Consider the following 214,956-nt stretch of genomic DNA (forward strand, 5'->3'; position numbering starts at 1 on the left):
GCTGCTGCTGCTGCTGCTGCTGCTGCTGCTGATACTGCTGCTGCTGCTGCTGCTGCTGTGACTGCTGCTGCTGCTGCTGTCACTGCTGCTGCTGCTGCTGCTGTTACTGCTGCTGCTGTCACTGCTGCTGCTGCTGCTGTTACTGCTGCTGCTGTCACTGCTGCTGCTGTCACCGCTGCTGTTGCTGCTGTTACCGCTGCTGCTGTCACTGCTGCTGCTGTTACTGTTGCACTGCCACACTGCTGCTGCTCACTGCTGCTGCTGCTGCTGCTGCTGTTACTGCTGCTGCTGCTGTCACTGCTGCTGCTGTGCTGCTGTCACTGCTGCTGCTGTCACTGCTGCTGCTGCTGTTACTGCTGCTGCTGTCACCGCTGCTGCTGTCACTGCTGCTGTTGCTGCTGCTGCTGCTGTTACTGCTGCTGCTGTCACTGCTGCTGCTGTCACTGCTGCTGTTGCTGCTGCTGCTGCTGTTATTGCTGCTGCTGCTGTTACTGCTGCTGTCACTGTGTCACTGCTGCTGCTACTGCTGCTGTTACTGCTGCTGCTGTTGCTGCTGCTGTTGCTGTTGCTGCTGCACTGCTGCTGCTGCTTGCTGCTGCTGCTGTTACTGCTGCTGCACTGCTGTTGCTGCTGCTGCTGTTACTGCTGCTGCTGTTGCTGCTGCTGCTGCTACTGCTGCTGTGACTGTTACTCACTGCTGCTGCTGCTGTACTGCTGTTACTGCTGCTGTCACTGCTGCTGCTGCTGTTACTGCTGCTGCTGTTGCTGCTGTTACTGCTGCTGCTGTTACTGCTGCTGCTGCTGCTGCTAAGGTGTTTAAAAATATTCATTTACCAAGGCTTTGGTGTTAAAGGCTTAATTAAAATATGCAAAGTTCAGAAATAAAGTGGACCGCTTATTAATGAAAGCCTTTATATTGATGGAGATTTCTGGGCGTGTTTCCCTGCTCTAACAGCTGATTCTAATGAGTGGCTCGTTGTCGTTGTCGTTGTCTTCTGCAGCTGATGAGGAGCGTGTGCATCAGGTGACCCTGCAAACTAAAAAGGTTGATTTTCTTCCATAGACTTTGGTACGAGAGAGTGTTAGGAACACATGTAAAAACAAAACTGAAGGAAAGAAAGAAAACTTTATTCTCAGTTAATTATTCATGTTTACACTCTTGTGTGTGCATACATGTTTGAAACATGACAGACAGAACAAGTGTCTCTCTCTCTCTCTCTCTCTCTCAGGTTCTCGCCCCCACACTTCAGCTCTGAGATCTCAGTCCTCAGATTAATCATCACTCTGGGGGTAAAATAAATTCATTAGACGTGTCGAACACGCAGCTGCTTTGTTATTACATGACGTTCACTCACTGCAGTCTCCTGACCACAGCACGCACACACACACACACACACGCACACACACACACACACAGATACTGTATTCATTAATATAACATGGAGCAGCTCTTTTGTTGTAGAGTGAGAGAAAATATTCCAAAAAGCGAGACCCTTCTTTATCTTTCCTCAGCGCTCTGAAATACGTGCAGATTTTACATCATGTTGTCAGATTATTGTCACGACGCCTGGATTATCCAAGGATTATTATTCAGTTTGGACTATTTGTTTTTCTTGTTCTCCTGTTTGATTTTAGTTTTCTTTCTTGTGTGTGTGTGTACCTTGTTATGTTTGATAGTCTGCCCCGCCCTAATGTCATTCACCTGTGTCTGAATTGTATCACCTGTGCCTGATTGGCCCCGCCTCTCACCAATGAACCCTTTAACACAGAGCGTATCACAAACGGCACTTTGCATTACCACAATTCTAAACACACAAAGTTTCACATTATTACGGTAATTTCACTCACGCTGTCTTTGTGGCCACAACTCTCATAGAGACGCTCATAATCTAGTATTAAGTCACACATTGTGCCTTTAAAGTGTTTGGGTCCAGATCTATTCCAGATTAAATCACGTGTATTTGACTGTTCATTTAGTGACAGATGAATAATGAAGTCATCCTGTTTGTTGTTGTGTGATCAGTGGAGACGGCTCTGCTCTGTCTTGGCCGTGCTGAAGCTGTGATGATGTAACAGTGTTTGCTGTATTTAGCAGCTTAGTGTCGCGTGTTGGCTCGACAGCAGATGATCTGCAGCGACGTTACCAAGCAAACAAAGCAGGAAGTGTGTTAAAGCGAACTTTTTTTCTGCTCGAGTTTAATTCACTGAAGATGTTTAATCACACGTGAGCTAGATACATGTCACACATTCATAACTGTGATTTACAGTCAATCAAACATGTAGTAGTTTGGTTTTTTATTCTTCATCAGGATCTAAGAAGGTCATTTAGTCAGGACTTCAACTTATGATCATTTTCTACATTCACTGATGAGTTGTTTGGTCCCTGGTCAAATGTTGACTTCTCACCAGGTTTAGAAAATAAAAACCCTCCCTGTGTTGTGTATTTACTGTGAAGCCTGACCTTCAGCTGATACACAACCGGACTCAGGTCCTGACTCAGGTCCTGAACACCAGATCAGAATGAGCAGAATCACAGCACGCAGGAGTTGTTCATCCACTGCTGCCTCCATCACTACGTTCTTCACATTTACACAGACTGACCATGAGCTGAAACATCAGAGTTCTCCTGTGGTCTTTGGTGCAGGACAGTGAGTGTTTTACAAAAGGTCGTAACACTGTGCGTCCTGTTGTGTCCCTGCTGACAGCCGTGTGTTCAGAGCTGTCTCTGCTGTCTCATACGTCACCGTGTCACAGATCCAGCTTGGTTCCAGCGCTCCGTCAGTCACAGCATCATCAGGATCTCAGAGGTGAGACCACATGGTTTGCCTTCAGTCCCTGTTGTTTCTGCCTTTCTGCACAACCTCTGCATGACTTCAGATGACATTTCTGATGTAAGCCAGATGTTTGGGACCCTGAGGCTCTTCCACGCTCTGGCACAGAGGGACACCAGTGTTTTTACATCTTTGAGATGAGTTTTCTTACTTAAACTGAATTAAGGGAATAAATGCATGATTCTGATTTCATAAGAATGCTTTAAACGTGTGCTCAGGTTTTCTGCTCACTTTCCAAACACCTGCTCCTTTGAACCTAAAGCTAAATCAAGATTACTATGTTCTCATTTAAAAACTGCGTCCTCATGAGTATTTTAATAGTACTTTGAATGTTAATATCATACATGACACAGCAATTCTGTCTGGTTTTTGTGAGCTCATACTAAAGTGCAGCCCCAAAGGTTAAAAGAAACGGAGCTTCTTCACTTTTTGGGCTCTGATACTCTGGAGTGATGTGGATGACAGACATATCCAGAGCAGAAGTCCCAGATTCACTGCTGTGAACTGAGGAACCAGACTCTGCTCACAACTGACCTCTGAGGAGAAGGTAGAACTTGGAGGATAAACGCTGATCGATGTGGTCCCGACTGTTCCTCCGACTCAGCCAAGTGGCTGCAGGAGAGCGTGACCTCAGGAGGTGAGCAGAGTGTTCTCTGAGGGTGATGATGCCAGCTGGACTAAAGCTGCCAGATCACCTGCACAGTAGGAAGAGTTGGGAAGTCCCAGACCCAGAAGATGGAGGATCTTTATGGTTGTTTGTGTGACTGCAGGTGCTTGAGTTATGTTTCTGTGCATTTTCAGCTATTTCCGGTTTTATTTTGGTACTCACAGTGACCTCTCTTTTCAGGTCACTTCACTTCCTGTGCCTTCACGCGTGTCCTGATTGTCTGCCCCGCCCTGACTGTCTGCCCCGCCCTTATTGTCTGCACCTGTGCCTCGTTAACCCTCCTCCCCTTGTGGTTTTATAAATGATAATCTTATACAATCGACATCAACATAAGAACTTAAAGAGTAAGAGACTTAGACGTAGATTCACATCATTCATTTATGGACTGATTTACTTTCAGGACATTAAAAAGCTTTTAATTTCATTTTCAAAACAAGCTGAAGAGGGTTTACTGTTCCATTTATTTTTACTATGTGATATTTACCAAAAATGATGACTACGTTTTGACTAACATTCATGTAAATCAACTTATTAAAAAAGAATTATTGATCTTCAGATTTAACCAGCTTTATATACAGTATATCTATCTATCTATATATATAGATATACTGTATATGTGCATATATCTCATCCCAAAATGACATAGTAAACGAGCAAGAGAAAAATGAATGCTCAGTAGTGTGTTGAGTTTGTCTTTGAGTCAGAGAGTAGCAGCAGTTTTCTGTGTCGTTGATGAGGATTCAGCTCCTTTACCTCAGGTTTCTACCTTTGCTCAGACTTTTCTGTGTGCGCTCCTAATTAAACAGACTTGTGTGGAGTCCTGACGATGCGGCTGTAACCTGCCTCTCAGCTCAGGTCAGCTGGGATTGGCTGCAGCCGCCCTGACTCCTGAAGGATAGATCACATAAATGGATGGATCATCAGTGCTGGGACACATGGACACGACCAATTTACCCACGTTCAATCAATCAAACATGATCGAACAAAGCAAACGTATATTCTTATTTATTCTTCCATTCATCAATGAACGTATGTATGTAGTATATTGTCATTTATAGTCCTCCACTGACATTTGGAGATGTAAGATGTGAGGAGAAGAAGAAGTCAAAGGTAAGGAAGAGAAGGAAGTGAGGAAAGGAAGTGAGGAAAACACTATCATCAAACACTGAGAATGAACTACTAATGTGTGATGTAAACAGGAAAGGTCAAAGAAGGTCAAAGAGAATTAAAAACATAGTTACAGATCAAATGTAATGACATAGATGAGGAATCAGTACTGGAAATAAGTAAGTAAATGAAATCAATCAATCAATCAATCAATCAATAAAGCTTAACTGGAACATGATGAAATAATGGGTGTCAGAAATGAAAGAATACAAATGAATAATAATAATAACAGTCCACGTGAATTCAAATCATTTTATAATTACTTTAAAAATGCAGAAGAGTCATATTATGGATTAGCTCAGTTTATCATTAGATTAGTACATTTACATATTAACACTCTATAAATTTGACATTTTTGGCTTCACAGGGTTTTTCCTCCCTGAGGCACAGCTCCTCACTAATGAGTCTGCTGGGAAAAGCAAGTGAAGCAAACAGTTTGGTATTAATTCAGGACAAATGAGATGATTGTGAAAAATAACGTGTACATCATCAGGCATAATTACTGTTGTCCTGATCCTCACTTATCAAATCACTCTCATTAACGTTCGTCTCCTCCTCTGACCTTTGAAGTGAGATTAGAAAATCTGAAATGTCATGTACCTTACGTTTTAATCATCATATAAACGCACCAATGTTTCCTGTTTATCAGTTTAAAATGTTAAAATGGAAGTCGTGTGTATTTATAGCCCCGCCTCCATCGTCACTGATGTCTGTGCTCGTACACACATGCATGTAATGAAACAATCAAATCACAATCAAACAGCAATGCAACTCTCTCACTGTGTGCTCCATGCAGCACACCTGATTCTGATGATGATGATGACGATGACGATGACGACGACGACGATGATGATGAGTCAGGTGACCTGCAGGTAAAACATGCAGGTCACCACGACCACGACTGTTTCAGACGTTTCGCTGCTCCAGCACACCTGATTCTGACGAGAGGCTCGTTATCAGGATGATGATGACGATGATGATGACGATGATGATGATGACGACGATGATGAATCAGGTCACCACGACCATGACTGTTTCAGACGTTTCCCTGATTCTCCGAGCTCTGCAGAAGTCTGATGACGACACATTCGTTTGAATCAGGTGTGTTTGAGCAGGGAAACGTGTTCCCTGAGGACCAGGGCTGGAAACCCTGTTGTAGGGTTAGTATACGTTGGCGTTTCCAGTCGGACTTGTACTAAAATAACCAGTTCCAACTGATCCGTTTTTGTGCACCCTTTCCTTGGTCTTGGACCATTCCAGACTGAAGTATTCACAGAGTATTTCTTTGAAATGGATAATTGGTTTATTTGTGCTCTTCTGAGCATTAACTCAGTTAACTCAGGCCCAGTGAAGATCTCCACTTCCTGGACCTTCATATAAACGGTGCAAGTCAAATTAAAGAAATGACTTTGAGGAAAAGCAAATGAGTGGATTCATTTGCTTTGTTTGGTCCCAAAGTTTTTTTTTTGTTTTCATTTCAATAATGTTTAGTTAATTCAGTGAAATGCTTTTACAGAGGCTGATACAAGTTATTGTAATGAACTTATTTATTTTGATGTGAAGATGACAAGTAATCCTCCACTTCCTCCTCAGCATGGTTGCCATAGATGCCAGAACTGTGTGTTCCTCTTTGGTATTCTCCCGTCTTTACTGCTTCTATTTTGGTCCCGTCTCCAGTCCAGAGTGTCAGGCGGCGCTGGGAGGGAGTGGCGAGCCAGTCATTCACCACAGGGAGAGACACGGGTTGTCTAGTCAGAGCCCCCATGTAGATATTAGCCCCACAGGTACATGCTAATGAGGACAGGGAATCAATATTCCTGCCATCCAACACACACACACACACACAGAGGGAGAGAGAGAGAGAGAGAGAGAGGGGGTGATAAGGTTTTTAAAACCCTTAACCATCGAGCGTATCAACAACAAGCTACCAGTTGTATTTCCAAAATCAATGCATGTCAGTCATTGAGGGACAGTAGTAAATAACACAGGCTACATTTCTACATTCTGTTGCTCCTGCTAATAATACATTGAATACGAGTGAACTAGAGCTGTAATGAAAAGCGCCGACACAAATCAAATCAAATTCAGCTCAGGGGCCATAAAGACTTTGGCCAGACAACAAGTGACCACTGCTCCTTTTAGCTCCTTTTAGCTGTTTGTCTTCATCAAGACGTCTGGGATGAAAAGAGTCTTAAATGTTTGTTAGAGCTGTAAAAAGATCCGATTTCCTCAAATGATCAGAGGTTGGACGTGTGTCTCACTCCTGTGACTCGTGATGACTCTATGAACAACAACAAAAGAAACAGAGAGTAAAGATATTCATTCTCTCCTCACTGTTTTTTCGCCTATGATCATCTCCTCATCCTGTCTCCTAATCTGTAATCTCATCTCCACTCCAATTAGAAATCTGTGCAGCCAGATAAAGTCACTACATGTGATGTTGGGATTTTCTTGCCTTTTTTTGTTCCCACAAGGACAGAAGTGGAGGAGAATAATGTCTCACATATTTCATGTCTTCATTACGCCACGTGTGAGTCGCTGGTCTCTGGAGACTTAGTTAAAAGAGACAGAAGAGTGGAGTGAAGGATTCCAGCATGTGTGTGTGTGTGTGTGTGTGTGTGTGTGTGTGTGTGTGTGTGTGTGTGTGTGTGTGTGAGTGAGTGTGTGTGTGTGTGTGTGTGTGTGTGTGTGTGTGTGTGTGTGTGTGTGAGTAAGGGAAAAAGCTGAACTTATAAAAAATATAAAAAAAAGAAGAAGAACTGAAGCTAGAAACAAAATCATTCAGTCCCACTGGTTTTACTCTTTCTTTCACCTCATGCTGTGAGATGCTGTTCACCAGTAAAAAACTGATTAACTTGGAAAACTCAGTTACCATCCAACAAGAATATGACACAGGACTTCCTGCAAATCTTTCAAAATAAAATCCTTTAGCATTTAAAAAAAATACCACACAACAAGAGATAGAGGAAAGTGACTGAAGGTTCAAATAGATTTGGAGTTCGACTGAGTCAGCAAAGTCAGGAAAAAAGAAAGGATTTAATGTCACTGTTTCAGTTCATTATTCATTCATTACTGACCATTATTACTTTATATGTTCAGGTTTGTTGTAAGATAAGATGTTGCACACACAGCTGCCAGAACATAAACACACAGAAACTAACTAACTTATGTTGTCATTAAAATAAATAATAAATGATGGATATACAGTATATATATCATTTATTATATATATGATATGTATGTTAATTTCCCAGAGGGAACCTCCCAAAGGGATCAATAAAGTCGTCTGTCTGTCTATATATATATACATATATATATATATATATATATATATATATATATATATATATATATATATATATATATATATATATATATATGTATATATACTGCATGTTTATGTGTTACACAGTCATTCATGTCCTTAGTTAAATGTCTATTGTGTGACATTATTGTAGACCAGTGGTCACCAACGAGGTGCCCGTGGGCACATTTCACTTCACCTCACTTGCATGTATCCATATGATCACTGAGAAAAATGTCCTTGATATTGTTTATACAAACTGTGATAATCATTAGGAGTAAGCACTGGAATTAATGTGTATGCAATTGAATGCATAATATTCATCATTTAAATGGTAAATTGCACAAAATAATAAAAATGAATATGGTAGCCCTCCATATTATTCTCTACCCTTCAGGTAGCTCTCGGTCTCAAAAAGGTTGGTGACCCCTGGCGTAGACATTGAATATACTACAGATGTGTTTGCATTGGTGCATCATTGCTTTAACATATAACTTGTGGTTTCTGTAGCCTGGTGGGCAGTTTGAAGTTTGCTTTGGTCAAAAGAAGAAGATCGAAGAAGACGAGTCTGTCGGATGTCGACGGGGAAAACTTGGGGAACGGGTTCCAGACTCGGACAGCGACTCCAAGCACGTGACATCCGTAAAGAACATGAAATACAATATTTTAGATTTTATGCTTCAAATCTGATTCCATACAAATGTGTATGGTTTTGGACTGTGGGAGAAAACCAGAGAAAACCCACTGACATGTGGGAGAACAGTGTTTCCCCTGCTCCAACACACCTGAGTCACACCTGAGTCACACCTGAGTCACACCTGAGCACCTCGCTCTCAGGCTCCTGCACAGTTTGATGATGAGCACTGTTACATCTCTGCGGAGAACATGCAGACTCCATGACTTTTACTTTGAAGGCGTCTCCTCACTGCGCTCACAGCTGCGCACTTGACGCATCTCTCTCTCTCTCCCGTCTGTGTCTCTCTACCTCTCTCTACCCGCCGTCATCTAAACGCGTTACCGCCGCCGCTGCCGTCAAACCTGGAGCCGCCGCCAGGAAGGATTAGCTGCCTGGTGACTGAAGAGAGACACACAGACAGACAGGCAGACAGAGAGAGAGAGACAGGTGAAATGATCTCATTTTAAATCATCATCTTAATAATAACAGATTTTCACGAGGGATAGTTTGTTTTTCCATGGAAGAGAGAAAGAGATAGACCAACTCTGCGCGCGCGCGTGTGTGTGTGTTTGTGTGTGTGTGAGAGAGAGAGAGTGCGCGCGCCGCGGACTCCCACTCAGTGATGGAGAGAACGTGAAGGTGGATTTTGGCATGTGGAGGAGCAGGTAGAAGGTAAGACCAGTCATTCATTCATCTTCATCCACATCCTCATCACCTGAGCCTTGAATAACAGCTGTTATATTGTAGTGTGTGTGTGTGTGTGTCAGATTCATGTGCTCACTATGACAAATATTCACTGACTGAGCGTTAATGAAAAAAGACACTGACACTCATTGTTTCATCAGCTGAAGACCTGAGGTGAGAGGGTGTGTGTGTGTGTGTGTGTTTGTATTGTATGTGTTCATATAGACAAGTACATACCATAATATAAATGAATGGATGAATAAGAGAAGTGCTGCTGAGGTCGCCACAAGTGTCTGTGCTGGTGATTTGTGGATTTTTTTGATGTGCTGCATTCATTCACTGGGAGTGAGTTTTGGGTGGATGACGACACAAGCCCCACAGCATCAGCACCCTGGCACTGCAGGATAAAAAGAGGAATCAGTAAATGATATTAAATGAGATGTTAGTGGAGAAAGAGTTGAGAAAATAAATGTGTAAAAATGTTTAATCTTCAATGTCAATCTGACTTTCTTTAGGTTTAATGTATAGAATGTTGATGTAATAAAAGATACAGCACAGTGTTTGTAAAGACGTCTGTGCTGGCGTTTAAAAACCACCATGAAACGCTTTCTCCAACTTTCACTGACACCAAACTAAATATTCAACATTTTCACACTTTCTCTGTAATGCTGTGATGATGTTTCCTGTCACATGGGCTCAGTCAGTTCTACCTGTGACTGTACGTCCTCAATCTGCAGAAGGTGGATGAAGCCGCGCTGAGCTGCTGGAGACACATGCACATGTGCACATGCACTCCCAGAGTGGACTAGGAGTGAGCTGCTATATTGAGTAGATGTTTCATGCAGATGAAAAAGAAAGCTCTTCTCTTCACACGTCCTGACAACAAGTATGTGATACATTATAAATGAGTTATGCTCCAGCACAGAGACTCAGCTTCTGTCTCTGTCTGACTTCCATGAGCAATAATTGAGGATGGCGTGGCCTCACTAATTTAATCTGCTCCTTATCTTCATCGCACAGAGCAAAAGTTCAAGAGGAAATGGCCGGACCATGTCTAAAAATATAGAACTCTGTTGTTTCACTCTGGCCAAACTGTGAACATCATACAGTGCAGATACATCAGCGTAGAGTGTGTGTGTGTGTGTGTGTGTGTGTGTGTGTGTGTGTGTGTGTGTGAGTAGGGGTTTCACAAGTTTCCTCTTGTGACAAATGAATCCAGGTGCAGGAGCCTCAGGGCTTCGACAACTGCCGTCTCTAAGCAAGAGGGATGCTAATGGAGGAGAGAGGATACAGAGAGAGACAAGAAGAGAGGAGAGTGTGTGTGAGGCGTTTCCATGGCAACATGTGAGGGGTGTGTTTGGTCCCCTGAGACGGTGAGGAACGGAGAGTAGAAGAGAAAGAGAGAGAGATGAGAGGCAAGGAGAAAACTATCGCTCGTTAAGGGTGAGAGGGGGATGGGGGAGGAAGATAATGGAGGGAGGAGTGAAGGTGCTGCCCCTTTTTCCACCTATTGTTTGTTTTTTTCCTCCGCTCCTGCGTTGTGTTCTCCTCACAGGCTTCCCTCTCCTGCTGCTCACGCCACCTCCTCGTCGTGTGTGTGTGTGTGTGTGTGTGTGTGTGTGGTTCATACTCATTAACACGTGTTTGGCGTGTTTGAATCTGCAGACATTTTTAACACGTTCACCAGCCTCCACTCATCTGGAGGAATGAGTGAACTAAGCACCCCCCATGTTGACACACACACACACACACACACACACACACACACACACACACACACATTATTTGCTGGTGTTTTCTGGAGCTCAGTCTGACGCTCTGTGGCTGTTACTTTGGACCAAATCCAGAGCCGGCTCAAAGTGTAAGCCAACTCAGCAGCTGCTTGGGGGCCCCCTGATCACCGGGGGGGCCACTCATAGTGTGTGAAAGAAATCTTTAGATATTTTACTGTTTAACCCTTAGAACACTTTCTCTTTCTATTTTAAAACACATGTTATATACAGAGAGTCTTATCTCCTTTTTTTCTGCACAACGTATGAAATCTTATAAAAAAAACATTTTCACCAACCGTATAAACACAAAGTATAAAACACACCTGAGCAAAAAGGATTGAAAATGTTTAATGAATTTGTGAAATGTGTAAATACGTCACCGTTCAAAGTTCATTTGACTCGTTTTTATGAACAAAAAGAAACAAAATCGCTACTTTATGTCACTACTAAAAATGTGATATAAAATGAATCATAACTTCGACTCAGCAACACATAAAAAGCCTGAATATGTAACTTATAAACACACACACACACACACACACATAAGGAGTTGTTGATAATAAATATTTTCTATGCAGACACTCAAAATATAGAGCTAATTTAGCAGCATCATCATTATTACTATATTAGTAGTATGAAGGAGTCGTACTGTAGTGTTGTATTTCATTATTATTGCTTCTTTTTTTATCCTATGATTTGACAAAAAAAGCCCACGACCACCTTTGATCCATGGGTGTGGCAGCATGGTGACGTACACGTCACCAGAGTGTCAAAGATAATCAAGACAAGAAGACACAGTTTTTATTGTCCATTTAAACTGAGAGCGTCCTCCAGCGTGTCTCTGTCTCACGGTGCAGATGCAGAGAGAGAGAAAACAAAGGTGTGGTTCATGTGAATCGAGTGCACAGTGTTAAAATAATATCTGATCTGATGCTGAATCAACTCACCGCAGTCAGAGTGGACGTGTGCGTTCACATAAATTGACGCTTGCTGTGCTGTTTTGTTTCCCTCGCAGCCAGAACACAATTATTTTGGTCTCTGACTGAACCTATTCTTAGGTGATCAGCGCTGCACATTAATTAAAATCCCTGCTCTACAAGCAGCCATTAAAACAGCAGTAAAACAGCAGCTGGCTGTGGAATCCATTATTAACGCCATTCCACACACACAAGTTTAATTGTTTAATGGGTACGTTCAAGTCTCACATCCCATGTTTTCTTATGTCTGATACTGATACCAATTATCTACTGATACTGATACCAATTATCTACCAATACTGATACCAATTATCTACCGATACTGATACCAATTATCTACCAATACTGATACCAATTATCTACCAATACTGATACCAATTATCTACCGATACTGATACCAATTATCTACCGATACTGATAATCATCTACCAATACTGATACCAATCATCTAATACTGATACCAATTATCTACCAATATACTGGATACAATTATCTACTATACTTATCTACCACTACACCAATACTGATACCAATTATCTACCACTACTGATACCAATCATCTACCAATACTGATACCAATTATCTACTGATAATGATACCAATTATCTACCAATACTGATACCAATTATCTACCACTACTGATACCAATTATCTACCGATACTGATACCAATTATCTACCGATACTGATACCAATCATCTACCAATACTGATACCAATCATCTACCGATACTGATACCAATTATCTACCAATACTGATAATATGGTTCCAACAGAGTCTTTGAACAAAACCACCACATCACTCTCTCTCTTACTCTGGACTCATGACTTGTTTTTTTCATGTGTTCTTATTCTGATATCCAATAGAAAGATTTTTTGTTAACCAGTGTTGGACTGATGGAAGGACAGTGTTAGTAAATCATCTTGAGTAAATCATTAAACACTAAAATAAAAGATACTAGAAGATGTTAAAGATGTTGACAACATCTGTTTACTTTACTCTACAATAACTAAAAACTGGACCACCAGGAGATTACATACGTCCTCTTCGTGGATCAAAAGCAGCATCAACTGAAAACATTGGATTACATTACATTACATTGAGAAGATGATACAGAAAGGTAACTAAATGTGCCTTAAGATAACAAGTCACCAGGTTTTATGTTTAAACCCCAACTTGTTACAGAGACTAAAAGAAGATTAAAATCTCAGAAAAAATAATGCTTTAATAATTGTCATTTTGAGAATGACTGCTTTTCTTTGAGCTGTTAAATCATATGAGTGATTTATGGACGTTTACTCTGTGAATGTGACGACAGAAGTGTTTTATTCTCATATTTCAAACTAAAGAATCGTATACTGGGCCAGATACTGATGTCGGGTCCATCACGAGGATCCTTGTTGAACTTTTGCTGAACTGCAGCCATCCAATAATAACCCACACGTCATCCAACAGAAGCATCATTTCCTCACAGTCCAGAGTCATCGAAGCCCAGAACCGACCTGGATGCACTGACACGTCACAGTATGCACGAGGTTTTTATTCCAGCTGAATTCCTTCTTCCACAAACGAGGAAATAGATGCAACAAGTGGAGCCTAAAGGCAAATCCGCCGAATTTTGGAGAGCTACGATTTCTGAGTGCTTCAAATCGCTGGGATGAAACCACTTGTTAGATGTAGCTGCTTTTAGGTAAAAATAAAAGCTCTCAGAGACGATTCCTCAGAATAGACACAGAAACACAGGGTGCGTCTCAGGTTGAGATGAGTCCCTTAATCTCTGCACTCTTACTCTGAATACAGATTTATCTGAAGTAAGAGGACAGTGTCTCCACATGCAGACCACGTGACGTTCCGTCCCGAGCTGTTGTTGTGTTGACAGGGAGGGTGGGGCCAAGTCTGGGAGGCTTTTTCTGCGGAGTGTGATTAGCATTGCAGATACAGGTTTCTTTCTGTAGGCGTCGGTTTCAACAAACTCAAGGTCCCGCCCCCGCCCACCCCCGTCTCCCATGCATGATTAAAATGTAACAGTGATGCGTGGGAAACTCACAAGAGCAGAATTCTGCTCTCAAAGACTCAGGTGTGTCACACCACCTCCTGCCTCGCTCTCTGCACATAAATACACCCGAGGGCTCGACCCGCTTCGGATCTGAGCCTAAAGTGGATCAAAGCTACCGCAGCCATTCTTTTCTTTTGGATATTCATTAGATATCAGAGAGGATTGTGTCAGTGGTGTCTGGAGACATCCACACTGATGCACTGAGACCGCACCAACACTGTTGCCTGGTTTCTGTCATGCTACGGTTGGACTGTGGACTGGGTCTGGTGACCGGGTCACAGCAGCTCTATTGTTCCCTGTTTGCTCTGTGGCTGTTTGTTGTCAATCTTTGTATGGACACGACACGTCTCCAGGGACGAGACCATTACTCTGCTCCCCCGGAGGAAGAGAGGGTGCCGACAGTGGAAGAGTTGGGGGCAGTTACTTTGGCAGAATGCACCTGAACTGTGTTTTAGCCTGGACTGACAGTTACCTGCTGCCATGGTAACCGCTTCATGTGGATCAGCTGTGAATGAAAAGCTCAGTTCACACTTACTTTCAGTTTCATTTTCAGCAGAGTTATTTCTAGTATTAGTGTTATTTCTAGCAAACAGCTGTTTCAGGTGTGTTTGTTTATGTTTATGTCTTATTTATCTCTGATGTACAGCACTTTGTTTTTTAAAGGGCTTTTTAAGTAAAGTTGGATTGGATGGTTTGAAGACACTGTGGATGTTTCCAAATAAAAGACTTCAGGAACATTTCTTTATCTGACTTTAAATGAACCACACTTACACACAGTAAAACACAGTATTCACTGCTGAATAACACTCATGTACAGTGTACTATTACTACTGTGCAGTTAGATATTGTGACCTGTGAGTACAGGGAAATGTTGCTGAATCACACTGATTTCTAGCAGAATTATGAAGTTATGAAGTTATGAAGAGAATAACAGATTTAAAATGATACAGAAAGTGTCAAGAGTGTGAAAGTAATGCAAATATTAGCCAGTAAGTCACTGTTAATGTAAAGTAAGCCTTTACACAATAACACCATTATTCTCATGTAATGCAGCTGAAACTTGACTCCGCCCCCACAGTCAGTGTGCTGCTGTGTTTACATTAATGAGTTCATTAGCTGCAGTTGTTGAGCGTCGTCTCATCTCTGTCGGCACGCAGCAGAGGGAAGTGCTGCTGGTTGCCCTGGCGACCGAGAACACCTTTGAGGTGCTAAGAGTCAAAATGTTTCCAAGCGCCTGTCACTCACACACGCACACACACACACACACACACACACACACACACACAAACATGCTCAGCTTTCAGCGATGTCAAGAGCACATAATAGTTTTCATCCTTTCCCGCTGAGAAATGAGAAAACAGAGCAACAGGCAAGTCTCAGGAGGAAGCACTGGTGTGTAGGAGACATCAGTGTAATGGAGGAAAAAAGGCTTTCAGCACAGCACAGTTCTCATGTTGATGTTGGTGTGAGCTTTTCCTTCCTCTCGCATTATTACCAAGGACCCAGAGGAAGGTGGACGTTACTTGTTGCTCTAAAGTGCTCAGTGGAAGGAAGCTGGGCGCAGCCAGTGCCGACGTTTCAGATGTTTTCCTCCATTTCAATTAGAATTTCCAAATGTGAGCTGATGCTGCCTCCCACACTCAAAGAAAACAGGATGTGTGTTGTGAATCCAGTTCGTTTGAGTCGTGTCGTGTGAGGCGATCACACACGTCCTCTTCATCTCTCACAGGTTTCTGGGTCGTCCACGGCCGGCAAACCTGAAGACTTCATCCCCCTTTTTATATACAGGCGACAGTGACATGGGAGGAATTAATTATATGACAAGCCAAAGGTCAGATTTGATATGAGTTAATGTGCAAGTATCTGTCTGCCCTCTCACCCACAGCCTCATCTCACTCCCTTTCACTGTTTATCTCGACTGTGAGTCCTGTAACCCTGAATCTCCGGGGGATCTACCTGCATCTGCCACAGATTCTGTGATTAGCTCCCATGACATCCCTCTCTCTCTCTCTCTCTCTCTCTCTCTCTCTCTCTCTGTCGTTGTAAACCTGTCTTCATCTCTGCTGTTCTGCAAATTCACTTCAGTCACAGACACAGTAAAACAATGATGAGAGGAAAATGGACAACACAGTTTGATGGAAATGAAAGTCTGGAGAGTTTTAAAGGAGTTGAAACAGAAAGTGTTGAATTGGAAGCAGAAATCATGTCAAAGAGAGCACAGTGTGACATAAACATGAGAGTGAGAGCAGTGACATCCACTCATCAGCAGAACTTCGCTGTGCACTCGTGCAGTGATGAATATTGATTGTTTTTAATGCTTCAAAGATGTTCAGCAGCAGCGAGTCAGACACAACCAAGTTAGATGTGATCACGTGTGCTTCGGCCACGCCTCACGCCACAGTTCATGTCAGAAAGCTGTCATTGTTATTCTGTTCCACTCAGCGGTGACATTTAACATGACGTATACGTCTAGTTACTTACATCACGAGTCATTTTACAGCCCTTCTGTGGCTCCACTGCAGAAATGCCAGTCCACTAATAAACTTGGTCTTATCATAAGCCTCTGTACCCAAAGTGCAGTTGGAAAGTTACCGTTGGTGGGAAACTACACACACACACACACACACACACACGCCTTCGACTCACAGCACCAGAGATACCATCTCCTAGTGGAAGTGTAGCATCAGCATCAGAGCTTTCATATGATGACGCTTAGATCACGTGACCCAGACCTTATTGCACTCAAGCAGAACTTGTGAATTCACTACTTCATTGTGGGAAGTGGTGAACGGAACATCCTGAGCTTTCAGAGCTCATGAATATATTGTCTTATTGATTATTAATTATTAAAACACAGCATCACAGGATGTGTGGGTGTGGTCAGTGCTTTTCATTTCATGTGGCGTTTCAAAGCGTTTCACTGTCGCGTGAATTAAGAAAAAGCCAATATCTGCACTGCAGTCGCTACAATGTAACGTGAAATTTGTTTGACCAGCAAAATAAAACTGGAGTTTAAATGGATAGTGTGTGTGTGTGTGTGTGTGTGTGGCTCACTGACCCAACCAGGGTGTAATAAATGACAGCAGGTGATAGACACACACAAATCAAAGTGTTTTCCTATCATCATATGCGCCGTAATAAAAACAGCTGCTGATTGCCTGTCATGTATGACAGAGGGAGTGAGATTGCTTTGTGTTTCGTGCTGAGAACAAATATTGTTCCAGTGTAAAAATAATAACACAAACATCAGCCAGCTTGTTTGTTTGGGTGTGGAACAGAGCAGCAGTCCCACGACTTTAGGAACTGACCTGTCAGTATGAGCTGTAGTCGTACACGCATGCACTCTAAAGCCATCATCGTTAAAAAGCACTTTAAACAACGCGTAGGCAAATTAAAGTCTTTGTGGAGCCCAAGGCCTCTCAGCTGTGCCAGCACTCTGACTCTCCACCAGGGGGCAGTGCAGCTGGTTCACCCCCAAAGCCACAGCTTCACTGGCTTTTCAGGACAACAACAGCAGAGCCGGAGGTTTTAAATAACCTCGGTCAACAGGTGAGTGTCGGACACAGATGCAGCACGCGCTACACCAGAGGTCTCACACACACACACACACACACACACTGACACAGGCAGGAACCAGGTGTGACTCAGGGCCAGGAACTGGTTAAACTGTGTTTGGATATCAGTACAGGAGGTGGTCTGGCCACGCCCACAACTGCGTGAGCGGAAATACGTTGGTGGCTCTGACAGCACTCGTCTCACTCTCTCCTCTGCTTTTGTTGGTCTTCTTCTATGGTGTCTGCTCATCAGTCTGTAATGCTGGGATCAGACTTCATCATTATTATTATCAGATTATCAATCTCAGTGGCAGTTGTCCATAGGTCACTGTGCTGCAGGGGGGGGGGCGGGGGGGCGGGGCAATCTAAGATACCAAAGTGACTGAGTTGCTTTAGTGCCTCAGCTCCCTTGAGGAGACATCACAGAGGCAGAGGAACGAAACAGCAGCAGCAGCAATAGCAGATCAGGTTGTGTGGACCGTCCCAGACACCACACTTAGGTTCCACTACACGTCCATCATCAGGTCACGACCACATCTCTGAATGTGTCGTCTGATCCCAGCAAACACTGACTGAGGTAAAGAAGATCCTGGCAGTGAGTGAGTGAGTGAGTGTGAAGCACAGTCTTTATTCTGGGCTGATTGCAGATGCAGAACAGCTGAGTGAACCAGGTGATGAGGTGGGCGTGGCTGACTGAGGATGAATGATGGAGTGAAGTGGCTGCACTGGGTGAGTGTGATGGTGTTTCTGTTTTTCACACTGCGTCGTCACACGAAGGAATAACAAGCTCCGTGAAAATGTGATGTCTGATGGAAAAACAGAGCAGACAAAGAAGAAATGAATGTTCAGCAGAGGTTTTAGGGAGTTAATGACAATTAAACAAAAACAAGAGTAAGATAAAGTTCAGTTTAAGTGTAAATCATGTGTAAAACAGTGGATTGCTGCTCAGATGCTTTACCATCATTATCCTGTGACTGACAGAATCTTCCCCACACGTGTAAAGGACTCCAGGCGACCACCAGCTGGAATTTGTCCACGGCACCTGGCGTTCTTTTGATTCCCCGTAGAAATGAGTAAGTGACCTGACGTTACTTCATTTCACTTCAATAATTATGTCGGGAAATTGAAAGCAACTTTTTCCACTGAGACAGGAGACGCAGAGTTTTCCAGATGTCTCTCAGTGACCTTCACAGGGGTTAAAGGTCCACAGAGATAATAGATTAAGATTTCCAGATGTGTTTAATCACTTTGAAATATAAATCATTTGGTGTCCGTGGCCTGAGATGAGACCGTTTATATGTGCTTTACACACGGTTCATGTTTTATGGGAAAGTCAAAATACATTGTAACTAAAATAATCTGACGTGAAAGAGTAAAACGAGATGGTAAAAACATTTAAACATTTTATTACACGCTCATATTAAACTGACATTAAATGTAATGTGATAAACTGTAGTAGAGTGAGCACAAAGACTGTGTCGCAGCTCCACATATGTTTGGTTTCTACATCAACATGTTGCTGAGGTGAAGTTTCAGTCATTTTTGCTGTAAAGCTGTGAGACTCTAGCTTAAGCCAGCTGGCAAACACACTGGAATAAACCGAAGCTTTTCTCTGTATAATTGTTCAGGAGTGTTTTAATGAGAGCGAGAGCTTCAGCACACATGAGAGAGAACACAGAGCTGTTGCATTTCCCGTTCTTCCTCAGAGTGACGCTCCACCACTGTTGGGATTCTTTGCTTATTGAGGAAGTGAATCCACTGCAGGAAAAAGAAGAAAACTCCAACCTGGAAACTGTGACACTGAGCAGGAAAATGACAAACACTAATGAGGCTGCAGCTAATTTATGTCAAATTCAGATCCTGAACTATCAGGGGGCACACGGTAAACTAGTGGTTAACACTGTTGGCTCACAGCAAGAGGGTCACCAGTTCAAATCCCACTTTACTGGATGGAGTTTTCATGTTCATGTTCATGTTCTTGTGGGTTTTCTTTGGGGACTTCAGGAAACATGCAGTGAACGGTTGTTCATCTCTGTGTCTCCTGTGTGTGAGACCCTCAGGTGAGTGAGTGAGTGAGTCAGTGAATCATCAGGTGTTAAGGTGTGAATATGTTAATTCCAGTGCAAAGAGTTTGTGGTGTGAAAACACACTCTTCTCTCTCTGTAGTGAGACACGTTTAAAAATAGAAAAACTGTCACAAACAAGATTCATTGGACTTTTTTAAAGCAGCAACAGTCACATTTTGTACTTCCTTTGTTTGGTCTCATCATGAAGACGTCATATGTGACAATGCTTCTATCTTCTCTTGCTGTTATAGAGTGTAATCAGCTGTAATAACAAGTTTAAGACGATCTCCCCACAACAAACCAACCATCACTGTGACTTCTGAAGAGTCAAAATCCTGCAGTTCTGCTTTAAATTCAAGTTATTTGGTTGTAACGATGATTAGAATAAGAGTTCCTGCCTATCCTGATTATCTACATATGTCCCTCATCTGTGTCTCATTATCGCTTCCATTTTTGCTTCTCTGATTTGTCTTGTTTGCTTATGTTGTAAACAGCTTTTCAGTTTTTTTGGCTGCATTTTGCAGCTTTGACGTTTGGATGGTGAATAAAAGCTGCTACTCTGCACAGTTTGCCACATAATAATAATAATAATAATTACAGCATTATACAGCATAATATATAAATAAAATGCATCTCTTGGCTGAATATTTGAGAACATATTTAGCTTCACCATTGTAACTCTGCTTGGTTTATCAGGTTTGATTTCCTGTTTAAAATGTATCATGTAATATCAGCCACAGGGAAAGGATTTCATAAAGACGTCACACAAACATGTTTCCTGCACATGATTTTCATTCAGTTTGTGTGTTTGTGTGTGTGTGTGTGTGTGTGTGTGTGTGTGTGTGAGAAAGTGTCTAAAAGAGATTGAGGCTTGAATTCATGTTGATCTGAGCAGAGATGGAGAGATGACCTCACATTTGAACCAGGAGTTCAGGACTGTGATGCCAGTCATCCTGCGTACTGCTGCTTTAATAGGTGAAGGAAGTAGATTTGAATTCAAACTTAAAAAAGTGCTTTTGTGTTTTGTGATTTTCTCTTTATGTTGAGACGCAGTTACTCAGAAACCTGGGCTTCATTACAGCAGAGTGATGGCCGCAGTGTTTTTACTCAAATATAAATCCACTGCTTCACTTTAATTTTCCCCAAGTTAGATTTCTTCCACGACGATTCCTTCAAATTCCGTCCCCAGAGCTTTGCAGTGATGGGCAGTTTGTCATGACTCTGTTCCAGGAAGTACTTCTCCTGTGATGCAGTGCTGTATTTTACCCTTTTATTCAACTGCCTCAGCTCCTTCCCACTTCACACTGTAAGCGCACCACATTCATTTCCCCCAAAACCTTTGACTTCTGCCATGAATGTGACATGATCATGAAGCTATTCAGCCGTAATGGAAGTGCAAAATGAGCTGAATTCCAGCACATGGGGAAGAAAACGTGGTGATGTTTTCTCCTCAGAGTCGCTCACGATGACCTCTTACCAAACACAGCAAACAGGACATGGCTGCGCTGAGCTACACAATCTTGAAAGAAATGAATTGGGCAATTTGTTGATCATTCTCTAAAAGGAAAAAAAAAAAAACTATTTCTGTGAGCAGCTAAGTGGTTATAATGTTTCCGGCCATTTCTCAGTTTTAATGGATCATTAGAGGAGAGGATGCACTCTGCTTTGCCAAAAGTATGTGCTAAGTGCACTCAGCATTTCCGCGTGACCAGGATTTGGATCGCTGAGCTGGGACACGTTTGGCCTGCACAGCCGCTCATTTCTCCTCAATCAATACCTCTGTGGTTTGTCTTATTTACAGTTTCATCAGCAACCCCAAAAAAGTTCAGTTGATATGAGAAATATCGATTAAAAATGGCAAAATCAATGTTCTTATCCATTATGCCCCTTTTCATGGGGCACGTGTGATATTGTGCTCGTGAGAATGCACAAGAAAAAATAGGAAAAAATCTTTTTATTTGCATTTATATTCACGTGTATCATATAAAAATAAATGCATCGTTATTCGTCGATCAGAAAACCCTGTGCTGCTCCCTGCACGCTTTCATTTTCACGTGGCTGCATTGAAAGCACTCTCTGCAGGCAAACACGGTCATGAGACACAAACACTCACCTCCACTGAAAACATGGCAGAAAAAACAACATCCATGCGCGTGTACCACATTTATTAGTGAAGTTACGTGATGTTGCAGCTCAATATCACCTCACTCTCCTCTGGAGCCTTCAGTTTGTCCATTCTGGGCTTCTGTAGAAACAAAGTGAGGAGTCAAACCGAACAATGCCGAACTGTAGATCAGTTAAAGTTAAAGACTTTGTGTTCATCTCCAACATTTAGCCTAATAATAACATATGAATATATATCTATATATATATATACACATAATGCCTAAAACGGTCATATTTAAGAGCCGTGCTACAACTGTATCGTGGGAAAACCTCCATTACTGTATGTTCCATGGTGGAAGTAAAGCAGAAAGAAACCTGTGTGCTGTGCAGAGTGGTTTGACCCAGGATTAAGAATATTCCCACTGGTGTAAAACCAGTTTAAACCCAAGATTAAAAGATTTCCTGACTAGTGGGAACGGACTAGACGTGTCGAGCACCTCTTACAACCATGAAAAGCATGAACTGTGCCTTTAAGGTAAAACAAAGTCATGGCTTTTTAAGAGAATTCCTCAGCACATCTATTATTAGAGCGACTGAGCCGAGTTCCTGTAACGGACTGACTGAATTCGATTCAACGCACCACTTACAGTTGTGTTTGAGCTCTTCATGGTCACATCACACCAGTGTTCAAAGCTGCTCAACATATGTTTAATATCCAGGTTTGAAAGACTCGCTGCAGCAGCTGCGACGTCTTATTCTGCTTCACTGATGGAAAATAGATGAGCACTAATGGATGTGTGTGTGCCACCAGTCGTTCTCCGTCCCATGTAAGACACGGGCTTGTCCACTGATTCCTCCTTTGTCCTCGGCCTCTGGTTATTGATTTCCTGGCATATGCTTGGATTTCTTAAACGGTACAATTTGTGAGTTTCATAATGGAGGACGGCTTAGCTCCTGCTTACAGTCAGAGTCTGCAGAAGGATAAAAAACACATTGCTGCATTGCCAAAGGAGTGGAGCTAAATGATTTTCTGTGCTACCTCCTCAGCTTAACACTCTTTAAACTAGCTTTCCCTGTGGAGATTTGCTTTTTACACTGTCAGACACTGAGGTGACTACAGGAGGGAAACATAATAACAGTTCTATCCACATCGTACCTGTTTCCAGCAGAGACACTTACTGTGCTTCTTCCCACTTAGTCACGACGGTTTCACAAAGATATCGGACTGTGTAGAGTTTGATGGAGTATTTATGCATGCATGTGGAACTGTGAGTATGAGTTAGTCTGGGATTGCATTGAGTGAACATTTAACTGGTCCAAACTAGATTTCTGTCCCCGAAGGCTTCACGTTTGCCAGTCGCTGGCTGTGTTTACAGGCAGCCAATTATAGAGCAGGTAGAGACGACAGGTAATATCCTGTGAGAGCAGTCAGTAAAGTCTCCTCTCAGTCACTCCGTCACACACTAATTTGATGCTGTAAGTGTGTGGATCTGCATTCAGGCGAAAACAAATCAAAGGCGAAGGGTTTTTGTCTCAGTCACAATGAGCCTCGGGGCTTCTGTCACAACTTTAGTTAGAAATGCACGACACTGCGGCTTCACAGCGTCACCTCAACAGTCAGGAGTTACTTCACTAATCAACAGCAATCGTCAACATCAATTATTCATGGGACTCATTTAAGAGGCAAAAGACATGGATGTGTTTGTGCATGTAAAAGTTACAGAACTGTCTGATTAACCCTGTGTTCCATTATTTCACCATTTCATTCCATGTTGGTGATAATGATGTCACTTCAAGAGCTCAATATTTTCTCAGGTGATAATTGGTACCATTTTTATACATTTCTTCCAGAAGATCTTTAAATAGAGCGTTAGGATGAAGGACACAGCATATGAATCATGTTAAATGACACATTAACATTAACAACAGACAGAACTGCTGTGCACTCACTGGAACTACACTAATTGACTTTTATATCATCAGCTGAATGAAGTTGAAGCTGCGGTTGTTTGGGCCTCACTGGGACCTGTAGTTAATCCAGTTAAGTGTGAGGAGATGCTGTGAAAACACAACGTCGTTACATATCGAGCGTTCTCTCGCAGTTATTGTCGACTTGAATTTGAATTGAATTGTTCTTGATGTGTGAAGCTCACCTGAAGTGACCCCTCGTCCACCGCTGACAAAATCCCACAGCTCGTCACCGATGTTCATCACGTTGACTTGCCCCTCTCACTCCATCGTCACCCCTGGCTCTTGCTCTGACTTGAATTCCCGGGAGTGACAGAGGACGTCACTAATCCGTCAGAATGATTTGGTGACAGGCGAAAGTGCTAATCCTCCCGTGTTATTCAGTGTCAGTGAGGACTGCCAAATCCCTCACTGACGACGTCTGATGGAAAAACTCAGCTAACTAAATGGCTCTGTGGGAAAGTTCACTGTGATCGTAACACAGTCAATATTTACCGTTGCTCTTATAAATATCTTTTGATTCTCAGCCAAAGTCTGAGTTTCTGTGCACACTCAGCAGCGGAGAGGACAAATACTTCTGCTCTGCACATGAACACAATCAGGGGTTTGAAACTTTGTCAAACTTACTGTCGGTGGAGAAAATGACCCACTTTTACAATGTGCTGAAGTATGAAGGGATTGAAGAGGTTTTACATGCACACGTGCACAGCTGCAGTCTGTACACATAATATTTAACACTTTTGCAAAAGATTAAATTCATATCAGTCAGGAGACAAGAGCATGAAAATAATCGCTCATCACAGATTGTACAAAGAATTCAAGTCTTTTATTGAGCTCGTCCACATGTGGTCGTCTCTCTGGAGGCTTCCCAGTGTAACTAACTAATAACTAACCCAGCCACAGAGTTATCTAAGTGCAGACTGATTGTCTTCTACTATAATTACCTTGAACGAGCAGATATCACTGCGTTCCTCCACAGTCATACTTTGAAAACTCAGTGGCAAACTTTTTCTTCCTGTAATCTGTAAAACTTTCATGACCACAGTCGTTGAATGTATAACGAAGTCTGGAACCTGTTGCCTCTTCAAAGAGGATTAGCCCATAAATATTTCACTGTGGGAACAGATTGGCTAGAGTCAAAATCCCCACCAGGATTTTTGTATCAGTCGAGCCGTGTTTATTGGACTCTGTGCAGTTTTCAAAATAGTGGAAGTTCCATTGTTCTCATTTGCAGTGAAGTCCGTCTGTTGAATCTTAAAATCAAGGATGGACCTTAATCAATACTCGATCCATACGAGCACCACATAATTGCAACAGGCTTCTTCTCGGACAGTATAAATACCTCCCCTGACTATTGTGGCAAATAAGAATTCATAATTTTATTTTACAGATGAGGGATAAGTGATTATTAATTATTAAGTGGTAATGCATTAGTTTTAGTTGCACACACACAATCAGTGACTTTGACCATTGCATTAAACCCATCACACAGCAACACACACACACACACCAGGTGCAGGAGCAGCACTTGGGGGTCAGGACACCCCAGCCCCGGGATTAAAGCAGGATTTTTATCCTAATTTAACGGCTTCCAGTCGTTGTGATGGTTAAACCGTGTGTTGCAGGCAGATTGGGGCTGTAACTCCTCCCTCAACCTTCTGTTAGTGGTAAACCAGCCTTGCAACAACCCGGTGTCCTCAAGATCAGGAGGTCTCGTCAGAAACACACATAGCTCTGGATAGATCTGGATCCTGCAACCTAGGGCACGCGAGAGCGAGGAGAGGAAGGGAGGGCACAAACAAGGGAAGAGCAAGAACATAAAGTCAGATTCAAACTCTACTCACTGCCGAGTGTGAGGGAACCACAGGAGTTCTCCAGCAGTCTCGGTCTAAGCAGCATGTTCTAGCATTACTGTAAGCATTACTTACATCACAGAGAGCTCTGCTCTCCTCACTTTGGCACATATCATTTGATCATTTCCCAGTTACTGTAGTACCACCTCCTCAGTGTGGGCGGAGCCCGGACTCTGTCTGACAGTCACTGAACGGAAATACCACTGAACGTGGTCGTGATTTCAGCAAATACACCAGACTCCTCTGTGAAACACTGACATTTTACACGTTCACACAGATGAACACATGTTTGATCTACAGGTCAGCATTGGTCAGTGACCGGCAGTCTGTTGACGGTCTTTGTGACGTCATGATACGTCTCTTACATATATCACATATCACTGAAGATAATCCTAAACACACATAGTACTCACACAATAATGCTAAAACACGGCTGTAAGCGTGAAGGCTCTTCTGAAGCACGTTACCTGGAACTGAATGTTCAAATGTTCACTGAAGATAATGGAGGCAGGAACAGTCTTGTTAGGATCAGCTAACACAAACCGTGTCGTGGTGAAGCGGGAGCAGGGGGGGGCGGGGTCAGTGAATTGGTGGTGGAGGTATACACATACACATACCATGAAAAATGGATGAGTTCCACCTTCTAAGACTAAAATTAGACAGAAACCTAATACGGCGAGTGTCCTTCAACCCACACTGTGGTTTATGAGCAACATGAATAGAGAGAGGGAAAGTGTGATTATTCCTCTCAACTGGAGCAGTGGCGTCTTTTCGTACGCTGTGATTACTGTGTGGCTGTGAGACAGAGGATAAACGTACAGTGTAGTATAGTTATTAGCTGCAGGTCTGAGTGAGTTGGTTAGTTTGTGGCAGAAGGCTGTAGATAATCTGGAACAATGAGCATTTATTAATAACTCGGTTTATGGGTTTAAGAATGAAAGGGAATTATTGCAGATACTGAACTCAAACCTCCACTGAGATTGTTTGTGTTGTCTGAAATATTCATCTTTATGATAAATACTTTACGATTCTTCTGATTAAACTATAAATATTTGCACAAAGCATCAACATGTTGGCACATGCTGCACAAACACTGTCCCAGAGAAGCGTGTGTGGATTTATCACACGCTACATCTTTGTGTTAGTTGTTGACGTGCGGTCATATAAGGTATGGAATCGTTGTCAGCACTGCACTGTGTGAGCGCCCCCTGCTGGCTGCCTGTGACAACATGAATGATGGATGATGCTGCAGTGATTAACAGGAGCTGGGCATTATTACTTTACCTGCTCATTTACAGAACTTATATTCGCTGAGCAGAAGAATTATTCAGAAAATAGTTAGAGACACTGCCGTGTTTACAGTTCTACACTTTAGTGACACTATTTTTAGTTTCAATAAAGTGGATTCAGTTAGTGAAGAATAGTCATATAACACATAATGTAATGTATTATTAAACTAGTCAAACTAATGACTAACTTTCCAACACAAACTTCATTCATCAGCTCTTTTCTGTTTTCCACACCTTGAGTTTTTAGTTCTGTCTGGTTTTCCGTTCCTTGTTTCCTGTTTTATTTTGAAGTTTCTCCTTTGTGTGTACCTCGTCGAGCTTTGCTTCCTGTTGATGGTCTGCCCCGCCCTAACGTGTTTCACCTGTGTGTGATTATTCTGCCTCCTCACTGTTTGTTACCTGTGTTTCGAGGTCTTTCTTTTTTGCCTGTTAGTCGTTTTATGACAGTTATGGAAAATGAGTTTGAAGTGAGCTTGAATTGAGAAAGCATTAAAGTGCATTAACTAACTCTAACTTTGTCTTGTGCTGGGCAGGTGCTGGTGTGTTGTGAAGTGTGTGAATCAAGACAATAAAGTTGTCGGCTATAAAACCAAAATGTTAGTGCAGCGTCGAGCTGAAAGAGACCTGCAGAACTCTTGTTTTCTTAAGTACAACCCAACTTTACATTATGTATAAGATTCTGACCGACTGGAATCATAAAAGTGCCAAACAAAGCAGCTCTAAGTGAATTTATATAGCTTTGTGTTTGCTGTGTACGGCATTGTGCTGGATAGAAAATGCGATATGTGTTGGAGCTGAAGATGTTTGCTGCTTTAATTATCATTACTTTTGTTTTATCGTGATCTTAACGAGGCAAACACAAGGAGAATGTGATTTCTCTCTGTCTACATAAGAGCTGGACCACATTAGCATGAAATGTTCAAATCAATCAACATAATCAGTGAGACACTCATTTCAAAAATGAAGTGATTTTTTCTCTTTTTTCTGTGTGAATGTTTAAGAAAACAGAAAATGAGGTCCACACTTGTGTTTAATGTAGAAAACGATGTATTATATAGTTATTGCCTCATTGTGCTGCAGCACAAGTGAAGAACACTTTATGTGTCATGGACGATTACAACTGTGCGCTTAAATGAAGGTTTACTTTTACTTACTGGAAAAATGTTAAAGATGAGATAATAAGATTTGTGCGAAACAGAAACACGTGAGTGAGATTCAGCACTGCAGATTGATGACTGTTCTCACACATGACATGAATATTTGTGACCATATTTGACAGAATTCCAAAATAAAAGTGTCTGTGTTGATATGGAACGATATATTCTCCATGATGAAATTGTATTTACGATTAAATTAATCCTTTCATTTAAAAACACATACAAAATATCATTCTAACTCAATACTAAGTGATGGACCTCTAAATTTACAGTGTCTAATTAACCTCTGCCTCTGTGAGGCAATAGTGCGAGCCACTACTCCACCGTGGGGTCCCACATGGTAACATATCAGCTTTATATCACATCTAGGACCACATACTGTGTCAGATTTGTCACATCAACATGTCAGGGCACGGCAGGAACAGGAAGTCATTCCAGTGTAAAAGTAAAACAGGAAATGAACACAAATGACGTTACACCTTTTTCTGAGCTAGTGGAAAGAGAACTTGGCTTTGGGAACTTGGTTAGAATCCCTGCAGAGGTCTGGGCTCGGTACCAAGGTATCCAATCCCCATTGGTCGTTGTGAATCGGACACTTCCTTGTGCTGGTCTCACGCCTGGATAAATGGGAGGCTTGTGTCAGGGAGGACATCTCTGACAACTCCACACACACACACAGAGAGCGAGCGACTGAAAGACAAGAATCTTAGCTGAGAAATGATCAGGAAAAATACCTTTAGTGTCTGATTCACTGCTCGTTCTATGAGTCAGGAAGAAGTGAAGGGGCAGGACCGTGAGACAAAAGACATACTGTACCCATACTGTCATGTTCACACATGAGACCAACATGTAAAAGTGTTGTCACATGTCACATGTATGTAACAAGCAGCATGCCTGGAAGGGCCTTAAATATGAATCCCATTATTTTAATGTGACAAGTGTGAGGAAGAAAAAAACTGGCACAAGCTCCTGTGACATAATTCAGCTGGTGGGAGGAATATAATCTGCACATTATTCATGTCCACAGCGTGGAAGCTCTGTCACTAACAGTGTCAGTGTCTCGGCTCTTTGTTTCACGACTCAAGGCGCTGGTGTAGGATCACCGCGGCGCCGCACCTCCTCGTCTTCCTCTCACCACCAGCACAAACATCCACATCACACTGTCGATAGCTCGACGGGGCACTGTTGTTTCAGAGGGAAACATGGCCACTGGTGCAGGAAGGAGCTGTTTCATGCACGGCATTAATTAGACGACGGTTCAACTTCTGAATCCAAACGGCCGCATGAAAAGTGACATTTAGCTCGCAGCGTGGTGGTCAGTGGGCGTGTCACACGTCCAAAAATAGAATTTACTGTTTGTATTCAGCTTGTTAACATTTGTAATGACAGCACACAGTTTTATGTCTTGGGGCTTTTGTCTTAAAGTATTTAGTGACAGGGAGGTGATATTAACATTATTCATTATTTGGTAATAATGTGGTAGAAGGGAGATGATCTTAATATTCCAAAGATCAATAATAGAAACGCTTATGATCCATGATTGTGAATCAGATTTGGTAATTACCGTATATACACACACACACATACTGTATGTATATGTATATGTATAATTATATATATAAGTAGATGAGTTGATGAGTCCCACACACATTTCCCTTTGTTATTACCAAGCTATTACTCTGTGATTAATTGCAATTGAATTCATGATAAGTCGAGCTTCAGTTAGAGTTTAAAATGTGATGGATTATTACTACATTCATAATATGAACTCCTACATAATCTAATCCAATAAGAATCTAAAGATTTGAGGTTATATTTAACAGTTAAGTGTAAACGTTTGGTTGGATTTGCTGAATTGCAAATTGCTACTTACAAATTACACAGTGTTGTGCTGTGATTCATTTAATGTCAAGACAGACGGAGGCAACAGTAACATTGTGATGAAACGTCGTATGCAGGAATAACGTTTTCAAAACCAGCGCCCCTAGTGGTTGTATACATGACAGCAACCTGGTAGTACCTTCGCCAAAGATCACCACCGGCAGTCAGTGTGGGGTTCGACTCCAAGGGTTCGACTCCCTATAGCAACTTTTTAATTTTTACTGCCTGTCTTTTTTTGCCCTAACCCTGACCTCTGTACAACATATGCATATTTGAGTTGAAAACACCGCACCAGAAAACGGAGATGTCTCGTTTTCAAAACCAACGCCCAAAACGACCCATAGTTACGTTTCAGTTGGTGGACAGGTTGTGAGTGAAATCACAAAAAAAACAAAGCATTTCAGTTTCAAAAAACCCTGACGTTCAGCCGTTTGATGGGATGTAGACTTTTTGCCCCGCCTGTCTCTGCACTGCTGCTGTATACACACAAACGCACCCCGCTACACTCAGGTCTGCTAGTATTGCTTGACAGAGCACATAACTACTGCGTCGCTCCTCTGCTTCTCATGTGGTTTGTAAATAACAATCTCGTCACTTGTGCATCGCTCATGTTTTCTTAATTAACGGCGTCACGTCAGCCTTCGTCTGTGCATTAGCATCAGACTCCATGTAAAACACTGTCAGCAGCACTCACACGTGTTTGTGCTTCAGTGATGTATGTCCTTTCAGGTCATTTGTAATGCGGAGAATGTTAAGTCAAATGCTTCCACTGCGGCAGTAATCGTCTACATTTGAACTCATTCATGTGAAATGACTCCATTAATCATGCCATTATATTAACAAACAGTCGGCTTCTATGTTTAATAGATGAAAGGGAAAAACACCGGGAACTTCTTACGATTCTTAGGATAATAAATGTGTGCTCTCACAGAAAACACCTCTTCTTAAAAGCCATGCAAACAAGAGTAAAATGTGCATTAAGCGTCTTTTGCAGAGGTTGAAGTGGGAGTGAACCAAGTTAAGATTTATGCTGAGGAAAAATAATGACTTCTCTCCGAGGAGCTGGGTGGGAAATAATTGCAGCTATGTAAATGAATTCAAAGCTTCATGTTTGCAAGACTGTGGGAAGAGGGAGAGGATTTATGGATGAGATTATGATGCAGCCAGAGCACAGAAACAAATCATCCTGCTAATGTTACGTATATATCCCTCAGAGCCGTTATTGGCATTGTTATAATGATATTAAAATTGCAGTGGGATTCTCACATAAGCATTGCTCTGACGGACACCTGAGGTCAAAAAGGTATTGTATCAAGTATCAAGTACAGTCCTGTCAATATAACTCAGTAGTAATCTTGTTGTGATCAATAGTTTAATTTAGTGCAGCGATGTCTAAATTCCTGTCTAAGGCCGCAGATTTGGACAGAAGACAGATTAGAAGCAGCGTGTGCTCACAGTTTTTCTGCTTAAATATTACAGATTCCACAGCTTTACTCAGGTTCAAATCTCATTAGAAATCACAGTCAAACCCAGCAAACAAGGGTTTTATCTAATCTCCTAAGCGCAGCTTTCTTCATTTCTTCATGTTTCTCGTCTCCTCTCACAGTGACTCATGTGTCGCCCCGTAGCTTCTTTTCGGCTGTCGGATTTTCTACAGTTACACTGTGACTCTAATCCAATTCTGAAAACAAGAAAACAAGTTAATATATGTAAGTAGACCTCCATAACATTAGAAGCGAAACTTTTACAAGAAAAGTTGATTTCTTCTTCTCAGTCATGACCTCATCCACACACACGTCTGTTAGATTCTGAAATCACGTTAAATCGTGTGACTTTCTGAGAGATCCCAAATCCCTGAAATCGTTTGACTCAACGTCAAGTGTGTGGTCGTGCATCTAGACTGGATCGCCTAATCTGTCAGGATTAAAACCTGGGATGGAGGTGAGGAGAGCTGAAAGGAATCACGAGTTAACAAAACGAGGGGATGAGGCCATGTTCTCCACTGTTACCATGGTTACTACAGTCATTGTCATAACATCACCACTGTACCGAGGTCAGAGAAACATGCTGCACCTTTTTGGCTTTCACTCCCCGCTGCGTGATCCAAGGAAACAAGGGAAGGAAACAGAGAAGGAAAGGAGGGTGAAGGTTAAAGGTTCAGTTTGTCAGTGACAGGGTGAGGAGGGGGTGGCTGCTCTCTGCTGATGAACTGATGAACTCACACAAACAACAGTCACTCTCAAATATTTAAACCGAAAGCATTAATGAAAGCATTTTCTTTGAAAGAATAATGAATAAATAAATGAACGTGTGATAAATGCAGACTAACAACACTTTTGTGAGATGTTTATTTCTTTTATTTGTTCCACTGCTGGAGAATTCTCATCGTGTCATCTCTAATATTGACTTCATACAATATCACGACTCATTTAAACACCAGAACGACACGTGACTGATGTGATTGACTTAGAGAATATTAAAGATCTGACCTCTGACCTAACGAAAACATACACGTATTCCATTGTGAAATAGAAATGGTCAATAAAATAAAAACTTTGGTTTGTCTCCAACTTATTACTCTTTTTTTACTCTAACAAATAAGAGAAATATGAAGATGAATGAATATAAATGAACTCATTAAAAACACACAACAGAGATTGTTCTCATCTATGTGCTTTGACTGCACGGCCATCTTTAAATCTTTAAATATCCACTGTGGATCTGCATCAATGAATGAATGAATGAATGAATGAGAGTGCTGTGTAAAAGTCAAGCACTGCAGCTGCAAAACCAGGTCACATCGTCCTAACTTCACTTCAATGATGACATTATTGCGTGCGTGCGTGCGTGCGTGCGTGCATGCGTGCATGCGTGCGTGACTCACCAGTTTGGTGGACTTGGGCGTTTCCAGGATCTCTGAGGAGATACAGACAGAAACGATCAGAATCATCATAATAATCAGTATTTATTATGATTTACTGACAACGTACAAAGTTCCACCGATCCAAATATTATAGATAGATATTATTTATATATATATATATACATATATATATGTAGTGAGAGTGCACAAGTGTGAAGATAACACAAATCTATTTTTATTATTCCTCTTCATTTATCTGTGTCACATTAACCTGAAACACCTCGTTGCCAGGTTACGTCTAAATTAGCCATTTTAAGTCCTCTCTGCATCAGGAAGTTACAAACTCAACAATGAAGCGTAACCATGGAAACAGACTACAGCTCAATCCCTGTGAGCAGATGTGGAAAAAAAAGGGTACTTCATTTTAAATAATAACAATTTCACATTAATAACTGATGGTCCGTTTATATTAGTCTTCACATGAGTCACATACGTTCTAAATAGAAAAGTGTAGTTTGACATGAACACAGACAGACGTCTGTCTGTCGTAAACCTCGTGTTTCTGAATAATGTCAACGTATGATTTTAAAAGTGGGCGTGTCCAGAGAGTCATTTACCTCAGTTTAGTTTGACGTTGACACACAGGTGCACAAAGACCACACCCTGTACATGAATAATGAACATAGTCTGAGTGACGCCAGTGCACAAGGGTCTACAACCTGTAATCTCCTGAATGGCCAATAGGGGGCAACCAGTGGTTTCATAAATCAAGTCATTTTGTATAAGTGTACAAGAAAGTCACATGATTTATAACTTTACATTTGAAAGGACACACTGAGGAAGCAGCAGGGTTACGCTGCCTTGCTGAATCACGGTGAACACAAATGCAGAAAAGTGTCTTCACCTCGTTTGGGAAGTTTGCCGGTGCCAGGCTCCGGCGTTTCCGGGGACGTCGTTTCTGCTCCATCGTCGACCAGCTGGATCTGAGACGGAAGACATCACAGATGACATCGTTCTGCTCAGTGCTATCACACAAATATAATAACAATACCAATAAATCTATTAATGAGTAAACGATGAAATTCTCAGGTTTTATTGAACCTAAATAATTCTATAATTTTAAGGATTTCTTTGTTATGGAGAGGAAAAAATAAATACACTTGAAAACGTAACTGCTGATAAATTTAGTAAGAATAAGTTGTTGAGTCTTAGTTCAAACTGTTTTCATCTCACACACACAGGTCGTCTTAAGCGATTTTTAAAAATAAAGACATTATTAAAACATAAATGTCTTTGCATGAATGTGACGTGCATCGCACACATTTACTCAGAGTATTATAGTTACAATAACAAGTTTTTATCACAACATAAAAACCTGATTATTAGTTTTCTTGAAAGGTTTTGTTGTTGTTGTTGTTGTCGCAGAGTTTATAAAATATACATCACATATTCAAAATGACATAAACTTCACTGTATTTAAACATTTCTTTGTGTAAAAATGTGATATATCAAATAACTTTGTAACAATGTGATAGATCAGTGAAGAGTCACTTCAGCATCATTTCCATTTACCTGTGACTGTCTCACAAAAATGCCATGACTGTCGTCACAGGTGAAGTAGCGCTTGCCCTGCACCGTGCCGTCGTTCTTGCCTTTGGCCTCGTCCAGAATCACTCCGACCCATTTCCCCGATGCGAACAGTGTGTTTCCGATGTACGCCACCGTCCCGCGCTGACCCTTCCCGATCACCTCCACCAAGGAGCCCACTTTGACGGGACGCCCGCCACCGTCCGAGCTCATCCTGCTGCTGCCGCTGCTCGTTGTCTGAGTGAAGACAAGTAACACTTTATTATTATTATTATTATTATTATTATTGTAGTGTTATTTATGAGCCCTAAAACCTCTCTAACCTGACCCTAAATCCAGCGAGCTTTAGGCACAGGCTCCACATATGTCTGTGGTGGTGTTACAGTGCCACATACAGGCCTGGCATATGTACTACAGCATTTAGAGTTGTTTTAGAAGGTTTCATGTTCATGAAGACATTAGTTTCAAATTTTAAAGCATTTATTTTGAGCTCAACTACTAACAATTTTGAAAATTTTAACTTTAAAACCGCAGAATTGGAAAATCACATTCCCAGGCTTTAATCATTTGTCTCAAAGCTGGACTAAACTTTATCGCAAGTCAAATAACATTTGAAATATACAGAAAGATTGAAATGAGTTAGGGTTTTTTAATTTTACTCAAATTGTTAAGCTCAAAATTCTAGAGAAACAGAAATTAAAAAATGTTCTAGAATATGATTTTATAGGATGATGTGTGTGTGTGTGCTTCACCAGCAGCACCAGCACATTTCTCTCACGACTCCATGACAACACGTGTCTGAATGACACAGCAAAAACATCTCAACAAGCAAAGTCTGAAAGACTTGAGCTGCGTCACTTTGTGATTCAACCGTCGTCAGTGACGTCCTGAGAGTGAGAGTGACTCGGCACAAGTGAGAGAACCACACAACACCGTCTTCTCTCAGCTCGTGTAAATGTACATGAAGGTACATGATATTATCATTACATACATGATATACTGATTATACATATAATGTGATTGTATAATAAGATAATAATATTTGATCAAGTTAAACAATGGTCCCAGAACTAAAACAGAGGAAAAATTATGAAGAGAAGGTTGAACACTAAAACTATAGTTAATGACATCCTTTTATATTAGGGCTGTAACTCATGGCTGTAAAAATGTCGATCAGTGTTTCCCAAATCTAAAAATGTTGACGTCCAAAATAAAATATTCAACAAACTCATGTGGTTTAAGGATTTTTCGTTATAGGAAGCAAACTGGAAACTAAAATAGATGGTGTACATAACAATAATGCATTTGCAGATGACATCAGTGTTAAGATATTCATCTGTTACACAACACCCTCAAAATCTAATTAACCCGGCGTATTATTTATAAGCAACAAGATACATTTCAATAGTTCTCAAAGGTTTGGTTTTACATCAAAATCAAATTATTTATTCATTATGTTTTCATGTTTGTTCTGTTAACGTTGATCACCATGTTTACAGCAACATTTGAAATGATTATTTCTGCTGTTCAGTGTTCACCGTGATGAATGATTTAGTGTCATTCTACTCTTACAACACAAGCAAGTTTAAACAGCAGAGACACAGTCTCAATGCGCTGCATTACAACAATTATGATGCCGCTAAAACTGACTGACCTGGAAAAAAACACATGAAATGTTGTTATGCACTTATTCTTATTATCACCTCTGTTAAGGAAACATAAGTTTCACCCTCTGTTAAGGAAACATAAGTTTCACCCTCTGTTAAGGAAACATAAGTTTCACCCTCTGTTAAGGAAACATAAGTTTCACCTTCTGTTAAATCCCACATAGACCGGAAGCTCCAATTAACGCTGCGTTTGTGTGTGTATCTGCGTCATTACCTCGTTTATGAAACCCTAAAGTTTCAGAACAAACAGTTCAGCCACTGCTGAGAAAATAGTGTTGTATTGTTTTCCTGGGCTCTGCGAAGCGGATCGGCACTTCCTTAATTTGATGTCGTCATCAGAAATCCTCACCACTCCTCTCACTCAAGAAGAACTACTCTCGTTGTAGCTGCTGAGATGCAGAGCATCCACCATGCCAGAGGGGGAGCTGTGTATCTGAGAGCTGGCCTATCTATCACGTCACTTCCAGGTACCTGGCCAATCACAGGACAGTGGGAAAGCTCTCGTTGGCTGGCCAATCACAGCACAGTCCACGTTCTGGGGGTGTGGTTTTGGTCTGAAACAGCGCGGCTGACTAGAGCGTCAGTGAGGAGATATTTTGATCGGCTCATTTGCAGCGATTACAAGGTTTTTAACCATGAAAACAAGTTAATATATGTAAGTAGACCTCCATAACTAACATATATATGTGACCATGAAAACAAGTTAATATATGTAAGTAGACCTCCATAACTAACATATATGTGACCATGAAAACAAGTTAATATATGTAAGTAGACCTCCATAACTAACATATATGTGTGACCATGAAAACAAGTTAATATATGTAAGTAGACCTCCATAACTAACATATATGTGTGACCATGAAAACAAGTTAATATATGTAAGTAGACCTCCATAACTAACATATATGTGTGACCATGAAAACAAGTTAATATATGTAAGTAGACCTCCATAACTAACATATATGTGACCATGAAAACAAGTTAATATATGTAAGTAGACCTCCATAACTAACATATATGTGACCATGAAAACAAGTTAATATATGTAAGTAGACCTCCATAACTAACATATATATGTGACCATGAAAACAAGTTAATATATGTAAGTAGACCTCCATAACTAACATATATATGTGACCATGAAAACAAGTTAATATATGTAAGTAGACCTCCATAACTAACATATATGTGACCATGAAAACAAGTTAATATATGTAAGTAGACCTCATAACTAACATATATATGTGACCATGAAAACAAGTTACTATATGTAAGTAGACCTCCATAACTAACATATATGTGACCATGAAAACAAGTTAATATATGTAAGTAGACCTCCATATCTAACATATATGTGACCATGAAAACAAGTTAATACATGTAAGTAGACCTCCATAACTAACATATATGTGACCATGAAAACAAGTTAATATATGTAAGTAGACCTCCATAACTAACATATATGTGACCATGAAAACAAGTTAATATATGTAAGTAGACCTCCATAACTAACATATATATGTGACCATGAAAACAAGTTAATATATGTAAGTAGACCTCCATAACTAACATATATGTGACCATGAAAACAAGTTAATATATAAGTAGACCTCCATAACTAACATGTGTGACCATGAAAACAAGTTATTATATGTAAGTAGACCGTAACTAACATATATATGTGACCATGAAAACAAGTTAATATATATAAGTAGACCTCCATAACTAAAATATATGTGACCATGAAAACAAGTTAATATATATAAGTAGACCTCCATAACTAACATATATATGTGTGACCATGAAAACAAGTTAATATATGTAAGTAGACCTCCATAACTAACATATATGTGTGATACAAGCATTCGATGTCACCTTTAAGGAAACATAAGTTTCACCTTCTGTTAAGGAAACATAAGTTTCACCTTCTGTTAGCAACTTCAACTCAACACCCCGTCTTCGCTCTAGTTTCTTTTGGATAAATGTGAATATTTTGTATATGTTCAAATACGTCGTTATACATAATTACATGTCGTGCTGATGTCAGATGCTAACAGCTGATCTATAAAGATCCTGTGAATGAAAATGGAAAAATGTGAAGCACAGTGATGTAAAGGAATGAAGAAGACTGATGTCATCCTCAGCCTGACTCACAGACACAAACAGACACAAACAGGAAGTCTGAGTGTCTGCTCATAACAAAACAAAAATCATCATCATCAACACCTTTACGTTAGAGGGTGAACGAGTGAAGTCATGAATCCACCGTCACAGCACAGAGCCAAACACAACATTCTGCTTCTATTCACGGCAGCAGACATGGACACGCAGGAGATGACAGGGTGTCTGGTTCATTCATTCACCTCACCAGTGTTTATCACACTCACCCGTGTGTATGTGCTCCTGCTGCGAGTGTGAGACATTTTCTGCTGCTCGTCGAACCCCGACCTTGTGATGGTGATTAGGAAGAAGCAGACAGAGGAGTGGAGGTGGTTTGGTGATGCTGCTGGAGCGTGTTTCTACCTAACAATCACACCATCCTCTCCTGATCCTTACAGAGGAGGTGGAGGGCTTCTCAAAAAGAGTGTTTTGCTCAGTGGGGAAGTTTGTGATGGACAGACACAGCGATCCGCCTCCGATCAAAGGACCAAAGAGAAACAGTGGATCAAAGGAGAGGAAAAAACATCCAGGTCTGCTACGAGAGCATCAGCAGAGTCGTAGCACTGCGCTGCTGCGCTGCTGTCTGAGGGAGGGAGGGAGGGAGGGAGGAGGAGGATGAGGATTTAGGCCCAGACAGAGGTGCTGGGTCCTAAAGCCTGCAAAATGATTGGGGTTCTCCCAAGCATGACATGATGACATGATGCAGAGTTTAAGAAAACAACTCATCTGTATTACATACGGCTGAGCAACAGAGTCAAAAATGTTGTCACCATATAAAAGTCTCAATATCAGTCGATATTCATAATTAAAGATTTGATTTTCATGGTGAAATTTAAGAAACCTTTTTTTTAGAGTTTTAAAATGATCTGTGGACACTTAATCACAATCATGTGTAGTTGAAGTTTGTTTGCACAGTTAAAAACTGAAGATTACATTGCCATACTTTTTAAAAAAGAAACGATTGTTATAGAATTTCATCCCTAATAATACAACAAAAGATCAGAATGATGTCATATGTTTTCCTGACATATTACAAATGTGGTTTGATGTGCAATTTAATTCCTTTGAGTGAAAGTTCACTATGTAAAAGACACACATTTAAAAAGTTTTAAAGGTGACATAGAATGCTTGTATCACACATATATGTTAGTTATGGAGGTCTACTTACATATATTAACTTGTTTTCATGGTTAAAAACCTCCTAATCGCTGCAAACGAGCCAATCAAAATATCTCCTCACTGACGCTCTTGTCAGCCGCGCTGTTTCAGACCAAAACCACACCCCCAGAACGTGGACTGTGTTGTGATTGGCCAGCCAACGAGAGCTTTCCCACTGTCCTGTGATTGGCCAGGTACCTGGAAGTGACATAATAGATAGGCCAGCTCTCAGATACACAGCTCCCCCTCTGGCACGGTGGATGCTCTGCATCTCAGCAGCTACTACGAGAGTTGTTCTTCTTCTTCTGCGGTTGAATGTACGCAACCGGATGTGCCCGGACTAGTGCCCACACCGGGAGGCGCTACGGTGGTGAGGATTTCTGATGACGACATCAAATTAAGGAAGTGCCAATCCGCTTCGCAGAGCCCAGGAAAACAATACAACACTATTTTCTCAGCAGTGGCTGAACTGTTTGTTCTGAAAATTTAGGGTTTCATAAACGAGGTCATGATGCAGATGCACACACAAACGCAGCGTTAATTGGAGCTTCCGCTCTATGTGGGCTTTAATGAGAAGAGATTTGAAGGCTGCTTTGTTTAAAATTTTAATTTTACCAAGAAAAACAGCCATAGTTCAGCCCTAAATAAAACTCACATAAAATGACTTTGAGTGTTTTGTGCTAATGAAGAAAACTGAATGTAACTCAGTGTCAAATGATCATGATACGTGTCCAGCCCTAACTTCATCTAATACTGTACTGTAAATATTATGACACACAGCAAATACTGAGAGACAAAATGTAGAATATTCTGCTTTACCTACACTGCAGACTGCGTCACTATACTGTCAGCTTTCTATATATATACATATATATAGAGAGAGAGAGAGAGAGAGAGACAACAGGACAGGAGGAGGAGAACCAGTGAAACTCTGTCTGCTGCCGTTTCATTGTGCTGGAACACAAAGGTCCAGGTGATGCTGTGCAGACTGCACGGTCTACAGCTGTGGTGAGGATTATTCTCTTTTATCAGTGAACTGCATGCTGGAGCTTTTTTGTAACATCAACTTTTTGAGTTTCTGTGTAAACGTGTAAAAAAAGTGAGGAGAACAAAAGCTACTTTCAGGGAAATAATCATCCATCTCATAAAGATGTGCTTCTATACATTATATTACTGGAGGCTGTGTATTTTTTATTTTCAATTCATTAACCTAGCGAATGTCACTTTTTTCATAAAAGTGCACAAAAACTTTGTTGCATCCAAAAGTTTTTTATGTGCTTAATACTGAACTTACATATAATTTAATAACAATATATAAAATGTTCTTCTTTGTTAAATTATTGTGACAAACTGTCAATATTTACATGTTAGACAAACACAATCAAGGCCTAGTCTCATCATCACTATAACAACTACTATAAAAAAGATAGAAAACAGAATCTATATCGACTATTTATCAATTAGTAACTTAATCGTTAACTACTTTGATAATCTATTAATCGTTTTGAGTCTTTTTTATTCATAATTAATACAAGTTCCCTGGTTTTTCATCAAATCAATCATTAACACTGTTAGATTTATTGTTGACATTTGAAAACATGATCATTTTAACATTTTCAGGACCAAACAACTAATGAATTTATTGAGAAATTAATCGACATTGATTGAATTGTTTATATAAAAAAGAATGGATTTTCTCTAGTCTCCATCAGATTAGCTTTAACAAACATGCGTGTACAGTCAATTAAAAACAGCTGGGGCTTATTCATAATTAACTATGTCATTTGGTGCCATCTAGAGACGACTGCTCACACACTCTACAATACTGTTATTTCTGTCATTTAACGTACTAAGGACATAACTGTACAGTAATATCTGATATTTTAAGCCACTTCATGTCTGTAGTGAATCAAAATAAATCACAGCATGGGTGTGGCTTCATGCCCTGTCATATCATCATCATCATAATTATCATTATTATTATAACGATAACAATTATTATTATAATAATAATAATAACAACAATAATAATAATACTACGAGGAGAGGATGGCGGAGAACCAAACCTCAATAAGTGCTTTACATGTACAAATAAAATATTTAAACATTTAAAAGCATCAGTTTGTTTACTGCGGCTGCGCGAGACACTCCCCGGACACCTGCTAGCAACGGTAGCCGTTAGCATCGGAAAAACAACCGTTATGGAGTTAAATTTCAAACGACGTGCTCATAAATCACCACAACAGACGTGTGTGCGTGTTTAAACGTTGTTTTTTTTCAACAATGTCAGGGACAAACAAGAGTTTAATCTTACCTTTTTACGTGCTAAAATCCGGCTAACGGCGGCTCAGCTCCGTGCCCCGACCACAGGCGGATACATCCACCGGACCGGACCGGACCGGACCCAACGGGCTGAGGTGTCCGAGATGCTGCCTGAGTGAGCCGGCTGAATCAGTGCATTAGCACACATTAATATACTGTTATATTCACCATGTACAATTCTGTTCCACATACATTTTTATTTAAAAGTGTAAATGAAACGAGTGAAATTATTATTGTAATCATATATTCCTTAATCTCAAAATTTTTACACCAATTTTGTGGATAAATAAAGAACACCGGTGAAGATTTGGGTGGCATTGTAGAAGAAAAGGTGAAGTACAAGGTTTTTTTTTATGTCGACAATACAGGAGCAGATTATAATCCAACATCAGACCAGCGACTTCAACTCTAAAGTGCATCATCTTCATGTTCACTGGTTCACAACAGAATGTCATTGTACAGGCCACAGATGAATCACTTCACTCCACGGAGTGGGAGTGAAGTATTGTTTTTGGTGGGTCTGTCTGTCTGTCTGTCTGTCTGTGCTTCAGCACTTGCCAACATATCCAACAGGCTCCAGAGGCTTGTTGCGTGAATGGGGTTTAGTCTGCCATCTCTGACTGCCTTGTGATCAAATTTACTTTAACGTAAGAGCAAAACACAACGACCATTTAGTAAAATAAACATGTGTGTCACTTAAAGGTTTTAGGGATGCACAGTATGAAACATCTGTAACATGGAGCCATCTAATGTGTTCAAAGCACACGTTCCACTGCCACAGTGAACACCATTATTTCAGTAATTCAATTAAAGCAATAATAACCTGATTAAATCTATACCTGCGCGAGTCTGAAATATCTTAAGAATGTGTTTCCCCTTTAATCTCCACCATTAGACATCCTTTTTAAGTTTGTAAACCTAACACTCTCCTGCACCAAACCCCATGGAGAAAATCAGCATTTATAGCTTGCAGGGACAGAGGAGCTGCTGCTCCACGGCTGCCTTATTTGATGAGTTTGTGTCACTAAGATAAAAACAAACTAACACATTTAAAGTTAATGACGGAAGCAGCAGTAGATCACTTTATGTATGGGCTTTGGTGTAGGAGAGTGAGCAGTTTACAAAGTGACACAAACGTCAGTTTCCAGTCGGAAAGAGTTTTTCCTTGTGCCATCGGTGGCAGCTGTGTTTTTAGCGACTGTGTCAGTGCCTCATACAACCACGGGGAACTTAACCTTCAATAACTGGTGATGGGCATAGCAGACTATTTTAAAAACCTTTTACAACATTTTATGAAACAATAAGTGATTGATTCTGCCCTGAGTGTTTGGTTGTGTCGTGTCAGCAGGAAAATTAAAAAAAAACAACTAGAAAGTTAATGTCACAGTTCCCCTGAATTCTTGATGCCAGATTCAGTTTCTTTGACCTTCTCTCTTTAAATCCAGTCTGTACTCAAACAAAGTGAAGTTCATGATTTTGGCTACAAGCTCAGACACAACAAACTCTCTCATCTTCTCAAAGCCCATGTTCTCATAGAGCTTCTGAGCATCTGTCTGCACCACAGAGGTGTACAGGATGACTGCAGGACATCCCCTCTCACAGGAGAAGTCCACTACTGTCCGACACAGAGCCTTAGCAATGCCCATCCTGCGGTGACTGCGGCAAACAGACATGCGTTTCAGCTCCAAGCATCCAGGCACCGTCTCAGCAGGGAGGCACCCCACTGTGCCGACGACCCGGCCGTCGCTTTCAGCCACCCAAAAACACGAGTCCTTCTGCTTCAGGTAGGTCTCGCCGATGTTCTTGAGGTCAATCCTGAGGCAGGTGTCGATGTATTTCTTAAACATGTAGACGACTGCCTGTCGCACTGCGGCCAGCAACAGAGTGACAGCCAGGATGGGCAGCAGGAAGGACTTTGAGCTGGTCAAGAGAGCACAGAACACGCACATGAGCACCATCTGCGTCGGTGGCTGTTTCAGGACAAGCATGAAGGATGAAGGCACATGCTCGCTCATCCCCAAGGTGAAGGTCTCCTTCACTGCCTCCTCGTCTTCATCACGATATTTCCGGATGTGAAAATCAGCCATGGCCCAACTCTGCATGAAAATATAAGAAGAGACAAAGTGCAACAAATGAATATTTATCTTTCTTTAATGTCTCTACATAAAAAGTGGAAAGAAATTGTGAGAAAACCATTTCCTTTTAAAGGTCCAGTGTTTTCTTTTCATATAAACCCAGCACTTTTTACATCAGCGTCACTGCATTGACTTCCATTCATTGTGATCAATTACGTAAACAAAGCCTTATCCCCAACATTAACTGAACCACAGTTCAAATCTCAGTCCTAAACTTAACCCTAAACCTGAGGTGCTGCCTCATGAGGACTACTGGTCCTGATATATATATACATATATACATATATATATATATACCGTACTCCCCCCTCCACCATCATCATTTTAACATGTTAAAAACATTCAAGTGTAGGATTATTAATCATGCTGTAGGGGGAGCTAAAGCTCTTGTCCTGATATTGTCATATTTGTTTTGTGCGATGTGTTTAAATGATTTAAATTCTGTACAGAACACTTCTAATAAACAGTGACGAGGTTATTCCGAACTACAACAATAACGTCAAACTATCCCCTCTCTTATCAGTCAATGAACGAGACCGTTTCAATGACGATGTTTCAACGTCACATTATAAATCAAATTCAGATATTAAACAAATGTCTATATTGTCCATAAAGGACCAGACTGTCTCCTCTGAGGACCAGACTGTCTTTTTGTTCGTCTTCTATGAACAAATGTAAACGGATGACTGCTTAGCTAATAGCAAGTAGCACTGGCGTTAGCATAATAAAGCTGCGGATTTGAGGACACATTTGCTTGGAGGAGTGAAACACATAGTTATACTTCTTAGAGAAAATGGTTTACCTGTTTTGTCTGGACGCCAGACAGCGCTGTGTAGATGTGCTGTGGGCAAAGAAGTGAGTGAAAGTCACAAAGCCCGTTTGTGTTTGTCTGCGTTAGCCCGAGGCTAGGCTGCTGATACATGCTGCGTTCAGGGGATGTGGGGAAAATGAAACTCACTTGATACAGGGATTTACTTACTTAAAAAAAAAAACTTCCCAAAAGATCCTTAATGTATCTGATTTGTATTTATATATTTAATAGCGTTATTATTAAATACACGGATGTATTTGAAGTAAACGCTTAGAAGGCATAGGTCAAGTTTTTTTCTGTTACGCACTTTACGATGTGACGTGAACGCCCCTGTATTGTCTGTATAACGTTGCTTTTTTTTAGTATTTTTATTATTATTAGTTTATGTATGTTACGTTTAAAATCATTTATGTCAAATACATTCTGTTAGTTTGTTGATTTACAGGCGACAAAACACAAAAGAGTAAAACTTTAAAATGCATATATCGAGGTGCGTGTAAAACACACTGCAACGATTCATTGTTTACTAATCGATTACCAAGTTACCTGCTAACCAAGTTAATATTCATGAATGAGTTTCTATGACACTACATTGTATATCTTTGATTTGTGGACAAAAAGTGGTTTGAGGTCATTATTTGTGAGGTTTTATGGATGAAACGAAAATAATGTAGAGATTGCTCGGTTGTAAAAAATCATTATTGTAATAAAAATGATTGCATTTTAATCATCGTGTTTGTTTTACTGTAGACATGTCAGGTTATCTCAATGCCACATGAAGGTGTCGTTAAACATTTACCATAAGAACAAAGTCTAAAGACACTTTTAAGTCCTATTTATCATCACTGGTGAGACAGATTTAAACAGACTTTATGTCTTTTAAACGTTTTGTTTTCACAGAGACACGGGAGTTTTTTCATGTGTGACCCTGAGGTCAAACTCTGCTGCCATAACAGCTTTAAACAAAGACAGTGTTGTCACAACATGTTTAGTTTACAAAACAGCACCATATTTCACAATATATGAAGCCTGACAAAATAATTTAATAAAACAAATTTGTGTAGATTTCATACCTGAAATGATTCTAAAGATTTTCCCTTTTGTTATGAAGTAAACATTCTACTCAAATGATAAATGAAAAACATTGCATCTCCTTAAAATATTCTTTCTTACTTTGTTTTTGTATATAAAAAAAAATCACCTTGCATTCATTTATGTAGCCCAGCCTAGTGAGCACAATCAGCAGCTCAGCACTTTTGTGAATTTCCAGTTTGTGTCTCCTCCTCCTGTGTGTGTTTGTGTGTGTGTGTGTGTCTCAGCCCAGGTGGATTTGTCCAGCAAACATGGTGATGAGCAAGATGATGGTGAAGCCTGACAGCAGACCAGCGTTCTGGATCAGGAAGAAGACGATCTTTGTGGAGGTTTTCTTCTGTTCCCGTGCGATGTTGTCCATCTCTGGAAACTGTGCACACGCACACACGCACACAGGGACACACACACAGGGACACACTGTTATATAAAATGAATAATTAATAATCAGTAATATAAAAATGTTTTAGCAATGAATCACAGGACATGTAATAATAATAATATATGTAATATTTGATTTTGTTTTACCAATCCATTCTGTGTTCCTTTATGTTTAATATCCCATAAATAAAAACTTTTAAAAAAGGAAAATCAAAGGGAAGGGGATTGTGCATCGCTGGTGAATTTCTGTCATTTGGAAAGTCGTGAAATTGTTTAATTTCAAACAAACAAAACATCAGGATTTTCAGTGAATCAATAACACAGAGTGTGGCCCTCTGGTGGCCATTAATGGTACTGCGGGCGGGACCCGAATAGAATAGAATAGAATAGAATAGAACAGCTTGCTCCTCTTTCATTCACGTTATCCTGTGATGGAAATGCAACGATTGTTGTCATGTGACTCACCATGTCCATCTGTGATGGATCATGTGACTCACCATGTCTGCCAGTCCAATATACAGGAACATTCCTCCAGCGATGGCAAAGATTACGTTGGGGGCAAAATTGCTGCCCAGGAGAATTCCAAACACGAGGCCCACGTAACACGACACCGCCGACAGCAGGTTGAAGAAAATGGCCTGAGGGACGCTCATACCAGAGTTCAGGAGGATCACAAAGTCACCTGCAGCCGCACACACACACACACACACAGATCTCTTCAGCCAATCACATGACAGCAGTCAAAATCACTAGATTAGAATAAACTAGAGAAGAGTAAGACGTACATGTTGCTGCTTTAAGGTAAAGACTTGATTGATTGACACATTGTCAGGTAGAGGGAAATAAATAATTAAGGCCTTCATTGTAAAAACAGCACACACTTCATTTGTTTAACAGACATGAAGATGCAGGTTTGACTGGAGAGTGTGAGGTTGTGAAGAGGTCACATGATGGTCACATGATGGTCACATGATGGTCACATGATGCATGTTCACCACTCACCCAACTCATGAGGAAACTCCTCACACACGATGGCAGTGGACGTGCTGAATCCCGTCATTACAGAGACGGTGAAGGACGCTCCGATGGCCAGGCCGTCAATGAAGTTATGCACGGCGTCGCTCAGCGTGATCATCCACGCAACCGTCTTTATGCTGGACACGCGCTTCCCGCGCAGCCACTGACACATCACAGCAGACGAGGGCTCGTCCTGAGGACAGAGGAGACGACGGAGGAGACGAGATTAAAGAGCAAACATCACAGCAGACGAGGGCTCGTCCTGAAGACAGAGGCGACAGAGGAGACGACAGGAGGGAGGCGGCGGAGGAGACGAGAAGATTAAAGCAAACATCACAGCAGGCGAGGGGCTGGAGTCTGAAGACAGAGACGTCAGAGGTGACGACAGAGGAAGACGACAGAGGAGACATGATTAAAGACCAAACATCACAGCAGACGAGGGCTCGTCCTGAGGACAGAGACGACAGAGGGGAAAGGGAGGAGACATGATTAAAGACCAAACATCACAGCAGGCGAGGGGCTGGGTCCTGAGGACAGAGGAGGTGACAGAGGAGACAAGAGAGGAGCGACAGAGGGAGGCGAGATTAAGAGCAACATCACAGCAGGGAGGGCTTGTCCTGAAGACAGAAGCGACAGAGAGACGATGAGGAAGGCGACAGAGGAGACATGATTAAAGACCAAAAGCATCACAGCAGGCGAGGGCTCGCCTGAGGACAGAGAGGCGACAGAGGAGACATGATTAAAGACCAAACATCACAGCAGGAGGGCTGCGTCCTGAGGGACAGAGGGAGGCGCAGAGGAGACAAGAGAGGAGAGCGAGATTAAAGACCAAACATCACAGCAGACGAGGGCTCGTCCTGAGGACAGAGGAGGCGACAGAGGAGACAAGAGAGGAGACGAGATTAAAGACCAAAAATCACAGCAGACGAGGGCTCGTCCTGAGGACAGAGGAGGCGTCAGAGGAGACAACAGAGGAGATGAACGTAGAGTTAAGTGAACAACAGTCAAACACACATAACGACACACACAGCATGTGTGTTTAGTGAGCAGCAAAGATAACACACACTGCTGCAGTATCTCATGTGGTCATCAGCTCACTCTCCCACACCAAAGTCCATAGAGAAAATCAAGGTTTTTATCTCTGTTGCCATGTTTGATGTGTTTGTGTCACTGAGGAAAATCAGAACAAACTAACGTCACAAAATGACATATTTGAACAATATATTATATACATCTTTGTAAAATTGCAAATTTTCTCAGTTTAACACGTCAAACCCAGAGAAAGCAGCTTGTGATATGTTGATATGAGGTTTTATTAGCTGAGCCTTTTGTTCAGTGGCTAAATTGTAGAATAGTGTCCATGTTTTCAGAGAAACTCGGCTGTTCCTCAGTAGACAGGTTACTGACCAACCCTGTTGGCAAAGTGTCATTCACAGATCTGACTCACTAAAATAATCCAGCAAATGTAAAATACACAGACTTACAGGAAGTCACTTTCCTGCAAAGTAAATGTTTTAATTACAAATATAAAGGGACAACTGTTGTTGTTGTTGATGTGAAACCAGAGAAGAAGCAGACTGAGTGTGATTCAGCCTGCAGCGACAAAATGTTCTTTCTTTCAGTCAAACAAGGCGTCCTTGTGCTCGACTTAGACAATGTCCTCCTTTACCAGAGGAGGACGGATCTGAAGACAGATCCTGTACATGTTCATCCGCTCTAAGTCAGAGCACGGCTTTCACCATTAAATATTAACAGAAGCTCTAATCACTGTGTTGCTTCCCGCCCGGTGACTCACAGAGGTTCACTCACAGCTTATCATCCCTCACTGTTTCTTTTTTTTACGAGCTTATCTGTTCAAGATTAAGCTACTTAGTTCAATGAAAGATCAGTGAGTACAACAACGACAACGACAACAACAACAACAACAACAACAACAACATGGTGCGAGTGAAGTGAGGTGTGACATGATCAGAGTGTGTTTCCTGTACCTGAGGAGACGTCATGTTGGTATGTTCCAGACTGCTGACGGTGCTGATGCTGCTCACAATGACCGAGTCCTTCTTCTCCACCACGTCTCCGTTCTCCTGAGAGAAGTGACTGTGGCCGTGCTGAGGACACACAACAACACGACAACACAACAACACAGCACGACAACACAACGCGACAACACAACAACACAGCACGACAACAAAACAACACACATCACAGCACGACAACACACAATATAAATCAAACTGTCATTTCATTTGAACAATGAATACAGAAAAGTAGAAAACAATAAAACATGGACTGATATTTAGACGTTTGAAGAGTTACTTGTTCAGTAAAAATAGTGACTAGTTTTTCTTGATAAAAGTTTGTCATCTTTATAAAAACAGTTTACAATAATTCAAATGTGTGAACATTTATTAATTCTATTTTTTAACATTTATTTCAAAGTTTCAAAAATGAGGTCAAGGTGAAAAATACCTGACAGTAGCAACTTGTGTGGCATAAAACATCTAATGTCATAAAGAGAAGCAGAGCCAATAAACCAGGGCAGGTCATTGATAGATTTGATAAAAGTGACGTTACCTCATGGTCCATGCGCAGAGTGATTTTCAGAATCTTTTCCACAACAAACAGGATGTAAAAACCCCCGAAGATTCCAACTGCGTTGGACACATAGTTATCAGACTTGGGGTCAAAACCCAGAGCCTGTGGATTAACAAAATAAAGTTATTTCCACTCTTTTATGGTAAAATATTCTTTTAAAACCTCTTCTCTGCACCTCTGGAATGAGCTGAAGCACAGCGTTGGAGAAGAGCGTCCCGATGGCCAGGCCGATGAAGTAGGTCAGGATTTTAGGGAAATAAGATTTCCTGGTGAAGGGAATGAGGAACAGGCCGAGCAGAGCTGCGAGGTTGATGACAGTCACCGCCAGAAAACCATAACCCCACACTGTTACCAAAGAAAAGAAAAGACTTTACACTGTTACCAAGGAAAAGAAAATACTTTACACTGTTACCAAAGAAAAGAAAAGACTTTACACTGTTACCAAAGAAAAGACTTTACACTGTTACCAAAGAAGAGGAAATACTTTACACTGTTACCAAAGAAGAGGAAATACTTTACACTGTTACCAAAGAAGAGGAAATACTTTATGCTTTACTTGACACTCTTATTTTTCTTGTGCCTCTTTCTCTCTGGACTTTGGTTTGGGAGAGTGAGCTCTTCACAAAGACTTTGTTGCTTTTCCTGTTAGCAGAGTCATGATGAATATAAATAGAAGAGTTTTAATGTGTTTAATACATTTTTATATTTCTTAAATCTTTTGTGTAACGGCAGTAACCAAATACATGTGGAGCTCAAATACACAACACTATTTATTTGCACAGTTCTTGTGTCCACACGTCCAGTGGAGGAAACAGCATGAGCCACGAATATGAGAGTGAACAACAGTCACACTGGGCTGTAACTGTGTCAACAGAGTTGGACCTGGGACAGGAGGACAGTGCCTCTGTGGTCCATGAAGGACGGTGTCTCAGAGGTCCATGAAGGACAGTGTCTTCGTGTCTCTGTGGTCCATGAAGGACACTGTCTCTGTGGTCCATGAAGGACAGTGTCTCTGTGGTCCACTTCACATCTGAATGAAATGGAACTTCAGCTAAGTGTCCACAATCTTCCACGTCCTCCTGGTTTTTAGGGTTCTAAAAAACACAGAAATAATGTCTTCCAAGACCTCCCCTACACTAGATGGCGACATGCTCCCACTTCAGCTGCTTAATATTTGGCTTCTACCAGCAAGAAGTGACATATGAGACCAAAACAACTCAAAACTTCATTCTTTACGCTGACAGAGCATAAATTCAGTCTCTCTCTCAGTCCAAGAGTAGACTTTAAAAAGTATTATTTTGAGAAAGTATTATTTTAAGAGTAGACTTTAAAAAGTATTATTTTAAGAAAGCATTATTTTAAGAGTAGACTTTAAAAAGTATTATTTTAAGAAAGCATTATTTTAAGAGTAGACTTTAAAAAGTATTATTTTAAGAAAGTATTATTTTAAGAGTAGACTTTAAAAAGTATTATTTTAAGACAGTAATATTTTAAGAGTAGACTTTATAAAGTATTATTTTAAGAAGTAATATTTTAAGAGTAGACTTTATAAAGTATTATTTTAAGAAAGTATTATTTTAAGAGTAGACTTTTAAAAGTATTATTTTAAGAAAGTATTATTTTAAGAGTAGACTTTAAAAAGTATTATTTTAAGACAGTATTATTTTAAGAGTAGACTTTAAAAATTATCATTTTAAGAAAGTATTATTTTAAGAGTAGACTTTAAAAAGTATTATTTTAAGACAGTATTATTTTAAGAGTAAACTTTAAAAAGTATTATTTTAAGAAAGTATTATTTTAAGAGTAGACTTTAAAAAGTATTATTTTAAAAAGTATTATTTTAAGAGTAACTGCTGCTGCTATTGGTGCTGCTGCTACACTCTAATGAATGAAGATTATTGAAGTACATCTACTCTGTTCTATATTTAATTGATGCTAATAAATAAATCCATGGTAACCTTTAAGATGAGTCTTACATTCACAGGAGAGAAGAGGTTTGACCATGCATTCATGTCTGTGGATGAGTGAAAGAAATTAAAGGAAAGTAAAGTTAAAAAAAAAAAGTAAAGTGAACTAAGTAAAGTAAAGGTAAACTAAGTAAAAAAAAGTAAAGTGAAGGTAAACTAAGTGAAGAAAGTAAAGTAAAAAAAGTAAAGTGAAGGTAAAGAAAGTAAAGTAAAAAAAAGTAAAGTGAAGGTAAACTAAGTAAAGAAAGTAAAGTAAAGTAAAGACAGTAAAGTAAACTAAACTAAGTAAAGACAGGATTCATGAAATAAAACCTCCATGAACTCTGATTTAGTAGAGCAGACAGTGTGTGTGTGTGTGTGTGTGTGTGAAGCAACTCACCAGAGTAATCCAGTGTGGAGGGGGGGGTGGGGTGGACATAGGGGCAGGAGGGCAGCAGCACCTGGGTCAACACTGCAGGACAGATCGTGTCCAGATGTCCCACAGTCAGCTGACTGTCATTAGAAAGTCCAAAGTGAGACAAGATCTGTGCAGCAGAGAGACACTGGAGAGCAAGAAGAGATTATTAGAATATTAATATTCAAATGAATTAAAAAGATCAGAGCAAAATAACAACAAACTAAAGTAAAAAGATCAATCACCACCTTTAAGTCAAACCTAACTTATACCAGAGAATTCATTCATTTAACATCATGTTTTATTTATGAGCATTAGTACATTTGGAAATTGAAAAAACTGTAAAAACTAAATTAGGATTGAAATAAACTCTATTTGTCATTGACGTAAAAAGCATTAAAAAATATCAACTTCAAGGGAGAAGTATTAACAACTAATACACAGTATGTATTGTTATTACGTCATATGAGAATGAATCAAAACCAAGGAGCTGTTTAAAGACACGTAATGATCTGATATTAATGTCTGTGACCATGTAAAGAGTTCACCTGTCGGTCTGACAGCGGGTTTCCTTCAAACACGGACTCGGATCTTCTCTCTGAAATCAGCTGCAGCAGATTCTCCAGATCCTTCGTGGAGATGGAAGAGTTTTCACCGTAAAAAGTCAAAATGTTCTCCAGGAACAGATGAGCGTCTGTGCCGTGGAGCAGCGCGGGGGAGACCGCCTGGATCCACGCGACGACGACGACGACGACGACAACAACAACAACAACAAGAGGAGGAGAAAATCTGGAGGGAAACATCTCTGACTTTGTTTCCTCTCGTGGATCAAACCGCGTGTTCCTCTGAAGACGTTTCACACGAGAACTCCCACTGCAGCATCGGCTCCATGGCGCACAGGGGCGCGTGGCGCGGGCTCTTGTGCGCGTGTTTTCAAACTTTTCCTTCCTGTTGCTCTGTGTGTGTGTGCGTGCGTGTGTGTGTGTGCGTGGACCAGGTTCAAAGATCACTCTGCACAGTCATGGAGAGGAAAAATGGAGCGCTCACTGTTCAAAGCTTTGTATTGTGTCATCATACGCACAAGCATACACACACTCATTGACATAATGCATTCCATAGCTCCTTAACCTTAACCCTGAACCCTAACCTGAACCTCATTAGAACCCTAATCTTAAAACCAGGTCTTAAAGGGGGCAATTCAATCTATTCATTAAAAAAACTCTTCATACATTGATATTATGTGGCGAACCTAATGAAATCCATCAGAGGTGCATGTGCACAACACAGTCTGACTAATGCAGGTGTCTTCAGACAGAGACGGACAGACAGACACACACACACACAGACACAGACACACACACACACACAGACACAGACACAGACAGACAGAAGTCTAAATGTGAATTACAAAGTAAAACATCATCACTTTTATGACACATTTAAATATTGATAGAAGAAAAAAAATATGTTGACTGAATTTTGTAAAAAGACAAAAGAATTGTCTTTCTCTTCACGTCTGAGGCCATCTGCAGTATCGTCACGGTCCACCAGTGGGCCTCGGCCCACACTTTTGGAAACATCGGGATAACGGTTCCTAAGCAGGGGTCTCACACTCACATGACCTGGCAGCCAATGAGCGCCTCCTCTGGTCAGGAGGTGCAAGTGAAAAAAGTGGGAAGAAAAGTCATGTAACGTCATCAGACTGCTGGCCTCTGACTTTGGTGTGTAAATTGTGGTGTGGAGCCATGCAGGAATATCTAGAAATAGCACATCTTACTCTCACACCCTCACAACAAACACACAGTAGCAAGAGAGAGAGAGAGGACACAACATTGCAGCTGAATAATGCCATCACACAAACAATGCCAATCTGATGACATGTATTATCATATCAATAGCACCACCTAATGGCATTGTTCACAATCTCACAATATCAAATCCTCAAGATAAAAACAACAATGTGACAACAATAACAACAATGCACAACAACACACACACACGTATCGCCAGTTACACATTACAGAAATTCCACTATAATTCAAACAACATGTAAACTACATGATCAATGACAAGTAAAATAAATTAATAAAAATAATTGAGAGCGACGCTCTGCGCTCCTTCATGTGCACAAACCAGTGACCGCCCTCGCTTCAAATCAACCAATGAGAAGCGTATCAAAGTGTTTATTTTGGTTGATCTACCTCACAGAGGGGAGAGAAAGCTGAGTGAGCTGCATCGAGTTTGGGGCCAAGTTCTCAAACTCTACGTTAGAAGTGAGTGAAGCACACTGAGTTGATAAAAATGCAATTTGTTTACAGTTATTAATTGAATTCACCTATATGAGTTATCAATCGATGCATGCTGTTACTGTGAATTATGTGTTATTGTAAAATTACTGAACTGAGAGTAGCGAGAAATGTGCATTTTGTGTTTCTTGTTTAGAAAAGGAGACAGCCACTACTGTTGTTTGTTTTTAGTGGTCAACATTTGTAAAAGTGAAGCCAGAGGGAAAACAGAATTTTATTTTATTTCATTGTTTAATTTTTGTATATGGCAATTTCACCCTCAAAATTAAAACCTTAATGCTGGGCTTTCTTTTTATTATAAGTTCAGTCATGGACTTATAATAAAAGTCACACACACACACACACACACACTCTCTACAGGAAAGGCAGCCTTCAAACACACGATCAAGAGAATTGACCATTAAAGTAGTAATGGATTAATCTACGCACCTTGTGCTCAAACCCTAATAATCCAGCCCTAATTTATTATACTGAATGAATTTGTGAAATACACTTTAAATATTATATGTAAAGGTTTGATAGTCCAGAGATAAACGTGTGTAGAACTGTATCTCCCTGTAAATATAAGAAATGAACGATATTAAATGATATTATATTGTAAACATCTCAGGTCAAACTCTCTCACCTGCGCAGGACGTCCGAGCTGTAAATCAGCTCATAAATCAGCTCATTAACCATTAACTAACAGCGGTGACCTTTGCAGATAGAGCGTGGAGAAGTCACTTTATTTATGTCATAACAAGCAGAGGAAGAAAGCTTTAAAAGACTTGAAATGTCACACTTTAGGTTTCATTTTATTGATATAACATCAATAACTGGGTGTTTGTTCTGGACGTCCTGCAGAAGACGCTCAGTGGATGGAATTGCCTGATGAAATAAAGATCAACTGTGTTAATGAAATGTTAGTTAAAGTCATATTATAGAAGCAAGGCTGCAACAATTCATCCATTCATTAATCAATCTCAGCTCATCTGTTTTTTCACATTCTTAAATTAGAAAAAAAACGTTTTTACTCCATGTCTGAAAAACGATGGACGACTGTAGATTTACCGTAAGTGATCGCTCATCAGTCAAACTAACACTTTTATTTTTCCCTCAAGGCCACATGGTGGTGTAGTGGTTAGCACCCTTGTTTTGCAGCAAGAAGACCCGCGTTCTGATCTGCACGGAGGTCACATGATCGCCGCATGTGCACGTGGGTTTTCTCCGGGATCTTCCCACAGCCCAAATATATAATAAAGTAATATCTTATATTTTATTACTATTATTATTATTAGTGTTAGTAACTGTGTTCCACTAAGGTCAGAACATGGAGTCGCGTTCTCTCAGCGAGTCTAAAACCATCAGCTGTTAATCAAACGCTCACAACCAGCAAAGTAAAGATTAAACATTAAAGTGATGATGACGCAGCAGGAAACAGAGACTCACGTGTGTGTGTGTGTGTGTGGAGCTCAGTACACGTCAGTTAAAGACGTGACGGTCAGCGACGCCGACAGTTCCTCCGCGCTGGTCGGACGCCACGCGTCAAAAGTGAGCGTCATGTTTGTGGAAACCATGAGGAAACCGTTAGAGCTGAAACGTCCGGGGACTTTTCCCACATCGAGCCAAACAAATGGAGCCACGCAGGCAGAGAGGAGGGTGACGCTGATGCCGGCGGCGTTCTGCTGCACTTTGACCTGCAGGGACAAAAGCTTACATCACAGCGACATCCCATAATCCCGGCCTAATCAACTCTAACTACATGTTTGACTGTACGTGGGAAGAGAAGGATAAAAAAAGGGTTTTTCACTATTATGATCAGAGTAGCTGAGGTTGTATGAGGTACTGACGCCCCCTGCTGGCCAGTCTGCAGTCTTACTATAAACATAGAAAAACAGATTCAAGACAAAAGAAAACCACTCACTCTCCCACACCAAAGACCCCAGAGACAATCACAGCACACAGGAGTTGGTGATCCACTGCTGTAACACAACCTGACCACCAGAGGCAGCGGTGAGTGAAGCAGCAGCTCTTTGCTGGGACTGAGGAAGCAGTTTAGAAACTTCTGTTTCTTCTTTTTCCTCCGCTTGTCACTGAGGCAGAAGCTGAAGCAAGATTTCTGCAGAGCAACTCTTCCCAACTCCTCAGGAGGATTCCAAAGTATTCCCAGGTCACACGGATACCACATGGATCACACATGGGTCACACATGGATCACACACGGATACCACATGGATCACACATGGGTCACACATGGGTCACACATGGGTCACATGGATGACATCATGGGTCACATGGATCATACATGGTCACATGGATCACACATGACATGGGTCACAAGGGTCACACATGTCACATGGATCACACAGGTCACACAGGTCACGGGTCACACATGGGTCACACATGGATCATACATGGGTCACATGGATCACATGGATCACACATGGATCACACAGGTCACACATGGATCACACAGGTCACACACGGGTCACACACGGGTCACACACGGGTCACACACAGGTCACACACGGGTCACTGGGTGATTCTCCTTCCTGTGGCACACAGACAACAAAGACGTAGAAACAGTGACTGACTGTGATGTTGGGTCTCTGAAGGCCCTCGGCGTCTTTGGGGGAGGAAAGGAAGTGGTGGTTGGTCGGACCCTGCTGCGCACCACTGCTGCTGTCCTCCAGGTGGAACGTTAGCACGCAGGTGAAGCGGGTGCAGTGCCCACATCCTGCCAGCAGGGCGGCGACTGGCTGTTTAAAAATGGCCACTGCGCCGCCTCCGGGGACCAGGAGCGGGTCAGACTTCAGCGTGCACACGGGCTGGAGACGAGACCAAGAGTAAACGCTCACCTGCAACACAAAAACAATCCGTCCAGGGTTTTTATACACCGCTCCACATGACAGGGTTGTCACAGGGTTGCAGGTTGTGTGGCCCTCTTCAAACTTCTATTATATTGTAGACCTAAAATCCAAGTTACACTGGTAAAAGTTACTTACCTAAAGTAAACTTTAAAGTTCAAATTAAAAATGTTAAACTATTCTCTTAATCACGTTCCACTTGATGTAAATAGATGTGTGCATTTAATATAATGTTGTGTCTCTGTGGATTAAAAGCCGTTTCTTCTATTTTCCATTTATTTAATGTATTTGTCGTGTGTGTGTGTGGTTTTTTACACAAATGTAATGAAATGACTTTTCCATTTAAAACAAACCACAGCTCTGAGCTTCAGGTCGTGACTCAGGTCTGAGACGGCGTAGATCAACAGTGTGTCTGCATCTTCGAAGGCAACAGGAAGCACGGCGGCGAAGAACGTCTGTGCAAAATAATGAAGCATTTTCCACTTCCCACCGAACTCTGAACACAACAATCAAAGATTATTTTATAACACTGACGTCTATCACCAACAGAAAAGATCAGAGTTCAACCTTCACTCACCGATGGATGACCAGGAGGGCGCCTGCCAAATATCATTGAGCTGCCAGTAAAGAGCGCCCATAGTGTGACCTTTGCCCTCTATGATCTCGGTCCGACTGCGGCGATAAAACTCGGTCTGAGTCTTCACACACTGAGCCTGCATGACCTGCACACAGGAAACATCCAACTACTACATGCACGTCGTCATGGAGACAATGTGACGATGTCATTACAAGGAAAACAAACCAGTTTTACTAAATCTGAAGTCCAACCATGCAGACTGTGGTTGTGTGTACCTGTGTGATGTAGAGAGTGTGTGTGAATGCTGTGAGCGGGTCAGTGGAGTTGGGCAGGTTAAAGTGTAACGCTGCCTGCTCTAACATCTGCTCGTTCCCGCTCTCATGATGCTGACGATGGGAAACAAAGTGGCTGCTGTAGCTCCAGTCTTCTTCTGTGGAAACCTGACACACAAAAACATGAACATGAATGTGTCATGTTCTAAATATGTGTCTCCAGTTACAACCCACTGCTTTAAAGGTAACATTTGTTTACTCATTTTTTGTATTTCTCTCTAACCTTTGGCCTTATTAACATTAGGGATTATAGTTGTTGTTAAATGATCCACAAATTGTTCCTCGTAGAAAAAAAAAGACATGAACATGTAAGACAGTTGAAAAAGACGGCTGCACTGACCGGCTGCAGGGTGGAGAAGGAAGGCCAGGACTGGAACCCGTATTCTGAGGCCAAGCGTGTGCGGGGAAACGTGCGCCAGTCCCAGCAGTCAGAGACGTAGTTGTAGAAATGAGTGTCACCGTAGTGAGGATCGTAAGGATTCTCTGAAAGCCATCCCTCCTGCTCTGATTCTACACCGTTTGTTGGACTAGAGACAATAAAGGGACGACTCTGGTCTTCCTGAACACAAAGAACACTGTTTCACTTCATCATAATCACCACCCTTTATTTTTTAAATTGGAAACTTTCCACGTGAATTAAGGGGAATCAAATGTCAACTGTGTCTCACCGCTCGCACGACCTCCCTGATGTTGTCCACGTACAGCGTCACATAGTCTCTGGCGTACAGCGGCTTCTCAGCGGCTGGAATGTTAAACCAGTTTGTTGCCAGCGCAGCTTCATTTTCATTGTTTCCACTCCAGATTATGATAGAAGGATGAGACTTGAGCCGCTGTACCTGACCATAAACCATAAACAACACACGTGCACCATATACTACATCAACATTTCATTCCAAAGGCATTGTTAAGTGAGTGTGTCACTCACCTGCTGGACGACCTCCTCTCTCACTGTGTGAATGAAGTCGTCGTCAGTGGGATACGTGGCACACGCAAACATCATGTCCTGCCAGACCTGAACACAGGAGACACTCAGCTGTTTCCTCTCTGACTCAAAATAAGTGTTGAAATGTAAACTTTGATGATGACATCGAAACATTGTTGACTTTCTGCCCTTTCGTAACTTTCTTGTTGTGATTGCTTAGTAAATAATGACAAAAACATGTTTCCCCAGGAGCATGAATGAATGAATGAATGAATGAATGAATGAATGTATGTAGGCTTCACAGTCTTCACTCACATCATCCGTCTGAACATCACTTGTCTTACATTTTATTTCATGTATAGTAAAGTGCTGCTGTAACACAAACATTTCACACTTTTTAGGGAACAATAAAATACGTTTATCGAGTAAAAGCTTTGGTGTAAATGTATTTGGTATTTGGTGAGTTGGTGTATATACACACAGTAGGACAGGATTCAACGTACCATGATTCCCACTTCATCACAGATGCTGTAGAAAAGATCCTGCTCATAAACTCCGCCTCCCCAGACCCTGAGGGCATTCATGTTAGCGTCGACTGCCGACTGCAACAAGTTCCTCAAACTGCACGACAAAGACAGACGATCTTCAGCATCGGCATTTTTCACACTCACAGCACAAACCTTTTGAAAGAAATCTCACACAGCAGGAGAGATCTGGTCCTGGAAGGCATGAGCTGGGATCCAGTTGGAGCCCTTGAGGAAAATTGGTTTCCCATTGATGCGGAAATAAAAGCTCAGGCCTGGAGAGTGGACGACAGGCTCCTGGACGAGCTCCACGGTACGGAAATAGACCTGCAATGAAGTTTTGTCTTAGCTCAACAAAACCATGTGATCTTTAAACAATGAGCCAACTCTGACCTTTGACCTTGAGTTCAGGATGAGAAGCTTGTCCTGCGAGACTGAGACACTGAGCTGATAAAAAGGCTGCTGCCCGTGTGTGTGAGGCCACCACAGCTTCACCTCACTGCTCTGGAAGAGGAAGACGAACCTTCTCACAACTTCTCAACAAGACAAGTATGGAAACATGGAAACGTTGGAAAAGCAACCTTGTTGATGTGTAACACAACGGTGTGCGTGGTCTGTCCACAGAGAAACTGTGTGTGGACGTCCCGCTCTGAGTCCAGCTCAGGGACGGAGACGCTGATCTGGACACGGGTCGTCTGAACTGCATCAACGACCAGATCCACCTGGAGTCTCCACTCGGACAGGCTGGAATCTGAAGACATGTGAGGACATGTGAGGACACACAACTATGACAGAATTAAAACAGAATTAAGACAGAATTAAGACACTACTATGACAGAATTAAGACAGAACTATGACAGAATTAAGACAGAATTATGACAGAATTATGACAGAATTAAGACAGAATTAAGACATAACTATGACAGAATTAAGACAGAACTATGACAGAATTAAGACAGAACTATGACAGAATTAAGACAGAACTATGATAGAATTAAGACAGAATTAAGACAGAATTAAGACAGAACTATGGTTGAGGGAGGGTTTAGAAGGACGTACTGTACAGAGGAACAGAGGAAACGTGGAGGAGCTGCACGACGTCAAACGCCTCCACTCGAACACTTTTCCACAGACCCATGGTGGGAAACGCAGGCCCCCAGTCCCAACTGAAAGAACTCTGCTCCTTGGACACAGCAGTGATTGAATATTTACACAAACGGTGAAATAAATCACATCCAGTTGCAGCAAAACTGTTTGATAAGATCATAAAATGAGGGAATTCTGCACTGTGGTTTTCAGTGACTTTAAAGTTGAATCTACATACACCGTCTTTATTCTAATATCTATTACTTTTACAAAAACAAAAACAAAATGTATCAATAATCAGAATATTATCCTGAGAATTATTCTTCATCACTAAGTTCACTTGTGTTATTTTGTGCCTTCAGAGTTTGAAATCATTCATTTGGTTTTGACTTCAGTGACATGAACAAGGACTTTGGCGCAGGATAGTGAGTGCTTTCTAAACTGAAGATCAACTTACTTTCCTGATGAAATTGACATGACAAAGTCCCTTCTGAACGTCTGGAGGACATTCAGGAGGAACTCTGTAGGCAGAGTGAACTTTGCTTCTTTCTGAAGCGTAAACAACCGCAGACTGGAGACAAACTCTCAGCACATTGTCTCCGTCCTTCAGCGAGTCTCTGACCGTGAAGTCCTGCACAAACCCAAACAAACGCTGTTTCAACTCAAAGCAAACAAACGATTGACATCTTTACATTGTGAACACCTACGTATCTGCGGAACATGTTGTCTGTGCGTCCCACGCTCACTCCGTTCAGCCAAATGGACGCGACGGTGTCCACGCCATCGAAGACCAGGACGACCTTCTGTTTGGTTCTGTTCCACACACACAAGTGAGTCAGAACCAGGACTCGAGACAAAACAAGATCCTTTATTACACTCACCTCAGTGGATGCATCACACTGAACGTGGTCGTGTACGTCCAGTTATCAAAAGCAATCCATCGATATGACAAATCATTGAACCTAAAATATGGGTCCTGAAAAAGAAAAAGTAATAATATAACTAATCATTTCACCATTCAAATATAAATCATTACAATTATGAAAAGATAAACACATATAATATAAAACAAAGAAAACTAGAGACTTTAATTCAGTCACCTAAAGTTTACTTTAAGTTTAAATATTGATCAATTATTTTGATTACCATTTTACAGCCTTTTAAATGTGAAGATATCCTGGTTTCTTTGCTTCATAAAAAATGACATAATTCAATAATTCAATTGAATGGTTTGAGAACAAAACATGAATCTCACCTGTGTGAATCTCACCTGTGGTGAATCTCACCTGTGGTTTAATCTCACCTGTGGTGAATCTCATCTGTCTGAATCTCACCTGTGATTTAATCTCACCTGTGGTGAATCTCACCTGTGATTTAATCTCACCTGTGATTTAATCTCACCTGTGTGAATCTCACCTGTGATTTAATCTCACCTGTGGTGAATCTCACCTGTATGAATCCCTGTTTGAACAGAGCTGAGTGGACACATCCGGGAACCTCCGCCGACAGCGACAGTGAACCGTTAGAGTTTGACAGACTCCATTTACCGTCCAGACTCACGATATTATTGTCCACAGAGGAGGAAAGTCCCGATAAAACCGCGACAAACAAACACGACAAACAACCCAGAGCTGAAAGACAAACGTTTCCACACAGAGCTGTCATAACTTCACGTAATAATCCTCAGCGTCTTGGTTTCTTCTTCTTCTTTGATGACAGACGAGACGCATCAATGGCGCGCTACTGCCCCCTTCGGTCTATATATAGCACATACGTTCACAGGATAAACAAATTCTTATTTTATGTTGATAAATGTTTTAAAAAAGCTCTGGTTTCTGTTGTGTTTAATACACGGATGTGGCTTCATGAGCAAGACCAGACAACCGAGTTTCCTGTTTGCCCGTGACGTAACGTGACCAGAGAGTCGGCGGGAGGAGGGGAGGCGGGGCATTAAGGCCATGATTAAGGCGGAGTAACCATAGATATGGGTGTAACCGAGGTGCGGGGCGGGGAGGTCGCCTGAACTTTACATACGATAATAATAACCGTTTCCCGCTCTCACTTTTATTAGAGCGTGGAGCAAGAACAGCGGAAGTCCGCCAACATCACGTCATCACAGAGAGCTGAGAGAACAATCTGTAACAGCGGGAAACCATTTAAATGGGTCACATTTTCCAAATAAATGTATAGGATCAAATTATATTCAAATTAAAATCGAACACTATTGTACACAGGTGTAGAAACGTTCTGATAACAAATCCATGATAAAACGTGATTAACTGTTAGTTAACTTCCAGGTGTATTTTCTTCCATCTCATTTGATAATCAAATAATCAAAATTGAACTGCGAGTGGAAATTCAACACACCACTCACATCATTTCATAATCACTTCAATAAAACTCACAAGTCTCATTCTTTTAGTTTAAGTAACTTCTTTATTGGAGGGAAAACTAAAAAGAAACAGGGCCACAAGTTGATTATCAACCATTAGCTTTGCATTGATATTTAAGGGCTACAAGAAGACAGTGTTCAAGTCTGCTCATTCTACTGGCTTCTAAGACAAAGAAAAATAGAAACCAAATTTCTCCAGCTGCTCAGCCTCACAATCCATTGAATTTGCAGAAACATCAGATATTATCATGCATAAAATACAACAATGAAGTTCTTATATGTTGTTTCCTTAACATTTATATATACTGTTGTGCTTCCTGTACACACACTTTGACCATGAGTGGAAGAAGATACACTTCTTTCTTCAGGTAAGAAATCCCACAACAGTCCAGGAACCACTTTAACACATACTCTAAGGAAAGATTCTAATTTGACCTCTTTCAACATTGGTTTGCCAATTTTAAAAATGGAGAATTTCTGGAATCTAAGCCAGGACCGAACAGGAGAAGAGAATCAAGCCAGTGGATCGTCATAGGGTTGACTTTCTGTTCACAAGAACAAAGTGTGTGTAGAGTAAATGACCAACATCACCAATTCTGGGCTAACAAATAAAAAATGGTCACTGGTGCATGCTCAAAACCATGTGGTTAGAACCATATTGACTCTGTTTTTTCTTTTAATGTCCAAACAAAAAGGGAATAGAAACCTGACAGAAAGTGTCATGTGTCCTAGAGAGAACACTATCTTCTTATGAGCACACAAAAGAGTCGGGGTAAAATGCTCCGATTAACAAATAAAAAAAAACAGAATCCAGGAATTTTGAGTTTAAATCAGCAACATTGTCGACCAGATTTTCCACACGACGCCATTACATTGCATATTTTGATGTCCATTCTTTTGCCAGTCTGGTGTATCTGCAAAGACAGAAACATTATCACATCAACAGATCCACACTCATTCATTCATTACTTATACTAGATTAATTTAACACATGCGTCTGAGCATTTTTTTTGAAACGACAATGCAAACACTCTTGATAAAATCAGACCATAAATGCAGAAAAACAAGTCTGTGATTAGCAGATTATAACAAACATCTTTACACCTCAGCACTTGTCTTCATGCTCAAATTAGTGGCTACATTTACATGCACAGACATCCGTTTCCTGCTTATGTAACTCATTTGATGTTTGTGTGCGTGTGTGTGTTAATGTTACAGTGAGTTCCGTATCTCATACAATCACAATTTATTTACGTAATGATGAATTTTCTCAGTCAGTACCGAGCGTGACAACAAACAGGCAAAGGCTCTTTGCCTGTGAACTGGAACGACAGCGGCTGGTGGTAAAGGGACAAACTGACTGCAGTAACAAACAAGAGTCACTAGATGGCGATGACTCTGAAACTTCTTTGTTTACTTGATCTTACGCAATTTGCTCAAATCTAAATATAACGATTCCTTGACCTGACTCGTTTTACATCTTAACAAATTTTAGAGATCTAACTTTTTCGTCTCAAACATTTTTTCTCAATTGGAAAGTGAGATTTTCCAGGTCAGAATTAATCAAATAATTGCAATAATTCCACAGCCATGCTGACAGTTTCAATGACAAATTTCTTTCCCTTGCTACACTTTGAACTTTTACATTTATTTCCTTCACTAAGCAGGTTGTATTTTCATCGTGTAAGGTTGACCTATGAACAACAGTCTCAGGTTTTGATGAAGTACTCTGAATTGCATTCTGATGGGCCAACTATGTTCCCAACAATCGCCTCACCAAGGACGTAAAGAGACATAATTATTTGTACATGCATACAAAAACAAACATCTGTTCATGTATTCCTGCTGTCATTTACATGCTCATGTTTTTGCACAGTCCCTGACAAGCTACTCAATAAATCAATAAATCAATAAATAAATAAAAGAGACGTGAATCAATCATTGTGCTACAGCAGCAAAACCTTTAAGTATTCATCTATGTAACGGCCAAGCTGGCGTGTTTGAAAGACTTGAGTTCCCTCCACATTAACAGGAGCAGATTCACAGTAATATTCCAGCCTCTGGTTATGTCATTGCCATCAGAGCGTCAGATCACAGCACAACCAACCAACAAGCCACTCCCACTGAACTTGGCAAGATGCAGCGCAGCCTCTTGGCCTCTCTTACCCTAAAGCATGGCATACTTCGCTGTCCACTCCTGAGCTAGTTTATTGTACCTGACGGAGTGAAACTAGGTTACATGCTCGTTACGACCGTTATACAACTACTCCTGTAAAGAAAATGTTCTTATCAAGGATGACGCAGCATAAAACCCATGTACACGGTCATCTTCCTTCTGGAAATGAAACCTGTTAAATTAGTTTCACGCGTACAGATTAAAACACACTTACTTCAGATTATCTGTTTTGTAGATTCGTGCAATCTCTGGCACTAGTGGGTCATCAGGGTTTGGGTCACATAGGAGTGAGCAAATGGAGAGAAGAACTACAAACAGAACACACATGTTCATGAACCTTAGTCTGACTCACTGTGTAATATTTAATTACAAAAAAATTAGGCAATTATGAAGAACTATGTAAATAAAACAAAGAAAACAAAGACTTGTCAACTAAAGTACAAGCATTGGTCTTGGGATCGGCCTTGTACTCAGTTTGTGTGCAGAATCAACGTTTGTTCTTTAAACTTTGGTAAGAAAATAATAAATCTACAGTAGACTGTAATAATATTGGCCAATAGGGAAAATTATCCAGTAAAAAATTATTCAACTTGTGTCAGACTCCACTATCAACTGTCTTCAGGGTACTTTTCTAATGATACTTACCTTTAGAAATAGTAAGTGCAGGAGACCACTGAGATCTGAGAATATCCAGACAGATACTGCCGTTACTGTTAATATTTGGGTGGTAAATTCTCGTTGTAAATGCAACCTAAAGACAAGAAAAAACAAAACATGTTTGTTTAAATGGTTTCAAAAGATTTTGTTCAGTAACCCTAACCCTGTTGGCAAACTCAAAAATACCCCACAAATGAATCCATTATGAAAATAATGATTAGTTACAGCCCTGGTCGGTGGTAAATGCCTCAGCACAAATGTGCTCTAACAGCTTCATACATTAAAAGGTGTAAAATGACTATCAGACATGAAAGGTGAAGGAGAAGTCCTCCATTACACGTGCGCTCATACAGTGATTATCTTAGCCTCGTGCTGAGCAGTGATTCTTGCTCTCCCTCTCAGTCTCATGTGGGTGAAGTCAAACACAACTGCTGAAAAGAAACATAAGACGGACAGGTGGAGTGACACGACAATCAAGTCCATCTCTTCAGCTGTGTGTGTGTGTGTGTGTGTGTCGGAGGAGGGTGCAGTAAAACCGTGGTGAAAGTTTAAACGTGACAGCCCTATTGACAAGACGTCTCCTCACCTTGGGTGGTTTGAAGGGGTAGTCTGTTGGAAAATGAATTGTCAAGAAGAAAACGCCTCCCTGATACGGACTGTCATTCTGAAAAGAAACACAAAAACAAAATGTTTTACATGTGTTACAGATCAAAAACCATCCAAAGCCACCTCCACAGTTCCAAGTCAAATATCAACCTTCATCGCATACAAATACAGAGATTATACTGTGTTCATTAACATATGATTTGCATGTAAATACAAGTTAAATATACACTTACAGGCCCCATGATTGTGGCTTGCCAGTGAAACACTGCAGAGAAGAGAAAGCAAAGGTTATGAAAAACAGGTTGCAGGTATGTGATCCAACAGGATTATATTTAGTTAAAACAACTACTCGATAACCTATTCATTTAGGTATCAAATACGACGATTCAAGACTTATTTTCGGGTGAAAACGAAAGCAGACAACTCATAATGTATTCTGGATGACAATAAAGTCAACATTGATTCCAAATCTACACCAGATTAATTTGATGATGCTATATTCTTATAATCCACATTATTTTACTTGCATTGTTTTTTTTTTTACTAGTGTTAAAAACCATTACAAGTGATGCTACATCAAAAAAAGATTATTCTGCTATTTTTCTATCTTTGGATGTTGGACTGGTTTTGGACTTCAAAACCAGTTCAAACCACTCTTATTTGTACCCAAATGTTTAAATGCACTTTTGTAAGTCGCTTTGGATAAAAGCGTCTGCTAAATGACATGTAATGTAATGTAAAAGATGTCATCTTCATCTAAAGAAATCTACACAGACAAACCTACATTAATAAAACATTAGATTAATGGAAATAAATTAGTTTTGGTGAACTCTTGGACACTTACTGTCATCACCAACTGGGCCGGCGGAGCACTGTGATGGAGGGTCACGAGACAGATCATTGAGCTCCTGTAATGAAGAGGTTTAGAACAATAACCAATTAGAGCACAGAAAATCTGCAAAGACAAAACAGACACAATCTGAAATGCATGCGCAGGGGGAAGCAAGAGTGAACACACTGAGTGTAAATGTCAACATGGAGTAGATTGTGGGGAAGGAGACAACACTTGACAGGTTGTATGCTTTGTTTATTCCACAACACTCTCCCCTTCAGCCAGTTTTATCTGGGGGCTCCTCTTGTCCGAGTTCAACTAGTGTGCACTGACTAGAGAGTTGGAGAGGTCACCGAGTTATCGTCTCTACAGTAAATGCAAGATGAGACCTAAGCGCACATATACACACACACACACACACACACACGCACGCTATTTTTAGGTCTACAACTATTTTTGAGAGTGAGGTGGAAGCCGCTGCCCCACCCTGGCCTTCTGTGACATACACAACTTCACAAACAAGTATACAACTTCCTTAGTGGAAGATTGTAGTAAATGGCAGAAGGTGGTTAAAAAAGGTGTTTCTCCAGTCTCTTCCACAGCTGCCAGCTTCCTTCATCAAGTGCCAGAAAACACACACACAGTGGTGTGCTCGGAACACATAGGCTACGACCACATACCAAGGTAATGCATCATGAAGTTGACTGACTGCAAGTTCAGATCCAGTCAATTGTACGAGTCATGAGTTCTCATAACACTAACTGTTTGGACAATAAGAGAAAATACTTGATTTAACCGATTGAAGCTGATTCCATTTAGATGCTTCACAGTGACAGGGTACACTCCTCCTTAGTTTCACACTTTATATTAAAAGGAATTCAAAATAAATATGCTCAACACATCCATATAGCACTCATGAAACAATAAATAAAGAGTATGGTGCCGGTCATCGATGTTCTTGGTTTATCAATTCGCTTCAGAAAATACTAAATGGCATCTTTCCCATGACTACCTAAAATAGTTTGTTTCGTTCAGAAACCGAAAATATTCCGTTCACCGTTACAGCAGGAGCAACGCAACCAGGAAATACTCCCATTCAAGAAAGTTAAATGAAAGTTGTTCCCGTTTAATTCAACTCAACACACACAATAATATAATGTGTGTATACAAATATATATACACACACACATATATATATATATATATATATATATATATATATATATATATATATATATATATATATATATATATATATATATATATACACACACACACACATATATGTATATATAGATATATATATATATATGTGTTAAATATATATATATATATATAGATATAAATATATCTATATATATATATATATATATATAAATATATCTATACATATACACATATATATACACACACATATTTTTATCATTATATAAGCTGCAGCTCCTGTTAGATAGCAGGCCTATTGAAGAGCTTTAAACGTGTTTCAAGCGGCCTCGTCTCCTCAATAAACTCCAACCTGCGGAACCGCTACCGACAGCTAAACTAATATAATGTCATTTACATGAAAACAGCCGCTTCGCACGACTATGAACCCACAAACGGAACCGAACAGTCGTGGTTTTCGTGAACTTGGTGGAACCAGGTTTCACCGCCATGTTCTCACAGCACAGCGCCCCGCTAACGTTGTGGGAGGCTAACGCCGCGAGCTAACGCTCCGTCGACGCTAGCGTCTTTACCTTGTGGATCCTCTTCAGAGCCATTCTTCTCTGGGTTCAAGTCGACGCTTTTCCAATCCAAACGGGGGCAAGAAGAAGGTAAACTTTGATATGCCAGGATGATGATTCACTGCTTATTATAAATGTGTGACGCGAGGTCAACTCGGCGGCCTTCTTTCTTCCTTCTCCAGTTAGCTTAGCAAGCTAACCGACCAGACGAGCTCAACCTACGTTCGAAACAAAGCTGCCTTTGATCCACGGGCGTCACGTCGTCCTACGTTAAACTCACTTCCCTCCTAAGTTTGTTTTCAAACGCCGTGCAGTATTCTGTGTTAGCTGCGTCTCTGACCGCTGGGCTGGAGGGGGAAGAAGTGCTACACCCGGTTTCTGTTAGCTTCTCTCCAGCGCTGTCGTTAGCCAACTGGTGGCTGTCTAACAGTACGTGACGCTTTATGTTGAAGGCGGAGCTGTGACGAAGCGGATATGACGAGATTGCTAACAAGCCTGCAAGGGTGTCAAACTCGCGGGCCGCGGGCCACATGCAGCTCCCACTCGATGTCCTGCGGACCTACACTTATTTTAAAATGATCGTGAAAACTGGCGTCAACAATATTTTTATATTAATCACACATTAGCTGTTATCATTATAAGCTAGTTGTTTCTGATGTGAGAGTATATTAACACTTAGATTTGACAAAAACAAAGCGTGAAAACTGTTAACCTCCACAGGAGGAATCTCCCCCCAGTCTAGTTTCTGTTTTAATCATTTATAATGTGAATATTATTTTGTTATTACTTATTGTCAGTTGCAACTTTACATTCTTTGAGAACTTGTATAATTACATAATTAGAGCCACCACAAATTGTGTCACCAAAGACTTAATTCTATTCCAATTCTTTCCTTGTTTTTGATGTAAATACTGCACTGCTCAACTCCCAGTCACAAATAATGATAATAAAATAGCAGCCTTTTTGTACAATTACCTTTATTAGAAGTAAAGTTCTGTTTAGACCTGACATATCTGACATATCACACTGTCAACCTCACTGTTGTGATTTTATCAACATACAGACTACAGTTAAAAAACAAGCTTTAATTCAATACTGGGAGGCATCATTTATTCTGTTGCTGAACATGTGAAGTGTTTTCTTCTGTCACAAAAACACAAAGGACCCAGAGAGTGGACAATTCAACTATAATAAATCAAAGGCCATTTAAACTTAAGTAAACTTGTATATCTTTAGTCATCACCTGCTAGAATGTGGTAAATAATGATGCAAGATAATTTTATTATTTATAATTTCTTTCTGTTATAATTGTACAATAAGGGTATTGATTTCCAATCCAGTTGCAGGTAATTGACTTAAGTGAAGCACATTCATTCCACAGTCTGACAAATGATAGTTTTGTTTTCCATCATAGTGAGTCACAGTCTCTTGTCTCAGGGCAGTCTTTGTTGTCCGTCTATCCATATTACTATTTCCATTCGGGCTTGGTCATGTCAAGTGAAATGATCATTTCAAGTCCTTTAGTTAGTTTTATTTTGTTGAAAATCTGATCTGAAACCTGGAATAAATAGACGTATAACGAGTAAAAATCATGGATAACAAGCAGAACGTGATCAGTGATTGATCCAGTGTGGACCCACATTTGTCATTTGCCGTAACCATAATTACAACAAGCAAACAACCACTTTAGTGACAGTCAAAGTACTGTGTCGGGTTCGGGTCGGGACCGGGCACAAAATACAAGACACATGGTTTTGGGGCCGAGTCACTCTCAGTCCAGACAAACATTACAGCTGTGACTCAGCAGAAATCTGTATCCATGATCATGCCGATGTTAACAGAACAATGTTGCGCTCCTTTGTAGTTTTTGATGCATTCTTAGAAAGTTCTACAATGGTGAAAACTAAGAGCACGTATATGTGATACGAGGTGAAACTGAAAGTGAAACTGTGAGTGAAACTGTGCGTGGGAGCTTTTGATTCACAGCTGATCGAGTCATGGCTGATAAGAACCCGTCAGGAAATGAAAGTGGGCTCAGAGTTGTTTTTAAGCTTCTCTGTCTTTAAAGCTCTAACATGCCAGGTCATGGCTTTTATTTTTTAAACAAAAATGAAAAAAGTAGTACGGATGAAGGTTGAGCCTGTGTCCAGGTCAGTGTACCAACAATTCACTTCTTCCATTCAGCCCAAAATATTGTACTGCGTGATTTTTGGCCGTCAACAAACCTTGTACTACGTGAGGCAGTCTCTTGATTCTATATCAGACTTGTTTGACTGTGGTGAATTAAGGCTGCTCCCTGATGGCAGTGTACCTTCACAGCCGTTGCCCTTTTGTATCACTCTTGGACAGACGCTCGTCCCGTCCTCCAGTGCCGACTCTTCATAGTCACGTTGGTCCTCCACTGTGTTCTCTGTTACTTCATTAGCAGAGTCCTTGCCACTCTCCTTGACGTTGTTGTACATGTGAGGAGAACTTGTACAAGATAAAGAAAGGCCCTCTTCAGTGTTGCTGGACACTGGCTCCACAAATCCAACAAAGTCACCATTGGAGCTAAAACAGAGACCTTCAGCAGCTTTTCTCTCAGCTTCAGCTGGTTGGTCATTGTCCTCTGTACCACAAGCGTCATCATCATCCCATGGTTCCCTCTCCTCCTGCTGCTGCTGCTCAGTGCCATCAGACATAACATTGTTACCGTGTGATTCTTGCAAAGTGTTGTTGACTTGTGATGCAGCCAGATCTGGTTCCACGTCTCTCTCGTTGGCTGGAGTGTGGTCTATGGTTGGCTGGACTGTTTGGTGGCACATGGGACACGTCTCCTGCACATACAGCCACTTGCGGAGACAGTTTCCATGAAAGAAATGTCTGCAGTATGTGATCACACCAGAGCTCATTTCCTGTGAGGAGACGTAAGGATATGTTTTTTAAATCGGATTGAACTAATGCTGCTGCACATTCATCACACCTGTATTATTATCATCATCATGTCAATCACAATAACCACATGTTATCTATTATGTTCATCATCCTTCTCTCCATCATCTTCTCAATCAATAGATTCATGTTAAAAAGTTATTGATCACAATCATGATGTCTACAATCCAAAATCTGTGACTGAGTGACTGTGTGACTGTGTGACCGTGTGACTGTGTGACTGAGTGACCGAGTGACCGTGTGACTGTTTGACTGACTGAGTGAGTGACCTGGAAGCAGATGGAGCAGACATCGTTGTGTTGCTGCAGCTGCTGAGCCGTGGCTCTGGGGAGGGAGTTGATCTTCTTCGCCGCTTCCTGTCTTAGCAGGAAACTCCTCCAGCCAGACTGACCTCTGAGCCACACGTTGAAGTAAGAGTGGATGATGATGACGGAGGCGCCCATCCAGCTCCACTCCCCGAACAGCGACTCCCAGGTGCCATAGGCCACCACGCAGAGCGCCACCACAAACTCCAGCACCCTGCTGATGGCGTTGACCCAGTAGATGATTTCGTCCAGGCTCTCGATGGGATCGCTGCGGAACAGCTCCACCATGAAGAGGCCATAGATCAGCATTGTGCCTGTAACCTGGAGAAGACAACAAACAAACAGCAGGTTTTATAAACTGTTTTCATTAGTTTTATTATTTGTTCTTGTTCATATGTTATAATATTGATAACGCATGTGTTTACTGTTTATTATCTTTAAGGCTGGTTTTAAGTCGAAACTTTTCAGCTTCTTAAAAGTCATTTTCAAGTTTCCTGCTGTCATTTCCTAAAATTCAAGAAGATACAACAAACAAAATGAAATATATTAATTTTGTTGAGTTTTTATTGATTGATTATTATAGACATTACACCATTAAACAGTATATAACACATTCTTTTGTAGGTCTTTATTAACCTTGGTCACTGCTCAAAGCCCTACCTGAAGAGAAGTCAGCATGCAGCTGGACACCAGTATGAGGAGCCAGAAGTCCATGTGGAAGAACTGGGAGATTCTATAAGCCATAAACACTGGGAAAACCAGCAGAAGCAGACACATGCTGAGGCCACGAAAGTGTTTCCACGAACTCCTACAAACACACAGGAAAAGGGAATTCATCTTCGGCCTCATGTTAAACAAAAACTGAAGTCCCTCTTCTTGTCCATACCTGTTGCGTGACGCACCCAAAGCCAGAATGATTGGATCGGTAATTTCGACCATCGACTGCAGGGTTGAAGTCACAACGATGAAGAGGATGATGCTGAGGAGGAAGGTGCGCTGCAGTGCCTGCATGTCTAACAGACCGGTCTGCAGGGCCAGGAGCAGCAGAGTCACGCCCTCAGTCACACCTCTGACACAAAAAGTCAAACAACTGTACACCTATGCCGTGTTTCCATCATGGTACAGATTAGTACAGTACGGTTTGGTTTGGTACAGCACGGTTTGGTTTGAACGCGACACAACAGACGACAGTGTAACACTGGCACTTTTTTTGTTTTTCCACAAGAATTCAACAAGAGATCAGAATAAACTGCGGGTGTCGAAGAAACACCAGTTGCAAGGGAGTGACGCTTTTCTGTCACTCAATCAGCTGACTGCACCCCAACGGAAGGTTACAGAAAAATGGAACGGTTGGGGCCAGTTATTTTGGTACAATTCTTAATAGATAGGCAAAAAAATCTGTATTGTACCAAACCAAACACCAGTGAGAAAGAAGACAAAACAGTAACCTGGTGTTAAATATAAAAGGTGTACTCATCTTACCTGTGCATGACGTTCTCATTCTGAACAGCTGCATAACCTCCCAGGTAGAACTTGCATAGGTTGAGCAGCCCGAGAGCCAGATAGGACACCACGAAGGTCAGACCCAGAAGAGAGTATGGTGTGGCACAACATTCAGACACGCTGAAATGACATCAGTGTATTATTGTCAGTCATGCAGGGTTAGGGTTAGGGTTAGGCAACTGAATTTGCTTGAGTTCAAGTGAAGACACTGAAGAAGCCTCTTGGACGAGAAGGTGAAACGTCTTCACTTGATCTCAAACAAGTCCAGTTGCTACAGGCAAACCCACAGGAAAACGTGTTACTAGTCAACTTGCCATATTACATAATCACATCACACCTTGAAAGGAGGAGGAACATGATTCCCTGATGAGATGGTGAGGCAGAATTGCTGGACATGATGTCAGAACACAGCTGGACGATGAAGAGAACAAACCAGAAGACAGTGAAGAGCACGGGGACGGCAAACTTGTTCCACAGTGAGATTCCTACAGCCAGCAGTCTGTACAGTTCAATCACCTGAGAGACAGAAGTAACAGTGACGGGATGTTGGAGGGTCAAATCAGGTCACATGATGCAAAAAATATGAGCGTGAGAGGGAAATTTCTGAATAAGAGTACCTCCACCTGCAGCAGCTCTGAGTAGGCAGCCTTCGCGAGGCGATATGGCACAAAGAGGTGAGAGAGGAGGAACACAGCGATCCCTGCTCCAGTCAGTCCCATTGAAAAAGTGTTGACAGTTAGCAGCGTGGCATGAGGGACGGTGCAGAGTCTGGCCAGCAGGGGGAGCATGTGAGCAGAGAACAGCCACACTTTCTTCGTCTTCATCAGGAAGGCACAGAGTGTGCAGAGAATGATCTGACCTGAGCACAATTCAAATACAATGACTGTGATTACAACTGCAGAGCGTAAATATTATCACAACAACTGAGGGCTATTGTGTTGTCACATGTGGGATGTGGGACTCACTGGTCAATGCAGAGACAAATCTGTTAAAGGTTGAAGAATCACGGAAAACTGCTCCTTCAAAACCAAAGTGTAGCTCTTCACGAACATAGTCCCTGTAACAGAGGAAAAAGAGGATTTCACAGTCATCATGTTTTATTCATATTCTTATTCCATTCTATCATCGTTATTATTATATTTTGTGTCTTACTAATGTGATTACTTTTATAACTGTTTAAAATCATGAAAAGTGGGACTGTCAGATTTTCATTTGTCACTTAATCACATTAATCACAACAACGTAAAGCAACATGAATCAGTGTATCTTAGTGTTGTCAACGGGTCGGGCCAGCCTGACAAACCCGACCAGACCCATGGGTTCGGTCCGAAAAAATCTGCAAATGAGGCGGGCCGGGTCGCGCCTTGGGCTTCCAATTTTCGGCTCATAAAACACATTTCTTACAGTTTGTAAATGATAAGTTGTTTGTCGTAAATCTGGAGAGGGGTGGAGCTGACGCCCTGTTAGTGTCATTTCTGGAGCCTTTTATGATGCTCAGCGTGAGGACAAATATCCAATTCTGCAGAACCACTCAGACATCACTGCCAGCAAAATGCCAACAATACTGCACCGTGCGTCAGTGGCATGCGCAGCGGTTTCGCGCACCACTCCACAAAGTCGCAACATTCCTGTGGCCGAAATTCAACCAGCTGTGGATGCTGCTGCTGACCAAGGGACAAACTAGTCAAAAGTCCCGCCTGAGGCAGGTGTTTATGTTGAGATCCACTATAAGTAGTTGAATTGAAGAAAAATCATATGCTGCCTAAGGAAACATAAAATGTACACACTCTTCATAAAATAGTTGACATCTTATTTTTGTGGTATTTGTGGATAAGCTTTTATATTAAGTTTTTAAATAGTATCTCATTCACTGTTCTCATGTTACAAGATGAATCTGAGGGAAAGTCCAAAGACTGTGATGTGTGGTCTCTGTAACAGTAGTACGACATCTCACTTAGAAATCTGATGCCCCATGTATAAGAGAAGAGCAGCCAGGATGTGGAGGTAGAGCATCACAATGTGTCTCAGTGGCAGAAGCAAAACCACAACATTGATCAGATGACCTGGAAGACAAAGGACAACACACACGTCATGTCAACCGCGTAAACCCAAATATACTGAAGAAAAAGCCCTTTGATTATAACGACCTGGACTTTCTGACCGCTCTCACTGATTATATTGATGTAAACATTTGTCTTCTCCTCTCTGTCTGACTTCTGTTTCTTTATGTTTTTGTCCCATCTTAAAAAAGAAAAGAATGAAGACTCATATGTCATGACCTCAGAGAATTCAGCACAGGACGCACATTTGTAACAGGGCCAGTGAAGGAGTGGAACAGTGTTCTGAGGACTCTCTTTATGATTTCTCTGAGGTAAACATTCTGACCATGTTGTTTTCAGGTTCAGTCAAGTGCACCAGAATTCACACTAAACGTACAATAAATGCAGTGAAAGAGCTTTTTCAGAGCACCCACATCTTAATCTGACTGGATTGATTGGATTAAAGATCAGATTATGCATACACAAATTGAGGATGGCAGTTGATGTCTACGGGTCAAACACGTCAGTCTTATTAATGCACATGAAGCACATTTAATGACTGCAATACTGCAAATTTCCTGATTAATTTTTGTTTCATTCTGTTCCATTTTGGGGAAAACGGTGGAACAATGTCTAGCATTGTTGTCTCACAGCAAGGTGGACACCAGTATGGATCATAGTTGGAGCGAGTTGCTGTGTTGCATATATGATATCATGCATACCATAATATCATATCAGATAGTGTTCATACGTACCAAGGTAGTACAGGTTCCAGATGACATATTTGTATTTGAAGAGCATATCCTCATTTTTGGCCTTGAGATGCTCTGTCAAACCATCAATGTCACATTTATACAGCAGGTCCAGCACCAGGATGCTCGGCACCCTGAGGGCAACGTTGGCCAACTCCTCCAGACGAGGCATTTTGATTTAAATCACAGAGGCTCTGTCTGTGTCACATGATGCTGAATGATGTCTGCTGAAAGTTTCCAGCTTCTTCACCGCTATTTCAATTGTCTTTTTGTCATCTGAAACACACACACACACACACACACACAATCACAATTCAGATGTGAAATCGCTACAGAAGCGATAAAGCAGCAAACTAATTCTTAATATGTGTTAGATATCGTTTTCTATTACTAAAGTACCTCCTCAACGTGGGCAGAGTCGTCATAGTGCGGCTGCATGAAACTGTCGTGACGTCATTTTACACACAAACTAGTGACTTGTAAAGCAGGATAGTAACTGAATCATTAGAATCAGTTAATTAAAAAGATAAGTTCAGTACTTCCTGCATGACTGGAGCAAAGTCTCCGTCTGACACTGAAATACCGGCCTTCAGCAGTGCTCCTCTGTTAAATATTTGCTAAATAAAATGTTCAGGATTTTTAACTCTTTAACTGATCTAGACTTTGGCAATGGACGGCAGTCTGACAACGTCACGTTTTAGTGTCGGCTCAGCTCGCTTAGAACCTCACCAGAGTAGGTACTAATGAAAGCACCAGGTACTATCCCTAATGGAAAAGCAAAAACAAACAAGTAGATTTGAGCTGTGCCAGAACTGTGTATTGGAAAAGCACCACAACGTAACATAGTTCTTCGTGCCAAAATATCATCTACAGCAGAGTTAAGTTTCACAAACTTTATATGTCTTGACTTGATTAGATTCAGGCTGTTTAAAATTCATGTTTTGTCCTCGTGTACGTCCCCTAAAACTTTGTGTATCCCTGAGTGTACAAGCGCCCCAGTTTGGGAATTACAGATCATTTAGAGATGGAAATTTTCAGAAATGATTACTAAGTTTTGCCACCTTCAGTGGCACCAACGAATGGACTAATATCGTTAATCTAAGATTTGAGTGGGAGCGGGTCGCAGCAGTATTTCCTTTCATGGGATTCGATATTTCTCACAGGCCGTCGTTAAACTGTGAATAATAACGTTAATGCCCAGTGTGAATTAAAATAGCAAAGCACAGGAGGTGCGTTGCACATTAAATTGAAAGGTTACATATATGTATGTATATATATATATATATCTATACATATATATATACATATATATACATAATACATGTGGTGAATCCAGAGACTTAGTTTCATGACTTACTCCGCACTCCGGCAGACTGACAGCTAACTGTTAGCTTCCTTAGCGACCAGGAACATGTTTTCGTGTTGCTCTGGGCAAAATATGAAAGTTTTCCACAAACTCCCGCTTGTCAGGGACACTTTCAAACGCCCGTCATTGGGAAAGTGACGTTAAACTGCGTAAATGAAACGATACGACAAACAGGAAAGAGATTTTAGATTGAATGTTGTGATTCCTCTCGCCTGCGTGGCCATTTTCCGTGTACGTCACATCTACGGAAGCCAATCAGGTTCAACTACTCTGGATTTCAAAATAAAAGACGGAAGAAACGTAAACAATTTAAAAAATAAAATAAAATACTGTTTTATAATAGTTTGAAATATGGTAAGCAAGAAGCAGGCAGATCATTGTAAGACAGTAAGAAAAAAATATATTAATTTCACTCCTTTCAACGATGATTTTTATTTTCTTCTGCTTTCTTTTGTTTCAAACTAGTTTATGCAATAAAATCTAAATCAGGGGTGTCAAACATATGGCCCAGGGGCCAGAATAGGCCCGCCACCTATATTTGTAAAATATCTCACATAATGATTAGAATCTATGAGTTCTATATTATTCAGCTGTGATGTGTGGATCCACTGTGATGTGTGGATCCACTGTGATGTGTGGATCCACTGTGATGTGTGGATCCACTGTGATGTGTGGAGCCACTGTGATGTGTGGATCCACTGGGATCTGTGGATCCACTGGGATCTGTGGATCCAGAGGTTATTTTACTGGTCTGACCCCTGAATTAAAATGTGTTTTAGTTTTAGAGCCCTGTTCTAAATGAATCACACACACCTATTCTTACTTCATTTTGTTTTTATTGTTTTTATTTTTATTTCTCCAATTCTTACTGTTAAAGGTTTGTTTAAAGCTGCCTTGCCTATAATTGATGTTTATTTCCATGGAACAGCTCTTTCTTAACTGCAGCTAAATCAGAACCAGTCATTTGTGACAAAGGCCTTCATCTTTCAACTGATTTATGATTTATATTTAGGGCCAACAGTCGCACAAACCCAAATATTTTCACCAAATGATGACATGAAACCATCAAATATTCACATTTAACAATTAAAAAAAAAGTTAAGATTAAAAAGACATGCAGAAATAAAAGAGTGTTAATATTTATGATAAATGTTTTGTCAATTTAAACCAATAATTTGATAAAAATGACATTATGTACATTTTGCTGGTGATAAATAATCAGTATTCAGAGGGTAAGAAGAAAATATGAGACTTAGAAAAAAGATGAGACGGTCAAACTTGTGATTTCTTGTTTTTCTTAATGTTGGACAAATTCACTGGAAGACGACAGTGTGAGTACTGTAGAAGCTGAGTTTCACAACAATAAAACTGCAATACAACACAGATGTTGCATTCAAGTGAGCTGTGGATTCAAGTCAGCACTGTGTGTGTCTGTCTGTGTGTGAGTGTGTCTGTGTGTGCGCCAGTCTGTGTGTGTGTCTGTGTGTGAGTGTGTCTGTGTGTAGTCTGTGTGTGTGTGTGTGAGTGAGTGAGTGTGTCTGTGAGTCTGTGTGTCTGTGTGTGAGTGTCTGTGTGTGTGTCTGTGTGTGTGTGTGTGTGTGTGTGTAGAGTGAGTGAGTGTGTCTGTGTGTCTGTCTGTGAGTGTCTGTGTGTGAGTGTCTGTGTGTGTGTGTGTCTGTGTGTGCTGTCTGTGTGTGTGTCTGTGTGTGAGTGAGTGTGTCTGTGTCAGTCTGTGTGTCTGTGTGTGAGTGTCTGTGTGTGAGTGTCTGTGTGTGAGTGTCTGTGTGTGAGTGTGTGTGTCTAGTCTGTGTGTGTGTGTGTGTGAGTGAGTGAGTGTGTGTGTGTGTCAGTGTCTGTGTGTGTGTGTGTGTGTCTGTGTGTGAGTGAGTGTCTGTCTGTGTGTCTGTGTGAGTGTCTGTGTGTGTGTCTGTGTGTGTGTGTGTGTGTGTGTGTCAGTGTCAGTCTGTGTGTCTGTGTGTGTGTGTCTGTGTGTGTGTGTGCTGATAGTAAGTGACTTTTCCGGAAATGAAATGAGCAGAGGACGACGTGTCACAGATCACAGGGTCACAGAGACGACGATGACGTCACAGCAGTTACTGACAAACATCAGTGTCGACACAAACTAGAAACTGCTTTGACATTTTAATGTGCAGTGATGAACAAAATCTGTTCTCAATTCATAGATTTTCCCAAGACTTTGGCTGGAGTTGTGGGAGGGAGGAGGGTGAGGTAAGAGGGGAGGGATTGATTAAGAGGAGGAGGTCTGGCTCTGTCATCTTCACATAAACTGCAGCAGCAGCAGCAGCAGCAGACAAAGAGCAACATGGGGAAGTCACTGGGCTTGTTGGCTGCAGTACTTGTTCTGGGAGGTTTTTCTAACGATGCAACGACTGAGAGAGACCCGTCAGTCAACCACACACACATGACTGTAAACTTCTCTGAGTCTGTTACTGTGCACGGTCCGAGCACAGACCGAGCCTCTCCCACCACTGCACTGTTCCTCGGCGGCGGCGGCAACAGCAAAGAGAAGAAAGATAAAGATGACAACAAGACAGAAGATAAGAAAAGTGAACTGGGTGAGACTTTGATTATCGTCCAAAAGACTTCAAGCTAAATATAACCTATCATTTTCATTAGTAATTAATTCATGGATTAATTGACAGTAATGAATGAATGATGCCTTCAGGGACCCACTGAGCCTCAGAGTGTTATATTAAATATGCTTTGTTGGCACTCACAAATTCAAGAGGAGCAGGGCAGAAAGAGCTTCTATGCAAAAAGTTATTTTGTTATTTGTCAATTCATTGTTTGTAAAATGTTACATTTTTAATATAAACGACTGTAAAACTTACAGAAAACTGTTTTTTGTCTCTTACAAAGTGCTTTTGGCTCTAAATAGGACTGATTTCATAAAAGAACTTTTGTCTGAGTGAGCTCTCTTCCTGGGTTAGGTTTAAACTGAAGGAACAGACCGTTCTCTAACTGCAGCAAATCAGAACCAGACGTTCTGAACAAAAGCTTACATGTTTGATGTGGAGAAGAGATTTAGAAGGTTATGAAACATCAAATAAGAGCAGAGGAACTCAGATTCATGTTTCAGAGATGTTTTGAGCTTCAGGGTTGTGAAATAGCCTGCAGCTGCAGGCCCCTAAACCTCATCTCAGGTTACATTCAAACCCTCCAAAGACTCAGAGGAGGAGGAGGAGAGGCCTCCAATCTCTCTACCCAGACCCAAGCACATTAGGGTTATTCCAAATAACCTCATGTTACATCAGGAAAAACAGAGACGTTGAACCCTCAGTGTTCACTCCCACGTCTGTTTCTTCAGAGGATTTCCACACAATTACACAAACAAGAGATTTTATCTCATGATTTCTTTTTGCTCTCTCTTGCAGAGTGTCCTCCCCTCGGACTGGAGTCCCTGCAGGTCGATGACAGCCAGATACAAGCTTCCTCCTACCAGCGCACGGGCCTGGGTCCTCACAGGGGGAGGCTGAATATCCAGGTCAGTAAAACAAGATCCAAGACATCGCAGACATATCTTCGGTAAAAACTAAAGACTAAAATATAGATGTTGACTTGACTCAGAGGCCAGGAAACATGAAAATATGTCTAAAGATAACAAAAGCAAATACCGTTGTGCTACATTCTTTCCAGAGTCATTGTTAAATGTTGCACACTGAGAAAGTTCTAACGTTCCCAAAGCCTAAAATGACTTCAGAGTTTAGAGTTCATGCACGGAAAAGAAAGGTAGTTTTATTCTGTACATGGATGTAAAAATCCATCCAAGAATTTCCACAATATTTAAATTAAAAACATCCATCCATTTATTAACAATATGACTCATTTTGAACAGGGTTAGACTTATGTTTTCAATGTACTCAGAGCATATTATCTGTTCCTTAAAATGTCGTCTAAGACCATATTATCACTTATTTCAAAGCATATACAGTACAAGTGTTATAGAGCTTACTGCTTCCACTCTCTTTTCCTTCTTTTTATGAATAAAAACAAACAAAAAGGTGTCGGAACATTTTTGTGTGGAGTAAAGTCGTGCAGCTTGGGATGATAATGGATTCTGCAGAAGACAAAAAACTGTTCTTATTCTTATTCCATAGTCTGGTATTGCAGATGGGGACCTGTACGACGGAGCGTGGTGTGCACAGCATAAAAACCTGCACCAGTGGCTCGAGGTGGACGCCATCCACATGACCCTGTTCACTGGAGTCATCCTGCAAGGTCGAAACTCCATCTGGAGGTCCGGTAGTCTGAAGACTTTTAACCTGATTGAGAGTCCTTTGCATCCTAATTCTTTCTGTGTATTAACACATGCACGTGTTCTCTACAGTTGGGACTGGGTCCACACCTATAAAGTGCAGCTGAGTAATGACTCTGTGAACTGGAAAAGCTGCATGAATGGGACAGAAGAGGCGGTATGACACCACTTCTTTGTTTTGTGCAAATGAAAAACACATTTTGGCTGGAGAATGTGTGGGCAGGTAAATGCACATCACACACACATATTCTGGTACTGGGACCAAATATGGCAGCATCTGAAAAGAATTATGGGATACCAGATACCCAAAACTTGTAAAATGATGTATTTGGGATGTTGGACACACGACATAGTACTAAAGGAAGACGAATATATGGTTAAAGCAAAAAATCTATCACCAGACTGTGGTATAAAATGGAACCACCGACTGGGGAGCAGTGGGTGTGCACTGTCGAGGAAATATTGGTAATGGAGAGACTCACGCACAGATTAAGACTACAGGAAACGCAATTTGACGAAAAATGGACCGATTACAGGAGGACAGAAGAGGACGCCCACGATAATAAGAAAGGGACAGACGATTGCAGTAAATGTCTTGTTACCCTGTGACTGTAACGGTTGAAATTAATACAAAATAAGTTATAAAAAAAACACATTTTGGAAGTTAGGACAATGGAGGAAGAACCTGAAGCTTCATTTTTAAACTGTTTTGAAATGAGAATTCAGTGATTGCTTTGTAAATGAAAGAATTCACTCAAACACAGTCACACTTGACTTCATCATCAGTCCAACGTTCCAAAAGACCTGTCAACTGAACATCGTCATCATCGTCATCATAGCGATACTACATATTCTCATATATACGTAAGAGTTTTGAAGTTGTTGATTTGTAATATCACATTGAATTCACAGATATTTGAAGGAAATCAGAATCCCGAGACTCCGGTGCTCGGGCGCCTTCCTGTTCCCACTGTTGCCCGTTTCATCCGAATCAACCCGCAGACCTGGTACCCCAACGGCACCATCTGCCTCAGGGCTGAGATTCTGGGCTGTCGTGTGAGCGGTAGGCAAAGACACGCTGATATAGATGTTATCACACAGTGACACTACAATGGTGGCTCTTTTAAACGTTATGCTGTTCCTCAAACTTTCCTTGTAGATCCAACTAACATCTATGCCTCGGAGCAAGCACGAGAATCAAAGGATGCTCTGGACTTCAGACACCACAACTACAAAGACATGAGAATGGTTAGAGTGTGATGAATGTGTGAGGCCACACATGGACCACGAGGAACTTTAGTTTCCCTCAAGCTGCTGCCAACAGTTTTACTCCAACCTTTCCCTCTTCAATCTGCAGCTAATGAAGTCTGTGACTGAGGAATGTCCAGACATCACACGCATCTACACCATCGGAAAGAGCTACATGGGCCTCAAACTCTACGTCATGGAGATCTCAGATAACCCTGGCAAACATGAACTTGGTAATAAACAATCAAGCAACTCGTAGTTCAAGAGTTTCGCTGAGTTCAGCTGCTCTAGGCTGCTGTGTTTACACAGCTGTAGCAGCAACACAGGAAGGCAGGAGAGACTCGCAGAGGAGGCCGCTCTTACATAAACTAACTGACACATTCACACATTTCTTTGTGACAGGAACTTCTGGAAAACGCTGCCTGCCACTAAATTCAAATGAACTACGTTAAATGCACTTTGTCTCAGACAAATGCATCAAAGCTGCTTCCAATGATTTCTTCTTCCTTTCTTTAAACAGCCGATTTAAATGTTAGTGCTTTCATGGTTTGATTTGAAGCCTAATCCGAGAAACAGACAAGCACTGAAGTGTGTCTCTCAGTTAGAAATGACAATAAACACTAGGATATCAAGTCTGTGTGTGATCATTGGCAAAAACACAATACAAAAGGATTCATCTGAGATTTCAATCTGACCTAAACTACAAAATCATGAATGTGAATGAATGTGTGACAGGTCAGGTGACTCTCACATGTGACTGTTTCCAGGTGAACCGGAGTTTCGCTACGTAGCGGGGATGCACGGGAACGAGGTTCTCGGCCGAGAGCTGGTCCTCAACCTCATGCAGTTCTTGTGCAGACAATACAAGAAGGGAAACCAGCGCGTGGTACGACTGGTCACTGAGACACGCATTCACCTCCTGCCCTCCATGAACCCTGATGGTTATGAAGTAGCTTATGAGAAGGTGGGTAAATGATGAATATGTTCATTCTCTGATGTTTTGTTCAGTGAGACAGACCTCGTCATTGTATTGATTATCGCAGAATCATTGTATTGGTACCGTGATCGTGAGGTTCCCTGTGATTTCCAGCCCTAACTAACAAAGAGTAAACCTTTGATAAAACATATTGTTATTCACGTGACAGTATAATATCACAGACTAAAAGTGACTGTGACCCTGTGATTGGCTGACCTGCTGCAGGGCTCAGAACTGGCCGGCTGGGCTGAAGGACGCTACAGCTTTGAAGGAATCGACCTGAATCACAACTTTCCAGACCTGAACAACATCATGTGGGACACCCAGGAAAAAGCAGCTAATCCAGCCAAAGTCCCCAACCACTACATCCCCATCCCACAATACTACACCGAGGAAGACGCTACTGTGAGTTAAAAACCTGCTCACACACACATGTGTTAAAAACCTGCTCAAACACATGTGTTAAAAACCTGCTCAAACACATGTGTTAAAAAGCTGCTCACACACACATATGTTAAAAAGCTGCTCACACACGTGTTAAAAAGCTGCTCACACACACATCACACACACTGTTAAAAACACACACACACACACACACATACACATCACACACACATATGTTAAAAACACACATCACACACGTGTTAAAAGTTAAAAACACACACACCCCTGATTTACTACTGCTCACACACGTGTTAAAAACCTGCTCACACACATATGTTAAACTGATTTACTAAACTATTAAGTATGAACACCACTTCTTTAAATGGTTTAAATGTGTAAATTGACTGTCTAATAATGTCATTTACTTGAAGTAAACTTGAATTATATTTCTGCACTTTGACATAAATTTGATTTTAATGCTACACAACAGTTAAATGAAGTGTAACTGTGTCCAGGTTGCACCAGAGACCAGAGCGGTCATCAGTTGGATGCAGGACATTCCCTTTGTGCTCGGTGCAAACCTCCACGGTGGAGAACTGGTGGTCACTTACCCCTACGACTGCACCCGTGACTGGGCGCCTCAGGAAAACACTCCCACAGCAGACGACGCTTTCTTCCGCTGGCTTTCCTCCGTCTACGCCTCCACTAACCTGGTGATGGCCAACCCTGACCGACGCATCTGCCACTACGAGGACTTCCAGTCACACAACAACATCATCAACGGCGGAGCCTGGCACACAGTCCCTGGCAGTGAGTGTCACCACTGAACCACTACACATGCAAAAGAAATCATGACAGCTGAAAATGTGACAGTTAATGGTCCCACTCACACACAAGTGTCTTTCCACATTAACATATAGACTAGCACAACCGGGAATCAAACTCAAACACACACACTGTGTGTGTGCGTGTGTGTGTTGGCTGCAGGTATGAACGACTTCAGTTACCTGCACACTAACTGCTTTGAAGTGACGGTGGAACTGTCCTGTGATAAGTTCCCTCACGCCAGTCAGCTCCCGGTCGAGTGGGACAACAACAAAGAATCTCTGCTGGTTTACATGGAGCAGGTCAGTGTCTGTGTCTGTGTCTGTGTCTGTGTCAGTGTCTGTGTCTGTGTCAGTGTCTGTGCAGGTTTCCATGGTGATAACACAGTATCAGTGTGTGTGGTGCAGGTTCACAGAGGGATCAAAGGTGTTGTCAGGGACAAGATCAGCAAAAAGGGAATTGCAGATGCGATAATCAAAGTTGAGGATCATGATCATGACATTCGATCAGGTCAGTAAATGTGATTGCCATTATTCATTTAAACATTTTGGACAATATTAGATATTTTTTAAAAAAAGGTTCAAATTAGCTTCTTTTTTTTCCCACTTCCTGTAGCTCCTGACGGTGACTACTGGCGTCTCCTGAACCCCGGTGACTACAGAGTGATGGTTTGGGCACTGGGCTACTTACCGTCCATGCGCACCTGCCACGTCGGGATGGAAGCACATCCCACTATCTGTGACTTCACCCTCACCAAAACACCCATGCAGGTGCTGAAGGACATCCGAGCCAAAGGAGGGAAGATCCCTCAGGACCTTCAGCTGCGTCTGCGAGCGCTGAGGCTCCGCAAGCTTCGAGCCAGCACCAAGGCCCTCAACCAGCGCAGGGAGAGTCAGCGGCTGCAGCGGCTGCAGAGGAGGGGAGCCCGGGACGCCCGGGGGGGGTGACGGGGCCTCACAGACGAGCTGGATAACAAAGTGACGTGATTCTACTGTGACGGCTATTAAAGGGTCAGTCCATCCAATATACAAAAACATGTTTTTTTATAACAAGGTAATAAAAGAGAAGTGCTTTGTTTGGATTTGCTGACCCTTTAAGACAAACGACTAAACAAAGATAGTGAAGTTAACTGATTAAAGAACACATTCCTACAGGCAGGCATCCTTTATTATTAATGTCACTCATCTGTTATTTGTTTCCTTGAGGTTTTAAGTGTCAGCTGGTCTGATCTGTTTTTTTATTTGACTGATGTCCAACAAAAGGACCATAAACTCAAATCAAATGAAAGTCTCTGTGTGTGGTTTTTTTTATCTCGTTTTAAAGAAATGTCGACTGCAGCAACAGAAACTTTTTCATTCAAAGTGATTTTACACATTTGTTGATATTGAAAGTTTTTTTTCACCTGCACATGAAACTGCAAAATTACATCAAAATTTGTAGTATTATTTTTCTTTATTCACATTATGAAGATGCCATTATAAGCCATCATGCTCACATTGGAGATGACATCTGGACAAAAAGACTGAGCGATAAAACGATAACAATTATCGCAACATAACATTAACAATTATCGCATAATCGCAACATAACATTAATAGCACAAATGCTTTCCTTCAGATGAGTGAATCCAAAGTTAAAATGTTTTGAATGACCTGACATTTATCGCAATAATAACCAATACTGACTGATTTGAGGTTTTGATCGCAATAAATCTTTGTCTCGATGTTACTTATGAAAACTAAAAAAAAGTCCACACACAAAAGATTTTTCAAGATTCTTTTTCATTATGAAGCAAAACTGTGAAAAAGACAAGAGTGAAGGTGATGCCAAGAAGTGGGCTGAGCTGAGTGAGGGAGTGGGGATCAGTGCAGGGGGGTGGGGTGAAAACAGAAAAGCGACAAAGGACACCTGCAGCAATGATAAAAGTGGGAGGAGTCTGGGACAAGAAGCCATGCACTGAGAGGAAGGAAAACTTGTGGATGCCAGTGAAAGCGTGGAGGCAAAGTACCTGGATCAATAAATAACATTATTATAGAACCATATCCACGGGCTTACAACGGGTTTAGTTACACTTTAAAACCTGGTTTATTTTTTACTCCTGCTACTGAATCACACACTGCTCACCTGTGATTCTGAAGAAACAGGAACAAATCATCCCAGCTGGTAAAGACAGAGAAAGTTAGAGCAGCACAATTAATCCCTAAATAATCACACTTTTCTAAATGAAATTGGAATTTAACAAAAAAAATGAGAAAAAAGGTTTTGTTTGATGACAAAATCCAAATAAACGTCTAATCTGTTTTTCCAAGAAAATGAGACTTAATGCAAAAATATTTCAGTTTCAGGTGGATTTGTTTTGCCCATATGAAGCAGCTCGAGTTAAGGCTGCAACCACTCATCAATTATTAAATGAATGGTTAAAATAAGTTTCATTTCAACTCAACCACAAAACAAACAGCATTTTTTCGACCAAATTCACAGGTTTTTATAAAAAAAAACAAAGTGTGGAGAAAAAGCACAAGTGACAAGACAAACGGCGCACAGCGAGAACAAGTGACGTCAACACACAGAAACAGGACATAATGCTGGTGAAGGACGTGGAAAGGTTAAGATTGGATGAGCAGAGAAGCACCAGTAGAAGAAAAGGCAGAAGCAGAGCACAGTCTGTCTCACCATAATTCACGTGTTCACGTCCACTTGCATCCACAAAGACGCGTCCACAAAGTTTTCTACTGCTATAGAATCCAACGTGAATATTGAGTGTGTGGACGTCCTGCAGACGCCACGATTGAACGTCTCCTCAACGCTTCGGATGTTTTTTTCTTGGATTCAAGTTCAGAAAAGGTTGAATGTTTAAATCCACTGTTGCAGCCAAAGTCTCCGCCTCCTCTTCCTCGTCCTCCTCCTCCCCCAAACAAACTGTGTGTGCTTCCCAGCTGCAGACCTGGGTCATGAGGAGCTTAAACATAGCTATTTTAACTTTATGTTGCTTCTATTAGATGCGTGGAGTTGTCAATACAGATAAAATGACAATATTTAAGTCAATGGCGAAGATATTTCGCTGATTTTTCACAGCCTTGAGAATTTATAGATTCTTTTTTTTTAACAGAAACACAATTATCGGGTTTTTTTTTTAAACTTAACATATAAAAACAAAGTGTGTTCACGGCAGCGGAGACAAACGTTTGGCATTTTATTAACCAATCAACTCATTGATGATGAAAATAGTTGTTGGTTTTTTTATGTTTCCAATTGTGCGAATGATTTGGATAAAATAACTTATTGTTGTATTTGTAATGTGTCGTTACGGTGAAAATCAATAAAAACTGTTAAATATAAAATAACTTATTGTGCTTATAGATTTCAAACAAGGTTACAAGATGTAATATCAACTTCTATACGCATGTCATTCTTTTATTGGCATAAAATGTAGAATAAACAAAAAATAATCAATCATTATTTTTGGAGTCTTTGTGATTTGTTTTAATTGATTTGTTTGAAAATGGGATTAAATGGGAGTGGTTTAATCCCAAAGCACTGCGACACAAAGATGGGTTAAAAAATGTTCAGATATTTAGTGAAATGTAATTTGCTCAAATGGATTTGACTTATATTTAGATTCTGTATTCTTGTGTTTATATTTTATGATAGTGAGTCTAAAATCATAGAAAATATACAGGTGTTCAAACAATGTTATGGGGCAGTGCAATATCTGACTAAACCTTTGTGCAATTATCAAAGCTGGAAACAGCAGAAATCTTATCTTAGTGCTTCTGTGCCCAGGTCTACTGCAAATCTGACGCAATCTGACGCAGTGGACGCAGTGGACGCTAAAACTTTGGCTGGTACAGGGACACACGTCCACTCAGGCAGCCTGAGGCCAGCTGACAGTGCGTCGGGGAGAACTTGGTGGTGAGCACGACGTCGCTGTGCGAGTAGATGGAGCGGATCTCCCTGAGGCAGCTGGTCTGGACGGGCAGGCAGTCGGCCAGCTCACCGCAGTGCTCGTCGAAGGCCAGCAAGCGGACACCGTAGCCATACGGCGAGCAGATGAGGCGCCCGTCCGGGCTGAAGCACAGCTCCTTGATGTAGCCCCGCCCCACATTGGCCTCCTCAATATAGTGGGTGAGACGCAGGGAGCAGCGGGGGGAGACGAGCGGGCGAGGCGGCGCCCCCTCCTGGAACTCGTACACACACGTCCACTAAGGAAAAAGAAAGATTAAACACAAACGTGACATAAATGACAAATCTAGTTCAGTGCCAAAACTATGGCTCCACTTGAATTTGTAAAAACTTTATTTGTTCAAAGACGCAGTTGCTACGCGACGACGACGGACCGAGTGCACGAGTTGCACATCATTAGAACACAATGCTGTCCATGCGTCAACAACACATTGTTATTATTGTTTGCAATTGTTTGATTTTCCCTGAAAATCAGGGACCGTCTACAAATATGTTTCAGATCATGACATAAAACCAACCATCCGAGACTAAACTAAACCAGAAATCCTAGACTAGAGTAAACCAACCATCCTAGACTAAACTAAACCAACCATCCTAGACTAAACTAAACCAACCATCCCAGACTAAACTAAACCAACCATCCCAGACTAAACTAAACCAACCATCCTAGACTAAACCAAACCAACCATCCTAGACTAAACTTAACTAAACCAACCATCCTAGATTAGACTAAACCAACCATCCTCGACTAAACTAAACCAAACCAACCCTCCTAGACTAAAATAAATCAACCATCCTAGACTAGACTAGACCAACCATCCGAGACTAAACTAAACCAAACCAAACCAACCATCCTAGACTAAACTAAAACAACCATCCTAGCCTAAACTAAAGCAGTGGAAAAACAGCAGCATTAGGAGAATGGTGACAGGGTTAAATTTGTCACCTCCTGGTCGTCCATGTTGCTGGAGCAGCGGATGAGTGTGGCCCAGCCTTTGGGATGGAGCTGCAGGGAGGTGATGCAGTTCCCTCTGTCTCTCTCTCCAGGAATCTCAGGAGTCAAAACCTCTAGACTGTTCCGTGGAGAAAGGCCTGTGAGGGAGGGGTTTAACATTTGATGAAGTCTGATAACTCCATTATATGTGCTGTTTTAACACCGGGACTGTCTTACCTTCTCTGTGAGGGTGGATCTTACTGGAGTCATTTCCCTGACGTGGAGTTCCAGCTGATCTGGAGGCTGAGGTGCCTCCATCTACAGAATCACATCAGAATAAAAACTAGAAACAAGAGCAATGTGTCTGTTCACTTACATTATACAGGAATACAACCATGGGAAACCTGAGGTGAGCGGAGTGCGTCGCGCTCGCAGCATGCGGTAACTGCCGACCTCCAGCGACTGCGTGAGGTCCAGGTCGTGGAGGATGAGCAGGTACCCAGAGGACGTGGAGATGAGCATCTTGGAACAGTCGGGCGTCAGACGCATCCTCATCAGGTATCGGGTGTGAAAGAACTTTTTGTGTGGACAGCCGTCTTCTGTAAACCTGCAGAAGAAAGGAAACTTTTCATAAATCGATGGAGCAGTTGATTATAATCTCATAAAATGATGATTCTTTTTAGGGCTGGGCGATATCCCGATATTTTAACATATATATCGATATATTTCTGAACGAGACATAACACGGGACAATATCGCTTGATAATAATATCGATATAGTTCATTTTGCGTTAAAATGACAATATATAGGCTGCAAGGTCTCACACACACACACACAGAACACACCTCCCCCTCCACTCTCACCTACACAGAGACAACATGGAGACAGTGCGCCGCAGAAGTGAGTGGGTCAGTAAATGAAAGAACAATAACTGGATCATTTGGAGCTGGTTTGGTTTTAAAGTGTCAGACAAGCAGCAGCAGAAGGTGTCTGTAAAGAACGTTAAAAACCTGTTGCAGGGTCAACAGTCACGTTGTTCAGTGTATAATATAAATTTGTCTGGCTATAGAACGAGGAGGAAACTGTTCTCATACACATGTGCTGCTCGCCTCCTGAGCAATGCTCACTTTAGCAGACACTCCACCTTGTGGCCAAAAAGAGAAAGCACACCTCTCTGTATGTGCTACTTCTTATCACACAAAATGGAGCATTGATACTATTTAGTGAGCGACACTGCTACACACAATACATCAAAAGACTCTGAACATTTGAAATCAAATAACTTAAAGTGGACATATTATACCCTATTTCCCCATTAAAAGAGTTCCCTGGTGTCCTAATGAACGTGTCAGTGACATGCTTTGGTCAGAATACCATAAGGATGAAGCACCATAGCAGTTCAATAACCCTGCTAAACCCGCCCCTTTCAGAACGCTCGGTTTTGTGCATGGTCCCTTTATATGCAAATGAGACACAGGCAAACACACGCCCACTTCTCCCAGGGGGTTTCTGATTTGTCCTCTTTACAGCGCTCACTCGCTCATCTCCTGTTCCCTCAGCTCCATTTCTCTGACAATATCAACATGGCAGCGTGCACGGAAAACAGCGAGAGTGCCGTCACAGGAAGAGACGTCCTACATAAGGATGGAGCCAAACACTGTCCAACTGTAAATCAGTTAAAAGCACTTAGGGACAACACCACTGATCCACCGCTGATCACTGCATAAACTGCCGCTGTATGTGACTGTATGCTCCACAGCTGGCGATCAGTCACATACAGCTCCCAACATCGCGTGTTTTATGGCCTATACTTACACTAAGGGGGACCACGAAAACAGGACTGAGTATTCTTTATCCAAACTTTGGCGACTGGTAGGGCCTCCAGAGTCCCAAATATAAGTATTAAAATGGTTAAAAAGTTGATTTTGCATGTCCCCTTTAAGAAAAATATAGGAAGTGGGGTGTGTGGCTTATTCTGTTGTCATTTCTTGTCATTACACTAGTGGAGTCATATTTCCATCATCTGTTTCTTTTCTTTTTGAAAGAACAGTTTGCAGGTGTAGTAAACACGTCAGTGGAAAAGTGTTTATTGTTACTGTTAAAATTGTAACAGTATTACATTTTTGAATGAATGACTGTATATTATTGTCATGCAGGAAATAGATTTCTTTTATTTTATTCATTTCAGTGACGTCTGACATTTGGCATGTGGTTTAAACTTATAACGGAATGTTTGTTTATTTTTTTAAAGGGTTTGTCTCTGGAAAGAAATGTAGGTAATATGCTATAATGCCCCAATGACATCACAGAAAAATATCGATATATATCAAGTATCGCCAAAAATATGGAGCTATGACTTTTGGTCCATATCACCCAGCCCTAATTCTTGTTTTATCCACAAACCCATAATCAAAAGAGTTGACGATTCATTTATTAATCGATTAATAATCAGTGAATCAGTCAGACTACAGGATGGAAACGGAGGATTTTCAGAGTTGAATTTCAGCCAAAAATCAACCTTTAAAATTTAAATCTCCATTTGAATGGAGTTGAACTGGCGACCATGAAGTCTTTTGCACGCAGGGTACCGGTCTTAACCACTGATAATAAAACCACAAATAAACATTATTTTTTCATCCAAAAGTTGACTTTATATTAAGTTTATATATTGAAAATAATTGGTTTGGGGTAAGGTCACCTCTCACTGTAACACTAACTAACTAACCTGTTAGTGTCCCATGTGATGACGTTGCCGTCAAAGCCAGACGTGACGAGGAGACGCGTGTTGGTGTCGTACTCGATGTTTTTCACCCAGCTGGCGTGGCCGTGCAACGAGCAAACCTTTGAGTTCAGTTTACGGAGATCCCATAATGCAATAGTGGTGTCGTCAGAGCAGGTGGCAAACAAACGATTGTCCAAAAACCTGCGATGGCACAGAGGGAAAATACACTGCATTCTTAAATGTTTACATGTTCACATTGTGTGGAACAGAACGTCGTGATCTGTCCTCGTAACATGAGTTAAAGAAATGTAGGCAAAGAACCTGATGTTGTTGACACAGTCCTCGTGGGCCTCCGTCAGCGTTTTGATGTGTCTGGATGAGATGGGATCGAACAACAGCACCTCAGTCTGTTCACAGGCCACAGTCAACACAGACCTGAGCACAGACATACACAACTTTATTCATTTAGAATGGATTTAGGTTTAAATCACTGAAAAACTCCATTTTAGGTCTGGTGAGTAACAATTAGTGACATCTAATGGTGAAACTACAGATAATAACATACCTTCACACACCAGAGAATATGATGTTGTTCTCCTTTGATTTGCATATGGTGTTTTTCTATTATACACTCGACTAGACTCTACTTGTTTGTTTGTTCTTCTCCATCAGTGATAGAACCTGATGGAGATTCTGATGTTTTTCTTCTTCATCATCAGTGATAGAACCTGATACCTGCTGTTACTCTTCTCCTTTACCAGTGATAGAACCTGGTACCTGCTGTTATTCTTCTTCATCATCAGTGATAGAACCTGATACCTGCTGTTACTCTTCTCCTTCATCAGTGATAGAACCTGGTTCCTGCTGTTTATCTTCTTCTCCATCAGTGATAGAACCTGGTACCTGCTGTTTTTCTTCGTCTCCATCACTGATAGAACCTGGTACCTGCTGTTTTTCTTCCTCTCCATCAGTGATAGAACCTGGTACCTGCGTTTTTCTTCCCCATCAGTGATAGAACCTGGTACCTGCTGTTTTCCTTCTTCATCAGTGATAGAACCTGGTTTCTGCTGTTCTTCTTCTTCTCCATCAGTGATAGAACCTGGTACCTGCTGTTTTCCTTCTTCATCAGTGATAGAACCTGGTTACTGCTGTTCTTCTTCTTCTCCATCAGTAATAGAACCTGGTACCTGCTGTTTTCCTTCTTCATCAGTGATAGAACCTGGTTTCTGCTGTTCTTCTTCAGTGATAGAACCTGGTTTCTGCTGTTTTTCGTCTTCTCCATCAGTGACAGAACCTGGTTCCTGCTGTTTTTCGTCTTCTCCATCAGTGATAGAACCTGGTACCTGCTGTTTTTCGTCTTCTCCATCAGTGATAGAACCTGGTACCTGCTGTTATTCTTCTTCTCCATCCGTGATAGAACCTGGTACCTGCCGTTTTATCGCTGATGGTTCTATCACGGATGGAGAAGAAGAAAACAAAAGAGTAGTGGAATCATGCTGCAAGTGTAAAATGGAAGTGCCATTTGTGAAACCAAGATACCTGAGGGCGAACTAGTCCTCCCCAGATATAAAGGTAATAGGGTTAGGGTTAGGGCGAATTGTAAAGTTTCTGTCACACAGCCCATCGTGGACCTCTGCAGACACAAGGACATGCATTGTTTTTTAAATTGTTTACAGACTCTGTCCAATTGATATCAATGTTGGTAGAAACCTGATGTTGTGATATCGGTATTAGACAGAACTGGTATCGAGACAACGATTGTGCACACTGTGCCTTTTACACGTACATTAAGTAACTAAATTAAAGCCATTTTCACAACAATATTCAACAGTGGCGATGATTAATGGGCCATTTTTATAGTCTTTTCTAAACATTGTAAAACCTGTGGACATGAGCTCCAGACAAGAGGCCTAACAATGTCTCACCCGTCCGGGGAATACTCCAGGTTAAACACCGCTCCGTGGGTCTGGGTGCTCAGGTTGACAGACTCCACAGCCGGATTCATAGAGCAGTACAAACTGGTCATTGTCCTGAAGTTGTCCCGGGCTGGATCTACAAACACCCCTCGCCTAATTGTCCTGCGTTGCAGCCATGAAAACAGTCTATTTCCCCCGCAAACGCCGTCGCAGCTGCGCCCTGTCTGCGGCGCGGTGCTCGGTTGTGAACAGGACTCCCGCTCATCTGACGCCGGAGACCTTGCACTGCGCTCCGGCCGCTGTCCACCGCTCCCGGACAGTGAAGCTGTATCCTGCCGGGCGATGTCATCGTCCTCCTCGGAGTCTTCGATGTCAGGGTCTGCCTCTTTGTCGCCGTCGGGCCTGTCCTGCGACTCGTCGGCGTCCTCGCTGGGGCTCCGGTGCTCCGAGCTCATTGTAGCAGCGACCGCAGAAGCCGTCTGGGTTTTTCGGGGGAGAAGCGTCTCGGATCAGCGGTGAAAAAGTGCACTAACTCCGTTCACCCTCCGAGCACGGACCCGCTTCTTCCTCCAGGGTTTTAAGGCGCCATAGCAGTGGGTTTGAGCAGCATTTGGGATATAAAACACATTTTATTTAGGTGCCAGACTAAGCAGCGCCTTATCACCGTACATCCAGTGAACACGGTGAGCATTTATGCTACCGGAAGTGTTTGTATCTTGCCTTCAAAGTAAAGTACATGTTTAGTTTTTCAGGAAAATATCTCCCTCTGAACGCAAATAAAAACCAATTTAAAAAAAAAAAAAAGTTCTATTTGGCTTTTGCGCGTGAAATTACCTCTCGAAAAGGTATTTTTACTCAATAGCTTAACCTGAAGTGTATCATTGAATGTTCACTACGTGTATTTCCTTTAGCGTGACACTTTTTTCTCCCCATCAAAACAAATGCGAAATAAAAAGAAGTTACGAAGTTCCGCTTCCGCTTCTGCGTTCACATGCACCCGTAGACCGGCTACTGCCATCTGCTGGAGAAAGCGCGTAACCTCGTCATTATTTATTATTTACCTGTTATTATAACCTGTTTATATTTGATACGTGTTTGTGTTTTCGCAGTATTAAAAATGTGTCTAACATTCCTTAAGTGGAGGTTTACTTTTTCTGTTTAAAGTACTGTATGTGGAATATAAGTCACAAGTCAGATATTTTTAATTTATGATTTAATTTATATATTCAGAGCAGCGACTCCCTCTGCTGGGCAGTGCAGGTACTACAAACGGACCACGAAGTCATTAAAAATAAATGCAACAGTTTTGAAATTTTAATATATTTAATTATTCAGAAATAATAAAGTCATTCAATTTCAATTCTTGGTTTATCTGACCGAAGATTAGTTTAGTTCACACAGTATTTGGCCAAAAATTGTGAAGTGAAGAACACGATTTTTCAAAAATACAACAGTCTATTTATATTTTATTGCTGTATTAATGGGTTAGGGTTAATTAATAATATGTATATATATAAGTAAAATGTGTATTTGAATGAATCTGAATGAAGCTGAATCTGTTATTAAGACATAAGAACATATAATTATCTTAAATGAATTATACATTTTACACATTCAACTTTTTTGTTTTGTTTGTCACTCAAACGGGGCAGAGACTGCGCGCGTCACGCACCTCTGGCTCATACATAAAGGAGAGCGGACAGATGCAGATCTGGGCAAACAACATGGCAAGCACACAAGATGCCGCGCTCCATCCACGCGGAGGAACCGGCTGTGCGTCTTTATGCGCCGCGGATCCAGGAATGAGCTCAACCAGAAACAAGCCGAGGACTCCCGATTCCATCCCACTGATCGTGTCAGTGATGCTGCCCCTGGTCCTGGTCCAGGTCCTGGTCCAGGAGGCATCAGCTCATCCTCAGTGTCTGGACTTCGAGCCGCCTTTCAAACCTCAGTGGCACCTGGAGTTCTGCAGGCAGTACGAGGAGTTCGGATGCTGTGACCAGAAAACGGACAACATGATCGCGGAGAGATACTGGGACACCGTGGAGCAGCTGGAGGTGGCGGGTCACGAGCTCTGCGCTGACATGTTGAAGGAAATTATGTGCCAGGTACACACGGATTTTCTGTCTTCTGTTTGGAAAAAAGTGTGCAACTATAACAATAGAATTATCAACATATTTGAAGAATTCAAATGACTTCTCTTCTGACTTCTCTCCAGTTTCTTACTGTAAATGTGAATGTTAAGTGAATTATTTGCTCCAGATCACAAACAAGTGAAAGTGAATAATTGTGGTTGAGAACGTCTTGATTTCCAGGTTTGGGAAACAAAAATCAACTGTTTGTGATGAATTGATTATAAAAATAACCATCAGTTGCAGCCATAATTGTGGAGAATGTTTATACCCCTTTTTATTCCCTGAAAACTTTAATTTGTTGTAATTAACAGTTTTCTTTGAGTCAACGTCTATTTAATACAATATGAATTAACAGTTGGAGTGAAGACAGTTTAGAAAAGGTGAAGTAATTTGGTAATTATGAGTTATCCAAAGTGCAAAGAGAGATTTTATTACAGGAATAAGGTCCTGAACCAATAATTCTGCAGAGAAAACTTAATGAAGGTGTGCAAGTCACAGGGAGGCACAGGATGTTAAAATTACATTGCAGGGGGAAGGCAAGAGGGAGTTTGTTCAGAATGGGGGGTGAGGACCCATTCTTGGACGACTCTGTGTTTAAAGCCACAATCAAGTGAACACAAGTGCTTCTTTAATGTGATGGTTGCAGTTTTTGAAGTTAGGCTGAAGGTGGTGCTGAAAGTTTGCTGCACTTTTGCACACAACTACACACGCAGAGTAATGAAGTATTTGTACTTTGTTACATTACAACACTGCACGGGGAGAACATGCAGAAAGAAAGGTCCCAGGCTGGAAATCAAACCTAGCACCTTCTTGCTGTGAGGCAACCGTGCTCACCACTATGCACTAGTCACCATGTTTTCACAGAACACCTCATAGCACTGTGATAAGACTGTAGTGTGTCATGTTTTGTCAGGAGTGTTCTCCTTATGCCGCACACCTTTACGATGCCGAGGACCCGTACACACCTGTCAGAGAACTTCCTGGACTCTGCTTCCACTACTGCTGCGACTTTCACAGCAAATGTCGCCATGTGCTGAAATACCTGAGTGTGAACCAGGTGCTGCAGGACGCTGCCGAACGGGACGCGTCCACGTTCTGCAGCATACTGGACCTCTCCGACAAGGACTACTGCTACCCCAACGTTTTGAAGACGCCTGACCTCAACAGCAACCTGGGTCAGGTGGTGCAGGACCCCAATGGGTGTCTGCAGCTGTGCCTGACAGAGGTGGCCAACAGTCTCAGGAACCCTGTGCTGATGTTGCACAGTGGTGATGACACACACCGCAAGTTCATCGCCGAACAGGTGGGCTTTGTGTGGGTGTACCTGCGCGACGGCAGTCGGCTGGAGCAGCCGTTCCTGGACATGAGCGGGGAGGTGATGACCACGCCCTGGCTGGGGGACGAGAGAGGTTTCCTGGGGATGGCGTTCCACCCCAAGTACAGGGACAACGGACGCTTCTTCATCTACTACTCCATCCAGGTCGATGGCAAACTGGGGAAAATCCGAATCAGTGAGATGAATGTGTCTGCCCATGATATGAACCTGGCTGATCATCAATCTGAGAGGTACACAGCACAAACTGACCATGGGGATTATTTAAAACACTAAAATACATTGATTTAACCATAGAATACATTCAGAAAGGTTAGTGGCAGTTTAAAGGCTAAATGTAGGGATGGCACAACACCACTTTTTCATGTCTGATACCAAAGCAGTGGAGCTGAGGAATTTTGACCAGTGTGTATAGAAAATGAAGCAATAATAATAATCATTAGAGTCACATTATCTGTCGCTCCATCTTAATCGGATTTCATTTTACCACTGTGTGAAGTGTATGTGAGGAAGAGGACGACGAGAGAGAGCAAATGATCTGATCAAGAATAAAATCTCCCTCCTGTGAAAAGTGTAGCTGACTTTGCTCAGATTATTTACCCCTCTGTGTTTTAATGTTGGCGATAAAGGTGTCAGTGAGAGAGCTCATGATCTCAGGAGAGCTTTGGTATAACAAGTTAGAGAGCGCATATACAGTATTATTGGGGTTAGGGTTTGGTATGAGATACTAGATAAATATTATCCACTATGTTCTCATCCTGCAAGGATTATGAAGGGATTCTAAAGTTTATGTTTTTCAGTTTTTTAAATTGTCAAAGAACGTCTTGGCAATTTGTGAATGGCATGTTTTCAAATGGTGGTTTCCAAGCACAACTGATGAAGTGTTCAGGTGGTTGCAACTCCCATTGTTTCACGTATCGTTACACGTATCTTGTCTAACAATGTTGTTGCTCTCAGTCCTTTTCTATACATGCATGAACCCTTTGGTACCAGTCCAATCTAAACATCTACCTCTGCCATAAAGTTAATAGTAGCTCCTAAAAACGTACTTCTCCATGGACAGAAATCAAATATAGAGACGCTATATGTATATATAGATATACATATACATAAACAATGCAAAAAACATCCTTCTTTTAAGTTAAGAATGTAAAAGAAGGATGAAACATGGCCTGAGGGCAGAATGAAAGATTTACACATATTTGTGTATTATATTTGTTTTTTTTGTTTTATACCTACAGAGTCATTTTAGAGATTGAGGAGCCGGCTGCAAACCACAATGGAGGCCAGTTGCTGTTCGGCTTGGATGGATATTTGTACATTTTCACTGGAGACGGTGGAAAAGCCGGTGATCCATTTGGGAAGTACGGAAATGCACAGAACAAGTAAGATTCCTCAAGAGTGTGAACCAAGAGTGGGCACAGGTTTGTCAGAAAAACACCTGACCTTTAAATGTGAAGCACCTGTCCATCATGATTTTGAATAGAAAACCTTTACACTGTTGCTATAGTAGCCTAGGATGGACAAACATAATGGCCACCAAAGGTTATCTTACATGCGTGACAAGGGTGAGTTTAGCCGAATAGTTCACTCATGTCTACACACCTACACTAACTTTTTGACCATTTATTTACCACTTTTAGCTAATTATTTAGGAGGCATTTCACCACTACTTTAACCTAACAGTTAGCATTTGACAAAATCTTTTGACTAACTTGTTTTTAGCTTAGGTTGTGATCCTTTTTAGTTGTAATTGATGATTTCATCGGACGCTTGTATCCACAGTCTTTTTGTTTCGGTCCTGACCCATCGCTCATGACCAGTAGATCGGTCTTCCTTCAGTGCTGTAGAGCGAACACAATACCGTATATGGAATGGTGAACTGTTCCACAGATTTGGAGCGGTCACTGAAAAAGCTGAAAATATTGTTGTTGTTTTCCTGTCCAGGAGTGCTTTGTTGGGAAAAGTACTCCGGGTTGATGTGGATGTAAGGGACCCCAGAGGGAAACAATACACAATCCCCCACGATAACCCTTTCATCGGTGACCCAGACGCCCGGCCAGAGGTGTACGCATACGGGGTGAGAAACATGTGGCGATGCTCTGTGGACCGCGGAGACCCAGTGAGCCAGCGTGGCCGGGCCAGGATATTCTGTGGAGATGTCGGTCAAAACCGCTATGAGGAGATTGACATTATTGTGAAAGGAGGAAACTACGGATGGAGAGCTAAAGAAGGTTTCGAGTGCTACGATCTGAAACTGTGCCACAACCCCACACTGAGTGAGTATTTTTCCACTCACCACCTGTTATTTCTGCCATAATCTGCCTTGGTATTCAGTCTATTACTGACACGCCAGATCTGAGTTAAAACAGCGTTTCATTCTGTGCCACGACAGACGACGTCCTGCCTATCTTTGCCTACAGTCATCATGTTGGGAGATCTGTGACGGGGGGATTTGTGTACAGAGGATGTGAATCACCCAATCTCAACGGCCTGTACATATTTGGAGACTTTATGAGTGGGTAAGATTGTTCTTTCTGTCAGCGGTGAATTTTTAACTTTATTGAGAAACTAAGGAATTCAAATGACTTTGTATAACAACTGGACAATGGGAGTCGAGCCATAACTTTGTTATGTTAAGCTCAGCTACCTTTGATTTATAGATGGTCAATGGTTTTGTATTTATATCACAGATGACCGCTCAAAGCTGCTTTACACTTTTCTATCACTCATCTTTCATATCCAGCACTGTCTTGCCCAAGGACACATCGGTATGTAGAATAGTGCAGCCGGGAATCAAACCCGTCAGTCAGTCAGAGATTTACCTTCAGTGCAGAATCATGCAGAATTTAGTTTCAGTGGGAAGTTTTCACATCAACACATTGTTTGAATTTTGCAGTCGAATATTTGCACTAGAAGAAGACAAGACAACGGGACACTGGAAAGAAAGACGCGTGTGCATGGGAGACACGAAAGCATGCTCTTTTCCTGGACTCATCAATCATCACCACAAGTTCATCATCTCATTTGCTGAGGATGAAGCAGGTGACACATCCTCCGTCTCTTCTTTTGATTCCATGAATGTGATGGGAATGAAAAGCCTGTTCTGTTTTTCAGGGGAACTGTATTTTCTGGCCACCGCTTACCCGAGCTCCTCGTCTCCCTTTGGAGCGGTTTTCAGATTCATGGATCCCTCCAGGTAGAGTGTCTGTGATATCAGTGGTTTTAATGGGTTTCACTGTTTGGGATGGATTTGTTACTAACACAAGAGGATGTTGCTGAGGTCCTAAATGATAGACTTATCTATTTACTGCATTCAACACCAACTCTGAAACATATCCCTGATGATACAATGCTGCATGGTTGTCATAGATTTAGATATGACCCAAAGGAACTTCAGACCGTGCACACATTCAAATACACCATGTTTGGTCTTGTTAGTGGCACTTTAGGTGTGTTTTGCCTTGTACTAGTTTCAGTCTACAACCATGACAAATTATATGTTGTTTGAGCAAGCGTTCAGTCTCCTGATTCTATTTGTGCAACAACATTTAAAGTGCAACCACTGTCTTGCTTTTTGGAGTCTGGTTCTTTTTTGAGGAAAGACAAAGTTAAAGTTGTAAAAACGCCACACAGAAACCACACTTTGGTCCAATCAACGTGTTGTTATGTCAAAATTGCATGGTTGCTTAATTGCTTGATACTTGGGTTGTGGCTGTAATGAAACAAGATGAAGATCAGTAGAGGTTTTTATTTTGGGGCTGTGTCTGCTTATGTTTTAATCTGTGCAGGAGAGCTCCTCCAGGGAAATGTAAGCAGAAGCCAGTGCCTGTCAAAGTGAAAGGGAAAAAGATTCCATTTGTGCCCCAGGAACGTAAGTCTCCTCCTTTTTCCTTACATTTTAATCTCCTCCTTTTCCTCTTATAGTTTGAAGTGTCATTTGTTATGGTTTGCACATACCAGACTCGTTGAAGGAGTCATTTGAGAGGCAATTTTTTTTTGGACTGAGCTTGTCTGACAAACTGACATGTGCATTTCATTTTGGGATGAAAAAGCAAAGTCAATGTGGACAAAATACAACCTCTTTCATTTTTACAAACTAAGATGCAAGATATTTGTGTTTGGTCACCAAAGAAAGATTTATATGTAAAGTTGTGCATAATTCACCAAACATCTCTGGTTTAATGACTCAAAATATTAATGTTTCACATAATTAGCCGTTAAACAGTCAGAAAAGTGATAATCTGCACAATTTCTGAATGTTCTGTCCTAATTCATAAAATTCAACATACTCGTATGTAGCCGCAGAGATAAATCAATAAAAGTTATAACAACGGCTTCTGTGGCATTTCAGTGACTGTGCTGGACACAAGTGAAAAACCTACGAGACCACCACCGAGAAAATTCAAACTCGCCACCAAACCACCAGCAACAAGCAGCCGGGTCAAACCTACGACGGCGACAACAGCAACGATGACGAAGAAGGACACACAACCAAGGAAGGAAAAACAAAACAAAAATCGGAACATTCAGATGAGGGAGAAGAATTTGAGGCAGGAATCCAAGGAACTGATAAAGAAGTCAAAGGCGGTCAGTGGCAAAGCTAAAACTAAACCAAAGACCAAGAAAACTGCATCAGCAGCATCAGCATCAGCAGCAGCAGCATCAGCAGCATCAGCATCAGCAGCAGCAGCAGCAGCACATCATGCTTTCATGAACAAAACAAAGACAAACCTAAATGTAAAAAGCAACAGGAGGAAGCGAGTCAATGCCTTCATGCCAAGAGTAAGATGATTAATAAGAGTGTCGCGTCCAACAAACATAAACTTAACATACTTTAGCTTGTTTGCTAAACCTCTGTGAAAGCTGAAACATACAAATCGGCCACAAATTCACAGCTTTATGTCTCCTCGTGAGGATGATGCATGTTTTATGGACTTTGATAATAAGCTGCTGTGGATTCAAGTCCAGATGAGGCGTTTCCTGCTCCTGCTCGTTTTCATGTCAAGCCTGAGCTAACTGTTTCTCTGCATTTCCACAAAAATGTTGTGCTTTTCCTTTTATTCCTTTAAGGACGCAGCTGTCGCACTCATGCACTCATGCAATCATGCACGTAATGACACAGCTTCATTTACACCTTATTTTTGACAGTTATAAAATGATCGGCCTAAGTTAATCACTGAGCCCGTGTTTTTAGAACATGACAAACAGGCTGGAAATAGAAATGAGGAGCACACACACACAGTTTATCCAACCCCAGTGTTGTTAACATGGTCTAAAAGTGTTAAAAATAAAGTATATTAGAAAGTGTGTGTGTGTGTGTGTGTGTGTGTGTGAGGTTATCTGTAATTAAAGTGTAAACCACAGTCCTTGGATAACGACTGCTGCAAATGTAAAGCTGTCACTAAAGTGCACAACATAAATCTCACAATACTGCATTTTCTCTGCTGCTGATCTCGCCGCCTGCGTCATGTTTTCTATAAATAATAAAATAAATATTAGATAAAAAGCCAATTTTTACAACTTTGTTTTTTATCCCTAAGTCTTTTTAACTGATTTTCACAGAGAGTGCCGTCACAGGAAGAGACCTCCGACACATGGACACTTAGGGACAGCACCGCTGATCCACCGCTGATCGCTGCATAAACAGCTGCTGTATGTCATGGAGGTCATGGAGGACGTACTGAACAAATATGTTTAATTAGGACGTGTCAGAATGGTCAGTTATGACCTCTGTGTGACCTTTTCTTAACAATGTGTGTGTTTGTACGTCCCCTAACTAAATACTAAGTCTGATGTGAAGTGGTGCGAACACACGAACACACGTTTGCTGACTTTATCCGTCACATTAGCTTCATATATAAAATCCTCTGTAAAACACTGTGCTCCACTGTGCAGCCACCAACAGCACACTTGTCCCTCCGCGTTGACATAATACCGCTCTTCCTCCCTCGCCTGCACTCTCGCAGGGACAAGGTGGAGCTAAGGTGGAGCTCTCCAAGTAAACTTACTGGTGGGCGGTAACATTCACGGTGAAATGCGCATGCTGCCGTCATAAGCACAGGGAATTCAACAGGAGTGTTTTATGGCCTATACTTACACTAAGAGGGACCACGAAAACATGACTGAGTATTGTTTATCCACACTTTGGCGACTGGTAGGGCCCCCAGAGTCCCAAATATTAGTATTAAAATGGTTAAAAAGTTGATTTTGCATAATATGTCCCCTTTAAAGGAACAAGGTGGCGCGTGCGCACACACACACACACACGTTCGACATTCATGATTTGAGGGGACATTGCATTGACTTAGATTTATTTCCTGGAGACTTACTCTAACCTTAACCACAATTACTACTGGCCTAATCTTAATCCTAATCCTAGTCCTGACCTCAACCTAACCTTAAAACATATCTTCACCTAAAAATGTAGTCATTACATTACATTGACAGAGACAGAGGACGTTTTGCAGGTTTCAGTGTTTCCTTGAATTCCGTCTAATAAAGAAATGAGGCATAATCGATGTGTGAGGAGCTGCCCAGTGATGACACAGGTGAGGGAATTCAAGTGGAACCCATGCATGCTATATATGAAGTATTCCTTAAAGTATTTCATTTGAACCATTGAAGTATGCATCACCTGAACTTCACATTTGAGCAGTGATTCTTCTAATCTTTGGTTCATTTTTCATAAAAAGTATGTTGGTATAAAACAGGCAGAAAATAACGTATGAACCTTTAGATATCTATAGTACTAATCAAAGAGCTCTATATTTTAATTTACCATTTGACTTGCTTATTATTTAGGTTTGTTTCATTAAATAACGCTGCACATTGTTAACAGTTTTGTTCAGCTGCTGCTGTTACTGCAACACACAGCTCCAAGTGTCCCCGAGTACTAAAAGAAACTTGCATCACACAACATGAGGCGCTGCAGAAAGTAGATTCTAATGTTTGTATGTATGAGAAATGACATGTAATGTAATGAGAGGGAGACTGAGGAGAAAATGTAGGTTTTATGAATAAAAGATAATAATAACATTTTAATAACCAGAGGATTCCGTGGGATCAGAAATATGTTGAATTCAGACCTGAGGGAGATGCAGCTGAGAGATAGCATGAATAAAACAGTGTTAACACTTTCTGTAAACAGACGTTTATGTGTGCGTTACTGACATCAGCTTTAAAAGTATTCTGTTGTTCAAAGTGAAACTGTTTTTAAAAACATGAAATATATGAGACAGTGTTGCAGCAGCTGACATGAGAGACAGCAGAAACTAAATATTAAATAACTGTCATTTGTAAAAAGTCACCTGAATGTACAAACGGTTGCTTTCATCAGCAGGAATTTCAAAAACTATTCACAGTGTACAACCGTGTACGCCACCGAGCGTATGCTCGTATCGAGTGAACGGCGCAGTTGTGTGTGTGTTAACATACGGTTACGATTAAGTTGCCCTAAGGGATTAAAAATGACCAAAAATGAAAAGGGTGGAACAAAAGTGTACGACTGCTGCTTTCATCTGAGCATCTGCTCAATTCTATCATTTGTTGCTTGGTCTCCATTTTGAACATCTCTGCATAACTGGATGACAGATTACCCTGGATGACAGATTAGCGGATATGGTCGGACCGGTATAATAAACCCTAACCCAGGAGGAGATGGTGCATTTCATCAACTGCATTGTAAAATACTATTTTAACAATCATAAATACAACACAATTTGTGTCACAGCAATGCTGCCTCACACCAAGAGTGAGCGCGCGAGATCGGACCCTGACCTCAGTGACCTTTGTGAGGGGCATAGAGATGAAAATGGATTTCACAAGCATTCTGACAACATACTTTGTCTGACTGTGACATTTACAGCTGACGGTGTAAACCACGTCGCCCACCTGCACCATCCCCGTCTTCTTCACTGTGTGCAGTTGTCCAAACAGCGGCGAGGATTTGTAGATGTGCTTCTCCGACGGGTCACACAGACGATAGCTGAGGAGGAAACGGCATCATAGAGTTCAAAGGTACAAAATGAGGTGGAAAAGCAAGCAAGACGTTTGTGAGCCAGCCTTTCTCCACGAGGTCACATGATCTAGTTTTCACCTTTTTAATGTTAGGGACAGTAGGACCTACTAATGTCACACACACACACACACACACACACACACACACACACACACACACACACACACACACACACACACACACAGAGTTGAAAGTTACCTCTTCAGTGTTTGGTAAGGCTCTTTTCGGTGGAATGTACCAGTGTCAGGGTCGACTGTCGTGAAAAGACACCTGCAAACGAGAACAAATGCACAGGATTATTCCACTAAAACCTCAATAATTAAATGTGAACATTTGATTTTCCTGAGTTAGTAAATGACTTGTGTCTGCGGTGAGGTTACCTTCCACATGACATGACTCGCTGCAGACGCACGTTGCCAATCTGGATCTCGTCCCATGAATCCTGAAAAAAAGAGGCAGGTGGTTTCAGAGTAGGAAGAGATAAATTAAGGAGGAGATAAATTTAGTTGATGCAGCATCTGACAGCGAGCGATCAGTCAGAGCTGTAGTGTATAGAAAAAACAGACTTTCATTGTTTGACAGGTCTGAAGTCATCTGTGAAGACAGTTAAAAACACATCACCCTGGTGTTTTGGAGCCTCATAAGTGGAGAAGCTTGAGCTGCTGGCTCCATTTTAGTTTGAAAACTCCAGGGCTGCATTTGAAAAAAGCAATGACACCGTTACCAGCCTTCATTTCCTGAATTATTTATTTAAATCAGCCACAAATCCTATCCAGATCCTAAGCAGTGAACGAAAAGCTCCATGAAACTTTCAGTTTTAGTTTAGGGCTGTCACTTTTTATTTGAAATGTAAAGGTGACATCGAATGCTTGTATCACACATATATGTTAGTTATGGAGGTCTACTTACATATATTAACTTGTTTTAACTTGTTAAAAACCTACTAGTGCCCGCACCAGGAGGCGCTACGGTGGTGAGAGGAGTGGTGAGCATTTCTGATGACGACATTAAATTCCGGAAGTGCCGATCCGCTTCGCAGAGCCCAGGAAAACAATACAACACTATTTTCTCAGCAGTGGCTGAACTGTTTGTTCTGAAACTTTAGGGTTTCATAAACGAGGTAATGACGCAGATACACACACAAACGCAGCGTTAATTGGAGCTTCCGCTCTATGACGCCTTTAATATTATTTCAAAAGTAGGATGTAAAATGTGCTCTTTAAGTAGTAACCATTGGAGTCCAGCAGAGGGCACACTTCAGGTTTGCTACCATAGAGTAGATTTGGTGACACGCTGCCTGGCCAAAAAAAAAGTCACCACCTGGATTTAACGAAGCAAATAGGTAAGGGGTTGCTACAGCTGGTCAGGTCTAGGTTCAACAACATGATGTGCCCAAGGAATGAAGTCAGCTGACTACCTGAATATAATGAATGACCAGATTATTCCATCAATGCTGGGATTCATCAGGCCCAAATTGTGAAAGAGTGGTTCAGGGAGCATGAGACATGATTTTCACCACAGAGTCCAGACCTTAACCCCACTGAGAATCTTTGGGATGTGCTGGAGAAGGCTTTGCTCAGTGGCCCGACTCTCCCATCATCAACACAAGATCTTGGTGAAAAATGAATGTAAACACTGGACAGAAATAAATCTTGTAACATTGCAGTAGCTTATAAAAACAATGCCACAGTGAATGAGTGAGTAATCAAAGCTAAAGGCGCTCCAACCATGGGACCCTTTTTTTTAGGCCAGGCAGTGTTTATCATCGCTGTTCTTTGTGCAAAACAGTACTCGATACACCAGGGCAAACATTGATATTTGAATGAATAAGTGAAGGCGCTCTCTGGCTGAAGAAGGAGTTTACAGCAGGATAACGGCAGTGAAAGCTACGCTTGTCTAGCAATACATCGATTATCACAGAATCGTATTGTGATCAATCCTAAACTGTACCAGTAACCCAGTGTTTCCCAATCCTGGTCCTCAGGGACCAACTGCCCTGCACGGATCAGAGGTCACGTTTCATTGTTGTTAATACTTTGTGAAACTAATCAACTGTAGAGGACATCATCAATGTCCCGTTAATGCTACTGAATACGTACATCATGTGACCATTGATGCAGATTACTGCTGATACAGAGCTGAAACACGCAGAACTTCTTTTTAAATGATGTAAAAATGCTGTTCTTAAATGCAGCCATGGACAAACAAGAGGAACCAGCAGATGAACTCACCTCAGCAAATGCCTTGCAGTCACTGATCACAATGTTTGGACGGAACTGTTTCGCATCCAAGTCCTTCTCCGACTTGCTGCTCAGATTGTGAACAGAGGCCTCCGACAACAGCATCACAGGTCCGACGTCCGTGTACGCCCAACCTCTGGATAAATGAGAAAACACAAGGAAGGGAAATTAAGGCCGAGCACAATGTACTGAATGCACTATCATATACTGCATATTTCCCTTACTGGCTCCCACTGTAAATACTTTGAAATACTTTTTTTTATCGAAGGTGCACTGTTTTGTTGTTCCTTCTTTTTTTAAATTCTTTTTATCTCTTCACTTGCACAACTAGAGCTGTCCTTTAATCTCGTTGTACACTGTATAATGACAATAAAGGTGATAGACTTTGTCTTCTGTCCTTGGTGAAACAGAGATTTTGGAATTTTCATTAACCAGACAACACGTCGCCATTTTCTCTCACTTTCTTAACTTTACTCGCTCATTGAAGATGTCTCTACGTTTGTCCCATGTCGTCTCATCTACGTACATCAAGCAACGCAGGACATGAAACAGTAGGTGGCGTGGTGGGAGGGAGACATTCACATAAATATCGACTTCACTTCTTCACTGCACAAAATTCAAGCACTTTCAAGGATTTCAAGGACCCGCAGTAAAACCTGGACAAGGTCACTCAAAGTGTCTTATGTAACACATAAAAGATGATAAAACAGATGGATTAGGAAATAATCTAAAAAAAAAAAGAGTTTAACAAAGAGTCCGAGATAAAAATATAATATCATTTAATAAAAGGTGTAGCAAAAAGTATAAAGAAGACAAGGACACAAACATGGTCACTACCTCATAAGGTGAGAACAGAGGCTCTGGAGACTGTCTCCCCTTCATCTGAAGTTCAAAGTGAACCAAGCGAAAGGTTTGGTTTACTCCAAAATAACGAGTGAGCCAGCGAGATACCTCGTCTCCGCAGTCCCGACCCTGGCTTTCACCGCGATAAACTCTGCAGCACAAAGACAACAGCAAGGGTAAGTCTAAAAACAGCATACACAACATTAACCATTTTTTAAAGGTTTTTTTATTTCCTGAATGACGTCAATACGTCTCGTTAGCAGCCAAAAAAAATCTACCAGTCTTGATTTCTTCACTACTTTCTTTCTTCCCGTGTTGTGGCGTCTTCTTTTATTTCTGTGTCAAAGCCGAGTGGAACTGTGCAACATGTGCTGCATACAGGCGAGTTCATTCCACTTTCTTTGTAAAACACTTTAGATATTAATATATCCGAGACACCGAGACATCTGAGACACAGATATATCTGAGAGACATGTGAGACACAGATCTATGTGAGACACCCATATATGTGAGACACAGATATATGTGAGAGATATGTGAGACACAGATATATGTGATTTACCGATATATGTGAGACACTGATATATGTGAGACACTCTATGAGACACATATATGTGAGACACTATATGATATACACAGATATATGTGAGATATATGAGACACTCATATGAGACACAGATATATGTGAGACACTATATGTGAGACACAGATGTGAGACACTCATATGTGAGACACAGATATATGTGAGACACTATATGTGAGACACAGATATATGTGATATACTGATATATGTGAGACAGATATATGTGAGACACTCATATATGAGACACAGATATATGTGATATACTGATATATGTGAGACACTCATATGTGAGACACAGATATATGTGAGACACTCATATGTGAGACACAGATATGAGACACTCATATGTGAGACACAGATATATATGAGACACTCATATGCGAGACACAGATATATGTGATATACTGATATATGTGAGACACCGATAAGATAAGATTTACAAATACATACAACACATTTACATTGTTATAGCAGCAAAGACAGTAAAGATAAGAAATAATATATATCGGATATGTAGCTTCTGAGACATTGATTTTTTTTAACATATACATTTCGCGCATGCACGCGCACGCACACACACACGCACGCACACACACACACACACACACACACACACACACACACACACACACACACACACACACACACACACACACACTGCAGTGAATAACAGGGTTGTGGGATTGATCGAGGGGAAAGTTGAGCTCGTCCATGTTTGGTCCGTTCAGACAGAGTTGACCTCCGTCACAGGTCAGAGACACAAGGACGAGACTAGGCTGATGGACGCCGGTCACCATGCGTCTGTCCTCCGTCACCACCAGCCAGTGTCTGCCAACAAAACAAACGCACCCTTGTTTCAGTAAACTGTTAGAGAGAACACAAATGTCTCTGGGAATTATTATTATTATTATTATTATTAATAATGTTATTATTATTATTAATAATAATGTTATTATTATTATTATTATTATTGTTATTAGTGCCTACTGCTGCAAGGCATTCTAGTGAGAACCTAGAGTTCAGGAGGTATTCTGATTTTATAAAGAGTGTGTATTGCGTCCGTAGGCATGGCGCTAGAGTGACCAACTCTTCTCCTGCCCACAATTTTAAACCTACACAGTCATTTTAATATAACTTGTAGTTTTTCTTAAAATCCCCTAAAAGTGCAGAGAGTTCTGCTCAAAGCTGTCATTCACTCCCATGTTAAAAGTCTTTGGAGTTTTGGAAAAATCAAGACAAGGGCCTATGTGAAGCATCACATTTAGCACATGACAGAGAATGAGATGGAGCATGTCGGCCACTCATCACTGAAGTCCAAAAAGTCAAAAGGCACAAGTGAGCTAGATGGGTTCCTTGCCTGTGTCTCAGACAAAATAAGATAAGATAAGATAATATAATATAAGATATCTTTATTTATCTCACAGTGGAGAGAAAACGGCGTTAAATGGACCTACTGAACTCTTTTCCTCTCATCAAAAAGCTGTCTCTCAAACTCAACACTGGCCTGCCTGCTTCTCCTGCTTGTGAGCGCCTCTTCAGCTGTGCTGGACTGCTGTTCACTGCAAACCGAGCTAGAATGAACTCAAACTACTAACTTTGAAAACCAGCTCCTGCTCAAACTAAATAGCAAGTTCATTGAGTAATTAAAATGAGGAAATGAAGCAGAGCAGGAGGAGAAAGAAACGGAGTAAAAAGTGCTTTGAGTGTTTTCCAAATGTTTCTGTTGGTTATCAGTGAAAAGATACAGAGCCGACGACTTTCACTTCAACTGAATTTATTTTCACATGTGGGATAATCTTGGTCTGCTTTTATGTCTTGATGAGCTAAAGACAGTTTCCTGTTGATTTTCTGTTCTATACAGTGAGATGTGAATGAAAGCTCAGGCATGAATCAAGTCATGATTCTTTGCAAAATTTGGATTTATTTGTGCAGTTCTTGATACACACCTGTACCACATGTACACCTGAATATGCAACAGGTGCGTCGGTGCAACTTGAAAACGATACTATTTCTGATTATTATTTCTGACTCACCTGATGGTGCCAAGTCCTGAAAACCAGCTCCTGTTCAAACTAAATAGCAAGTTCATTGAATAATTAAAGAGGAACTTCGCTTTAATAAAAAAGTGAGTTTATACATTTATATTTAATGCTTGCAGATGACTAAGACAGAAAAACCAGACAGTTACTGGCGGGACATCAGCATAAAATATGCCCAGGGCCAATTTCTCTAGTGGCAAACGGCCAGGGGTCAAGAAATGGAAAAAGGCCTCGGAGAAAATAGATGCTTGTCCCCTGCAGAGCCATACAAAGGATCTGTTTGGGAGAAGCCTATGGTGCTCCTGTGGGTTCCATAAGGTAGGTGAAATTATTTACTAAGCCATGATGAGTCACTGTAGCATGTGGATTTATTTATTGAACAATACCGCCTTCAACCCCCAGCCAGCAGGGGGTTGGGAGCTGGCTCCAGTGAGGCAGGAGAAGTTGAGACGGAGGCAGGAGCATCAGTGGCAGGACAGGGAGTGCAGTGCTATAAGTGCAACAAGTTTGTGGAAGGAGAAAAGTTCTCCCAACACCTTTCTGACCACCATACGGAGGAGATGTGTGACACCTGTGGGGCCAAGGTGCAGGGTACTGTTGGTCTTTTGAACCACATACAACTGGCTCACTATTCAGCATTCATCTTGCCATCACTGCAGAAACCAACACCACCACCGGTGTGCCAACAGTACTGCCACCAAAGCCAATGCCACCTCTGCTCCCTCCTTCAAGTAGCTCTGCCACGCCCACTCACCCATCACACCACATTTCAACTCCACTTAAAACAAGTTCAGTTCAAGTTCAAGTTCAGAAGGTTTTCTTCCCGAACAGTTCCGTGAAGTAATCCAGGAAGCAAATCAGGTGTGGATTGCAAAGTGCCTATATGAGCCTACAGGCCAGCTGAAACGCAACATCAAGGCATGCTGGTTTCACCCACCACTGGCGCCCAAACCATCTCCTCCTGAGCCTGGGTGGTACTACAGGTAGAGGATGTTCATCTGGGCACCAATGAGGATGTGGGGGATTCCAGGCTGGCGGTGCAATGCAGTGCACACACAAATCTACATGCTGGAGGGATCATCAAGGTGGAACATGGGCCTGGCCAAGGAGGCAGTAGCTGTGGAGGGAGCCTCAACCCTCAGAACCTTTGATGTCTGGTTGATGTCTCACCTCAACAACATGAGCCAGCGGGTCCATGGCTGTGCTCTGGTTCCAGAGTTCACCCCACCTGGGAAACCTACTGGTAAGAGAGATCTCAGAGCAACACTGGTAGACCATAGTATTACATCACCTCATACATACATACACATGGATGTGTGGGTTAGGGTTAGGGTTGGGTTAGGGTTAACCCATACATACACAGTTAGGGTTAGGGTTAACCCATACATACACATGGATGTGTGTATGTATGCATGGCCTTCCTTCATCTTTGTGTTTATACTGGTTACAGGGGAGCTCATTGCTGTGGAGTATCTATTGGCCCAGACCAACAGAGGTGACCTGCTTGCTCCAAAGCAGATGCCTGAAATTCCCTTGCAGGTCCTTGAGGAAGACAAGGATGAGGCAGATATCACAGTGTACATGCCAGGTGATCTTGGGGCTGGAGAGCCTGACGCTGCTCTCTGCCAGTCAGCTGAGCTTGGGGCTGGTGATCCTGATCCTCCAAGTGCTGTGGAAGACCAGGTGTTGTTGGAGGTCAATAACACTTTCTGTAACACTCAAAAACATAATATTTAACTGAAGTAAATCTTGTTACATTTTAATAAGATGAATGAATATAAAAATATCAGAATATCTCTCCCAAAGACTATACATGACTCACGGCCAAGCAGCCCAGGACCCTGAAGTACACAGGGTCAGTGAGTGTGTTTGCCTCAGACTTGCCAAAGAGTTTGAGCAACCACGCAACAGGCCAAAGGACACAAAGGGAAAAACCATGCCCATCCCTCAGTCCATTGTCAGCGTCTACAGCCATGTCAAACAGCTGCTGGAGGACAGCAGGGTTGTCCTGGACCAGACCAACTGGTTCTGGTGCCGGTTAACAACACCACTGTCTCTTCATGGTGTGTTTTATTTCGTTTACCTTTCCTATACAGTCAAGACAGTATACAAATATTTAACCTCAAGAAAAACCTCCAACTGTATGCTTGTTAGAAAATATGTAATAACCTTAGGGGGACAGGCTCACATGTTTAAAATAATCAATGTTTGTCTTGTAGGCTGCTTAGGAGGGATAAGAGGAAGGACAGGGACATGCTGCTGCAAGGCACTGTACTTCCCAAACAGCTGCACCGGCCTGTCCCTGCAATGAACACACTTCAGGCTGCCCCTGTGCAGCATGCTCATGAAGTGATGACATTTGAGGAGCCTGAAAACCACAAGGGGGAAACTTTCCCCCACCAGCGCACCCTGGCGGCAAACAGGCCTGTGTCCTTTCCACCATTGCCACCTCCCCCATTCCCTCTACAATTCGTGCCAGCTCCTCCATTCATGCAAGCTCCTCACCAGCAAGCGTGCCTTCCACCTCAGCCAAGGCAACGTGCCTGGAGACTGCATAAAGCTTCCCAGGAAGATGAGGAGCTAGTGGCTATGAGCATGCCACCATGGAACATTATCACTACACCTGCAAGGAGTGTGGCCAGGACAAAAAATAACAGGACTGGACACACCCAGCTGAAGGGGCGGTGGTACTGTCCACCCTCAGGACTGACCCTGGATCAGTGGAAGAACAGTTTAAAGCAGTTGCTGTCATTGTTACCAGCTGCGGCACAAAATGTCAGCGAATGCTGGTGTTTTAAATTTGTGTGTCTGTTATTTTTCAAAGATATCCTGATATTCAGTCTCTATTCATGTCTGTCTGTTCGAAGATGGTTTCCAGTTTTACACTTACTGTGTGGTACAATATTGTTACAATAAAGTTTAATTTTATTTTGGTCAAGAACAGCCTTCACATTTTTATTCAATTTCCTCTTGAAAAACAGGACCACTGCGAGTGTCAATCCAGAATTACTTGCAGAATCATTTTTAATTTGTTAACAAAACCTCACACTCTTTGTCTCAACCAAAGATTTTTGAAAAGTACTTCCTTTGCTCAATTTGGAGTTTGTTTTATTCACTTGTGCCGCACAGATTTTACCAAAAAAGAGAGGGGAAACATGATGAAGTACTTCCTTAGTACATACTAGAAAAAATAATATAATATAATAAAAAATAATAATAAAAAATAAATTACTAAGTAATTTAATAAGTTTATGTTTACAATGATACACATTGTTTTGGTGCATGCTGCCACCTACATTAGACTTTAGGAATGTCCAAAGCACTGTGGTACATTGGGGTGTTGCCACAGCACAGGTTCAAATCCCAGAAAACAGAATGTTATTATAAAAAACCACACACACTTAAGTTGTCCAAACGTGAGTCCACACTTGAGACACAATCGCGCGCGCGCGCACGCACGCACGCACACACACCTACCTGTCTTGCAGCTGTCCATGCTTGAGTCCAAACTTGTGACATTCCGCCAGCGCGACACTCAGAGCTTTCCCGGACTCCCACACGGAGCAGCTTCTCCGGTTTACGCGGGTATTTAAATGCGAGTCCGAAACCCAGAAGCGCAGCTGCACCAACTCCTGCTCCGAGGACAAGAAGAGCGCTTCTCTTGTTCTCAGCTAACGCGTTCACCACCTGCGTCTTCACCTCCATTCTCTAAAAAACCTCGCTGACACTGAGCGGATACAGATCAGCTTCCTTTTTCTTCTTTTCTGAGGTTTAATGGCGATTTGGTGCATTACCGCCACCATCTGGTATGGAGTGTGGTTCGAAATGTTAATCCAGCAGAACTATTTCTTGAAAAAAAAACCCCCCACCTATTTACATATAAATACACCTATTCATACACACACTCACACATCCTCTATCCTCCCAATCAACCTTGTAGTCTTGAGAAACTGCAGTAATATTTCCGGTTCTTGCTCAACACCTGCACCAACTCCCGTTCCTCATCAATGTCTCTCAGCTTTCTAATCATCACTTCTCTCTCCCTTTGATATTTCTGACATTGTGTAATAACATGCTGAGTGGATTCCTCCTGCCCACAGTGATCACATCTGTCTGTATTGTGTTTATTCATAAGAAATAATGTGTTGTTTAATCCTGTGTGGCCAAATCTGATCCTCCATATTATATTTTCCTCTTTCATGCATCGTTCTGTGCGCCTAGCCACTCCCACTTTCCTTTGGATACTGTAAAACCATCTTCCTTTCCTCTCCTCCTCCCATTGTTTTTGCCATCTTTCCTTTAGTTTTTGTTTAATGATGCTGTGTATTTCTGTTTTGCTTCATTTTATTGCTAGATCTATATTATTATGTCCCGTTGCTGCTTTTGCCACCTTGTCTGCTATTTCCTTCCCTTTAAGCCCTGTAATGTGTGCTGGTATCCATAAACATATTACTGTGAGTCCCGTCATCTGAATTCTATAAAATGCTTGTTGTATTTCTATAATGACGTCTTGGATTGTAAACGTATGAGTGATGAACATGAGTCTGTATTTCTGCTAATAGAATAGCAGTGAGTTCTCCTGTGTACACTGATACATTATCGCTTAATCGTTTGTGTTGTTTGATTTGAAACTCTGGCATGAAGACTCCTATTCCTGTTTTTTGATGCCTCTGTGTATACTTGGATGTATCCATGATAACCGTCTATATAATCTTGTATTATCTGTGGGTTCTGGCTCTGACTGTCTTTGTTTTCCTTCTCTAACCATGTGAGATCTATGGGGGCATCTGGAAGAATCCATGGTGCTATTGTCGACAGCGGTACTGTTGGGCTAACGCTGTATTGGTCTACTGTAAGCTCTGCTGCCGTCTGATTCATTGTCCATCCAAAGCTTTTTTTGTTTCCTTTCTCCTTTTCCCAACATGGTTTTAATGATGATTCTGATTATGACCCTGTAGTGTAGTGTGGTCCAGTAGTTCAATGAGTTCTGTATCCCTCTTAATTCTAGTGGCATTTCCCCCATTTCTACTTGTTTTAAAAGCTCCTGTGCATAACCTTAGTGCCTGATACTGTAGTGTATCCAGTTTTTTGAGATAATCTAGCACTGATCTTAGTAACCCATTATATATAACCCTTAAAGCCTTCCTATCTGCTCCCCATTCCCTACCAACTAAACATCTCATTATTTTCAATATTTTCTTACATTTGTCCATTCATTTTTGAATGTGTAACTTCCATGTAACTTTGTCATCAAACCATATCCCTAATAGTTTAAAGAATTGTAATTGTATAGTTTCAGTTTTACTCTATCTTCTATTCTTTTATTTGTAAATATCATAGTCTTTGTTTTATTAACTGAGAATTCGAATCCCCATTTATATGCCCATTCTTCTATTTTCGTAATATCCAATTGCACTTTTTTTTACAATGAAATCTATGTTTCTTCCCCTCTTCCAAATTGCCCCATCATCTGCAAATAAGGAACATCCAGAATCCTTTCTATTTCATTATAGATGTCATTTATCATGATGGAGACAATAACGGACTTATTATGCTTCCCCGAGGTGTTCCGTTTTCTACCACATACTTCCTTGTATGTAAAAAATCCTTAATCCATTTATACATTCTTCCCTTGATCCCTAATTTAGACAGTTTAATTAAAAGTCCCTCTCCCCACATCATATCATATGCCTGTTGTATGTATATGTCATGTTCTAAGCAGATGACTGGGTCCATAGTACATCTTCCTTTCCTAAAGCTGCTCTGGTATTTAGTTATATAACCTTTACTTTCTATATAATAAGTTAGTCTTTCATTTATAATTTTTTCCATTATTTTGCAGATGTTGGATGTTAGGGGGCGACTGGCCTATAGTTTTCAGGGTTAGTTTTATTCTTTCCTGGTTTAGGTATCGGTATTATATAACAGCTTCCTTCCAGCTATGTGGCAATTTCCCACTTTCCCAGACTTTATTATATAGTTCTATTAATTTCCTTTTTGATGGCTCACTTAGATTATTAATCATTATATAACAAATTTGATCTTTACCTGGTGCTGACTGGGTCTTGGTTTTCCTTAGAGATCTATTTAATTCTGTCATTGTAAAAGCCTTGTTTAATAAATCATTTATGTTTTCTTCCTGTTGTAAAAATTCTTTATTTTCTGCTATTGTATTTTGTCTCCCTCTTTTCCCTTCTTCAGAAATATTGTCTGAGCTGTGTACTTTAACAAAGGTCTTTGCTAGCATTTCTGCTTTCTCTTCATTCATTCTGTTTTTCCCCCTTCAGTTAAAACTGGATATCCGTATTCTGCCTTAATCCCATTCATTCTTTTTATCATTTTCCAGATGTGATCGATCCTTGTTTCCCTTCCAATTGAGTTACAAAATAATCTCCAATGTTCTGTCTTTGCATTTTTTATGGTTCCTCTCACAGTTGCTTGCATCCCTTTATAATCAATAAGATTTTGAAAGTTATGTTTTTTTTTTCAACTTTTTGAAAGCCTTATTTCTCTCTTTAATAACTTTATCACATTCCTCTGACCACCAAGGTACACTTCTCATTTTCTTCTTTCCTTCCTTCTTCTTAATTGTATGATTTGCTGCCTCTACAATAGTTTTAACAATAGCCAAGTTTCCCTTCCATTTCCAGTTTTTTATTGATGTCTTCCCAGCACATGTTTTTTATCCGCAAAAACTTATCTGCTCCCTTCACGATTATTTTCATGTTCTCCGTTTTGTGCTTGGCTTGATCAGTGCAATTGATGACATAGGCAATGAATGATATCAGTTTATGTATATTAAGAGCTTCTTCTTTGTCTTTCTTCTCAGCTTGGCCCGTCCCTCATGCTTGGGATTGATTTATTCTGTCGTCTACATTCCTTATTTTATGTCCCTGTACTCTTTTAGCTGCTTCTGCATAGCTTATGTTGTTTGTTGCTTTTACATTTCCGATTTCCACAGCCCTCTTCCTGATTTCACCCCCCCCCCATATGTCACCTTGTGGTTTCCACCACAGTTACAACATTTGTCTTGTACATTTTCTCCGCATTCTTCGATTCTATGTTCACCTCCACATTTGGGACACCTCTGCTTTCCTTTACACACCGCTGCAATGTGACCATATCTCTGACATCTGTAGCATCGAAGTGGGGGAGGAATATAGAGTCTGACAGGAAAACTCATGCATCCGATTCGGACTTTATCAGGAATTGTGGACTCCTGAAACTCCAATAGCACAGACATGCTGTTAATCCACTCTCCATTGACGTTTCTAAGCAATCTTTTAATCCTGCCTAGCTCAACTCCATTAATGCTCCGTTTGAGTTTTTCCAAGTCTTCGTCGACAGGAATGCCCGTTATAACTCCCCGTGACACCCGGTTCTCTCCGAGTACCCTTCTTTCATATATCCTTTTTTTGCAAATATTTTCAGTATGTAATGCTTTATTTTTTTGCTCTTCTCACCCGTTCACTTGCACAATACATTTATATGCATCTTTCATTCACATTCACACTTGTCTCACCATGTAGGCTAGAGGAGCTGGGAATGAAACCCACAACCTCGCTCCACCATTGATCTACTCGTCCCTTTTTAAATACTTCAGAACTTTTGATATCAGAACATAAACTTTAAGACTTTTACTCCAGTAGCAAAAGTCACGTGAGTCTGCTGACGACTGCGAACACAAACAAAGAAAAGATTTCCCCGTCCGTGTCCGCGCGCTCGCTGACACCTCGTGTTTCAGAGAATAGACGGTGACGTCACGTCTCAGCTGACCTCAGTGGAACTATTTTTGTCTTTGACACAGTTACTCAGGAGAAAACAGCAGATGCTCCAGCCACAGGAGGGCGATACAGTGGACAGCAGCTCCTTCTGTTGATTCTCTCTGCACATGTCATGTCTGCTTTGATGTGATGATGATGGCCAGAGAATTCAAGTCATTTCTCTTCCCGACAAAGGATGACCTGACGTCAATACTCTGTTCTTACTGTACACAACAATTTAGGATCAATCAATGAGGCCACAATGTGTTCACACTTGGTTTTCTTCAGAGCTTGGTCGTAGTGTTGTTGTTTCTGTACTCGAGCACAAAATCCTCGTATTCGTACTTTACTTTATTATTATATACTTTTACTCCACTACATTTCCTCTTACTCTCTTTGTTACTCGTTACGACCAAATAAAATCGGAGTAGACGGCGAGTTGGTATGGTATGATACTTAATTAAATGTCATAAACGTTAAGACTTTAAAAAAAAAAGTGACTTCAACTTCTATTAAAGTCATTTTCTGGTCACATACTTGTACTTTAATTCAAGTATTACTTTAAAGTACTTCATATATACAAGACTGCTTGGATGGCTTTATTTTTAGGTTATTGTCCTCTTTCTATCGTTTTCTTCTAACCTCTTGCATTAATAATTTTTGCCATGGAATTGATATTTTCTTTTTTCCAGACCGCTCATTGCAAACTCTAGAGATGGTTGTGTGTGAAAATCCCAGTAAATCAGCAGTTTCTGAAAAGGACATTCTAAAAGGATTAATGTAGCCATGTCCAACAACAGTGATCAATCATCACCAACACCAACTCGACTCATGCCTTACATTCACCTCTCAGAAAATCAAACGGGACAAAGATCCACAGATCATCCCGCCAGTCACCTGGACCATGACCTATTATACACTAAGCTGCCGCCATGTGATTGGCCAATCAGATATGAACGAGCAGTTGAACAACTATGTGTATATTTATCACATGACTCAGTCATAAATACCAGAGGCGAAAGTGCAGACTGTTGATGATGACAAAGACTCAAAAAAGAATCAACCAAGGTATCAAGAAAACCCTGTGTGCCTAATAAAGTGACCACTGAGTGGATTTCAAAGGTTTAAACCTTCTCTTCTCCTGTTTTTCATCTGTGGTCTCAGATTTATCTTCTGTCAGAACGTCTTTGTGCAGATACAAATATAAAAAACTTATTGAAGTGATGATGGATTATCAGGTTCCATTTATAGTTTCTCTGTACTTTAAACCAATTTACAACAGCATTTCTGGATATTTGATGGAACCACAACATAAAGTGAATCAAAATCTCTGATATTTGAAAATAAAAAAACATGTTTGTGTTATTCTCTTCACTTGATTTACATCCTGCCACAAACCACGTACGTTTGCTTGTGACTGTGAAGGACCTGCTGTACGTTGTCCGGAACTGGACCTCAGTCAGGATCCTAAGGGGAAACCATCTGTGCCATAAAGAGTTTTCTATACATTCAGCAGGATTTTCTCACAAACAAAACGGAGGCAGCAGGATCATGTGAATTCATCACATACATTTCAAATATTTAAAAATTGAAAAATCTTAACCTCAAAATCAATTCATTCCGAAAAACACAAAATGAAAAGGGAGTTAAATTCAGGGTGGGACAAAAATCCTGCACGATGTTTCAATGCAAAGATGTTTAAAGTTTTTCTATGTTAATGTAATCGACTCATTTTATTATTTCATCTCAAACACTGACTCTCTCAAATTGAACATAGAAACATTTTGACTCTTAATTCAAGCTGAGATCCTAATCGGCTATTGTGTGATTTTAAACACTTCAAATTGTATTGTATTGCTTTTTGTCTTTGTCTATTGATCCTTCATTATATATTTAATCCTGCACTTTGGTCAAACCATTGATGACATCAATAATACTTAATTGTTGCCTTTGTATTTCAGGTTGTATTGCTTTCTGTTCAGCTGCATTTCTGTGTAATTCTGCCCACACTGTTGTTGGATTTCTTTCCAGAAATGTCTTTAAATCCATGTGAATCAAAGATCAAAGACATTTTCTTATGTGACACAAAAGATCCCATTTCCTGTTAGATGTATGAAATGTTTTGTGTGGTAGCCGCGACCATATATGAAGCAGAAACATCACGGACCAAAACTAAAACAACACCAAACACCAAAATGGGCTCATAAAACATTTTAATTTTTACTTTTCCATCAATCACACTGTTGCCATGTGTGTACTGTCTTTGCAGGTTACTGTGCTGCTGGTCTGGCAGCCCATTCTGCTTTGAGTGCGACTGGTGAAAGTGGTGTGGACTGGAGATGCCTGACCTGCTGTCCCCACATGCTAATGCATCACAGTTATAAAAAATGGAAGTAAGGGGAAATTAAACGTGTTGTCAGCCTCCTGTTCCTCTAACGTGAGACCTAACCCTAACCACAATTCAAATCTTAGTCCTAAACTTAACCTGGTCCTCAGAAATGAGGTTCTGCCTCAACTGATTCCATTCTCAGAGCGTCACGTACAGCTCCTTTACCTCCACTCAGTTATCATTCAGGGGAAACTTCAGGTAGAAATATCCAATATAAATTGAAAACATTGTCTTTTAGACATGGAAAAGGGTGTTTAAATAAATGTAAGCGTCGTGAGGACTGCTGCATCCCTCTGTGCTCAGCCTCACACTGACTGTAGAACATCTCTGCATCATTGGCTGACAGCAAAATAGTCGGGCTGGATTATTGGAAACCAGACTGTGCATATAGTCAATTGCTTTGTAAAATACAGCACCATTTTTAAAAATGTGACTATATTCAGACTGGCTCACGGAAAACCAGGACCTGACTGTGTATACAGTCTTTGAAGCAGGTTTGGATCTTCATGAGGACTACTGGTCCTGACACAGTCAGAGTTTATGCCACAAAAGGTCCAAAAAGAGAAGTATATGCTGGGGTCTGATAGTATTGCTTGACGAAGGACACCGCCAATAAACAATGGTGTGTTTCCACTGAGTTCCACTAGGAATATAATAGCAAAATGTTAAACTCTTTCATGTTTCGGTGCCAGGGTAACGTACGGGTGGAGCTAGACCCACGGCAGTCAGCTGATTGGGCGACAGAAAAACTTCTCTCATACAAAGTTTGACAAACAGCCCCAAACTGAGCTGCTCTGTTGTTGTTGTTGTTGTTGAGTCGATGACGTTGTTCATTGGTACAACATTGTGCTACGTATCTCGCTAACATGGCCATCGGGAACAGAGCACGCCCGCCTCCCAAGTGAAGCTACTGTTCTCCTGACTCAGCTTTACCGTTCCAAACCGTACTTAACAAACTGAACTGTACCATGATGGAAACATGGCTTAATGGTACAATAACTATGTTTTCCTCCCGATTAGAATTTACAATTCCATCGTTTACATGGACAATCAAATGATCTGATGCATCAAGCGCTCAGTCAGAATAGACTTTTTTGATACAAGGAGTGTAAAGAGTCTAAATTCTCACTTCCACGTGTCTGCTCGTCCCCTCACTGTCCACTGTCCGTCTCACTTTCATGCTCATTATTCTTTTTCACAGCAGCCACAAAACAGAAATATGTGGTGTTTACGTGGATATACCACCCTCTCGTCTCCCTCATTTTTATTTCCGATCAGGCTTTTACTCCGATGACTTGAGTCCATGTAAACGTAGTTATTGTTTCTGTTCACAAAGACTAAACAATTACATCAAGAAAAACCACCAATCACCAAAGGTTACGCAATGCAGCTTTAACAAATATCAAGTAAAAGCATGTCAGGCTGCTGCTTTGCTGCATTGTTTTCAGTTTGTGCATCTATGACTGTACATCACTGCTGCTGCTGCTGCTGCAGTTTGTCACTTTTCCACTTGTGATGTTACATAACAGAAAATCACAATAACAGGGGCAACCACACATGTGAGTCATGTGAAGTAATGTGTCAGCAGCACGGTTGGCTTGACTGAAAATAAATAAATAAATGTAAGGACACCATGAGGCAGTTCATGTGAGGCCAGAACTGGTGCAGAGACTATGACGTTTAAAAACAACATTTAGGCTGTAAAACCTAAAGTTAAGTTAGTTTTTATTAAGGTAAAATATTTCTCTGCATTTTGACCCATCCTAGAATTAGGAGCAGCGGGCTGCCACACTGAGCAGCGCCCGGGGAGCATTTGGGGGTTGGGTACCTTGCTCAGGGGTACCCCAGCCCTTTTTGACCGGGTGGGGATTTGAACCAGCGACCCTCTGGTTATAAGTTAAGTTCCCTTTCCACTTGGCCATGGGCTGCCCCCAATGAAATCATCATGAAACTGGAACTGCCTCTGTGCAGCATGTTTCCTCGTCCCCTGCAGCAGCTGCAAACATCACGCGCTCATGTTTAAACACACAAATGACGGTCAACAGCACATGCTCACGTGTTCATCAGCGATCCTCAACTCAAAAACACTGCTGTGTAAGATTTGGCTGTTTACAGAGCTGCATGTGCTCTCCCCCCTTTATCTATGGCTCCTACTGTTGCTGGGATTATAGCACCACAAAGATTTGCTTTGAAGACTACTGTGTATTCGTTGTCCACTTGGCAGTGAAGACGTATTTGTGAAATCTGCAGTTTTGAAAGGCTAGACGGAGCTGCGTCTCTTAAACACCCTGAATGGAGAGAGAATGTGTAGGCCCGTTGTTATGGAGTTTATGCTTGTGCACTGACGTGGACTGCAAACACAGCCTGATGATACAGGCTCCATGTAGTGAGGGCAGTTGCTGTTCTGCTGCAAGTGGGCATCGGAGAATGTCAGCTCCTGCGGGATTGTGACGGAGCCCTGGAGCTTCTCTTTGCTGCTGTACCACAGGCACGAGCATATAGTCTGGAAATGAAGCACCTCAGTGTAGACACCTTTTAAATCTTTAGCCTTTCTAGTGTTGTCTGCTACAGCTGTGGAGGAGGCGGAGACAGGTATGAGACGAGCCACCTCCCCTCGGGACTTTGTCACAGTCATCAAGGCCTTCTCTTTGGCGTCCCGCCGCTCATCCTCTGTGTTCATGGTGAGGAAGCGAAGCACCACGAGGTTCAGGAACGCTCCAATCACCGTCAGGCCCATCAGGATGTAAACAAAGCAGAAGGCCACGTAGCGCGGGTCATTCTGCAGCGCGTCGTCCCTCTGCAGAGCCACGTAGTCTCCGAAGCCAATGGTGGTGAGCGTGATGAAGCAGTAGTAGAATGCGTGCAGGAAGCTCCAGCCCTCGCACTGAGAGAACGCCATGGCCCCCACGCACAGGGTGCTCATGCAGGAGAAGAAGCCCACCGTCACCATGTTTGCCATGGAGACCTCCGTCTGACGCATTCCCACGCACTTCTTGGCTTGGTGCAGCAGGTACCTGACCAACGTGTTGATCCGCTCGCCCAGGCTCTGGAACATGACCAGGGTGAGGGGGATCCCCAGGAGGGCGTAGAACATGCAGAACACTTTCCCTGAATCGGTGCTGGGCGCTGCATGGCCGTAACCTGGAGGACAACACATGCGGTTATTGTGTGCTTTAGGGCAGTAATTCCCAAAGACACTTGAAGTCAAGATTTATGTTTTAAATAACATGCATAAATGATTCGTTTACCAATTCAAAATGAAAGGTGTTACAGAAGGGTGAAGCTCGGTTTCTTTTATAGAAACAAGGTCCTGAGATCAGCGACGTTCTTACCAACACTTGACTATGTGCCTCTAACAGTTGCCTACAGTCTTTGACTCCAGTCTATCATTGTGCGCTGAGGTTCATCACTGGCATCACCCACCACTGTGAACTGTATGCCAAAGCTTCCATGTCCTCTCTGTCTGTAAGACGCTACACACACTGGATGACTCTGGTCTATAAGGCTCTTCTTGGGCTTGGTTCCTACCTATTTAAGCACTTTTCTTGAGCGAACCAGAAGCCATTATGCCTTACACTCCAATGACATTTTGTACTCGTCTGCTCCACACGTTTGGACCAAAATGGGAAAAAAAGGTTTCATTTTCTCCGCCCCCTCTGCTTGGAATACCCTCCAAACTGAACTTAAAGTGCAAGCTTTTATTACCCCACATATTTAATAAAGAAATCCCAAAAAAAGAAAGTGTGGTACTGACAGGTGACATGACTGAACCTGAGTCCAACAATCACGAGTTCCACTGCGTGCATGCAGCGAGTGTTTGATTTAATGAATACATTCTGCTATTAGTTTAATTATGTTTTGCACACTTGAGTCATATTGTAAAGGTCTATAATTAAACCTTAATAAATAATAATAATAATAATAAATAGTCCCATTTGTGAATTTCTCTGTGAGATGAATAAAGTATCTATCTATCTATCTACATTTCTGGCACATTTACAGAGAAGTTTATAATGCCTCTGTTCTGAAAAATCATTAAATAAATAATAACAATGTATTGTTTCCACAGTGTAGATCGACTTGATTCCACACCAACTCCAAATAAACTCTTTTCATCGACGGGAACCCCAGTATTCAGCTTCATTATAGGGCATTAGTAACTAACTCCCACATTGTTGTCAGCTGGGATGTTGTAAGCACTGCAAATAAACCAGAGAGGCGTCACTTTCTCAGCCTGAATTAGCCTGAAGAGAACTTCATGTAACGAGACACTGAGCTATTGAAGGAAATTAGAGGATTAAGTGACGTTTGAGTTTATTATTTTCACACAAAACTACACAAAAATGAAACCCCTGGAACTTTAAAGGCTGGGGTGTTGATTGTTTTGGCTCTGGATTATCTAGTGACCGTCCTTAATCCAATAAATTAAGGATATAATAATAAATAAAAGAATCCAGTTTTTCTTCTCATCATAATATCTAATGTCTTTCCTTGAATTTCAATAGTAGATTTGCCAAAGGGGCCCTGAAACTGAAGTGAACTCTGATGCCACTTTATGTAATAATAATAATAATGATACTAATAATAATAATAATTATGTTATGCTGGTTTACGCACGTTTCATCAGCATACAGCTGTGTGTTTAGGCACTGCACTGACAAGGGTTAATTGACAGGTTGCAGCTGATCTGAGATTCTGCTTATATAATCAGATTTTATTCTCATAATATTAAGACTTATTTTCATAAAATTATGACTTTATAAAATTCTTTAGTTTTTAATACTAGAGACATTTGTCTGCTATGTTCTGACTGTGATTCACGGGTCAGCACCCTCAAACTACCTTGAAACGCCTCTGGTTGTAAATGTGTGCGTGTGGTTGTTGTTGGAGTGAGTTTTTCTTGCGGGGATGTGGATAATAATAATAATAATAATAATAACAATAATAATATTAATAATAATATTAATATCAATAACAATAACAACAATAATAATAATATTAACAGTGATAATAATAATAATCAGTTTCAATAGGGTTCTACGCATCTTGTGCTCGAATCCTAATAATAATAATAACAACCATGATAATAATAATAATAATAATAATAACAATAACAACAATAACAATAACAATAACAACTAGTACCGCAAGCGGTAATTGACGGGTTCGAGCTTGACGGCTCGCGAGTCCCTGTGCGTCCACGTCGCAGCGCGAGTCCTCTTCCTCATCTTCCGTTCATTCACCGCTTGTGGTACAGGTTATTTTCAGCTGCATCCCCGCGCAATGTCAGGCGTGTCCTTTTAAAATGGCCGTCTTCCTGTTGGGTGAAAGGCGTGTCCGTAAACGTGTTTAGGGAAGGTACCTTGACTTACATAACAAGTTTCGTGTGGATCGGAGAATGTCAGACTTTACTTCCTGTTTCGGGAGTTGTACTTCCTGTAAGGAGGTCATCCTTTACAGACATGTTCAGGGCGGGTCTGAGGTCTAACAGTGTGATTTCATCTATAAGTTGTTATTTTTGTGAAAAACAACTGATGGTATCAGAATTGAAGCTGAATTTTAGAAATAACTAGTTATTTTTGTGATAGAACATCTGATGGTATAAGAATTTAGGGTGCATTTTCTCTTTTTTCCCTCTGTTACTTTTTCTCTCTTCCCATTTTCCCTGTTTTTTTTTTCCTTGGCCCCTCTTGCAGTACCTTTTGCCCCATCTTTCCCTTTCAGAGCAGCATGAGAAACTGTAAATGTTAGATTTGATAGATTTGTAGGCAAATGCCTCCATCATGTGGCGAACAAAGGTTACTGCAATGACAAACCACTCAGTAGAGTGGATCCTGTGCAGTGTTCTTATGTCAACACCATTGAACGATTTGTTATCATATTCAGCAAGCATCATCTACCATGTGTTTTTCATGTTTTCATTCATTTTGAGTATGATACAATGAAATTTGTTAAAGTTATAAGGGAAATTGTGAACTTGTATTTTCTGTTACCACCAGAAGGCGCTGTTTTCAAAATGTACAGTTTTTGGATAAGCATCTTCAGCAAGATCCCATCATCGGTCGTCACGAGTTTGGTTAAGATCTGACCTTCCATCGCAAAGTTATAAGAGTTTGTTGTTGTAGCGAAATACCAGACGTCATATTGTCTGCCGTCAACAGGGGGCACTGTTTTTGAAAATGAATATTTTCATATAGGCATCTTCAGGGATTGACTATCATCAATCCTAGCAAGTTTGGTTCAGATTGGAATAGCATTCGCAAAGTGGTAGCAGTTTGTTTTTTGTCGCAAATATCTGACTTTGTAGTGTTGTCATGGCAACACTGTTGAACAATTTGTTATCATATTAGGCACACATCATCTACCATGTGTTTGGAATGTTTTCCCAAATTTTGAGTTTGATACAAGGACATTTGTTAAAGTTATAAGGGAAATTGTGAACTTGTACTTTCTGTTACCACCAGGTGGCGCTGTTTCCAAAATTTACAATTTTTGCATAGGCATCTTCAGCAAAAGCCCATCATCGATCATCACAAGTTTGGTTAAGATCTGACCTTCAATCGCAAAGTTATAAGAGTTTGTTGTGTGTTGCGAAATACCAGACTTCCTAGTGTTTGCCACCACCAGGAGGCGATGTTTTCAAAATTTACAGTTTTTGCATAGACATCTTTAGCAAGGGCCCATCATCGATTGTCACTTGTTTGGTTACTATCTGACCTTCCATGGCAAAGTTATAAGAGATTGTTGTGTGTTGCGAGGAATCGTGATTTTCGCCAACTTTCCTGACCTTCTTCTTGTTCGCCGTGATACTTAATGAAAAGATTTTGATACCTTTGGATCCTCAACTTGTTCACAGTGACCTCACAAAGTTTCAAGGTGATCCCATGAAAGCTCTATGACAAGTGCGTTCACATACCATTGGTGCGAAATGGCCAAAATCTGCAAAAATGTACTTTCAATCCAAGATGGCGGCTTTCCCGTTCGTTTTAGAGCATAGGCTGCTTTGAATTTTTTGACCGTCCTGACCTAAGGAACGCGTGAGTACCAAGTTTAGTGCATGTACATTAAACGTGCTCCTCAGGAGGACAAGTTTTACGGGTTGTAAGAGTTTCGCCTTTTGTTGTGAAAAATATGAATGAACGCCAACTTTGGCGCCCCCTATCTCAAAAACCATGTGACATTTTAAAAAACTTTTAATAACTTTAGATCCTCAACTTATTCACAGTGACCTCAACCAGTTTGAAGGTGATCGAATTAAAGCTCTATGACAAGTGCGTTCACATACCATTGGTGCGAAATGGCCAAAATCTGCGAAAAATGTACTTTCAATCCAAAATGGCGGCTTTCCTGTTCGTTTTAGAGGTTCGGCTACGCTGACTTTTTTGACCGTCTGGACCTAACGAACGCGTGAGTACCAAGTTTCGTGCATGTACATTCAACGTGCTCCTCAGGAGGACAAGTTTTACGGGTTGTAAGAGTTTTGCCTTTTGTTGTGAAAAATATGAATGAACACCAACTTTGGCGCCCCCTATCTCGTACACCGAGCGACATTTTAAAAAGCTTTCAGTAACTTATGCTCGGCAACTTGTTCACAGTGACCTCACTAATTTTCAAGGTGATCGCACAAAAACTCTAGGACAAGTTCATTCAAATATCAGGTGTCATAGTGGCTGCTGTCACAAGGGGGCGCTGTTTTTGAAAGTGAATATTTTCAAATAGGTGTCTTCAGGGCCAGACTATCATCAATCCTAGCAAGTTTGGTTCAGATTGGACTCAGTTTCGCAAAGTTGTAGCAGTTTGTTTTTTTGTCACAAATATCTGACTTTGCAGTGTTGCTATGGCAACACCGTTGCGCCATTTGTTATCATAATAAGCACGCATCATCTTTCATGTGTTTTAAATGTTGTCACAAATTTTGAGTTTGATACGATTAAATATGTAAAAGTTATTACCGAAATTGTGTATTTGTTGTATTTTCTGTTACCACAAGGAGGCGCTGTGCTAAAAATGTACAGTTTTTCCACAGACTTCTTCAGCAATGGTCCATCATCAACCCTAGGTAATTTGGTTGGGAAGTGACCTTCTATCGCAAAGTTATAAGAGTTTTGTTGCCTGTGGCGAAAAATAAAAATTTTCACCAACTTTGCCGGCCCCTTTCTCGTACACCATGATACTTATTAAAAAGTTTTTAGCAACTTTAGATCCTCAACTTGTCCAAAGTGACCTCACCAAGTTTGAACGTGATCCCATGTAAGCTCTAGGACAAGTTCGTTCAAATACCGATGGTGCGATATGGCCAAAATCGGCAAAAAATGAATTTTCAATCCAAGATGGCGGCTTTCCTGTTCGTTTTAGAGCATAGGCTACGCTGACTTTTTTGACCATCCCGACCTAAAGAACGCGTGTACCAAGTTTCGTGCATGTACATTAAACGTGCTCCTCAGGCCCACAAGTTTTAGGGGGTGGAGCAGTTATTTGCCCCGCCCACTTTCATTTTTTAACGCACATTCCCCGAAACATTAATAAACGTAAATTTACACCAGGTCTGATGCACTTGCAAAGAATGGTGAGTTTTGGGGCATGTTCAGGGCCTCAAAAACGCGATTTATTTGGAAGGCGGAAGAATAAGAAGAATAACTCTTACGATTACAATAGGGTTCTTGCAACCTTGTTGCTCGAACCCTAATAATTCTGTAATGAAACTGCTCACCGATTGTCGTGATCACAGTGATGGCGAAGTAAAAGGAGCCAGCGAATTTCCACTGCACTCCTGCCTTGTGGGGTTTGAGCTGCAGGACGACGAGCTCCAGCTCCTCGAAATTCGCTTTGGTTAAGTTGTATTTGCGCATTAGCTCGTACTTTCTGGCGTCGAGCCTCCTCTTGTGACTTTTCTCCTGTTTGGACTCCAGGGTCTCGAAGACGGCGGCTCCGACCACCAGGTAGGTGAGGATGCTGATGATGAGGGCGAGAGTCCTGGCGTTTTGTCTTTTCATGATCATGAAGACAATCAATGGAAAACAGAAAGAAAAAGTCCTGGAGTGCAGGTGTGCAGGTGCGCAGGTGTGCGTCACTCTCCTCCTCCTCACGGACTCCAGATCCGACAGAGCGGGACTTTGGAGCTGGAGCTGTTCTCTCTCAGCACCACCCACACATCACAGTTGGGTTGCTACTGTATTTGGATTATTTGTCACCAGCTTATATTTAGATCCTGCAGAGAACACACACGCATGGGGTTACAATGGGCAATCCCACAGTCCTGGAGTATAATGGCTCAAATCCACAGCTCACCTTTTTGCGCACACACGCACTCATCATCATCATCATCATCATCATCTTCCTCCCTCTTTTGGTCTCGTGAGTCCTGAGGAAGCGCACACCCGGATGGTTCAGGGCCGGTAACCCCAGCAAATATAACCTGGTGCATGATTCATGTGTTCATTCGCAGATAAAATATTTACCCAGAGGTTATTTAAACAGACCAGCACTACTGGCTTCACAAGTTGTCTAGCAACCTAAAGACAAGCCCATCCAGTCAGTGAGTAAACATGTGAAAGGCTGTGGATTCTCTGTCAGACGTCTTCTAACATGACTCACAGCTGAGTCTACTGTGTGCTCTTCATTTTTCAACACTTTTGTATTTCATTTCATTCTGAAGATTGTTTTCTGTTACAGATTGTGATTGTGTCGTTCAGTGTCAATGAACAGCCAAATAACAATAATAACCGCTTACTCTTTTATTTTGCACAGCCATGTTCTAAAAGCATGTGTGTGTTGTTCCTTTGAGGCGTTCAAATAAATGTATATTCTTTGAGAATAATCTTCTTTTCACAGTTTTAGATTTGTTTTGGCGTCATTGTATTATACAGTTTTTATACTTATACTGTATATTACATCATGTTTATCGTAGACATTTTAGACATTTAGGAGTAAAAATGCATTCCAAACAAAAAGTCAGGTTTCAGGAGATTAAAAGAAACTCTGCATATAAAGACTTGATCATGTAAAATCAATCATAAAGCCAATGAATTTAAACATTATTATAAAGTAGGTTACAAAAGAGAGTGGCGGTAGGGGGCACTAGATGATTGATTGACAGAAAATTATTATGAAATAATTATTCACTTTAAATTCATTAACTTATTCATTTATGAAGCAAAACAACAAAACACCACAATCTCTTTGTTTCAGCCTCTGAAAAGTCCGAATTTGGTGTTTATCTATATTTTATTGTATTAATGTTTTGGTAGTATAGTATGACTTTTCTCACTTAGCTAAAACAAATAATCAGAGAAATGAAATCATTTGACACATAAAATAATAATGACTTGCAGCTCTATACGTGGTTACCATATGTTACATTTACTCCATGAAATGTATTTAATTAGCTTTATGGCATGTTTGCAGTATGTTTACATTGGAGCATGTTTATATTGGACGTCACAGAATATTGGAGATGTTACATCATCAACATAAAACAAAGTTTGACTGATACAAATCAACAATTACAAATAGCAGCTCTATGTTTTTCTGGGTTTTTTTTTTCTGGCTGTGGCTGCATTTACATCACACTTTAAATTAAAAAATGTAGGAATGGGACGGAGAAATGAGGTAATTCAGAGAGATAGAGAGGGAGAGAGAGAGAGATCTTTGAGTGTCTGAAGTTTCTACAAAGCCTCAAACTCATCGATCCTCTGCTTGGTGTTTCCCTGACGGATCTGACGCAGCGTCTTGTATTTGTCACGACCGGCTCGGACGTTCTCGGCGTGGAGAAGATCGTTCTTGGTCTTCTTGTTATCGTCACGGGCTTCTGCCAGTTCGGAGCTCAAGGCCTGTGGAGGGAACGGATTTTAGGCATTTACACACAACAAGGGCCGCCTTATTTAAATTCTTCTTTACAGTCAAATCTAAAGACAATACAAATATAATAATATAAATTAATAGAAATAATCCAAGACAGATTGAAAACAATGATATAATGACAACAAATGAGTGAAATACTGTAAAATAAGACTTCAATATGACAGGATATAAAACAGAAAATCAAAAAAACGGTTCAAAATGAACGTTTTTGTCAAATACAAACGATATGTGCTGTTATTGAGGAGTGACTAATAATAATGACATGATTTCTTTGAATTTTTATGAGATTTTTCAGAGATCTTAAGAACTTTGGCCTTCAAGCATCCTCTTCATCACCTCATGTTGTCACTCATCATTGGATTGTCAATCTCATCAGTATCAGTGAGCCAATGAACAGACATGACAGTTTTTAAGTCCATATTAACAATGTAAAGCAACTGTTACCAGTGTATGTTAAGTGGTAATCAAATGAATGCAAAAATAAAATGGACTTATTTCTAATGTTAATACGTGCAATAACCCTCATGTATACAGTATATATGTATATATATATATATATATATATATATATATATATATATAATCTAATGTATAATTATTAGCCAGTTTCATATTCTGTCTATAATAGAGCTAGAAGCAGAGGAGGTCATGGACCATATAAACATATTATAACTTGACATCTGATTATGAGACAACGGAGCTGGGACGGAGCCTCTGGAGCCTCTGGAGTCAGTGACTTGATTGTAAACAACTCAGATCTGAGGAGTACAGTAAGACATCATCATATACTGTAATTATTAGTCCTTGAGCTAGTGTATCCGGTCCAGAGGTCGGGCATCTTGGTATGTAGGGAGGGAACCGTGAAAGGCGCCTCGTTTGTGTCTTATTGTACATTATGGCTGTTAAATGTCTTATAAGAATATGTCTGTGATTAAGCTTAAAGATGGCTGAAGATTCGAATTTTCTCTCACAGATATGAAGTGGTGGGCCACATTACATTGAGTTGGGGGCCGCATGTGGACGGTGGGCCACGAGTTTGTGACACACACAGACAAAAAGTCCTGTATGTATTGCTGTCAGAGCCTGAACTCACCATGAGCTGCCTCTGCAGGCGTTGGTTCTTCTCGGCCTCAGTGATCCTCTCCTCCTCCTCCTGGTGGTGGATGTTGTTGATGCTCTGCGAGTGCAGCTCGGCACTGTAGGTGCTGTTCTCCTCGCTGTGCTCGTGGTCGCTCTCGCTGTCCGAGGAGGAAGAAGAGGAGGAAGCGGGAGGAGCAGGTGCGGGAGCCACGGCTGCGGTGGCCATGACAAAGTGCAGCTCCTCCTTCGTCTTCAGCAGGTTCTCCTCCACTTCCTTGGCCTGGGATTAAAGATTGACAGGGACAGAACTCAGTAGACTGAACAGCCAAACTTCACTTTAGACAATCTCCATTAGTACTGTCAATAAAGTGCAATATGAGTGCGTCTGTTAGTCTTGGCACAAACCTGTCTCCACCACAGGAAAACAAGTGCAAGCCAAGTGAAAATGTCTCCGTTTTGTCCACTCTTGGATATTAACTCAAACAATGATCAATGATTTGTCGATATCATTAATTGTATAAACTTGTAACCTGATACAGTTGTTGTGTATCTGCTCCTGGTCTCTCTCTATCTTCTGTCTCTACCTCATCTCCCTCTTGTCCTTTCTCTCCCCCCTAGAGAATTAAAAACTGTTTGTTCTATGTACAATCATTTTTATTGTATCTATTGTAAAATCTTGTCGGATATTGTTTCACGTCAGCTTTGGTTGCGGTGTGTGTGTGTGTGTGTGTGTGTGTTGTCCAATGTCCTTGCTATTGTGTTTATTTGTTTTTTATTGTATTTTTACTGTCAACTGCAACCTAGATTTCCCCTCAAAGACAATCAAAGTCTGAACTATCCTCGACTTCACACAAGCACATTACAGTGACTTTTAAAACATCGAAATTTGAAATACTCTAGTGTCAGATTTGCATTGGTCTAACAATATACTCGAAAAATGAAAGGGCCAAAAGAAGGAAACGGTCAATTTGGTAAACGTTCCAGTTCATCCGTGTGACGTTAAGAAGCCTTCACCTCCTCGATGACATGTGACTGCGGCTCACCTTGCAGTGCCATATCTCAGCCTCCTCCTCCTGGACTCTCTTGGCCTCCTCCAGCAGGGAGATCTTGGCGCTGTACTCGGCCAGTTCTGTAGCCTGAGGGAAGGAGGCATAAAACATGTGTCCACAGCAAGAGACCAAGACACCTGTTCACCTGCTCAAATATGAATGATCTTCTCTAAATGAATGGTCACAAACTGAAGGAAATCGTGCATGAGTCTTGAAGTTAAAAGGTAGAGCGGTTCATTGGTTTGACAGGTCAGAACCAGAATCAGGTTCATTGCCAGGTAAAGTGTGTAAAGGTTACACAACACTAGGAGTTTGCTCTGGTTCTATATATGAAGAGAGACACAGATACATTATATAAGGAAAATAAAGTATAAGTAGTTATATCGGAAGTACAAACGGATCACTCTGCATCAGTAAACCGGCGTGCTGCCCCCTCACGGAGAGGATCGCAGAGGCGTTCACAGAACTCACGACTGTCCACAGAACTCCGGTGCCACTGTCCTGGAACCATGCGGACATCTTCCACCGCCAACTAAAATCACAACCCTTTTGACTCGACCTCGACTAAGACGACGACACACAAAAAAAGCACTTACTGTATGACGAGACCTTTGACGAGTTTGGCTGACTCGAAGCTCTTACTCACTTCTGCTCTTGTTTGTACACAAATGTTGAAATGCCCTCATTCTAAGTGGCTTTGGATAAAAGCGTCTGCTAAATGACATGGGATGTAATGGAAGTTGAATTTGGAACAAAACACCAATGTAATTTACTATGATATCAGTAAATTGTAACTTGTGGGAGTTTCCACAAACCAACAACGTAGCAACGTGTGTGGATCCAAACTGAACAGTACTGTGTGTATGTGTGACGACATTAAACATTAAAATGAGCGATCTTTGTTTGTGAGGTTTGTGAGGTTGTTCAGACTTAAAGGGAACGCCCTCTTAACTCGGAACTTCCAGTTTACAACTACAGCTGGAACGCACCGGGACTGATCTACGGGCAAATCTGGAATTCCAACACAAAAGTGGAGGTTGACAATGACTGACTGTGCTAACCACGCTCCTGGGTACGCTAGGTTACCCTCAGCACAACATTACAACTATTATTTTAATTATTCATTCATCTGTCCACTATTTACTTATTTGGTGTGAAAAATGTTGATCAGTGTTTCCTAAACCTGGAAGTGACGAACGTAAACCTACATTCTAGTGCTAACTGCTAACTCAGCTAACCCACCTGACTGTGTTAAAGGGCTGCTAAGTCACTAAAACTTTATTTTTGTCATAACATACATCTTGTACTATTTAACATTTAGTTTATGTGTTATTTGTTTATTTAAATATAAGTTCACTACACATCAGACCATAAGTGTCGCTCAGTTCATCTTTATTTAAGTCCAGCAATTTTGTAAATTGTTATATTTTATCAGACGTACGGCAAAAAGAAAGATTGGCCAACATGACCGATTTTAAACCAAATGAATAAATAAATAAAAAAGTAAGAGTCATTAAATCTTAATTTTCAAATTCAGATTTCACATTAAACTTAACCTAAGTAAATTGTGCAGCGTTAAAGTAATTTAACACCAGTTCCTATTAATAATTTAAGAATAATTTAACACAAATTTAATTAAATTCAACACTATTCCAGAGCGTATTTGATCCTAATCACCTGACTCTTTGAGTGTTAATGAAATACTATACCCTAAGCCTTAAATTTACTTAGATAATATTGGTCTTGTTTTAGTGTGAGAAAGAGTTTTGAATCATTTTCTCATGAGATGATTTTAATCCCAGTTAAGCAGGGAAAAGCAGGTATTAGTCTAATATAATGTGTGTTTATGCTCGGTTTGTGATGCGTGTCCTTCTTTCACTCGGGTTTTTCTCACGTGAGGGATTTGAGTGTGTGGTGCTCTCACTCACCAGCTGCTCCTGGCTCTTGAGCTGGTCCTCAGCTTGCCTGGCCAGCTCCTCCTTGGCGATAATGGCCTCCATCCTCTCAGTCTCCAGCCGGGCCGCCTCCTGCTCCACCCTCCGCCTCTCTTCTTCCAGCTTTACGGCCCGGTCCAGCTGCTCCTGAAGCTCTACAGGACAGAGTCAGAGTCCAACACAGTGTTTGAAAACAGGGCGATGAAAGAATTTGGAATGTTTTTACCTCTGAAATAACACTTAACATAACTTAACTTAACACCTAACGCACTGATTCCCAGCTTTTTGGCTTCATGACAGTTGCGAAGTGAGCGAAAGGTGATTTAAGTGACTTTATGAACAGGATTTCATCTGTTAATCTGTTAATCCACAAGGGTTTTCAAACACAGTCATCTCTTTACAGAGAATGGTGCAAAAAAGAGAAAACATTCACTGAGCGACAGTTGGGTTGCATTCTTATTTGAGGCCGATTTGAACAGATTATCGTGTCGTGTGAGGGATTAACAGATGTGATTTTAACCCTGGAATCTAATTAAACATCAAGTGTGTGGTCCTGGGTCTTGACTTGTCTGTGTCTTTTTCAGGATTAAAACATCTGTTACAAAGTCTCCCATGTTAGAGTGGGGCAGGTTTGAGGCAGGCTCAATCCTGGTCCTGATCTCCCTGCTCCAACACACCTGCATGCAAAACATGCAGAGCACCGGGTCTCTGAGGAACACTGGTCTCACCTCTCTCTGTCCTCTTGGTTGTCTCTTCAAATAGGTAAAGCTTCTCCATCATCTCCCGCTTTTCAGTCTCCATCTGCTCCTTCTCCTTCTCGATGAGCTCCCTCTTCTTCTTCTCACTCTCCAGCAGATCCCTGGACGTCACACACACACACACACACACACACACAACGACAACATCTCACTCACTTCCTGAGCCTAACTCTTGACCTCTCCTGTGACTCAGTGACCTTTCCTCTACCTCTCCATCTTCTTCTGCAGCCTCTCCTCTTTGGCCTGAGCCTTCATCTGCTGGACCTCGATGCTGTCGGCCTTGCGGCGGCGCATGTACAGCTCGTGGTTTCCCATGCACAGCTGCAGGATGCGTTTGTTGACTCGCAGCCGCGGAGCGTAGAATAAAAAATCCTTATGAAGGAAGAAGGAAAGGAAAAGAACCTCATCATTTACGTGACATCACAAAAGAAGAAGGTTGAACTTTACGGATAAATTGTTAGTTGTTCTGAGAAGAATAATAAAAATAAATCAAATTAATGGGGTATTTAAATAGCTATTGATCCTGAACATTGATAAAACAAATGGTGAAAATTGTAATTATTAAAACTGATATTTGTTGACATGCACATTTCAAAGATACAAAGCTATTTTCACAGAATACAGATGAACGATAACTTCATCTTAATCTTAATATGATTTCCCCGTACAAATAATGTAGAGCAAAATGTGATAAACATTTCAATGACTGTAAATGTTCGGTTTGACATTTGAGGATTTTGTCACACAATTTTCTTACATTTCATGGAGTAAATGAAAATATAATCCACAGATTCATCAATAATGTAAATAATAATAAGTTGCAGTCATGAATTTAATATCTGCTTGTATTTTGTCTTGGTCCTGTTGTTGAACCTTTAATGACAAGGTTCTCCTTGTAAACCTGGACCCACACGCACACGCGCACACACACACACACACACACACACACACACACTTACTGGGGCTTTCTTGTCGATGGGTTTGATGACAAATTTCTTATCACTGAAAGAAATGTTTCTAATTTCACTCCAGGGGAATCCGATCTTTGGAGTCAGCCTGTAGGACGGAAAAGAGAGATGATTAAAACATGCGAGACATTTGAAATGGGCTGACCACTAAACCGGTGTGGTGGCCAGCAGTTTAGAACCTTTGCAGCAAGAAGCCCTGGGTTTGAGACCTGGTCAGAACAAGGGTATTTCTGCATGGAGTTTGAAGGTTTGTGTGTATGTGGGTTTTCTCCAGGTTCTCCTCGTGTGTGTGTGTGTGTGTGTGTGTGTGTGTGTCTCAGGTTAGTGTGTGTGTGTGTGTGTGTGTGTGTATGTGTGTGTGTGTGTGTGTGTGGGTTTTCTCCAGGTTCTCCTCGTGTGTGTGTGGGTTTTCTCCCGGGTTAAATAACTCTCTCTCTCTCTCTCTCTCTCTCTCTATACTACACTTTATGTAAACAATGTTTTAATTGTCTGATATGGTGGCCTTGTTTGTTGTATATACTTCCTCTTTAAATCTTCATGACACAGTAAATGTTGCAGTTAAAGTTCCATAAAAGTGTCCGACAATCAGGATCAAATATACAAAATTCAATTCATTTAGTGTTTCAAAACATTCTCTATTCCAGAATGTATTCAGTGTTAATAAAGGTTACTTTAGCACTACGCAATTTACTGTGTTATTTTAATGTTTCTATAAACTAAAACATTATTTTTATGATTTTATGATTTTTTTAGACAAGAAACTCATAGTAGAATCCAGGCAAATACGCAAGGTTAACGACCTCTTGTTAAAAACAACATCCATGTGCTCAGATTTATTGAAAACCTGACCGACTGAACTGGGTCAGTGACCGAGGTTTGACTGCTCGAGTGTTGCCCTGATCTCTCGACACCCGTGTGTCACCAGGTCCATGACTTTTACCAATGAATTGGAAATAAATAAATATAAAAACGTACTTGTCGTCTTTCCCATAGATGTTGAGTCCCAGGGCGTCGACTCCGAGCCACAGGTCCGTGTTTTTCTTGTTCTTGATCTCAAAGTAGTTGACGCCGTACATCTCCAGGTCCTGAGCGATCTTCAGATACTCGAGCATGGCCTCCTCCCTGTACAGGTGACACACAGCTCAACACAACACACACTCCATTTGAAATGATCTCAGATCGACGTCTGAAGTGCAAATCACCACCAAAAACACACCTGCAATGAATAAAACACAACGGCAGCAAAAACACCCACAACAACAAAAACAGAAAAACAAAAAAAAAACTTGGGTGTGTTTTGCGATTTGCAGTTGTGTAACCTTTGTGTTTTGTATTTGTTGTTGTGTTTTCTTATTTGTAGTGTTGATTTCATGGCCAATTCAATACTGACTTAGTAAAGAAAATAAGTTTCATCAGTGACCAACACATGAGTATGGGTATGTGTGGTTACTCACTTGAGCATGGATCCGTGCTCCTTGTGCCAGCCCAGGATTCTCTCTTCCCACTGCTCCTTGGATAGCTTATGTTGTTCCAGAACTCTGAGGGGAGAGACGAGCGATCACATGTAAACAGTCTATGCGCACACATACACAGATAGACACACACACAACACATACACAGATAGACACACACACAACACATACACAGATAAACACACACACACAACACATACACAGCTAAATCAAACCCGTTCCTCTCTGCTGCTGCCTTTTGTCGGCTAATGTGGAAATAGTAACAGTGCATGTGCTAATAAGTGAGTCATTATCAAGTTTATCAGACTGGATCTCTTCCAATTCTTCCTCTTTACACTATAAACAGAGTAGAAATGGAAGGAAAAATAATGTGAAATTAAACACAGCACAGATGTAGACAGTCAGTGTGAATGGAACTGAGTTTCCAGGGAGAAGAAAATTAAATGACTTTGTTTGCTTTGCTTTTTCAAACATGATAAAATAACAAAATTACAGCAACTGCACTTTTATGACCTTACACAAAGTCTCCTCTCTATTACTCTCTAAATGCACTTTGAACAAAAACTCACCAAACCTGGTGTGAACATCAGAATCTGATGTGATGGAGTTTTGGCGTGATCCGATGTACTTGACAGATGTTATGGTTAAAAAAACATTCTTTTTACATTTTGCGTTCCCACTTGTCATCCACCGGGATGCGAGCAGGAACATCACGCAGCAGGTTGTGTATTCTTTTTGTTTTCTCTCTCTCTCTCTCTCTCTCTGCAGAACAGATCTACTGTCTTAAATCCCTCGACTCGATCAGGGTTTCCCTGTGTTTGTTGATGAGCTGAACATTTGACTCAAGGAAACATCAGAAACATGCAGGTCAGAAAGGTTGTGTATTTAGTTTTACTTGTGTGTCTGTCTGTCAGCAGACATGCAATACCTTTAAATGGTTTGTTTAGTTTGCTGCTGGTGTTTTTTGGAGTCATTCACGTCATATTCATTTATTTTTCTCCCCATAATGAAGACAAGTCCCCATTTAGGTCCCCACAACATAAGGAATACCAGGTACACACACACACACACACACAGACCAACTGCAGACTCCTCCCACCCACTGTTTGAAACTCACCTTTTGGGCAGCAAGCGCTCGGTGGACAGGTAACCCGAGTGGTGCACTGACTTGTTGTACTCTCCGTGCTTGGCCTGGACGGCGTAGGAGGCGAGCAGCACGGCAGACTCGGGAGGACAGTAGATGTCCTCGGTCAGAATGTCCTCCTTCACCTGCAGGAAGAAGAGTCTCCTGGTGATGTCCTGGATCAGCTCCTCAGCCACGTCCTCCGGGTAAAACTTGGCCCTCAGTTTGAACTGCAGAGGAACCTCCTTCTTCATGTCCTGGGACATCACCTGAAGACAGTAGGGACAAAACAGGACAGGTTTATACATACATTCATACTGTACATGTACATACATACATATATATATATGAAGTTTGTGAAGGTTAATTTTTCAATCAGTTTTTTGTTTTCAGGATCTGATCAGAAAAGAACAATACAATCTATTAACCCTAAATGTCATTATATATAATTAGTAACTCAGCACAGGTGATATAGTAAACACATTTTTATGAAACATATTGATTATTATTGTATGTACTTGAATGTGCTTTTATGATTTGAATAAATTGTATTTAGATGAATGTACATTCATTTATGAGTTTTTTTCAGTATCAGAGTTTGAGCACATGTCACCATCATAGTTGTTATTAAAGGAAAACTTCAACCATTTGCATTTGTTTTACTAAAATAGGGGAAGTATATTTGAAAAAGTGTGCATCCCATTCTCATTTTTTGGTAACGTACTCACCAGTAACACTTGATCTGAGGCTTGAAACTGCAGCGCTAATTCTGCACTTTTTAGAGCCACCCGTGGGAGGACGGGGCTTCATTCCCAGAATGTAATAGTGTCCGCCATCTTTGCTAACAGTTACGCTAACAGGACAACAGAAAGTGTCAGTGGTGGACATGTGACAAAAAAAGAATGACGGTATCAAAAATTCTACCTAACCCTAACCCTAGTAAAACAAAGCTAAATGCAAATCGGTGTAGTATTCCTTTTATCAGGATGATTAGAATTGTATTTATATTTTTATGTGTGTAATTTAAAGCTATAGTACGCAGCTTTTGTTGATTTTTGTTTAAATTGTAGTTGATGTTGATTTTCTGCCTCTGAAACATTATTTGTTTGTATCCTTGTCTGAAAATAGGCGCTGTCATGCTGTGTTCACACCTAGAGCATCCATATGGACGAGCTTCCATACGGACAAGCTTATATTCGGATGAGCTTCCATACGGACAAGCTTCCATACGGACGAGCATCCATACGGACGAGCTTCCATACGGACAGACATTCAGACCAACTCCCATACAGAAGAGCATCCATTCGGAACCAGCTTCCATACGGAAAAGCTTCCATATACTTCCATACGGGCGAGCTTCCATACGGAAGAGCAGCGAGAACTATACGCTTCCATACAGCAGAGCAGCTCTGCGAGGATAGATTCCATACGGAAGAGCTTCCATACGGACAAGCTTACATTCAGACCAGCTTCCATACAGAAGAGCATCCATATGGACGAGCGTCCATACAGAGTAGCAGAATTCACTTCTGACACTTCATGGGCCCTTCTTTGTGATTTGAGTCATACTCCAACCTTTGCTTTGCTATCCTAGCCTGAGCAACCACAACAAACACACCTTCTTTTCAAAGTTCAGCCATGAGGTGAGTCCTCTGATGTCGACGAAATGGAGCCCAAAGTACCAAACTTCACGGAGTCCGATGGTCCTTGTAACCTTCAAGCAGCGGGAGAAGAACAGAGACACACAGCTAACACATGATCTTTATTTTGTTTCAGTATCGGTTTAATTTAACAACTTTAAATCAAGGCAGTGAAATACAACAACATGGAAATGACAGTAAAATGTCAAAAACTCTGTCTCTGTGTGGTTCTTTGATGATCTTTAATAAAACAAACCTTGTTCTGTTCCATCTGTCTCTGTTTATCAGTGTAACAATGTTACATGAGAGCATTATATGAATAACTATATCATAAAGTTGAAATTCATACTTCCACACCTCCCATTACTTGGTGATTACTATCGAAAAAAAGATAACGTGATAAGAAGATAATTACTCAGCTATTAAAAATGACCACATTCCCCTTGTACTGTGAGATGTTAGCCATATCTTTCAACTATTATTGGACACATTAAATGACTACTTATATCACAATTTCTGCCAGGAAAAGACAGAATATGACATAAAATGAATGTAAATGGAACTGTAAATGGAAAGTTTGACTTAGAAACTAATTCTTTTGAGTATCAAAGTTCTCATTTCGACTCAGTGTCTTGTAGTTTCCATCGTCTACATGACATTGAATGTCAGACCTGGTCAAAGAGCTGCTTCCCTGTGGTGGACGGGTGGAAGGAGAACTCCAGCTCTGCGTCCATAGTGGTGACGCGAACGTTGACCTGCGACACACAAAAAACTTCCATTCATTCAAAGCATTTAAACATTTTGAATTAAATATTAGCTGTTTTCGTTTACTGATCCCCAAACTGTGGGTTGCGGCCCTCTGGTGGGCCAAGAAGATAGTGACAGTTTTTTTTACTGGAGTAGAACTTTGTTGTTTCTTTAGTTGATGAGCTGTGTGGAGTTAACTCTCTCATTTCTAACCCTAACTAATTTTCTTGGTTTTTTTTTAACAATGACAATAAAGTTCAACTGCTAACTAATACTAAACTAACTAACTAACTAAGTCAGTTAAACATTAGTGGTTTGTTGTAATGACTTCAAATTTTAACTTAAGTCAATAAAATTAGTAGTAAGTAATACTGTGCTACTGTGCAGTATAATTACTTTAGAAATATGTACAGTCGTAATTTACCTGATTTTTACTGCATTTTTCATTGATTTTGGACTTTCCTCTATCTCTTGGCTTTTTGTCATTTGTAGTTGCTTTTAATGTAGTATTATGTTGTTTTGAATGCAAACTTAGATTAAACAATGGTTATAAAATGTTTGAAAAATGGGTTATGAGTGATTACATTATGTAAAACAACTTTTTGGGTGGTAAATAAAAGATAGATAGTTCAGTCATTTGTGAGTGGGATAACATTAATGTGGAGCTTTGAGGTGGATTGTTCATAAACCATAATTGCTCACTATCTCATTAGACTTTGGACTGCCCTTGCAAAGAGTCACAAGGGTGCTCCTACACGGATTGAAATAGCAAAATCCTCGCTGAAGTTGCCACTTTTGTGAAAAGAACATTATTTCGGGGACAAATATCTGATTTTCTACACGTCCCAACTTCAACACGACAAAAAACAAAAAAGGCTCATTCAGCGTATTTTGCATAATGAAAGACAGAAACAGGAAAAGTGCATGACACCAGGCCAGATCACGCTGTGGCAGTTACACAATCGTTTTATGAAGTTACACTTGAGCACGCCCCGGGTGTCATAAAGATAAACTCTCTGAAACCTGGGGCATAACATTTATGAAAGTTTCTCAAAGGTTTCTAACTTCTATGATCCCATGTGTCAGCTAACTTGCTCCTCACAAAATCATTGACTATGGCTATATGGACGCAGTAAAACCCATTCTAACCAACGAGTACGTCGCTCCATTGAATCCTTGTAGCTGTTTTTAGGTTGGATTTAAGTTTTCAACATATTCCAGAATAATGAAGGCAACACATGCTACCATGACTCATAGTTGTTTAACTGGGGTTAGTTTATCATCAGTCAAATGGAGGCGGACGTCAATACGACCTCTCCGCAGTGGCTTTTCTCCTTGGAGAGTCAAAATAAATGCAGAGTAACATTGGTAATGACTTTTCTTATCAGGTCACACACAGTTTGATGCTTAACTTTCACTGAGGGCATTCATTCCTGTGATTCTGAAGTTAACCAGTGATTATTTTCACAAACGCAAGAGCGAACACACACAAGCATCAGTCAGTCGAGCTGTAGCCAGGAAGCAGCTCTTCTTCTCCCAGGAATGTGTAGCATGGGTCAAATTCTACCTGTGGTTAATGAGTAAATATGGATATATGCATCACGGAAACCACTCACAAAGAGAAGAAGAGTTTGTTCCACAAGAGAGACTAACCAAATGAACAATCAACACAAACGGTTTTCCCTTTAAACCCATCACCTTTGTCCTTTATCTCAGACCTGGAGAAGAGACATTTCAGTGTCACATAAGAGTGCGGACATCTTACCGTCTTGGGCATGTTGGCTGTGGTCTGTGGACGAGCTCCAGCAGAAGAAAGTGATTCCAGTGGCCGACTTGCAGCAGAACCTCCACCAGATAAAGAACGCTGCTGCTGCTGCTGCTGCTGCTGCTGCTGCTGCTGCTGCTGCTGCTGCGCTCTCGCAGGAACACACTCAAGGGCAGGGCTTGTGTGTCCTTTGAACTCACAAGCACAGTAACGTGGGAGGTTTCCACTTGGATACTATCGCAGACACACACACACACACACACACACACGAATGACAGTGTTGGTGACCACCACCCGAGTCCGAGCAAGACACTCCACCCAAAGACAATCACCTGTCTCAGCACCTGCCGTGACCTTTGATCGAAAGCACATAAGGCTATATAGTCCTGGGCGTACTATTTATATTTGGCTGTTAAGAGACGACATTAGTGAGTCACAGAGAGAAGCACGCCTGCTGCTTCTCAGACAATATTTCACTGTCACTGAGAACTTTCTGCCTTTTTTTTCGTCTTCTAACGTCTGTGTTTTTATGTTTCTAGTAAGAGCGAGCGTCCAAATCTCAGCGAGAACCGCACGCTCTGCTAATAAAAGAAACAAACAAAAATCCTTTAAATAATTTGTTGTATTATTTACCGTTAGTTTCCATTAATATGTTCAAATGTTTATACAGGGGTTATAAGAATGTGTCTTTTTGTCAGCACAACCTCGAGGGTTATGGTTATGTATATCTTTATAAACACACACCTAAGCAAAAAAGTGCTCAAAAAAAAAACAAAACACTTTCAAATCAGATTGAATTGAAGAGAAATGTTTTAAATACGTCACAAGTTCCCTTGATTCGTTTTTATGAACAAAAATAAAAGAAAATAACTCTATCTGGTGACTTTTGCACAATTATTGCTGCTCTTGTGGTTTTTTTTTTAAATACACAACCTAAAATGAATCATTCATTTGACTCAACAACCAATAAGAAGACGAAGCATGAACAAGTGACCTATAAACATCCCCCTCCCAGGAAGTCCAGATAAGGAGTTGTGTGTTATTCCCGCAGAAATTGACCAGAAGGAGTAAAAGCAAAAATCCAAAAATCCTAAATGTCTTAAATCAAATGTTGCTTTGCTGTGGGTGTTTGATGGTCCGGAGGACGTGGAGCGAACCTTGACCTTGTCTTAACTCTCATTTTTAGGCAGGTTTTTATTTACCTTTTATTTAACCAGGAAGAACCCGCTGAGAAAGAAATGGGCAAGAGGTCAAGAGGTCAGTGGCACCCATAGTAAATATTAGAGATATATCAGGAGACAAACATTACAAACAACAATAATAATAATGTAACAGTGTTTAAAGTTTGTCTGTCTAATAAGATAATTTTTTTTATTGTGGAAACAAACTGTGAAGACGTTTGACATTTACAGACTTTAATGATAAAACCAGGCTGAACCTCAGAGTGAAATAATTATTAATAAACCATCATTAATGTCATTTAACAAACAAGATTTTATAAACTATGATCATTATGAGTATAAACAAATCACAGTGTGGAACTAACATCAATTTAGAATTCAAGAAATGTTAAGTAATTAAGTAATTGAAATCAGGTCAGTGTATGAACATGTTTTCAAACATATGATTTAAATGTTTTTAGTCATATATTTATAACACATTTACATTCCTGTTATATATTATTTTACAGTATTGCTGATATAATTTCATATCATCTAATAACAATAATAATAATTAAATGTCTGTTTTGTTAGGGTTAGGGTTAGTCATTATTTATTTCACTGGATTGAATTTAATTGACTTTTCATTTTTATTTCTGAATCTTTGCCTTAATTGTTGTCTTTTCGACTTTTGATTTTTTTGTAAAAGTTTCAGTCTCTAAATCTGAGTTTAACTCATTTTTAAATCAACCTCAATATCCTGTTTTTGTCACTTATAAAACATGTTGAGTTTCATTTCTGTGAACTATTTGACTGAGTATCACCTGCTTCTGATTAGCCAGACTAGACACTGATTGGCCCCCAGGTCATGTGACTTTGAGACCCCTGCTGTAAAAACTACAATCATTGCATTATTGCATTAATCTATGCATGTTATTTAACACATAAATCTAGATTAAAAGTTTGGGAACGTTTAGCTAATTTGTTGAGGGTCCCGTCCCAGTGTGTAAACATTCAGCTCAAGTAAATATGAATAGAAATTGGAAACTTTATTCTTTTCATAATCTCATGTGTAAAAGTATAAAATATGTTTTTGTAAACAAGATTAAAACTCATCTCTGATCTGAAAATGAGGCTGGTCCTCAGGTTTGAAGTCTTTGTTGGGACTTCCGTCATCGTTGAGGATGCGCGATGCTGTGTAGCCCACGATGGGATATTTTGCTTTATACGTGCCTTCAAATATACTGTCCAGAGATTTCAGCTCGTCTTCAGTGAGGCTTGTCTGTGGAAGCAAAAAGGAAAACACCACGAGTAACCATGTTTTTCTGTTCCATTTACATGACATTGTTTACATTTGTTTTATTGGGTTTCATTTATTTCCACACCAGAGTGTTTCTTTGTTAAGTTTTTGTATTTTTCATTTCCTCTTCCTTTACAAAAAAACTCAGCACTGCTTTGTGAGCGACTCTATCAGGTATCAAATGTCCGTGGTCCACGCCCACTGGTGCAAAAACAAGCAAACAAACAAGCCTGTAATCCAGACAGCGTGGGGTGGGTGAGGTGGTGTCAGGGTGAATGAATGAGAAGGAAACACTCACAGTATCTGATGTCAAGTCTGCAGGCTCCAGAGACATTTTAGCCACAGCACGAGTGCAGTCTTTACCAGCGAGGGCGTTGTACGGAGCATCTTTACCATAAAACTCTACAGAGTGGAGGAAACAAAACAGGATGTTCTCCTTCTTCTTCTTCTTACACACTTCCAAAGATAGGAACATTTAAATACATATAAAATGAATATCCAATAATTACACAAACTAATACAAACATTTCTTAAAGAAGAAATAACAATGACTATTATTGTAAATAGAGTGAGGTCTTAAGTAAGTAGGTAAGTCTTAAGTAAGTAGGTGAGTCTCAAGTAAGGTAGATAGGTGATAAGTCTTAAGTAAGTAGGTGAGTCTCAAATAAGGTAGATAGGTGATAAGTCTTAAGTAAGTAGGTGAGTCTTAAGTAAGTAGGTAAGTCTTAAGTAAGTAGGTGAGTCTCAAGTAAGGTAGGTAGATGAGTCTTAAGTAAGTAGGTGAGTCTTAAGTAAGTAGGTGAGTCTTAAAGACTTTATTAGTATTAAAATGGTTAAAAAGTTGATTTTGCATAATATGTCCCCTTTAAGTAAGTAGGTGAGTCTTAAGTAAGTAGGTGAGTCTCAAGTAAGGTAGATAGGTAAGTAGGTAGGTGAGTCTTAAGTAAGTAGGTGAGTCTTAAGTAAGTAGTCTAAGTAGGTAGGTAAGTCTTAAGTAAGTCAGTCTGAGTCTTAAGTATGTAGGTCTTAGGTAGGTATCTTAAGTAGGTCAGAAGTATGTAGGTGAGTCTTAAGTATGTAGGTGACTCTTAAGTAAGTAAGTGAGTCTTAAGTATGTAGGTGAGTCTTAAGTAAGTAGGTGAGTCTTAAGTAGGTGAGTCTTAAGTAAGTAGGTGAGTCTAAGTAGGTAGGTAAGTCTTAAGTAAGTCAGTGAGTCTTAAGTAAGTACTTACTTAAGACTCACCTACTTACTTGCACCTGATTTTGAAGTAACACAAAAAACTTGTGTTACTTCAAACGTGAAGTAACATATATATGTAAATACTTTTAAAAATTAAAATGTTATTATTATTATTCTCAGGGTTAACATTACACTAACATAACATGAGTGAATAGAGTTTAATTGACTTCCTTCTCATTTCAAACGATTGAAACTTTCCTTTAGAACTGGTTGAAAGATTTTTACCTTGTCCTGAGCTGACGTCAAACACCACTCCTTTCAGCGCCATATAAATCGGCTGCGCCTCCTAAAACAGATGGAGAATCCAGAGTAGAGTCGTGATCTTATCATACGAACAAACAAACAAACAAACACATGGTAATGTTATAGTTGACCACCTCGCTGCCGTCGTATCTGCTCAGCTCCTCCTCCGTAAACAAACGCACAGGTTTCGTCGCTGTCTTGTACTTTAATTTAAAGTCTTGCGCTAAAGTGACACAAATGAAAAAGTAGAGGACAGACATTACGCTTATTCTCTTCTTCCTCTCCTCTCATGATGCTTTCAATGGCATCGGAAATTTCAAAGACGGGGCTGCATTTCATGATGGTGCGTTCCACTTGAAGTGGGAAGTGAACATTCCTTTGATTCAGTTTCCTTCTTTTCCTGTTTAAGTCAAGTCTGACTTTGTTCCACCTAAAGTCAGTCCGTGCTAACAGCGGCTAACACTAACCCAAGTTACATTTGGGTTCATGATTTTTCCGAGTTCAACATGGAGGTGAAGTCACTCCCAGTTCTGACTCCTGATGTAAATGGAACGCACCATTACATAGGAAGTTGACACTGGGAGTCGACCACGTTCCAGTTGAAAAGTCAGAAAAAACCCAGTGATGTTGGCGGAAAAGACTTTGTTGTTGTAGTTTTATTGTGGATAATGTTTAAAATAATTGTGAATTATATTTAAAATAATGTAAAGACATTTCAGAAACAAACTTGTGAAAAATAATCAGCCATGGTTTTCATGTCATTTCATTTCATGTAAGTCCTTCTGCTCTAAAAAAAATGAAATCCAATAAATCTGAATTTCAACAAAAATATGTTTCTTATTTCTGTTATACAAAAAATAATAATAATAAGAAGAAGAATTATGAGATCATGACGTGATTACAATCACATTAATCACACTAGAAAGTTAAAGTGTCTTTAAACTCACTGAGAAGCATAAGATTTGTTTGTTTAGTATTCGTGTTTATCAGTCATGTTCACAGTAAGGAAACATGTTTCATTCCTTCTTTGCTGTCCACGATGAATGGCAAACATTCTTTAAAACCATGATAATAATAATAATAATAATAATAATAATACTACAATAGATGTAAGGTTTATGCCACAGCTGCCTTAAAAGAACAGCACTGGTAATTATTCAAATCATTATTTTATGCTTCTGTAAGATTAATACACAATTATATAGAAGCTCTTAAATGCTAAAATATAATGATTATTGTTAGCAATTAATTTTAAAATGTAGTGTTTTACAAAATAATCTGAAAAAAATAGTAAAGCACATGATTATTTCTTGATTAAGATGTTAAATTCTAGTTATTTAGTTGTGGAAGTGGTTGATTTTGTTTTTGCTTGATTCACTTTTATTTCCCAGAGAAGAAGCCCAGTGAAAAAGTGGGAACAAAAAGGTGAAAGATTTCTAAAACATTTGTTTTCTCATTATTATATTATTTGTTTAATAAATGTGTCAAACACTGTAAATAGTTCAATAAATATAGAGTTCTATCAATAAAACGTTGCAGTTATGTTTATAATAAATGAACATATTTGTTATCTTTCTAACATCTGCCTGCTTTTCTACAATTCAAACTTCCCAGTATCCTACAAGCACTGGAATGCAGCATTAGGTAACAGCTTAGGAAGGAAACGAGGAAACCACGCCAGCAACTCGAGTTCTCCTATAGTATCGCGGCCCGTAGTAGCCTCGTTATCATGGGATGGGCTTGGGCGCCATCGCTAAAAACTCCACAGAACAACTGGCTGTAACTTGATGGTGCGTTAGACGTGAACATGGCGGAACTTTAGTTAACATGAACACTCGCTGTTGTTGTTGTTGTTGTTGTTGTTGTTGTCGTCGTCGTCGTCGCTGAGGGAAGTGGAGAGGAATGCTGAGGAAAGAAAACTCCCGGTCATACCAAGAGGTAGGAACAAGTGTGTGTGTGCGCTCGTATTTGTTGCCTCCTCAGCTCTTTTTATGGCATAAACACTGACCTTGTCAGGACCAGTAGTCCTCATGGAGACCAAAACCTGGTCCTAATGAGGCATAACCTCAGTTTCTGTGGGCTAACATTGAATTTGTGTGTTTATGTTCAAATGAATGGAAGTCACGCAGCTGCACAAACGTGTGTGTGTTTCCGTTACCTGAAGGTAACCGAGTTGCAGTCGTGTGTGTGTGTGCGCGTGCGTGTGTGTGTGCGTGCGTGCGTGTGTGTGTGTGTGTGCAGCCTGACATCATATGACTGCAGGATGCAGCAGCTTCCTGTGAAGTGAAATGAGCTGACTCCAGGTATTTCTTGTGGGTCTGAGCTAGGGGTGCCAACTTTGTCACTATGAAACGAGGGACGAAAGGTGACGAGTATTGTTTTGTGTGAATATAAAGTGTATTGTTTTAATGCATTTGTCATGATGATAGCAGTTTTGCAGAGGAATAAAATAGCAGAGACTCAGAATGTGCACCCTCTCTGTATGCAAACAGTGGTGGGGAATAAAGGCTTCACATTCGTATTCACTCAAACTATATATAAGTTGGAAAACAAAACATTTAGAGATAGAGGAAAAGAGGGGCTTACCTCTGCTCACCAACTCTGCTTTTTCCATGGATATTTTTTGGCTGCTCTTGACCGATTCAAGCAGTCTTTTGTCCTTTTGTGCAGCCAGAGAAAAGTCCTTACATGACAAGTCACAGTTCACAGATATTTGAAGTTCATTTTTGATCAGGTCTGTGCTGCATCTGTTTCTTGAGTCTGACCATTTAATAGTCATCAGAGAGAAAATCCTCTGTACAAAGGCATTTGAGATGAATTAAAATCACACAATTAGATAAAAACCAAAAAACACATAAAATCAACACAATAAAATAGGGAAGTGACGTAAAACCAGGGAGGTTAGAGGGAGTAGGCGTAGGAGTAGGTCCGGAACACGTTAGTTTTGAGTCTTGATTTGAAGATGTGGAGAGAGTCACAGTTACGGAGGTCAGGTGGTAGTGTGTTCCAGAGCTGAGGAGCAGAGTGGCTGAAGGCTCTGCCCCCCATAGTGCTGAGGCGGGCAGGGGGCACAGAGAGGTGGATGGAGGAGGAGGGTCTGAGGGAACGAGTGGGGGTGATGATGTGCTGGAGGTCTTCTGCTGCATAGGCAGTGATGTGTTTTATATCCGATCCATACTTTTTCAGGCAGTCCATCAGAGCTTGATGAATACCATTTGCAGTTTCATCACTATCTTCATAAAAGTCAAGTAACTTGCACTGCACTCCATCAGACACAGACAAACATATGAGACAAATAAACGGGACAAGTGAGGGTACGTACGGGACAAATAAATAAGCAAGTTGTCCTTGTTGCTGCTGCTATTCATAAAGGTTACTTTGTACCATGGAAGAACATTTAAAGCCCAAAACAACACTGCATTTAGTTGAACTTTAGCTGCAAAAACTATATATGTATATGTATATATATATATGTATATATATATATATGTATATGTATATATGTATATATGTATGTATGTTTTTCAGCAGAGCAGTCTCTAAATCCACCAGACTCCTCTGTTCAACACATTTGCAGATGAACACATGTTTACAGGATCTTTAAGTCTTTTTAACTTTGATCTACAGTTGGACGTTGTTGACTTTGACGTCACGCTCATGACTCTTCAGTGACGACACACTCTGACCAATCAGAGGCCGGCAGTCTGTTGAGGTCACATTTTATTATTGGCTCAGCTGAACCTCGTCAGGAGAAAACCCCCCCCAGCAGAGCCAAGTTGAGCCGAGCCGTATTAGAACTGTATAATGGAAAAGCACCAAAAAGCTCTGACAGAATTTCTTGACAGAATCATCTTACCTGGTTTCTGTTCATGAAAAAGTTCCGCACTGCAGCTTTAACTTATAGGTCTCAGTTACAACTGTGTTGTAAATGTTCTTTTCTTCATCTCACAGTTCAACGATATTTGCGATAATGAAGGCAACACACCAGACTCTGACGACGCCATGGAGGAGCTGGAGCACGACGAGTCCAATGGCAGCATCTCACGAGGTGAAAGCACAACTAAAAAATACATTTGATTTAAAAGCACCTATTAAGGCATTTAATGACATTTCCCAGAAAAAGCTAGGTATTACATAAAAGAATAATAGTAAGGTAACAAATAATTGTAAAGCAACAAAATAATATTAAAATGACCCTTAAAAGAACCATATGACCATTGTTCGGCTGATGTCGGTCGTGTGATTAATTGCAGAGGATGAAATCAGGGAGAGCAGTCCATCGATGAGATTCAGTAAAACCTGTCTGAAGAACGTCTTCACGGTGGTGCTCATCACCATCTACCTGCTGCTGACGGCGGTGGCTGCGTTCCTCGTCTATCAGACCATCTCTGACTTTCTGTACAAGCTCAACCACCCTGTCATGTCCGTCACCTACAAAGAGGTGGACTCCTTTCCTCCGCCGGGTTCGTATTAATGTACACTGCAACGACACTTTTCTTATTCTGTCCAAATTCATTATTATGGCAAGGAATAGTCATTTCACTAATTCTTTCTCTCTCACCAGTAGATGTCACACACTGGACCTTTATTTGTGCCTTGATATGATTGAGGTTGAACAGTTTTTCTTTGTGTGTTGTGTGCAGGTATTGCTCTGTATCCTGGAGGTGCTCAGCTGCTGAGCTGCAGACACCACTTCCATGACGACATCCCACCTTTAGTGGACCCAGGCAAACCACAAGAGGGAGACTGTGAGATCATGGAAGTGACTTACTTTGGACCTTTTACAAATCAAACAGAGGTCAGTCATAAACATCTTTAACTTTCACAGGTTTCTGAAATACAAACAACAACTTTTCCTTTATAGAGTTGTAGCGCGGCTCTGCTTGGCTCATTTCCTCTCTACTCGTTTGTGATAGAACCTGGTATCTGGCGCTTGTTTTAGTTCCTGCTCTGACGAGGTTCCACTGAGCCGAGACTAATAAGTCATGGGTCAGAGTGTCACCATTGGAAACACTGAAAACAACTGCTTTGACTGTCACTAGTTTATGTTGTGTTTAAAACATTTTTATCTTTTCTATTTTTAGTGTTGTAAAGTGTCCTTGAGTGACCTGAAAGTCGCTTTTAAATTAAATGTATTATTATTATTATTGTTATTATTATTATTATTATTATTATTATTGTTAATAAAACAACGCCACAGCAGTTTGGTCTCTGAGTTTCTCAGTAGAGGTTAGTAGAGTTAAGTTAGAACTGTATAAAGGAAAAGCCCTTTTGACTTCTCTGTTGTTGTGAGATTGATCTGTGTCCATCTATCTGCTGTTTGACAGAAAAGAGCTCTGGTGGTGCGCGGTCCGTCTGACGTTAGAAACAGAGAGTTGATCTTCATGCAGTTCAGTCACAACGAAACAGAGGAGGACTTCAGTGCCATCACTTACATGCTTTTCGCCAATTTTAGTGAGCTGACTGCGAGGTAACCGAAAACTAGTATTGATCCAGTGATGTCTGAAGTAGGTCACAGAGTGTTTGTAGACACCTGGCAATGAGGACGAGACTCACAACACAGATAAGAATCTGACGATCACTGTTGTCGTGCTTATGAAACAAAAGATTGACCCAGTTTCATACGAGCCAGATATATGTGTGTGTGTATATTTATCTATCTATCTATCTGTCTATCTATGTCTACATATACTGTATATATGTACATCTACAGTGTATATATATATATATATATATATATATATATATGTATGTATATGTATACATATATGTGTGTATATATATATGTATATGTATATGTATACATACTTATATGTATGCCTGGCCAAAAAAAAAGAGTCACCACCTGGATTTAACGAAGCCAAAAAGGTAAGGGGTCACTACAGTTGGTCAGGTCTAGGTTCAGCAACATGATGTGCCCAAAGAATGAGGTCAGTTGACTACCTGAATATAATGAATGACCAGATTATTCCATCAATGCATTTTTATCTTCCCTGGCAAATTCCAAGATGACAATGCTGGGATTCATCAGGCGCAAATTGTGAAAGAGTGGTTCAGGGAGCATGGACCACAGAGTCCAGACCTTAACCCCATTGAGAATCTTTGGGATGTGCTGGAGAAGGCTTTGCTCAGTGGCCCGACTCTCCCATCATCAATACAAGATCTTGATGAAAAATGAATGCAACACTGGACGGAAACAAATCTTGTGACATTGCAGTAGCTTATAAAAACAATGCCACAGTGAATGAGTGAGTAATCAAAGCTAAAGGCGGTCCAACCATGTGACCCTTTTTTTGGCCAGGCAGTGTATATACACACACACACACACACACACGTGTGTATCTATAGAAAGATGTAAAGATGTATAGATATAGATAATGCACACATGGTTTAATGCTTATTATCAGTGTTCCTGTGTTGTCCGACTGTAGCGTGAATCAATCTGACTTCATGAGGAACTGTGAGAGGAATTACTCTAAGTGGACCTTCTCTGGAGGATTCAGGACCTGGGTCAAGATGTCTTTAGTGAGGACATCAGGAAGAAGCGAAGAAGCTGTCGAGTTTCGGCAAGAGGTATTTACATCCAACCAAGGTACACATGATTACATTCACAATCCAAAAAGTTTAGGGGTACGTCTGTCCAAGGAGTACATTTTAGAACAGAAACAGTAACAGAATAGCCACCAGGGGGCGATACTGCGGGTTGCAGAAAAGAGAACTATATACTTGGAATGGAAGTAAAAATAAAAATATGTCTATTGTTTTATTCTCTGAGTGATTTGTTATAGTTTACTTTTAAGTTCACTTTTTCTTTCTTTTTCTAAGGGAGGTGAGGTCCTTTGCATAAGCTTGTGACCTCTTGACCTTTCCTGACAAGCTTTCATATTCTATTTCCTTCTGGATTTTGTACTTTTTGTGTATGCAAAACAAATAAACTAAAAGTAAAGTAAGATAAGAAACATCTGGTTATCTTCCTGAGGAGTTAGGGGTCAGTGTGAGGTCGATTTTGTAAAGTATGTCTCATTTAGAGGAAAATAAATCCTATAACCCTATAATAAACCTAGCCCTGAGATGGATAGCATGTTATTGACAGCTTATAGTTTTTGAAACTTAAAGTTTACAGTGAACGGAATTTTGCAAACGGTCGACTGCATCCACTTTTTCTATGTGGCCTATGATTAAATTAGATGTTAGAAGAATTAACATCAGTGTCTGTGTTGAATCTTTTAGTCCATGGTGGTGAAATTCAATGATAAAAGACCTGAACCGGAGCAAAGCAATCAGCTTTTCTTTGCTGTCTTTGAATGGAGGGATCCATTTATGCAAGAAATCAGAGTGGTGAGTTTCTTTATCCTCATCAGACTTGAACTGTCTCTAAGTGAGGGTCAGTCTGTGAACACATCACTGCTTATTTCCCACAGATTGTGACTGCAAACCCTTGGAACTCCATAGCCATCCTCTGTGGTGTCTTCATGGCTGTCTTCAAGGCCGCTAATTTTGCCAAGCTCACTGTTCGCTGGATAATCAAGATGCGCAAGAGGCATCTGAAGAATAAATCACGGAACTGAACCAAATCAAAGAGTGATAACACACAGATTATCTAAGGGATTGAACTGAATTCAGTGAACTTCTCCTCAGTGGCTGTTTTTAGGTCAGGACTTGCACCTGTTTCCATTTAATAGAATTCATTGTTTTTTATGGATAGTATTGTCTCCTTTGTTAAAGTAAGACAGAGGGTGATAAGTTTAAACTGAACTTTGGTCAAAGTGTTGCTGTCTTACTTCATAATTGTAATCTAAAGGGATGAGAAAACACTTTCTGTTATATTTGTAGCTGTGTTTGTTGTTTTTAAACGTTACTTGAATTATTAGTGTTGTTCTTCAGGATTTTATCTCAAACACTGTTTTAGGACATTTTGAAAATAAAAATATTTTTCCTTCTGCCCGACCTTTAAACCTTAACATCTTAAAATGTGATTGTTTTAGATTTGCCTTTTTGTTGAACACTGTAAACATATCATGAATACTACCAAAACATACTCTCATCAGTTTAATATTTCAGTTCAGTAATATAAATATAAAACATAAAACTTCCCCAAATATAAGTTTGTGTTTGAATAGGTACACTCAAATATTTCAGTTTTATGCTGCTTTCTCTCTCTCTCTATATATATATATGTGTGTATATATATATATATATATACATATGAATGAAGAAAAGGGACTTATTTCCAACATTGACCCGGAAGTGAACCGCAAGCCAGGAGGCGTTCATCTTGGCTTGCAGTTCACTTCCGGGCCGAGTAGCAGGATGTTGTTGTTAGCTTTAGCAGCGGTGGATGAGGGAATGCTGTAGTTTCACACACACGTGGACGTTTTAAAGGTACGCGACAGTAATGTTTCACCACTAAAAGCGCATTCAAATCATATTTGTCGATGATTTGTAATATGAAACAATTCATTCAACTTAGTTTGTGATTCGCTGGTAGAGCTAACTGCTGCTAGCTTTGACTTCACAGCCTAGCAACGTTTTTTCAACATAACAATAATAATTATGATAGTAGTAATAGAGATAACATAGATAATTAGTCTATCTATCTATAAAAGTCCGTTTTTCCCGTTTGTATTGAATTTTTAATTATAGTTGGTTTGGAGGAGACAAGAAGTAGTAAGCTAATTCATAAACCAGAGATCCGCGGGCCACATACTGCCCTGCAGTCCATTTCCTGTTGTCCACCATTTCATCAAGTTATAATGACCCTAACCCTAATAAGGAGTTATTTCTGTATGTTTTTTTAAAATGCAAAGATATATTTTACATCATAAATACATGTTTATGCTGAGTTATATATTGTTCCTTCTCAACACTTTTGCTTAAAAATTCTGTGAAGTGTTATCACAAATATTCTTCTCGTCTTCTGCCACTTTATCTTCCACGTGAGTGTCCAATTTTCCCAAATCTGCATGTTTTTGGACTGTGGGAGGAAACCCATGCAAACTCCATTGTTATTGCAGTATCAGAATGAGGTAATATCATTTTCATATCACCCACTAGGCCTGCACGATTCGGGGAAAAATATGAATGATGATTTTTTAGCTTAGAATTGATATCACAATTCTCTGGCATGATTTTTTTCCCCCTCACGAAGTGTAAAGTTGCACACATGAACCATGACAAAACAAAACAAATTGACAGTACCACTTTTGGATCTCTTACCTTGTACGGCTTCATCATATTGCACTTTGTGGTGACGTTTGAGGTGCTGGTAAAGATTTGTGGTATTACCTTGCGGCGCTGCAACGACGGCAAAGCATGCCTTGCAAATCACACTAGGCTTACCCTCGTCGTCTTTCTTGAACCCGAAATACTTCCACACCACCAAATGTGAGCCTTTTTTTGTAATGAACTCGCTTTGAGACGTGGTTGGCTGATTCTCATCACTGGTAACTGGGTTTTCATCATCCATTTTTAGTCCTGTCGCACTAGTCTAGTTCAACGATGCTGCAGACTTTCCGACCAAACCGCGCTCGCTCCACAAGGGAAACACGTGACTAAAAGGAGCTTTGTCATTGGCTGAGGGTGAAACCCTTTGCTTTGTGAGAACCTAACGTTAACCTGCAGCACTTGGGAGCGCTCACATAAGAAAGCGTTTGTGATGCAGTCGGCCTGTAAAATTAAATGAGAATCGAAGTCATTTCAAAATGAAATCGTGCACAGGGGTGAATCGAGATCGAGATTTTGTAATGATTTATCGTGCAGGCCTATCGCCCACCCTTATGAACAGTTGCTTTTTCCCAAAAAGTTTGACTTTTTGCACTCCTGACCAGACTCAATGCTCAGTGGCCCCCACCTCATTTGAGTTTGAGACCTCTGCCATAAATAAATCTGAATGTCAGATAGTTTAAACAGTGAGGAGAGAATTATTTTGCTGTGCTGAAATTAGGAGCATGATTTTAACATTAACGCCAGATTCTATAATGTTACACAAATGTTTATGTGAAGCTGCTAACTGTTAGCAGCCATCCTCAAATGTCTTTTGTTACTTGTGTGGTCAGTCAAACGTCTTTTGTCTCTCTGACTCTTGTATAAGTGGCTTTAACTTGGTTACAGTGTGGTGATCTTCAAATGTTGTTTTTAATAAACAAAAACAGTTCACTTAATGCTAAATCTAACAATTATTTCCTCTAAGATTTGGGACATTGTCTATAATGCTACAAAGGAGCATGTACTTAACTATTTTTATTTTATTTTTTATATTTTTACACAATTTAGACATTGTGTCCAGAAACAAGGCAGAAGCTTAACACTTGCTACTTAAATATCAGTCACTGTCTCTATCAGTGAGTTGTTTGCACATTGACTGTAGGAAATCGTGTTTTTCACTGTTTGGATGAGTAGTCTGTTTCTTTGATGTCTGTGTTTGACGTATTTAGTTATCATGAAAGGCACATGTTCCTAAAATATTTCATAAGGTAAAGAAAAATAAACCTGCCCGTGGCTGGGTTTGTTTTAGTTTATATTTGTGTCTGAACCAAACACTGCAGAACTTTTCACAGGTCAGTTCTTGATGATGTTTCCTAATTTTTTTTTTAAATCATGGTTTTGTTTTAGACAGTATCAGAGTTTTTTCAGGTAGGAGGTGCTCCTACAACATTTGTACTCATGTCCAAATTCACTGTTTATAAACCAGAAACATTTGAGAACAGATTTCCCACAGTGTCAGTTGCATTTTTAGGAGGTGATGTTAGTGTTGAGAAAGCCAATAGTGAAGTATTGACTTGTGGACTGCATTCATTTCCCACCCTGTCAGTGAATGTTAGAGGTCTAGACATAGCACTGATGCTACCATGGCTCTGCTGCCTCCTGGCCACAGATTTGCTCTATCAGCAGCAGACTGGAATTAGCTCAGTGACCAGGTTGAACCATGTGTGCCGAAATTTGGGCTGTGGTACATAGACATGTTTTTGAACAGCTCGGTTTGATTTGTCTCACTCGTTGAGTTACAAATGAGACACACTGTACATGTGCTGCACATATTTATCCAACAGCATTGAAGCCACACTGTTTAAAAATAAGGTATTTAATGAATGAAGAACGTGTTGTTATGTGACCCTGTTGAGTCTTGAATAAATTGCCTTCCTTTGACAGTAATGGGCTGAGGTTCACCTACATTCAAAATGGCTCCAGAGAGACAGTGTATCCTCTGTGAAACAGTCCACACCTCCAAACAGGTAAATCAACCTCAAACATGGTTTAGGGACTCTGGTTACATTGACACTTTAGTTCCATGAGCTGTGGACAAAACAAATAACGATGATGTTTGCTTTTTTTCAGGCTAATAATTATTTATTAACCAGCCAAATATTAAAACATTTTTTTTTTGTAATGACCGGAAGTACTGTAAATGTTTTATCAGATGGATGGAAAAAAGAAAATTGGTTACTCCTCCATCAGTTGACCTCTAAATAGCATTATTATATCAGCGTTATTATTGTATTAGTATTTATGTTATGTGCTTTGTTTATGTATATGTATTGAGTTTGAAATCAGTCAAAATTGATAATTACCATAATTAGATGTCTGATAATTAGAGTTTTAGAAACTAGTAAATTGTGGTTGTAGTTGACTTTATTGACAGAGAACTACAAATAGAGAAACATCTTTAAAAAATCTGAGGCCAAGCATTTAATAGCATTTAATTATATGCTATGTCTCAAAATTTGTTTTCACATTGTACAAACATTAAATATAAATAAATATTGAACCTTTGTTAAACTGATATCAAAGGAAATGATATTGCCCTCTATATATTTCAATTAAAATTTAAGAAAATTGAAATTCAATTATTCAGCATTTTTCTAACTTGCTTGTAGGCACAGAGTTAGCTTTATTCTGTAGCTCGTGCTTTGTAATAGGGTTATCTATCACCTTACTAAGCATGTGATGTGTTTGTCGATCCCTTAGAGAAAAGGTTTTTGATGTGTATTTGCAGGAGATGGAGGAGCACATGAGAAGCATGCTGCACCACCGTGAGCTGGAGAAGCTCAAAGGCCGGTGAGTGTCCCAAAAAATAAGCAGTAATGCTGCAAAATTCTGTAAATGCTTGCATTATAATCTATTTATATCTATAAATCATGGCATTAAATTTATGCAACACAGAATGTTTGAATGATTCAAAAATGTAAAACAAAAGCACCTACTTTGGTTCCTCGAGACTTTTAGTTTTCTCGAGAAGTATTTGGGTCACAAGGCACATGCTCTGCTCACATGGGCATGTTTGTGGTGAAGTGGATTTACGGGCAGCTGTCTCATCTGTGGCAACATATATTTAGACACAATCTCTCCAGAACAACAGACATGACCGATAGGAGGCAACTGGCTATCTCGTGACCACCATGTAGATTACTGAAAGTATGTGGCACGTCGCAGACTGAGAAGATTCTCGAATGGTGTAATACTGATTAAAGTAGTTCAGGCGGGAAACAGGAAAATTGATATTATTTTGCCACGACAGTGTATTTTTAAACCTGATGGTAACAAAAGCACTCTGAGCAGCATCTGCCTTAAAGTTTCCGTTAAATAAACACTGTAGCTCACAAGAGACGTGTCAAACGAGTCCAAAACAGTCTAATTGATGAAGGTGCCGTTTTGACCTTGTGTGAACATCCGTAGTTTGCCACACCTGCGTTAAAATGTTTCCTGGATGCGTCTCCTGTAATCGCATGAGATCAGATTTGTCTTTCCCCACCCTGTATTCAAACACACACTCTGACAGCATTGTTGTTTTTAACGAGACTGGCTGCACAAATGTGTCCATGTCAATGTGTTTGTGTGTATGAGTGACAGACTGACAGAGTGTGTGTGTGAGAGAGAGAAAAAGAGCTTGAATGAATCAAAGCTCTACTTAACGTACTGTATGTGTAAAAAAAACAACAACCCTGAAACTGCTACAAATCAGACGTTGTAAAAAAGAGATGTATATATTGTTTATAACATAATAATAGTTGCCATCATTTCTACAGATCAGTCTTAGCCTCAATGCTGATCCACAACTGTTGACCTCTAATTCTCACAAAAATAATTCTTAATTGGATTATTACTTAATTTTGAAGTTTTCATCATCTGTGTGTGGACACTAATGTGTTCTGAGGACTGATTGAGTTGCCGCATGCATCCTCAAACCACCTCCAAATGTGGTTTCTGTGATCTGATTTGAGGAACGATTCAGGGATTGTTCAAACCTGAAATTTATCTGGCCTTGATCAGATCAGTGAGGATTAATGAGGTTGATGAGTGTTCCAACTGCAACAGAGGTCACAAAATGGCAGTGTGCCATGACACAAATTTGAGAAAGAAATTGAGAAGGAGCCAGGAAAGTGAGGGTCTCTATCAGAACTGTAGGATGACATTCTAGGGAGAAGTTTTTGAAGTGGAGACTATGAACAGCTGCACAAGGTTCCAGTTACAGGGGCTTTGCCTGGGATTGGTCAATGTGCTGCTCGGGCCTGTTCTAATAACACATGCTGGCCTGGTGGTGGTGGTGGGGTCAAATAGAGACAGTGCCTTGTGTGGAGACTCAGAGCGCAGCAGACACCATCATGGAAGGGCACTAGGCTGGGGGCGCCGTGCCTCTCTCCCCTCCACGCGTCCCCTTGCTGTGCTGCACGGCTTGTTGTGGCGGCTGGACATAAAACTGGGTCAAGTCTGGCTGCTCCTGCCCTCATGACCTGCTGAAGAACATCAAAAACCCCAAGATCAGGATGATATGAGAATTTAACTTTTTTTTAAACAAGAGAAAATTATAAGTTAGCAACCTCCTGATCTGTGACACATAGAGAATTCGGACAAGCTTTTATTTTTAACAAGGATTGTTGAGTATTCTCCTCTCCTGTTTTTATTCTGACTTTAAAGTAACAGAAAGTAGAGCCAGGCTGCATTCTTAAAGGCTCTGCAGGCAGTTAACAAAACAATGCCTGAAGGAACGATTGAACGCCCACTCTCACCTTCCCTCCCCAGGGACTGTGGACACGAGTGCAGAGTGTGCAAGGTAACAGTGGTGAGTCTGACCGATTACGCCAGCCACATTTCCAGTCCTGTGCACAAGCAAAATGTGGAGGCTGCGGAACAGAGGCATGCTGGGAACGACAACGAGGACTACTTTGACCAGGCTCTGGTTGACCTGATCGAAAGGAGAAAAGAACACATCAGGTAAGATATGATTTTGCTATTGAATACATTTCTTTATGTTGTTATGTTTTGAATTTAATGAGTAACAGTTGGTTATAAATATCAACCTTGGCGAAGGCATGTAATTACAAAGTCATTTATTTTGGGAAATAATAATAAGAAATAAGCTCATTGCCATTTGGAAACAACACAATACAATAAAATCATAATTTATTTTAATGGTGTTAAATTTCAAAATCTGGTTGATTATCAAATAGATGACGATTCATTTAGTAACTGGTTAATAATCGATTAATAGAATAATCATTACAGCCCTACTCACAAGCATGTATGTGTGTACACACTGTGAACCATGTATAGTCACATTCTGCTCAGTGTTGCTCACAGAACTGTTTTAGCTGCTGCATCACGTCCGGGGTCGTATGTCCGGGCTGCAGCTTAAAAGAAAAAAGACAGTTCAGATGCAACTTGCACTGCAAACTCCCGATCAAAATCTTTATGTAACACTTTTCTTTGATAGATGTTTCTTTATCGCCATTTTCTTACCATTCTAAACACACAGTGTTGCTGTCAGTTTATCACCGGAAAGCTGTTAAAAAGACAGGAGCAGCTGATGATGTGTGAAATGTGAGGCGAGTGGTGAGAGCAGAAGCTGGCATTCATCTGTCGGCCTGTCAGATGCCAGATTTGTTTCTCTCTGTCTTTAGAGCTGTAGGTCACACAGTGATCCAACCAATCCTAGACACCTGCCAACAGTGTGACAAGATATTTGATCTTACTAGATTTCCAGTGAGTCTTAAATCAAATTTTTGGCCACATGGGGGCAGCCGGAGAAAACCGTAAATACAGCTTTGATAGTTGACGTCGACTTTAAGCTGAGGTGGCAAACAGCTGTATTTTCTTCACATGTCCTTTGTCGTCATTGTGCCTATAATAGTTACTAAAGAAGAGCACTATGCTATTTTCTATACATTTACATATGTATGCTTAGAATGGGTTAGGGTTAGGGTTATGTCTGCTTCTCTAAATATAAATATCAGCCACACAATATGTGTTATGCCTAATTAAGTACAGCCATTGTTATAGTGCATTTCAAGACATCAGAGCTCATTTTTGTAGTAATGTTTATCTTATTTTAATATTTTATTGACTTTATAGTTAGAAGGTGTTGTACTGTCTTGCATTGTGAATTTTCTATGTGGTTCACCTTTTGGAGTATATGAATATAATTCATTTCATTACAACCCAGTTACAACTATTAGCTCATATCTTAAGCATTTTTGTTTATAATTGAGTTGTATTACAGATTGCATGATTTTGCACATTTAGCCAGTAAAGTGGGCACTGAGTACATCTGTCTGTCTCCTTTTTGTAGAAAAGAGAAGGAGGCTGCTGCTGCAAAACTGAAAAAAGAAGAAGAAGAGCATAAGAGAAAGGAGGAATTTCAGCAGAGGTTAAAAGAAACCAAAGACCGTCTCCGGCTGGAGTGTGGCTGGCAGCAGCCATCACGAGGTTTCAGTGGTCAGCACAATACTTGGTATGGTAGCAACCGGTATAATGCTAGACCAGGAGAGCCGTGGCCCTGGCAAAATAACCAGCCGGGAAAGAGTGCCACCTGGCATGCTCAAGAGCCTCCCAACTTTCAGAGATGGTCATCAGACGAGTTCACTCGTGACAGTTTTTGCACAGGGTGGGACGACAGGCAGTGGGATCAGGGTGGATTTTCTGCCAACCCGCAGTGTCGACTGCCTTGGCTCAGCAGTGGAGGAAGTAATTATGGAGTCTATGGACAAAACAACATATCCCAGTTCTCTCAAAGAGGTCGAGCAATGAACTCTATGGGCCAAAATCCTTCTAACCCACCTCCCAACAGTTTTTTTAATAGGCCCTTTAACCAGTTTCAACAAATGGGCAATGAAAAGGGAAAAACAGCAGAATCTGACCACAAAAGCAATAAAGTCTCGAAAACCTTTGGTAGCAATCCAAAGTTGGACAAAGCCTGTCGCTGGTCACCCTATCCAGTCACAAAGGGCTTTGAATCTGTGCTTCATAAGGACACAAACCCAATCTCATCAGAAAAGCCTTATGTCCCTAAAGCCAAGAAGCAAGACAAACCCCCAGAAAGCAGTGCCTTAAATAGGCTGTCTCTACCAGAACAGAATCCAGGATCCTTGCCCTCTCGTGGCCAAACTGTGAAAGAGAAATCGAGGCATAAAACAAAACCTCAAGAGCTCAAGACCATAGGTGGGAGTAGTAGCAGCAGCAGCAGCAGCAGCAGCAGCAGCAGCAGCAGCTGCAATGCTCAGGAAGAAGGCTACCACACCTCTGCATGTGCTTCCTCTATTCAGAAGGCAAAGAAAATACTGCTGAGTAAAGAGAAGAAAGTGTCCTCCCTTTCTGGCCTCAACACCACAGCGCCACCCGCCAAGGTCTCCAGTTCAGGACCCTCTCAATCAAAGCCGAATCCAAAGCAGAGTGGACTCGGCTCTAATGCTCCGTCTGTTGGGCCACTCAAAACAAGGCAACAAATACAGCTCCCAGAATCTGGCAGAGCAAGGCAGACTGCCTTAGAGAAGAGAGGTTCTTTGGAAAGCTCAAGTAACAAGAAAGAAATATCACTGCACATTGTGGAGAAGCAGCAGAAGGATTGTCCTCAGAGCCAGATTGGAGTAAACAAAGAAAACAGCTGTAGGCAAAATGCAGCTAAACCAATTTTAAGTGTCAGGCCAGAAAAGCCTCTGTTGCATTTTTCAGACAGCAGCCAGTTCCTTCAGTCTCTACAAGTTAGTACCTCCACAATAGAGAGCTCAGAGGCTGCAGCCTCAAGCAGGCAAGAGGAGAACAGTAAGAAAGTGGACAAGAAGCTAAGCTCTTTAGACACAGATGAAGCCATGCAGGCCAATGAGGCAGGACAGAGCTCAGAGAGTGACAACTCCAGAGGAGGTGGTGAAGCACAGTCTGTCTCAGGATCCAGCACAAATCTGTCCAAATTGGACCTCCCCTCTGTCTTGAAACGTGACCTGACCAAACACATAAGCTCCAAGAGCAAAACAGGAGGCCACGAACCCAACCTGAACATTGCCAGGCGGGTGCGAAACCTGAGTGAGTCTCGGAGAAGTGACTCAGAAAAGGAGTCGGGACTCAAACCTACTGTGCGGCAACTGATTAGCTCCTCTGGGTCTCGACGCAATGTGAACTGGGAACAGGTGTATCAGGAGGTCAGGAAGAAGCAGGACAAAGGGAAAGGCATGCCAAGGTGACTTGGTGTTTATCCTACATTACGGTTTGTCGTTATACATTCCTTTAGCTCATGTTCTGTTTTGTTGTTCTACAGGTTTGGGATAGAGATGGTGCCAAATGAGCAGGAGGACCAGAGCCAGGAAGAAGATGACATTGCCCTGCTTGAAGGTGTTCACTGGGAGTCATTAATTGGCATCTCAGCTCCAGGTGCCACACGAAAACGATCCTTATCAGAGAGTAGCCTTGCTCCTGAATCCACCCCCTCCTTGTTTACATCCCTCATGTCAAAGGAGATGGTACAAAGAGAGAGCCTCAACACAGAGCAGCAGGAATCGTCTGTGTTTTCCATGCTTACTCACGGGATCAAAGACGTTCGCTGTAAACAAGAGGCAGATTATGTTCTTGATCAGTGTGAGGCCAGAACTCAGAAGCAGCCTGACAAACTGACATCAGCGACAGTGAAGGCCATACAGAGATCCGATTCAGTGCTCGGGGACAGCAGTTCAGGGACGGAGCAGTTAGACGGTCAGGGAACAGGAAAGAGACGAAGAGCAGCTGGGGTGAGTCGATAAAATGGAGCTAAAGGGCAACTCCATACATTTTTTTTCACGTCTCTTCACTGTGCTTGACCCTTACTTTTTCTCTTGTAGGATGTTCCAAGTGCAGAAACATCTAGTCTGGAACACAATAACAAAAGACGGAAGGTCAAACCTAAAAAAGGTCCAATAAAATTTTTTCAATATGCTAGTAATAAAAAGTAAATTGGTGTTCAAAACGTGCATTATAGCTAAGTAAATATTTAAATGTAAGAAACTGAAGTACTCTTCACTGTGTGCAGACCGTTTACAGATCGACCAGCTGCTGGCTGTGTCTCTGCGGGAGGAGGAGCTGAGTCGCTCGCTGCAGACTGTGGACACCAGCCTTATCCAGGCCCGGGCTGCACTGGAGGCCGCCTACTTGGAGGTGCAGCGTCTCATGGTGGTTAAACAGCAGGTGAGTGTTTTTTTGATAAATTATCTCTTCACACAGTCACATGTCCAGGGTCTGTGTCATGCCAAAAATTGTAGTTGTTGACGGTATGTATGTGTGTTATTATTGCGTAATTAATTTAAGTGACCGATTATTTTAGTCTTAGATTTTAGACCAGGGCTGTCCAAACTTTTCCTCTTGATTGTGGGTCAAAAGTAAACACCTGTTGTAATGCATTTTATTAAGATCCAAGCAAAACGAGTCTCCGTGTGCCCACGTCGCCACGCGTGCCTCTAGCTCATCTCCTGTTCATTCACAGCTTGAGGTACTAGTTATTTTCAGTCCTAGTTATTTTCAGTGGCGTCCCTGCGCAAAGTTAGAAGGCACTTCCTGTTTAAGATGGCTGACTTCCTGTTGGGGGAAAGGCATGTGCGTAAACATGTTGAGGGAAGTTTTCTTGTCTCACATATCAAGTTGCGTGCACATCAGACGATGTACAGCCAACTTAAAGGGCACTTCCTGTTTAAAATGGCCGACTTCCTGTTGGGTGGGAGGCGTGCCCGTAAATGTGTTCAGGGAAGGTCCCTTGACTCGCATATCAAGTTTCATGTGGATCGGACAATGTTAGACTTTACTTCCTGTTTTGGGCGTTCTACTTCCTGTAGGGAGGTGACCTTTTACAGATATGTTCAGAACGGGTCTGAGGTACGACATATCAAGTTTCAAGTGGATACAACAATCCCTGTTAGAGCAGCATCACAACCTGTAAGTGTAATTCTGTCTGCCGTTACCAAAGGGCACTGTTTTTTAAATTTAATATTTTCATATAGACGTCTTCAAGGCCGGACTGTCATCAATCCTAGCAGGTTTGGTTCAGATCGGACCAGGATTGGCAAAGTTATAACAGTTTTTTTTTTTTAGTATTTTCTGCCACCACCAGGAGTGTTGTTCCTTCCATCGCAAGGTTAGAAGACTTTCGTTGTGTGTTGCGAGAAATTCGGAATTTTCGCCAACTTTGCCTCCCCTGTTCTCGTACGCCATTTGACATTTAAAAAAAACGTGCAATGATTTAAGCTCCTCAACTGGTCCACAGTGACCTCACCAAATTTGAAAGTGATACCACAAAATTGCTAGGACAAATTCGGTCAAATACCATTTGTGGGAAATGGCCAAAATCGCCTCAGATTTGGCGTGCAATCCAAGATGGTGGCCTTCCTGTAAGATTCTCAGGATTGTTGCCAACGACTTTTTTGACCGGCCCTACCTAATTAACGTGTGTACCAAGTTTCGTTCATGTACTTTAAACCCAACAGCAGATGACCTAATACAAGTTTTGTACAAGTTCTGTTTTTAGCTCTGCCCACTTTCATTTTTTGACGCACATTCCCCGAACCACTAATATACGTAATTTTACACCAGGTCTGATGCAGTTGCTAAAACTGGTGATCCGTAATAAATATATTTTAAATATATTTTCAAAACTTTTTTCGGAAATATAGAGTTTGGACAGTGACACAAGTTCTTGTTATTTTAGCTGTTTACGAAAACACATTCAGGATACAATTATATAACCCATATGCGTTAAAGTGCAGACTCTCAGCTTTAATTTGAGAGTATTCACATCCAAATCGGAGCAAGGGTTTAGGAATTACAGCTCTTTAATACGTAGCCGCCTCTTTTTCAAGGGACCAAAAGTAATTGGACAATTGACTCAGAAGGCTGCAAAAAAAAATAACAAGGACGCATGGGCTCTTCCCTCGTTAACCTGTCATCAATTAAGCAGTTAAAAGGTCTGGAGTTGATTCCAGGTGTGGCGTTTGCATTTGGAAGCTGTTGCTGTGAACACACAACATGCGGTCAAAGGAGCTTTCAATGGAGGTGAAACAGACCATCCTGAGGCTAAAAAAAAGAAGAAATCCATCTGAGAGATAGCAGAAATGTTCGGAGTGGCCAAATCAACAGTTTGGTACATTCTGAGAAAAAAAGAGTGCACTGGAGAGCTTGGGAACTCAAAAAGGCTTGGACGTCCACGGAAGACAACAGGGGTCGATGATTGCAGAGTCCTTTCCATGGTGAAGAAAAACCCCTTCACAACATCCACTCAAGTGAAGAACACTCTCCAGGAAGTAGGTGTATCAGTATCTAAGTCTACCATAAAGAGAAGACTTCATGAGTGTAAATACAAAGGATTCACCACAAGGTGCAAACCATTAATCAGCCTCAAAAATAGAAAGGCCAGATTTGACTTTGCCAAAAAGCACCTGAAGAAGCCAGCCCAGTTCTGGAACAGCATTCTTTGAACAGATGAGACTAAGATCAACCTGTACCAGAATGATGGGAAGAAGAAAGTTTGGAGAAGAATTGGAACATCTCATGATCCAAAGCACACCACATCCACTGTAAAACATGGTGGAGGCAGTGTGATGGCATGGGCATGCATGGCTTCCAATGGCACTGGGTCACTTGTGTTTATTGATGATGTGACAAAAAACAGAAGCAGCCAGATGAATTCAGAAGTGTATAGGGATATACTTTCTGCTCAGATTCAGCCAAATGCGGCAAAGTTGATCGGACAGCGCTTCACAGTACAGATGGACAATGATCCAAAACATACTGCAAGAGCAACCCAGGAATTTTTTTAAGCAAAGAAGTGGAATATTCTGCAATGGCCGAGTCAATCACCAGATCTCGAGCATGCATTTCGCTGGCTCAAGACAAAACTTAAGGCAGAAAGACCCACAAACAAGCAACAACTGAAGACAGCTGCAGTAAAGGCCTGGCAAAGCATCACAAAGGAGGAAACCCAGCGTTTGGTGATGTCCATGGGTTCCAGACTTCAGGCAGTCATTGCCTGCAAAGGATTCTCAACAAAATATTGAAAAGTAACATTTTACTTAGGGTTATGTTTATTTGTCCAATTACTTTTGAGCCCCTGCAATGAGGAGTGTTTGTATTAAAAATAGCTGCAATTCCTACATGTTTAATCATATATATTTTTGTTCAACCCCTTGAATTAAACCTTAAATTATGCACTTCAATTCCGTTGTAGTTGTTTCATTTCAAATCCAATGTGGTGGCATGCAGAGCCCAAATCATGAAGATTTTGTCACTGTCCAAATATTTCTAGGCCGAACTGTAAGTCTTGCGGGCCAAATGAAATCCATTGACCCCACTTTGGCAGCCCTGTGTTCTGGAACTGCTTTTACTTTATCACCTCAAATCACTGGCTTACAAACAGCATTATTCACTTTCTCATAGTTCTTGTGTGGCTTTGTCTTTCACAGGTGACTGCAGAGATGAGCTCACTGAGAAACAAGCGCATCAAGTTGCTTAAAGGGATCCAAGGTAATTAAGTATATTTGTGTCATAAACTTAATTTGCACTGCTAAATGTTTAATGTGTGGTTTTATTCATAAAAGTGAGTTTATGTCCTGTGGTTAAAATATAACTAACAATTGGCAGTCACTGGATATGTGATATGCAAGATTGAGAATTTTCTAAACTTTTTTTATTACAGGTAGCTCAGAGGACACACCTCAGGTTAAACTAAAAGAGGAGAAGATGGATGCCACAGATGCAGACCTGTACATGGCGTCCTCTATTATGCTTTCCTCTGCTGTGGACACAGTTGCTGCTGCTGCTGCTGCTGCTAGTCCTAATCCTCCTGCTCAACCTGCCTCCCCTCCACCCTTCATGTCTGTAGTTATCAAAGAAGAGCCTCAGTCTCCTGTCTATGTCAGCTCAGAGCTGGGTGCTGCGGACATTATGACCCACTATGCTCACAGCACAACACTGGAGCTGCCTGTCACTCCTGCTGCAGCATTCCCACCAGGTAATGTAATGTAATGTAAGGTAAGGTAATGTGAATCAGTGTTCTTTGATATTATTGCTTGTTGTCTCTCTTGTACAAAACCATAAACAGGCATTTTTTCCCCCTGCCTCTGCTTACGAAGGACGTTGAATATAGTATATTAAGACAACAGCAATATCCAAATGAGTGTAGATGTGTGGGTCAGGGGGTGGAGTGGCTCAGTGGTTAAGACCGGTACCCTGTGTGCGAAAGACGTCATGGTCGCAAGTTCGACTCCACTCCTGGCTGATTGTACTCAATTCCATTGTAAGTCGCTTTGGATAAAAGCGTCTGCTAAATGACATGTAATGTAATGTGTGACATCTAATGGTGAGACTGCAGAGGGCAACAAATATTGGGCTCTTTCACTCACCCCTCCGTTTTCCAAGCATGTGAGAAAACGACATTGTCCTCTGCATAGTAAGAATGCAAACCACTCTCTCTTTGATTTTGAAATTATTTTTACACTTATGCAAACACCCTTAAATAACCCCCCTAAATGTTACATACTGGACCTTTCAAACCTTTTTAAATAGGGGAAATGTGTTGGACATGTTACACCTGGACCAAAGTAACCGAATATTTCAAATCTGTGTCTGATACACATACTAATAAATCATTGTGAACATTAAGTACATTAAGTCCAGTAAATTGAGTTGGCAGTTGATTAATCTGAAGTTTCCTGATTCACTCTTTGCAGATCCTGACCTTAGCTTCCAGCCATCTCCTGAAAGAAATCCTGAGCTATACCAAAGTAACACAGGGAAACTGGGAGAGGCCTCTGCCTGCAAAGAAAGCCCATCAGTTCTGGTTGAGGCAATGGAGAAGGACATATACACCTCCAAAACCTCAAAGCTGCTCTCACCGAGCAGGAGGGGCTCTGAGCTGGGGAGTGCTGCTGAAGTCACAGCCGCAACGTTCACTGTGCCCTCTGTCCTCACTTTGCCATCCTCTCCACCTGACCTGAGCAACGGGAAGCGAGTGAGGAAGCTGAAGAAGAGGAAGGTGTTGAAGAAGGCTCAAGGAATAGAGCAGCCTGAGAGTAGTGACACTGAGATGGACGGAGAGCTCTCGAGGCCCAGGTGGCTGCGACCACGACGTAGATCCAGTGGAGGCTCTCAGGTTTCCACATCCATTCTACCTGCAGAAGACAGAGAGGCCAACATGAACGTGGAGAACAGCGAGGAGGTGCATAGGCAGCGCTCTCCAACCATCAAACTCGAGGAAGCAGACTATGATTCCTCCAAACACATGGTGACACTTCCTTGTTCAGCCCCTACTGAGCTTACTGAGAATGTAGATTTGGAGGAAAGCATGGAGGTCATTGCAGCCAGTCAGCTGCTCCACACGGATACTGTGGTTCCAGATTTCTCCAGACCCGAGCCACAGAGTCTGGCCTGCAACGAGGTCACCTCCACAAGTGACATGGACATATGCAGATCCTCTGAGAGGTGAGTGAACATTGTATTGGTAGTTCACTTTTACAAAAGCATAAACCTTCAAAAAGTCTTAATGTTAGCTGAACTTCAAACTGCTGACCAGTCATAAAGTTCCTTATTTCTACCTGTTCTCCTCACAGTGACATGCCATTTGCCATCACACTGCCTAAGAACTCATCAGGTAAATTCTTCTCTGCAGTGTTGGTATATTGCCTGACCCGCGGGAGACATATTAAACTAACGAATGTTTGTTCTTGTATATTTTACCCAACATAACGTGGTGGAGTTTAAACATAGCCAACATATTTGCTTTGTATTCAACACCGTGTCATAAAGGCAGCTCACCATCTCAGTTACTACCTAAGCAAACAAATTCTGCCACGAACTGAGCAGCCAAAATTAGAAATGTTAGACTCCCTGAATCAAAATAGACTCTGAAGTGCCTAAATTACTTTTTATGGGCAAGATATTCATAGTGACGCCGTACAGCAGCAGGATTAGTACAGTTAAGCTTTCTGAGAATGTGTATATGTAACCCAATGAACGCTGATCACTCGTTAAAGTAGGTCATTATGTTGCATACATTTTAATGAAATTTGTACAGACTAGGTCGAGGAGAAATGTGTTTCTTGCAACAAAGCAAATTGCGTTCAGCCAAGAGTTTAAATAAGCTGATCTTTTATTCTTTAAGTTAAACACCGTGCCCACATTTCAGCATACATTTCATTTTCTTTCCTACTTTGCTTATCTTTGCTGACGTGTGTTTGTGTTTCACAGATGCATCTTCTGATCACGGTGGGGAAGAAATGGCCACAGAGGGGGTGTTTGAGGGCCACCAGGAGGCAGTGAATGCCATGCAGATCCACAACGGGCTGCTGTACACTTGCTCAGGAGACCGGACTGTCAGAGCCTTCGACCTGGTGGTAGGTGCTGATGAAGCTCTGCTGCTCTTTCTCTGAATGTTAATTATTTTTTCTCTCTGACATCTTATATGAATATTTTGTTGAGATAAAACACATTTTGTGTTATTTCATTGCAGAGTCGCAAATGTGTGGCAGTGTTTGAGGGTCACAGCTCCAAAGTCAGCTGCCTGGTAGTGTCCGCGGCTCCCTGCCTTAATCATCGCCTTTACTCTGGTTCCAGTGATCAGACCATCCGTTGCTACAGTCTCAAGGTAAAAAAACACTCCCTTTTCTTCCTCTTCTTCTATGAAACAACCAGCATGTAGGAATTCATAGATTCAGTTTCCTTTCTTTCCACAGACACAAGAGTTTGAGCATCAGTTTTCTCTGTTGGACCGAGTCCTCTGCCTTCACAACCGCTGGAGGACTTTGTACGCAGGCCTCGCCAACGGCACAGTGGTGACCTTTAACCTCAAGGTAAGAAAAGTAGAAATTCCACTTACTGTGAAATGTTATATTGGCTTAAACATAGACTGTATATGAAAGGGGGGGACATCATATTCCAGTCCAGTCAAGTTCACTGATGTCCCCCCAGTTTAAAATAATTGCTTTATAAGAAACAAAGAAGCTTGTAATAGTTCTCATGTTTTACAATTAGGCTGTATTTTTTTCTATTCACTGATGAAGAGACAGAAATAGATGTAGTCATTAATGGTAGAGCTTCTATTTTCCTTGACCAGTTTTGTCATTAAAAACAAACCTTCCTCTGTGTTTATTTGTCAATAATTGTATCATCCAGACAAACAAGCAGATAGAAGTGTTCGAGTGCCACGGACCGCGGGCCGTGAGCTGTCTGGCCTCATCGCAGGAGGGAGCACGGAGGATCCTGCTGGTCGGCTCCTACGACAACACCATCAGTGTGAGAGACGCCAAGAACGGGCTGCTGCTGCGTACACTGCAGGGACACACCAAAACTGTGCTCTGCATGAAGGTAGGTCCATTCTGACACCTGGACCTCAACACAGACACACTTTCACTCATTTCCATCATTTAGAAAGGAGAAGGGAAAACACCAGCTCTCTTATTTATTTATTCAACTTAAACATGTTCCAAACCAATTTTACTCCAAAAGAAATCCAAACATGAAGCAAAACGTTTTGAAAATGTGGTCTACCATACAAATCAAATTATATAAATGAAAAATGAAATAAATATACACCACGGTTATATTAAAGGGAACCCTATTTCTCCAAGTTAAAATAGTTCCCTGGTGTCCTAATGAACATGTCTGTGACATGCTTTGGTCAAAATACCATAAGGATGAAGCACCATAGCAGTTCAATAACCCTGCTAAACCTGCCCCTTTCACAACGCTTGGTTTTGTGCCTGGTCCCTTTACATGCAAATGAGACACAGGCAAACACATACCCACTTCTTCCAGGGCGGGGTGTCGACGCCGGCACGCTCACGCTACCATGACAACAGTTGAACGTGAACCGTGGGAGAAACGCGGCTGGTGGAGGAAACATTGCGGTTCAACTAGGGCTGGGTGATTGATCGATTTTAAATCAAAATCGGATTTATTTGTTTGGACAATGTTAAAAAAATGAAAATTGATTTTTCAGATTTGTCCTTTTTACTGCACTCACTCAGCTCCTGTTCCCTCAGTTCCATTCCTCTCCCCCTCTCCCCACTAGTTCTCTGACAATATCAACATGGCAGCGTGTGTGGAAAACAGCGAGAGTGCCGTCACAGGAAGAGATGTCCGACACAAGGATCAAGCAGAACAGTGCCGAACTGTAAATCAGTTAAAAAGACTTAGGGACAGCACCGCTGATCGCCACCAGTGAGCGGCGAGCTGCATAAACTGCCGCTGTATGTGACTGTATCAGACTGAGTCTGTGCTTCGGAGACCTCCGACACAAGGATCAAGCTGAACACTGCCAAACTGTAAATTAGTTAAAAAAGACTTGGGGACAGCACTGCTGATCGCCACCGCCACAATCCTAAAAACATGGGTTAATCTCCGACAATTACCAGGGAAATGTCTAAAATCTCAATATTTAAGCATCACACTGCCACTGTATTTCAGTCCAGAGTCTGTGCTCTGGTCATGGAGGACGTACTGAACAAATATTTTTAATTAGGACGTGTCAGAATTGTCAGTTATGACCTCTATTTGACCTTTTCTTAAAAATGTGTGTGTGTGTGTGTACACATCGGTGAAATACGGTCGCTGACTAAATATGGCGACCGCTGGCCGCAGTCTAATACGAAGTGGTACGAACACACGTTTGCTGACTTTATCCGGCACATTACTTTCATATATAAAATGTATCCACTGGACACACAGATCCTCTGAAGCTGGAAGTTTGTGTAAAACACTGTACTCCACTGTGCAGCCACGAACAGCACACTTGTCCCTCCGCGTTGACATAATACCGCTCTTCCTCTCTCACCGGCACTCTCGCATTTTATAGGGACAAGGTGGAGCTAAGGTGGAGCTCGGAGTAAACTTTCTGGTGGGGTGGTAACATTCGCGGTGAAATGCGCATTGTGTCGTCACAATGGCAGGGAATTCAACATCGCGTGTTTTATTGCCTATACTCACACAAGGGGGACCACGAAAACATGACTGAGTATTCTTTTTCCACACTTTGGTGACTGGTAGGGCCTCCAGAGTCCCAAATATAAATATTAAATGATTCAAAAGTTGATTTTGCATAATATGTCTCCTTTTAGGCAATTTCATTTTAACTACAGGAATTGATGAAGAAAATTAAAAAAAAAAGAATAATTTATGCTCAGGCTTAGTATTGACCTTAGTTGTACACGTGTCACTAATAACATTAGCAATGGTTTTGTTTTGTCCAAACATACGTGACAGTGAGACATTATAAACAACAGCAGCAACACTTCGTGTCATGATTTACACCTGTATTAAAACCAAAAATACTTTTAAAAAGTGATATATATTTTCCAAAGATTTATGTTTAGAAATAATCAAATGTCTGTTCCTATTCTCTCGTATGTTGTGTTGATGTGAAATGTCCTTGTCTCTCAGGTGGTCAACGATCTGGTGTTTAGTGGCTCCAGTGATCACTCAATCTACATGCACAACATCCATGTGAGTCGCCCTCTTTATCTGCATGACGTCTATGTGTTTACTTGTAAGAGAAACCGTTTCATGTACGTGTTTTGGTGTGTCAAAGCACGACAGAAAATTTAAAATTAAAGTGTTCACCAGTTCAATTCAAATATTCCCACAAAAGATTTGCAGGATTATTTTAGATTAAGATTTAAAAACAAGATTGGAAATGGAAAGTTCAAACTTCACCGGCGTGCGTGTGTGTGTGCGTGTGTGTGTGTAGACAGGAGAGCTGGTGCGGGTCTTTAAAGGTCACAGTCATGCTGTTACTGTGGTGGCCGTCCTGGGGAAGGTGATGGTGACTGCCTGCCTGGACAAACTGGTCCGTGTCTACGACCTGCAGGTCTGCACCTTTTGAAACATCTGTCACATTCCTGACGCTCGCTGTCTGCTGGTTTTGGTGTTTCTGTGATTAATGAATGAATCACTATTTTTTTTTTTTTTTATTACCTCCATAGTCTCACGAGCAGCTGCAGGTCTACAGTGGACACAAGGACATGGTGATGTGTATGGCTGTACACAAGAGCATGGTGAGACTGTGTTCTTAAATTGTTACTGCCACCATAACTCCTGCTCTTTATTTACATGCATTTTATATTTCAATGTTTGTTTTGTATCTCCTTGTTTTTATTAACTATTATGTGTGCTGCTGCTTTTTTTTTTAAGACGTCTCAATAGGTCTTTTATCTGGTTAAATAAAATAAAATAAATATTCACACTGTGGCGTTCAGATATGATATATTACCAGTGTATTAAGAGTGGAAGGAGAATGCGAGAGCATCTTGCTGCCAACTAGTGGTTAGAGACTTAAATGCGAGGATTACCACTACCAATATCACAACCTCCAGTATTATAACTACTAACTTCCATTAACCAGCCCTTTCACAAACTGTGTAACGAGAGTCTTGCTTTTTTTCCCACTGGTTTACGTATTGGTATTTAGGGTTTGTGGATCAGTTTTGGGTGCTTTTATTTTTCCAATATCAGATGAAGTGATTTTTATATTAATTTGCACCAAAAAAAACTGTGTCTAATCATCTCCATAAAAAAATATAATACAAAGCCAGTGTCAATAATATTATTTCCATAAAGAGTCGATACAGTATCACACTGTGAAATATCACAATATTTTTCAGATTTTATTAAATTATATATATTATATTAAATTATATTATTATTATAATTATTATTATTAAAAGTAGGGTCTGCAATTTTGTTTGTGAAACACATTTCATCTTTTGTTTTGAAATGATCTCCTCGTCCTGATAACCGTCAATAAAAAAAGTGTTGTAACTGACTGTCACTAACTAATCACTAATTGTGAAAGTGGAGCTAACATTGACACTTGTGTTGCCACCTTTGCCTTGCCTCACTGACTGACATTCCTGGCTTTAATGGGTAATTTTTATGTCCGTTATGTTTCAGATCTACACCGGCTGTTATGATGGCAGTGTGCAGGCTGTCAAACTGAACCTGATGCAGAACCATCGCTGCTGGGTAAGATGAGAAGAGTTCAGCTGTGGATAAAGTGAGACGATTCAGTCACCCAAGCAGCACATATTGTGGCTGGGTTTAGTTTTGTATGAATTTAGGCTTTAAGAGAATAATTCAAGACATAGAGAAAATGTATGTTTATAAACAGTTTTAGCTGCAGCTTTATCCCTTTATTAGACAGAGAGTCTTTAGCCATCTTAGCTCTTATGTGGAAACTCCAGTCCAGGAAAAAGTCAATGTCACTGGTGTCTGACTCACAAATGACAAAAACACAGACGTGACAAAACCGAAGTTTTTCACCAGCAAACTAAGACTGACTAAGGCTGTCGATTCACCGCTGCATGTTTTCATTACTCCGTTTGGTCTCAATATTTTAAAGTTCATCAATGGTTGGAAGACTCGTAATGCTAATGTCTCACCACTAAACTGCAAACTAATACTAACAAGCTGAAAGTGGACATTATTCCACAAGTCAGTTCCCCACTTATAGACATGAGCTGAAAGATTTTCACTGCAGGGACCTTTTCCCTCTCTTCTAATTGGACTAGTTCTTTAGAGCAGTGGTTCTCACTGTGTTTATACCAAGTAGTAGCACCTTAGAAAATATTAAGCTCTCTCAGTCACAGCTTTATCACCAACGTTAAAATACAGAGGTGTAAAGAGGTTGAACAAAGTCGGCTCCAGAGTCAGATTTATTTTCTCATCATCCTCGTCTTCCTCACATATTCACGCACTGTTATAGTGACATTTGATTCAAATGGTACATGTACCACAGTTTGAGAACCACGGCTTTAAAAGAACAGCTGTAAAACTCCGTGGTCTGTGTCGTTTGTCGTTCTTCATCATGATTAAATGAGTTCAGCTGTGCACACGGAGCCTCTGGTCATGAGAAGACGTCCTTAGTTTGTCTCTGGGTTGTCGCTTCTAAACGGCGTCTGGTGTTGACAGTGGTATGGCTGTTCACTGGTGTTCGGGGTGATGGAGCATCTGCAGCAGCACCTGATCAACGGACACACCGGTGCCAACTTCAAGACGCTCAAGTGCCGCTGGAAAAACTGTGAGGAGTTTTTCTGTGCGCGCAACAGCAGCTCCAAACAGGTACATTTAAAATTAAAGTGTTCACCAGTTCAATTCAGATATTCCCACAAAAGATTTGCAGGATTATTTTAGATTAAGATTAAGGTTAAGATTTAAAGACAAGATTGGAAATGGAAAGTTCAAACTTGACCATAAATGTGAGAGTAGATGGTTATTTGTCTGATGTGTTTGAGATTAAATAATCTTATATTGCACTTGTATTGTGATTTCAGTCACGATTGTTTGGCATCTTTAAAAGTGGACCACATATAGAAAACACAATGTTTGCTTTTTCCAGGTGATGCTGTTGCACATGTGTAAACATGCTGAAGAGACTGACCTGGAGCCTTAAGAGCCAGTGGTGGGGACATTTTTTCTTCCCGAGTTCTCTCTCTTCTTTCCTCTATCTTTAATGACCCCTGCCCCCCACCGTCGTTAACCTCCCACATTGGGGGGGATGTTCACAACAAAAACCAATAATCATCTTTGAAATATGGCATGGGCTAGGTTAAGAGATGTTTTTATTGTTGTAGTGCAGCTATGATTTGTCATGTTGAGCAACTCATAGTCATTTTTGTTTTGTTTTTGAAGACATGTTCGTCAAACACTGAAAGTACGACAGCGATGTGTGAAGATGTTTGAAGGAGTTTGGTTGAATTGACAGAATTATTTATGGTTTGGTTTTTATTTCCAGAAGAAGCCAAGTTTAGTTTTTCTTTTGTTTGACGTAGCTATTTTCATTTATTTTCCTTTGTTGTTGTTGTTGCTCATTCAGGCGATTTAAAGGTGTTGAGGGACTTTGGTGCAGTGATGTGTGACGACAACATGTGACAATTTTACATTTGCAGTGAAGACAGAGCCAACACATGGACACGGTTGTGTCTGTGTGTGTGTGTGTGTGTGTGGATTTATGCCTCATATTTGTCGACAGAGTGGTTTAAGATGTGTTTTCCATGAGTGAGTGTGAAGTAATGTTTTTACAACTCCACTGATGTCCGAGAAATGTTGTTTTTTGTTGGGAAATTAGTTTTATTTGGAATAAGGAGCAGAAGGCACCGGAGCTGTAGCTTCCACAGTTAAGATTGTTTTCTAACAAAGTGTGGAGGTGAAGGATGTTTTAGAGGAGGTGTAGGATGGAAGAGCTTGTAAGGGAAGAATCAGGATTTGTCTCTCATGCCATATATCCGGCAAGTTGGTACAGACACAAAGCCAGAACATTAGTTCAAAGGAACCAGTTTTAACCTGTGTGAAAGCCAGACTTTGTGTGGTTACATCTCTCTTTGGTTTGTAACCTGATGATCTTCTTCAAACTCTCCTCCTCTCACTTGTTATTTATGGCCGACGAAGCGTGCAATTCACCTCTTACCTGGCATTCCTGAGTTTCTTTAAGTTTTTTCATTTATTATCAACGTTGTGACTTTTTTATGAATGTGCAATCAAAAGAAATTGTTAATTGTAATAAAACAACAATGTTGCAACATTATAAAACCATTTTCTGTCGTCTTTTGTTTTATTTACTTGCTTTAAATGGACCTTATTTCACTGTAATTATGTGTCTACTCCTCCCACACCACCACCTGTCACTCGCCCATTTTATTCAATCAGACAACTAATCAAAACAATGAGTACTTAATATAATGCAAAGAATTTGGCAAATAGTTTGAGCGTACTGCTGCCAGCCACATGAGGGCGATGAACACATGCCACCCATCTTTATTTTCAGTCTTTGGTTATAAGTACACAAAAGTGGATGTGGTGTTCTGGCTGTACTGAATAGCCACCAGGGGGCAGTAAGAGGCTGGTTGATGGTGACCAAATATCTTAATTAAACATAAAAACAATTGGTAATGCAGTCAATCCAATAACTAGACCGGTATTGTTTGTTTATTAGATTGAAAAGGTTAAAAATGCAGTATACACTCAATAGACCAAAGCCATAATAAGAAAAATCACAAAAAGCTGCAGTCAAACCCCTGTAGCCATATTTATCTCAAATCCATTGTTGAACCTTTAACAACATTGGTGCTAATCAAAGGTTAGAAGTCTCAGCTCCATAGTTTTGGTTCTGGAGTCTCATCCATCCACAGGTGCAGAGCTGAGTGACTGCCACATTGTCGCCAACATGCTACGCTAGGCCAACAACAAGTCCAGGTGTGTTTTATTGACGGAGATAATGAAAAGTGGTCAGCGTTGGAGTGACTATGTCCATTCATGGTCCAGCAGAGACGGGAGAAGATGCCTGTGCTGCTCTAGTTGAACAGTGAAATGTGGGAGAAGCTTGTGAGGTATCGTGACTGAGGAAAAGGAGGTTGTGTGTGTTTGATGCCTGAGAAAAGTACGATACATGGTAAAAGTGTGTTCAAAAAGAAAATTGAAAATGAAAAACAAAGCAAAGGAGACTGATATTTTCATGATCATGGAAGCAGAGAAGGAAATGTTACAGGCCTGAAAAGAGAGAAGCTAAAATGGAGGCGGTGAGTTGAGGTGGATGACACTGAATGTTGAGGTAAAAGCTGGCAGGTCTGGTCCTCGTGTGGAGTGGAGTTCACCTGGGAGAGGAGGAGCCTTTCTAGGTGTACATGGTCAACTGGAGCCACTGCATATAAGACACGAGAAAAGAAAAGGAAAAGGAAAGGGTTGGTACGTTTTTGACCACAGGACTGTGACTGAGTTCAGTTTCACTGCTCACCTCCAGAACACTGAGTCTGATGGTACCGTCTCCCTCCTGATCAAAGGCCTGGAACGCTCCTGAATACAAAATCATCATCACTAGACGATACACCAACGTCTTGATTCTAAATCTCTGTATAATTCAGGTTCTATTGTATTAAATACTGAAACAAAGCACTGCAATCTGACAGATGTTCATGATGTTCATGAGGCACTGACTTACTGAACATGGCTTCGAGCCGCACCAGGCAGCTGATGAAGCTGTCGAAGTCGATGTTCATGTTCTCATTAGCGTAGCGCATGGTGATGATGTCGTACAGCTGGTTGTTGAGACGGAAGCCTGAGCGGGACACAAGACACATGACTGTACAGTGACGAGAACATTTAGAGGGTGAGTTCAGTCTGTGGCACAGAGTGATACTTTCCCTACTGTTCTTAGGACTAACCCTAACCATTCAAAGTAAACAACAAAAAACGATGTGGAGAGTAACTAGTAAAACTAAGTATGAGTAGAGAACTGAGTATGAACTGACCCTTTGAGATGAATGTGTATGTGTGCCTCACCATTACCTGCATCGTTGATGGCGTTCCTCATCTCGTAGCTGTTGATGCTTCCAGACTGGTCAGCGTTGTAGTGTTTAAAGATTCCCTGAAATAGACAAGGATTTAACTTCTTTTTAATTCAGGATTGTTTATACATATGTATATATACATATATATATATATATATATATATATATATATATATATATATATATATATATATATACATTTATTATTCATACATGTATACATACATATAGAAAATATACATATATAAATATATGTATATAATATATACTTATACTCATCAGTGACAACATTTAATGTGAAAACAAAAAACCTAGAGAGATGGAAGGTGAAGTTGTTGTGGTGACCAGCGCCCCCTACCTGCCACTGTTTGATCTTATTCCACAGATGTCTGAACTCCTGCAGATTGAGTCGACCCGTCCCGTCCATCTGAACACAAGCAGTTAATACCACAACTGTACAACAAATAAATGTCTATTCCCTTATAAATAGCCTCCTATTCCAGCTTTGTTCTATGACCGTAAATATGATCTAATCAAATATGTTATGCTTGATTCATTTTTGACTTCACTTAGAAACCCTCAAATGTGGTATAAAGCGGTGAATTCAGTTTGTTATTTGTCAAATAAATAATAATTTATAAATAAATAATAATAAATAATTTTTTTTACATCAAATTGACCAAAATCTGTGGCACAGAGTGAAACTTTCCCCAGTCCTCAAGAGAAATGGAAGCAGGTGTTTTGACACATTTGACCCAAAAAGCCAGGGTTAGGGTTAGGGTTACCAGAACTGAACATTCCATTTGTTTCCTATGCATTGTGAAAATAAGGCTCCTCCCTATCCCTGTACAAAAATACAGAAAAATAACTAAAAGGTAACAATATGTTTAGATTTTTTTTTTACATATGAGTAGCTACTAAACACAATATAACATATAACATTTATTTTGTAAGAATATACAGCAGCAGAGCAGAGGTGGGCGGAGTCAAGAAGTGTTTATCCCATGAAACTGGCTTAATGTTGAGCATGAATTCACTTCTTAAACTCTTTGTGGAGACTTCTTTTGTGTTTTTAGACATTTCACTTTACTAGCACAACATTGCTGTTACTTCCATCTGTTGTGAGGTGGACTAATACTTGGAACTACTAGGTGAAAATAACTTCTTTTTATATCTTTAAAAACAATTACCAAAAGGAGCAAAATCTTCCTAAAAATGTTTTTTGTCCACTTTCCTTTCAAGGCTTTACTTATTCTGCATCATGTAGTGATAGTGAAGTGTTAACTGTGCGATAAGGGGGTGGAAGTGAAGGACTCTGAGACTCTGGACTCAGTGAGCATCCGTCACAGACACAGACATTCAGAGTCTCTGACCACAGATGACAGACTGATGCACTTGATACAAAGGATACGTCCATCAGAGCAATCATGCTCCTGCAACTCTCCAGACTGAAGCCCTCAGTGTTCAGGTCCTTATCTGCAACACAGACACACAGACAGAGAAACAGACACACAGAGAGACAGACAGAGACAGACAGAGACAGACACACAGACAGAGAGATTGTTTCTCATGCCATAAATCTTTACAATATTCATGTAAAGTTATAATACTTTTGTCTCTTGAATACCACACTCCTCATTCTTACGTTATGTTCATACTATTTCATTTCATTCCTTAAAGTTGTTTTTATATTTTTATTCTATGATGTTGCTACACTCTAATTTCCCAGTTTGTGATAAATCAAGTACATTTACTCATCTGTTCTATTCTATTCTATTCCTTTGATGCTCATTACACAGTGATGAGGTTCAAACTCACGTTTGCTGATCACTCTGTTGAGAACATTTTTCAGTTCATTTGCAGTGATTTCCATTTCCTGTGAGTGAGAGAGAGACAGACAAAAAGAAATTAACAAATGAATTAGACCACCTGTCATAAAAATGAATATAAAAACTAAAAATGTTCTTGTTATTTATTTGGCAAACAATACATTTATTTCACCTTTTTATTTAAATTTGAGCTGACTCACAGAAATGAACTTTAACCACTAAAACTCTTTTTTTCTGTTCAGGAATGCAAGTAAATAACTAGAATTTGACAAGAAATAATAATGTGCTTTACTATTGTTTCTGTTTTTTTTTTTTAAATGGTAAAACAAAGATATGATTTTGATTAAAGAACGACAACACTTTGTCTTTCCACCACGGGAACACACACAGAGACAAACAACCATTCACTGTCACACCTACACTCCCTAATTCAAATATTATCCCTAACCCTGGTCTTCTTGCTGCAAAGGCAAGAGTGCTAAACATAAAAAATGTTTTTGATAATTACCCAATCATTTAGATAGTGTTTCATAAATCATGTACATATCCTGATCATATTTTTGTAATATCGTCTCGTATATATTTTTAATTCTTGTTTTTATCTTATTTTACTGTATTTAATGTTTATTCTACTTCCATTTTTTTTGTATTTTCATTTTTTTTTTTGCTGCTGTAACAAGAAATGTCTTACTCTAATCTAATCTAATCTATAATGCATTTATATTTATATATAACTCATATTCATATTATTGTACAATAAAACTCCATAACTAATGTCAGTCAGTCATCATCTACCGCTTTATCCTCCACCAGAGGGTCGCGGGGGGTGCTGTGCCAATCTCAGCAACATCGGGCGATAGGCAGGGACACCCTGGACAGTTCGCCAGTCCATCGCAGGGCCACACACAACTAGAGACAAACAACCATTCACTCTCACACTCACTCCTACGGTCAATTTAGAGTGTCCAATTCACCTAATCCCCACACTGCATGTTTTTGGACTGTGGGAGGAAGCCGGAGAACCCGGAGAGAACCCACGCACACACGGGTAGAACATGCAAACTCCATGCAGAAAGGCCCTTGTTCCAACCGGGGCTCGAACCCGGGTCTTCTCGCTGCAAGGCGAGAGTGCTAACCACTACACCACCGCGTGACCCCATAACTAATGTGATAAAAGTAATTTTCCAATACGGTAAAACATGCAATGATCTTAAACATGTGTAAGTTGTAATATTTGATGGTAAATGTTCCAAAAGTCTCTGGGTTACCCTAACCCTGGGTTACCCTAACCCTAACCCTGTTCATTCGAAAAGGTTCACGATGTTGGTTTGTTTCCACTGTGAACTCACGTCTCCGGCTATTTCCTGAAAAATGCTCCTGAACTGCTGGTCGTCCTCGCTCTCTTCTCCTGCTGACGCTGGCGCCGGCTGCAGCAGAAGCGTCACAAAATCACACAATCACAGAAGACACAAGGACACAAGGACACAAGGACAGGAAAGAAAGACATCATGACATCAGTATGATTGTGAATATTTCATATCTGTTATCAGCAGGAATTCAACACAGGTAAAACATTACACCTGCACTGGCTCATTAGAATAAATATATAAAAAAATAGAATTATACAACATCTCTTAAAATAGTGGTTCCCAAAGACTGGGTTGGGACCCACAGATGGGTCAGATTTCTTTTGGGTCCCTAAACAAATTTGCTGGATTTTCCCAACCCTTTAGTTAAGATTAATGTTTATTTGTAATTGTAAAATTAGTTTTTGTCTTTGTTACGACCCCAGGGTCGTGACTGCCTTTTCCCTGTGTGTATGTGAGTGTCAGATGGGTTGCAGGTGTGCACGTTTTAAGTGATTGACCTGTGTGAGTGAGTCTAGGTGGATCCTGGGAGCTGATTGGTCCTGCCTGAAGGAATCTGAATAAGAGGACTGAACATCCCAGCTGCAGGGGACTTCCTCAAACCACTCACAGCCAGACTGCCAGTAGACCTGTTGTGCTTGATTTTAATAAACCATTAAAATGGTTTGCTTTGACTTGTTACTGGTGGTTTTTTGGGGAGTTGAGAAGAGAGAGTCTCATTATTTATGTTGTGATCAGGTTTTCCCCTTGGCCTGGTCGTAACACTCTTCTTTTGTTTTCCCTGTCTGCTTTCCCTTTCCAGTCAATTGTATGTTTTTCTCTGTCTGTTCCTGCTACTGCCAGGAAGTGGCTTACCATGTCATAATTTCCAGGTTTGGGAAACACAAATGTATTTGTTTTAACCATTAACCCTAACATCTGTGAGAACCTCACTAACATGGTTATCTTGGCCAGGCCCCGCATTTAAAAAAAAAGAATGTTTTTCCTGGTTAAAATAACGTTTAAACAAATAAAAATTAACCATAACAACAAATAGATCTATCTTTAACCAATAGGTTAATTGACCATTATAATAATAGTTAGTTGCAACTACTAATATTAACAGTAAATATAATATTGAAATGTATGATAACATTTAAATCCACAAAGTGCTTCACAAGAATACAACTTAGAAAAAGAGAGGACAAGCAAATAATAATAAAAGTATTCTTAATGTGTTAAAGGTAAAATAAGTAAATATTAAATCATTTAAAATAAGAGCGAGGAAAAAAAGAAGAGTCTTACCACTGGATGATCGGCCTCGATCCTGTTCTCTATCTCCCTGGATGGAGACCAACAAACAGCAGTCACCATGGTGACAACAACATCACATCTGGACCACAAGCCTGAACAATTACAGTAGTTTTCTACTTTCATATTTACTTCATACAAGTTTCAATCAGGTTCAATGAGCTGTGAATAAAATGTGTTTGGTTAGTTGAGACAGCGCCACCTGCTGCTTCTCTACAGTCACTAGAAACATGTGACACTTAAAGCTGCAGGGCGTAACTTTTGTTGATTTGTTCTTTGTTGACATTATTAGGATTATTTTTGTCAGACATGAGGGAGCGTTGTGTGTGTACAGCAGCAGAGCAGGGGTGGGCGGAGTCAAGAAGTGTTTATCCAATCAAACGGTGGAATTAACCTAAACTCAAACTCTTTGTGTTTTTAACCATTTCACTACACTAGTGCAATATTGCTGTTGCCTCAGTCCGTCGCGACATAAAACAAAGCACTTCCTGTGTGCAGCACGAGAATGTTGCCAGGTGACATCGAAACTGAGAAACAGAGATTTCTTAGAGAACATTTGATGGTTTAAAAATTGCACTACAGTTTTAAAGCACAAGCTAAATGTTCAATAAATCTAATGTAATCTATGTAATAACCAATACCTACCTGGTTTCCAATTAAAAGTTAAAACTACTGCTATTAATCGTGTTTAATTTGCAAAACAAGACTCATGTCTGCTTTATCTGATTCACAGCCAGATCTCTGTCCATCAGAGCGCAGGCCATGTGCTGACCGCTCCTCTTGTGTGTGTCAGGGCAGCGGAGATGGCCGATGTTTGTTGAATCTTGAATGTGCAGCACTTAACTCAGACCTTTACCGGATCATGTCCGAATCTGAAGTGGCTTGTCCTAAAAAAGATTCCATAACAGCTTCGAACTGCGGCCGCTTTCTTCCAGCTCTACAAATCAAATTGCCGTTATAACGTGATTTGCTCTGGGTGGCTTGTGTCCCTCCCACCAAGTACCCCAACAGCAACAACAATTGCAGCAACAGCAACAACAACAGCAACAACAGAAACAACATCAGCACCAACAACAGCAACAACAATAACAACAGCAACAACAATAATAGCAATGACAGCAACAACAACAGCAACAACGACAACAGCAGCAACGACAGCAACAACAATAATAGCAATGACAGCAACAACAACAGCAACAACAGCAACAAACTCCCTCTCATCAGAAAGAGGCAGAAACACAACCCTTCACTTTCTGACATCGACATCTCTGATAAAGTTGGTATCTTCTGTGTTTTATATAAACAAGCAGGGCTGGGTTTTTGGACATTTCATTTAGATTTTTTATCATTTTTATCTTTGAAAACAGTTTTTCATACAAAACTCCATGAGGCCTCGGTGTTCACGCACATTCAGCAGCTTCAGTTTCCACAAAGATTTCCCATTTTTATTATACTATAAATGGTGAAAAATGTAAATTCTTATTTTGAAACCTAATTTTATAAAATGTTTATTTTCATAAACTATTAAAAAAGAAAATATCATAATTAAATAGGTTTACGTTATTATATTATTATAACATTTGGAAAACGTTTAATTTTCTAGATTTAAACATGGATAAAACTAGTTTGTTTTATTTCTACTAGTTTATTTTATTTCTTCACTTCATTAAGAATTGGGCAGGATAGTGTTGGTCCAGTGTTCTTTTAAGACTTCAATTGTTTAGTTACTTTCATGTTTATGATCAAATGATAATGAATCAGGAACTTTATTATTAAATTACCTAACCAAATACATAACATAACTAGACATTTGTTGGCCGGATGACCTCACAGCTCCAACCAGTTTTGGTGTGATTCAGTGATTCCCAAAGACTGGGGTGGGACCCACAGATGGATTGCAGGGGATTTTTTTTGGGGTCCCGAAACAAATTTAGAGAATTTGTTCAAACTTTTACCTAAAATGTATGTATTTAAGTTTTAAACAACATGCATAAATAAAGTTTTAATTTATTCACCAAACATGTAATTTTGAATGCCCAGCCCTGCTGACAGACACAGGATCAATGAGATAAAATGAACATATGAACCAGACACCATGTACCCTAACCCTCCTCAGGAAGCCCAGCTCGCCCCCTGCAGGCCACACTGATGTGATCACCCTCCCCCACTCACTCTGAGGTGTTCTTCTTCTCTGAGAAGACTCTCAGAATGAATTCTCCCTCCTGGTGCGGCTCGTACGTGGAGGGAACGATGACGTACTCTCCCGGGCTCAGGCGGAAACGCTGGGTCACCTCGCGCAGGTTGATGTAGGCCTTGGAGCGAGCTTTAGACGCGTTGATGAGGAAGAAGTCCTTCTGCATGTGCTGTTTGTTCCCGTGCATCTGGAAGGGTGAGTAAAAACACATCTTATATATGTAAAATATAGAGAAAAAAGAAATATATACAGTATGTGAAGTAAGAGACAAAGTCAGGACTAAAATGAAAAATAGTGATTAAAAACTTTTCTCACCTCTTTGGGCACCTGTGAAGAGAGAGACAAAATAAGTGTCAGGTCAATGAAGAGGACATAAAATACAGTACATATGTATTTACACTGACCTGCTACTTTTTAAATCTAAACTTTGTTTCAACTTTTATATGAACTGCATGTATGTTGTTCTATGGCTTATGCAAATCTAACTTGTTTCTATTTTAAATAAATGATATAAATAAAGTAGTATATTCAATAAGCTCTTCTAAATCAGAGACCTTTAAATTGCTGCCCGTGGGCCACGTGCGGCCCTTCTGTTCATTTAAAGTTTCAATAGAAGGTACATTTTGTATTGTGAACTAAAAATCATTCCATGTCAACACAGACACTTTTATTTTGAAATTCTTTATGAGACCCCTCTTCTAAATGTTACTTACTGGACCTTTAATGTCTCAACAGCAACACAAAGTCTGTTAAAAACATCCAGAACATGTGAAATTATTTTCTTGAAAACATGAGAGGAAGCACCTCATAGATGGAGAATCCAATGGTAAAGAGATTTGCTCCCATCTTGCGTTCTTTCCGCCGATTCTTCTGCATCAGCGCCACGACGAAGGTGCAGCCCACCTCGCTGTCCTCGGGATCGTCGTCTTCCTCCAGCAGACGCAGGCGATACTGAGGGTTTGTCCAGAAAGTGTCTGCAGAACAATATTTGGATTTTACTCTTTATTTGTGATGTTTTAAGTTCATTTAAAGCAATAAAACATCTCTATCCCATCCCTCACTAACCCCCTCATCCATCCTAAATCAGCCAGGGTTTATGGCCTCAGCCTCACCACAGATCGTAGCCACTGGTCAGTCAGAATTCAGCCTACATCTCCATCTTTTTTTATTTTGGGATGTCCAGTTTGTACACTTGTAACAATGCTAATTATTATTTTGTAATATGTGCTAATATATATAATTCCAGAAAAAGTATTGTTGCTGTTTGTTTTGTAGAACTTCTGTTTTCAGTTGAGTGTTTTTGTGGGTGCACCCAGTGAATTTATTTTGGTGACCCCTTTCTCACCACCACAGTGTAGCCGGTGTTTTACTATTATTGATACAAATGTAACGCCATTAAAGTTGTGTTAATGACACTAAACCAGTGTCACTCACTTACTGTGAGGGCAGTAAATATATTAATATTTAATATTATTGTTGTTTTGTTCTATGTTCTTTTACCTGGATAGTTCCTGCAGCCTCCGGCGGAGCAGCCTCTCACCCAGCGTCCCTCGTTCATAGAAACCGTCCACTTGTGGATCTTGTCGTCCTCCAGAGCATCAGGTGTGAGGTTACAGATCTCGATCTTGGTGTAGTTCTTCCTGAAATCCTCAAATGACATCCTGGATACAGGATGTCAGGATTAAATTCAAGATAAACAAGTAGGTTTTTTAAAGCTAAAGTTTAAAAAGTCAAGTAAAAGTTTTGAAAGTAAATAAAACACATCACTGACCAGAACTCGCCGTCCTCGGCACTCTGGTGCTGTAGCTTATCTTTTTCATTCTTGGACAGTGAGGTCCACTCCTTAGAGCTTTCACAGAGGAGAAAACCACAAACATCACATCACAAACAAAATCTGAAAGATACCAAGACTGGTCCACTGTCAAAGACCAGTTCTGGTGTCAAAGGGTTAGGGTTAGAAGAATTTAAAGTGCTTTTAAAGGTTCTCTAAGGCCCCAACCCACACAGAAACAAAACTTTCCCTATACAGTCTTTTTCTTTTTCGTTCGTACAGATTTTTCTTTTCCAGAAATGTCTTCATACTCACAAAATCCCCAGACGACTCTAAATACTGTAGTATATTGACAGACCTGTATGTGGCGCTGTAACACTGCCTCAGAAATCATTTAAAAAATCACATATAAAACACATTATGACAGGTTATGGGTGAAGACGGTTAAAAGCTTGTTACTTGTCACTCCAGGGACCGTTCCATTCCACTTGACCCCACGGGTTCCTGAGACGCACCAGACGAACTTTGGACGCTTGCGACGCTTTACACTGAGAGAACCAGAATCTGTTTATTCATAATGTTTTTATACATAAACAGATGCAGCACAGACACATGAAAACACAAACATGACTCCTGAGAGTTTTGATTTATTCATCAAACTTTATGTTAGGACAGTTTGACAAACAGCTGAAACTAAGGACCCAAACTTTTATTATTATTGTTATTGTTATTGTTGTTGTTGTTAGTTTTTTTGTGCTCACTCTGCAGATACCTTTGACACCAGGGCTGCAGCATCCACAGTATTTGTAAAATGAGATTAATTATTGCATGATTTATTTTTGAGGGCCAATCCAAAATGTTGACATGTTTTTCAGTGTTTTGATAAGAGGAAGTTGTGATTTTTCTGTTAACAGACAGAAGTAATCCTAAACAAACCCAGGATTACACTATAAATATTAGTTGTACTATTGCCATTATTGTTATTATTATTATTATTATTATTATTCTGTAATTAAAATTGATATCAGTATATTCTAAACATTACATTATAAAACTATCAGAACTGTCCTGACTTCTTGTTTAACTGTTGGTCTCTCTTCTGTCTCTACCTCTCCTCCCTCTTTCCTTTTCTCTCCCCCTTATCCTCTCCTGTGTCCCCCATTTTTCCTTTCACACCAACCAGACGAGGCAGATAATTTAATAATTAAATAATTAATACTTAGGAAATTTTCACCTGCATTTAACCCATCCTCTTTTTAGGGTTAGGAGCAGTGGACAGCCACTGAGCAGCGCCCGGGTAAGAGTGGGGTTTTGGGTACCTTGCTCAGGGATGCTGCACATCTTTGAGTCTGGTTCTGTCAGAGATTTCTTCTTCTGTTTAAAGGGAGTAGTTTTTTCTCTCCACTCATTGTTGGATTTTCTCTTCTCTCTATGAAATGTTGTAAAGCAGAGGTCTCAAACTAGCAGACCCACACCATTTAATATATTTTTTAATTTTAGATCCCCTTAGGGAAATTATTCTCTGCATTTTGACCTATCCTAGAAGTAGGAGCAGTGGGCTGCCACACTGAGTAGCACCCACGGAGCAATGGGGGTTGGTACCTTGCTCAGGGATACCCCAGCCCTTTTGACCTGTTGGGGACTTGAACCGGCGACCTTCCGGTTACAAGCCAAGTTCCAAATAATAATATCATAATAATAATATCAAGTTATAATTACTTAATTTTCTCAATGTTTTTTCAAAACATTGATTTTGAAATGCTGCATAAGCCACCACTCCTGAACAGAAAAAAATGGCCCCTAACTGGCCACACTAGATACTCATTGGCCCCCAGGACATTTGAGTTTGAGAGCCCCGTTATAAAGGTTTCTTTGTTACAATGTAAAGCACCTTGAAATAATGCATATTGTGATTTGGCCACACATAAAATTTGATTTGATTTTGACATTATTGTGTTAAAGTTAGGTTTTAAAGAATTCCTGACAAGCAAACTTTACACTTACAACATTGGCAGATTTTGTTTCCATTAAAAGAAAATTGAAGAATATTTTCTAGTATGTCGAACTTGCCCCGCCCTAATGTGATTCATCTGTGTCTAATTAGTTTCACCTCTGTTTGATTATCCCTCTCTGTGCTCCCTGTTTATTGGATTCAGTTCATCCTGTTCAGAGTTTTTCATTCAGTTTCCTGTGTTTCTGCTTCCTGTCTTAAAAGGTATTTTTCTGTTTTGACTTTTCTTCATGCCTTCGCCTTTTTGTTTGTTTTATTACAAACTCTTTTTGTTTATGTTTCAACCTGCATTTGGGTCTTAATGTAACTTCTAACTTCCCTTCACCTGCTCTTCCCTGAAGTGGATTTCTATAGTTACAAGCCACGCCCTGGAAAAACAAGTCATCAACAGAAATCTGTGCCTGTTTCTGTCCCACATGGTTACATGGAGCTGCAGCACAAACTTTCTTCTGATTTTTAAACCATTGTCTGACACTGTGTCGATCGTTTTAAGTGCCTTCAATGAACTCCCGTCTCTCCGGATCTATTGAGAAGACACTTTCAAATTCTATCTGAGTGACTGAGACGTTCACATTGAAATGGATCAGAAATCACATTCAAAACCACCTCTTTATAAATCTCTATCTTGTGAATCAGCTTTGAAAAAATTGGATCTAGCATGTTTTCACCTGTCAAGACTGCCAAAAAAATCAAGCTAGATAAAATCTGGATATGCTTAAAATTCGGATTTGTGCCTATGGGTCTCCTAATGTTTTACCTCCTCCACTGCTGTCACAGAGTAGGCGTGACCCTTCACAAGTCCAGTCACGGTGCGAGTCTCAAGGCGAGCGGGAACCAGAGACTGAAAGTAAATCAAAATAACATAATAACGTTAACATCAAGGGCCAAGAACAATGCTAAAATGTTTTAAAGACATAGATCCTGAAGAATAAATGATTTTACCCTGGCCTTTTTTGAATTCTTTTGCCTTTATACACAAAGTAAAATGACTTAACATGGCTGTGTTTGATTTCCTTTACAGCACAATATTGTTTTATATGACTAGACAATTAAGTTGTCATTTTAACATTGTAACACTGAACTAAATACCAAGCAAAAACAGCTTGCTAAAAAACAGTGTTGAGCTGACTCTCAGGATTGGTCTGAAAGAACTACACTTCCCAGAGTTCACCAGCAGCAGCAAACTGACTACTTGTCACCTGATCACTCATTGTCACTGATTTGGAGCACCTGTGAAGACACTGAGGGACTCAGTCATTCAGTCAAACAAACTTCAGAGAGAAGACCTCAAGTTCACTCATAGGTTCAGTCCAAAGACACCAATGGTCGGTGAAATATTTTATTTACTTTCATGGTGTTTGAAATGCTGCTTAAAATGTTTAAGTTTATGTTTAACTACTGTGTAGATTGCCTGAAAAACATATTGCAGCATTGACTGCATTGATTTATGTTAAATGGGTTTGTGCTGAAACAATATTTCATTTTGAGTTAAAAATACAAAAGGATAGTAAAAAGTTAAAGGTTAAAACTTTATTAGAAAATGTGGAAAATGGATGAAATTAGATTTTCTTTATTCTATTTAATAGGCTTAAGTGTTTAATCCATTTAAAATGTTTAATCAATGTTTAAATTCATATAAAAAGCCTTAAAAAATGTTTAATTGAAATTGTAACCTTTGTTTCTATCTTTCAAGGTTTACAACCTAATTTACTGACCAGACCAATCAACTAACAAAGCCAAAAGGAATATAAAAATGATTGAGTCAAAAATTGGAGTTGTCCTTGTGTAGTTTGGATGTTGAACAAGAGGAGGACTTGACAAACGGTAAAAGGAATTTCATTATTTTCAGTATATATTGTTTTTTTTTTATTTTATTTTTGTTTATTTGTGGGGGTTTGTGTTTTTGTTTTTGCGTTTGGTGTTTTGTGCTGTTTTGTGGGGACAGGGCCTAAATAATCTGCCGACCAGACACCAATACAATCCTAACCCTGATTAGATTGTGACCTAAGGAGAGGAAATGAAAACCAGCTGAAGCTTTTGTTTTTGGTGCCCTCCAGTGGTTGAGGCTCTTGGATGAAGCTGATGTTTTCTCTGAACGTGTTCACCCATAGATTTAAGTCAGAAGGTAAGTGACCTTCTGACACAGACTCACATCGATAGAACAGCCCATGAGGGAGCCTCTCTCCAGAGCTTTCTTCATGATTTTGTAAAGCTCTTTGGGAGCCTCCTTCATCTCGTAGAACTCTGTGACTCCACCGGTGAAATCCTCCATGGCCTCTGTGGTGTTTCCACCCTTGAGGGCCTCATAGGAGCCGTGAAGCCTGGAAAGAGAAATGATAACATTTACATCAATGTTCAGTACCGAGTATCTCAGTTCAGATCCGTGGAAGCCAGACAAAGCCACCAAAAACAATACTTCACTCCCACGCTGTGGGATGAAGTAATAACCGGGGCAGCAACTAACAATTATTTTAGTGATCCACTGTCAACTAATTATTTTAATGATAACTCATCCACACACCTTTTGCTTTGCTACAACAAAATCAAAGCTAATGTCTTCTCAGACATAAAAACTTGCCAGGTTAAACTCACTTGGCGTAGGCTTTCTCCAGCAGGGCACTCCAGAACTCGTTTCTCTCTGCGGACTTAGTGAAGACCAGTTGGTTGTTGACGGTTGGGATGCGGTCGTCGATGACGACATCCACCCAGTCACCGTAACGCCAGAACTGAAGGAGAAGAAGGGAAAAAACAGCATTGAAGAACTTTCTGTGAACCTTCAGAAAATAAGTCATATTGCAAATCTCAAGACTTTGATTACTTCCATCTCTATATACAGTCTGTTTCACACACTGGGCCTTTAATTGAGGAGTCGGTTGACTTTAAGGTGCAGAAATGAAGCGTTACATGGAAATTTATTTTAACTTCCTGACCTGGAAGTGGAAGATGCCGCCATATCTCTCTGAGTAGCTTTGCTCTGCAGGAACAACACGGTAGAGAAGCTTCTCGTTCAGGGTGAGACAAGCGATAGCGGCCAACAACCAGCAGTCACCTGTACACAGGAAATCAATTAAGTCACAAAAATCTAATTACTGTATATAGCTACACATGGGTGTGAGGAGCTCATCTACTCTAATTTATTCATATGTTTATTACTAGAATAAAAAAAAAGCAGATGAAGATGCGACATTTTCATATAGAGTTTACACAATGTGGACAAAAGTATTGGGACCAACTGTAATGGACCGTAATGACATATTCAAATACATATACAGGATTTTAACATGGAGTTGGTCCCTCTTTTGCAGCTATGACAGCTTCCACACTTCTTGGGAGACTCTCCTCAAGATTTTTATGTTTGTGCTTCATTCCTTCTCAAGAACATTTATGATGAGAAGGTCTGGCTCACAATCTCTTGTAGTTCATCCCAAAGATGCTCGTTTGGGGTTGAGATCAGGTCTCTGTGTGGGTCCGTCAAGTTCTTCCACAAAACTCAAAGTCAAACCATGTCTTTATATTTCTTGCTTTGTACACTGGGACATATTGGAATAGAAAAAGGAACGTCCGCAAACTGTCAAGATTGTCCTTCTTTGGCGATAAGAGGCCTAGAGACCAAAGCCTGAGAGAAACACCTGAATTCAATACTTTACAGGTGTGGCCAAATACTTTTGTCCATATGGTGTGTATTGTGTATTGATATAAAGACTGACACTGACTTCACTCATGACTCCATTTTGTTTTGCAGGAGGAAGAGATCCCCTGAGTGCTGACGACATCAGTTTTGCTGAATGTCCAGGTGTGTGTTTCAACAGTGAACAGGTTAACAGGACCTTTGTCCCCTTTATTCTCACTGTGAAGGGACAACAATGGGAAATGCTGCTGGATGGATTCCCTTCCAAAAGAGTAAGCACATTATGGGGAGGCCATGTGCAGGGGGACCAGTGGGATATTTGTTCACCAAAATGTATGGCACTTTTTTAGATATCAAATTTAAAACCATTGGAAATCATTATTCAAGTCAAGAATAAATTACCTTTTTGTCAATTTAGGGAAAGCAATGTATAAGGGTTAATAAAGTGAAAGTAAAACCAGTATGAAATAAAAATATATTTTTGTTTTGAATGAAGGGGTAGGGTTAACTGATGAACTGATGTTGAAAACTGTGTTTGTCTCAAAATAGCTAGGTCTAAATTTGAGGTTTATAAATGAATAAAATGAATTAAAATTCCACGAAAAAAATTCAGAGTTGTGGGACAAATAAAGTGCATTATAGCTAGGTAGCTAGTCTCTCATTTAAGTAGCTTAGCTAACTTTCTAGGTAGCTAATATCTACCTATTTAAGTGTATTGATGCATAACTGTTGTTGGGGTTTTGTTTATCTTAAAACCTTTTAAACCAAAAAAAATGAAGAGCCTCACACCTCTGTGGTTTAGTAGATACAACAGGATTTACTTATTTTTCTTTCGGGCTGAATTTTTTTTTATTGATTAACGATCTATTACTACATGAGTTGTCAATTATTTTGATTTGAGTGATTTGTAAAGAATTAAAACACGTTTTCTGATTTTTGAGCTTCTTCAATGTGAATATTTCTGGTTTCTTTGCTCCATGCAACAAAGAAATCATTAAAACTGAATATTTTTTAGTTTATGGACAAAACAATCGATAAAATAATCAACAGATTCATCAATTATGAAAATAATCCTTAGGTTCCTTCCATTCATTTGTTCCAAGCAGGTCTTAAAACTCATTTATCAGGTTATGGATAAAATTATTGAATAAATTGGTTCTGTACATTTTAAACTATTTTATTTAAAACATTTGTTCATCAGTGAAAGGTTCACACTTCACGAAAAGTTGAGGGAAATAAAGGATGGTATTTACCTAGATCTCCCTGGCAGATGTCTGTCCTACTGGCTCCTCCCACAATGAACTGTGGATTCTCACAAATTTCCTGCCAAACAAAAGACATATCAGAACTAAAGTCTAAATCAGAGGTCTCAAACAAGTGACCTGCCAATTAATTTCATGCCACATAGTCAAGTCATAATGAGGTATTTCTGTATGTTTTCTTATTTAATAGATTCATTTTGGTTCAAAATTATGTTTTTATTATGAATGATGTATAATTCCATATTAACACAAACACTTATATTTTTAAAATCTCTAACATGTCACCAAAAATATTGTTATCATGGAATACATCATGGAATATCCTGATATTGTTTTAAGCTTGTATTGCCAACCTATGACTGAGAAGTTTGACTTTTGGGTTGCCTGATTAGAAGTTTGTTGACCAAATTCTGGTTGAGAAGTCGGGGGGGGGGTGGGGAAAATTGACGCGAATGTATCGTGGGCTAGCGATTTGGTTCTAGTGGTTCTCAAACTTTTTATACCAAGAACCTCCTGAGAAAATATTGAGCTCTCAAAGTAACAACATTATCACCAACATAAAAATACAGTGGCGTAAACAGGTTGAGCAAAGTCAGCTACAGACTTTTCACAGGAGGCAGATTTATTCCCATTATGATCATTTACTCTCACATCATCCTCCTCTTCCTCACATAGATTAAGATGGAGCAAGCGATAAGGTGACTCTTATTATTGTTATTATTATTATTATTTAATATGTTATTTTGTTATTTTTTACATCACTCCACTCAAAATTCCTCAGCTAACCCTAACCCTCTCTGATCACATACCCTGCTATAAACAGTAGAACCGTATTTATGATTTTGGGTTAGGGTTACCACCAAAGGAAGCTCACGCACCACATTTTGAGAACCATGGAACTAAATGGTGTTTGTTTTTATTCGAACGACAGATTTTCTGAGAAAAATTATGACAGAATTGCGATTAACAGTTAAAGTAGCAGTGTTTGTACTAGCGGCAGCCATTGTGGAAGTGTTGGGGGGGGGGTTGCTCCGACTTTCTTGCTGTGTTCCATTTACATTGGAACTTGGAGCTGGGAGTGACGCCACCTCCGAGTTCACCATGTTCCAGAGAGAAGTTGGAAAAAAACATGGAGTGAAACGTATCCCAGGCTGGCCATTGTTAACAATTCCAGTCGATAACAGGGTCCATTATGGTATACAAACAGTACTCTGTGTACATCCAGAAATCAAATTTGACAGGGGTGCTGTATATGAAACAATGTTTGGATTGTGGCTGCTTTCTTGGAATTCTAACTTGTATGTGTTAGAGTACTCCAAGTTTCTCTCATGTGTGATTCACCCCCTCTTTTTTTTACCTTCCATGTGCCAACCTGGCCAAACTCCCTGCCCCTCCTCATACCTTGGGCCTCTTCCAGACGATGTTCTTGACCTTGTTCGACTTGTGTCCGAGCTCTTTGAAGCCCAGAGACTCCACAGTGGCCGGGAAAGAGTCATCCTCAAACAGACTCTTCTTCTGAAGACACTCCTGTCTCAGGGTGTTGAAGTCCTGACCATTGAAGCGTAGTGGTTTGTTCAGAGAACCTTCTCCGTCTCTCCTCTCTCGTTCCCGGATCAACCGGTCACAGAAAAAGCCAGACGGTGTGTAGGGCATCTCGTCTCACCTGACTTTTTCTATTTAAAAAAAAACAAACAGACTTTTGCCACTTGTACTTGGGTCTTACAAGCCTAAAAACCCTGGCATAAATCCAAACAGCTTCCGTCTGATTGGCTCTCTCTTTTAATGACGTTCCCTTACTGTCCCCTCGTCACAGAGCAGATGTTCAGTCTCTACATCGCTGTTCACAGGCACAGAAAATCACACATCACACAAACGTCTCTTTGCTGTGTTTCCATTGGCCACAGTGAACAATGATGCGTTCCCCGGCTGTGGTGCTGTGGTGCCATCATTGTTGGGTGACACAAAGGCCAGCGGGCTGCAGCAGAGAGCATGTAAAGAGAGGTCAGTAGATTCCTTGCCTCAGCAGAAGGCATTCAAGCCCTTTAAACCTGTTGTGAATGGAACCTGTCATTGAGCAGCCTCAGCATAACCAGAGCAGGCGACTGTCACATAGAGGAGTATCATACATTTTATCACTGCTCAGAAAAGCACAACTTCCATTCTGAATAATGTCGTTAAAATTTGTACTTTTGACTGGGATTTGCAGTAAAATAGTTTAGTCAACTTTCAGTTCAATATCTGTTCTGTTCTATTTTTGAATTCAATTTGAATTTTGATTGGAAATTGAAATTCCATTCCTCAGACAAACATCCGTTACAAGGTGTGTGTGTGTGTGTGTGTGTATATATATATACACACACACACAGTGTTCATACCATATGTATGATGAACATTGTTCACAACATGGAATAATGCTGCTTTAATGGGTTTAAAGGCCAGTTTGTTTTCACAACTCCGCTGTTTTTCTAACTAAAAAACAAAAAACCTCAATAATTTCCATAAAATACAATTCAAGTATTTGGTTATTATCATTATTAGGCCTTAAGATGGGTCAATGATGGACATTGATTTTGATGGGTTAACCCTAACCCCGCATTGTTAGTTTTTCTGCAGTGCCAGATTTAAAAGAAACAAACCTAATTTGTTCCTACAGCCAAAAAATGGCTGATCTTTTTTGATTTTTTTGATCCCACATTTATCTTAACATAAAATAATGCATTTCTTTATGTTAAGATTTCATGTTGGACTACTAGCATTCAATTTTATTCTTTTATATTTGTCCACCAGATGACACTACATTTTCCCATTCAAATCATGCAGCAAAGTTTCACTGTTTTCTTCACACATTTCTTGCTGCTGAAGTGTGTGCCACTATTGATGATAATAATGGTGTATGTGTTAAAAAAAATTGTGTGAGTGTGTCATTTATGTCCGTCATAAGACTTTTTTTCTTAGAAGACCATACTCTGCGTTATAAACCCATTCAATAATAGCAATGAGTACCCTCTCAGCACTTCAAACATACCTCAGCAGCAGGAACCAAAACAAAGTTGGACTTTGTTTCGAGTCTTGCTTAGGAATTTCTAGTATGCATGTGCACTGCAGCCATGGTTATAAGTATGAGCAGCAGTGCAGGAGTTATCATTTTGTATATGGAAAGACTTTACACCACATAGGAGGCTTAGGAAACGATGGGGGACTCAGAGGCCGGCACGGATAAAGCTTAGTCCAACTCCAACTCATCTGAAGACTGATCTGAAGATGAGAGTGAAGTGGAGGTGGATGATGATTTTATGAAGATACACACACTGGTGTTTTGTTCAGTTGTCGGCACCAACCCCTGCAGAAGCAGAATAAATTGGTGGCCACTGGCCCTTTCCACAACTTGGTTGACCCTTTTCTCATGAGGACAGGAGGCAATGCTGTTTTTGCACTGAGAGAAAGACCAGAGTTGGCAGCACCTGCTGCAAATTAGGGCAGCCTGTGGCCAAGTGGAAAGGGAACTTGACTTGTAACCAGAGGGTCGCCGGTTCAAAATCCCCACCCGGCCAAAAAGGGCTGGGGTACCCCTGAGCAAGGTACCCAACCCCCAATGCTCCCCGGGCGCCACTCAGTGTGGCAGCCCACTGCTCCTAATTCAAGGATGGGTCAAATGCAGAGGACTACTTTCCCTAAGGGGATTAATAAAAAACTAACTTTAAATGTGGGGAGTTACATGCAAATACCACAGCCTGTCCATTTGGAGTCTCTGCTCCACCTGAGCGGAACTCTCACACTCACACAGACACATGCTGCTCACTCACTCACTCACTCACACACACACACCTAACTGCTGTTTGTCTTTGCAATTTTTTTTTTTCCTGGTTCAAACTACTCTTGTAATAGGAGGCCGAGTGAATATCATCATATATCTGTATAGGCTAAGATTATTAAATTGAATCTGCCACTACAGAAAAAAAACTAACAATGCATCAAAATCAATGTTTCTTTCAATCATTGACCCATCTCATGCTGGCCCTGAAGCTCCACAACCTGGGTCTGTCAAAATCGCTCTCCTCCTGGATCAGTGACTTCCTCACCAACAGGCCACAGGTGGTGAGGATAGGGGAGTCCACATCTGCTTCACTAACCCTCAACACTGGCTTAGCCCTGCCCTCTTCACCCTCTTCACACACAACTCCTCTGCTATCCACCCCACAAACATGGTTGTGAAGTGTTCAAAACCCACCTCTAGCAATCAGAATTTTTTTCTTCCTTTCCTTTATTTTTCTTCCTTTATTGCTAATTAGTTTCAACTATTTAGCAGCTTTCTATCAAATCTTCCTCTCTTTATTTCATTCATTCATTCATTCAATTACATTTCTAATCAGTTTGAACAATATATAAGGGAAGAAAACGCTGTCTAATGTCCAAATGAATGACAATTTGGCTCTTAAACATGAATCAAACAATCCTCTACACCAGGCTGTGCAAAGTCTCGTTGATTGAAATTTTGTTCATGACCAGGCAGGTACTTGAACAAAAGAAATTGGCATGTTGCAACTTGTGCCACATTAGCTTATCAGGTAAGGAGTTTCACTCTGGAACAAGAGTCATGTGTTTGAAACCCACCTCTATCAATTGGAATTTTTTCTTTCTTTCCTTTTTTCACTCCTTTTATTTCAACAATCTTTTTATTTATAATCAGTTTCAACTATTTAGCAGCTTTCAATCAAATCATCCTCAACATGTAATGTCACATTTGTCCACCAGAGGGCAGTCTCTCTGCACAACTCCTGTCTCTCTGCACGACTCCTGTCTCCCTGCACGACTCCTGTCTCTCTTAATAACTCCTGTCTTTCCTCTGTCTGTGTTTATTTTATTATTCAAATTATTTTATATGAAGTTGTTTTTTTATTTGATCTTTTTGAAGGGGATGTTGTTTCTTTGTCAATGTTTGTGGAATGTTTTAAATAAAGTTATGGTTAAAGAAATTGGTCACAGCGCACCTGTTTTCAATAATAAGCCCCGCCCTAAACAATTCCCGCTTTCGCACCTGATTGGCTGACCATTCGTGCCAATATTCAAACTCCTTACAAAAGGCGGAAGTGTTGACGGCCGCAGCAGAGGGAGAGGAGATGCTGACAGATCACAGATGTAAGTTTGACGTTACTTTGTTTCCTCGTTTTCTCACTGACACCAGTCTTCTCATCTCTTGTCTTTAATGAAACAATCACAGTCGTGTGTTTGTGTCTCACTCTCTGTTTGCAGCAACAACGCAAACCTGCTACAAGACTGGATTTCATGGACGGATTCGGTTCGCTGGTGGGAGTGACAGAAACTCATCACAACCAAACAGAAACAAACAGCAAACATACTTAATACTTAAATGTAAGTGTACAATCACATTTTAACAGTTTGATCATATGATATTACACTAATATTTGATTAAACATTTTGTTTGGAATGAGTATCAAGTAAAACCTGAAGTATAGCTCCACTGAATATTATTGTTTTTATCAGGGTTCGAGCAACTTGGTTGCAAGAACCTAATTGTAATTGCTAGAGTTATTCTTCTTTTTCCGCCCGCCAAATGAGTTGCATTTTTGAGGCCCTGAACATGCCCCAAAACTCACTAAATTTTGCAACTGCATCAGACCTGGTGTAAATTTACGTATATTAGGGGTTCGGGGAATGCACGTCAAAAAATGAAAGTGGAAGGGGCTAACTGACGCAAAAAACTTCTTCTAGGTCATCTGCTCGCGGGTGTAACGTACATGAACGAAACTTGGCACACACGTTCATGGGGTGGGGACGGTCAAAAAAGTCAATGACGACTTCCCTGTGAATCCTACAGGAAGGCCGCCATCTTGGAAAACAGAGGCGATTTTGGCCATTTCGCACCATCGGTATTTGAACAAACTTGTCCCAGAGCTTACATGGGATCACGTTCAAACTTGGTGAGGTCACTGAAGATAAGTCGAGGATCTAAAGTTGCTGAAAACTTGAGGCAACTTTTCTCGTATCATAGCGAGCCCTTTTCTCGTATCATGGCGTACGAGAAAAGGGCCGGCAAAGTTGGCGAAAAAATTTGTAATTTCTCGCTACACGCAACGAAACTCTTATAACTTTGTGATGGAAGGTGCGATCTCAACCAAACTTGCGACGATTGATGATAGGCCATTGCTAGAGATGCCTATGCAAAAGCTGTCAAGTTTGAAAACATCGCCTCCTGGTGGTGGCAGACAATAAACAAAAAAAAGTTACTTTATGATTTTGGGAATAACTTTTACAGAGATTATCGTATCAAACCCAAAATTAGTGATGCAAAGTCGGATTTTTTGCGACAAAAAACCAAACTGTCACAACTTTGTGAATCCTGGTCCAATCGAGACCTAACGTGCTGGGATTGATGATAGTCCGGCACAGAAGACGTCTATATGAAAATATTCAATTTTGGGAACACTGCCCCCTGGTGACAGCAGACAATATGACCTCTGGTATTTAAATGAACTTGTCCAAGAGTTCTTGTGTGATCACCCTCAAACTTGTTGAGGTCACTTTGGACAAGTTGACAACCATAAGTTCCTGAAAGCTTTTTGAAATGTTGCATGGTGTATGAGATAGGGGGCGCCAAAGTTGGAGCACATTCTGATTTTTCGCGACAGATAACAAAACTCTTATAACTTCACGATGGAAGGTCCTATCCCAACCGAACTTGCTATGATTGATAATGGGTAGTTGCTGAAGATGACTATGTTGCTGAAAATAATACATTTTGAAAACAGCGCCTCCTGGTGGTGGTAGAAAATACTAAAAAATCAAACTGTTACAACTTTGCCAATCCTGGTCCGATCTGAAGCAAACTTGCTCATATTGATGATAGTCCGGCCCAGAACAAATCAATTTGAAAATATTCCATGTCAAAATCAGCGCCCCCTGGTGACGGCAGACAAAAATACACTTACAGTTGTTCATGCTGCTCTAACAGTGATTGTTGTATCCACTTGAAACTTGATATGTCGTACCTCAGACCCGTTCTGAACATGTCTGTAAAAGGTCACCTCCCTACAGGAAGTAGAACTCCCAAAACACCCTAACCCTAACCCTAGGGTTGGGTTAGGGGTTAGAAAACAAGCATTTGGACCCCACTGTCCAAAAAGGGCAGAGGAGTCAGTGCACAGGGTTAGGGTAAGGGTTAGGTGAGGAAACAGAGTGCCCCACCACCCACGGGGGGCGGCGGAGCAAAGGCACGGTCCATGAAAAGCCCGCCCCCTGTGGGAAGGCCGGGCCCCCACACACACCAACAAGTTTTGAGGTTCTGCTGAAACCAGGAATAAAATTTTAATTTAAATCAAACAAGAATTTGTTTTTCTATTTTACCTTAATATAAATTAGGCTTAGGCATTAATCTAATAGTCAGGGGAAATTGTTATTTTAGATTAATATTTAGAAATTAAGCCAGCCAAGAAAAAACCTAAATTTAGGGTTAGGCATTAATAGTTATTGTTATGATTTAGGGTCACGTTTAGGGAAAACAATTAGCAAGAAACACTGATCTTAGGTTTAGGGCTGCACAGCAATGTGGATAGGGTTAGAAAAAAGAGACATGGATAGTCTGTCAGGAAAAACTTATCTTCAAAGACCCAGTCAATTTGCTTTATGGTCAGGGCAATATCAAGGGAAACACAGGCTGCCACTTGAGCTCTGGTTTTCAGGAAAAAATTATCTTTAAAGACCCAGCCAACTTGCTTTATGGTCAGGACAATAGCAGGAAAAGCAAACACAATCTGTCACTTGAGCTCTGGTGCTGAAAATTATCCTTGGAGGGCCTCTAGTGGACAAAACTAAAATCACATGCTCTATTCTACCCAGATATGCAACATTATTATGCAGTTTGTGCCAAAAAAGGCATCTATAAAGCAATATACAGTGGTTAAATTACGTTTTACATCCCTTACCCGCCCAAACAACAACCGTTAAGCTTAAAATGTGAATAATTATCTTTTAAACAGACCATAATGAAAATGTCTGAGGTGATAACCAGTAGAAATTCTCCTTTCAGCAGTCGTTGAGGCTGTGGAGAGCCCGACGAGGATGGTCATGAGGACTCCCTGATGAGGAGTGACGTCATCGTGCCCCTCCGATGGAGGTAAAGGTGGTCCTTGACCCCTGATGAGCGCGAGTCGTGGGGATGAGGTGTGATCCGTGCGGCGTCCCTCTGTGGTTTGGGCCTGGTAGGTATGTGGTTAGCCTTACGGTTAGCATGGTGGTGGCTACCATCTCCGTCACGGCGGCGCCGCTCGTTAGCCTTCACCCCTCTCATCTGTGTGCGTGTGTCCGCTGCTCGTGGCTCCAGCGGGTTAGGGTAAGTTTGGGTTTGGGTAAAATTGGACACCCCCCCAGAGGGAGGAGTCAGTGCACTCTCAACGCCACCGTCCCTTCCCGGAGTCCGCCACGTCTGGGCGTGCCCCTTGGCACTGCCCAGCACTCCAAAACAAGGTCATTACCCAATGAGAAAATTACGTAGCCTAGAATTGGCCTTATACGTAATAATGATGTTATTTGATTTTCTTTTACAGGTTCCAAATTGTCCCAGGTAGGTCTTTTCAGGATTTCCCAGGTAAGTAGGGTGAGTATATGGGTGAGTACTACGTATTTTTCTGACAATAACACTGTATTGTGTTTATTGTATATTTAGTGTTTATTCCCCCAAAATAACAAACTAAAAAAACAAACGAGCTCATATGTGGGCCTCTGTCGCGACGTTTCGGGCTGAATTGCCCTTCCTCAGGCGAGGACCCACAAGCTGGAGACTGAGATGCAGCTCGTTAAGTACTCTCCCCTCTCCCTTTAGACACGCCCCTCTGGATGCAGGGCGGGCACAATGCTTATGAATGAGATTAATTAAGGCTTTCTCCTCCTCTCTTAGGGTAGGGGAAGGGAAAAGAATTTCATCACTGCGAAGCAGTGATGAAATTCGTGCACACTCCATCCAGTCCTATGCAGCATCACAACCAAGCCTCATTAAGACCATGTGGAACTAAAGTGCCTAATTTGTATATCCAGACCCTCTCGGCTCTCCGTCTCTGGGTCGTGTTCCAATTCGGGTTAGATTCAAGGACGGAGACCTGAACTGCATCCCAGCCGTGCTGCAGAAAGTGTTTAACCAGGTGAGTATGGATGTCTTTCTTTCTTAAAATATTATGTCTATGTCGTGAGAATCTGGTGCGAATCGTGCTTCCAGTCTCACCGACATATTTAAGGCCACATTGTTTGCAAATTATTACATAGACACAGTTTCTGGAATTAATATTTCCCTTACTATCAATTTGATATATCAATTTGGTTCTATTATTAGACACCCACACTTGCTGTTTAAAGAATTTATCCAGTGGCTTTGGTTTGGGATCAGTTAATTTAGGAATTTTGGCTTTTACCAGGTAATCCTTCAGATTTTTGTTTTTTCTGAATGCAGCAATGATCCTGTGATTATATAAAATTCCCCTTTCTTTAAAGGAATTTTCAAAGTTTTTCTTAATTTCTCTGACCAGCTCTACCGTGGAGTCCGAATAAGTGGTGATAAAAGGCACCACAGAGGACACAATTTGAGGTTTAATTTGGAGGAACCTCTTGTAACAATTTCTAAGGAAGGATCTAGAGTACCCCCTGCTGGCCAAAGCAGTGAAGAGTACTTTAGTCGCTTTCTGAAAATCATCTTTTTGTGTGCAGATCCTATGGAAACGTAACAATTGCGATTTAATTAGACCTGCAAAAGTATGTTTCGGGTGAAAGCTGGTCTTATGCAATAAGGCATGTGTATCCGTCTCTTTAAAGAAAACTTTAATGTCCAATCGATTAGTTTGATTAAAAGTGGGCCCCTTAAATGTGGTTGTGTCCAAAAAATCTACAGAATTTCGATCCATGGTGGATTTAACCTTAATAGACGGATTGTAATTATTAAGAGTGTTTAAGAAAATCTTAAAGTCCTCCTCTGAATATGTCCATACGCCCCAAATATCGTCTAAATAGCGATAATAATAGATGGGTCTCTTTTCACACTGTCGGAGGGCTCCTGCCTCCCAATCTGCCATAAAAATATTGGCATAAGCGGGCGCAAATTTCTTGCCCATTGCCGTGCCCTTAATTTGTAAAAAATATTCATTGTTAAATTCAAAATCATTTCGCGTTAAATTAATCTCTAATAATTGTAATAATTCTTTATCCGGTCTTTTTTTATCATAGTTTTTGGAAAAAATGTTCTTCACTGATTGAATTCCCTCCTTTATGTCTATATTAGTGTAGAGACTATCAATATCGATAGTAAAGAGGATCGAATCTGCCGGAATGTCTACATTTTTAATTTTGTCTATAAAATCATATGTGTCTTTAATGTAACTAGGGTGCGTAGTGGACAGTGGATTCAGGAAAAAGTCCAGGCGTCATCGTCGTCATCATCTTCTCTCTCGTACCCGTACATGTGTGCGGTGAAAAGGAAGCTAATGTTTTTAGCCGCTGTCGCTGTCGCGGCTAGCTGTCAATCAAACCTTAGCTTTCAGTAAAGAACGAAGGCGAAGACTTCCTCTTCAAAACAAAAAGCTTTTTTATTTAAAATACAAAAAAGCAGATAATATTCGTACACAGTACGCAACGTTTCGGTCCGAACTGGACCTTCTTCAGGCTATAAAGCTTGTTAAACTAAGCACAGGCAAAAACTCTGTGTGAGCACTCTCTCCGTCTCCGTGCAATGATTTTTTCGCGGGGCGGAAGAAGCGTCATATGACGCTTCCTCCGCCCCACGTCACAGGAGAAAAGGGAGAGAAGCGCCCCCAGGTGGCCTAGTGCCAAAATGAGAGAGACACCCATAAGTATATGAGTGTAGAAATCATGACGACAACATAAATCAACTTAACAATTATAAGGATCCACGTAAGGGCAAAAGTGAATAATCAGAAAATCAAAATGAGCACATAATTCAAATCAAATTAAATAATAACATGTAAAAGAAAATATCCATTAAATAATGAGCTCAGGCAAGATACCACTGTGGATCACACAACATTCCTCTTACGGGGCCAACCGGCTCCCTCTGGAGGAGAACGTCGGGACTGCAGGTCTTCTCAATAGTGCACAGAAACACATAAGAACACATATGAGAGTGATAATAATGGAAATGTGCATCCTCTGTTGCACAGACCCCGTCTCTGGATATATACAATAAAAATATATATATTAAATAAATAAAAAAATATATATATACATATATATATACATTTGTACAAATATACACCTAAACAATGGTGTTCACAAGTGTCCACCCCTGGACATAAATGAATCAAAAATGTATTCATTTAGACCTACTAAATTAAAACACTTAACCAGGCAAGTATTTTAGCCTTTTAAGGTAAGTATTAATTACAATAACGAAAATATTAAAAATACTACCACCGTTATTATTAAATGAATATTTATGGTGTTTATCCAGGTAAGTATTTATATAGGGTTAGAGTATAATTATTATTAGATATGTTTAAAGTAAGTACTAATAATGAATTGTTGCCCATGCCTCTCCATTCTCTCCCCAGACAAGAAGAGAAACACCAACAACATCCAAAGACTGCCTCCAGGATTTATAAAGTCCCAGCAAAAAATTATTATTATTGTTATATATTTAAAAGGTAAGTCATTTGCATATATTTAAGTAAAAGGAACAGTATCAGAAACCCATGTTCAAAATGAAGATGTATTTATTATTTTTAATTATTATTCTTGTCATATCGACAGGAAGAGGGGTGATGATGATCACACTGGCTACACAGATCCCGGTGAGACTGAAATTCTCCAAGCTCAATTTGGGGTCAAAGGTTAGGGTTAGGTATGGGAACCCACTATGGTTATGGGTTAGGGTTAAAGGTCACCTGGTAAGGGCTAGAAATGTAGCACCATACTAGGGTTAGGGTAGGGTAAGGGTAAGGGTGAGGGTTAGGGTTAGGGTAGGGTTAGGGTTGGGGTTAGGGTAAGGGAGTTAGGAGTTAGGGTTAGGAGTTAGGAGTAAGGGTTAGGGTGCAAGGTAGGAGTAAGGGTTAGGAGTAAGGAGTTAGGAGTTAGGGGTTAGGGTGGGGTGCAGAAATTGCAGGGTTAGGAGGTTAGAGTAGGGGGTAGGGTTGGTAGGGTAAAATTAGAGATTGGGGGTAGGGTAGGGGGTAAGGGTTGGGGTAGGGGGTAGGAGGGTTAGGGTAAGGAGTTAGAGATTAGGGTTAATTAGAATTAGGTAAGGGTAAGAGTGGGTAAGGAGTTAGGAGTAGGGTTAGGGTAGAGGTTAGGGTTAGGGGTTAGGGTTAGGGTAAGGGTAGGGGGTAGGGTTAGGGTAGGGGTTAGGGTTAGGGTTAGGGTTAGGGTTAGGGTTAGGGTTAGAGATGGGGTAAGGGTGGGGTTAGGGTTGGGGTGGGGGTGGTGGGTAAGGGTTAGGGTAAGGTATAGGGATGAAAACCACCATTTTGCGGTCATTCCGCGAATAACTTTTGAACGAAGGGTGGGATCGACTCCAAACCAACGTCCGCCCCCCCATTTAGGCACCCTCCGGAGCCCCTGGTGAAACCCCCGTGATTGTGGGACAAAAGGAAGCCGAGATATGGAAAAATGACCGAAAATTCTTCGGTCATTCTGGACTTATCTCGAGTTAGGAAGGTGCTAGACAGCCGAGGTAGGTGTCCAAGGATGCGTCTTGAGGAGCCGCACTTAGCCAGCCTAAAACACCCCATGACCAAACGTGTAGTTTAGGGTTAGGGTAGGGTTAGGGTTAGGGTAAGGGTTAGGGTTGGGGTTCGGGTTGGGGTTAGAGGTTATGGAGGGTCCATTTTATGTGCACAGGCCTACTGATCCGGTATGTGGCGATGGTGATCCAGTCCAGGTCTGCCAGCCGGGAGACCAGGGTTCGATCCCCAGGCAGAGCCCCGGGCAGGAAGAGGGCGCCCACTGTATTCATTTTATTTTATAATTTTTTAGAATAAGCCTAATCATTAATTTGAGGAGTACTGGAGTCGAATCTAGGTCGCCGTCAGGTGGGTGGAAGGTAAGTGCTGTGGGGAAGGTAAGTGTGAACAGTATAAAATTATATTAAAAAAGGGGAAAAGGACTTGTGGAGTGGTGGTGACGTGGCAATAACGCCGGCCTTCATGTGGGCGACCCGGGTTCAACTCCAGTCTCGGCCGCATGGGGTCCCGGGGAGGACGGCATCTCAAGTACAGGGGTGAGTAAACATGGATAATAAAAGGTATGAATAAAAATAAAAAGCTTAAAATCAATCTAAGTTGAATAAAAAATGATTAAGAATGCCTAATATAAAAAGAGTAGTAATTTAAATACGCTGTAAAATAATTTTTTTAATCTAAAATACGTATAAAATAATTTGGACTTACCAAAAAGGGGGGGGGGCGCTATTGTTTTGGGTTCGATGCCGTCCTGCCTGAGGGAGTGAAAGTTCTGTTAAAAACAAGTATATGTTTAAAACTATGGGGATTCCAGAGCCCCAAACGGCTGTAAAAAGTGGGTCAAGAGGGGACGACCACGTCAGGGGGAGGCAGTGAGATGTGGTCTAATCTGCATTCAGACCCCCTGGCGTGGTGGTCCCCAGCCTGTGGATCCAAATCCTTTCCGCCCTCCTTCTCTGCCCGATGGTCCAGTGGTCGTTGTTCTCCAGGCCGGAGATGATGAGATGAGTGGGGGAGTGGTGTTGAAAATGGCTGACCAGTGGAGTCTGAAGTCTGCCTTCCCCGATGTTATACAGGTGCTGCTTTAAACGGGTGAGTATGGAATGTTGTGTTTCGCCTATGTAGTGTTTATTGCAGGTTTTGCAGGTGATGATGTAGATGACATTTGTGGTGTTGAGAGAGAAATTGCCCAGTGTTGGATGTGCTGTACTGCTGTGTGGATTGTAAATGAATTTTCTGTGTTTGTAGTGGGTGGAGTGTTCTGAATGAAGTTGGGGTATGTGGTCGGAGAATTTGGATTGCGTGAGTATGTTTTGTAAATTCCGGTTTCTCCTGTAAGCTGAGATGGGTCTGTGGTTATGAAAGGCTGGTTGCTGCTGTAAAATGGAAAAGTTATTTTTGATGGTCCGGTGGAGTCCTGTGGTTCTATGGGAGAAGGTGGAAATAAAAGGTATTAGTCGTGTCGGGTCAGTCAGGGTGTGGTCGGATTGTGGTGTGTGGTCAGGGGGGTTCTGTCTGGGGTCCGGGCTGCCTCCAATTCCAACCGGGTTAGGGTTAGGGAGGGGCTTGGGAGCCCCTGGGTTAGGGTTAGGGCTGGGGTAGGGGGAGCCCGCACTGGCCCCGAATCGAACAGAATTCGGTTGGGGGTCAGTGACAGGAGGAGGGGTAGAGAGGTTAGGATTAGGGGCTGGGTGGGGGAGGGGGTCGGGATACAAACCCCCCTCCCCCACTTCAGCCCAAGGGTCAGGGTTAGGGTTAGGGTTAGGGTGGGGGAGGGGGTTGGGATAAAGACCCCCCTCCCCCATCCCCGTCCCTGGGTTAAGGTTAGGATTAGGGTGAGGGATGGGGGTGGGATAAGGAGGGGGAAGGGGGTTAGGTTTAGGCGGAGGAGGTGGAGGCAGTCCGGAGCCAGTGACCTGGGGTGGGTGGGTGGAGCGAGCTGGAGCGAGAGAGGCCAAGGTTGTGGATTTGATGGTTCTTAGGAAGCGTTTGGAGTACCCTCTTTTGCGGAGACTGTGGAAGAGGGTACTGGTGGCCTGGTGGAAGTCTGGTGGCATGGAGCATATGCGGTGAAAACGGATGATTTGGGATTTGACAATGCCTTTAAATGTGTGTTTGGGGTGATAGCTGGATTTGTGTAATAGTGCGTGTGTGTCTGTGGGTTTGAAGTATACTTTTGTTTCTATTGTTTTGTAAGTGGTGTTTATAGTCCGGAAGAATATTGTTGTGTCTAAAAAGTTAACTGTGTGTGGGTCTAGGGTATGTGTGATTTTTATGGAGGAGTGGTGGTTATTCAGGATGTTTATGAATTCCGGGAAGTGGGTGATGTCGTGAGGCCAGATGCCGAAAATGTCGTCCAGGAAGCGGAGGTATATGGTGGGTTGCAGGGGACACTTGGCCAATGCTTCTCGCTCCCACTCGCTCATGTAAATGTTGGCATATGACGGTGCAAATCGTTGACCCATGGCTGTCCCGTGGACCTGAAGGTAAAATTGGTTATTGAAGAGAAAGTCGTTGTTATTGAGGCAGAGTTCCAGTAGTTGTAATAATTCAGAGTCCGGTCGGTCTTTGTCAGGGTGTTTTTTGAAGATGGAGGAGATGACTTGTAGGCCCAGGGTGGTGTTGATATTGGTGTAGAGGTTGCTGATATCTATTGTGAAGAGGTGTGCCTGATGGGGGACAGCCATGGATCTGACTATGTCCAGGAAGTGGTAAGTGTCCTTAATGTAACTGGGGTGTGTGGTGGAGAGGGGTCCAAGAAAGTGGTCAATGTATTGTGTGATTTTGTAAGTGGTGCTGTTGCAATCTGAGACTATGGGTCTGCCGGGAGGAACTTCAAAGGGAATAGTCCAGGTCTGGGGTTCCTTATGTATTTTTGGCAGTAGGTAGAAATAGCGGGGTCGAGGGTGTTCTGGTCCGAAGAGGTAAAATCTTTGTTTAGATGAGATGAATTTTTTGTTGTAGAGGGTCTGTATAATGGTCCGGAGTTTGGTCTGAGTCTGGGGCTGAATGCTACTGTCAAGAGGTTTATAGTATAGTGTGTTGTGTAGTTGTCTGTAAGCTTCTGTCCGGTATTGTTGTCTGTCCATGATTACGATTTTGGATCCCTTGTCCGCTGGTTTTATTATAATGTTTGGGTTATTTTTAAGTATTGTGAGTGCTTTGCGTTCGGCCTCCGACAGATTGTCTGGGACATCTGTCGGGGGCCGAAAGCGCTGTAATGATTTCCTATCTGTATGTATGAGTGTGTGTGTTTTATTGTCGAGGGTGGTCCAGTCTGGTTCCCAGTGTGAGGGGTGGGAGAACTGTGAGGGTGTGAAGTCAGAATGTGGGTGGAAGTAGTCGAGTAATTTGATGCGTCTGTGATATTTGTGTAGGTCCCTTTGAAGTTCCTCCCAGTCGTAGGT

General features: G+C 40.9%; 16 protein-coding genes and 2 long non-coding RNA genes across 27 annotated transcripts; 5 read left to right on the forward strand and 13 right to left on the reverse strand.

Annotated features, from left to right (window-relative positions):
• Window positions 1-9,225: 9,225 nt before the first annotated feature.
• Window positions 9,226-20,513, forward strand: LOC122782588. Its single transcript, XR_006361933.1, has 3 exons — window positions 9,226-9,317; window positions 18,335-18,416; window positions 18,669-20,513. It is a non-coding gene; the product is annotated as an uncharacterized LOC122782588 (long non-coding RNA).
• Window positions 20,514-24,634: 4,121 nt separating this feature from the next.
• Window positions 24,635-28,784, reverse strand: LOC122782651. Of its 2 annotated transcripts, none has more exons than XR_006361941.1 (2): window positions 28,606-28,784; window positions 24,635-25,585 (listed from the first exon to the last, which is right to left on the reverse strand). It is a non-coding gene; the product is annotated as an uncharacterized LOC122782651 (long non-coding RNA). The 2 variants fall into 2 exon arrangements; XR_006361940.1 differs by lacking the exon at window positions 28,606-28,784 and adding an exon at window positions 25,756-25,898.
• A 2,925-nt stretch (window positions 28,785-31,709) lies between these two features.
• On the reverse strand, window positions 31,710-42,524 carry dctn1b (dynactin 1b). Of its 3 annotated transcripts, none has more exons than XM_044047912.1 (5): window positions 38,515-38,877; window positions 34,443-34,694; window positions 33,775-33,853; window positions 32,892-32,923; window positions 31,710-32,101 (listed from the first exon to the last, which is right to left on the reverse strand). In XM_044047912.1, the coding sequence occupies exons 1-5, from the start codon at window positions 38,548-38,550 to the stop codon at window positions 32,045-32,047; spliced, it is 456 nt and encodes a 151-aa protein (XP_043903847.1). In that variant the 5' UTR covers window positions 38,551-38,877; the 3' UTR covers window positions 31,710-32,044. The 3 variants fall into 3 exon arrangements, with proteins under 3 accessions (XP_043903847.1, XP_043903848.1, XP_043903849.1); XM_044047913.1 differs by lacking the exon at window positions 38,515-38,877 and adding an exon at window positions 41,760-42,524 and having other exon boundaries at window positions 32,030-32,101; XM_044047914.1 differs by lacking the exon at window positions 38,515-38,877 and adding an exon at window positions 36,339-36,358 and having other exon boundaries at window positions 32,030-32,101.
• A 240-nt stretch (window positions 42,525-42,764) lies between these two features.
• On the reverse strand, window positions 42,765-45,088 carry nat8 (N-acetyltransferase 8). The gene is made up of 2 exons (XM_044047911.1): window positions 44,705-45,088; window positions 42,765-43,863 (listed from the first exon to the last, which is right to left on the reverse strand). Exons 1-2 carry the CDS (start codon window positions 44,822-44,824, stop codon window positions 43,180-43,182), a joined length of 804 nt encoding a protein of 267 aa, XP_043903846.1. The 5' UTR covers window positions 44,825-45,088; the 3' UTR covers window positions 42,765-43,179.
• A 597-nt stretch (window positions 45,089-45,685) lies between these two features.
• On the reverse strand, window positions 45,686-53,276 carry slc39a8 (solute carrier family 39 member 8). Its single transcript, XM_044047910.1, has 8 exons — window positions 52,705-53,276; window positions 52,142-52,304; window positions 49,971-50,140; window positions 49,775-49,897; window positions 49,189-49,308; window positions 47,186-47,393; window positions 46,681-46,865; window positions 45,686-46,175 (listed from the first exon to the last, which is right to left on the reverse strand). Exons 1-8 carry the CDS (start codon window positions 52,957-52,959, stop codon window positions 46,029-46,031), a joined length of 1,371 nt encoding a protein of 456 aa, XP_043903845.1. The 5' UTR covers window positions 52,960-53,276; the 3' UTR covers window positions 45,686-46,028.
• A 1,961-nt stretch (window positions 53,277-55,237) lies between these two features.
• On the reverse strand, window positions 55,238-62,657 carry manba (mannosidase, beta A, lysosomal). Of its 2 annotated transcripts, XM_044047907.1 has the most exons (18): window positions 62,198-62,657; window positions 61,630-61,724; window positions 61,456-61,561; window positions 61,206-61,379; window positions 60,722-60,845; window positions 60,244-60,413; window positions 60,056-60,166; window positions 59,838-59,989; window positions 59,642-59,759; window positions 59,142-59,228; window positions 58,885-59,052; window positions 58,557-58,775; window positions 58,160-58,324; window positions 57,885-58,029; window positions 57,661-57,803; window positions 57,035-57,298; window positions 55,891-56,138; window positions 55,238-55,329 (listed from the first exon to the last, which is right to left on the reverse strand). In XM_044047907.1, the coding sequence occupies exons 1-17, from the start codon at window positions 62,411-62,413 to the stop codon at window positions 55,914-55,916; spliced, it is 2,682 nt and encodes an 893-aa protein (XP_043903842.1). In that variant the 5' UTR covers window positions 62,414-62,657; the 3' UTR covers window positions 55,238-55,329; window positions 55,891-55,913. The 2 variants fall into 2 exon arrangements, with proteins under 2 accessions (XP_043903842.1, XP_043903841.1); XM_044047906.1 differs by having other exon boundaries at window positions 55,238-56,138.
• Window positions 62,658-63,164: 507 nt separating this feature from the next.
• LOC122783221 (ubiquitin-conjugating enzyme E2 D2-like) lies at window positions 63,165-69,573 on the reverse strand. Of its 2 annotated transcripts, XM_044047915.1 has the most exons (8): window positions 69,148-69,573; window positions 67,424-67,487; window positions 66,813-66,844; window positions 66,560-66,637; window positions 65,962-66,067; window positions 65,531-65,624; window positions 65,307-65,356; window positions 63,165-64,054 (listed from the first exon to the last, which is right to left on the reverse strand). In XM_044047915.1, the coding sequence occupies exons 1-7, from the start codon at window positions 69,169-69,171 to the stop codon at window positions 65,308-65,310; spliced, it is 447 nt and encodes a 148-aa protein (XP_043903850.1). In that variant the 5' UTR covers window positions 69,172-69,573; the 3' UTR covers window positions 63,165-64,054; window position 65,307. The 2 variants fall into 2 exon arrangements, with proteins under 2 accessions (XP_043903850.1, XP_043903851.1); XM_044047916.1 differs by lacking the exon at window positions 65,307-65,356 and having other exon boundaries at window positions 69,148-69,572.
• Window positions 69,574-70,095: 522 nt separating this feature from the next.
• zmp:0000000662 (RING finger protein 145) lies at window positions 70,096-78,286 on the reverse strand. The gene is made up of 11 exons (XM_044048015.1): window positions 78,023-78,286; window positions 76,669-76,941; window positions 75,829-75,937; window positions 74,840-74,931; window positions 74,492-74,733; window positions 74,212-74,390; window positions 73,854-73,994; window positions 73,258-73,440; window positions 73,032-73,179; window positions 72,336-72,692; window positions 70,096-72,029 (listed from the first exon to the last, which is right to left on the reverse strand). The coding sequence occupies exons 2-11, from the start codon at window positions 76,835-76,837 to the stop codon at window positions 71,367-71,369; spliced, it is 2,283 nt and encodes a 760-aa protein (XP_043903950.1). The 5' UTR covers window positions 76,838-76,941; window positions 78,023-78,286; the 3' UTR covers window positions 70,096-71,366.
• Window positions 78,287-80,309: 2,023 nt separating this feature from the next.
• LOC122782782 (probable carboxypeptidase X1) lies at window positions 80,310-87,027 on the forward strand. Of its 2 annotated transcripts, XM_044047293.1 has the most exons (13): window positions 80,310-80,607; window positions 81,427-81,536; window positions 82,150-82,289; window positions 82,380-82,464; window positions 83,220-83,370; window positions 83,467-83,555; window positions 83,665-83,788; window positions 84,323-84,519; window positions 84,757-84,936; window positions 85,431-85,725; window positions 85,903-86,042; window positions 86,148-86,250; window positions 86,356-87,027. In XM_044047293.1, exons 1-13 carry the CDS (start codon window positions 80,355-80,357, stop codon window positions 86,685-86,687), a joined length of 2,199 nt encoding a protein of 732 aa, XP_043903228.1. In that variant the 5' UTR covers window positions 80,310-80,354; the 3' UTR covers window positions 86,688-87,027. The 2 variants fall into 2 exon arrangements, with proteins under 2 accessions (XP_043903228.1, XP_043903229.1); XM_044047294.1 differs by lacking the exon at window positions 80,310-80,607 and having other exon boundaries at window positions 81,479-81,536; window positions 82,163-82,289.
• A 475-nt stretch (window positions 87,028-87,502) lies between these two features.
• On the reverse strand, window positions 87,503-96,191 carry wdr32 (WD repeat domain 32). Its single transcript, XM_044047295.1, has 7 exons — window positions 95,286-96,191; window positions 93,682-93,795; window positions 93,364-93,561; window positions 91,042-91,244; window positions 90,875-90,955; window positions 90,650-90,795; window positions 87,503-89,942 (listed from the first exon to the last, which is right to left on the reverse strand). Exons 1-7 carry the CDS (start codon window positions 95,729-95,731, stop codon window positions 89,571-89,573), a joined length of 1,560 nt encoding a protein of 519 aa, XP_043903230.1. The 5' UTR covers window positions 95,732-96,191; the 3' UTR covers window positions 87,503-89,570.
• A 921-nt stretch (window positions 96,192-97,112) lies between these two features.
• On the forward strand, window positions 97,113-103,394 carry hhipl2 (HHIP-like 2; the record flags this gene model as incomplete). The annotated part of the gene is made up of 9 exons (XM_044047062.1): window positions 97,113-97,384; window positions 98,325-98,977; window positions 99,986-100,129; window positions 100,692-101,023; window positions 101,140-101,266; window positions 101,644-101,789; window positions 101,862-101,943; window positions 102,536-102,618; window positions 103,099-103,394. Coding segments are annotated over exons 1-9 (2,109 nt in total), but the record flags the coding sequence as incomplete, so codon positions are not given.
• A 2,410-nt stretch (window positions 103,395-105,804) lies between these two features.
• Window positions 105,805-116,209, reverse strand: marc1 (mitochondrial amidoxime reducing component 1). The gene is given in 8 exon segments (XM_044048002.1): window positions 105,805-106,731; window positions 106,963-107,034; window positions 107,145-107,206; window positions 108,996-109,140; window positions 109,831-110,004; window positions 111,094-111,258; window positions 115,947-116,021; window positions 116,023-116,209. Coding segments are annotated over 8 exon segments (1,188 nt in total). The 5' UTR covers window positions 116,175-116,209; the 3' UTR covers window positions 105,805-106,388.
• Window positions 116,210-124,506: 8,297 nt separating this feature from the next.
• On the reverse strand, window positions 124,507-131,940 carry kcnk3b (potassium channel, subfamily K, member 3b). Its single transcript, XM_044047205.1, has 3 exons — window positions 131,910-131,940; window positions 131,332-131,829; window positions 124,507-125,762 (listed from the first exon to the last, which is right to left on the reverse strand). Exons 2-3 carry the CDS (start codon window positions 131,618-131,620, stop codon window positions 124,882-124,884), a joined length of 1,170 nt encoding a protein of 389 aa, XP_043903140.1. The 5' UTR covers window positions 131,621-131,829; window positions 131,910-131,940; the 3' UTR covers window positions 124,507-124,881.
• A 400-nt stretch (window positions 131,941-132,340) lies between these two features.
• On the reverse strand, window positions 132,341-146,782 carry ezra (ezrin a). Its single transcript, XM_044047204.1, has 13 exons — window positions 146,018-146,782; window positions 144,177-144,260; window positions 143,484-143,579; window positions 141,860-142,134; window positions 140,725-140,808; window positions 140,246-140,392; window positions 139,262-139,358; window positions 138,511-138,674; window positions 138,273-138,403; window positions 137,539-137,699; window positions 135,605-135,697; window positions 134,575-134,841; window positions 132,341-133,450 (listed from the first exon to the last, which is right to left on the reverse strand). The coding sequence occupies exons 1-13, from the start codon at window positions 146,027-146,029 to the stop codon at window positions 133,286-133,288; spliced, it is 1,776 nt and encodes a 591-aa protein (XP_043903139.1). The 5' UTR covers window positions 146,030-146,782; the 3' UTR covers window positions 132,341-133,285.
• Window positions 146,783-147,354: 572 nt separating this feature from the next.
• nenf (neudesin neurotrophic factor) lies at window positions 147,355-150,467 on the reverse strand. Of its 2 annotated transcripts, none has more exons than XM_044047206.1 (4): window positions 150,095-150,467; window positions 149,943-150,003; window positions 148,776-148,933; window positions 147,355-148,459 (listed from the first exon to the last, which is right to left on the reverse strand). In XM_044047206.1, the coding sequence occupies exons 1-4, from the start codon at window positions 150,218-150,220 to the stop codon at window positions 148,283-148,285; spliced, it is 522 nt and encodes a 173-aa protein (XP_043903141.1). In that variant the 5' UTR covers window positions 150,221-150,467; the 3' UTR covers window positions 147,355-148,282. The 2 variants fall into 2 exon arrangements, with proteins under 2 accessions (XP_043903141.1, XP_043903142.1); XM_044047207.1 differs by having other exon boundaries at window positions 148,776-148,879; window positions 150,095-150,464.
• Window positions 150,468-151,618: 1,151 nt separating this feature from the next.
• pacc1 (proton activated chloride channel 1) lies at window positions 151,619-157,900 on the forward strand. The gene is made up of 8 exons (XM_044046743.1): window positions 151,619-151,898; window positions 153,912-154,008; window positions 154,214-154,423; window positions 154,604-154,758; window positions 155,288-155,430; window positions 156,392-156,533; window positions 157,191-157,298; window positions 157,382-157,900. Exons 1-8 carry the CDS (start codon window positions 151,863-151,865, stop codon window positions 157,526-157,528), a joined length of 1,038 nt encoding a protein of 345 aa, XP_043902678.1. The 5' UTR covers window positions 151,619-151,862; the 3' UTR covers window positions 157,529-157,900.
• A 336-nt stretch (window positions 157,901-158,236) lies between these two features.
• znf106a (zinc finger protein 106a) lies at window positions 158,237-181,757 on the forward strand. 2 transcript variants are annotated; one of them, XM_044048071.1, is made up of 22 exons: window positions 158,237-158,342; window positions 161,109-161,191; window positions 161,953-162,014; window positions 163,977-164,168; window positions 165,523-167,403; window positions 167,482-167,947; window positions 168,038-168,107; window positions 168,226-168,380; window positions 171,641-171,701; window positions 171,874-172,188; window positions 172,907-173,657; window positions 173,786-173,826; window positions 174,423-174,568; window positions 174,685-174,819; window positions 174,908-175,024; window positions 175,347-175,538; window positions 177,612-177,674; window positions 177,919-178,038; window positions 178,154-178,225; window positions 179,121-179,192; window positions 180,138-180,287; window positions 180,565-181,757. In XM_044048071.1, the coding sequence occupies exons 2-22, from the start codon at window positions 161,138-161,140 to the stop codon at window positions 180,616-180,618; spliced, it is 5,169 nt and encodes a 1,722-aa protein (XP_043904006.1). In that variant the 5' UTR covers window positions 158,237-158,342; window positions 161,109-161,137; the 3' UTR covers window positions 180,619-181,757. The 2 variants fall into 2 exon arrangements, with proteins under 2 accessions (XP_043904006.1, XP_043904007.1); XM_044048072.1 differs by lacking the exon at window positions 158,237-158,342 and adding an exon at window positions 158,900-158,986.
• Window positions 181,758-182,132: 375 nt separating this feature from the next.
• On the reverse strand, window positions 182,133-200,829 carry capn3a (calpain 3a, (p94)). Of its 2 annotated transcripts, none has more exons than XM_044048074.1 (21): window positions 200,262-200,829; window positions 198,852-198,921; window positions 196,901-197,019; window positions 196,563-196,696; window positions 196,123-196,291; window positions 194,728-194,811; window positions 192,419-192,507; window positions 191,960-192,037; window positions 191,689-191,849; window positions 190,993-191,162; window positions 190,504-190,515; window positions 190,167-190,375; window positions 187,989-188,025; window positions 186,687-186,764; window positions 185,327-185,384; window positions 184,920-184,984; window positions 183,867-183,935; window positions 183,507-183,585; window positions 183,160-183,276; window positions 182,956-183,014; window positions 182,133-182,862 (listed from the first exon to the last, which is right to left on the reverse strand). In XM_044048074.1, the coding sequence occupies exons 1-21, from the start codon at window positions 200,511-200,513 to the stop codon at window positions 182,836-182,838; spliced, it is 2,136 nt and encodes a 711-aa protein (XP_043904009.1). In that variant the 5' UTR covers window positions 200,514-200,829; the 3' UTR covers window positions 182,133-182,835. The 2 variants fall into 2 exon arrangements, with proteins under 2 accessions (XP_043904009.1, XP_043904008.1); XM_044048073.1 differs by having other exon boundaries at window positions 184,911-184,984.
• Window positions 200,830-214,956: the final 14,127 nt, after the last annotated feature.

Source organism: Solea senegalensis, linkage group LG16, assembly GCF_019176455.1.
Source record: "Solea senegalensis isolate Sse05_10M linkage group LG16, IFAPA_SoseM_1, whole genome shotgun sequence".
In the NCBI taxonomy this organism is placed as follows: Eukaryota; Metazoa; Chordata; class Actinopteri; order Pleuronectiformes; family Soleidae; genus Solea; species Solea senegalensis.

Bases quoted from the DNA above. Each gene is read 5' to 3' on its own strand.
- capn3a (XM_044048073.1), bottom strand. From the start codon at position 200,513: ATGCCCTACACACCGTCTGGCTTTTTCTGTGACCGGTTGATCCGGGAA. The intron at 192,508-194,727 runs GTAAAACATTAG...TGGTTCTCTCAG, and splicing joins CTGTGACAGCAGTGGAGGAG to TGTAAAGCGTCGCAAGCGTC. The intron at 186,765-187,988 runs GTAAGACTCTTC...CTTCTGCTGCAG, and splicing joins TCGAGGCCGATCATCCAGTG to CCGGCGCCAGCGTCAGCAGG.
- wdr32 (XM_044047295.1), bottom strand. From the start codon at position 95,731: ATGAGCTCGGAGCACCGGAGCCCCAGCGAGGACGCCGACGAGTCGCAG. The intron at 91,245-93,363 runs GTTAGTTAGTTA...TTTCTTCTGCAG, and splicing joins ATCACATGGGACACTAACAG to GTTTACAGAAGACGGCTGTC. The intron at 90,796-90,874 runs GTAAGACAGTCC...CCTCCCTCACAG, and splicing joins GATCCACCCTCACAGAGAAG to GCCTTTCTCCACGGAACAGT.
- manba (XM_044047907.1), bottom strand. From the start codon at position 62,413: ATGACAGCTCTGTGTGGAAACGTTTGTCTTTCAGCTCTGGGTTGTTTG. The intron at 61,380-61,455 runs GTAGGTGTTCAC...GGGTTTGTGCAG, and splicing joins ACAACATGTTCCGCAGATAC to GACTTCACGGTCAGAGACTC. The intron at 58,776-58,884 runs GTGAGACACAGT...CTTTGTGTTCAG, and splicing joins TCAGGGAGGTCGTGCGAGCG to GAAGACCAGAGTCGTCCCTT.
- nat8 (XM_044047911.1), bottom strand. From the start codon at position 44,824: ATGTATCAGCAGCCTAGCCTCGGGCTAACGCAGACAAACACAAACGGG. The intron at 43,864-44,704 runs GTAAACCATTTT...ATTTTCATGCAG, and splicing joins CTGGCGTCCAGACAAAACAG to AGTTGGGCCATGGCTGATTT.
- LOC122783221 (XM_044047915.1), bottom strand. From the start codon at position 69,171: ATGGCTCTGAAGAGGATCCACAAG. The intron at 66,068-66,559 runs GTGAGGAGACGT...TCTTGTCTTTAG, and splicing joins ACCCCTTCAAACCACCCAAG to GTTGCATTTACAACGAGAAT. The intron at 65,625-65,961 runs GTAAGTATCATT...TTCTGTTTGTAG, and splicing joins TGCACTTACTATTTCTAAAG to TTCTTCTCTCCATTTGCTCA.
- ezra (XM_044047204.1), bottom strand. The intron at 140,393-140,724 runs GTGAGTAACCAC...TCACCTGTACAG, and splicing joins GAGCACGGATCCATGCTCAA to GGAGGAGGCCATGCTCGAGT. The intron at 137,700-138,272 runs GTGAGACCAGTG...TCTGTCCTGTAG, and splicing joins AACCAAGAGGACAGAGAGAG to AGCTTCAGGAGCAGCTGGAC.
- dctn1b (XM_044047912.1), bottom strand. From the start codon at position 38,550: ATGTCTCACACTCGCAGCAGGAGCACATACACACGG. The intron at 34,695-38,514 runs GTGAGTGTGATA...GTCTTCACTCAG, and splicing joins GCAGGAGCACATACACACGG to ACAACGAGCAGCGGCAGCAG. The intron at 32,924-33,774 runs GTGAAGACACTT...GTATCTCCTCAG, and splicing joins CGGCAAACTTCCCAAACGAG to AGATCCTGGAAACGCCCAAG.
- slc39a8 (XM_044047910.1), bottom strand. From the start codon at position 52,959: ATGTTTCCCTCCAGATTTTCTCCTCCTCTTGTTGTTGTTGTTGTTGTC. The intron at 49,898-49,970 runs GTGCAGAGAAGA...GTTAATCCACAG, and splicing joins TGCTTCAGCTCATTCCAGAG to GCTCTGGGTTTTGACCCCAA. The intron at 46,176-46,680 runs GTGAGTCACATG...GCGTGTGCACAG, and splicing joins ATATTGGACTGGCAGACATG to TTTCCAGAGATGGACAACAT.
- nenf (XM_044047206.1), bottom strand. From the start codon at position 150,220: ATGTCTGTCCTCTACTTTTTCATTTGTGTCACTTTAGCGCAAGACTTT. The intron at 148,934-149,942 runs GTAAAAATCTTT...TATCTTTGGAAG, and splicing joins TGACGTCAGCTCAGGACAAG to TGTGTAAGAAGAAGAAGAAG. The intron at 148,460-148,775 runs GTGAGTGTTTCC...TTGCTTCCACAG, and splicing joins CAGACTTGACATCAGATACT to ACAAGCCTCACTGAAGACGA.
- znf106a (XM_044048071.1), top strand. From the start codon at position 161,138: ATGGCTCCAGAGAGACAGTGTATCCTCTGTGAAACAGTCCACACCTCC. The intron at 168,108-168,225 runs GTCCAATAAAAT...CACTGTGTGCAG, and splicing joins GAAGGTCAAACCTAAAAAAG to ACCGTTTACAGATCGACCAG. The intron at 171,702-171,873 runs GTAATTAAGTAT...TTTTTATTACAG, and splicing joins GTTGCTTAAAGGGATCCAAG to GTAGCTCAGAGGACACACCT.
- LOC122782782 (XM_044047293.1), top strand. From the start codon at position 80,355: ATGGGGAAGTCACTGGGCTTGTTGGCTGCAGTACTTGTTCTGGGAGGT. The intron at 83,556-83,664 runs GTTAGAGTGTGA...TTCAATCTGCAG, and splicing joins ACTACAAAGACATGAGAATG to CTAATGAAGTCTGTGACTGA. The intron at 84,520-84,756 runs GTGGGTAAATGA...GACCTGCTGCAG, and splicing joins ATGAAGTAGCTTATGAGAAG to GGCTCAGAACTGGCCGGCTG.
- kcnk3b (XM_044047205.1), bottom strand. From the start codon at position 131,620: ATGATCATGAAAAGACAAAACGCCAGGACTCTCGCCCTCATCATCAGC. The intron at 125,763-131,331 runs GTGAGCAGTTTC...GTTGTCCTCCAG, and splicing joins CACTGTGATCACGACAATCG to GTTACGGCCATGCAGCGCCC.
- pacc1 (XM_044046743.1), top strand. From the start codon at position 151,863: ATGCTGAGGAAAGAAAACTCCCGGTCATACCAAGAG. The intron at 151,899-153,911 runs GTAGGAACAAGT...TTCATCTCACAG, and splicing joins ACTCCCGGTCATACCAAGAG to TTCAACGATATTTGCGATAA. The intron at 154,424-154,603 runs GTTCGTATTAAT...TGTTGTGTGCAG, and splicing joins GGACTCCTTTCCTCCGCCGG to GTATTGCTCTGTATCCTGGA.
- zmp:0000000662 (XM_044048015.1), bottom strand. From the start codon at position 76,837: ATGCCTCGTCTGGAGGAGTTGGCCAACGTTGCCCTCAGGGTGCCGAGC. The intron at 75,938-76,668 runs GTACGTATGAAC...TTTGTCTTCCAG, and splicing joins CTGGAACCTGTACTACCTTG to GTCATCTGATCAATGTTGTG. The intron at 73,441-73,853 runs GTAAGATGAGTA...TTTTTGTGTCAG, and splicing joins AATGAGAACGTCATGCACAG to AGGTGTGACTGAGGGCGTGA.